Genomic DNA, 247023 nt, shown 5'->3' with positions numbered 1-247023 from the left:
GCCTCAGCCCTCAGCCCTCTCACCACGGAGTCCCGCCCCTCACGCCCGGTCCCTTGCACCGGCTGCGCTCTCGGCGTCCGCCATCGGAGGGAGCCATCGGCCGCTGATCCCGGCGAGCCCGGACTGCGCAGGCCACCGTCGGTCCGCAGTGTCCTCCCGCTGCCTTCGGGCCTCCCTGCGTGGCGTTGTCCCCTCTAGCAGAGATGACAGGACTTGTGAACTTCGGGAGATGGGATTCCCCTTCTCACTCTTTATAGGTACCACCAACATTAGCACCACCTGGCAACGTTTCCTCATCTGAAGAATGGGGGTTAACTAGAACCCTGCAAAAGGTTGCTATGAGAGGGTTCCATGAACTAACTGACCCTTGAAAACAACGCTGGGGGATCCCTGGGTGCCTTAGTGGTTTAGCGCCCGCCTTCCCCCCAGGGCGTGATCCTGGTCCCAGGATCAGATCCCGCAGGGAACCTGCCTCTCCCTCTGCCTGTGTCCCTGCGTCTCTCTTTCTCTCTGTGTGTCTCTCATGAATAAATAAATAAAATATTCTTTAAAAAGAAAACAGGGGCAGCCTGGTGGCTCAGCAGTTTAGCACTGCCTTCAGCCTGGGGCCTGATCCTGCGGTCCTGAGATCAAGTCCCACGTCAGGCTCCCTTCATGGAGCCTGCTCCTCCCTCTGCCTGTGTCTCTGCCTGTGTGTGTCTCATGAATAAATAAAATCTTTAAAAAAAGAAAAGAAAAAAGAAAACAATGCTGAAACATACGGTAAGTTATTTGCATACATTATATATACATAGGCACTCTGAGGTAGATGCTTCATTTGGAAACTGAAGCTGGGAGATCTTCCTTAATCAGTTTCTAACTGTAATATAGGCCTTTATGGCTACACTGTCACTTGAGCCTCAGGAAATGAACACTGCTTTTACTAGCACTGGTCTTTGGCTGTCAGATTATCTGCAACATTCCCCTAGGAGAGAAATGGCCTCAAAGCAGCCCAAATGTGGCTTTGCCAAGCAGAAGTCTCTTGAGTAGTTGAACTGTGGCATTTTCAGTGGTCATCTGTGCTGCCCACGACAGAGTTTGGCTCATGGATATTTCCCACACCATCCTATCACAGTTTTTGATGATGTCAATATCTATATACCATTTCAATATCCAATATCCGGGTGTAGCAGTTGCTTGAACTCGCTTGAACAGATCGGCACAGATCTTATCCTCCACAGTACCCAATAGTTATGCCCAGACTCTGTCCTTGCCAGTAAATTACTGCAGCCCCTCTTTCTGCTCCCTTTTTCTGGTGTGCCTTCCAAGGGAAAAAAAAATTAATCTGACGCTTGTTCAAATGATAACGAAGACTTTATTCAGGACTATTCCAATAGGGGAGAGAGATGGGACTCTACTCCAAATACAACAAAGGAACCTGGGGATTTATAGCCAATGAGCATAATGAGAGTCAGTGATGGGAAATTATTAAGAGGAAACATCAAGACTAAACAGAATTCTTGCTGAAGTTAGGCCAGGGTGATCAGATATCAAGGGTAGGGAAAGTTCTCCCTAAACCGGGCTAGGCAGGCCCAACAAGGATGTGGGCCAAGGTTGAGGCCAAGTCCAAAGAGGGCTCAGAGAAGCCTCACTGAAGTTTGGTCAAGGAAAGTTGCCCTGACCCCAACAATCCTCCACCGAACTGGATCCCAATCCATTGATCTGCCCTCTTTCCACTGTCCCCCACTCACTTCCCTTCTATAGATTTCTTTTTTTAAAAAAGATTTTATTTATTCATGAGAGACACAGACAGAGGCAGAAACAGGCAGAGGGAGAAGCAGGTTCCGTGCAGAGAGCCCAACATGGGACTCTGGGCTGAAGGCAGCGCTAAACCTCTGAGCCACACAAGCTGCCCTCACTTCCCTTCTTACCCAGCTTAAAGTTCACAGTCAGTGAAAAGAACTCCCTTGTCCCTCTCTCACTTTATTAGCCTCCTGACAGAACCACAGCCCCTTAAATGCAACTCCTGGTCTACCCTTAGCCAGCCCAAAGCAGCTAAATGTGGCTGAAGAAAACACCCACCTACAGGAGCTCCTCTCAAATTTACAAACCTCAAGTAGGCCCTGATGCTGTCCGGCATTCAGAGATTTCTCTAATCCATTCACACTCCTGCACTCCTAGATGACCTAAATTCTCACCTCTCTGTTCAACCCTCTGTGTTTCCTTCTCACTCTTAGCCCACCATCTCACTTCCCAATTCTGTGAGAAAATAGAAACCATCAGAAGGAACTAAAAGTTCCTATCCCCCCGCCTACTGTTGGTTGTGCCCTCTTCTTGTTATTAGTGATGAATTGACCATGCTCCCAGCTAAGGCCAACCTGCTACTACTTCACATTTCACCTGGTTTTCCTTTTTCATTGGATCATTACCATCAGAATACAAACATGCTTTTCCCCCTCCTTGTCTTAAAAAGGAGGAAAAATAAAATATTTTTTGAATACACTATACTCCTCCCATTATTGCTTCATTTCTTTGTTTTGAGAGAGAGCGTGAGCAATCAGGAACCCAGTAGAGGGAGGGAGGAAAAGAGAGAGAATAAATCTTACACCGGCTCCTTGTGGAACCTGACCCAGGGCTTTATCTCACAATCCTGAGATCATAACCTAAGCTGAAGTAAAGAGTTGGATGCTTAACCCACCAAGCCACCTAGTGCCCCTCTTTGTGGTTCTTTTTTTTTTTTTTTTTTTTTAGATTTTATTTATTTATTCATGAGAGACACACAGAGAGAGAGAGGCAGAGACATAGGCAGAGGGAGAAGCAGGCTCCATGCAGGGAGCTCAATGTGGGACTCGATCCCCGGTCTCCAGGATCAGGCCCTGGGCTGAAGGCGGCACTAAACCGCTGAGCCACCCAGGCTGCCCTCTTTGTGGTTCTTTATAGCAAAACTTCATTTTAATATTTTATTTATTTATGAGAGACACAGAGAGAGAGGCAGAGACACAGGCAGAGGGAAAAGCAGGCTGCCGGTGGGGAGCCTGATGCAGGAATTGATCCGGGGATCATGCCCTGAGCTAAAGGCAGACACTTAACCACTGAGCCACCCAGGTGTCCCTATAGCAAAACTTCTTTTTTTTTTTGTATAGCAAAACTTCTTATACTAGTTGTGTATACTAGCTGTTTTCAGTCCTCCTCTCATTTCTTTCTTAAGTAACTACACTTCTGCTTTTGCCTCTCAGCAAAAATGAAACTGCTCATCAAGTCACCAGTGACTTCCATTCAGTCAATCCAAGGGTCGATGCTTAGTCCTCACTTTACTAAACCAACATCATTTGATGTATTTTATTGCCCTTCACTTGATTGCATTTCACAGATACTGCTTTTTTTTTTTAATACATTGAAGGTTTGTGGCAGCCCTGCACTGAGCAAGTCTGTTGGCACCATTTTTCCCAACAGTATCTGCTCACTTTGTGTTTGTCACATATTGATAACTCTTGCAGTATTTCAAACTTTTCCATTTTTATATTTGCTATGGTGATCTGTGATTAGTGATTACAACTCACTGAAAGCCCAGATGGTTAGCTTTTTTTTTTTAAGATTTTATTTATTTGAGGGGAGGAAGAGAGGATGCACAAGGCGGGGGTGGAGGGGGAGCAAGGGCAAAGAAGAAGCAGATTCCCTGCTGAGCATGGAGACTGACCTAGTCTAGATCCCAGAATCCCGAAATCATGACCTGAGCTGAAGTCAGATGCTTAACCGACTGAACCACCCAGGCATCCCAGGTAGTTAGCATTTTTAAACAATAAAGTAGGGATCCCTGGGTGGCGCAGCGGTTTGGCGCCTGCCTTTGGCCCAGGGTGCGATCCTGGAGACCTGGGATCGAGTCCCACGTCGGGCTCCTGGCGTGGAGCCTGCTTCTCCCTCTGCCTATGTCTCTGCCTCTCTCTCTTTCTCTCTCTGTGACTATCATAAATAAATAAATAATTTAAAAAAAAAACTAAAAAAAAACAAAACAAAACTCTCCAACAGGGCAGCCCTGGTGGCTCAGCGGTTTAGCACCCAGGGTGTGATCCTGAAGTCCCAGGATCGAGTCCCTGCATGGAGCCTGCTTCTCCCTCTGCCTCTCTCTATGTCTCTCATGAATAAATAAATAAAATCTTTAAGAAAGAAAAACTCTTCAACAGCTTCTCATTTTTTCATTGGAAAAGCCAAAAACCCTCAGTAATTAGGATGACTACGGTTACCTCATAATTCCTCAACTACAGTCCCAACTACAGAAGACAGTTTATGCCTGTTGCCTGAGTTCAACTGTTGACAGGGTTTCCTTTGCTCCGAAGGGACCCAGGGTTGTCTATACATCACAGGGCCGCTCTACTCCTCCCGCCCCCGCCCAGCCCCAATCTGCATCCCACCCTCACCCCTCCTCATCTCCTTGCCCCAACCTCCTCCAGTAACGGGCTGTGGCCCACAAAGCATGAGCTTCCGTCGTGTGCTCGACGCAAATATTGACTTAGTGAAATCTCCACCGGTCCCATTTCAACGGAACCACACCCTCCACCCCCTGCCCCTTCCATATTCTTTTTTCTCCATAGGGTTGACACCATCTATGTCATACAGTTGTTTATCTCGTTCACTGCCTAGTCCCAGTAGAAACTTAAGCTCCACGAAACAAGAACTTGTTTTCCTCGCCGCTGGAGCTCAGCTGCTTCTACATTCCTCGGCTCGGAGAGGGCGGGAGGGTAGGGGCGCGGGGAGGGGGGGGCGGCGGTGCTCCTCACGTGACTGCAGCGGCCCCGCCCCGCCCGCCGGGAAGGGAAGATGGCTGCGCCGGGGGTGGCCTCAGAGAGGGCAACCAACGAGAGGGCGCCGGCCCGCTAGAGCGTCCCCGCCTAGCCTAGCTCTGCGGTTGCGTCTTGGAATGGCGCGAATTCCGGGGCTGCGTGCGGGCCCTCCTCCCCACCATTTTTTAAGGAGAAAGGAATTCGTTCATTCTCGGGGGTGCTTGGCGTGACCTGCTTGCTGCGCCTCCGCCGCGGGATCCCCGGCATCCGAGGCGTGTAGGACGAGGTTCTGGGATTCAACATAAGGGTTTTTCTCCTCTCGTGCAGCCTCCGGGGTCAGCCTATTAAGTGACCTCAGAGTGTCGGCCCAGCCTCCAGGTCCGGGCACCTCCGAACACCCTGGAACCGCCCCTTGGGAACGAGTACGTCCAATGCAGCCCGCAGGGGTCCCGCTCCGATTTCAGGCCCTCAATGGGAATTCCCTGGCGACCCACCCTCCCCACCCCCGCCGCGTGCTCCCCAGGATTAAGTCTGGTGGATCCGGACCTCCTCCCCCAGGCCCCAGGGGCAGATGAGCCCTGGGCCACCGCCCCTGCAATTTCCTGCAGACCCAGCAAACAAAAGGCTCGGGAAGAGAGGCGAGTCTGAGCCGGGCTCCCTTCCTGCAGGAACAGCTGATGGAGCAAAATGGTCCAGGAGGGAGGGGATTCCAGGATTCCTGGAGGACCAGAGTGGGAGGCCAGACTCCTGGATCCCGCGGAGGGAGGGATTCCAGCAAAGTGGAGGTGGAGGGCCCAGACAGGACATCCGAGTTTGCTGCGCTCTGCCAGATGCCAACTGCCCCGGTGGGGTTGATGTCAACTTTGGGGAATGGAGGGCGTGGGGGGGACAAGGGTTCAGGTGAGCTCTCAGGCCCCCAGGCTGGAATGGTGGGGGCTGGGAAAAGCCTGAAGCCCTGCGTCATCTCCTCTGGGGCCCAGCCTACCTCCCCCTGGCCCGACCTGTACCCTCTGTGCTGGCCCCACCCAGGCCTGGCTTCCTGCTCCTCCCCAGGCACAAAGCTTTTTCGGCCAAACTCCACGAACCAGCCGCCCGGGGTCTTCTGGTCCCTTCTGGACTCTGGTAGTCTAACCCCCAGCCCCGAATAGTCCTTACATTCCCTCCTAGAGCCAATGCCCCTACCCCCATCCCGGTCGAGGACACAATGGTAAGGGAAGGGCCACATCCAGTGGGTGGGGGGATGCTGGCATGGAGGGGGGGCTTAGCCTCATATCCTGTCAGGCTGCCAAGGGAAGAGAGCAAACAAAAGACTTCCCCCTGCTGGGACAATGAACCTCCCGATACCTCTCCTACCCTACTCCCACTCCTCCTCCACCTCTCCTGTTTAGCGCTGGGTTTCAGCTCTTTTACCTCCCTTCTCTCCAACTTGTACACTTCTGGTACCTTGGCTTCTGCTGTGAGCTGTGCTGGTCTCCTTCCCACCTTCCTATTAGCTTGCTCCCAGTCCTAGCTGTTTCAGTCCCCTGCAATTCTGTCCCTTCTATCACCAGCGCCAAGATGGGGGGGGGGGGCAAAACTCTAGTGAATGGAAATCACCCCCTTTCAAGCTAGGGACTACACAGGAGAAAGGGGCCAAGGCAGGGAAATGCCTTCTGGCTGCTGGCCTGGGTGAGGGATGAAGGAGGAAAAGGACATGCAATGTCCTACAGGTCCTTGGGGGCGGGGCTGGAAGGCCCGTCTGTATCCTGAGTGCACAGAACAAGTCACTTAACGGGAGCCTGTCTCATCTTTAAAGTGGATGTCAGGGGGGCGCCTGTGTGTGGGGGGGGTCAGTCAGTTGAGTGGCTAACTCTTGATTTCAACCCAGGTCCTGATCTCAGCGTCCAGGGATGGAGCCCTGCATCGCTCAGCAGGGGGAGTCAGCTTGAGGATTCTTTCCCTCCCTCTACCCCTCCCCACGCTCTCTCTCAAATAAATAAATATATTTTTTAAAGATTTTATTTATTTATTCATGACATACAGGGAGAGAGGCAGAGACACAGGCAGAGGCAGAAGCAAGCTCCATGCAGGGAGCCTGATGTGGGACTCCATCCTGGGACTCCAGGATCACGTACAGAGCCAAAGCTGGACGCTCAACCACGGAGCCACCCAGGCGTCCCTCGAATAAATCAATCTTTAAAAATAAAGCGGATGTCAGAATAACGTCCATCCTGCCTCTCTAACAAAGTTCTTATTTTGTTTTATTTATTTTATTATTTTTATTTTATTTTATTTTATTGGGGTGCCTGGGTTGCTCAGTCAGTTAAGCATCTGCCTTTGGCTCAGGTCCTGATCCCTCTGCCTGTGTCTCTGCCTCTCCTTCTCTCTCTGTGTCTCTCATGAATGAATGAATGAATGAATGAATGAATGAATAAATAAATAAAATATATTTTTAAAAAAATCCCACTTGTACAACTTTGGAGAAAAGACTGAAAGTCCCCCATTGGGCTCCCTGCCTGTCACTCTGCCTACTTGTACTCTCCCTGTCTATCAAATAAATAAATAAATCTAAAAAAAAAGTGCTTTTTAAAAAATTTTTATTTTATTTATGAGAGAAAGAGAGCGAGCGAGAAAGAGCGCATGTGCAGGGGGAGGAGCAGAAGGAGAAGAAGGAGACGCCCTGCTCAATCCCAGGACCCTGAAATCCTGACCTGAACTGATGGCAGACTTTTAACCATCTGACCCACCCAGGCGCCCCTAACAGAATTCTTATGATGAATTAAATATGATAATCTTTGCTTTTATAAATAAATAAATAAATAAATAAATAAATAAATAAATAAATAAATAAAAGGTGAAGTGTAAGGCTTTCCTCAGCCTTACCGATCTATAGTTTCCTCCAACCCCCCTCACACTGGGCAGCCTCCATCACCATTGAATACTAGTAACTCCTGAACCTCTATCTTCAGCCAAAAAGCTGCCCCTGAGCTCCAGACCAATGGAGCTCAATTTTGGTTGTCTGCTGGACCTGTTGTCTGGATGGTACACCATGGTCTCAAATTCAGCCTGCCCGTATCTTCCTCCCCTGGTTCCCTCACTCCTACCTAGCTGCTCTAGTGTGCCCACACACACTTCTCTCTTGTCATTTGGAGAACTACATGTGATTTCTCTGCCTTCAGTCTTGATCCCTTTCAATCTTTTCTCTGAAGTTGTACAAGTGGAATTTTTTAAAAAAAGATTGTATTTATCCATGAGAGAGAGAGAGGTAGAGACACAGGCAGAGGGAGAAGCAGGCTCCATGCAGGGAGCCCGATGTGGGACTCGATCCCGGGTCTCCAGGATCACACCCTGAGCCAAAGGTAGATGCTTAACCACTGAGCCACCCAGGCATCCTGGGATTTTTTTTTTAAGATTTTATTTATTTATTCAGGAGAGACACACAAAGAGAGGCAGAGACGCAGAGGGAGAAGCAGGCTTCATGTAGGGAGCCCGATGTGGGACTTGATCCCAGGACTCCAGGATCATGCCCTGAGCCGAAGGTAGACACTTAACCGCTGAGCCACGCAGGCATCCCCTTATTCTTTCTTTCTTTCGATTGTATTTATTTTATTTGAGAGAGAGCACAAGGGGAGGGGGAGGCAGAGGAAGAGGGAGGAGCAGACTCCCCGCTGAGCAGGGAGCCTGATAGGATGCAGGGCTGGATCCCAGGATTCCGGAATCATGACCTGAACCAAAGGCAGTCGCTTAACCGACTGAACCACCCAAGCACCCCAAACCATTGGCACAAGTGGGATCTTTCTATACAAATCCAGTGGGATTGCTTCTTTGCCTAAAACCCTTCAGTGGTTCCCAAGGTGATTAAGACAAACCTACTTTCCTGAAATGTCCTGTGATGGCAGAGACTGGTCCTTGCTCAGCTCTCCAGCTCATCCATTGTCACTGTCCTTGAAATGTACACCCTAATGTCCTCAACTCTGGCAGCTCAGGGGCAATCTCACCATGTCCACAGTCTTACATTTGCTATTCCTTCTGCCTTTTTTTTTTTTTTTGAGAGAGAGAGAGAGAGTGCACACACTGGGAGGGGAGGGGCAGAGAAAGAGAATCAAGCAGTCTCCATGCCCAGCACAGAGCCTGACATGGGGCTCATTTCACAACCCTAAGATCATGACCTGAGCCAGAATTAAGACTCAGATGCTCATCCAACTGAGCCACTCAGGTGCCCCAGCCTCCTGTGTTCTGTTGAAGTTTCATGGCTATTTCTTTCCCTGGGCTGTCAAGGATGACTTTGGATCTCCAGTCCTGGTCCATAGCAAAACCTCAATAAGAGAGGAGCACCTGGGTGGCTCAGGTGGTTGAGTGTCTGACTTGTGATTTCAGCTCAGGTCATGATCTCATGGGTGATGAGATTGAGCCCTGTGTGTGGCTCTTTGCTCAGTGGGGAGTATGCTTGGGGTTCTCTCTCCCTCTCCCGCTGTCCTTCCACCCACTCTCTCTCTCTAAAATAAATAAATCATTTTTAAAAAGAATCCTGGGTGTCTGGGTGGCTCAGTTGGTTACGCATCTGCCTTGGGCTTAGGTCATGATCCCAGAGTCCTGGAATCGAGCCTATGTCAGGCTCCCTGCTCAGTGAGGAGTCTGCTTCTCTTCTCTCTCCCTCTGTCCCTCCCCACTGCTCGTTCTCTCTCACTCCCAAATAAATAAAATTTTTTAAATTTTTATTTTGTTAAAATTTTATTTATTAATGAGACACACATTGAGAGGGGCAGAGACACAGGCAGAGGGAGAAGCACACTCCATGCAGGGAGCCCGTTGTGGGCTCATAAAAACAAAATTATGAACATAAAATTAGGTATAAAAATTACTGTTTAGAAAAAAAAATTACTGTTTAGGGCAGCCCGGGTGGCTCAGCGCTTTAGCGCCGCCTTCAGCCCAGGGCGTGATCCTGGAGACCCGGGATCGAGTCCCGCGTCCGGCTCCTTGCGTGGAGCCTGCTTCTCCCTCTGCCTGTGTCTCTGCCTCTCTCTCTGTCTCTGTGTCTCTCATGAATAAATAAATAACATCTTTTAAAAAATTAAATGTTTATTTAAATGTAGAAACCACAGCCAGTTTGCTAAAATTAGGGTGACAAATACTATAAATAGTGCCAAATCTAGAAAAACAGGATAGGTATAGTAAATAATTGCTCAACATCCGTGTATAATAGATTCATGTCCTACCTTTTTCTTGGGGGTGTACTCAGAACTACGTCTTCATATGATAGTGACTTTGTAATATTTCCTACTTTTCTATTTCTGTCTTCCTTCTAGTATGGCTGGTTGAAATTTTTTTCTTTCATTACTCAAAGTTTTCACTGAGCTTTACAGCTCATTCTTGACAATGTGGAAACCTCTACCAAATTCCTTTTGTGTAAAAGCCAGATTTCAGGCCACTTCAAACATTTCTGTGCTGGAATTCACCTAACAACTGTTTAAATCCATGGCACTCATTAACCAGGGCAGTGGGAGGAGCCAGGTGGGTGAGGGGTGCAAAAGCTTAAACCTAATGGGCTTCCAGTAAACCTAACTCCAGATGTGACAGGGTGAGGCCAGCCCAAAAGGGTGCTGGAATATGGGAAGAGGAGTGACAGCTTCTGTAATTTATGGTGAAAGGGGATGATTTGTTGTTCACTACATATAGGAAAAGTCCTAACTCCAATGCTGCTCCAAATTAACTGTCGGGGTGTAGATAGCAAAAAAGAAAGCCTGGGACCCCTGGCTGGCTCTGTCAGTAGAGCATGAGATTTTGATCTTGGGGTTGTAAATTCAAGCGCCACATTAGGGGTACAGATTACTTAAAAATAAAAAATCTAAAAAGAAAACAAAACTAAAAGCCCAACCAGCTGTTGGAGGGGGGTGGTGCTCCACACAGGTGCTGCCATGGGGATCAGTGATTGCAACATACTGATCATGGGCAGGGAACTGGGTGATCGCCTAATATCGAGGTGGGTGGATAGTGAACGTGCTCTAATAATGAGGAAAGGGGGGCCTGAGAATTTGTTCGGGTCTATGGGACAAGCATCCATCCAGATAGTGGCATGGCTGCTCATCTATGTAATGTAATACAGTGGATACCGAATTAGCTTTTCTAGGAAAGTGGTCCTGGGTGGTTGGAGGGTAGAGGAAATGATCTCACACCCACAGGATAGACACTTCTGAGCATTGGAGTGCAAATCTCAGATGTCTTCTCCATGAAAAGGGGAACTAATGGGATTTCTGCTCCATTATATATAGGTCTTTGAGACCAGGAGCCATGCTTTACAAATCTTCAAACTAGCACAGTGATCACTTGGCACATAGCAGATGCTTAATAAAGGGTTTATTTTATTAATTCTTTTGGTTCTTTTTTTTAAGATTTTTAAAATGTATTTGAGAAACAGAGACAGACAGAGAGAACAGGGGGAGGGGCAAAAGGAGAGGGACAAGCAGACTCCCCGCTAAGCAGGGAGCTAGATGCAGGGCTCAATCCCAGAACCCTGAGGTCATGACCTGAGCCGAAGGCAGATGCTTAACTGATTGAGCCACCCAGGGGCCCTCATTCTTTTACTTTTTAAAATTTTTTTTAAGTTTGGGGATCCCTGGGTGGCTCAGTGATTTGGCACCTGCCTTCTGCCCAGGGAGTGATCCTGGAGTCCCAGGATTGAGTCCCGCATCGGGCACCCTGCATGGAGCCTGCTTCTCCCTGTGCCTGTGTCTCTGTGTGTCTCTCATGAATAAATAAAATATTTTTAAAAATCTTTTTTATTTTTTTATTATTTAAGTAATCTCCACACCCGACATGGGGCTTGAACACATGACTTCCAGATCAAGAATCTAAGCCAGTCAAGCATCCCATTTATTTATTCTTTTGTTGATTGGTATACATATGCATCAGATTTTAGGAACTGGATTATATGCTGGGAGGTGGGGGCTGAGGACCCTATTACACAGGATCCACTGGATATTTTCTTACCAAAGTTGTCCTCTTCCCTCTAGCTGAGGCCTTGTTCTCAGAGATACAGGGTTCGAATCTGCTGTGAGCTGTTACACCCCTGCACCACTGTGTCATCAGCCCTCATTCCCCCCTGCCTCATTTCTCTGTGCACCTGGGGGGTCTCTCTCTACCATCCCGTCATGCACCACCCTCCACAACCCCATAAGGATGAACTGCATCTCCCATCAAATGAGACAATTCAAGCAATCAAGGGCCAAAGGAGGTTGAGCATAGAGCCCAGGGGGAGATAGAGACATGATTTTTTTTTTTCCTTTTTTTCAGAGACATGATTTTTAAAGGAAAGAATCTGAGTGCACAGTGAGGACAAGTGTGTGTGCCTCTGTGTGTGTGTGTGTGTGTGTGTGTGTGTGTGTGTTCCTGTTCTGAGTGAGGAGGTGGACAACCTGGAGGAGAAGCTGAATAAGAGAAGGGAGACAGGGCTTGAATCAGGGAGGGAGGAGGGGATTCCCAGTGTGGCCTGGTCTGCCTGGCTCCAGCCAAGCCGGCTGTTTCCTGCCCTCTGTGACCCCCCACCCCGGAGCAGGACCCAGACAGGCAGCAAGGAAAGGCAGGGGTGTGGGGAGCACCACTTGTGGCAGGGAGATAAGTGCGCTGGGACAAGAGGTCACTGCAAGCCTGGCTGTGCTCTCTAGAGGCGCTTGGCATTCCACCCCCCACTACCTTCCCCAACCTCCTGGAGCATCAAGGATTCCTCCTTCCCTCTCTGGGCTCCTCAGGAACTCCCGACTCTGTCTCCTTTAAATTTCTGAATATAATCTCTTTCCTTCCAGCTCTGAACTGGCGGGATCCCGCAGCGACCCCATCCATCCCACTACCCACACCATAAGGCGCGCTTACGTAGAAGGGGGCTGGTGGGAGTAGCACTGCTTTCCCCGGACCCTCCCCTCTAACTGATAGGATAGCGTGGGGGGGCGGTGGCGGCAATGAGAGGAAGAGCCCTCCCAGACATCCCAAGGGCCCCCAGGAGCCAGACAGGAAACAGCCTCGGGAAAGACAGCAGCCACCCCGGCCCAGCCCCAGGGGTCAGAGCTGCGGGCGACCAGGAGATCTCCAAGTGAGAGTGAAGACGGTGATTTGGGAAGCCATCCAGACCTTTTACTCTCTCGGTCCCACCTACCTTTTATTTACTCCTGTTTCGCTTTTCTCTATACTCCTCCCCATCTCAAACCAGTTGCCCCACTTCCCACAATTTCCTGCGCTAGGTTGCGCGCACAGTGGGTCCTCAATACCTAGTGTTTGATGAATGACTGTGTGACGTTCGCTCCAGGATCATCTAAGCTAGGGTCGCTGCCTGGAGGCCCAATGCGCCACCCTCCATCCTCAAAAGCTTCCCCCAAACGTGGTCCCCTGCGTCAAGGGTGGCGCTGGGCGCATCCAGAAGTCGAATCCGAAGTCCGCAGGAAGGTTGGAGCGGGCTTCGAGCGTGCGGTGTACATTTGCGCGCACGTCCGGGAGGCCCTCAGGGCTGCTGGATGTGCTTCTCGGCTGCCTGCCGCGTGCTGGGCCCGGACCTGCCCCGGGGGTCCCCGGGCCCCGGCCCCGACACGCGCGGTCCCCGTCACGGCGCACGGCCACGCTGCACGTCCGGGCGGTCCCCGGGCTCCGCGCCCGCCGCCCCTCCCCCTTCTCCAAACTTTCTCCCAACTTCCCGACCTGCCCAGCTCGGCGCCCCGCTCCGCTTCCCTCATGAATTATTCAGCAGCGCGCGCTCCAATCAGCGCGCCCGGGCCCCCACGCCGAGCCCCGGCTGGGGGAGGAGGGGAGCTCCCCCGCCCCCCGCTCCCCTCCCTCCCCGGCCAGGCGCCGCCCGGCCCAGTCCCAACCCGGCCCAGCCCCGGCCCGCCCGGCCCCGCGCCGCAGTCTCCCTCCCTCCCGCTCCGTCCCCGCTCGGCTCCCATCCTCCTGGCCGGCGCGGAGCGTCCTCGGCCCGGCGGCGCGAGCAGCACCACTCCTGGGAGGGGGGGAGACCGCGAGCGGCCGGCCCACCCCCAGCCAGCCGGGGCGGGACCCCGAGGCCCCGGAGGGACCCAGACTCCAGGCACGTCCCGCTCTGCGTCCGCTCCGAGCAGCCAGTGCGAAGACGCCCCCCGCCCGCCCGCGCGCGCGGCGGGGACGCGGGGCCACACCTGGGCGCCCGCATGGGCCCGCGTTGAGGGCCCGGACTGGGAGTCCCACGCGGGGAGTTGGTGTCTGCACTCTCGGGGGGGGTCCAGACCTGGGGGGGCTAGTGCCCCCCAAGCTCGGATCGGATCCAACCCGAGAGAGCCGGCGCCATGGAGCTCCGGGCTCTGCTTTGCTGGGCTTCGCTCGCCGCGGCTCTGGAAGGTGAGTTTCCCAGGGGGCACCCCGGCACTCCAGGGGCCCCCAAAGTTGGGCCTCGGAGTGAAGGGGCTGGCCACTCTGCTCTTACCCCGGTACCCCAACCCCGAACACTTCGGACCAATAGTGCTGGCCCGGGCGGGGGGCGGGGAGGAGGCGGCCCAGCGGGGAGTGGAGGTTTCTTTTGTTTGGGAAAGAGAAGAAGTGGAGCTCCGTCCCGGGACGTGCCTCTGCCCCAGCTTCCCAGACTCTTCACCCTGATTCCGCACGCCTTTTGCAGCCTTTCCTTTCTCCCCTACTCCAGTATCTTCCAAAGTTTCTGTCCCTTTTCCCACTTCTGCTAAACATGAGGCAACGTTTCTGGGATTTGCTGCAGACAAGGCAGAACTTTGTGCTAGGCCAGAAAACTGCCCCCACCCCCTATTCCTCAGCGTTCACACCTTGATCCTGCAGTTCTCCGCGCCTCTGGCAGGACGGCCACCGTCTGCACTCACTCTCCAAACGCCGGGATTTCTCCCAGAGCCACTGTCTCTGCTGGAATGAGGCCCCCCCTCCCTGGTTTCCCCAGGCTGCACCCTGGCCTTTTAAATGCTGTCTAGACCCCAGTCCGGCACCAGTCCTGCCCAAGTCCTGCCCAAGTCCCTTTCTGCACCCCTACAGGCCAGCAGAAACTGATCTTCACAGTCCCCATGGCACCTGAACTTAGCCTAACTGCCAATCTCTCTAAATTTCTGATTTTTCTGTATACCCTCCCCCGCACCCCAAATGTTTCTTCCCCTGTAAGTCTCTTCCCTCCCCTCACCCCCCTGGAGGGGGGAGCCAAGAGCCCTGTAAACCCTTCTCATAAGGCCCTAATCTCCTTTTCAGTGAGCTGCCTCCTTCCCCTCTTCACTGCCTAGTATCAAAGGGGTGGGGGGGGTCGTGGGGGTCTGCTGAGGAGGAGGAATCAAAAGCAGTTAGAAACCCATCTCCCCCAGCCTGGGCTGTGCTGCTCTGGGCCGAGGATCAAAGGCTGGAGATGGGGAGAGGGGACCCTTGCCCAGCTCTGAGAAAGAAGGGAAGAAGAAAGGCAAAGTAGGGAGAGCCCCCCCCCCAGTTCCCCAGGGCGAAGTGTGGTGAAAAGAGGAAAAAAAGGTGAAGGAGAAAGGCGAATGCTTCCATGCTGACACTTAAGTGCTTCCCAAGCCCGAGGCCAGTGCTAAGCCCATTACATTTTCTTCACCTTCCTAACAGCTTGGCAGTGGGAGAGGGACTGTTGCCCCCATTTTACAGATGGGGAAACTGAGGCTTAACGAGGCGTTAAGTCACCTGCCCGGGGCCACGTGCCCCCAGGGAGGTGGCAGGCGGGAGATAGAAAACAGAGAAGGGACAGCAACACTCTGAAAGGGAGGTGGACAGAGGGCAGGGGAGAGAGGTGAGAGGCAAGACAAGTGACAGATCAGACCAGGGTCTCTGAGCCGGAGAGAAAGTGAGGCTCTCAGAGCTTGAGGACAGCCCTGAAACAGACAGTGTGTAAATTGGAGACAGGAAAACACTATCCTGGCTGGAACAATGGAGGGTGGAGACGGCAGCCTCTAGCCACCCCTTCCCAGAACCCGGGCATCCTGTCCCCAGCATGCTGGGCTGGCTCCTACCACCCCCCCCTCGGGGGAACCAGGCCTCATCTGAGGCTGGCTGGGGGTCCTGCCTGACCCCTTGCCCTCCGGTGGACATCATTTGGTCCCTGGGAGGAGGCTGCCTGCCCCACCCACCCACCTTCCCTTCCCTCCTCTCCCACAGCCCCCACGGAGCAGGAGCCCTAGGGGGGAGGAACGGGGGGAGGAACGTGGGGAGGACCTGCTCCCAGGTGTGCTGCTGGATCTGCTGGGGGTCCCCCACATGGCACGGGCCTCCCTGGGGATTCCCCTGCCCTCCCTCCACCCTGCACTGCCAGGGCCTGTGATGTTTCTCCTAATCCCCCCTTTCCGCCAGAGCCTCACCCTCCCTCCCCCCTACACCCCTCCCATGAGACCCAGGCCGAGCCAGGTGTGTTCACCCCTCCATACACCCCTAAAATCTCCTCCCTTTCTCCTTCTCATAACTAAATCCAGATGTGAGGCCTCTGCAGGCAGGGGCCAGGGCGGGAACCCAAGCGTCCTGGCCTCTAGCACTTCCTCCTCTGACAGCAGTGAGCTCTTGGGGGGGGCGGGGCAGGGGGCGGGGGAGGGGCGTGGGGGGAGTAGGGCTGGACCTTATGAGCTCAGTACCACCCTCCAGGATCTGAAGGCCTGGAGGGTTTGGTCCAAAAAGGGGGTGTGGGCCCAGAAAAGAGGGGTGGAGTTGGGGGGAAGGAGGCAGCTGCTTTGAATATAGGGAAGGGACCATGGGTTGGCCACGAGGCTGGCCCTGTAAGGAGGGGTATCCCCGTGCCTACAGGTCTTTGCCCTTCTCAGGTCATGCCAGGTCCAGGGTCTAGTTCAACCCTGCCTGAGCTGCTTGGATCTTCTCCTCTTCTCAGGGACCAGCAGTTCTCAGAGGCCTAGATCTCGGAGTCCTGAGAGGGTAGCTGGGTGCCTGCCAGCTGTTAGAGGTGGGGTTGGCACTCAGAAAAAAAGCTGAGAAGGGGGAGCAGCAGAGGGCAGGGCTTGCTCCCCTGTTCCTCTCTCCACTCACCTGGCCCCAGTTGCACCAGCTTGGAGCCAAGAGGACCCACCTGTCTCAGGCAATTCCCAGGGATTTAGTCTTCCCGACGTCTCTCATCCAGTGCTGACTATCCATCTGTTCATTTGTCTGTCTGTCTTAGAGACCCTATTGAACACAAAGTTGGAAACTGCCGATCTGAAGTGGGTCACGTTCCCTCAGGTGGATGGGCAGGTAACAGCTGGGCCCAGGGGCCGGGACTTGGAGGGATGAGGGAGGAGGGACAAGGAGTGTCCATGCTGGCCCACTGTGCATACCATCAGCTGGAACAGATGTTCTCTGAGCCCTTTTGCTCTCAGAGGTCCCCTCCGTCTAGCACAGCCAACCTCCCACGGACCTCCCCTCCATAAACTGACCCCCTGCTCCCCACAGTGGGAGGAGCTGAGCGGCCTGGATGAGGAGCAGCACAGCGTTCGGACCTACGAGGTGTGTGATGTGCAACGGGCACCAGGTCTGGCCCACTGGCTGCGCACTGGCTGGGTCCCGCGCCGTGGAGCTGTCCACGTGTACGCCACACTCCGCTTCACCATGCTTGAGTGCCTCTCCCTGACGCGGGCTGGCCGCTCCTGCAAGGAGACCTTCACCGTCTTCTACTTCGAGAGTGATGCTGACACGGCCACAGCCTTCACACCAGCCTGGATGGAGAACCCCTATATCAAGGTACATGGGCACATGGGGTGCAGCGGTGGGCCAGCGTGGGGCTGGGCTGGGTCTGTAGTCTCAGGTGAGCTTCCAGGGTCCTGGGCCGGGGCACTGGGGCCTGGAAGCAGGAGGCTCCAGTCCGGGGAGGGAAGAACGTGGTCTACTATGTGGGGTTGAGCTGCCACCCTGGCCCCCAGGGAGGTTGTCGAGGCCACCCTCTGCCACGTCCCACATTCTCCGAGTACACGTTGCCTTTCATAAAGAGACCTTCTATGCATCTGCTAATGCCTCCTTTCTGTTCCTTCTACCCAGTTCCTACTTGTCTCAGAAGCTTCAGCTCCCCTGGGATGCCTCTGCTATGGTGCCTGCCCTGTCATAGGCACTTTACCTGTCATAGATCTTTTTTTTTTCCTTTTCAAAGATTTTATTTATTTATTCATGGGAGACACACACACACACAGAGAGAGAGGCAGAGACTCAGGCAGAGGGAGAAGCAGGCTCCATGCAGGGAGCCCGATGTGGGACTCGATCCCGGGGCTCCAGGATCACACTCTGAGCCAAAGGCAGATGTTTAACTGCTGAGCCACCCAGGCGTCCCACCTGTCATAGATCTTATCATGCTTTTAACACCTATTACCTTCATTTTGGTTTCCTTGGCTCCAAGCCCAGGGCCCGGCTCAGAGTAGGTGTTGATAAATGTCTGTAGGATGAGTGAACAGAAAGGGAGTACAGGATGGAGGCTGGACACATCATAGGACCTCAGTAAGCGTCAATGGGTAATGTTAGGGCATGCTGGGAAAGGTAGCAAAATGGCTCTGGAACAGGAACTGAGGTGATCATGGACAGGGTGAGCTGGGAAGACGAGAATAGCCCACCTACCGGGTCTTTGGAGAGTGGAGGACAGCTGCAATGAGTCTCTTTCCTCACCTGGCAGGTGGACACCGTGGCTGCTGAGCACCTGACCCGGAAGCGCCCTGGGGCTGAGGCAACAGGGAAGGTGAACATCAAGACGCTGCGTCTGGGCCCACTCACCAAGGCTGGCTTCTACCTGGCCTTCCAGGACCAGGGTGCCTGCATGGCCCTGCTCTCCCTGCACCTCTTCTATAAAAAGTGCTCCCAACTGACTGTGAACCTCACATACTTCCCGGAGACGGTGCCTCGGGAGCTTGTGGTGCCTGTGGCAGGGAGCTGTGTGGCCGACGCCGTCCCCACTCCTGGCCCCAGCCCCAGCCTCTACTGCCGGGAGGATGGCCAGTGGGCTGAGCAGCCGGTCACGGGCTGCAGCTGTGCTGCTGGCTTCGAGGCCGCAGAGGGGAATACCAGGTGCCGAGGTAAGGGCTGGTGTCTTTTCCGTAAAGCTTGCCGCACATCCGTGTGGGCAGGGTCCTGTACCCTCACTCTTGGATTCAATCGAATTTCCATTTTGAACATTGTTCATTCTCAAGGGCACTCAGAGCGCCCGTTTCAGAGCCCCAGCATAGGTCTGAGCTCTTCCACCCTCTTTCTCCTCATTATGTTTCACATCTTTCTGTATGAGGGATGCAAGGGTGTCCTCAGCATGGGGGGACCTTGTTGGACTTTGAGGGCAAAGGCATCTATAGTCTCTATTTCTTGCTCATTATGGGATTCTTTTTTTTTTTTAAGATTTTATTTATTTATTCATGAGAGACACAGAGAGAGAGAGAGAGAGGCAGAGGGAGAAGCAGGCTCCATGCGGGAGCCTGACGTGGGACTCGATCCTGGGTTTTCAGGATCAGGCCCTGAGCTGAAAGCAGTGCTAAACCGCTGAGCCACCCAGGCTGCCCAACATTATGGGTTTCCTCTAACTTACTGATACTGAATTCTCACTTAGCTGTTTCTCTAGAGCAGGCATTCAGAACCTGGGTTTTGTAGATAGAAAGTAAGGGATCTAGGAACTTGGGTAGAGAAAAAAAAATGACCTAATTGTCACTCACCTCCACCTGAAATTGGCCTTGCATGTGGAATGACAGTGATAGAGGCCAACGGTTCACAGTAGGACTGAGACTTGCACATCCTTCCAATCATGGCTGTTTTCTCAGCCTGTTAAAAATTAGGCAAGAATGTCCAAATGCCATTTTTTTGCTTATCATGACTTTAGGATTACAGGGGCTGCTCTATCTTGTAAATAAAGAAACACATGTACTCCTAAGGCACGAACTTGTTTTCTTCATGTTTTTGGTCATTGCATTTCTTTTTTTTTTTTTTAAGATTTTATTTATTTATTCATGAAAGACATAGAGACACAGAGGGAGAAGCAGGCTTTCTGCAGGGAGCCCGATGGGGGACTCGATCCCTAGACCCAGAATCGTGCCCTGAGCCGAAGGCAGACACTCAACAAAGGCAGATGTTTAACCGCCGGGCCACCCAGGCATCCCTTTTTTGAATACTCTATTTATTTATATGAGAGAGAGAGAGAGAGAGCATGCTTGCACAAGCAGGGGGAGGGGCAGGGGTAGAAGGAGAAACAGGCTCCTTGCTCGATACCAGGACCCCAAGATCATGACCTGAGCTGAAGTCAAGATGCTCAACTGACTGAGCCACCCAGGTACCCTGTGGTGTGCATTTAACAACATAGATCTGAGCAGGGACCTCTTGGTTTCACCTGGCAGCCACAGGGTGTGGCAGTGGCCGGGTGGTAGTGTTGAGGTCAACAAAGCTTCAAATCCCTGATTTGTAGGGAGGGTCTCCTTCTTCTCTTAGATGTTAGGTTTTTGAGTTCTTCCCTCCCTGTACCCCACTTTGCACTCCATGCACCCTTAAGAGCAGCTGAATGTTTTCGATAATCATTGTCTCTCTTTCAGCCTGTGCCCAAGGCACTTTCAAGCCCTTGTCCGGGGAGGGGTCCTGTCAGCCGTGTCCAGCCAACAGCCACTCCAACACCATCGGCTCACCCATGTGCCAATGCCGCATTGGGTACTTCAGGGCCCGCACAGATTTCCGGGGAGCACCCTGTACCAGTAAGTGACCAGTGACCCCTGAGGTGGCGGGTGGACACCTACCATAGCCCCCAGCCTCCCCAGCCTTCCTCCTATTGGCCCTGGCCTGCTGATGCCCAGCCAAGATAAGAAGCCAGTGAGGATACCTGTGTACCTTGAGGTGCTTCCCTGATGCTTGAGTCAGCCTCTGCCTCCCTGGTGTCCCACAGCGCCACCCTCTGCTCCCAGAAGTGTGGTTCCCCGCCTGAATGGCTCCTCCCTGCGCCTGGAGTGGAGTGCCCCCCTGGAGTCCGGGGGCCGAGAGGATCTCACCTATGCTCTGCGCTGCCGGGAGTGCCGCCCTGGGGGGTCCTGTACACCCTGCGGAGGAGACCTGACTTTTGACCCTGGCCCCCGGGACCTTGTGGAACCCTGGGTGGCAGTTCGTGGGCTGCGTCCAGATTTCACCTACACCTTCGAGGTCACCGCCTTGAACGGGGTGTCCTCTCTGGCCACTGGACCTGTCCCATTTGAGGCTGTGAATGTCACCACTGACCGTGAGGGTGAGATGGGGAGCTGGTGGTCAGCTGGGAGGGATGCAGATGGCCTGAAGGGAAAAAGGCAGGGGCAGGACAGTGGGGTTGCTGGGAAGCATGGAACGTCAGGACTTGCAGGGCGAGAGGCAAGCAGAAGAGAAAAAGAGGTGCAGACTTCAGGACGGGGTAGAGAGTCAGTGGGAGCCCTTGAAGCAGCTGGAGATCTGAGACAAGTGTAGCCAACAGAGGCAGAGCTGGGAAAGTTAAAAGACAGACTTGCCGTGTGCAAATATCCTAATGGGTCGTCTCCCTCACAGTACCACCCCCAGTGTCCGACATCCGGGTGACACGGTCATCGCCCAGCAGCTTGAGCCTGGCCTGGGCTGTTCCCCGGGCCCCCAGTGGAGCTGTGCTGGACTATGAGGTCAAGTATCACGAGAAGGTGAGACCCAAACTCGCCCCTAGGGTTTGGGGTGGGCCGTGGGATGTGTTCTGGGGGCTGGCTGAATTACAGGGATCTGAGAAGTGTTTGAATTTCAGCTGTGCTGAGTACTAGCTGTGTGACGTTGGGCCAGCCCCCTTGGCCTCCCTGAGTCCAACATCCCCAATGTAAAACAGTTGTAGTAATAATACCGACCCCACAGAATTGCTGTGAGGATTAAATGCTATAACGAAAGCCAAACACTTGCCACATAGCAGAACCACGATGCAGAGATGGGGACACAGGGTCTGGGAGGGGGAGAGGTGGGAAGAGCAATGGAAACCAGAGAGCCCTGGCTTATGGCCAACCCTTCCTCCTCTGGGACAGGGCACAGAGGGCCCCAGCAGCGTGCGGTTCCTGAAGACGTCGGAAAACCGGGCAGAGCTGCGGGGACTGAAACGGGGAGCCAGCTACCTGGTCCAGGTGCGGGCACGCTCTGAAGCCGGCTACGGGCCCTTTGGCCAGGAGCACCACAGCCAGACCCAGCTGGACGGTGAGCCCCGGGACCAGGGCGTCGGCCAGGGTACTGCCCCTCCATTGCATAGGGGGCCTTGCCTGTGCCCTCGAAGGACCCCTGAAGTCACATTCCTGTGCTCCGTCAGCCCTGAGGCATTTTGGCCTGTGGAGGGGAGCATAGGCTGCAGAAACCAAACCAGCAGCACGGAGGGAAGACCTGCCCAGTGGCTTTCCAGCTGTGTGACTCTCCGCCAAAGCCTGACCCTTAAGCCCCACCCCGCCTCCCCAGATTGGAAATAGCACGAGGTCTCTCTCACAGCCTCCAAAGGATGAACTGAGGTGACACCTATTTTTTTTTAAAGATTTTATTTATTTATTCACAAGAGACACAACAGAGAGAGAGGCAGAGACACAGGCAGAGGGAGAAGCAGGCTCCATGCGGGAAGCCCGGAGGTGACACTGATTCATTATAATATGCTTGTTGGCTGAGAGACTTTCAAACCTTTGAATGGTTTGAGGCACGATTCACATACCATACAATTAATTCACCCATTTAGAGTGGTTTTTCATATGTCAAGAGTTGTGTGACCATTGCCACAATTAATTTTAGGATATCACAGCATCCAAGGAAAGATACTGCCTCAATCACCCGCACCCCTGGCAAACACAAATTTACCTTCTGTGTTTATGGATTTGCCTCTTCTGGGCATTTCATACAAATGGAGTCCTACACTGCAGCTTCTTCCTTCACTGGGCACAACATGTGCCAGGTTCGTCCACATTTGGGGTGTGTAGCACTTTTTATGGCTGGAAGATATTCCATCGTATAGCAATAGCCTGTTTTATTTGTCCATTTGTCCATTTCATCTGTTGACGGACATCTGAGTTACTTCCACGTTTTGGTTACGGACCTTTTCATTTTTAGCTTCTGGGACCTTCTGTGGTCACCATTATTTATAACTGAACAAAATCAAGCCTGCTCTGGCTGTAACAAGGCTGGGAAACTTCCTTGCGGAGGTGCCCACGCTGCTGGAAAGCAATACCTCAAGCCTTGCAGCTGGTTGCAGGGTCCCTGGGGGCCGTCAGCTTCTGATCGCGGGTTGTTCTGTCCCAGAGAACGAGAGCTGGCGGGAGCAGCTGGCCCTGATCGCGGGCACAGCCGTCGTGGGTGTGGTGCTGGTCCTGGTGGTCATTGTCATTGCTGTTCTCTGCCTCAGGTAAGGACTCTGGGCACCTGGAGGCCCGTGGGGAGGCCCATGTAGATGACCAACTACCCTCTTGCTCCAGGGAAGCCTCCTTCCGTGCCCTCAGAATACTTATTTCCCCTTGGAAGCTTTTCTGACCCCCCCGCCCCCGCTCCTCCTGTGCCCATCCTGTCCCTCTGGGAACTCGAGATGTGTTGAGTCCATTTACCGTTTCTTTCCCGTCGGCCACAGGAAGCAGAGCAACGGGAGAGAAGCTGAGTACTCGGACAAGCATGGACAGTACCTCATCGGGCACGGTGGGTAGGCTTGTCCTGAGGGAAACGGGACTGGGGCAAGAGGTGGGAATCTGGGCATCTGAGTGCAGGGGGAGGCTACCTCTCAGTTAATGGGAGCCCACATGATTTCTCAGGTACTAAGGTCTATATTGACCCCTTCACTTATGAAGACCCCAATGAGGCTGTGAGGGAATTTGCGAAAGAGATCGACGTTTCCTATGTCAAGATTGAGGAGGTGATCGGCGCAGGTGAGAGGGAAGGTGGACACCCAGGGTCTGGGCTGGGGAGTCGGAGGGTGGGGGGCGCGGCGCGAAGCAGGGCTGACTCTTGGCATCCTTTCTGAAGGTGAGTTTGGCGAGGTGTGCCGGGGGCGGCTCAAGGCCCCAGGGAAGAAAGAGAGCTGTGTGGCTATCAAGACCCTGAAAGGGGGCTACACAGAGCGGCAGCGGCGGGAGTTCCTGAGTGAGGCTTCCATCATGGGCCAGTTCGAGCATCCTAACATCATCCGCCTGGAGGGCGTGGTCACCAACAGCGTGCCTGTCATGATCCTCACCGAGTTCATGGAGAATGGCGCTCTGGACTCCTTCCTGCGGGTAAGCCCCCGGCTCCTAGCCTTCTGGGTCCTCCCATATTCCCCCAGCACAGCCAAGGAGCTCAGAATCAGGACAGGTGGTAGGGTGCACATCATACCCCCAATGCCCTTTGTTCTCCCTGGAGGGAGTTCCCAGGACAGCTTGAGTTCCCAGGACTGGCCTTTCCTGTGTCTCTGAGTGGAAAAGGCCTGTCTGTGGGGCCAGCAGACCCGGGATTTGGAGGGGTGGTCATTTGTCCTCTTGACAAATACTTCCTGAGCACCATCTGGTGCCTCAGCCATTGTCCTAGGTCTTGGGAATAAAGCCATGAACATCTCTGCACTTGACAGTGTGGTGGAGACAAACAAGCTTTTAAAAAACAGGGCAGCCCTGGTGGCTCAGTGGTTTAGCCCTGCTTTCAACCCAGGGCCTGATCCTGGAGACCTGGGATTGAGTCCCACATCAGGCTCCCTGCATGGAGCCTGCTTTTCCCTCTGCCTGTGTCCCTGCCTCTCTCTCTCTCTCTCTCTCTCTCTCTCTCTCTCTCTCTGTCATGAATAAATAAATAAAATCTTTAAGAAAAAAAACAATAAAAAACAAATACTTTGGAGAAGTGACTAGAGATGATGGGGAAGAGCTTACTTTATTTTTGTCACTTAAACAGGTTTTACTCAATACTATTTTATTTTTTAACTTTACATCCTTTTTAAAAAAGCAAAACATCTTCCTACAGAGCAAAATAGCATTACACTTAACAGAATTATGATGCTTCCTTGGGATCATCCAATACCCAGTTAACATTCCCATTTCCCTAGTTGTCCCCCCACACAGCTCTTCTCCTGGTTTCTCCAAACTGGGGTCCAGTTCACCATCAAACATTGCACCCTGTGGCTATTTTTTTTTTTTTGAGCCTCTTCAAAATCCAGGGCAGTCCCTTATTGTGATACTGACATGCTGAAAAGCTGGGCCTCATCCCCTTGAATGTCTCACCTTCTGGATTTATCAGCCTCTTCCCTGTGGGGTCATTTAGCTTGTTTCTCTAGTTCCTTTAAGGGAAGATATATCTAATGTTCTAATAAGTCCAAAAATAAATATCCATGGCCAGCCTACATCAGGGATGCTGTGTATCTTGCATGGCACCCCAACCAGAGATAGGCTACCTGGCTGTTACCAGGAGAGCTGCCAAGGCAGGCCCTGAGTATTGTGATAACAGCCTGACCTTCCACTGTCAACATAAGAGTCTGTTCCATTGGTATCAGACAAAGGTCCAGTTCCCAGGAGGGGAAAGGGATCTATTTTAGAAGAAATGATATTTGGGGGGCAGCCAGGTGGCTCAGCGGTTTAGCATCTGCCTTCAGCCCAGGGCATGATCCTGGAGACCCAGGATCGAGTCCCACTATCAGGCTCTGGGCATGGAGCCTGCTTCTCCCTCTGCCTGTGTCTCTGTCTCTCTCTGTCTCTGTCTCTCCTGTCTGTGTGTGTCTCTCATGAATAAATAAATAACATCTTAAAAAAATAATAATATTTGGGTAGATGGGAAAGAGCCAACCATGAGAGGATGGGAGGGAGAAGCACACTAGGGGAACCAGAGTGGGCAGGAACCCGACATATTCAAGAAGCAGAAAGGCCTAGGTGGCTCAGTCAGTTAAGCATCTGACTGTAGCTCAGATCATGATCTTGGGGTCCTGGGATTAGGCTCCAAGTCAGGCTCCCTGAGCAGTGGGGAGTCTGCTTGTCCTCCCTCTGCCCTTCCCCCTGCTCATACACATACTTGCTCTCTCTGTCAAATAAATAAATAAATAAATAAATCTTTTTAAAAAATGGCAGAAAGGCCAGTGAAATTAACCCAAGCAGAGGAGCAGAGGTAGATCTCGATGTACATGGTGGTCAGACCACATGAATCTCGTGACCTTAGTAAGGAATTTGGATTTGATTAGAAGTTCAAGGGGAAGGCTTTGGAGGGATTTCAGCTGGAGGGAGGTGGTTTTAGGAGCTCCTTTTGGTGGTGTTAGGGAGCAAGAGCCAGGAGCCAGTGAGAAGACCTACAGTCCTTTGAGGTGTAAGGTTTGCAGCTGGGTGGGGAGAAGTAGCTGGATTTGGGACATGTTTTGGAGGCAGGTCCAACAGAAACCTCCTGATGGATTGTAAGTGGCAGGTGACAGAGAGAGGAATCACAGAGACTCCAGAGTCTGGCCTGAGCATCTGGCCAGCGGTGTTTCCACAAGGTGAGATCCCAGGCCTGGAGAAGGTGCAGGCTTGGAGGATAGGTTCAGAATTCAGGTTTTGGACTCTGACCCTGGCACTATGGCTGCCAAGGGTCCCTGCATGCTTGCTGAACCCAGAAGATGGGATTCTTTTTTTTTTTTTTTTAAGATTTTATTTATTTATTCATGAGAGACAGAGAGAGAGAGGCAGAGACACAGGCAGAAGGAGAAGCAGGCTCCACGCAGGGAGCCCGATATGGGACTCAATCCCGGGACTCCAGGATTATGCCCTGGGCCGAACGCAGGTACTAAACCACTGAGCCACCCAGGGATCCCCAAGAAGATGGGATTCTTTCACTGTGACTGGCTGGCTGGCTTATCTGGTGAGAATAGACTCTGTAAAGGTCAAGGTCAAACTTTCTGTCTTGGTTTTGGTGCTGTCTCAGTGTCTCGCAAGCTACATACAGCTGGTCCAAAAGGGCTGAGCAAGGATGCTCTGGTTCAGTTCAAATGCATCTACACCTGTAGACTGCCCAGAGCACACTCCAACTGTCGGAACTCTGTTGCTGTCATAAAAAGAACATACTTAGATCAAAAGCATTTGTTGAGTATGCCTTGGACATAGAGCTCTGTACTAGACTAAATAGAAGAAAATGTTAAAGCAATCTCCTTACAATCTTTTTTAAGATTTATTTATTTACTTCAGAGAGAGAGAAAGCATGAGCAAGTGTGAGCAAGACCAGGTGGAGGGGAGGGGCAGAGGCAGAGGGAGAGAGAATCGTTAAGCAGACTCTGTGATGAGTGTGGATGAGGGGCTTGATCTCACAACCCTGAGATCATGACCTGAGCTGAAATCAAGAAGCATGCTTAACCGATGAGCCACCCAGGAGCCCCTTCTTATAATCTTTTTTTTTTTTAAGATTTTACTTATTTACTATTTATTCATGGGAGACAGAGAGAGAGAGAGAGAGAGAGAGGCAGAGACACAGGCAGAGGGAGAAGCAGGCTCCATGCAGGGAGCCTAATGCAGGACCTGATGCTGGGTCTCCAGGATCAGGCCCCGGGCCAAAGGTGGCACTAAACCACTGAGCCACCCGGGCTGCCACCCTCCTTATAATCTTAAGTGTCATGTCAGTTTAGTGCAGTGAGAGCTGAGAGCTCAGGGTAAGAGAAAAGCAGGGGACTTACCTGGGAAGTCAGCAGGCCTGCCCTGCAGGTGAGTGTGAGATGGGTCTTCAAGTGGCAGATAAGGTTTAGGGGGTGGAAGACCAGGGGAATGGCAGGTGAGCTGCCCTAACTGCCCTCTCCCCTGTCCGATCTCCAGCTCAATGATGGGCAGTTCACTGTCATCCAGCTGGTGGGCATGCTTCGGGGCATCGCCTCTGGCATGCGGTACCTTGCTGAAATGAGCTATGTCCATCGAGACCTGGCTGCCCGCAACATCCTGGTCAACAGCAATCTTGTCTGCAAGGTGTCTGACTTTGGGCTTTCCCGGTTCCTGGAGGAGAACTCTTCTGATCCCACCTATACAAGCTCTCTGGTGAGGCTAGGGGACCCAAGTATGAACTGGGTTCTTAGACGCAGGTGGGGAGGGAAGGTTGGAAAGGTGGGAGGCAGAGGGATTGGTAGTTCCAGTTCAGGGACAGGATATAGGCACAGACCAGGGAGAGGACAGTCAGCTTAGGTAGGGAACCCAACTTCCAGTGTCCAGGAAAAGAAGAGAGTTGAAGAGCTGCGTGTCTGAGTTCCAGAGAGAAGGGAGACCTGGGGAAAAGGCAAAGGCAGGGGGTAGAATGCCTGGGTCCAATAAGTTCCTCAGCTCACCTTTTCCTCTTCCATCTTTAGGGTGGAAAGATTCCCATCCGATGGACAGCCCCCGAGGCCATTGCCTTCCGGAAGTTCACATCTGCTAGTGATGCATGGAGCTACGGAATTGTGATGTGGGAGGTCATGTCCTTTGGAGAACGGCCATACTGGGACATGAGCAATCAGGATGTAAGTGTCCCATGGTCCCACCAAGCTTTCCTGAACGTTCTCTCGCTGGGGATATGGGGTAGGGAGTGGGGTCCCCAGAGAGCTCATCACTGTTGGGTCCTTGAGGCACAAAATTGAGTTGTTTCTGTATCCAAGACTTTCATACAGCATATCTGGTCACAGAAGGACACGGAGGAGGAGAGCAGGGTTGGGAAGTTACCCATCTAGATCATGGCCCAAGAGCCACTGGGGCATCAAGCCCCAGCCAGCTTTGGTCCCAGCCAGGAGGACCCTGGATCTGCCATTCTCTGGTCTATGGCACCTCTCCCAGCATCTGCTAAGTCACCATCTTCTGGGGGTCCTTTGGCATTCTTGTTCTCCCTGGGAGATCCTCACCCAGTGCTTCTACCTGTCATTCTAGGTGATCAATGCCATTGAACAGGACTACCGGCTGCCCCCGCCCCCAGACTGCCCCACTTCCCTGCACCAGCTCATGCTGGACTGTTGGCAGAAGGACCGGAATGCACGTCCCCGCTTCCCCCAGGTGGTCAGCGCCCTTGACAAGATGATCCGGAACCCGGCCAGTCTCAAAATTGTGGCCAGGGAGAATGGCGGGTGAGGACCCCGGAGGGTGGGCCTCCTTCCTGCACTCTGCCATCACTCGAGAACCCCTCCTTCCCCCTCAGAAGTATCCAGCCCTCTGGCGTTATGTGGGCTTGTTCATTGTCCCTGTCCACTGCTCCAAGTCTGGGTGCAAAGTCCCCACCTTGACGTAGCCTAGGAATTCAGTGCACCCTTCTCCATCCTTGCCTTACAGGGCCTCACACCCACTCCTGGATCAGCGGCAGCCTCACTACTCAGCTTTTGGCTCCGTGGGTGAGTGGCTTCGAGCCATCAAGATGGGACGATACGAAGAAAGTTTTGCAGCTGCTGGCTTTGGCTCCTTCGAACTGGTCAGCCAGATCTCTGCTGAGTAAGTCATGGTGGTTGAAAGCCAAGCAGTCTAAGGGGTACCTGGGGACCAGAATCAGGCTGGCGAGTTTAGCAGGAACCTTTGAGGGCACCTCCTGGTGCCAATTCTGTTATTGAGAGCACCCCTAAAGTAACAGCCCCTGGGGGCTGAGAGCCCAGGGGATCTTCCGGGCCAGCAGTGCCTACCTCACCCCTGGGCCATCCTGCTCCTGTCCTGCCATGGGTATTTATCTTGGTGCATCTATCTACATTCCAGACTCTGCTCTCACATTAACAAAGTGTCAACTCTGGCTGTTTTCCCACCCATAAAAGGAGAAGGTTGGATTAGGTTTCAGAGATCATTTCCAACTTTAATATTAAATGGTTTTATGGTTCCAATGCCTCCCAAACACTGTGTTTGCCTCTTTGGCCTTTCTGGTTTTCTACGTTTCTGCCTTCCCATGTCCCGCCCAGGCTGTCTTCTCAGCCCAGGTTTGAATAACACATGGAAGGAAGAGAAATCTGGAACCAGAGAGTGGGAGGCGTCCCCCCTGCCCCCCCCCCCACTGGGTAGGTCACGGGCCCCCTGCTCCCTCCCTTGTTCCAGCAACGCCCTGACACTGGTCCTTACTCTCCATTTCCCACCGTTGCCTTTTTCCCTTATCTCAGGCTCCAGGCCTCAGGATGGGGGTGGGGGGTGGCCGCTGCTCCCCTGCTCATTTTCCCTCCACCCGCCCCTTCCTCCCCACCCGCTCTTCCTCTCTCAGGCCTTTTCCTTCTGACTTCTTTCTCCTCTAGAGCAATCTGTGCAGCCCCTTCCCCCAACCTCATTTTGTGCGCTTTTCTCTCATTCGTTCCTCCTCGCTGATTTCTCTGCCTTTCCCTAATCCTTGCTGGAGCCCCAAGCGGCAGCCCCCCACCTCCCACCTCTGGCCAGCCAGGCTCGGATACCTAGCCCCACCCTCTACTGCGGCTGCGCAGAAGGACTGTCAGCCTCCTGCTCCTAAAGCCTCTGGAAACTGCCCGCCCCTGTTGGCAACTAATGACGTGTGCCCCTCCCCTGCTGGCCCTCTGATTGGCTGACGGTCCTGAGGCGGGGTCTGGTGTCTGGAGCTAAGAGCCTCCCCAGGAGCCCTGTGGCCTCACCTAGCTCTCCCTTTTTCCCTAGGGACCTGCTCCGAATTGGAGTCACTCTGGCGGGACACCAGAAGAAAATCCTGGCCAGCGTCCAGCACATGAAGTCCCAGGCCAAGCCTGGAGCCCCAGGCGGGTCGGGAGCACCAGCCCCCCAGTACTGACCTGCACCTGATTGCCTGGCCCCACTGCTCCAGAGCGGCGGGCACTCGCAGCTTGGGGACACAGCTCCCCTTCTTCCTGGGGCAGAGTCGGATGGGGACCCAAGGGGCCTCTTTACCTGGGCCCCGTTGGATTGCACTTTGAACCCGTGGGGGTGGGGAGCTGGCAATTTTGAGAGGCAGGATTTGGGGATTCTGCCGTAGGAGCGAAGGAATCACATGCCCCCCCAGGCGGGAAGCTGGTCTCTCGGGACTGGGTGTGACCAGAGAGGAAGCGCCTGTAATCTGCAGCTTCCCCGGGATGGTCGGCACGATTCCCGCAGCCTCCCTCTGATCCCCAGCTAGGGCCTCACGTGCCCCCCTCACCATGAAGGGCCAATGCACTGCCCTGCAGACCAAAGAGAAGAGGGTGACCAGCCTGTGAGCTCAGGAGCGGAGCGGTCGCGCTGTGGCGGGAGGCGGGAAGGGGCGTCGTGGCCCAGGGACCAAATCATTGGACCTGGATGTCCCAACCTTGCTGCTGTCTTCCCGAACTCAGTTTCCCCTTGTAAATGCCCCCTCCCCCATCTGCTGCCTTCATATTGAAGGTTTTTGTTTTATTTTTTGTTTCTGTCTTATTCTTCCTGCCCCAACTCCTTTTTTGTTGTTTTTTGTTGTTTGTTTTTCTGCTGTCTTTGTCATAACTTTCTGTGTTGGGGGGGCCTGTTTCATTATTGTCTCCTTTGCCGAGGGTGAAACAGGAACTCATCGTGTCTGTTTCCAGAACAGTGCCTTGCTCACACCACAGCTCTCAGACACATTCCTGCCCCCAAGTACCCTCGCGCTGTGTCCATGAGGGGGAGTGGGGGGGGAGGTGGTGGTAGAAACTAGAGACAGACACCGGTGCTTGGAGGGGTTCTTAAATTATATTTAAAACAATTTTTTTTTGTATAAATAAAAGAAAATGGGAAGCTTTGCAGTCCTGGGGGCATTTGGGAGTGGGGGACCGACTAGGTTTCTGCCGAGAGCAGGACCTGGGTATGGGGGAGTGGTTGGAGGTCTGGAGACAGGGCTGTGGGGGGCTGCGGGCTTGCTTCCCGGCCCCAGGGTGTGTTTGAGGGGGTGGGGTGGGGGCAGTGGGAGATGAGTCATTGGCAGCTGCTTCTAACGGCTCCAGATGGCTCTGCCAAGAGCCCGGGGCACCTCCGGGGTGGGGCTCTCTCTCCCTCCCCTGTCCTGGTTCCCCAGCCCTGGTAGGGGGCCATGGGGGACTAGGGAAGCTTTGAGCTTATAGCCCCGCCCTGCAGCCCCTTGACATGGAAGAAGGGGGCATCAGAGGGGGCATCGGCTGGGGTGGAGGGGTTCCCTCAGATGAAGGGGCCAGATGTAGGCCAGATGTTGACAGCTAGGGTTGGTTTTGGAGGCAATGGGAAGAGTCTGCATGGGCTGTGGGGGAGGGGCAGAAAGCTGTAGTGAAGGATGTGGACCCCCCACGGGTACACACACTGGGCTGGGCCTAGTCGGGAAGACAATTCTCCCTTTCAAGGTGCTGCCCAGGCAAGTTCTCCCAGCCTCTTGGGAAGGGGAAGGGAAACTACCTGAGTGTCTGCTCCCAAACAGGAAGACAGCAATGGGGTCAAGCCCCTTTGAGTCTTTGTTCCTGTCTTCTGTTCCTTCCCTCCTGGTCTGCCCACACCAGGGTCACCTGCAGGGGTCAGCGCTCTTTAGCGGGGGTAGCCTTGCTGTTTCTGCCTCAGCTGTCCCTGTTGTGTTGGGGTCTGCAGGACCTCAAATCACAGCTTCTACCCTTCCCAGCCCAGGGAGCCCTGGGTGGTGATCCTGTCTGCGGTTTCCTACCAGTACCAGCCTCTTCTGGAGTCCCTAGTACCTTGGAACTTCTATCCCCTCCCTCGACCCATCACCCACGTTTTGTACACTTGAGGGTACGGGAGGGACTCTGTCCTGCCGAAGATGGAGGGGGTCTGGGTCCAGGGGCAGGAGGCCTATCTGGAGGATGCCAACCCCAGCCACCCCTTTCCCTGCCAACCAGACATCTGAGCTAGATAAGGTGACCTTAGTTCTTGAGGGGAGCAGAGGTCAAGGGGACAGGGGACAGATGAGTAACAGAGACAAAAGGTCAAAGATGAGGTGAAGAGAGCTCAAGTGGGGGTAGGTGTGTAGCAAGGAGGCCCACAATGCCCAGGCTAAAGCATGGCCAGCTCATGGGGCCCTCCAGCCGTGCCCAGCTCTAGAGCATGGGCTACACCCTGCCGCTAGCCTGGTCAGGGGCCATCCCTCCCTACCCAGGGCCCTCCCCCACCCAGGTGGGACCTCTGTTCCTTAAACAGGCAGCTGCAAAGTCATCTCAGAGAATAAGCACAGAACCCAGTGTCTTGCCTGCTTTGGCATCCCCCATCCCTTGGGATCTTCAAACCTGATCACCCCCACCCACAAGCTAGGACCTGCCTGATGGGCGGTGTGGGACCCTGGGAGAGAGGTCAGAATGTTTGCCCTTTGGCCTCAGGCTGAGGTGAGCTGGCCAGCCCTGCTAGGATGGGGCACAAACTCCTGGGCACCCTGGATCCCACCAGCAGTTGCTATAGTAGCCCCTAGACCCTTTGGAGAAAGGTATGTGTGCAGAAGGTGGGGGCCTCCTGAGGGTCACAGGCAGTCTTGCCCTTCCTAAAAAGCTACATTCCCCATCCTTAGCCAGCACCCAGTGATTAGATCTCATCGTTAGAGATGTCTGGGTGGCTCAGCGGTTGAGCGTCTGCCTTCGGCTCAGGTCATGATACCGGAGTCCTGGGATCAAGTCCTGTATTGGGCTCCCCACAGGAAGCCTGTTTCTCCCTTTATGTCTCTGCCTCTCTGTGTCATGAATAAATAAAATCTTTTAAATAGAAAAAAAATAAATGTCAGCGTCCAGGATCATCTTCCACTAGCCCTGGATTCCTGTGAAGAGGGACAGTGCAGCTTTTTCTCCTGTTTCCAGAGGCTGGAGGGCTGGAAGCCTCACCCCCAAGCAGCTTTGTCCAAAGAACAGGCCAAGAACAGCCCAACCTCGGTCCTCCTCCGGTCCCCCTCCACCCAGGACACTTTTGCAGGCACCTAGCTGTAGTCCTCCCCGACCTCCCGCACACTTGTGCCCCTCGCTCCTATCTCACCCCCCAAGACCCTTCCTCTACCACAATCATGGAAATTCACATTTCAAAAACATTTAGGGGCTCCTGGGTGGCTCAGTTAAGGGTCTGCCTTCAGCTCAGGTCATGATCCTGGAGTCCCAGGATCCAGTATCAGGGGGTGGGTCCACTTCTCCCTCTGCCTTCCTCCCCTGCTGCCCCCCACCCCTGCTCAAGTTCTCTCTTTCTCACTGTTTCTCTCTCTCTCTCAAATGAATAACATTAAAAAAGATACATTTTATTTTCTCTCATTTTTTGAGGACAATTCAAAACTGAGGGGCTTGAAGGGTATGTTCTAGAACAAAATCTGAGGAGAAAGCGAGCAAACCTGTATCAGAGGCAGACTCAGCTTCTAGCTGCTGGAGTTCTGGGGTGGGGATGGTTCTCACCAGTGTCTGCCAGCCTGCCTCTGCTCTAGCTCTGCGTTTTCTCCCTGGAGGTTGTGGGGAACAGAGAAGGGTTGGTGCCCGCTCCCCTGCTGACTCATCCTCACCCACCCCTGCTCATCCCCTTTCCCAGAACTCACCTCTTCCTCCTCCTCTTCTTCCTGGAAACACATGCCCTGGTCACGGCAGGCACTAAGACCAGCACTGGTACAAGCATCCCCAACAGGATGGCCACAAAGTTGGATGCTTCTGGGGTGCAGGGGACAGAACATAGGGACATGGGATAGAAGACATGGGGGAGGAGACACTCCCTTTGGATCCTAAGTGGCCACCCAGAAAGGACAGCAGCTCCTAATTTTCTGGGTGGGACTAGGTCTTCCTCCAGAAGGCTGTTGCTCCAAGGCCTCAGCACCATACCCCTAGGATCCTGTGTCTCTGGACACACAACTCTCATCAGCCTTGTTAAGGAGGTTGTTCAGCCAGCTGGTCCCCTCAAGTCCAGGGTACCATCTTGGCCAGTGCTTCTCAAAGAGCAGCCCTGGGATCATTTCCATCAGTCACTCAGGAGCTTGTTAAAAATGCAGATGTCTGGGCCCACTCCAGACTTACTGAATCTAAATTTCTGGATAGGGGGTGGCAGTGGGGGTGGGGGGTGGGGTGGAGGGTAGAGGAGGGGGAAGTCCTGAAAGGAACAGATTGAAAAAGCCACCCCCACCCCACCCTGGCCCACTCTGAGGGGAGATAAAGCTGGTGAAAAACCACTGGCCCTGAGGCTCAAGAGAAGTCCAGTTTTGGAAGAGGAGAGAAAATAAAAGTTACTGGGAAAGGTTTTGGTGGGACACAAAATGGGGAAATGAGAGTGGGGTGAGGCAAGACTAGAGAAGAGAGAAAAAAAAAAAAAAAAACTAGAGAAGAGAGCTGGGCTTCAGAGAGAGGATCCCAGAGTACAGCAGTCCTCCCTCACCGAGAGCTTGGCTTTCCACAGGCTCAGCCACCCACCATAACCCATGGTGCAGAAGCAGTTGGTCCTCCTCCTGACACAGCCTCACAAGGTCAACAGTAGCCTAATGCAGCAGCACAGGGCCTCGATCATTCACCCCAATTCATTCCCTCACCTCACCATCATCACAAGAAGGGAGAGTGCAATACAATTGGATAGTTTGGGAGAAAGACCACAATAGAGTGACTTTGATTACAGTCTATGGTTATAATTGTTCTATTTTGTCATTGCTGTTAATCTCTCATTGTGCCTAACTTGTGAATAAAACATCATCATTAGTATGTACATGTAGGAAAAAGCATGGGGTTCAGTATGGTCTGTGATTGGATGGGGTCTTGGCAAGGACTCTGCACAGATTAGCAGGGGCTACTGTACGTCAGTAGGGGACGGGTACAGGGACTCAGATTCTTTGAGAGCCCTCATTCTGCTGATTTCTAGGGATCATGTTATACTATTATGTTTTATATAATCTACATTATATGAATAATATACTATCTATCTGTTATAGACCTATAGTGCTTGCTTCGGCAGCATATATACTAAAATGTTATAGACCTATAATAGATATCTATTATACATTAATGTTCTATATATGGAGTAACGCTCCAGCAGCTAGTGGTAGGGAAGGGGCTGGGGGACACAGGGCCTGGGGTGAAGTTCTTACCTGGTTTTTGGGGAGGTAGCACATTCCGAGACTCTGTACAGAGGTGTCCCCCATAACCAAGCTCACACTCACAGGTGAAGTGGGTTCCCTGCTCCTGGCACCGCCCATCATTCTGACAGGGGTTCTGTAGACACGGGCTCTCTGTGAGGATGAAGGGAGTTATAGGGGTTCTAGGAGGATACCTGCAGCCAGACAGAGGGGAGGTCATAGAAAGCTAATGCCAGGAAAAGGCACCAGCACTGAGCCTAGCAGATAGCAGCTCTTTCCTCCCTCTGCGCTTCCCAAAAAAGGAAGCAAGAGCCGGATTGAGTGGTAAACTTCCTGACAGCAAGGGGGAGGGTCTCGAGCACAGGACCAGGAGGGACGATCCTCTGTGCAGCACCCCCTACCCCACTCAGAGTGGGGGCGGCAGCTTGAAGCAATGGGGAGGTCTGGGCTCACCTCGGAAGCAGCCGCGAGTGAGGTTCCCCAGGGTGCAGATCTCCCCAGCACGGCAGCTCAGTGGCTCACACAGCAGCACACCAGAGCTGGCACAGGTGCAGCGCTGGGAGCAGTCCTCAGTCACAAAGCTGTCACCGCGCTAGAGGGGGAGAAAGGCCGGGAGAAGGCCATCTGGCTTTTCCTCCCTTGCCCAGCTCTCCTGCCCCCATCAGGCCTCCCCTCCCAGCGTCCACCTGGTAGTAGACGCCGTTGTTGGTGCAGCCGCAGTGGGCCAGGGGAAGGCTCCAGGCACCGCTATAGACATAGCCGGGGAGGCTAGCACAGCCTTCCACGCAGGGCCCCTCACAGTCCCTGGGGGCTGCCAGGTTGGCACAGGAGGCTGGGCATGGCGTCATACAGCTCTGATAGACGGTGTTGGCCGGACATGCCAAGGCTGATGGGAAAGTCATAGTGAGCATGGTGGCTGGACTGGGGCCTACCCGACAGGTTCGGGGAATGTGGGGCTGGCAGCCGAATGGGGGCACAAAGTCAGCCACCAGAACACAGAGCTTGATAGAAGCCAAGGCCAGAAGAGTGGGCCGGCTGTGGGTGTCTTCCTGTCTGACATTAAGGTGTGCTAAGGGAGTGGAGGAGCAAAGCTGGGCACTGGCTAGGAGGAGCAGGATGGACTGATGAGGGGTGGGGAGGTGGAGGGTGTGCCTTCCTGGGTGGGGCAGAGAGGGAGGGTGGCTTGGGAGGACACAGACAGGGTGAGTCGGGGGGGGGCGGTAGGGGAAGCCCAAGGGGGGCAAGGGTGGGAGCGCAGAGCACATTGGATGGCAGGAATGGCCAAGAGGGTGGGGGACCAGCTGCTGGGGAAGGTCAGTGCCTCACCACAGTGGGTGTGGTCCCGCCAACTGGCCAGGGTGGCGCCCGCCTCCTGGCAGATGATGGCGTACCCACTGAGGACCTGGCAGCGCAGTTCCTCCTGCTCTTTGGAGTTCCGGGCGGCACACAGATCAAACATACAGTGCCTGGGGGCAGCAGGACAGGTGAGGGGCTGTCAGAGATGGGGAGGCGAGGAGACCTGGCCCTGCAGAAGAGGACCTGGAAGCCCCAGCAGGAAGACGTCAGGCAGTGTGTGCGTGTGTGCGTGTGTGAGTGTGAGTGTGTGGGGAGGGGTGTCACAGGAACTGAAGCCACAGAGAGAAAGAAGTGAGCCAAACAGAGCTCGGATCCCAGAACTGGCAGCAGGACCCAAAGAAAGGCCAGTCCCCCATGCCTGGGCCCTTGACTCACTCCTGGAAAGGCCCCGGGGCCACAGTCTGATGACAGGCAGCAAAGGGTCCATAGGGGTCCACCAGCACCCTACACCCCTGGGTGCTATTGATGAGCTGCAGCTGCTCCATGCTGCATTCTGATGCGTGGAAGCCTAACTCCTCCTCTTCCTTCTCTTCCTTCTCTTGAATGGCCCTGGGGCAGAGAACAAGAGGGCGCCAGGTGAGACCCATGAGAACCGTGAACTTGGGGAGACCTGGGGAGGAAGAGTGGAAAGGCAGGGACACAGCCTGGGGTCAGCAGGGCCGGTGTCCCCACAATCGGTCCAAGACGCAATGGCAGGATAAGAAGATCAGGCAAGTCCCGGGCTCTCGCCCTCAGGTGTCCTGCTCTGCTGAGGAGATGAGGTAAGAGGGCGTGGACAGCTACCAGCTAATGCTCCCCTCTCCAGGGCCCAGCCTCCCTGCTCAGAGCCCCAGCCCTCTCACCTTGAGAAGCGGGCGAGACCACCTCCCGTGATCTTCTGTACCTCCCAACTGTGGCTAAAGCTGACAAGGCTGTCAGTGACAGTGCCATTGGGCAGCATAAAGTCATTCCTTTTGTTCCCATCGAAGTTCCCACACAGGCCAAGCACCAGCTTCTTATACATATTGGGCAGCGTGATGACTGTAGGAGGAAGGGATATTCAGAAGTGAGGCTCCCCACCACCTCTCCAGCCCTCCTGGCCCCTCCCCTGGAGCCTGGGGTCCCAGTCCCATGCAGGGGTCTCCTCTCCATGGGTGGCCCGCTGATGGTGGGGTTTGCCCGGCCTCGTCCCAGGCATGTCCCCTCTCCTTCCTATCCCCACTCTCAGGTACCTGCGTTTTTGCCTCCATCAAAGGTGACAATCATCTTGAAGTCTGTTATCAGATATAGGCGATGGCCCCGCATGGTAACATGCAGATGGTTGTTGGGCGTGAAGGGGATGGCCATTTTCTGGTTGTTGACCTGGACAAGGAAGACAGAAGCCACGGAGAGTCAACCTGACCCTCTGCTGCGTCTCCTCTGCCCCTCTGCGCAGCTCGGTATCTGAGTGCCATCATTCTGTGGGACGTGATACCGTAGTAGTCTTTGCCATCCCTCACAGCAAAGGCCTCCCTGAGGTCAGCTCCCTCGCAGCCATAGTCTTGCAACACAGTGGGACAGAGTGGACGCCCCCAGTACTATCTCAGCCCGCCTCCACCCCTGCACCATGCGTTCTCTCCTTCTCTCTCTCCAGCCTTTTGCTCAGTCCCACTGCCCTCCTCTGCCCCTGCCCACGACATGAGCATAGCACTGCTTCTGACTTTGATAACGAGGCAGGCACCTTGGCCAGGAACTTCCTGGGGAACACAGAGTCCCGGCTTCACCTGTTGTCACCGGCCTCCCGCGGGCGGGCCGGCCTGCCTCCCCTGACCCTCCTGGCCTGGTCTGGCTCTTACCACAAGCTGCAGATCAGCCTGGAGCTGGACTGTGAAGCCGTAGACAATCACGATGATTTCGTGCAGGAAGACCGGGCTCCAGGACGAATACACTTTGTTGCGCCCCTCCACAACCAGAGGCACCACCTCAGCAGGGAGCACGTCTATGGTCTTTATCAGAGTGTAGGTCATGCGGCCCCGGAAGAGGTAGCCGAGGCCATCAAACGTACGGTAATGGGGGTCCCCGTAAATGGAGCATTGTTCTGACCCTGCCAAGAAGGGCCAACACTGAGAAGGGATGCTGCCCAGATATAACAACCACCAGAATCCCTCTATGGGCCTGATGTCTCCAGTCACCCACCCCCCGCCCTTAGCCGAGGGCTCCCTGGACACTTGATCTTCAACCTCGTCTCTCCCTAGCCCCAATTAAAAACCTGGTCCTATTCCTTCTTTTTTGCCCTTAAGATAGCAAATCCCAGAGTCGGCTGCAGAGCTGGTGAGAGCCCGCATGAGGCCCCTTCCTCTCCAGACCCCTCCAGCCTTAGCCCCTTCCAGCCCTGCCTCTTGCTCCACCTCCCCGATGGCCCCTCTTACTGTTCAATTCACAGCTGCCAACGCCACCCGGTTTGGGCTCACAATGCGAGCCAGCAGGGCAAGAGAACTGCTGGCAGTGAACACTTCCTTCAGTGCAAGAACAGCTTCTGGTGCAGTGAATGGCAATCCAGGTCTTACCTTCCTAGAGAAGATACAGGCAGAACTGGGCAGTGAGGAGGGAAGGGTCAGTCCCCTTCCTCTCGCCTGCTCAGCCTAGGTTGCAGTCTGAATGGCTGCGTTGACCCGGGCCAGAGGCAGTTACATGTCCCCTGTCCCCTGATGTCCCTAATGTCCCTCCCAGTGGCATCACATTTGTTGTTTTACATACATTGTTCAGGAAGTACCCATCTTACAGATGACAAAACGGAGGTTACAGGTCCCCTGACTGGTGAGTGGTACCCACAGGATTCAATACAAGGCCACACTTCTTCTGCGATACCACGCCCCATCCCAGTTTTTTGGATTCCTCAGTTCCAAAACCCAAACCACGCACCCCCCAGCCCAGGCCTGGCTGGACAGCACCCAGCTCTGTCACCAGCCCACATACCCTGGGACCTGCCCTAGAGACATGGGTGCCCCAAGCTGACAGAGTTCAAGGAAGGAGAATATGTCAACCTTGAGGTGCCCCCACCCCTGCTTCCTGTCCCCACTCACTGGGAAGGTGCTGCCATAGTCATCCGTGCAGCCGCACTGACTCCTGGGCACACACTGCTGCCCACTGAGCACATAGCCAGGCTGACAAATGCAGCCCTCCTTGCAAACGGAGGGGACTTGGGAGCCACTGCACTGGTCCATGCAGGAAGCTGAGCAGGTAGGAAGGCAGGTGGAATAGCTGCTGTGGGCGGGACATTTCAGAGCTGGAGAAGGGGGGGTAAACATTTACCGAGCATGAGCTCTGTGCCATGCCTCGAGGAAAGAAAGGAGTAAGAACGCACCACCACCACCCCCAGTCCAGCGTGGGAGACAGAGGTTAGCCAGCAGCCCCAGTGACCTTAATGTGCATGGTCAGTAAGCCTGTGAAAGGCATGCGTGTGTGATAGGAGCACAGCGCAGGGAGGTGTGCACTTTGCTGAAGGAGTTAAAGGCCCCCTCCCCCCCTTTTTAAGATTTTATTTATTTATGAGAGACACAGAGAGAGGCAGAGACATAGAGGGAGAAGCAGGCTTGCTGCGGGGTGCCTGATGCAAGACTCCATCCCCTGGACCCTGGGATCACTACCTGAGCCCAAGGCAGACACTCAACCACTGAGCCACCCAGGCGTTGCTAAATAAAACCCTTTAGGCCAAGTACTTGTGATCCCATGGAAATGTTCACGGGTTTGCAAGAGCCTGCAACATAAAGAAGTCAGTTGTCCCTAAGTTAAAGTATACATTTCAGACGATCCCAATGAAACATACCAGCAGGATTTTTTTTTTCAGTACAGCAAGAAGATATTAAAGTAGAAAGGAAGATATGAACAAACCAGAAAACTCAGGAAAATGCTTTTTAAAAAAAGAAAGAAAGAAAAGAGCAATGCGTAGTGAATGTCCCTACCAGAAATTAAAACACCGGTGAAATTCTCAAGGATGACAACAACAACACTGGGTTACTAGTGAGTGAAGACAGAGCAATGGAAGGGAGAAAAAGCCTGGACAGGGACCTAAATACGTACGGAATTTAGTATAGGATAAATCATGGCATCTTGGTCAGCGGGGGAAGAAAGAGACTGGTCATTTAAGAATACCAAGACTGGTCATTTTATTTGGGGGAAAAATAAAAACATTGGGGCATCTGGGAGGCTCAGTCGATTAAGTATCTGATTCTTGATTTTGGCTCAGGTTGTGATCTTAGGGTCGTGGAATCGAAACCTGAGCCTGAGCCCTGCTCTGCACTCAGTGCGGAGTGTGCCTCTCTCTCTTCCTCTGCTCCTCCTCCTCCCCACTCTCTCTATCTCTAAAATAAATAAATAAAATCTTTAAAACAAAACCAAACAGGGACGCCTGGGTGGCTCAGTGGTTCAGCGTCTGCCTTCAGCCCAGGGCATGATCCTGGAGTCCCGGGATCAAGTCCCACATCGGGCTCCCTGCATGGAGCCTGCTTCTCTCTGTGCCTATGTCTCTGCTTCTCTCCCTGTGTCTCTCGTGAATAAATAAATAAAATCTTAAAAAAAAAAAAAACATCAGACCCCCCCCCCGTAAATTAAAAAAAAAAAACTAAAAATAAATAAAAAATAAAACAAAAACAAACAAAAAACTCACGGGATCCATATACTGTGCACCGGGATAAAAATCTCTGGAGATTTAAACATTTTTTTAAATTTTTATTTATTTTATGATAGTCACATAGAGAGAGAGAAAGAGGCAGAGACATAGGCAGAGGGAGAAGCAGGCTCCATGCACCGGGAGCCCGACGTGGGACTCGATCCGGGGTCTCCAGAATCGCGCCCTGGGCCAAAGGCAGGCGCCAAACCGCTGCGCCACCCAGGGATCCCCAGATTTAAACATTTAAATATAAAAAAAGAAGCCATGGGACACCTGAGTGGCTCAGTGGTTAAGCATCTGCCTTGGGCTCAGGGCATGATCCTGGAGTCTCAGGATTGAGGCTCACATTGGGCTGCCTGCATGGAGCCTGCTTCTTTCTGTGCCTATGTCTCTGCTTCTCTCCCTGTGTCTCTCATGAATAAATCAATGGAATCTTTTTTAAAAATTTACTAAAAAACGAAGCCAGGGCAGCCCTGGTGGCTCAGCGGTTTAGCGCTGCCTTCAGCCCAGGGTGTGATCCTGGAGACCCGGGATCAAGTTCCGCGTTGGGCTCCCTGCAGGGACCCTGCTTCTCCCTCTGCCTGTGTCTTTGCCTCTCTCTCTCTCTGTGTCTCTCATGAATAAATAAATAAAATATTTTTAAAAATAATAATAAAAAAAAACGAAGCCAAAGGGGTAGGGGAGGCTGGCTGGCTCAGTCAGCAGCTCCACATTGGATGTAGTGCTTACCAAAAGAAAGAGAAAGGAAGAAAGAAAGAAACCAACCAACCAATCAACCAACCAACCAACCAACCAACCAACCAGCCAACCAACAACCATAACCATGCTGGAGCTAAAAATGAGCAAATTGGTTTTTAAGTTCGGAGTCAAGTATTTGTCACCATGGCTCAAAATGCAGAAGCCACAGAACAAAGACTAATATACACTATCCCACATTTGTGTGTGTGTGTGTGTGTGTGTGTGTGTGTGTGTATCTTTTATTTGCATGACAAAAAAGTCAGAGATGAAAAAATAAGAACTGGAAAAATGTGTGTAGCTCATAACACTAATAGAGGGCTACTCTTGGGGCAGTGGCTCAGTCAGTTAAGCATCTGTCTCTTGATCTCAGTTCAGGTCCTGATCTCACGGTTGTGAATTCAAGACCCATGTTGGGCTCCATGCTGGGCATAGAGCCTGCTTAAAATTAATTAATTAATTAATTAATTAAAATAAGTAAATGAATAAAAGGCTACTCTCTGCAATAGAGAAAGGACCTCCATAGGATAGTTTGATAAAGACTAATGAGCAGGTGGAAAAAATGGTAAAGGGGTACAAAGGCATAGCTCACAGCAAAGGAAATCAGACAACTCCCAGACAGATGAAAGAATGCATAACCTCATTCATAACAGGAAAAATGCAAATTAAGACTCTGTATTTTTCACATATCCTGATTGGCGAAAAGCCAAAAGTGTGGCAGTGCTCTGTTTGGGCGAGGCTATGGGGAATGAGGCACTCTCGTATTACTGGTGGGAATATAAATTCTTCACCCCCCTGTGGAAAGCCAGTTGGCAACATCTCTCAGAAGAGCGAATGCACATGGTCCTCATCCAGCATCACACTCCTAGGAATGTATCCTATGGGCAGACGCACGCATACAAAATCATAACTGCATTAAGAGGATCCACTGCAGCACTGTTGGCAATAACAATTGGAAACAACTACAAAGTCCACCAACAAGATACTAGTTAGATAAATTACAACAAATGAGAGGTGCCTGGCTGGCTTAGTCAATAGAGTGTGCGACTCTTGATCTCAGGGTTCTTTTTTTTAAATTTTTATTTATTTATGATAGTCACACACACACGAGAGAGAGAGAGAGAGAGAGAGAGAGAGAGAGAGAGAGAGGCAGAGGGAGAAGCAGGCTCCATGCAGGGAGCCCGACGTGGGATTCGATCCCGGGTCTCCAGGATCGTGCCCTGGGCCAAAGGCAGGCGCTAAACCGCTGCGCCACCCAGGGATCCCTGATCTCAGGGTTCTAAGTTTGAGTTCCACATTGTATGCAGAGATAACTTAAAAATAAAATCTTTGGTCAGCCTGGGTGGCTCAGCGGTTTAGCGCCTCCATCAGCCCAGAGCATGATCCTGGAGACCCAGGATCAAGTCCCATGTCAGTCACCCTGCATGGAGCCTGCTTCTCCCTCTGCCTGTGTCTCTACCTCTCTTTTTATCTCTGTGTCACTCATGAATAAGTAAATAAAATCTTAAAAAATAAAATAAAATAAAATCTTTAAGGGACACCTGAGTGGCTCATTTGGTTGAGCATCCAACTCTTGATCTCAGCTCAGGTCTTGATCAGGTCGTGAGTTCAAGCCTTGAGTTGGGCTCTGTGCTGGGTGTGGAACCTATTTTAAACTAATTTTAAAAATAAAATCTTTAAAAATATTGTGACAAATGAATTATAATGTAATAATGGGATATCACAGAGCTGCAAAGGAGAATGAGAATCTCCTTAACAGATCTGACCCGAAAGGATCTCCAAACTAGATTATCAAGTGAGAAACACAAAGTGCAAGCCACCATGTCTCATATGCTGTTTGCAAAGAAAAAAAGAAAAATCTATTTGTATTTGTTTTTATGGGCATAGGTAAAATATCTTTGGACAAATATTCAGCTGGTAATAAGGGCAGGCTGGAACCTGGACCCAGGGAGTCAGGATGAGAGGCAGATTTTTCACTAGCAATCTTTTTATTATTAAAAAAATTTTTTTTTAGTGATTTCCACTCTCAACATGCGGCTCAATCTCATGACCCTGACATTAGGAGCCGCACGCTCTTCTGACTGAGGCAGCCAGGTGCCTTTCACTGGCAATCTTTTAATACTTAAAAAGTTCCTGAACCATGTGAATGCATCACATACTAAAACACACTTTAATCACTGTCTTAAAGTTTAAAAGTTTCTGGAATTATATAATGTGATGGTTGCAGAACTTGGTAAAAATCCTACAAAACAGTGAATTTTATACTTGTAAAGTGGTGAATATCATTGTATGTGAATTATAATTTGAAAAAAAAATTAAGAGCTACGGAAGGATGCCTTGGAGTCTTCCAGGAGAGAGAAGAAAGAGTTTTCCAGGTGCAGGAAGCAGTGTGGATAGAAGCAGAAAGGGGTGTGGAAAAACCAGACCAAGGGGTGTGAGGAATGGGTGGTTTGGTGGTGATGTGCAGGCACACAGGCAAAGAGGCAAGGGAGGCCAGGCCAGGCCAGTTGGTGGCAGGGTCTCAGATGTCTCAGAAAGGAGCTTGGACTTAACCTTGCCCATGAGAGCCATGCAGGGGAGTGATACAATCATATCTCCTTTGGAAAAACAGCATGGTGGAGAAACAGGGGAGAAGCAGCCTGTGCTGTCCCAGTGGGTGATAGGGGGTGGTATGGGCATTGACTATGCGGGTATTCTGAAGGAGCCAAGTCAGAATAATGAAGTCATGCAGAGGTTGGAAACAATGGGGAAAGGAAGACAAGAAGCTTGAAGGGACACAAAGACAGAACCGAGGTGTGGGAGCGGTCTGGGGTGACATAGGGGACACTCACGGCAGAAGCTGCTGTTTCTCCAGATTGGGGGCTTGAGCCCCTTGGCCTTGCAGGCGGCTCCGAAGGTTTCCAAAGACCCACAGAGGGCGCTCTTCAGGCGTCCAAAACGACAGAGCTTTTGGATACAGAGGAGCAGGAAGCGCCTGGGGACCACACGGGTGGCACATTGAGCCCAGGCTGGAGCCTCAAAGGCCACCTGGCATTGTTCTTGAGCTCTCGCTATGTCAGCTGTGCTGCAGTTTATATCTAACTTCTGCCTTTCTGCTTGGATCTTCTGGTCATCTTGCTGGCAACTGCAGTAGAGAAAAGAGTCATCAGAAGCACAGCCACTGCCCCACCTCTGGCACTCCTGAGTGGCTCAGAAGACCCCTTGGTCTTCACCAGGAAGCTGGTCTCAGCTCTGGGCACCCTCCTTGCAGCCTCAGTCCCCTCCCACATTTTGAAGCCAAAAAGGGAAGACTTTTCATATGTCCCCAGACAGCTTCCTGGGACCCAGAAGCCACCCTTCGTTGAGTCACACACATACAGGAATGCTCCAGTCTTCCCATCCCTGGGTGTTCCATATAGCCTAGGGTCCTGACTCGTGTTCCTACAGGAATGTAGAGACTTTGGGGGACAATTACTTTGGGTTAGACTCTTTATCTTGCCAACTGTCAACAAATTCACTGTCATTCTGGGCTAGTTCATCATCGGGCATCATGAGCTCATCCTCTTCCTCACCATTGAAGTTTCCACATATGCCGCAAACCTGGGTAGGCAAAGGGGTTCTCAGCAGTGGGGGCTGGGTGGGTGGGGGGCAGGGAGGCAAAAGAGCCTTTCCACCCTTTAGAAAAAGGTGCACTCCCAGCCATCCTCCTCTCTGGGGAAGGACCACTTGGGTCTGGAGAAGGCTTAGCGCCCTCTGGAGGCGAACTGCCCGGGAGAACAGCCAAGGGTTTCCCCCACCTTTTGGTAATAGACTGTAGGGAGCTCGACCTCTAAGAAACCATTGCCGTCAAACTTGACCTGCAGCCCGATGTTAACATTGAGCAAGGTGTAGATGCCACTGGTAGTGATTCGGACCCCCTGGATCTGGGTGGTCGAGGGAAGGGTAACCTGTGTGCCGTTGATCTACAGAGGAGGGCAGGGCAGGTGAATGGGAAGAAGGAACGGAGCACCCTCCCCAGAGGGGGGCTGGTGTCCTCCCTCCCCACCTACATCACCCGGCTCACCAGCACACGCTTGTCACCTTTCAAGGTGACCTGAGTATTGAAGATGTCAACATTGACCTGGTAGAGGTAGGAAGCATCAGACTGGCCTTTCTGCTTCCTGTGCTTGCCACTGATCTTGAAGAAAGGCAGGTCCATGGTGGAGTGGCACACTTTCACCAGGACATAAGTGCAGGTGCCCCTGAAGATATGGTGAGTGCCATCGAATGTCACGTACTGGGAGTAGTTTGAGGTATGGCACACTCCCATACCTGGCGGAGAGAGAAGGGTAGCTGAGGAGTGGTCTAGCCTGCACAAGAACAAGTGCTCCCCCCACCTTTCAGGGGAGGACATGAAGGTGAGAGAGCCCCCCTCCACCCAAAAGGGAAGGAAGGCGAAAAGAAAAGAAGCGAATCTCAGTGGCCAGGCTAGGAGGCGGCTTGGGGTGCAGTGGGTGCTCCTGTACCAGCGAGAGTTTCATAATGTCAAAGTTCATGGCTGGGAGAATTATGAGTGAACCCGAGGAACCTTTCCCGATGGCACAAGGGTCGTCATTCCCCACCAGAAGCTCTTTGGGAGACAGCAGGGATAGGAGCCAGAGTGCTACAGATGTGGGAGAGGTGGGGAGGAGGGGGAGCTGGGGAGAGCAGTCTCTGTGACTTCATGGTCCTCCCATGCACTGAAGGGCCTCATACCCAAAGCTTGGCAGCGTAGCAACCCATCCACTGGCCGGCACAACTGGCCAGTCTTGCAGGTGGCCTGGTGGCAGGAGATGACGTTGTGAGTGGAGCAGGTGCAGAGCCTGGAGCAGAAGCTGTCTGTGTACCAGCTCTCTCCAACCTGTGGGGTGGGGGCATCAGCAGAGCCAATAGAAGTTTAGAAACCAGAGTTGGACAGAACCCCGCCCCCCCCACCCCTGACCCACCACTTCCTCCAGGACTCCTGCCCCGCCCCACCCACCCCTCCAGGCTTGCTACTTTGACTGCTTGCTTGCACCCCTAGCCATTCTCAACCTTTTGACTTCTAGACTTGCTGCTCAGCCCCTAGAGCTCGCTGGTCCACACTAACTCTTCACAGGCTCTGAGACCTCCTGCCCCCAAACATGTGGAGTCGCACTCTGGCCCCTCACCAGGTGGTAGTAACCCTCCTGGTCAACACAGCCACACTGGCTGAGGGGCACACAGGAGGTTCCACTCAGGATGTGGCCTTTCTGGCACTCACAGCCCTCGGTACAGGGCAGCACTGCTGGGCAGTCTCTTGGGGTGTTCAGGCTGAGGCAGGTGGCAGGGCAGGGGTTGGCACAGTGGCTATAGTTGCTGCCAGAAGGGCACTTCAGAGCTAGGAAGAAACCAGTGTTAGAAAGGGCAGTGATTTCCAGCCCCCCCAATCTTGGGGCATCAAGAGTTCTGGGAATGTTTACCAGATGAACAGATCAACAAAATGCGGTCTATCCACACTGTGGAATGTTATCCAGCCTTAAAAAAGACATTGCGGCACATGCTCCAACATGGGTGAACCTTGAAGACATGCTAGGTGAAACAAGCCAGTCCCCAAAAGAGAAATCCTGTATGATTTCACTTATGTGGGGTCCATAGAGTCCAATTCATGGAGACGGAATAACCACAGAGAATGTGAGTGCTGGGGCTGGGGAAGGTAGGACAGGGACTTAGTGTTTAACAAGTGCAGAGTTTCAGTTGGGGATGATGAAAAATTTCTGGAGATGGATGGTGGTCCTGGTTGCACAACAACGTGAATGTACTTTATGCCACAGAACTGGATACTTAAAAATTATCAAAATGGGGAATTTTATGTTATGTATATTTTAGCACAATTAAAAAAAAAGTTCCTGGAAAAGAGAGTAAGGAAGGGAACAGAGTTGGCTCAGGTCAGATGGGAAGGAGGCAGTAACCAAATAAGGGTAGAAGGTCTTGTTGAGGAGAGAGTCAGAAGGAGGAGGCTCCCAGGGCAGGCAAATGGGTTGAAGAGGAGGGTTGGCCTTGGAGGAAAGAGGGCAAAGGAGGAGGGTTCCCTTTGGGGGCTGAGAGCAGGCTATGAAGGGAGAACAGAAAGGCAGACTCTAATGAGAGGGAGAGAGAGAGGGATCTGGTGGCCTCTTCCCATCTCCAAGAGCAGGTGGTGGGGTCACTCACGGCAGAAGGTGCTATTCCGCCAGCTGAGGGCCTGGCCGGCGTGGGCACACAGGGATGCATAGGCCTGCAGGGAGCGGCACAGGGTCAGGGGGTCGCCCTTGGTCACACACTGACCATACACACAGCTGACGAAGCTGGACTGGGGAGACACCATGCTGTGGCACTGGGAAAAGGGTCCTGGAGGATGAAACAACATACCGAGTGTTGTCTTGGAAAAGAATAGAACCATGCAACTATTTGTTTTCTTTTTTCATTTGTAAATTTTAAATTTTTTTTTTTTTAAATTTTTTTTTTGTTTGTTTTATTTATTTATGATAGGCACACAGTGAGAGAGAGAGAGGCAGAGACATAGGCAGAGGGAGAAGCAGGCTCCATACACCGGGAGCCCGACGTGGGATTCGATCCCGGGTCTCCAGGATCGTGCCCTGGGCCAAAGGCAGGCGCCAAACCGCTGCGCCACCCAGGGATCCCTCTTTTTTCATTTGTAAAAAAAATATTTTATTTATTTATTCATGAGAGACACAGAGAGAGAGGTGGAGACATAGGCAGAGGGAGAAGCAGGTTCCCTGCAGGGAGCCTGATGCGGAACTTGATCCCAGGACCCCGGGATCACAACTTGAGCTGAAGGCACATGCTCAACCGCTGAGCCATCCAGGTGCCCCTCAACATCCATTTCAATCAAACTTCATAATTATTGGGGCGCCGGGGGGTTCGGTTCAGTCGGTGGAGCACCCAACTCTTGATTTCAGCTCAGATCAGAGTCTCAGGGTTTGTGAGATCGAGCTCCACATTGGGCTCTGTGCTCAGCACAGAGTCTGCTTGAGATTCTTCCTCTCGCCCCTCCCACCCCTCTGCTCTCCCCTGCGCTCTCTCTCTCTTTCTCAAAATAAATTTTAAAAGTCCTGTAATTATCGAGAACCCACTGTCTGAAATGCAAAATAACGACCCATCCATCAGAGCTCCTGAGATGAACACCGCCTCTGCTTTCCCTCTCATTTGCCTTCCTCCTGACCTTGTGTCTATTTTGCGTCTCATCCTTCCTCCCTCTCTGAGCGGTCCCCCTCCTCTCCCACCAAGGGGAGGAAAAAGCAGCTCACTGGAGATGTAACTTACCCCTATAGCTCCTTAAGATATCACAACCCTTTCGCCACCTGTTTGCTTCACTGGCACTGTGGCATCTGAAGGGCTTGGCACCCCTCAAAAAGCACCTACATGAGGAGAGAGGAAAGGACAGGAATTTAGCATTGGGGAAAACTCCACCCCAAAACTGAAGCAAAACGTGGAGCATGAAAGTGGGAGGGGAATAAAGACAGGGGAAGAGAAGAAAATGCTCCCTTAGGTAGGAAGGGCAGAGATACAGCGGGAAAGAACAAGGTCAGCTCTCAGGATAGACTTCCCAAAGAGATAGATCAGTAATCATAGGAGCTAGCTGGGGTAGAGGAGGTGGGAAAAACCTTTGGTCCATTCCAGGCTCCGAGAGATCAGGGGCAGACAAAGGACCCTCCTCTCAACCCAGGCTGCCTGCTGAGACTCCTCCCCAGGTCGGGCTCCCCTCATTCCCAGCTCACCCTGGTTCAGAGTACTCAGGTAACTTCCAGGCGGCCCCCAGGTAGGCAGAGCCAGACACGGGCCTTTTGTTGGGGAGCAGATTGTCATCCAGGCTATTGTTGTTGTAGTTGCCTGGAGGAGGGGCCATTTTGAGGCCACTGAGGCACCCTGCCACTAGACCCACCCCAGGACCACCAACTTCCTCCCAGAAGAGTCAGCCGCTTTGAATTCTTCACTCAAACAGACCAAGGTTTATCCTTTCTTTCTCTTCACCTTGGCTTCCCTTAACACCTACCCTCACGCACAGCAACCTCAAACAATTGCTGGGCAGACAAGCCCTGAGGACACCTAATTAAATGTGTGGATGAACAGGACCAAGACAGACTCTTGCCCATTGTCCCCATCTTTTTTTTTAATATTTTATTTATTTATTCATGACAGACATGGAGAGAGGCAGAGACATAGGCAGAGGGAGAAGCAGGCTCCCTGCGGGGAGCCCAATGTGGGACTCGACCCCAGGACCCCAGGATCATGACCTGAGCTGAAGGCAGACACTCAACCACTGAGGTACCCATTGTCCCCACTTGGCCTGCAGATGCCCAGGGAACTCACCACACAACCCGCAGAGCTGGCCAGCATATGAGGAGGGCACAGTCACTTCAACCAGGTGGTTCCCGTCATAACGTACTTGAAGCCCAAAGTCCGTGTAGAGGAGGATAAAGGAGCCACTGGGCCTTATGCTCACCCGGCCTTGTGCAGGCCACAGAGGCAGGGCCACCCGGCGACCATTCAGCTACACAGGCAGGGAAGACGCGGTAGGGAAAGGCTTGCTTGGGACAAGGACAACGGGGCCAGGACTAGGGAGCAGACAGGGATGGTGAAGTATCTCCGAAATTAGGACTGGGTCTGCTGTGGGCTATTCCCAGAGTCTCTAGGAGCCCCAGAAGGAGGGAGAGAGACAGACTCTGACCAGGCTGGGGGTAGGGGCCCCGGGGAGGTGGGCAGAGGCACGTACCATGACCTTGTAACCTTTGATCAGTGAGATTTTCAGGTTGAAGACCTGCACATTGACAGCTCTGACGTAGGAGGCCTCCAAGTTTCCACTGCGAAACTCACTGGTGGTGCTCACCGTGAAGTTCTCTAGAGGTGTAGGCTGGCAAGGCTGGGTCAGGATATAGGCACAGGTGCCCATGAAGTGGTGCAGGGCTCCGTCAAACGTCAAGTAGTGGGGGTCCCCCGAGACAGCGCAGGTGGCAGACTCTGGGGTGGAGGATATGGAATTCAGAGAGCACTCCCAACCCTGAGCTGCCATCCTGGTGAATCCATGTTGGAACGGGATCCACGACTCATCCATGTGGTTGGCCTGACCTGGAAAGGTGAAGGACAGGGACTGCCCCAACCTCTCTGGGTCCATGAAGAGGCTGCTTTGGCTTGGGCCAAAGGCTTCCAGCCTCCTGTGAAGCCCCAGCTCTCTGGGGTGCCTGCTTTGGGGCAGAACCATGACCTTGCTCTAGCCCACATGGGCACCCCCACCCCATTCCCCGGCTCACCTTCCACCTGGGTGCTTACCTCGGGCATGACAGCCATAGGTGCCATTGTACTGAGCACAGACCTCCTGGGACTGGCACTTCCAGTGTCGGCAGTGAATTCTATTCTTGCCCTCACAGGCACAGAGCTCTCTGCAGCCTGGCTTGAACCACTGCTCCCCTACCTGCCAGACAGAAGGAGGGAAGGTTAAGAGGTCATTCTCAAGTCTGACTGCTGACCCACAGCCACTCCCAGCTTGCTCACAGGGGAGCCATTCCGGTCATCCTGAAGCTCCAGGTTTCCTTCCAAAGTCTGGCATTCACTTACTTATTCATTTGTTTGTTCCTTCCCTATTTCAACAGATATTTATCTACCTGCACTAGGTGTTAGGGATTCCAGAATGAACTAAATGGACACTGTTCCTGCCCTAACAGCTCACAATGGGGGGCAGGGGGGTTAGGGCAGTAAACAGGTAAACTAAAACATCACATACTCCAATACAATATGCACCCAAAGAAGACAATGGCAGGGGTGGGGGGTGGCAAGGAGGCTTTCCCACCATTAACACGAACAATAAGCACTTGCTACAGAAGTTTAGAGGGATGCCTTTTGACTTAACTAATCAGGAAGGCTTCAAGGAGGCTGCGGCATTTGAATAGCGCCTCAGAGCAGATGAAGGATTCCAAGAGCCATGGTGGCTGGGAGGCAGTGCAGAGACAAAGGGGCTGCAGAGAAGGTAACATTGACAGGAGAGCAAGGCGCGGATGTGTTCAGTGGGCCGGGCTGGAGCCAGACCAAGGGCTGTGACGGACACCAGTGCCATTCCCAGGGACAGGGTGAGGGACAGGCAAAGAAGGAAGAGAAAAGCACCACAGATGAGAGTCTGGCTCCAAGTACCGCCTCTGAGGTAGTGTGCAGACAGGGGCCCAGGCTGGGGCCAAAGTCATTCAGCAAAGTCATTCATGGCCCAGGAAGACATAGTGTTTGGAAAGATGTTTGTGTTTGCACAGATAACACAGAGAAGAGAAGTGCCTGAGCCCAGAGGACCAGAAACTCTGGGAAAATGACTCAGGTGCATGAAGAGGAAAAAGCCAGGGGTCTCAGATCTGCTGGCAGCATGGAGACAAGCTGCTAGGACTCCATCCCATTCTGTGGGAAAAGCACTAGAGCTGAAGAAAGAAATAGGGAATCAGATCCGAGTCGGAGAGCCACTACCCACAGCCCTCCATGCCTCAGCTCCTGGCCTTCCATCCTGCACCCAGGCTTGCCCAGACTTCAGAACCAGAGGTGGCATGGTGGAGTCCCAGAGGCTCACCTTGAGGTAGCCCATTGTGGGCTCGAGGCACCCACACTGGGATGGGAGGACACACTGGAGGCCGTTGAGGACGAAGCCCGGGTTGCACTCGCAGCCCTCCACACACCGTTTCTGGCAGGACATGCCGAAGAACCCGGAATGGCAGGTGGCAGGGCAAGGCCTGGCACACACAGTGTACCTGCTGTTGGGTGGGCAGGTCAGAGCTGGTGGGGGGAGGAAACAGAGGTGAGAAGAGCAGAGGGCAGGACAGGGAAAAGGGGATGAGTGGAGGTCTGTTGAGAGGACAGCTTTCAGAGGGCCCACAGCTAGAGGCTTCTGACCAATCCTGAGAAGCAGGGAGTGACTGGGAAAAATGGGACCAAGGAGCTCAGCTTCCCCGCTGGCCCTGGAGAGTGGCCTACAGGAGGCTACCAAGAGGCAGGTCCCAGGATGCAGACAGATCCAAGCGTCTCAGCTGCTGTATAGACACTCCCAAAACAAGCAGTCAGGGTGACAGCAGGGGAATGCACCCATGGGGCCTTGATCAAGGGCATGTCCTTCCCCTATAGCAAGCTTCCAGAAGGAGGCTGTAGGGGGCACCACGAGGCAGTCATGTTGCACCCACTCACGACAGGAGTCTGTGTGTCCTGCATGCGGAGGACAACAATTTGGGCACTTGCATACACAGACGTGCATTGCTCTGCATAGCCTCAAGGACTGGGAGGGCTTTCCGAGTTTGCAAGGGACGGTGATTTTTCCTCAGTGGATTCTCTTTTTTTTTTTTTTTAAAGATTTTATTTATTTATTCATGAGAGACACACACACACAGAGAGAGAGAGAGAGAGGCAGAGACATAGGCAGAGGGAGAAGCAGGCTCCATGCAGGGAGCCTGATGCAGGACTCGATCCCGGGACTCCAGGATCACACCCTGGGCTGAAGGCACGAGCTAAACCACTGAGCCACCCAGGGATCCCCGTTTTTCTTTTTTATTTGAGGGAGAGAGAGAAGAGAGAGAGAGAAAGAATGAGTAAAGGGAGGGGGACAGGGAGAAGCAGACCCCCCGATGAGTAGGGAGCCTGACCACCTGGGGCTCAATCCCAGGACCCCGGGATCATGACCTGAGCCAAAGGCAGCCCCTTCACCGACTGACCCCCACCAGGTGCCTCACTGGTGAATATTTCTGACTGTAGCTTTCCCTGTGCACACGTGGAAGCAGAGGGGTTGACCCAGCACCCACCGCCGCCCTGTCCTAACACCCAAGATGCCAGCCCTATGCTCGCATCAGTGCATCAAGGAAGAGGCCTGGCTGCTCTGCACAACTCACGGCAGAACTGGGGTTCCCTCCAGGGCTTCACTGGGTAGCCAGCCTCCTGGCAGATCTCGGTCAGGACTGCCATGTGGAGACACAGCCCCGACTGCAGCCCCTTGGATTTGCACACGTCAAGAATGCAGTTCTTGAAGAACCGAGAGATCTTGAGGTGAGGCAGACAGGCCCTGAGGGGAGGGAGGCCAGGTCAGAAGGACCGACCCCAGACACCCAGTGACCCCCTCCCACAGCCCTAACCCAGCCCCCTCATACTCAAAGGCTCCGTGGGTGTCCGTGAGCCGTCCACAGTACAGGAGTCCCGACAGACTGTTCAGAAAACCCAACTTGCAAGACGAAGGATTTGTCGTGTTCTTCGGACACCTAGAAGGGACCCGCCCCAGATGCCCTCGAGGCTCGCCTCCATTGGGGCCCAGCCCCCACCCCAGCGGGGTTGCAGCGGCTCTTGCTCTCTGCAGCCCCTGGCGGACAGTATCTGAACCCCAAGTCCCAAAGGAAGAGGGAAAACCTGGGCCCGGGGCCCCCAGGGGGTAGGCTGCTTGGTGTCACCCTGGAGTGGCAGAGGTGGGACAGGGCGTGGTGGTGCGAAGTCTGTGAACTTGGCCAGAAGGGGAGCAGGGAAAAGAAGGACAGAGGTGGGGAGCATGCAGGAGAGGAGAAAGAAGAAGCAGGGTGATGCCAGCCAGGTGCATGGTTCTCAGAAAGGAGAGGAGCAGGAGGGCAGAAGCGGGCTGGGGGTGTCCTCACTCCTTGTCCTCGTCCTCCGCCATCCGCCAGCTGTTGCCCAGCTCCTCTGCGTCCAGTGCTGGTGTGCCATCTGGCTTCTGGTTGTCGTTGCTACGGTCCCCATCGTAGTTGCCACAGAAGCCACAGAGTTTCCTAGAGTAGGTGCTGTGGGGCCGTGGGGAGAAAAGGAGGAGGCATTGATGGAGAGAAGGGGCTCCAGTCGCCCGAGGGACCGTGGCAGAGAAGCACAGGGCCTGGGGCTCGGGTGGCAGGCGGCGGAGGATTACCAGGTGCAGACCTGGCGGGGGGGTGTTGCCGGTGCCAAGTGCCAGGACCTCCCAGCCCTCACCCCAGAGCCAGCCTTACTACTCCCCTCATCCCCTTCCACTCACATCCCATCTTCCCACATTCCTGTTAGTTCCTTGCTGTCTGCCACTCACCACCTACAAAGACATTCTTTTCCTTGTTCCTCTGGGGAACCACACTTTTTTTTTTTATTTTATTTATGTATTCATTAGAGACACACAGAGAGAAGCAGAGACATAGGCAGAGGGAGAGGTCCCCTGTGAGGAGCCCTATGTGGGACCACAACCTGAGCCAAAGGCAGACACTCAACCACTGAGCCACCCAGGAGCCCTGGAACCATTCTTTCTTGATGGGCATCAACTGAACACTCTTCAGAAAGCTCCCGAGACCCTTCTAGCACATTCCCAAAGCATTGTGTGTATATCCTGCTATTATCACACTGCCCTAAGACCTCCTGTCTCCTCATCCAAAGGGAGGCCTGTCAGTTAAGTGCTTCCTACCCAGGGCTTGAGAGTTAGTACCTGGAAGGGAAGGGGAGGAGAAGGACCCCTCACCTGTGCACATTCATATACAGCTGCTGGTCACCATCCCATCTCACCCGCAAACCAAACGTCTGCAACTCCACAAATCGGCCACTTGAAGCCAGGAAGATGCCTTTAGAAGGTATGGCAGGGAGCGTGACTTGCCGACCCCCAACCTGGAAGGTGGGTCAGAGAAGATCGAGACACAGATGAGAAGGGGGGTCAAGGGGACCCCCCAGCAGACTCCTGCATCCACGCTGGAAGGCACGACACCCCTCCACAGTAATCCTTGGTAATAGATGGGATGCTGTGGAAGCCGTCCCCGAGAAGGTCGGAGGCTGCAGCTGCTGGCTGGGACATGGCAGCCCATGGGAACAGGCCACTGCCAGGCCTGGAGGCGCTGGCGGGACTGCAGAGAAATGGAGACTCACCAGCGTTTCCCTGCCCTTGAGTAGTGTGATGGTGACCCCAGGCAGGGTCACGTAGACTTTGCTCAGGTAGGACATGCCTTTCTGTCCTCGATCCTCATTCTTAGCCGCCACCCTGAAGAATGGCTCTGGATGGGGAGAGGGGTGAAGAGCACCCAGGGGCTCATTCAATAAGCATTTCTGAGCATCCACTGAGGGTGGTGCCCACACCTGGCATGGCAGGAATAAAGGGCCCCTGAGACACTGGCTCTGCAGTTCTGGAGGGGGGACGGGACCCACAGGTGAGTGGGGCGTGACTGTCTGCCTTCTTCCAGGATAGTCTGAGACTGCTGAGACTCCTCTCCCCTCAAGGGACTGGGACTTCCTCCCCGGCTAGGCATTTGTAATAGTTCTTTCCTCCCTCTATTGCCATTATCTCGGGCAGGCCCTCACTAAAACTGTGTAGTCTGGTCCTGCAAGTGTCCTACTTCTGGGGTGGCCTGGGGTGGCCCTGTCAACCCTTACTTTACAGAAGCCCTTGTTCCCGTCTTGTGCTTCCCATCTGCCCCTGGCCTTTTCCTGCCACCCACTGAGCTCCCATGCTCAGCTGTTCTGATCTTAGACCCTGGGCCAGGGGCCAGGCATCTCCAGGGCCCTACCTGTTGAGTTGCCACAGGTTTGGGCCAAGATGTAGGTACATTTTCCCAAGAAGCTGAAGTGCCTCCCATCAAAGGTAACTTGATGCGGGTCTCCATAGACAGCGCAGGTGGCAGTGCCTGCCGAGGGGAGGGAGCACATGAAGTGAAGCCACTGCCGCAGCTCCACTGGGTGGGACTGGCCCTGTGGCCACTTCACCCACCCAGTGGCATGCCCCAGTTCCTCTGGTTGAGGGAGGGATTGGGACCATGGGGGTCAACCCCACTCTGACAGGCTGGAAGGCAGGGGTAGCATAAGGGGAGGGGCTCACCATAGGGTTGGCATCCGTACTGGCCGTTGTTCAGCTGGCACACCGTGTTTGTCCCACACCTAGCGAGGTGGCACTCTATCTGACTGCCAGGCCTGCAGTGGCAGTGTTCTGTGCAATTAGAGCTGAACCACTTTGCCCCAGGCTAGGAGCAGGGGATCCAGAGTCACTATGCCATGGCCCTTGGGGCCCTTCCCCCTTCACCACCACACCTACAGACCTAACCTTGCTCATACTCTCCCTCTTCCCACCCACTACTAGATATTCCTGTCTACCACAGGACACTTGCACATGCTGCACTCTCATCCTGGAATGCTTTTCTGCTCCTATCCAAGTCATTCTCATGCAGTCAGCAGAGTTCAGCTCAAGGGTCACTACCTTCTCCGGAAGACTTCTCAGACGCCCCTGACTAGGTCATCCTCACAGATCCAGGTACCCTTCCTTCCCAGGAATTACCACAATTGCACTTTCATGTTAATTTCTGTGATTCTTGGATTTGCAAGCACTATGTGAGGGACCATATCTCTTTATTCACTACTGCAGCCTTAACACATAACAGTGCTTGGCAGGAGCTCTCAAGAAACATTTGCTGTATCAGAGTGCCCCAAGACCCAAAGTGTCCTCCAGGATCTGAGCATTAAGAGAGCATGGACCACGTCCTATTCATGGTGGCCCCAATTCCAGGAAGGTTGAAAGTACTCAAAAAACATTCATCAGATGCATAAATGAATACATAAGAAATCCATACATGTCTCCTAGGACAGGCAATAGATGCCTAATGCTGATGGTTGTGATAGATCTTTCTGAGGCTGAAGCTAATCCTAATGCTGACACAGGGACACCCAGGAGCCTGGTCAAAGGGAGTTGGGGGAGAAAGCGGTCCCCCAAAGAGACAAATAGGAACTCAGATGACCAATGGGAAGAACATTTGGAGCTGAGAGGAGCCACTGGACACTAGCAAATAGTTTAATGCACTTTTAATAGGTTACATATGATATTTACCATAATTTGCTAATAATAACAACATTTCTTAAGTACTTGGATCTAATCTCATCTGCACAACAACCTTATGAAGTAGATAGAAATTATTATGTGCACATTCTGTCGATCCAGAAACAGATCTGAAGAGGGAAAGAACCTGGCCCAAGATCATCCAGCAAATGAATGCTGGAGCTCAGATATAAATCTCCCATCTGCTTGACTCTAGGGTGGCTCCGACCATATAGTGGCCACCAGACACTGGCCATGGAGCTCTTGAAATGTGGCTGGTCTGAATTGAGATATGCCATCAATGCTAAATACACAATGAATTTCAAAGAATTAATATGGGGGGAGAAAAAGGATGTAAGCAATCTCATTAATAACTATTCATTACATGGAAAAATGAGAATATTTGAGATTGAGTAGATCATTGGAATTAATTTAACCTGTTTCCTTTTACTTTAAAAAAATGTGGCTATTAAGAAATTTAAAATAATGTGTGTGGCTTGCATGCTATTCTTTTTGGACAGCGCAGGTCCAGATCCTGTGTCCCTTCAGAGCCTCTGCTTACATTGATTCTTCCCAGGAGGGCCACCAATTAGGGGAGACAAGAACAGTAACTCCTCTGTTTTGATAGGATTTGCAAATTTCTTTGGAAGAAGATTCTGGAATGCTGTGTTCTGCCCTAAATACGCCTGAAGCTCTACCCAGCATCCAAGGCTCTCTGTATATGCAGGGACCCCCAGATTTCCTCAAGGTAGAGATGAAGGCCTTGGACCACCCAGCTGTCTAATGCACAGGGCTACGGGATGATGGCATCTTCTGTACAGCCTAGCCTAGCTGGGCCAAAGTGGATACTTAGCAAATATTTATCACATGAACAGAGATGACAACAAAAAGCCACATTTGCAAAGAATCACTCTGCCATTGTGTAACTGCTGCTTGTGAGCTGGCCCCTTGGGACTGTCCTATGGATTGGAATTCATCTCCCTTGGGGAGCAGGTGGGGTCAGAACCCACTCGCAATCTCCCTTAGGGGCTTTGGCATCCCGGCGGTCTTACCTTATAGGATTTGTTGTTGTAGAAGCAGTTACAGGAAGAGGCTCTGATGCAGTTGGATTCACGAAACAAAAAGCCAAAATTGCAGACACAGCCGGGTTTGCAAAGGGGCCCACAGCTGGGCTTAGGTCTCTCGCAGGATGCTGGGCAGGCACAGGGATCGTAGTGGGCATTTGGGGGGCACTTCGCTAAGAGGGAAACAGCCTGCGTCAAGCCTTCACTCGACTGCTTTGTTCAGGGAGATTTTCTGTCTCTACCCCCACACTCAAGTTCTCTAAGAAGTAAATCCATAGGGGATCCCTAGGTGGCGCAGCTGTTTGGCGCCTGCCTTTGGCCCAGGGCGCGATCCTGGAGACCGGGGATTGAATCCTACATCGGGCTCCAGGTGCATGGAGCCTGCTTGTGTCTCTGCCTCTCTCTCTTTCTCTCTCTGTGACTATCATAAATAAATAAAAATAAAAATAAGAAAAAGAAGTAAATCCATAGGATTCAGCCATAAAAAGGAATGAAGATCTGACTTATGGATGAATTTTTGAAGTTCTACAACATGAATGAACCTTTAAAACATGATACTGGGTGAAAGGAGTCAGTCACAAAAGACCACACATGACATCATTCTACGTGTGCGCAATGTCCAGAACCAGCAAATTCACAGACATAGAAAGTAGATTACTGGTTGCCCGGGGACAGGGCATGGTGGGGGTTGAGGAGCATGTTCAGTGACTGCTAATGGGTAGGGGGTTCCTTTGGGGTGATAAAAATGTTCAGGAAGTAGAAACTAATGTTTGCACAATCTTATGAATGCATTAAAAACCACTGAATTGTACACTTTAGAAGGACGGATTTTATGGTATACGAATTATATCTCTGTTTTAAAAAAGGACGTTGTAAGCCTAGGGCTTGGATCCCAAGAACCTGCATCCCAACAACCTATGCCCTGTTCCCCTCTTGGTCAGGGTGGTCCTCATTTTTTCTAAAGTTGCCATGTCCCATTCACTTCTCCTCTAGGACTGTAGTTTTCTGCTAGAAGCATACATTTATCTTATTCTCTTTCCTACTCAGAGTCTCTTACTTTCTCCCATTTGTCCAGGGCTCCATCACATACCTGGAGTAGGTCTAGGGGTTGTAGTGGTCATAGAGGTACTTGGAGCAGTAGTAGAAGGCATCACCAAGACTGCTGGCCCAACTGGTACAAGTGTTGGACTCAGCTGGGGTGTTGTAGGAGCTGTGTGCCTTTCAGTGGGGACAGTAGATTTTTCTGTGGGCATGGTGGTCTTTTCAAGGGGGATGGTGGTCTTTTCAGTGGGGATGGTGGGTCTTTCTGTGGGGACGGAGGTCTTTTCAGTGGGGATGGTGGGTCTCTTTGTGGGGACGGAGGTCTTTTCAGTGGGGATGATGGGTCTTTCTGTGGGGATGGTGGTCTTTTCAGTGGGGATGGTGGGTTTTTCTGTGGGAATGGTGATCTTTTCAGTGGGGATGCTGGGCTTTTCAGTGGGGACAGTGGGCTGTTCTGTGAGGATGACGGGCTTTTCAGTAGGGACAGTGGATTTTTTTGTGGGGATGCTCTTTTCAGTGGGAATGGTAGTCTTTTCAGTGGGGATGGTGGGTTTTTCTGTGGGGACAGTAGTCTTTTCCATGAGGACCGTGGTCTTTTCAGTGGGGACGGTGGGTTTTTCAATGGGGACAGTGAGTTTTTCAGTGGGGACGGTGGGTTTTTCAATGGGGACAGTGAGTTTTTCAGTGGGGATGGTGGGTTTTTCAGTGGGGACAGTGGGTTTTTCTGTGGGGATGGTGGGTTTTTCAGTGGGGACAGTGGGTTTTTCTGTGGGGATGGTGGGTTTTTCTGTAGGGACAATGGGTTTTTCTGTGGGCATGGTGGTCTTTTCAGTGGGGATGATGGGTTTTTCCGTAGGGATGGTGGGCCTTTCCATGGAAACCATTGTTTTTTCAGTGGTGATGGTGGGTTTTTCTGCAGGGATAGTTGGGTTTTCTGTGGGGACAGTGGAACTTTCAGTGGAGATGGTGGGTTTTGTTGTGGGGACAGTGAGTTTATCTGTAGGGATTGTGAACCTTTCAGCGGGAATGGTGGGTTTTGCTGTGGAGATAGTGGGTTTTTCTGTGAGGATGGTGAGGCTTTCTGTGGGAATGGTGGTCTTTTCAGTGGGGATGGTGGGATTTTCTGTGGGGATGGTGGTTTTTTCTGTAGGGACAGTGATTTTTTCTGTAGGGATGGTGGTCTTTTCAGTGAGGATGGTGGGTTTTTCTGTAGGGATGGTGGGCCTTTCAGTGGAAACCATAGTTTTTTCAGTAGGGATGGTGGGTTTTTCCGCAGGAATGGTTGGTTTTTTTGTGGGGACAGTGGAACTTTCAGTGGAGCTGGTCGGTTTTGTTGTGGGCACAGTGAGTTTTTCTGTAGGGATTGTGAACCTTTCAGCGGGAATGGTGGGTTTTGCTGTGGGAATGGTGGTCTTTTCAGTAGGGATGGTGGGTTTTTCTGTGGGGACTATAGGTCTTTCTGTGGTAACAGTAGATCTTTCAGTGAGGACCATGGGCTTTTCGGGGCGGACAGTGGGCTTTTCTGTGGGGATAGTGGGTTTTTCTGTGGAGATGATGGTCCTTTTGGTATGGACAGTAGGCTTTTCTGTGGAAATAGAGGACTCTCCAAAGGGGACAGCTGACTCTTCAGTGGGGATATTGGGCTTTTCAGGGCGGCCTGTGGACTCTTCAGTGGAGACAGTGGACTCTTCTGTGGAGATAGTGGGCTCTTCAAAGGGTATTGTAGACTCTTCAATAGGGACAACAGACTCTTCAGTCGGGACAGTGGACTTTTCAGGGGGCATAGTGGATTCTTCAGGGGGCACAGGGGTCTCCTCAGAAGGGATAATGGTCTCTTCAGTGGGGACATTGGGTTTTTCAGTGGGAATAATGGGCTTTCCTGTGGGCATGGTAGGTTTTTCTGTGGAGATGGTGAGTTTTTCTGTTAGGGCAGTAGATTTTCCTGAGGGAAAGGTGGGTCTTTCTGAGGAGACAGTGAACATTTCTGAGGGGACCATAGGCTTTTTTGTGGGGACAGTGGCTATTTCACTTGGGAAGGTGTGTTTTTCTGTGGGGGCCATGGTTTTTTCTGTGGGAATAGCAGCTACTTCACTAGGGACAGTGTGTTTTTCTGTGGGGGCCATGGGTTTTTTTGTGGGAGCAGCAGCTATTTCACTGGGGACAGCATGTTTTTTTGTGGGAGTCATGGGTTGTTTTGCGGGAACAGCAGCTATTTCACTGCGGAAAGTGTGTTTTTCTGTGGGGGGCATGGGTTTTTCTGTGGGAACAGAGGCTATTTCACTGGGGACAGTGTGTTTTTCTGTGGGCGCCATAGTTTTTCCGGAGGGGGCCATGGTTTTTTCTGTGGGGATCATGGTTTTTTCTGTGGGGACCATGGGTTTTTCTGTGGGGACAATGGCTATTTCACTGGGGACAGTGTGCTTTTCTGTGGGGGCCATAGGTTTTTCTGGGGGGACCATGGGTTTTTCTGTGGGGCCCTTGGGTTTTTCTGTGGGGACAATGGCTATTTCACTGGGGACAGTGTGTTTTCCTGTGGGGGCCATAGGTTTTTCCATGGTAGTCACAGGTTTTCCTGTGGAGACAGGGATTTCAGAAGGGCCAAGGGTGGAAACTGGAGATTTGGAAGGAAACACTGTTGGCACTGTTCCTGCAAAGAAAAACAAAACCCTGGAGTTTAATCAAAATCATACCATCACCCTCTTCACTCACTTCGAATTAAGAGTGGCTCATGGGTAACTTATTCACACCTCTCCTACTTCCAACCACAATCTTCACTCACTTAACAAATACTCAACAAACACTGCTCCTAATATATGCCAGGCATTGTGCCAGATACAGGATACATAACACGAACAGGATGTCGGTCCTCCCTTGAGGATTGCCATCTACTAGGTAAGGGGTTGTGGATCCAACCACAGAAATTCATGGCATCAGAGTCACATTCACTTAAGCAAGCATCCTGGTAAGACCAGGAAGACAGAGGTGGGCAGAACATGGAACACAAAGCTGTGTCAAAGCTCAAGCATGAGAGAGAACTTGATTTTCAACAGTCTAAGAGATGGTCATCTCAGAGTCTGGCCCTCTTTCTGGGGCCTTGGGTTTTGTCTTACCTCGACAAGTCCCATGATTGATCAAGATAAACCCCACAGCAACAACAAAGGCAGTGTTGGTACCCCGGATGGCCTCAAGTATCAGCTGAAGGTAATGAGGGACAGAGAAGATGAAAATGAAAGTGAATCCCTGGCAGCGCAGGGACTCTTCTGGACAGTCTGTTCTCTGACAGAAGGTCAGCTTGTTCTGGCCCCAAAATTCCACTCTGCCCCCACTGATTCTGAGGAGTCAGATACCCTCTCTGCTTGGCTCCCTTTCCAGAGGCCCACCTTCTCAGCCCTCATGGAACCCAGGCATTAGCTCCCCCTCACCATGTTCCACACAGACACTGACAGGGCCACTCTCTCTGCCTCTCACCTGCATGGGTTGTTGATGCCCCAACGGGATGGTGACAGAAGTGTTCAGCCAGTCGGGACTCTGAGACCCAATGCGGTGCCAGAGAGTAGATGGGGCACTGCCCGCAGGACTCTCCAGCAGGAGACTGAGCTTAGTGCCCTCTCCAAGGCCATACATGTGGTAGGCAAACTCCACACAGATCGCGCCCGGGGCACAGAAGGGCCGACTCACCAGTCTGAAAGACTGGCCTGCCACAGAGAACTTGTTAGTCTCCACGTAAATATAGGGACCTTCAGGGGAAAAAAAGACAGGAATCAAAAGAAGGGCAAGATGACAAACCTCCACAGGACAGTCCAGTGTTGTTTTCTCTCTCAACACTGTGCTTTCCAAAGAGAGTTGGATAGAAACACCCAAACTCCCCACTTTACAGCATGTTCTTTTTTTCCCCCTCCCTGCTTGTTTTGGACTTCTAACTGAAGAAGGCAGGATCAGAAAGAAAGGGAAACAAACCAGCAGCCCAGACTCCTTTGCTGGCTACACCAGGAAACGTCTTGACCGAAAATGAGATTGTGGATTTTGAAGCCCTGGGCTCGGTGAAGTGAGATGCCTGCATTTTCTGGGGGTTTCAGTGACCACACAGCCATGAGAATCTTCAATTTACTTTACTTCTGTCATCTCCGTGGCCCGGGCCCTACGACAGCTTCCCAGCAAACACCTGCTGGCTGATCTTCACCACCTACAATGTCTTGTTCAATCAATCACACCAGCCAACCCCCTTGCTGGGAGAAGATTCAGTAATTCATCGGCTTGAGGGATCCTCAACCTCCTCACCTCCGAAATTGCCTGCACCCTGGATGTGTATATTTTTATTTCCTCGGGTCCAGTGTCCGCCATCCCCTGATACCTGGGCCCAGTCACAGAAGGGATGGGCATCATCTTCAAAGTCACACTGAGGAAAGCCCTCTAGGAGATCAAAACAAGAGATGTGAGCAATTTGGGCCATGCTCTCTATTGCTCCCCGGTCCTACCCCCGGACCAGCAATCTGGTCCTCCCAGGGCCTTGCTCTCACCCCCACAGGGAGCAATGCTGATTGCATCCACTGCCACAGCTGGCTCTGGGGTCTCTCCAAACACACCCACCACGGTGAACTGGAGAGAGAGAGAGAGTAAGGGGGCTGGAAGTGAAAAACCAATCCAAATGACCCAATCCCCGCCCCCGGCCATCTAATTTTAACTCTATTCAGGAACGCAGGCACCCTGCTCCCAGTGTCCAGACCCTCAATCCATTTCAGTATCAGAGGTGCCTACCATGTGCAAGGAGTCCTGACCTCCTGCTCCTCTGTACCTGAATTTGTCCCTGGCCTGTGTAATTGACGGAAACAGGCTGCCAGTTGGGTCCAGGTTGTCCTGAGAAGAGAGTGTGTTTCCGGATGCTGCCTGCAATGGAAGGATTCCCAGAGAGAATTGACTCATTTAGGGGACTGAAAAGTGACTTCAAACCTGTACTTGGAAGATGAATAGTAAAGGGAATATTTGGAAGTGTATTCTCTTCTCCCAAATGCAAGCACATCCTTCTCTCTCACTCTCCTGGCACTTGTATCTGTTTTCCCAGAAGCCACTGACCTGGCTCCCTGATGCCACTCCATGGAATAATCTTGTGTATATCCTAGATTTCCCTAGACCCTGAGGAATGTCCCATATTTTCCTGTCAACCCAACCCTGGGAGATGAGCCTCAGGTCAATGTAAAGCCAGCAACTGCCAGTCTCACCCAAGATGGCAGCGTAGATGGTGAGGGCTGCACCAGGTGACTGGCCACGGAGGATGTAGTGGAAGGACAGGCTCATACAGCCAGAGGAATGTCTCAGGGGGCTCAGGAGGACAGATTTCTGCCTTGGTTTTGCATTCTTGGGGTCCAGGAGCATGTAGAAGCCACCTATGAAGTAAAAGGCCAGTAAGGTGGGGTGGCTGAAACTGAAGGAGTCCAGCACAGGGGTGGGGCCCTGTGATGGCAGGGGTCCTGGGCCTAGACAGCCCCAACAGCTGCCTAGGATCAGCCAGCACTGAGGTGGGCCTACATCTGGCCGAGGCCTTGGAGCCTTCCAATTTCTGTGCCAATTTTCTGCTTGGCAAGACTGATAAGGACGCAGACACTGCCATATGAAATGCAGCATCCTCTCAGAAGCAGCAACCAAAGTCTTGTCCCTTGGGTTCCAATGCTTTAGGTCACCCAGAGTCATATCCTCTTCCTTTCTTGACCCACTGGACATAGTTGATTCACACAGACTGGTGAGAAAAGAATGGTCCGGACACAGAGAAGTAGGCATCTCCTGACCCCACCAACCCCAGCAGCTCAGACAGCCAATCAGCCTGGACCTCACTCCGGGATGCAAATGGTAGCAGGGGAGGGGAATAAGGCTGTGCAGGCAGGGTGCTGGGTCCTGACTCCCACATGGTCCTGCCTGGGCTTGGGAGGGCAGAAAAGAGGAGTTGCTGGGGTGAGGGGAATGGGGAGAAAAGAGAGGCAACAACAGGGAAGGAGGAGGAAGGGGAAGGAAGGAAATGGTAAATGGTGAAAGAAAATGCAAGGAGGACATTGCTGGGATAAGCTGGTTGGTGGAAAGAAGTGGAGAGAAACAAAGAGAAAATGGAAAAAATAGAAGGAGCCAAGAGGGAAAAAGAAAAAAAATTAAAACAACAACCACCAACATTTACTGAGGCCTTTGGTTAAGCATCCTGCTTTTGATCTCAGTTCAGGTCTTGATCTCTATGCTGGGCGTGGAGCCTTACTTTAAAATGAAAGAAAGAAAAGCCCAGCCAAGAGCACAGTGAGGTAGTGGGAGGAAAGCGGGGAATAGATGGACATGGATGCAGTGGGAGAGGAAGAGTATCGCCCGGGAAGCGCCCCAAATGGCCTCTTTGCCTGTAAGATTGGCTGTTCTCTTCAGTGGATTCTCAACGCAAAAAACCTAGACCAGGTGATGCTTTTAAACATTTTAAGTCACTCCTCTGCTGCAAGTCCTGCAGAAGCTCCCCAACTGCATCCACAGAGAATAAAAGCCACTCCCTCAACGATGACCTTTAAGGTTCCACGTGATCTGGTCTGGTCTGGCTCCATGTGATCCCTCCTGGGACTGGTTTGAGCTCCTGGTCTCCATCCTAGTCATGTGGCCCCTTGCCCTATCTGGCACCTCCTTCACCCCCAAGCCCACTGCCACCTCAGGACCTTTGCATGGACCTCTGCTTAGAATGTTCTTTCTTCCCCTCTGTATGTACACTTCATCACTTCCTCACCTCCTACAAGTTTATGTTCAAATATGACCTGAATGAGACCTACCCTGACCACTTCATTTAAAACTCACAACCCCCTTATCCCTGCATTCCAATCCCCTTATTTTGTTTGACTTTTGTTTTTCCAATCGTACTTCTCACTTTATCACTATATAATTTATTTCTTTACTGTTTCAGGAACCATCTTCCTCTCATGTCTTGCCATTCCTAGTTTATTTTGTTAGCCAATCTACCTCAAGGGCCTGGGGCAACACCAGGCATATCATAGGAGCTCAAAAAACGAATGAATGAATGAATAAATAAATGAACGAATGAATACATGAATGGATGAATGGATAAATGGTTCCAGAGAAAGATGAGGAGCAGACTGTGTTGGGTCTGCCAGGTAGAGTTTATGGGATGGCAGTGGCGGAAGCTGAATGTGCTTTCTGCTGAGTAACTTGAGCTGACAGAGGTTTGAGGTTGCTGGGGTTCAGCCGAGGCCATCCCAGGGCAGGAATTGCATGGTTGTCAGGCAAACATCGTAAACTCCTGCAGAGGTCACTAGAAGCCCAGAAAGTCAAAAGGCAGAAATGTGGCCATTACTCACTACCAGGGCTAGAGAAATCATCCTCAGGCCCCACGTTTGGCACCTTGGACGATCCTTTCTTCTGGACCCACTTAGCACCAGAGGCTGTTGGGATCCAGCTCCAGCCACAGAGATCATTTGGAATGTCGAAGCTACACGTTTGCATCATGCAGACTGAGGGGAAAAAGAAGGCAGAAGAGAGGATTTAGATTTTTCTAGGAGGATGCAGCTCCAAAGAGTATGCCTCAGCTTGGGGTCAGAATTCTGAGTCCCAGTCTATGTCCTACTCTGAGCCATGGTGGGCTTTTGAGCCAGATACAGCCTCATCCCTTAGTGGCTTATTCCTGGGAAGATTCCTTAAGCTGCCCATTAATTTCCTCATCTATAATTGGGAACAGTACCCACCATTGTAAATTAGATCATATGGGGAGAGCAGCTAGCATAATCCTATGTGAATCTGGAGTAACAACCAGGGTGACCAGACATCCAGTTTTGGCCAGGAACTGAGGGTTTCCTGAGATGCAGGACTTTTCAGTGCAAAAAGAGGGACAGCCCAGGGCAAACTGGAAAGGTTTTTCATCTAGAAAAGGTATTACCACAACTCTGTTTTAAAAAGAACCTCTAGGGCAGTCCAGGTGGCTCAGCGGTTTAGCGCCGCCTTCAGCCCAGGGTGTGATCCTGGAGACCCGGGATTGAGCTCCAGGTCGGGCTCCCTGCATGGAGCCTGCTTCTCCCTCTGCCTGTGTCTCTGTCTCTCTCTTTTTTTTTTTAATTTTTTTAAATTTTTATTTATTTATGATAGTCACAGAGAGAGAGAGGCAGAGACACAGGCAGAGGGAGAAGCAGGCTCCATGCACCGGGACCCCAACGTGGGATTCGATCCTGGGTCTCCAGGATCGCGCCCTGGGCCAAAGGCAGGCGCTAAACCGCTGCGCCACCCAGGGATCCCTGTGTCTCTGTCTCTCTGTCTCTGTCTCTGCCTCTCATGAATAAATAAATAAAATCTTAAAAAAAAAAAAAAAAGAACCTCTATGGGGCACCTGGGTGGCTCAGTCAGGGAAGTGTCTGCCTTCGGCTCAGGTCATGATTCTGGAATCCCAGGATGAAACTCTACATCGGACTCCCTACTCTGAGAGGAGTCTGCTTTTCCCTCTCTCCCTGTTCCTTTTCTCTCCTCTCTCTCTCTCTCTCAAATAAATAAATAAAATCTTTTAAAAAGAGAGAGAAAAAACCCTCTCTTTAGGTGTGGCTGCTTTCAGGATTCAAAGTATTAGATGTGGAGGTAGAGGGAAGCAAGTAGCCTCAACTCTGGGAGAAAGCAGCGTCATGGTTGCTGAGCTACTTTTGCCACCCTGGGCAAATGGTAGAGGCAGAGAGAAAGAAGAGGAGGAGGGACAGGGCCTTACCCCGATTGCAGGAACCCCGATGGATAGAGATGGCATCCAGAGAGATGTCCAGGTATGCCGTGCTGCCCCTCATTCCTTCAAACGTCAACTGTGGGAGAAAGAAGGGGACCACCCCGTATGTAAGCTCCTTTGCCTCAGGCTCCCAGTGTCTTTCTTGAATTCAGATGGCCCAGCCCTGCACCCTCTCTGTGCTCTGGTCCTCCTGCCCGCCCCTCTACCCCCCCCCACCTGGATTCCTATGGGGGTCCAAGGCTCTGCCCTCACTCTCACCCGGCTGGGCAGGGCAAGTCCCATAGGCACGGTGACAGCGGTGGGCATCCAGGAGGGCCTCTGGGTGTTAATGTGTTTCCAGAGCAGGCTGGGGTGCTTTTTCTTGGTGTCCCTGAGCAGCAGCAGTTTGAGCTGGGCTCCCCACGACAACCCAAACATGTGGTAGGCGAAGTACACACAGAGGGGACCTTGCACCCATAGTGGGGGGCTGTGTAGGCGGGCCACCCCGCCACGGTGGAAGGTGTTCGAGTCCATGTGGAGGTAGTGGCCCTCTGGGAGAGGGAGAGCCGAGGAGGGTGAGGAGGTCCTGCCACCCCTGAGGGCTGCCCTCCCACCTCCTTTCCAGGGTCCCGGCATCCACTTCCAGCTGCCTCCCTTCACCCTGTGCTCATTACCTGCCCAGCTGTCTCCCTCAACCTTAGGCTTCCTCACCTCCATTGGGGTACCCCCCGGGGGGACCGGTGCTGCCAGTGGGGGAGGGCCCACTGGTTCGAATCCAGTCCCCGTCATCTGTGGACTCTTGGGTCCAGTCACAGAGGGGTTTGGCGTCATCCTCAAAGTCACACTGGGTGAGAATAGCTGGGAAGAAAGTGCCACTTTGAGGCCAGGACAGGGGAGATGGCCAAAGCGGGGTTTGGGGGGTGGCTAACCTCAGGGAAGGCAACCACAAGGAGCTTTAGAGTCCAGAGCAGAACTTTAGACAAGAGAATCCAAGAAATAAGAATCTCTTAGGAGGGGTCACCTGGGTGGCTCAGTGATTGAGGCTCTGTCTTTGGCTCAGGGCATGATCCCAGGGTCCTGGGATGGAGTCTCACATCAGGCTCTCCACAGGGATCCTGCTTCTCCCTCTGCCTGTGTCTCAGTTTCTCTCTGCTGTTTCTGTTCTCTCATGAACAAATAAATAAAATCTTAAAAAGAAAAAAGAAAAAAAAGCGGGCAGCCCTGGTGGCTCAGCAGTTTAGTGCTGCCTTCGGCCCAGCGCCTGATCCTAAAGACCCAGGATCGAGTTCCGCGTGGGGCTCCCTGCATGCTGCTTCTCCCTCTGCCTGTGTCTCTGCCTCTCTCTCTCTCTCTGTGTGTGTGTGTGTCTCTCATGAATAAATAAATAAAATCTTAAAAAAAAAAAAAAAGAATCCCTTAGGAGAATTTCAGGGCGGAGGACAGGGCAGAATGACTTCTAGGACTGAGGTCGCAAAGTGTGGTCCCAGGGGCTGGAATCAGCCGGGCAGACAGGATTCGTTCCGGTGCAGACAATTTGAGATTGTTAATTTGAATGAGACTCTTCCAGGTAGGGCTTGGACTCCTACTCCTGCATGTTTTCCCTCCAGCATCTGTCATCTAAGGCCTGCCCTGGAGGTGGCCACACTGGGAAGGAGAGGAATCTGAATGGTGCTGGTTTCCAACTCACAGTTATCCGTAGAGCTGCGGTCACCTGGCTTCCAGTCCGGAGGCTTCTCTTTACTTGGCGTTAATTGGGAGAAAAAAAAGAGGGGAAAAATAGAGGAATATTTATCAAGAATCATAAGCCTTGATGATTGTGAGCTTTCTGAGTAGTCACAGGTAGAAGACATTTCCTTTCATGTTAGCCATATTGTACCAGATTGCAGGCAGTGGATGTATATTTACTTCTCTTCTTTAAGATTTTCTTTCTTTTTTTATTAAGATTTTAAAATTTTACTTATTTGAGAAAGAGAGAGAGAGAGCTCAAGTAGAGGGAGCAGGAGAGGAAGAGGGAGAAGCAGACTTCTTGCAGAGCAGGGAGCCCAATGAGGGGCTTGATCCCAGGACCCCCTCCCCACGATCATGACCTGAGCTGAAGGCAGACACTTAACCAACTAAACCACCCAGCACCCCTTCTTTAAGGTTTTCAAAATGTCACCCAGCCTCCTCACATTAAATTCTCATCTATCTCCTTAAAAAAAGGAAAAACAGGGCAGCACTGGTGGCACAGCGGTTTGGCGCCGCCTGCAGCCTGGGGTGTGATCCTGGAGACTTGAGATCGAGTCCTGCATCGGGCTCCCTACATGGAGCCTGCTTCTCCCTCTCCCTCTGCCTGTGTCTATGCCTCTCTCTGTGTGTCTATGAATAAATAAATAAACTCTTTAAAAAAAAAAGGACAAAACATCTCCCTTCCAAGCTCCTCACATGGCCTCTGGTCCCCTGGGTTCATCTGTGTCTGAGGTGGCGTACGTGGTAGAGCTGAGCTCTAGAAGGAACCTGTTCCTATGTATGGAGATTCTGGAGGAGTACTTAAGTGTTGGCACCTGGGGAAGCTCCTTCCTTTGGGCTGAGAATGGGGACTATGTGGGTCCCATGCTGCCGGGTGGGTGGCAGGGAGTTACTGCCCCAACTACAGGCTGCTGAACACAGAGATGAGTAACAGAGGGGGGCGCCTGGGTGGCTAAGGTCACGATTCCAGACTGCATCGGGCTTGCTGCTCTGCGGAGTCTGCTTCTCCCTCTCCCTCTGTCTCTCCCCCTGCTCATGCTTGCTTTCTCTCAAATAAATGCAATCCTAAAAAAAATAAATAAATAACAGAGGGATGGCCCTTTCTCCCCCTATAGGAACACCAAGCCATCCTTCATTTTTTGCTGCCTCTACCTTGAAGTCTCTTATCTGCTGAATTTGTCCTGGGTTCAGCCCATTTTCTGAGGACCCCACCTCTCCTCTCTGTCTCCTTAGCTCCTTGCCTCCCCCCTCTGTCTCCCATCTGGGCTCTGTCCTGTTCCCACTGAGCTTCTCACACCCCTAAGTTCCAGGATCTTGGGCTGAAGGGCTCCCCCCACCATTCCTGTTCATCACCCTCTTCCTCCATAGGGCTGTGCCCTTCATCATTACCCTACTTGCACCCCTCTTTGGTTTGCCCCTCACTCTCCCTCAGAGCCACCCCTGATCATCCCCAGAGCCCAGCTTACCTGACAGGGGTAGGCATGTGGCCCTGGCCCCAGGCAGCGCCCACCAACAGCACCAGAGTCCAGACTGGAGGAGCCATGCAGAACCTCAGAGGCAGTTCTCAGGGGAGAGGGGGAAGGTACAGTGAGCTCAGGCCACTTTATCCACCCTTGACCCTCCTTGCTTGACAGCCTTTGAAGGATGCCATGAAAACTGGACAATCAGAGAACACAGGAATGCTCTGGGAAATGGAAACTACCAGGGTGGAAATTTGAAATCCAATGAAGAGAAATGAAATGAGAGCAGAAGAGAAGGAAAGCAAGAAAGACAGGAGAAAGAGACTCGGCAGTCCGGGAGGTCTAACATCTAACTGAAAGAGTTCAAAACCGAAAGGACCAAAGAGAAGAAATGACTTAAGAGAAACCACACAAGAATATTTCCCAGGACTAAGATACAAGTCTCTTGATTAGAAGAAGTCTCATATGATGAATGCAAGGACACCCACGGAAGGCAAGTCATGAGATTTCAGAGAAGCAGGGAGGAAAGAAAAAACCCTTAAATCACTTTCAGATAGGAAAAATAGGTCACATACTAAGGATCAGGAATCAGCATGGCGTCAGGCTTTTCAACAGCAACCGTAGGTTCTAAGAGGCCGTGGAACATTGTCTACAGAATTCCAACAGAAATCATTTCAAACCTAAAATTCTATAGCTGGCAACAGTAGCAAAACAACTGGCAAATCAAATAAAGTGGGACTGGAAACCCTGATTGGTAAAGGATAGAAAAAGACAAGTCCCACTGGAAGATGTGCCACGAGTCAGTAAACATCGGAAAAGATGTTCTGCTTCACTGGTTATAAGGAAATGCTAATCAAATCTACAACTGTCACACTGACCACCATTTAAGAGATTGAAAGCATTGAGGGTTGGCCAGGATGTAGATAGACAAGCTCAAATACATTGATGCTAAGACCGTAGGTTGGTGAAAACTTCTTGGAAAGTAATATGGCAGTGACTGTCAAACTTTCTAACATGCGTGGCTTTGACCCCACCTTGCCTTTTTAGGAATCTCCCCACAGAAATCCACGTGTATTTGCCCAAAGCTGGGCGCATTTTAAAGATGATTATTGTGGCATTGGTTAAAATAGAAAAAAAAATCGAGATTGCCTAAATGTTGACCAGTAGATATGAAGTTGGATCATAGTCAAGGAATATTTTTCATATGAAGGAATAGTAAGTAGGTATTAAAAAGAATGAAGCTCCCCCAAAATTAAAAATAGAACTATCGGGGCACCTGGGTGCTCTGTGGTTGAGCATCTGCCTTCAGCTCAGGTCGTGATGCCAGGGTCCTGGGATCGAGTTCCACATCGGGCTCCCCAAGGGGAGCCTGCTTCTCCCTCTGGCTATGTTTCTGCCTCTGTGTTGTCTCTCATAAATAAGTAAATAAAATCTTCAAAAAAAAAAAAAAAACTAGAATTACTGGAGGGTCCAGCAAGTCCACTTCCCAAAAGAATTGAAAGCAGGGACTTGGAAGAGATACCTGGACCCCCGTGTTTATGGTGGCATTATTCACCAAAGCCAATAGGTGAGAGCAACCCAAAAGTCCACAAAACAAACAAAATATGGTGTTCCCATACAATGGAATATCATTCAGCCTTTAAAGTGAAGGAAACTCTCACACATCCTACAGCATTGAGAACGTGATGCTAAGTGAAACAAGCCTGACACAGGACAAATATCATATGATTCCATTTACATGAGGTACCTACGGTAGTCCAACTCATAGAAACAGAAAGTAGAATGGTAGCTGCAGGGAATAGGGAATTAGTGTTTAATTAGGACAGAATTTCTGTTTGGGAAGATGAAAGGGTTCTGTGGATGACCAGTGGTGATGGTTGCACAATGTGAATGTACTTAATACCACTAAACTGTACACTTAAGAAGAGGGGCACCTGGCTGGCTAGTTGGAAAAGCATGAGACTCTTTATCTTGGGGTTGTGGGTTCAAGCCTCATGTTGGGTGTAGAGATGACTTAAATAAATTTTTAAAAACTTTAAAAAAATTTAATGGTTAAGAAGGTAAATTTTATATTATGAGTATGTTGCCACAATTTAAAAAAATCATTTCAAGAATATTTACTTGAGGGATCCCTGGGTGGCGCACCGGTTTGGTGCCTGCCTTTGGCCCAGGGCGCGATCCTGGAGACGCGGGATCGAGTCCCACGTCGGGCTCCCGGTGCATGGAGCCTGCTTCTCCCTCTGCCTGTGTCTCTGCCTCTCTCTCTCTCTGTGTGACTATCATAAATAAATAAAAATAATAAAAAAAAAGAATATTTACTTGAGAGCAGCCTGGGTGGCTCAACTGTTTAGCGCCGCCTTCAGCCCACGCTTCAGGGCGTGATCTGGAGACCCGGGATGGAGTCCCAAGTCGGGCTCCCTCCATGGAGCCTGCTTCTCCCTCTGCCTGTATCTCTGCCTCTCTCTCTTTCTCTCTCTCTCATGAATAAATAAATAAAATCTTTTTTTTATAAAATCTTTAAAAAAAACACAAACACACAAAAATATTTACTTGATGTTATAACACTGTTTGTCAAAGTTTATTCCTGACTTAAAGAAAAAGGGGATGATGGTAGATCAGTATGTTCTGACAGTGGAAAGACCACCTGCACATGTTGTTAAATGAAAGAAGCTGAAGAGTTCAGGACACAGGCAACAGGTAGGACAAGCCAGCTCTGGGAAGGGAAGGAGCTAGGGGACCCTTGCCAAAGCATGTTTAGTGGCCTCTGGTTTTTGTTTCTTTATTTAAAGATTGTATTTATTTATTTGAGAGAGAAAGAAATGGAGCACAAGCAGAGTGGGGGTGAGGGGCAGAGGGTGAAGGAGAAACAGACTCCCCACTAAGCCGGGATCCCGACATGAGGCTGGGTCCCAGGACCCTGAGATCATTACCTGAGCAAAAGGCAGATGCTTAGGCAACTGAGCCACCCAGAAGCCCCTGTTTGTTTTTCAAATATTTTTTAAATTTTTTACAGATTTTATTTATTTATTCCTGAGAGACACACAGAGAGAGGCAGAGACATAGGCAGAAGGAAAAGCAGGCTCCCTGCGGGGTGCCTGATGTGGACTCAATCCCAGGACCCCCGGGATCATGCCCTGAGCTGAAGGCAGACACTCAACTACTAAGCCACCCAGGCATCCCTAAAGATTTTATTGAAGTAATCTCTATACCCAATGTGGGAATCAATAATCCTAAAATCAAGGGTCGCAGGCTCCACTGACTAAGCCACCCAGGCGCCCCTAGAGGCCTCTGTTTTACCTGTGGAGTAGGAGGCAAGTGGAAAAGGCTCTGGTGGCAAGCAGGCCACAGCAGTACCCCTTTCAGAGAGGCCCCCATGCCACTCCCACCACAGCCAACTCACCCTTACCTTAGCTTGTGCTCATGACAACCTCCGTCCTCTGGCCCACGCCTTCTTACCTTTCCCCACCACACTTTACCATCATCAGGGCTTCTCTCCACATGCATCCCTCTGAGGGGCTGACAACAGGTGGCCAGGCAGATAAGTACCTTGGTGGGGAGTGTGTGGAGGGGGTCCCTGGCCCAGGTCACTGGCAACAGGAAGGGAAGGCTTTCAAAAGAGGTGACACTTGAGAAGCTTTCTAAACCACAAAGAGATGGTAATGAGGCAAATAAGTTGAGAAGGCATATCCAGGAAGAGAGAATGTTCCAGGCTTAGAAGGAGCATGACACTTTTAAAGAATGGTGGAGGGGGGGCCTGGGTGGCTTAGTCCATTAACCATCTGACTCTTGATTTCAGCTTAGATCGTGATCTCAGGGTCATGAGATCAAGCCCCTGTCCAGGTCTGCGATCAACATGGAGTCCACTTGAGATTCTCTCTCCTTCCTCTGTCCCTGCCACCCACCCCCCGACCTGTGTGCATGTGTGCACACAAGTGCTCTCTCTAAATAAATAAATAAATAAAATCTAAAAAAAAAAAAAAAGGAACGGTGTGTGTGTGTGTGTGTGTGTGTGTGCGCGCGCGTGTGTGTGTAACACTGGGAAGAGGTAGGGCCCTGTCTTGAAGAACCTTAAAAGTCTTAGCTTTGAGGAACTATCAAAAGTTTTTAAGCAACCAGGGTGACTTGATCTGGCTTGCATTTTCAAAAGGCCGCTTGGGGGATCCCTGGGTGGCGCAGCGGTTTAGCGCCTGCCTTTGGCCCTTTGGCCCAGGGTGCGATCCTGGAGACCCGGGACTGAATCCCACGTCAGGCTCCCTGCATGGAGCCTGCTTCTCCCTCTGCCTGTGTCTCTGCCTCTCTCTCTCTCTCTCTGTGTGTGACTATCATAAAAAAAAAAAAAAAAAAAAGGCCGCTTGGGCAGCCTGGGCAGATATGGACCAATGTGGGGCTCACTGGAGATGGGGAGATGGGAGAGGAGTCTGTGAAGGGTGGGAGATGATGGTATAGTTGGACGTTAACATCAAGACAGGAGGAGTGGGGACATGAGTGGATCGAGAGCTTTCTGGAGCCAGAAATAGCAGTACTTGCAGCCTAAGCTAACTGAATGAACCTCATGTCTTCCTCATTGCAAAATTATTGTCCTCATTTTCCATGTGTAGAAACAGAGCTCCGGAGAAGTGAAGTCAGTTGCTCAGCAGGAGAGCACAGTGCTGACAGTCCCATGCTGTGTCCTACAGAGTCCCATAGTTCTGATGGGAATATCCAACAGAGATCAGGGTCCACCACCGCCCCGCCCCCGCTGCCCCCCCACCCTGGCCAGAGCAGCTCTTCTTTGAGTTGTTTCATAAATGGCAATCCTACATAAGATTGCAACTGAAGGGTCGTTTTGCCCCTTTAAAAAAACACTGTTGACTTCACGGCACACACAGCTTGTATCTAGGCTGGAGAGCCAGTCAGCAGCGAGCTGGTCTATCCTGTCCAGATTTCCCATAGGCAACCATACCCAGGTGTTCCTAGAAACCTTCAGGCTAACTCCCTACTCTATCTATGCCTGGGGCACTGGGCCTTTGCCCCTGACAAATGACAGTGATGCCTGGAACAGCCATTCTTACTAGCTGTCTGGGAGAAGCTGGCACAGTCATACATCAGGTATTGAAGAGAGAAGTCCTAATCACCCTCACAGTCTTGGGGACTCCTGCCCAAGTGAGCACCAATAGGATCATGTAGGGGGTCACACCTGGGGAGAGAGAGATCCTCTTTCTCTTTACATCAAAGGGGGGATGTAAAGGATACTTAGCCTCGATGCTCATCTACCCTTCCTCCATCCGTACCCAGTTAAGATAGCAATCAAGAGAGGAAGAGAGCCAGGAAATGGTTAACCTGGGGAAAAGCAGCAGAAGCCAATTGATCCACAGCCCCTCCTGGTTGGGCAATAAGTCCTCTGAGGGCTGCTTTTGCTGACCTCTCTTTGGCGCCACAGACCCACAGAGCAGGACAGTCACAGCTTCCAACCTGTCTGGGGGTGGGGGTTGGTACACAAGACAGGACGGGACGGCCCTGTGGAAGGGAACCACCGGGCTCTGCATTTTGAGGGGTTGGGAATGCACAAGGCCCCGGAGGGTTTGTCACTTGTCAAGCCTAACAGCTGTAGGAATAGGTGTGAGGGACCCTGGCATGTGGAAAAACCTGGGGAACGCTCCAGAGAATTAAAGCCACTCTTGGCTTTGCTGTGTTTCCACTTTACTCACTCTGGGCCTTAGTTTGCTCTTCTGTAAAATGGAGACACTAGCCCAGCTAAGTGTTTTTATTTTTATTTTATGTTTATTTTTTATTATTTTTTAAAGATTTTATTTATTTATTCATGAGAGAGAACAGAGACTCAATCCCCAGTCTCCAGGATCACGCCCGGGGTGGAAGGCAGGCGCTAAACTGCTGAGCCACCCGGGCTGCCACAGCTAAGTGTTTTTAAAAGCAGAAATTGTGTGCGGGTCATGTAATTGTTTTACTAATCAATTTTTAAAAATCAAGGAGCGAGATTTCATGGATACTTGGGCATGGCTCACATAAGTTAGGAAACCATAGTACCGTCTGCTTTTCTGTTGCCAACAATCTTTCATAATGTCATTTTATGATGGAATTTTGGAAAAATTAGCCTCGACCAGGTGGAAAAAATATAGTTAATATTCAGCTTAGATTCCAAGGTCTAAGAGGTCCCGTTTAGCTAACTTAACTCCAGCAACACTGTCTGCTATGGTGAGAAATGGATTCTGAGTAGTTCCAGAAAATCTTAGGTGACCTGTGGGCTGGGGTCAGGCAGGTGCATTTGGTCAGCCTGATGCTCAGACCCAGGGAGATGATTTGGGCCAATAGGCATCAGTCAAGGTGAGAGCTAGGGCTGTAGCTGGGTTGGCCCATGGTACTGGGAGACTTCGGTGGTGGGAAGGATAGGAGGTACCTTCTGCCAGGCCAGGGGAAGAAGTGGGAGCCCAAGGCAGGAGATGGAGTGGGGAGGAGGTTGGTTTGTTTTTTAAACAGATTATTTATTTATTTATTTATTTATTTATTTATTTATTTATCTGAGGGCATCAGAGGGAGAGACTCTCAAGCCGACTTCCCACTAAGAGGATGGGAGCAGGCATTGATCCCACAACCCATGAGATCATGACCTGGGCCAAAACAAGAGTTGCACACTCAATCGACTGAGCCACCCAGGTGCCCCTTGAGGAGGAGTTGATAGTGAGAGAAGAATGGGCCTTAAGTCTGGTTGACCTGGAGCTGCTTTCTCCCCTCCAGCCATTCCCTCTACTTTCCTTTCCCAACCATCCCTGCTTCTGGTAGAAAAGGGAACACGAGTTGGAGAGCCTGGCTCCTGGTCTTTATATTCTTCTCAGTGTCTTATAGCTTGGACAAGGCCCATAATCTTTGTGGATCTTGGTTTCTGCCTCTGCAAAATGGAGATCCTCTACCATCTCTGCCATCTTCATGCAGTTAGGAGAGCAAATAAGAAAATGCCCAGGAAAGCACCTCCTAAATCACAAAGCACTCTAAAAACAGAAGGCATCTCCATTAAACAATTATGTAACCCACTGACTCAGAACTGGGTCATGCTGGTGCCTGGCCTGCCAAGAAGTCCGAAGAGCTGGTTCCCTCATTTACCTGGTGGAACTTAGTTTTATTTTCCCTATCTGGCAAATAGAGATGATACCTAAGTCCTCTCAGTTTCATGGACTCGTGAGAATCACAGCAGATCATGCAGGTGCCAGAGTTTAATCTGTCATGAATCATAATAATAATAGTACAGCAGAAACTTCACATTCCCAGTTCACATTTGAAGACCCTTTGAAATCTAGCAACACTCTCCTTGTGTATGTGTGTTCTTTTCGCAGGGACTTGGGCCCTTGCCAGGTCCTTCCTATCCAGGCCTGTCCACATGCAGTCACATATCAAGCTGGCTATACAGTTAATGAGTTCATGTTTTTTTGCCTCTGGGAGGAATGCCTGCTCTTGGAGACACAGGGCTGAGAAAGGCACAGGTTGTCATTTCATGTTTTCCTAGTACTTAGTGCAAAGGCTGGCACATAGTAGGCACTCCATAAATTGTAATAAATGAGTTTTGTTTTTGATGTCTTAACATACTGGCCCAGGTCACACAGTTCAGTTCCATTAACTTCTATCTTCTTTTGTTTTTTCCTTTTTTTTTTTTTTTTTGTAATAGAAAGCAGTAAGCAGTCTGAGGAGAAATCAAGGAATAAGGCAGATGGCCCTGACTTCTGGGGGAAAAAGAGTCAGGAATTGGGTGGGCAGGGATGTCTAGATGACACATCAGGCTAAGATGGGCTTGGAGGTTATGATTCCTAAACCTTGTGTTCAGGTCCTAGCTGCCATTATTAGCTGCATGCCTTGGACACCTCTCTTAGCTTCGATTTTGCCAGCGAGAGAGACAGAATCCTCCCTTACTGTTTCACAGCAGTGGGGCAAGAACCAAATGCCATCTGTGGAAACTGTAATACAAATTTTTATTGAAATGTGCAAAGAATAATCAGAGACCTAAGGGCTCTTTGACTTGTGTATTTCTCTAACATTTTCCAGTGGGGCCTGAAGAGGGCACTATACCCCAGGAACTGGGTTGGCCAGGCAGGGGAGGAGGGAGGAATTCTCCTTTGGGTCCACCTCTCCTTTGATTCCTCCCACCACGCTTGGCCCCTGCCCCCCGCAACACACACACATATATTTAGCACATACCATCCAATCCCCCAACCTACCCATCATTTGTCCTGCTGCAGATTGCAAAAATTCTTTTTCTTTTGCATATTTTCAGGGATGCAGGCTGACTTCTCTAAGTTTTGTGATATGAGCTGATCCCCACACATATGATAATGGCCAGGATTGGGTTCCCTGCAGGGAGCCTGATGCAGGACTCAATCTCTGGACCTGGGGATCACGACCTGAGCAAAGGCAGACACTCTACCACTGAGCCACCAAGGCATCCCTCTGGGAAGGAATTTGAAGTGGAATGTTGGAGTACTGGGTAAAATTATTAGTAGGGATGGAGAGCGGGAGCTGAGTTAGTCTGTTCTGTGTCTCCCATCCCAGGGGAGCAGGGAGCAGGTAGGGGTTATGTGGAAGAATAAGCTGAAGAGGGAAGGGATAAGAACTGGGGCCACTGGGGATTCCTGTTGTCTTGGCTTTGGGCAGTTTACTTCTTCATCTGTTCCATGGGAATGACAGTGGAAACTTTCTCATCAGGCTGTGCAAGGAATAAAATGAGGTCAAGTAAGCGAACCACCTAGAATAGCCCTGGGCACAGAGTGAGTGTTCAGTGAGACCGCTTTTGGGGAACGTGGCTCCTTCTGCAAGTTTTGGGGTAGAGCATTAAGGGTGACCATCCTCAGGCAAGGAAAAGGGTCAGCTGGATTTAGAGGTGGCAAAGGCTGATGTGGGAATGTGGCTTTAGCCAAAAGCACTATGGAGAAGTGAGAAATAATAAGGGTCCAGGGTCCAGGACTGGGAACTCCCACCAGCCCCCAAAGGGGCTCTTCCTCCTGGCTCCTGTTTCCTTGATGGCAGCTGTAGCTCACTACAGAGGGTTGCCAGCTGCCTACTGAGGAACAGCCTTGAATGGAACCACCTTATTGACCAGCGTGGGCAGAGCTTGTGGCCTCAGGCCCAGTGGGGTCAAGAGGTCAGATAGACCATGAGAGGCAGCACGTAGGGCCGACCCCCTCCACCTCTAGTTTTCCAGGACTGTGGCCTGCTGCCAGGGCCGGAGCAGGGCCAGGGAAGTAGGAGGCTCCCAGGGAAAACAGAAAAGTCAAGAGCCATGTTGTGGTTTCAGTTTTTGCCAATGAGATTGAAAAATACACAAAACTTGGACCCAATGAGAGCCAGGGGCCAGCCCCTATCCCATCTCCATGGCTCCCACCACCCTTTGCCCAGTGGGCTCTTGCTGCCATAGGAGACCCACGAGACCTAGAGAATTTATGGCTTGCCACCTAGATTCTCTAGCCTCTCCTGTCTCTCCCTGATAGGTGCAAAAAATCGGCAATTGCCCTCCAGCTTGTCCTGGCATCACTGTTCAGCAGGGCACCGAGGTGAGTCTCCCGAGCAAGGCTCTGTCCCCAAATTTGAGCTGATTTCCTCCGAATTCCTCCTGCTTCGGGCCTCAGGTTGGCACTGTGACATCCTTAAATCTGATTTGAGCTCTGGACAGTTCCTCTGGCCCTTGAGATGTCACCACTGGCCGTGGAGTGTCCAAGGGACAGGCTTGTGCTGAGCAGATCACCCCTGGATAGGGGTCAGGAGTGGTGGTGCAGAGGCGTGGCCCAGGCAGTGGTAGTGAGTGAGGTGGTGGATGTGCCTGGGGTGGGAGCACCTGGTCACCTGTCTCCTCTTCTGCAGGCCTCCCCTGTGTACAGTGTCAGCTTTCCCCGGAGGAAATTGGAGTAGATTCGGAAAAGTTTGCACAAAGTATCAACAGTGAATGTTCGGAGTGGAGCAGGAGAGGCTTCCTCTGGAAGGGACATGGCCTCCTTCTGACAAGGAGAGAAGAGAAGGTTACCGAAGTGCCCAGGACCCTGGAGGGAGATGGGATGGAGGACAGAATTGGAGGGGGGGATGAGGAGGTCCAGTGGGGTCTCAGTATTTCTTGGCAGGGCCCTCGGAGCAGAAGTGCAAGGGATGCTTCTACCCACCTGGGCTCCCAGCGCCCGAAGCAGAGAGGTGAGGCTGCGCAGGCTGCTGACAGCTTTGTCCACATGCAGCTGCGGAGTCTCAGATGGCTGGGAGGTGTTGGCCAACAGGGCCTGACCCCGCAGGATGGCTTCTGAGAGCAGTGCCAGGCCCTGCCAGACTTCCAAGGCCTGCTGCCCAACCTAAAGGGAATGGCGACTTATAGTCAGTGGCCCAGGCCAGCCCCTCCCTCTCAGCAGCCCCAAGCACCAAGCTGAGCAAAATGAAGGCTTGGAATCAGTTTCATTGAATGAATGAATTAATGAATGAACAAAGAACAAATGAATAAACATATTGCATTCAGCCCTCAGCTTCTTCTATGGTTCTCCCTCCCACCCCATCAGGTAAGCAAAACAAGACTGTCCAAGTAGAGGGGAAAAATAAACTCACATCCATCCTCTTCCAGGTATAGAAATTAACCTTGGTGTCTGGGACGGTGATATTCTCACTGAAGCTGCAGCCTTGAGCACAGCCCATCTGAAATGCATGACCCCAGGTGGGGGGGAAGGGGGGTGTCAGGCTCCCCAAGAGCTCCCTCCACCTTTGCCCCTCATCTAGCTTCCAGGCATGCATTGGGGGGCTACCACTTTTATCATTTTTCCTGAGGGCTCTGGCTTCCCATCTCCATCTCTGAACGAAGGGGCTCAGGTTCCCAGATCTTGGAGGACACCCCTGGTCTACTGAGAATGTCCTGAGGTGGGACCCTCACCGTGACATTTTCGGCCTCCCTGGCCTCCAGGATGTATCTCTCCAGGACCCGGCTGTCACAAATGAGGCGAGGGGGGGCGCCCAGGACTGGGAGGCCCAGAGGAAGCAGCAGCAAAGACAGCAAAAGGAACAGGGCAGGACATTCTGGAAAAGAGTGCCAGGCTGACTGTGTGGGTTTGGAGGGGCAGGTTCACACATCCCGCTCCTCTGCCCCCAACTAGCCGCTCCCGACCCCCACCTTCCCAGCGTTCAGGTTCTGCCTCCCCTGCCTTCATTCAATCCGGCCGCTGCGGCGCGCACACCCCACCCCCCAAACTACCGGCATCCACTTCTCCCGGCCAAACTTCAATCCCGGCGTGACTGAGGCTTCCCCTCCGGCAGATCCCGGTGATTGCTCCAAGACCCAGGTATCAGCCTTCTCCCCACGCACGTGGCAGCCCCTCTTCTCCCTGAACCCCCAAACCGCATCCCCGTGTCCAGGTCAGATTTCACCTTTCTCAGGGGCTCCCTAAGCCCTGCCGGCACGTGGGGGCTGCCCCACCCCCTTGCCCTTCCGGGGTCCTTGGCAAGTCGTCGGTCCTTGAACCCAGCCACCTCGGGGCCCCAGCGGTAAATTCTTGCTCAAACAGGGGCCCGAGCGGGCGGGGGCTCCTCCGGCCGGCGAGTACTCACCGCACGCCCCCATCTCCGCGCCTCCTCCGGCCGCTCAGCGACCAGGGGCTCCGCCGGCGCCCTCGCCGGGAGCCCTCATCCCGGGAAGCGCGGCGGGGCAGGGCCGGCCCCACGGTCCGAAGGAGGGGGCCACCGTCCAGGGGCCGCCGAGCCGGGGTCGCGCAGAGCGAGCGCAGGGCTCTTGGCCAGGGTCCGCGAGGACAGGCGCGCGGCGACCGGCCGGGGTTGGCCCGGGGACTGCGGCTCGGCCGGGGGTCGGGGCTGTTATCAGCATGTGTGCGTGCGTGTGTGGGGGTGGGGGGCAGGCTGTGTGCGTGAGGGGTCGCCAGAGGTAAGGGCCAGAGGGGTCAGCCCGGGGCAGGACGCCTGGGTCGGGGGCTCGCCGGGGCGGGAGCAGAGCGGCAGCAGGCGCGGCAGCAGGCGCGGAGCGGGACGCGGGTCCGCCTGTCTGACCCCGGGTTCTGGGAGGCGCGGCCGGGTGCGCACCCGCGGGAGGGGTGCCATTCTGGGAAAGGCCGGGGACCCCGATGCTCCCCGGCCCCCGCCCCCGGGGGGAGGGGTGCGTCCCAGTCCTGGGCGGGGGATCAGAGCTGGGAGCGCCGGTGCCTGGTGCCTGCGGGGCAACTAGCCTTGGAAGCCGGGAAGGTGCGGGCAGAGGCAAGTTGCCTTCCTTCTCTCAATCCCAGTACTTGTTCTAGACGCCAGTATTGTTCGTGTTGAGGAATTTGATGGGGGCCCACGGAGTAAGAAATTTGGGGGGCTCTTCTTTCCTGGCTCTTTAGTTTCTAGGACTCTGAACACCCAGAAATGGAACTTTTAAGGGCACTGGGCGTATGGTATGTTGTGCAGGACACGTGTGCACTTTAACATCCTTTTGGTTTTTGGTTTTGACCTATGCTGTAGGTTAGGCTATGTGGCAAAATTTGTTAGATGGTTCAGATTTACAGCTAAGCCTTTGAGGCTTCTCGGAAGCAGAGAGGCAAGCAGGAGTCTGAGCCTGGCTGGCTTCGCAAACCTTGGAAAGTGGTCTGTCCTGAGCTTCCGTGCCCTAACCTGACAAAGGGGGGTGATTAAGTCCCAGTTCCAAAGTCCTACAAATACAAATGGTTATATATATATTCCCTCACTTCCTTCCCAGTTCCATGAGATTCAAGAATATATTATTCCTGCAATCAATGCCATCTACGAGCAAGTCAGCTGCCTACACACTTTGCAAGGCAAAAAGATGTGTTTGAGAACTAGCTCCTGCCTCTTGGAGTTTGTAGTTTACAACAGAGATAAGATGGGTACACAGAGCAGTTGTGTGAGGACAGGGGTGTTCAGAGCCTAGCTGGAAGAATTTGGAAGAAGCAGAGCTCACTGTTAGCTGGGGGAATCCAGGAAGATTTGATGCAGAAGGTGACAGGAGCTCAGCCTTGAAGGGCTGGTAGGATTTCAGTGGGAGGAGATGTGAGGTGAGGATGAAAGTCATTCATCAAGGGGAAAGGAGGGTCAGGTGTGTCAGGGTGGGTGGGTGTGGAATGGAAAGGTGGGGGAGACTAGGCCAGAGGGCTGGTTAGGGAAGGGTCAGGTTGTGAAGGGCCTTGTATGACACTCAAACAATTTGGATTTGGGGAGCCCTGGGGGAGTTCAGTCGCCTGAGCATCCAACTCTTGGTTCAAGAGATTGAGCCCCGCAATGGGGTCCGTGCTCAGTGAGGAGTCTGCTGGAAAGATTCTCTCCCTCTGACCCTCATCCCCTCCAGATGCATAGGTCTGCTCTCTCCCTCTTTCTCAAATAAATAAATAAATCTTTTAAAAAATCTATTTAAAGAAATTTGGATTTTGTTTGTAAAGAGTCTGAAGGAAACATTCTTTCATTCAAGAAATGAATATTCAGGGATGCCTGGGTGGCTCAGCGGTTGAGCTTCTGCCTTTAGCTCAGTGCCTGATCCCGGAGTCCCACATCAGGCTGCCTGCATGGAGCCAGCTTCTCCCTCTGCCTGTCTCTCTCTCTCTCTCTCTCTCTCTGTCTCTCATGAATGAATAAATTAAAAAAAAAAAAGTATTTCCAACAGCAATAAAGGACCAAGGAGAGCATGCATGAAGGGGGCCGGGAGTGTTGGAGAAGGCTGCAGTTTGAGATGGGGCAGTGGGGGAAACTGTGCTGAGGGTGACTTGAATAAAGTCAGTGGAGGGAGTGAGGGAACCACAAGGTGGGGAGGGCATGATTGGAGAGGGGTTCAGAAGAGGGAAAGGTGGGAGGCAGAGGCTGCTGTGCTTCCAGTGGGAAGTCCTGAGGGCCTGGATTTGCTCCGATCCTGCTCCTCTACCCTCCACTCACCTCCAGCCTGCTCTGGGGTCCCTCCTCAACCCTGGTATATTGACTCCCAGTCTGCTCACTCCACTATGCCCCTGGTCCCAGTTTCCCTCCCGGCACCCAGGCAGCTTCCCAGCCCTGCTTGGCCTTCGGAACCCGGTTCTGCTTCCCTCTCAGATCCCAGCTGTGGGACAAGCACACGCACACTCACGTCCACACACGTCCACACATGCGTTCTGTCCCGACCCCTCCACCCCCCCAGCCTCTGCTCTCCAGTCCCGACTCCTGCGTCACTGCCCTGACCTGACCATGGAGATTGGGCCAGGGACAGATGGAGGGGGCAGACACTGCCTGAAGAGACTGAGGAGAGGAGGAGCCTTTCAGGCTGTGAGACCTGCTGCTTCCCTCATAGCAACTTGTGAGAGGCCTGCCTTTCACCTCTGCCTTCAAGAAAGGAGGGGAGATGGGCCATAAGCACCAGTGCCTAGATGCTAGGTCCTGCTGGACAGGGGTGGTGCTGGCTCATCCTCTGGGGCTTTTGGAGAGAGCTCTCTGATTGCAGATTGGGAGAGAAGGTGTAGGAGAGGATCTCCGTCCACCCCACGCCCAACCCCTAAGCTGAGGGCAGAGGCTGGTTTGGGGGCCAACTTCAACAAAGATGCTCTTGGTAACTGCCCAGCAGGGCCCAGCTATCTGCCCTTGATATCTGCATACTCTGAAAAGCAGAGAGAAAAATGGAAGCTCCTTGGGCCTCCCCCTCCAACACCCACCACCCCCTGCCACTGGCTCCTCCATCGGCCTCCTTATGTCCTTCCGGCATGGTGCTGGCCACTGCAGAGGGTCTCCCCCCTGACCTCTCCAGTCAATCCCCACTAGCTTTCCCATTGAATAGCCTTGTTCATGTCACTCCCCTGAGCAGGAACCTGCCATGGCTCCCAGTTGCCTCAAAACGAAGATTGTCTGTGTTCTGTCATCCACCTGCCTTTCTATCCTATTCTCCCACTTTGCTCATTCCCATTCCTTCCATCACATGAACTCAGATACATCCTGCCTTTTGCTCACCCTGTGCTGTCTACCTGCATCATCTTCGCACACTATCTCCCCCGGCCCCTTCCCCCGCCCATTCTTCAAAGCCCGAACCCAAGATTTCAGCACCTCTATGAAGGCTTCTCTGATCCCCCAGCAGAAAGTTGTCTCCTTTCTTTGCACTGCTATCATTTATGCACATGGCTTAGGGCTCCTACTGGCTGGGCCACCGTACACAGTTTTCAAGATTGAGGACTGCACAACTCCAGGGGGCGCCATTCACATAAATTCACTGGGAATGGCAGTTTCTGGGGTCATGCAGCACAGGAGCCTTGTTAATCAAAAAGAACAGAGGGCAATGTAGGGTAAGTCTTGTTTCACCTCAGTACCTCCCAGGGACCCAGCATGTTGCCTATTTATATGTGGCTGGTATTAGGTGATCCCTCCACTGCAGACAGACACCTCAGCCACAGAATGGGACACCTAGAGTGGGGAAATGAGCCACTCATCCTCTGAGTGCTTGCTGGAGCCAGCCTTGACAACCTAGCTCTGGGATCTCGTGGGCCTGTAAAGCCTCCATCCACTTCCTGAGCAGCAGCCACTGAGGCAGGGCCTGAAAAGGGATGGGTGTGACAGGAGGATGGCGGGGGTGGACGTAGGCTCTGTTCCATGGAGTCTTCCTGGCAGTCAGTTCAGAAAGAAAGTCCAAGGAGAAGCAAATTTACAGCTCCCCTGAGCTGCCCCAGCCCCCAAGACAGCACGAAGCCCCAGCTGCCTGGAGTCGTGTTGGGGACGAAGGGGGCCTCTGGGCCTCTCTTCAGTGGCTTTCAGCTTGGCTGGAGAGTTCAGCCAGTGGCCCAGAAGACCTTCTGTGCTGGGAAGTGAGGTGACCAGGGACTGTGGAGGGTGCGGTGGGGGAGGGTTTCCTGGCCCCTGGGGAGTTGGGAAGGGAGCAAGAATGCTGGAAAACAGATTCCTGCTGGAGAACCAAAGAAAGTCCTGTCCAAAGGCCAATTTGGAGAAACTGAGGCAAGGGCTGCTTTCGGGGTCATAAAGTAGCCAAGTAGAACCAGACATCCAGGTGTCTTCTCTCAACAAGCATTGGCTCTGTGGCCCAGCAGCTTAAAGGGGGTTGTCCTGTAAACAAGGGAGCCCAGATTAGTGGCCTGAGCTCTGCCATTTACTAGGAGCCGACTGGGACTGGTGACTTTACCTGTGAGCCAATGCATGGCAGGTGATAGTAATTGCTTCCCAGGACTATTGTGGGTTATGTAACACCTGGAGTAAGGTGATCAATAAATGCTGGCTGTTATTACTGCACTAACTCTGCTTTATTATCCCTCCTACTTGTTCTCACTTTGGAGTCACATCTCCAGCATATTCTCCAGACTTCCTCCAGCACACTCTACTTTTCCCTCTGAGCAGCTAGGCACAACTCATGGGAACTGCTCTGTGCTGTTTTAGCTGCCTGGCCGAGCAACTCACCGGAAGACATCATGAGAACAGTGGGGTGTGGATGGAGGTCTCTCTGGGTGTATGCACTGACTGCACTTTGGAGAAACTTGCCCCTGAACACAATTGAGTGAAATGAAGTCACTGTGGGAGTTGCCGGTGGTTTCAGATGCAGGTATTAAGCCTATAGACTCTTTCTACTTAGAAGAATATAGGCCAAGATCTCCTGAAGGGTAGTTTATAGAAGACTTAGACATACTCGTAAACATCCAAATTTAGCAAATATATTCTCAAATTGTTCGTGGTTCACCGAGAACCAACAAATATCAAGAACCTATTGCTTGACCCCATAGGCATCCCCTACGATCTGTATAGAAGGGAACTTTTTTGCTCCTATTTTATTTCATGAACCAGCAAATGAGTTTAGGATTTTCAGAGAAATATATATATATATATATATATATATATATATATATATATATATATATATATAATTTTAAGATTTTATCTATTTATTCGTGAGAGACACAGATAGAGAGGCAGAGACACAGGTAAAGAGAGAAGCAGGCTCCTCGAAGGGAGCCTGATGCGGGAGTAGATCCCAGGACCTGGGATCATGCCCTGAGCCAAAGGCAAACGCTCAACCGCTGACCCACCCAGGTGTCCCAGAAGTGTATTTTTCTTGCAGTGAACAAAACTCAGACTCTGAATTGGAAAAGACCTAGGAGGTCCCATAAAAGTGAAGGTTCACCCTCTCTTTGTGTACTTCCAGTGGCAAGCCATTTGGTGTTTTCTCAAGGGAGCAGAGGCTTGTTATAGAGTGGACAGCAAGCTGTCTCCTGTGTATCCCATCCATCCATGCAGTGATATTTATTAGTTACTGGACTGGGCAATGAGATCACTTCTCCTTGATGTTATCTCATCAGTTTGATAACTAACTCCCCTGATCACCCCACTCAGAGGACAAAGGAACAAGCTTTGTAAAAATTTAATTTTTTATTATAAAAATGATCTGTGATCATTGAAAACTAGAAAATATGGCTGAACCAAAACACATGAATGAAAAGCACTCATATTGCCATTACGAAGGCGGAGTCTTAAGTAGTTACATCCAGACATCTTTCTTGGTGAGATCATTTTCGCCTCACCCCAAACCTCCATGCAGTTGGACATCTGCTTCCTGAGGAAGTACCTCGAGCACAAGAGTTTTAGTCCAACTTCTCCAGAGGTTCAAGGATTTAATGGAACATGCCCCTCTCCCCCCAACTCCTGACCAAGCACTACAAACTGACCTGAGACAGAGTATGAGGACGTCCCTAGGAGGATCATCACTCTATCCAAGCCAGGTCATGAGTCCTGAGGGCAGGTCTTCTTCCCTGCTGAGTAAGCCACAGATTTAAGAGCTAACAGAACTAGAAGCCTGGCCTTGTAAGTTAAACACACACAAATCACCTTTCATCCCCTCTCCCTATAACCCACAAAGAGGCCTGAAACCATTTCTTCACAAAATGGCTCATATTAACAACAGTAGTTTTTACAACTTTTGGAGCCTGTACTAACGCCAGGGACAGTTACAAGCACAATGCCCATTCTTTGTCTATTTAACATCTTACTCCCTATAGACTTTATAGGACCAGTTTATACCTTCATGGGAAGGCCTGGTACTTAACACAGATCCCTAAAACTAATGCATGATCAATAATGCTATGAATGATGAGATGTCTGCACCCTCCTCCAAAACAAAGCATTTCAATTCTGGCCTCTGGGGATCTGGTTTTGGAGTTGGAGGTCATTTCAAACTCACTGTGGCTTATGTAGATGTTGTGTAAAAAGAAGGGAGGAGAACTGCATTTGGATACACCTTCTGCCCCTATCTCCTTCCCCTTTCTCCAACCCTGATGGAAGACATTTCAGAGTCAATAGGAGGAAGGGAAATAGAGGTGGTATTTGGCCTACTGAAGGGATTCGGAGTTAAGAGTTCCCTGCCCTGCCCACCATGCCTGGACTCCCAACAGATGCAGGAGCCTTCCCCATGCCCCCTACGTGCCTACACATGCAAAAGGGTGAGCTCTTGGACCCTTCTTCCTTCAAACAGCAATGTCTATGGGCTGTTTTTGAGGATCTGCCACTGAGGGAAGCCCCAACAGCAAGCACTGAAAGAAAGTGGAGTAGAAACAACAACAAACAGGCTGGGAGAGGTAGCTGCCAAAACAAACCAAATGCAAAATGTCTGCTTGCCACCACCTCAGTTGGGCCCAGGCCAGGAGCTCAGAGACCAGAACACATACGTGCAGGGAGACACATAGTTCCAGTGAACTCCCTGCTGGCTCCCCATTTTGCTACTGGACGCTCTGGGGCAAGAGAGCCTTGCAGTCAAGGCTGATAAGGTAACGAGGTGGGCAGTATTGTTGGGGGTATCTGAGAGAAATGTCTCCCTGGTACCTCCAGCTTTCTAGTCACCCTGAGTGACCCTTGAGTCCCATAGCACACCCTGCCTATTCATGAATCCCCTTGGCACATGCTGACCCCTCTGCCATATATGTCCTCTCCTCTTTGCCTGGCAAACTCCTATTCATCTTTCAATACCCAAGCCAAAGGTGAAGCCATTTTGGACACCAGCAGGAAGGTAGTCCTCTCACTCCCCACATTTTCAAATCATGGCTCCTCTTACTTCTTACATAACTCACCTTTCTACTCACTCACAAAAACGGGTGTTACCTACCTTCCCAATGAAATGGGGGAGCTCCTTGAAGGCAGGGGCTTTTGAACTGGTTTTGTATCTCCAGGGCCCAACCCTGGCCTTGGCCCACAGTAGCAAACTAGAGTAAAACCCTGTTACTTTTAGATCAGAGGCTTTCAAACTCTTAGGACTTTGATCAACAGTAAAAAACACAAAATGGGATGCCTGGGTGGCTCAGCAGTTGAGCATCTGCCTTCAGCTCAGGGTGTGATCCCGGGTCCGGGGATCGAATCCCTTATCGGGCTTCTCCCTCTATGCCTCTCTCTGTGTGTCTCTCATGAATAAATAAAATCTTAAAAAAAAAAAAAACAGTAAAAAATGCAATTTATATAACTAGTACATGTGTTGGACACATATATACATAACTGAAAGGCACCAGCAAATACTACCATTTCAGGCCCATTTCTGTAACGAGAAAAAGCTTTTTAAAAGGCTTGGACTTGGGATGCCTGGGTGGCTCAGCGGTTGAGAGCCTGCCTTTGGCCCAGAGTGTGATCCTAGAGTCCCAGGACTGAGTCCCACATCAGGCTCCCTGCATGGAGCCTGCCCCCTGCTCCAACCCCCACCCCCGTGTGTGTCTCTTGAAGAAATAAATAAAATCTTAAAAAAAAAAAAAAAAAACTTGGAATCAGTAAATTGATTTTAAGATGCACAAATGGGGGGATCCCTGGGTGGCGCAGCGGTTTAGCGCCTGCCTTTGGCCCGGGGCGTGATCCTGGAGACCCGGGATCGAATCCCACGTCGGACTCCCAGTGCATGGAGCCTGCTTCTCCCTCCGTCTATGTCTCTGCCTCTCTCTCTCTCTCTCTCTGTAACTATCATTAAAAAAATAAATAAATAAATAAAAAAGATGCACAAATGGTTCACCACCCACTTTGATAAACGTTGCTTTAGAGGACTCTAGCTTGATAAACCCGAGAAATCAGATCTCCCTACAAGTATTCAAACAAAAATATACTTACTCCAGTGCGCATGGTAATTGGAGGCTCTCCTTTCCCACTAGAGCAGCCCACCCAAGAGAATCTAAACGGTTTTGGACAACTTGGGCCCCACACCCAAGGACCAGGAATCAGGTGAAGCGGTGTGTCAGTCCCTATCACAGAGCCTGACAAAAAGGAGGTCCCAGTCTTTGCTCCCTTTGTCCTCAAATTCTCACCTTTCTTGTCCTGGGAACCGCCACCAGAAAGCCTGATGCTTCCATCCCAGCTTTACTTTAGCAGGCAAGAGTGTACACCTTATCCACTCAGCCTTCCTCTGAGAGTACAAAAAGTTTAAAGCAAACACTGGAATTCTCAGGCTTTTGCTTGTACTAAAGTTTGTTTTGTTACACTGTCTGTAGCTGTAGTACTATCTATGCACTCTGCAAAGGCAGGATACACTAGGAGTTCCCTCCTGTATGTAAATACTTGTAAAGTGTCCTATTCTCCCTTTCCATGTCAAACAGAATTTACACAGGAGAAAGACAATGGCAGTGGGGTGGCTGCATACTAACACAGCTGGGTAGTTTTTATTGTCTCTGACAATGGTTACAGATCACAGACTCAGGAAGACCCACTGCTTGGGCCCAACAAGAGACAATACTCTTCTTCTCCATTCAGAGTCCTCTGGGCTGTAAGGTAACAGGGATTTTCTTATGTGGCTCTGGTAGGAGGTCCATGACTGTATTCAGTACAAGAAGAGCCAATATCTGAGCCTACCTATGTGGGGGTGGGTGGATAAGGTGCCCACCCTCATTTCGATTACTTGGGGGTAACCCTGAAGACACGGATGTGGATGGCCGAGTTGTTGCGGATGCGGGTCAGTGGCTCTCGTGTGTCAGTCTCTGGTTCCAGCTCATCAACGAGCTCCACAGTGGAGGTATTGGCAGCCACCTGCAAGGACCCGAAGCTGCCCGCTTGAAGCTGTAGGGCAATGTTGATGGCACGGTTGATGGCCAGGCCCAAGCCATGAATGTAGATCTCACTGCATGAGTTCTGACCCCGAGCCCCTCCGTCCAGAAGCTTCTGGCAGCGGGCCAGCTGAGCCTTAAAGTCAGTCTTCATGTTGACATAAATGTCATTGGGCCTTCGGGGCAGGCGGTGGGGAAGCCGCTTCCGAAGGGTATACTCCACCGGGTCCAGCTCAGCCTCGACCGCCCCGCGGGGCTCTCGGTTTTCAGCCATGCCGTTTGCCCTGACGCGGGGAAGGGAGATCAGAGAGAGGTGACCAGCCACGTCGCTGCCTTTCCTACCCCATTTCCAGGACAAAAGGTGCAGACACGAGGGGGCGCACTCAACTCGCCTCTTCCCTTCCAGCCTCAGTCCCCTCCCACTCAACCCAATCTCCCGAACCTCCCTCACCCCGGTTCCTATTCATTCAGGACACCGCCCCCAATCCCGGGCCCCTCCACCGCCCCTCTTCCCGAGCACGCGGCCCGGTCCCGGCCGAGCTACTCAAGAGCTGTTCCCACCCGCCCGGACTGACCGCGCAGCCCGGGACGCTCAGGTCCCAGAAAGAGAAGGAAAGCGGCCGCGCTACAGGATCGCGAGATCGCGGGCGCCCTGACGGCTCCAAGCTCCTGAAAGCGCTGCGCACTGCGCACGCGCGTCCGTCCCCCGCGATCTACGAATCGCCTTCCCGGCCTCTGTTCTCCCCGCCCCTCTGGGCGCGCGCGCGACCGCGGGAATGTGTTTAAGTAACGCGAGAGCGCTGGAAGACCTCCTTTACCACGTGTACGCCACGCAGGCGGGGCGCGGAGGCAGGAGGCATACACTAAGTCAAAACTGGGGAGGGCCAGCCTCTCTAGGCCAGTCCAAGCTACTGGCTCACGGGAGGGGTCCTGAAAGGGAGGAAGGAAGAGAGACTATTGTAGGGGCGTGGAGGACTTGGGGTAGGGGCTTACAAAGATGGCGGGGAGGGCTGAGCGTTCAAGAGAAGGTGAAGGGACCTGAAGGCAAGTGTGGACTCCCGCGTCCATCGCAATTCCTCTGGTCAGAGGAGGCGTGGCAGAGCCGATCTCCCGCCCTGGGCCCCCGCTGCCCAGAGATGGAGTGGGGAATTGAGCGGTGGGGCCGCGCCCTCGGCAAAAGACGCCGCCTTGGGACTCCCCTGTAGGTCACAGGGACCCGCCCTCTCCCCATCTCTTGCAAGGGCTAACCGCCAGGTCGGCTCTTGGGGACCCATACTTTAAGCCGTAGGCCCAGTCTTCAGGGTTCCCTCAGAGCACGCTGATCCACCCTCACGCTTCAGCCTCTACCTACCAGGGAGTTCATCGGCCTCTGCCCCTCTCCTCGCCAGCGAGGATGTGCGCCCCCTGGCGGGCAGGATGGGGCGGTGCCTGGGGGGTTCGTGGCTCCTCGGCCAATAAGGAGGGGTTTCTTGTGACCAGCTTGGTGCAGCTTTTGGAGACTTCCCTTCAAAAATGAGTTAGACCTGCATTGGGAACCTAGGACTACTCTACTTGAGTTTCCCCAACAGTCAGATGGGGATGATAATTCCTGTTTTGCAACTGTGAAACCCAATATAATTTTGTAAACTGTAAGCCTACACATGTGAATTGGCATTGTTATGACCCTGTTTGACTGGAGGTTGGAGGGGGGATCAGGTTCCTGAGAACTTCTCTACCAGCACCATTTAAATCCTGTTGTTCTTTTAGTTTCAGATTATTTCATTAATACCAAGTTTGGGGGTTTATGTGGGGGTGAGGAGGAAAGGCTGGCTACAACCCTATTTTGCCTCAAAAGTGACATTTAAGTTGAGTTGATGGGTAAACAGTTTTTCAGAGAACCAGTGAGTATTCTGGGGACACTGAACGATAGTTTTTAAATTTGTTTTTCTTTACAGTGTTTATTTGACAGAATGAGAGAGCACAAGCAGGAGGAGCGGCAGGGAGAGGGAGAAGGCCCTGGCAGAGTGGGGAGCAGGAAGTGGGGCAATCCCAGGATCCTGAGAGCATGACCTGAGCCAAAGGTAGACTTTTTTTTTTAAGATTTTTATTTATTTATTCATGAGAGACACAGAGAGGTAAAGAGGCAGAGACATAGGCAGAGGGAGAAGCAGGCTCCATGCAGGAAGCCCGATGTGGGACTCGATCCTGGGACTCCAGGATCATGCTCTGGGCCAAAGGCAGGCATTAAACCGCTGAGCCACCCAGACTCTTAACTGGCTGAGCCAACCAGGTGCCCCTGAAAGTTTTAATAGAAACATAATCTAAGCTTCCACCTCAAGGAACTAGAAAATGAAGAACCAAATAAAGTCAAAGGGAAGAGAAGTGAGGGAATAATAAAGAACAAAAATCAATAAAACCGAACACAAAAACAATAGAGAAACTCAATATAGAAGCTGGTTGTTTGAAAAGATCAGTAAAGTTGGTATGTATCTAACAAGACTGCAAAGCAAGAACAAGAGAAGGAAAACGTGCAGTGTCTGGCTGGCTCAGTCAGTAGAGTATGCAGCTCTTAATTATGGGGGTTGTAAGTTCAAGCCCCACGTTGGGTGTAGAGATTACTTAAAAATAAAATCTTAAAAAAAAGGAAGACTCGGGGCACCTAGCTGGCTCAGTGGTTGAGCCGTATACTCTATCCTCTGATCCGGAGTCTGCCTTTGGCTCAGGTAGCAATCCCGGAGTCTAGGATCATCCCTCATCGGGCTCCCCATAGGGAGCCTGCTTCTCCCTCTATATTTCTGCCTCTCTCTGTGTCTCTCATGAACAAATAAATAAAATCTTAAAAAAAAAAAGACTCAAATTATGATTACCAGAACCAAAAGTGGGGATAGCACTAAAGATCCTCCTATGCAAAGGATACTTAGAGAATAATACAGGCATGGCTTGGAGATTTTGTGGGTTGAGTTCCAGATGACTGCAATAAAGTGAATATTACAATAAAGTGAGTCAGAGATGCCTGAGTGGTTGAGTGTCTGCCTTTGGCTCAAGTCATGATCCTGGAGTCTGAGGATCGAGTCCCACATCAGGCTTCCTGCATGAAGCCTGCTTCTCCCTCTGCCTATGTCTCTGCCTCTCTGTATCTCTCATGAATAAATAAATAAAATCTTAAAAACAACAACAAACAATAGGGGCATCCCAGGTGGCTCAGTGGTTTAGCGGCGCGTTCAGTCCAGGGTGTGATCCTGGGGTCCCGGAATTGAGTCCCATGTCAGGCATCCTGTGTGGAGCCTGTTTCTCCCTCTGCCTGTGTCTGGGCCTCTCTCTCTCTCTCTCTGTCTCTCATGAATAAAAACATAAAATCTTTAAAAAACAAACAATAAAGTGAGTCAAATATTTCTGGTTTCTCTGTATATATAAAATTTATGTTTACACCACACTGTAGTCTTTTAAGTTTGCAATGGCATTATATCTAAAGAAAGTATATATCTTAATCTAAAAATACTTAATTGCTGAAAAATGCTAACCATCGTCTGAGCTTTCAGTGAGTTGTACTCACTGAACACCATAACAAATACAAGAAGTTTGAAATTTCAAGAGAATTAACCAAAATGACACACAGACACAGAAGTAAGCAAATGCTGTTGGAAAAGTGGTGTTAACAGACAGGGTTGCGGGATCCCTGGGTGGCGCAGCGTTTTGGCGCCTGCCTTTGGCCCGGGGCGCGATCCTGGAGACCCAGGATCGAATCCCACGTCGGGCTCCTGGTGCATGGAGCCTGCTTCTCCCTCTGCCTGTGTCTCTGCCTCTCTCTCTCTCTCTGTGACTATCATAAATTAATAAAAATTAAAAAAAAAAACAGGGTTGCCACAAACCTCCAATTTGTGAAAAATGCAGTATCTTTAAAGTGCAATAAAAATATGCCTGTACAAATTCTATATACACAAATTTAGTAACCTAGATGAAATGGACCGATTTCCTAGATAACCACAATCTACAAAACTTACCTGAGATGAAATAGATCATCTGAATAGTCCTGTAACTATTAAAGTAATTACAGTCCTAGTTTTTAAAAATCTTTAGAAAAATATCTAGGTTCACATGATTTCACTGGTGAATTATAAGAAAAAACAAAAAACAAAACTCCACACAAATTCTACACAATCTCTTCTCTATAGAAGAGGAAGGAACAGAAAAAAAAAAAAAAAGAAGAAGAGGAAGGAACATTTCCTAAATGATTTTATAAGACCAAAGCCAGACAAAGGTTATATAAAAGAAAACTACAGACCAATATTTCTCATGAACAAAGATGCAAAAATCCTCTATAAGAATCTTGGAAACTGAATCCAGCAGTATTTAAAAAGAATTATGAACAATGACCAAGTAGAGTTTATTCCAAAGATCCAGGCTAGGATGCCTGGGTGGCTCAGCAGTTGAGCATCTGCCTTTGGCTCAGGGCATGATCCTGCGGTCCTGGGTTCGAATTCCACATGGGGCTCCCTGCATGGGACCTGCCCTTCCCTCTGCCTATGTCTCTGCCTCTCTCTGTGTCTCTCATGAATAAATAAAATTTAAAAAACCAAAAAAGATTCGGACTGGTTCAATATATGAAAAACACTTTCATTTATCATATGAACAAGCTAAGCAAGACAATGTATATGATACCAATCAATACAGAAAAAAAAATATTCAACATTTAGTATCCATTTATGAGAAAGACTTTCAGCAAAGAGTAGAAGGAACTTCCTCAACCTGTTAAAGAGCATCTTTAACAGAAACCCTACAGCTACAATCATACTTAATGCTGTAAGACTAGAAACCTTTTTCTTAAAATCAGGTAATAAGGCAAGGATGTCATCTATCACCACTCCAATTGGTAAAGTTCTAGCCAATACAATAAGGCAAAGAAAAGACTGGAAAGGAAGAAATAAAAACAGTCTCTATTTGCTGATGGCATGACTGTATACATAAAAAGTTTTGAGGAATCTACAAAGAACTCATATAATTAATAAATGAATTTAGCAGGTTTAGCAAGATACAGGATTAACATACAAAAATCAACCATGTATAGATACTGACAACAATTCGAAACTGAAATTTAAAATACAATGCCATTTATAATGGGGGGGAATGGGGGGGGAGGAGGGTAGGAGGGAGAAGTATTAAGTCTAAGTCTGACAAAACATGTATAGAATCTATACGTTGAAAACTACAAAATCCGGGGATTCCTGGGTGGCTCAGTGGTTTAGCGCCTGCCTTCAGCCCAGGGTGTGATCCTGGAGTCCCGGGATCGAGTCCCTGCATGGAGCCTGCTTCTCCCTCTGCCTGTGTCTCTGCCTCTCTCTGTGTCTCTCATGGATAAATAAATAATATTTAAAAAAAAAACCTACAAAATCCTGGGGCACCTGGGTGGCTCAGTGGTTGAGCATCTGCCTTTGGCTCAGGTCATGATCCCGGGTTCCTGGGATCAGTCTTGCATCAGGCTTCCCGCAGGGAGCCTGCTTCTCCCTCTGCCTAGGTCTCTGCCTCTCTCTGTGTCCCTCAGGAATAAATAAATAAAATCCTAAACAAAACAAAACAAAAAAACCTACAAAATCCTGATGAAGAACTCAAATCTAAATTAAAGAAGAGAGGTCCATGTATTGAAGACTGAACATAGTAAAGATACCAATTGTCTCCGAACTGAACTCTGGGTTTAAGGCAATTCCTATGAAAATCCCAGCAAGAATTTCTGTAGGTGTAGACAACTTTATTGTAAAGTTGATATGGAAGGGCAAGGGAAATTTTTTTTTTTTTAGGGCAAGGGAAATTTTGAAAAAGTTGGAACTGTGCTACCTGACTTTAAGACTTACTACTACGGGATCCCTGGGTGGCGCAGCGGTTTAGCGCCTGCCTTTGGCCCAGGGCGCGATCCTGGGGACCCGGGATCGAATCCCACGTCGGGCTCCCGGTGTATGGAGCCTGCTTCTCCCTCTGCCTGTGTCTCTGCCTCTCTTTCTCTCACTGTGTGCCTATCATAAATAAATAAAACAAAAAAAATTAAAAAAAAAAGACTTACTACTACATAGACACAATATCCAGACAGTGTGGTATCTGCCAAAGGATAAACACACAAATCAATAAGATGGAATAGAGAACCCAAAATAGATTTGCACAAATACAGCCAGACAAAGGTACAAAAGCAGTTGAAAGAGGGAAAGAGTAAGTCTTTTCAGCAAGTGGTTCTGAGACTACTGGATAAATACAAGAATCGAACTTTAGCCCTATACAAAAACTTAACACAAAATGGATGGTAGATCTAAATAAAAATGTAGAATCATAAAACTTTTAGATGAAAATTTAGGAAAAAAATCTTCATGAACATGAACATAGGGTCAGGGGAAGAATTCTTAGACACAACTCCAAAAGCACAAACTATTAAAGAAAAAATTTGAGGGGCACCTGGGTGGCTCAGTCATTGAGTGTCTGCCTTTGGCTCACTGTCAGGCTCAGGTCCTGATCTTGGGTCCTGGGATGAGTCCTGCATTGGGCTCCCCGCAGGGAGCCAGCTTCTCCCTCTGCCTATGTCTCTGCTTCTCTCTGTCTCTTATGAATAAATAGACATTAAAAAATAGATAAAATCTTTTTTAAAAAAAGAAAAAAATGATATTTTATCAATTATATCTCATAATGTGGCAAAAAAGGGGAAATAAAAAACTTTCACTCTGCAAAAGAGTACATTCATATAATGAAAAGGGAAGCCATAGACTGGGAAAAAAATATTTGCAAATTACTTACCAGACAAAAGACTTGTATCCAGAATAGAACTCTCTAAACTCAAGAGTTAAAAAAAATAACCTGATTAGAAAATGGGCAAAAGTCTTGAACAAAGACTTTGGCAAAGAGAGTATAAGGACGGCATATGAGATATTCAATGTTGTTATTAAGGAAACCCAAATTAAAACTATGGTCAGGTACCATTACACGCCTATTAGAATGTCTGCAAGAAAAAGTCTTCACACTACCAAGTATTGATGAGAATGCAGGGAAACTGATGTATCACACACTACTTGTGGGAATGTTAAATGGTCTAGCCACTCTGGAAAATAGTTTGGCAATTTCTTCTAAAATTAACCACACACGGCAGCCCCAGTGGTTCAGCGGTTTAGCGCTGCCTTCAGCCCAGGGTGTGATCCTGGAGACCGGGGATTGAGTCCCACATCAGGCTCCCTGTGTGGAGCCTGTTTCTCCCTCTGCCTGTGTCTCCGCCTCTCTCTCTCTGTGTGTGTCTCTCTCATGAGTAAATAAATAAAATCTTTAAAAAAAATTAAATTAAATTAAGCACACATACAGTCAGCCTATGACCCAGCAAGAGCACTCAAAGGTATTTTAAAACCCATTCACAGGGATCCCTGGGTGGCGCAGTGGTTTGGCGCCTGCCTTTGGCCCAGGATGCCATCCTGACGACCCGGGATCGAATCCCACGTCGGGCTCCCGGTGCATGGAGCCTGCTTCTCCCTCTACCTGTGTCTCTGCCTCTCTCTCTCTCTCTCACTGTGTGCGTATCATAAATAAAAATAAAGAAAAATTAAAAAAAATATTAAAAAAAAATAAAATAAAATAAAACCCATTCACAAATGTCTACAGCAGTTTTGGTTTTTGTTGTTGTTGTTTTCCTACAGCAGTTTTATTTGTACTAGCTCCAAAGTGGAAACACCCCAGGTGTCTTTCAGTGGGTGAACAGTTAAACATAATGGCACATCCATATTACGGAAAAGTTCTCAGCAATAAAAGGCGGATCAAGAAGACTTGGTAGGCTGTTGGAATACTAGTTACATCACAGAATATCATGCTAAACAGCTCACAGTTTTGTGTGGAAGGCAAATGAGATGAGCAAAATAGTGACCTGTGCTAAATGGGGAGCATGTACAGGATTTGGTGGAGTCCCATGGAGGAATAGCCAATATGACCTTGGGAGATCTAAGGTTTTCCAAAGGAAGCAGTGGCTAACCTGAGCTAGGAATGTTTAGCAGTAGGGCTCATACACTGTGCAGTCCCTCCTGTTACAACAGAGAGGTTTGGAAGGCCCAAGCCCTGTGAGTGCAGGAAGAAAGGAGGAACCTGCAAAAGACTCAGGAGTAGCTGGTGAGGTAAGAGGAAAACCCAGTGAGTATGGTGTCCTGGAAACTAGGTGAAGAAAGCATTTCCTGGAGGAGGGAGTGACCAGCTGTGTCATATGCAGCTGATAGGTCACATAAGATAGTGGATCACTGGATTCAGGAACGTGCTGGTCACTGATAACCCGACAAGCTGTACATTTGGTAGACGGGAAAACTGAGCTGGTGGCAGAAAGTAATTCTGAATGCAATAAATTCATTTTGAGGCCCATTTTGTGTGATAATTAAGAATAAACAGTTTATGAACTGTCTCTCCAGGGATGCCTGGGTGGCTCAGTTGGTTAAGCTGTCTGCTTTTGGCTCAGGTCATGATACTGGGGTCCTGGGATCCAGCCTCAGGGCTCCCTGTTGAGTGAGGAGTCTGCTTCTCCCTCTTCCTCTCCCTCTGCCCCTCCTCCCCCCTCTCGTGTTCTCTGTCTCAAATAAATATTTAAAAATTTTTTGATTATTTTTAATTATTATTTTTTTAATTATTATTTTTAATTATTTTTTTTTTAAGATTTTACTTATTTATACATGAGAGAGAAGCAGGCTCCCTGAGGGGAGCCTGATGTGGGACTAGATCCCAGGACCCCAGATTCATGATCTGAGCCAAAGGCAGACAACTCAACCATTGAGCCACCCAGGTGTTCCTAAAAAAAAAAATGTTAAACTATTTAAAAAAAACCAAAAACGAACTATCACTCTATTACTCAAGAAGTGTGTCTTTTCATGAGATCTGAAGAATGTTTTCTAAATGTTGACATCCAAATAATGTAGAACGGTTCGTGATTTAGGTGAGTGAAGCCAGGCACTGTAACAAACTGATTTGACAATAAGATGGTACTTATCTTTTTGCATTTTGTTTTAGGCAAACACTAGAGAGGAATCTGCCATTAGGAAAAAAAGGCAGTGCTTGGCTGTTTAGACTTCAGACCTCCCTTTCATTTTGATTAATCACCTAACCAAACCTTTCTCTTCAGTTCAAAAACCCGCCAATTTATTTTTATTTTTTAAAAGATATTATTTATTTATTGATGAGAGACAAAGAAGGAGAGTCAGACTTAGGCAGAGGGAGAAGCAGGCTTCCTGCAGGGAACCTGATGTGGGACTGTATCTCACGACCCTGGGATCATGACCTAAGTCAAAGGCAGACAACCACTGAGCCACCCAGGTGCCCAAAAGTCCACCTTTTTTTTTTTTGAAGATTTTATTTATTTATTCATAAGAGACACAGAGAGGAAGAGACATAGGCAGAAGTTAGAAGCAGGCTCCCTGCAGAGAGCCTGATGGGGACTTGATCCCAGGACCCCAGGATCATGACCTGAGCCAAAGGCAGACGCTCAACCACTGAGCCATCCAACCCCAAAATGCCCAACAATTTAAAACACAGACCAAGACATTTAACAGCATAGCACCGGAATAAACAAAAATATTTTAGGTCTGAGTCTTTTTTTCATAATTCTTTTTCATTCCATATGGGAGATGCACGGTTCTGATTTCAATATTCTTTCTCAAAGAGGTACACTTCACAGATTCAAATTCCACAGTGTCTTCAGCAACAGGAGCAGCAGCAACATTTTCCCCAGCTCTACAGTTGGAGGAGATTACTGGGCCAGGGTCACAAGCTGAAACACAAGGAACCCTTGGTGATCGCTCCAACCCTGTACCCTGGAGTCCAGCATGTGCTCCTTGCCAGACAGCATCTAGTGGGTGCTACTCTCAGATCAAACACATTTTCATGTTGGCATTCAGAGCCCTCAGCTGAAGTTTCGCTTCCCTTCTCACCCAAGTAGGAATCCAGGTGCTCTTTTCCCATTAGCCAGGAATGTGACTATTGTATAGCTGACTCCCACTCTTCCTAAACCTACCCAAGTGCCTTCCTTCCAGCTTAGCACAGGGCCCCACGATTCCCTCCCTACACATGGCATTCCACAGACATTTCCCCCTCTCCTTCTCCTATACCAAAAATGTGCGATCTCATATTTGCTAAATTAACAATCGAGACATGCTAAAACCTTACTCATTCAGAGATTTGGCTTCTGGGAACTTCCATCACCCAGGACACAATCTAGAAAAGTAAAAAAAAAAAAAAAAAAAAGCAACAACAGTTTGTAACAAAAAAACTGTCATAAGCTTATAAGCTTTAGGTGAAGAATCCTCACCCAAGCCTGGATTCTGTCGATACATTTTTATACAGTGTTCAAAACTGAATATCCTCTCTCCTGTAAAACCAGAAGCGCGCCGCCGCCCCCCCCCCCCCCCCCCCCCCCCCCCCCCCGTCAGCTAACATTTGTGGAGTACTTGCCCTGTGCCAAACAGTGTGTTAAATGCTTTACCAGACAATCCAGAGACGGAACAGATTATTTCCAAGGCCACAGGCAGTAATGAATGAAATCTGCACGGGAGCCCTTGCTTTAAACAATTGCTATTTTCCAGCCTCGCAGCAAGCGGGGGAGACTAACAGCACTAAGAAATCCTGACTGCATGAAAGTGAAGGGAACTGGAAAAAAAAAAACAGATAACTAAAACTGCTAGGACAGAGAAGCCTGGGGAACACTGGTGCGGGAACAAAGGGCCTTCTGGTAGCTCCTGAGGTCTGCGCTCCATTCTGGCACGACACAAGACACTCAAGTCCTAAGTCCCACTTTACCTTTCTCCGTCCTGAGGATTACACTGTGTTTGCTAACAGCTGTTGTCGGAAGCCGGAAAGTACAGTATACATTCAGAATAATCAGCCCCCCAACCCTGCCAAAAAGGTGAAAATACACAGGGGATAAAAAACCAAACCAAACAAAAAACCTTTCACCCTAAAAAGTTCAGGGACTTGGAAAAATCTTTCTTGAAAACCCCTTTTTTAAACAAAGGAGGTGTCAATCTACTTCTCATATTTGCATAATAATTTCTCTCTTCACCGTCTTTCACATTCACCTATTTTAATTCTTCCAGCACTCCGGGAATGGAGTGGGGTGGAGGTCGGGGGTGGGGCGGAGAACAGCGTAACACCTGACCTAAAAGTGCAACTGAGGCCGCATCAAATGCTTTGCCCCCGGGGTCTAGAAGCTAGTAGTCAGTGGCGGAGCCAGATGGAAACTCTGGGTCTCATCAGCCAGTGCTGCTTCGGACACTTTCCAAATCATTAGTTCCTCACTTATTTTCTATATCCTAGGACTTCTAATTAACACACCTCTGGATCGTAATCCAGGTGGGCTTCCTGGAGGAAACCGACTGGAGAGGCGAGCCCTGCGATGCCACCTGCGGCGGCCTCCGTCGCGACGGTCGCGCGTCACGTGCCGGGAGCAGCCGGGGGGCAGCCGAGGAGTGCCCCGGGGACCCCACCCCCCACCCCGGCCCGCTGCAGGCCCTGCGTCACGTGACGAGCCAGGCCTCGGGTCACGTGCCGGGGGGTAATTTCGGGGGCGGCGGGCGCCCGGGCTCCCCACTGGGCAGGCGGGGCGGGCGCTAGGCCGTGCGGGTCGCCGGGGACCGGGGCTACGGAGGGAGCGGCGGCGGCGGCTGCAGAGGCGGCCGCGGCGGCGGAGGGGGCGGCCCCGCGTCCGCGTCACGTGGTGCGAGGCGGGCAGCCATCTTGCTACAAACACAAACAGAGAGGAGCGGCCGCCGCGGGAGCGCCAGCGCCCCCTCCCCCGCCGCCGCCGCCGTCGTCGTCGCCGCCGCCGCCGCCGCCGCCCCCTGGCCCGTCGCGCGCCGCCAACGCCCCGGGACCGGAGCCTCGCGCCGCCCGCCCGCCGCGGTAAGCGCTCGGCGGCCCCGCGGACCCCAGCCCGCCGCCGGGCCGGGGCAGGCCCGCCCCCGACGCTGAGGCGGCCGCGCGGAGCCTGCGAGAGTCAGAGCGAGCGCGCGGGCCGCCAGCACGGACCCTCCCGCCTCTCTGCCCAGGCCGCTGCCGCCGTCGCCGCCCGGTGCGTCAGCCCTCCCGCCGGCCCCTCCTCGGCGCGGCCCCGAGGGAGGACGGCTCCCTCCTGGGGGCGGCCGCCCTCGCCCCTCGCCTCGCGCACCTGGCGCCCCCTCCCTGAAGGGCACGCCGTCCTCCCGGGCGGCCCGCCTCCTTCCCACCCCCGCGCTCCTAACGGTCGTCCTCTGGCACCTCGGCAGCCCTGCCCGGCCCCTTCCCGTCCACCCGCATCCTCCGCCAGGCCTGCCCGGCCCCCGGCCCCCCGGCCCCCCGACCCTAGTGCCCGGCGCTCCCCGGAGACTCCCCCCAACGAGCCTCCGGGCTTTGACCAGAATTAGCTGGGCCCTGCGGGTCTTAAAGTCCAGGCGTTCCATGACTTTGGCCAACGTGGAAGCTTTTCTTAACCGAAGCACCTCCGCTGGGTCTTCACCTAAATTTCCTTTCAGCGGGCGACATTAATGCTTGGTCATTGGGGTCTCCTTCCTCCCTGTTGCTCGTCCGTTTCTAACAGCTTAGTCTCCTGGCTACGGTCCCTCACACTTTGCCTTCTTTTCTTCCCCCCAAGTTAACTTGAAAGAGACCCTCTTTCTTACCCAGTCGTTAGAATTCCTAGTAAGCTTCCCGGTCTGGTCTTTCATTGGGCCCCAGCCCTGGGAGATGCTAAGTCAGTTGTCCGCCAGATCTTTCCTCCACGCACCCGTGTCTGTCTGTCTGTCTGTCTGTCTCTCTCTCTCTCGTTTCTTCTTGCTGCTTACCCCAAACTCAGCCTGCACGCCACTTCACTGTCCCTTGGAGCTGACATGCCAGTGGCACCTTGGCTCCCCACCCATGGTCTCTGCATGTGAAGCCCCTTGGATACCAACAGGCTGATCCCCTTTGCCATTCATGATGGGGAGTTTGCTCTCAGGATCCTTCATCTGTAGTCTTCCCGGTGAAGTGCCAGGCCACCCACCCCTCACCCAGCTCCAGTTTTATTTCCTAGTTGTAGATCTGTGTAATTGGGAAGGGATGAGACAGATGTGGACTTTGCATTGCTGCCGTGGCCTGGGGAGCAGGGACCTAAACGGTCCCATATGGTGATTACAGTCAAGTGAGTTCTGTTTCTAGATTTCTGGCCTGGCTTTTTGTAGCCAGTGGACAAATTAGTGTTGTGGTTTGAGGAATTCAAGGACCCCAGTTTGCCCTTGTTTGTGGTTGGGTTAGAGATAGAAAAAGCTGCCCCACTTGAGAACAGAGAAAGGGAGAAGAGGTTGCTACGTGAAGGATTTTAAAAATTCTAAGGAGAAATTTTAAAGGGCTTAAAACTTACCAAGTACTTAGGGTGGCTCTTGTTGCTTGTGCATCCCTTCTCCAGTCTCTAATAAGTGTGTCAGGAACATGGGGTCCCCTGTGGGGGCAGCTGCATCCTCCCTTGTTTTCCCTGGCTGGGTCCCAAGACTGGGCAAGTGGGCAGAAGGGATCAAATGAGGTAAAGTGTGAAAGCACTTTGAGAACTGAACCAGTAAACATGCCAAGGACATTATCACGATGGCTCAGAGAGGCAGGGGGAACATGGTCTTGCATCCCTTCCTGAGCCTCAGAATTATCCTACCATGCATGGAGGATCTTTCCATCCAGAGAAAGGGCGGAGTCACCTCCCAACAGGCTTGGGGCTGGGTGGTTGCTGGTTGCTCAGATGTTGGGGAATTTGGGACTCCACTTCTGTTAATAGTGGTACCTTTCTGTGCCAAGGCATATTGCTCTGGAATAGGGCTAATTTTAGGGGTGATGGAATGAGGAAATAATGTTAGCTTAGTGTGTACTAGGATTGCGTATTCTTTGGATATTTTTCTTCTGAGAGTTCTGAACCCCAGAGAACAGGCTTCGCTCCTGTTCCTGCTAGCCTGTTGTGAGCATCCTGGACAGTGTGTGTCCTCTCCCCTCAACTCCAGCAGGGGGCAGCCTTTTAGTAGCAATAATTCCAGTGCCAGGGGAGGGAGGGTATGTTAAGGCCTGAGAAAGAAGACCGGGCAGACAGGGGCCTAGGGAGACTGTTAGGAGATGAGGCAAACAGATGCTGAAGGTAGGGCCATGGGGTGGCAGATAAGCTGGAGGAATAAGCCTGTGAGGAGAGCCTTAAGATTAAGAAGCCAGGAAAGAGTGCTGTCCGCAGTCCTGTCTGCTCTGCTCCCTGTCCTGGTTCTTTGCTACTGGAAAGGGACCCAAACTTTGAGAGTTTGTGATACAGAAACTTAGCAGAATTTTTTGAATCTCTTCTTAAGGATCTCCCTCCTGGCAAGAGTTCAGATTTCTCTCATGGGACAGTACAATTAGAAAACAATTTCCTTGCTTGCTCACCGGAGGCTAGACTGAATTGGAATAAACTTGGTTTCTTTTGTCTTCGTTCTTCCCCATAAACAGAATAGGCTTTATCAGCACCCATGTTACGAAGGAAGGGTCCTCAACCATGGCAGTGTTGATTCCTTGTTGTGGGTGGGGGGGCGGTGGGAGGCTGCCTTTCGTGTTGTAGAGTGTGTAGCAGCGTCTCTGCTCTCTGTTAGACACCAGTAGTGCCCTTCAGTCATGCCAACCAAAACCATCTGCAGATATTGCCACATGTCTCTTGGGGAGCACAGCCCCCCCCCTTTAATTGAGAACCATTAACTTGGAGGAAACATGGAGAAGACTCACGGGTGTGGAGGGTGGGCACCATGGGGCAGTGTGTGTTGTGTTGGGTGGCACTTCCTGCGGTGTAGGGAATGGCCAGTGGCCACCAGCTGCTGGGACCAGGTCCTCCTGTGACTTTTTTCCAGCTGCTTCTCTGCTTCCTCTCCCCTGACTACCTTTCCCTTACTTCTGCAGTTGCTCTGCTTCTCACACTGGGAGCCACTCCTCAGTTTGCTCCTTACAACCAGGACACAGAGGTGAAAGCCAGGAGCAGAGAGCATCAAGGAGAGCCACCTTTGCCACTCCCTGGAAGGGAGGGAGGGTGAGTGGTCTTCTGCCTTCCACACCCAGAGGGCTCTTCTTCCCCCATCTTCCCCCCTCAAGATGGGGCTTCTGGAATGAACTTCAGGAAGCTTAGAACAGTCTTTCCTGAGGTTGGTAAGAAGGAATATGAAGTGTTTTCGTTGGAGTGAGGAAGACTTAGGTATACAGTAGCTATTTCTAAATTTCTTTCTCCTAGACTTTTTTTTTTTTTTAAGATTTTTATTTATTTATTCATGAGACACACAGAGAGGCAGAGACATAAGTAGAGAGAGAAGTGGGCTCCCTACGGGGAGCCCAATGTGGAACTCCATCCCGGAACCGGGGAATCACAACCTGAGCCCAAGGCAGACACTCAACCACTGAGCTACCCAGGAGCCCCCTTTTTTCAAATGGTAGTAATGTACCATTTATCCATTTCTGAGAGTCTAATTTTGCGAGGTTAAGGATGTTCATATTGTACAACCTTAACCCCATCCATCTCCAGAACTTTTAGATTTGCCCCATTTGAGCTGAAGCTCAGTACCCATTGAGTACTCTCCTCTCCCCCCAGCCCTAGCACCCATTGTTCTACTCTCTATGTTTCTAAAATTGACTCTTCTAGGACTTTCAGGTAAGAGGAATCCTACTGTATTTCTTCCTTTGTGACCGGATTGTTTCATTTCACATACCATCTTCAAGTTGATTCACTGGCCATATTAAGTAGGGGTTGTAGTGTGGGAAGAACGAACCTACTCTGTTGTTCTGGGAGACGTGTTTGAATCCAGTGAAAGGGAGAGCTTTTCGATAGATGTATCTCCTGATGGCCATGTGTGCCATGACATGTTCCATCACCAGAAATGTCCAGTTGGGGCTGTTGTAGGAGAGATGCTCATGCCAGGGGTGGTCCACCCCGCTTTAAATGATCTCCAAAGCTGCATTTCCTGGTAGGATGCTGGTATCCTGGAACTGGGTCCCATCTTTGTCATAGCATTTTATTTCATTTTCCCATGTGCAGCTGTAGTGAGAACTACTCTCCCGTGGCCCTTCTGGTGGAAACTCCTCCTCCTTTCTTGCCAGAGCTGTGGAGTCTTGGACTTGATGGAAACTGTGGAGGTACTCGGGTCCAGCTTCCCCACCAGCCAGTGAGGGAAGCCCCTGTGCAGCTCCCTGAAACCTTGCCCATCTGTCCTCGCTTGGAACCGCCAGGGATGAGCTGCCTCCAGAGAGTCTCCTCTGCTGTTCCTTAGAGGGACAGGTCACTGCCACTGCCACTGCTTCTATCAACCTCATTTCTACTATATGGTGAGGGGAGCTCTTCCCTACTTTATGTGCTGTTGGGTGGCACTTCCTGCGGTGTAGGGAATGGCCAGTGGCATAATAACGTTCCTTTCTTGATTTTTAGTAGTCTTTCTGATCCATGGAAAGGGTCTGGGTGTTGATTATTGTTGGGTAAACCAGCCCCAGGGTGCACTGACTAGACTTAACCTGCTTGCAGCCTTCCGTGTGCCCTCTCTTTTTGCCTGGAATAGGGCCTCCCCACCGCCACTCTCCTTCTGACTCCTCCACCCCCAAATTGAATCCCTGGATTCTAGCCACCAAACAGGCAGCCCTGAGTTTTTTCAGGAGGGAAATAATTTTCCTCCAAGATTTTGTTTGTAATTCTTTTCATACCTGATGTTTTCTGTCTTTAGAATATCTGTGGCTTCAGTCAGTTTTTTGTTTGCTTGTCTTATTTGTGTTTTACCTTTGTCTTGAGCATTCCCACATACCTCAGCCAGCCCTTTACCAAATGCTGCACCACACTGGGAGGCACTGAGGTCTGGAGAGGTCCTTGGCATTCTCTGCCACACTGCCAGTGCCTCACTCAGCTCGGCTGAGGGAATTAAACTACTCTTGAGGCCTACTGTAGAGGACAGAGATGAGGAGGAGCTGGGGTTGTGGTTCCCCTGCCTGGATAACTAGAAGCTTCCAGCAGCTATGAATCTCCCTGTTATGCAGGCCATAGGAGGGCCAGAAGTAGGAAAGCCCATCTGGCCCATTGGTTTAACCCCAGCTTTGTTTCTGTGCCTCTTGGTAAGGATCTTTCCCCGAAGTGAAGCTCCCTTCTCAGGCACCACTGCAGTCAGATCATCATCCTGCTGCTTGGGGACCTTGGTTCCCAGCACAGGCCCCTTCCTGAAGAGAGCCCAGTTCCATCCCTACCTGCTTCCTGGGGCAAGGCTGCCAAGTGAGTCTAGGGTGGAGGGAGGTACCCCCTGCTGAAGCTGGAAGGGGCTCTAGCTGCCGTTTCCTCTCCTCCCCCAGATCTTCCTCATTGTGACAGTTCGCTTAACTCATGGTGTGAGTCGCACGTGGCTTGGCTTAGGTGAGTTCTTTTAGAGTTCGTTAGGTGGGAATCTATACTTTAATCTCTTGTGGTTCTCCGGGTGTGCTGTCTCCAAGGCCTAGTGTTCCTGCTTCTCCACAGGTTTTTGGAGAGTGAACACCAGGTCCCCCCTCCTCCCTTCAGCCCCACTGACCTCGAGGACACACCCAGCTCCATAATGGCAGCAGAGACCCTCAATTTTGGGCCTGAGTGGTGAGTTAGACATGCTGTGGATGGCTTGGAGAAGCCAAAAAGAATAGAATTGCTCAGACTCCAGTCTCTTTTCTTTCTTTCCCTGTGTCCCTTTTGTAGGTTGAGGGCCCTTTCCAGTGGTGGCAGTGTGGCCTCCCCACCCCCATCCCCTGCCATGCCCAAATACAAGCTGGCTGACTATCGCTATGGGCGAGAAGAGATGTTGGCTCTCTACGTCAAGGAGGACAAGGTAGGGGTAGGCAGGTGTAGGGTATGTGACCCGGTTGCCTGTTGGGTCTCAGCCACTGGAGAGGGTCCAGGAGCATGAGATCTTGGCTCTCCTGCCCCAACTGACAGGTGCCTGATGAGCTGCAGGACAAGGAGTTTGCTGCGGTGCTACAGGAGGAGCCACTGCAGCCTCTGGCTCTGGAGCCTCTGACTGAGGAGGAGCAGGTGGGGCTGGGCCGGGGCAGTGCAGGGTGGGGCGCTGGGTCTTCACCTGGGAGAGAGGGGCTGAACCTGGGAAGACAGGTGGTGGAGGTTGTGGTTCTAGGCAGGGGTGTGAGGAGGGGTGGGTGCCTGGGTCCTCACTCCCACCCCTGGCTCCCTCCTCAGAGAAACTTCTCCCTGTCAGTGAACAGTGTGGCTGTGCTGAGGCTGATGGGGAAAGGGGCTGGCCCCCCCTAGGTGGCACCTCCCGTGGCAGGGGCAGCACTCGGAGCCGAGGTAGAGAGGGTGATGGTGTGTTATAGGGGTGGGCCGGGGGGCGAGGCTATGGTTTTGAGGGTGCAAAGAGATGGTTAGGCAGGTTTCCCATGTGTATCTTGTCCTTTCTCTAGGCCGAGGCCGTGGTGATAGTTGCTTTTACCAAAGAAGCATTGAAGAAGGCGATGGGGCCTTTGGCCGAAACCCTCGGGAGATTCAGCGTAGCCAGAGTTGGGATGACAGGTGCTGGCAGCATAGTGGCAGAGCAGAGAAGTCTTGTGGCTTAGTCCTTGGAGGGGGGCTCGGGTCTTTGTCATTAGAGGTCAATAGGAGACCCACCAGATGAGCTCTGGTCACAGATCTTCCTCTTTGCCCTGTGACTCCCTGTGGCCCTCTCCTTTTTTTTTCTGAATCTCTCGGTATTTACTCTGTGACCTTCATTTCTACATGCCCCCCTGGGCTCCCTCCCAAGCCTGACTTTTCCCTAAAACCTCCCCCTTACCCCTCTTCTCAGGGCAGAATGGACAAGGTGTTCAGAGATGCCACAGGTTGGGGGAGGGAATCTGTTCTCCTTTGAAATACCTTTTCCTTCTGCAGAGGCGAGAGAAGGTTCGAGAAGTCAGCCAGGAGGGACGGAGGTACGGAGTGTAGCAATGACCAGGTCCTGAGGGTCATTGGGGTGAGGCGGCGGGGGGAAGGGGGACTAAATGGGTGATGCTGCTAGGGGGGTGTTTTCCTGAGGGAGGTGTTGGTGGGGACAGGAGGGCCCAGAGCTGGTCTCTTCTACTGCAAGGTCTATAGTAAGAGTCTTCCAGGGACTGTGGCTGCTGTTCTTCTCACTCTATCTTCCCCCATCCTCAAGCACGATCCGGGTTTGAGGAGGGAGGGGCTGGCCCAAGGAAGGAACATGCCCGCTCAGATAGCGAGAACTGGCGTTCTCTCCGAGAGGAGCAAGAAGAAGAGGAGGAGGGCAGTTGGAGACTTGGGGCAGGACCCCGGCGAGATGGCGACCGCTGGCGCTCAGCCAGCCCCGGTGAGGTTGGGGCCGGATGGGTGTTGTGGAGGGCAGTGGGTGGCAGGAACTTCCTGTGAGGGTGGGTGCCCATGGCTGGGTAGAGAAAACAGCTTTCTGGAGTGGAGTGGGTGGGAGGGCAGGCCTGGAAATGCCATGGTTCCCCAAGTGGGCGGAAGTCCTGATGGGCAGCAGAAGGGTCAAGGCTGGCTTGACTGGGACACTGACTTCCCTTCTCTGACTTTTCCTGCCCAGATGGCGGCCCCCGCTCTGCTGGTTGGCGGGAACATGGGGACCGGCGTCGCAAGTTTGAATTTGATTTGCGAGGGGATCGAGGAGGGTGTGGTGAAGAGGAAGGGCGGGGTGGGGGAGGCAGCTCTCACCTCCGGAGGTGCCGAGGGCCTGACGGCTTTGAGGAAGACAAGGATGGGCTCCCAGAGTGGTGCCTGGATGATGAGGATGAAGAGATGGGCACTTTCGATGCCTCTGGGGCCTTCTTGCCTCTCAAGGTATGGGAGGAAGGGGGGAGGCAGCAGGTCTACACTAGAGGGTGGTGGGACCTATCCTGCAGGGGCCACCTCTTGTTCATACCCGTTCATCCTCTGCCCTTTGTCCCCACTGTGTCCCTTAACCTCGTGCAGAAAGGTCCCAAGGAGCCTATTCCTGAGGAGCAGGAGCTCGACTTCCAGGGCCTGGAGGAAGAAGAGGAAGAGCCTTCTGAAGGGCTAGATGAGGGGGCGCCTGAAGCAGGTGAGCCTGTAGGATGGGGCGGGGAGGAAGGAGAGTGCCTTGAGCCAGGCCAGGCAGGCAGAGGGGCCCTCACCAGGTTATGCACCCGTTTTTAGGAGAAGGTGATTTAGGAGAAGAGCAGGTGTTGCCAGGTGTGGGGAGGAATGCAGCAGGGCTGTGTCTGAGAAGGCAGTGTGTCAGTTCAAACTAAGGCATGATCAAGATGATCTGTGCAAACCAAGAATGCAGTGTTAAGTCTCTGGTATTGTGTTTATGCTGTGGGCAGGGACGATGTGTCCAGTGTTGTGAGGTGGGGTTTGTGGTGCTGATTTTTTGGAGTTGACCAAAGTTACCTGGGTGCATTCAGTGCCCAGAGGCCTAGGTTCTGGCCACAAGTGTGGGATTTCTGCCACTTAATTTTTAAGGCCTTTCAGGTTTTGAATTCTGATAATTAACCATTTCTTTCAGGAGGGAAGGAACTGACCCCACTGCCCTCTCAGGAGGAGAAGTCCAGCTCCCCATCCCCACTGCCCACCTTGGGCCCACTCTGGGGAGCTAATGGGGAAGGTGATGACCCTGCAGACAAGGACCTGCCGGCCACTGAAGGTAGTTGGGGGGAGGAGAGGTGGGCATGGGGGGGTGCTCCCCTTTCTTGCAGGAGGGAGGTACCCAAGGAATCTTGGAGGCAGGGTAGAACTACAGCCTACTTTTCTGGAATGAGGGTGGACAGGGGAGTGTCTCATTCTCTTCTCTGCCCCCCCCCCCCCCCATTTCACTTCTTTTCTTTGCTTCTAGATGATATGAGGGGAGTGTCTCTGAGTCCTGGTGTGGGCTCACCCTCTGGCCCACCTGGAGATCTGGAGGACGATGAAGGCCTGAAGCACCTGCAGCAGGTGTGAGGGACCTCAGAAGGCTCTAGGGATCCAGCCCTTTGGAGAATAGAAAGTCATTGTTCATCTGTCCCTGCCCAGTTCCTTGCTTTCCCCGTCTGTTCTTCTGCATTGTGACCTGATCTCCTGACCACACTCCGACCTTAGCCCCAGCCCATCCTGATACTGCCTTGATTGTGCAATTAAGCCTTCCCTCTCTGGTCTCTCAGGAGGCAGAGAAGCTGGTGGCCTCGCTGCAGGACAGCTCCCTGGAGGAGGAGCAGTTCACGGCCGCCATGCAGGCCCAGGGCCTGCGCCACTCAGCAGCTGCCACTGCCCTCCCCCTTAGCCACGGTGCAGCCCGGAAGTGGTTCTACAAGGACCCTCAGGGCGAGATCCAAGGTACCTGTGGGGAGTGGGGACCGTGCAGGAGGGGCTACTGGAGGCGAGGGGACAACACCATTCTCATCCAGGGCTTCTCTGGCACAGCTTTTAACTGAGGTCCCCCTTTTCTTCGTCCAGGTCCCTTCACAACACAGGAGATGGCAGAGTGGTTCCAGGCAGGCTATTTCTCTATGGCACTGCTTGTGAAGCGGGGCTGTGATGAGGGCTTCCAGCCACTGGGTGAGGTGATCAAGATGTGGGGTCGTGTGCCCTTTGCTCCAGGACCCTCACCCCCGCCACTGTTGGTAAGCACATCTGCCTTGGTGAGGAGTGGGGAGGGGAAATGGGAGCTGAATGGGTGGATCGTAGCGGCAGGTGCAGAGTGAGACAAGGTCAGAGCCACAGGAGTGCTCTGGCTCTCCCTCAGGGCAACATGGACCAGGAGCGGCTGAAGAAGCAGCAGGAGATGGCTGCGGCGGCCTTGTACCAGCAGCTGCAGCACCAGCAGTTTCTGCAGCTGGTTGGCAGGTATGGGGGTGCCTGGAAGGCCTTGGTGGTCAGGCTAGGCCCAGGCTACGTGGCCTCCGCCCCAATACCTGTCTCTGCTCCTGCAGCCGGCAGCTCCCACAGTGCGCGCTCCGGGAGAAGGCAGCTCTGGGGGACCTGAGCCCGCCACAGCAACAGCAGCTCACTGCGTTCCTGCAGCAGCTCCAAGCTCTCAAACCTCCCAGGTCCGGGCCCGGTCTCTGGGCAGCAGGGTGGGGATGCTGGACCCAAGAGAAACTCAGAGTTCTGAGAATTACTGCTTTGCTCAGCAGAGGTGGGGACCAGAACCTGCTCCCGACCATGAACCGGTCCTTGTCGGTGCCGGATTCAGGTCCCCTCTGGGACATACATACCTCAGCCTCATCACAGTCAGGTGTGTGGCCCACCTGCTCCCTGCCCCCGTGTTCTGAACCCCGATGACCCTGCCCACCAGCACCCCCCAAGGCCCCGGGTGAGTGGGGGGCTTTGTGTCTGTGGCTGCTCCAGCCCAGCATACCCTAAGCTTCCTCCTGCAGCTGCCTTTGCTTTCTGCAGGCGGTGAGGCCAGTCTTTGGGACATACCAATTAACTCTTCGACTCAGGGTCCAATTCTAGAACAACTCCAGCTGCAACACAAAGTGAGTAGGCTTCCTGGGGCTGGGCTTCTTGGGCAGTGAGGGCTGGGCTGAGGCAGGAAAGGCCAGGTGCCCCCAGGTCTGCCGTCTGAGCACATTGACTATGCCAGTTCCAAGAGCGCAGAGAAGTGGAGCTCAGGGCGAAGCGGGAAGAGGAGGAGCGCAAGCGGCGGGAGGAGAAGCGGCGGCAGCAACAGCAGCAGCAGGAGGAGCAGAAGCGGCGGCAAGAGGAGGAGGAGCTATTCCGGCGCAAGCAGGTGTGTGCCTGGCTGCGTCTCCCCTCACCCACCAGGCCTGGGCCCCAGGGTGAGGCCATGGGCCCTCACAGCATCACTCCGGTTCAGGTGCGGCAGCAGGAGCTCTTGCTGAAGCTGCTGCAGCAGCAGCAGGCAGCTGCTGTCCAGGTGCCGCCGGCGCCCAGCTCCCCGCCCCCATTGTGGGCCGGCCTGGCCAAGCAGGGGCTCTCCATGAAGACGCTGCTGGAGCTGCAGTTGGAGGGCGAGCGGCAGCTGCACAAGCAGCCCTCACCCCGGGAGCCATCGCGGGCCCAGGCCCCCAACCACCGTGTGGTGAGCAGGCTGGCCCTTCCCCCACTGACTGGCGTTTTTGAGCTCAAGAATCCCTTCTAGTCAGTTCCAAGGATGACCCGGGGTGGGAGGAGTCGCTGAGCCCCGACTTTCCAGCTTGAGCGCTGGTCCATATCTGATTCTGAAGTGTTGCTTTTCTGGGTGGCCCTCATCTCACCCCACTTGGCTGCCTCCACAAGCCCCCCGACTTAACTGTTTTGAACATGTGTGTCTGTATTTGGGCCACTCTGATTTTTGCCATCTATAGCAGCTTGGGGGCCTGGGCTCGGCCCCCCTGAACCAGTGGGTATCTGAGGCCGGGCCGCTGTGGGGCGGGCCCGACAAGAGTGGGGGCGGCAGCAGCGGCCCGGGGCTCTGGGAGGACACCCTCAAGAGTGGCGGGAGCCTGGCCCGCAGCCTGGGCCTAAAGAACAGCCGGAGCAGCCCCTCTCTCAGGTGGGTGCCAGGCCCTGCAGGCTCCGTCCGGGCTCGGGCAGGGGTGGAAGGTTGTGACAGGCCTCAGCTGATCTCTTGCCTCTGATTGACCCCTGGCCCACTCAGTGACTCGTACAGCCACCTGTCAGGTCGGCCTGTGCGCAAAAAGACAGAGGAGGAAGAGAAGCTGCTGAAGCTGCTGCAGGGCATCCCCAGGCCCCAGGATGGCTTCACCCAGTGGTGTGAGCAGATGCTGCACACGCTGAGCACCACAGGCAGCCTGGATGGTATGGGCCACATACCCTGGAAGGCCGGGCGGGGCTGGGGCTTCCAGACCTGCATCAGGTGGGCCCTGACCAACACCTGCCCTGCCCTTTAGTGCCCATGGCTGTAGCGATCCTCAAGGAGGTAGAATCCCCCTACGACGTCCACGATTATATCCGTTCTTGCTTGGGGGACACGCTGGAAGCCAAAGAATTTGCCAAACAGTTCCTGGAACGGAGGGCCAAACAGAAAGCCAGCCAGCAACGGCAGCAGCAGCAGGTGAGGCTTCTGCCCGCTTGGCCCTCTGGTGGGTGGGGTGAGGCTGCTGGTACCCTGCTGACCCAGCCTCCCTCTCTGAGCCTCACAGGAGGCGTGGCTGAGCAGTGGCTCCCTACAGACAGCCTTTCAGACCAACCACAGCACCAAACTCGGCCCTGGGGAGGGCAGCAAGGCCAAGAGGCGGGCGCTGATGCTGCACTCAGATCCTAGCATCTTGGGTGAGTTTGGGGGTGTGGCCATGCAGGAGGCTTCTTACTCAGCAGGGGCCAGGAGCCTAGGGAGAGCTCAAACCCAGCTTCTCCCCGGCTTCAGGGTACTCCCTGCACGGACCTTCTGGTGAGATCGAGAGCGTGGATGACTACTGACCAGCCCATCCCACCAGCCTCTGGGCTGTAGGCCAGGGGCGGCAACAGCGGCTTGGACCCTTGGGTCCCCAGCCTGCAGGCTCCCCACCAGGAGCATAGGAGGAAGCAGGGGCAGGGTCCCCAGCACTTGTTACAAACCACACGATGCACCTTAACTCACCCACCACGAGGCACTTTACAGATTGGGGGGGAAGGGTTTTTTTTTTTTTCCTTTGTTTTGTTTTTTTTCTTTAAAAAAAAAAAAAAAACATTTTAAACTACCCTGAAAAAAATGTTAGGAGAGACAGAATTGTTAAAAGCTAGACTCTATAAACACCCCTTTCCCCTCTAGGGACAGTGAGGGTGACAATGGAAGGTCCACAGGTTTTTTGGGGATTTTTTGGTTTTTTGGGGGGGGTTTGGTTTTGTTTTTTTTAAGAAAAAAGAAAAAGAAAAAAAAAAGGTTAGGAGATTGAAAGAAAAAACACACTGTTATTTTGGGGCAGTGGGGACATAGGCCCCATGGACCTGTCCTGCCTGGCCCCCGAGGCTGCACTTACCCTCCCTGCCCCGCAAGGTGGGCCTTCGGGGTAACTGGAAGCTGGGGTGCCAGCAGTTTGCACAGCGAGGCCCCCTCAGCCCCGCCAGCCGGACCCGCTGTGAACGGCTCCCTTTGTTGCTGTGACTGTGGCAGAGGTGTCCGAGGTAGGGGCCAAAGTAGCCCCTTGGCTTTGCTGCTTTGGGGGAAAGTTGCACAAATGGGCCAGGCTGCCTCAGTTCTCTAGGCTGCCATCCTGTGCTGGCTGATGGGGTAGAGGGGAAAGGGCCTGCCGGTGCCAACCTCATCTGGCTGTCAGGGTGGTAGAACTTTCGCTCTGGCCCTGGTGAGGGGCTTCCCCCACTGCTGCCATTTGGGGGGACGGCCTGGGTGTGAAGTTGAAAGCCTCAGCTCCCTGCCTTGCCACATGAATGTATTCTTTGGGCCACAAGCCCCTGCTGCGCCTTCTGCCTCAACCCTGCGCGAGGTGGGAGTGGAGCAGTTCCTCCAGGACCTGGAGAGAGAGGCACCACTTCATGACTGTTTTCTCCTGTGAAAGGGGCAAGAGGAGGGCCTAGGAGGCCAAGGGAGTGGGCAGCATGGGGCTTCAGGTTGCAGTGTGGGGGCTGTTAGAAGGGAGTTCCCTGCCTGCAGCCAGCTGTGTGGGATGTGGACCACCCAGCTCTGCTCTGATCCCTCCATTGACCAAATGGGAGAGAAGCAAGTGGCCTCTCCCCTTTCTGCTCCCCTGATGCATTTTTAATGTTGGGTAAGGTGTGGGGGGGTCAAGAATAGAAGTGTCGTCTCTCCTGGGTCAGGGGTAGGCTGCCTTCTGTTGCTCACCAACTTCTTATTCCCAATCACTTACCTGGGTTTGTCTCCATTTGTGTTTTCTTTTTTGTTTTGTTGTTTTTTAAGCAGTTTGTTGTATCTTTTGGTTTCTCATCTAACTTCTCCCATCGACCTCATTGCTCAGAGCGCAGTATTAGGGCAGGATTCTGCCACTGCCTCCCCTCCATGAATGTATTTATCCTTCCTGCCCTGGGGAAATGGGGAGTGGCCCGTTTTCTTTCCCATCCAACCCCAGAGAGACCACATTTTTTTTGTTTGTTTTTTCGTTTTGCACCAAAGTGGCAACTGGGTCAGTGTTGGGGGATAAAGCTGGCCTCGGGGGTGGAGGACACCCTCCACCTGCTTCTCCCTGGTTTCAACAGTGTTAGTGTCCGTGAAAAGACAATATTCTCTCTAAAGCAATAAGGGGGTGATGGGCCAGGGGGAAATGTCTTGCTGCTGCTGGCCCCCCAGCTCCCCCCTTCCTCATGCCAGTATTTGGCGGCAGTAGAGGTGTGGGGGGGATACTGTTGTGACTGAATGTAACCGCCCCCACCCCCACCCCTGCCGCAGCCAATGCAGGGGAGGGGGGGTGACACTCTTCCCTGTCTCTTCCTTCCCTTTCCCCCCCAGCTAAAGAGACTTTGAATTTAGGGGGCCCTTGAGCCTGGAGAGGCCTTAACCCTGTGAGGAAGTGTAGGGGGAGCCCTCTCCCACCCCCATCCCCTTCTGAGAGTGGTCAATGTTTACAAGCCCCTGAGCCCCCGGGGCCCAGGGACTCCACCCCCATTGCTGTCCTTTCCCACCCGTCTTCCTGGGCCCCAGCTGCTCTCCCACCCTTCCTGGGCTGGGGTGGGTGTAGGGGCTGTTCTGTACTCCTTGTCTGCCTTGGACCCACAATCTCCCCTACTCCCACCCTATGTGACTCCCCTCTCTTCTACCTGCCCCTGTAAATATTCACCTTCCCTCAATAAAACTTGGTGTGTGTTCTCCCCTTCTGCTTCTGTGTCTTTTCTTGGGGAAAAGGGTCTTTGGGGCTAAGCGTGAGTAACTTAAAGAGCTGTGGCCAGGGACAACTATGGGCATCCAGGGTCAGAGTGCTGTGTGTGTTTGAGAACATCTATGGCCCTGCTGCGCAGGTCCTCCTGCCTCACTAGTTGAGAAGGTGTGGGGATTCCTCTCTGGCCCCCATATACCACCACGACCCTGCCCCAACAAACGCACAGTTAGGCTCTGGGAACAGAGATTGGAGTGAGAAAGACACAAGGGCAGAGACCAGGTACAGAGTTGGAATTGGTTCCTTTATGGAAAAACTGAAAATATAATAAAAATTAAAATAAAACCAGTTTTAAAAAAGCCAGCCCCTGGAGTTTCTACCTCCTGCCTCTGGCCCTCCAGAGGGATGAGGCCCCAACCCCAGGGCAGCAAAAGGATGAGGGCTTTCTGCCCCTCCTCTTTCCCCATTCTATCCCCATCTTTATCTCCACAGTGGGGGCCCCCGGGAGGAACCAAACCTGGGTAGGGGAGCAGGGACCCAAGGCCCCGTGGCCCAGGGAGGGAGGCTTGGTATGCACCCAGCCCCAAAGCTCCCGGCCTGTAGTGTGGGCATGGGTAGGGCCCCTCTTGGCCTGGGCCCAGTGGGGTGGTAGCTGTTAGTTCCAGATCTTGAGGAAGGAGTCCCAGGAGCCTGTGGCCACAGCCATGCCATCATCAGTGACCCCGAGGCAGCTCACACGGTTGTCGTGGCCGGCAAGGACACCTGTGAGGGAGGACCATCAGAATCCAGCCACCTGGGGTCCCTGCCCCCCACCCCAGTGCCCAACACGCACCTGCGCGGTCGCCTTTCATGGCGTCCCAGATGTTGCAGTTGAAGTCATCATAGCCGGCGAGCAGCAGCCGGCCGCTGCGGGAGAAGGCAACAGAGGTGATGCCACAGATGATGTTGTCATGGGAGTACATGAGCAGCTCCTGGTCAGCCCGCAGGTCGAAGAGGCGGCAAGTGGCGTCGTCGGAGCCAGTGGTGAAGGCATAGCCGTTGGGGAAGAACTGCAGGACACAGGAACAGAGCAGGATGAGGGCACAGCAGAGCCAGGAGCCTGGCAGAGACAGGCCAGCCCAGCTCGACTCAGAACTTACTGCCACGGCATTGATGTCTGACTCGTGGCCAATGAAGGTCTGTCGGCACATAGAATCCCGCACGTCCCACAGCTTGATGGAGGCGTCACAGGCACCTGACACAAAGGTGCGGCCATCGGGGGCCAGTGATAGGGACATCACATCTCCGCTGTGTCCAGCAAAACCCACTGTCTGCTGGCCTGTCTCAATGTCCCACAGGGCACTGGAGATAACAGGAAGGAGGAAGGGATCAGAGAGGGGAGCAGGGCAGACTCCTTGCCCCTTTCCCCTCCGGGTGAGCCCAGCCCTGATAGAACCTTAAAGGAAGGGGCACAGGGAGCCACTAGATCACAGGAAAGGGAGGCAAAGTGTTCAGAAGGCCCTTGCTCGCTTGGAGCATGTACTATACACTAGACACCAAGGCAGGGGCATCCCAGGCAGGAAGTATTGGTGAGCCCTGACTACACAGCCCTGGCAGGGCCTCACCAGGTGGTGTCCCCAGAGCTGGTGATGATTTGGTTGTCATCCAGGAAGCGGCAGCACGACAGGTACCCTGGGGAAAGGGGCTGGTCAGCTGAGTCTCTAACAGCGGGCAGCACAGCCCCACCCCCTGCAACAGCGCCAGAGCCCTGCCAGGTCCCTCTCACCAGTGTGGCCAGGCAGCTCCCGGCTGACCCTGACATTGCCCTCGCGGGTCTTGAGGCTGTAGATGGAGCAGATGTTGTCCAGCCCCCCACAGGCCACAAAGTTCCCTGAGGGTGCATAGGCACAGGTCATGACCCAGGAGGAGCGCAGAGGGATGGCATGGACCTGGAGAGAAGGGGCAGTGCCCAGGGTCGGAGATAGCCAGGGCCTGTGGCCCTGCCCCATCCAGCCTCAGGCATCACCTCTACCTTGTTGGTGGTATAGCTGTCCCAAATGATGAGCTTCCCATCCTGGGAGGCGCTGACCAGCAGCCTATTAAAAAGTGGTGGGGGAAAAAAAAAAAGTGGTGGGGGAGAGGCAGAGGGGTCAGGGTGTGAAGCTCTCTCTGGAGACAAGACACCTTTCCTCCTCTCTCATTGGGTGGGAGGCCCTCTGAGGTAACTCCAAGCAGCAGCCCAGAAGTTCCTGCTGGGATGGTCCTGTTTCCCACTCCCTGGGGCTGTCTGGGAGTCACTGTCTTCCCACATACACTGAGCAATGTAGGCGTCCCATTCATCCCACTAGATTGGGGAGGTTGCAACCCCTGCCCCTTTCTGCGTGTTGTAAACTCAGGCCAGGACAATATACAAAAGCTCAGCACACGGCCCCAACCACACAGAAACACACCTTGAGTCTGTCCCCCAGTGCATGGCATAGATTTTTGCCAGGTGCCCACGGAGGGTCCTCCTTGTCCTCATCTGGATCCTCCCCACTGGGTCCAGCCCAGCTGTGATCTGGAGGTAGAGGCAGAATGGGCTCAGGGAGGTTCAGGTAGCATGGCCCACCAAACAGTATGCCTCAAACCCTTGCTCCTTCCCTAAACCCCAAGTCCGGCCCTGGATTCATCTCACCTGGGTCAGTGTTGAATCCCCACATGCTTTTCGGGCATCCTATAAGAGATGGCATGGCAGACCCCATCAGAAAGGGGCAGGAAGAGAGGGGAAGGAGGAGGCAGAGAAAGAGATGACAGAGGAGTGGAAAGGAGATAGTGAGAGGCTAGAGTAGCCACATACACAAATCCGCCCCCAGCCCAACCCAGTAGAAGCAGGCCACCTGGCCCTGCCCCCTCAGCCTCCCCAGCCCAGCGGCCAGGCTCTCACCCGGATCTGGTTCCGGAGCTGCTCAGCCTCCTGTCTCAGTTGCTCCAGCTCACTCATGGCGCCGGGCCCGTGGGGCGGGGTTGGGGGCGGCTGGGGGCCGCGGGACGGGGGCTGGGGGAGACAGCTCCTCGCCGCTGGCCCGAGGCCTGGGGGATGCAGGGCTGACGTCAGGCCCAAGGCCGCCGGGGAAGAAGGGGGAAAAGGCGGGGTTGAAGCGCGGCCCGGAAGGGGTAAGCGCCGGTCGGAGGGGGGAGGGGACAGCAGCGGGGGCCGCGGTCCCCCAACCAGAACCGGGGTCTCCGGCACAGGAGCGATGTTGCCCAGGAAGAGGTGACTTCCCCAATCTTCCTCCCGCCCCCCGGAAACGGAGCGGGAAGTGCAAGAGGAAGCGCAGGGGAAACCCCTCCCTCGGACAGCAGCCCGGGCGGGACACCCGCGGCAGGAACTGAAGGGGGGGGACGGGGAGGGGGAAGGGGCGGGGAGAGTCCCTTCGAAAACAGACCTGGCGTCGGCCCGGGCCCGCACAGGCACCGCCCTTCTAGCACCTAATTTTAAAAGGGGCGGTGCCTCTTTAAATTCACCCCCACACGCCGCACACCCTCCACACACACCCCCAGCTTCGACTGGGGTGGGGGAGAGACCAGAGAGGGAAGCTGGGCTGTTCGTGGGGTTGCCTAGGCAACCGTCACCCGGACTGAGAGCACCTCATTGGTGAAGTGCCCCCACCCTAGCCCTGTTGCCAAGGCAACCGCATCCAAGGCAAAGACCTGTAGGGTGGGTGACCCCACCCCCGGCCCCCTCGCCCCCTCGCCCCCGCCCGACTCAGCCTCCCGCCCCGACCCAGAACCCGCCAGGGTGGCTGTTTACAGGATTTGGGAAAGCCTATTGGCACTAATAGGTTCGGGACGGCTCACCCCGGATAATCCCCGGGCCGGCTGCGCCCCATTAGCCGCCCACGGCGGGCGGAGGGGAGGGTGGAGGGGAAGGCAGCCCCAAGCCGCTGCTCCTTCCAGCGCCGAGGCCGCTCGCCTCGGCGCGCCCGCAGAAAGCCCATGGGAGCCACTCACGAGTAATTAGTGCTCCGAGGAGAGGTCCCCGGCCCCGAGGCGTGGAGCTGCTCTCTCCCAGACGCGGGCCGGCGGGCGGGCTGGCGGCCCCAAGCGGCCCGGCCCTGCGCCCTCGGCTCGGCACCCCAGGAGCCCAGCCGCGGAGCTCCGCGCCGGGGCCCCAGGGACCTGGCTGGCTCTGCTCCAGTGCCCGGAGTCCAGCCCCCCTCTCTGGACACCTGTGTGATCTGGCCAAGCACACTGCACTCTGCCGACCCAGGCGTCCCCCACCCAGCTCCCACTTCCCCCAGGTCCTGGGCGTTCCTCTTCCCCACTGACATTTCCCCTCTGCCAGTTCAGCTCTCTACGCTAGGGCCGAGAGATGCCCCTCCAAAAAAGCGGGGGGCTGGCAGAGTCTCCCACTCCACCTCCCCAGCTCCGGACAAAGCCTCTTCCTTCCAGTTGCCCACAGCCCAGGCCGGGCGGCAACGCCAGAGACCGGGGCATAAGGAAGGAGGCCAGGAGGAAGCCGCGGGGGGCGGGGGCGACGCTTCCAGCCCTCAATCCCCATCACCCTCTAGGGCCCCCTCGGCGGTCCTCGGATTCTGGGCATACAGCAGCCGGGGCCCCAAGGAGAAACAGGGGTGCCACCGCCCCCGCAGGTCCGGCGGGGCGACGGGGAGGGGACATGGGAGGGTCCCGGATCTGGCAGCTGGAAGGCGCGGGCCGGTGCCGCGCTGCGAAGCGCAGTGGGCCTGGCCCTCCGGCCCCCACGACCTCCATTTTGCCCAAAAGAAAGCAAGGCGTGGGGTGAGGGCGTCCGGGAACTGGGCTTGGGGTGAGGGCCAGTAGAGGAAACAGGGTGCCGAGGTCTCCGGTCTAGGGTAACGCGGCCAGAAAACGCGGCCAGAACCCAAATCGAGGGTAGGGTGGAGGCGAAAAGAAGGGTGGCCTCGCGGCCTTGCCTGCCTCTGAGGATTCTGGAGTTCTGCCGGGCGAATGCCGGCATGGGTGCAAAATGGGAGGGCACGAAGGGTGCTACCCAGGGGCAAACAGGAGGGCGGTGATGGGGGGAAAGGGGGCGGGACCGGGCCTAGAGGAAGACCGGAATTTGGCCCCCCAACTTCTCAGGGCGCAAGAAGCAGGAGGGGCTGGGTTGGGGGCTGGGGTCAGGGAAAATGCCCCTGATGAGGCAGGGAGCGCGTGCGTTATTGGGGACGAGGGTCCCCCCCAGTTCCCCTTCCGGGTTTGGGAGCGACGGAGCCAGAGGAAGGGAGGGGAGGTCTGGGGTGCTACGTCCGCTCTCAAAAGGCCAGACCGGGGAGACAGAAGGAAGAGAGGTTCCCCCACGGGAATTTGGGTCTGGGGGACAGGAGGACTTCTTTTGTCAGCGGAGGTACCTGTGGCGGTGGGACTCTGCGAAGGGTCGCTAGAGGAGCGCAGGAGGTCCTGTCTTCCTCCGCGGCGGAGGCGGCAGCGGCGGCGACGCGGATGGATTTCCTCAGTCACCCCAACTCAACCGTCCAGCGCTGCTCTCCCCAGAGCGGAGGGATCCCGCCCGCCAGTGACGCGGCCGTCGCCGCCGCGCCCAGGGCCCGGCTGGGCGAAACCAACTCCTTAGTGGTGGGGGGACGCCGGAAGGCAAAAGACCCCTTCAGGGACAAGGATTGACTCCGTCACAACAGAGATATCACACCACACGATTTCGACGCAAAACGGATCAAAACTAATGCTTTGCTTTCCGAAAAGGCGCAAGACATCCCCCCCGGGACTGACAGAGGTGGTACCGGCGTAGGGGAGGGGAGGGGGGAGAAAAAAAAAAAAAACCGCTCGCTGGTCACGTGACCTACCCTCCCGGATTGGGCGGCTCCAGAAGGGGTTCGGGAGCTCGACGCCCCAGTTCTGGGTTCGGCACGCCCCTGCCCCAGTGAGACCACGCCCCTCCACCGGCCTGGGACTGAGCCCGGCAGATGGAGACCCGCAAGGGACCCGGCCGGCGACTCTGACGCGGCCGAGGGGAAGAGCTGCTCTTCTGAGAGCCCCCGAGGAATGATGCGGGCCCCTGAACCTGGGAATGGTGAGAAGTGTCGTGCCCGGGAAGTTCCCCGGCGTTGCCCGCTGGGCTTTTGTGAAACTCCACGGGGCTGCGTGACACTGTGATAACCCATATTTATTGAGTTCCATACTTAATCTAATCCTCACGACAGTGTTGTGCGTTTCAGGACTAGCATTGTCCCCATTTTGTTGCAGTGGAAGCAGACTCCTAGGACTCCAGAGTTGAGATACGAACGAGGCAGCCTTAGCGACTTAACTGTGCAGTCATATCAGTACACTAGCCTCTTGAGGAACGCTCCCGAGCACCATCCCTGTAAAGGAATGAGAATGTAAGCCCAGGCCTTAGTTTCCACACCTGTAAAATGAGTGTTGCCTGTCGCCTGCCCTGCAAGTCACATTGGATTGTGAAAATGCTTTGGAAGCAAAGCATTTTCAAAGTTCACGTCAATGAAGAGTCTTCACTGAGTCCTCATTGAATTTAAAAGTGAAAGTATCAAAACTGACTTCTTGTGGCCTCCATTAAAGGCACTGGAAGAAGCTTTCAAAGCACAATATTTTTAAGAATGTAAGAAAACAGTCACATTCTTCTTTATGCACAAATCCCGTTGATGTGCACTTACTAATTCAATGATATATTTGTAGGAGGTGATAGATGTCAATTAGGCATTAGAATTTGGAAGGGACCTTAACGGATAATTCACTTCAATTTCCTGTCAATCTACAGATGGGCAAAGTGACTTCCCAAAAGTCACTTAGAAAACTGGCAGCTTAGGACTAGAACCCAATTTTATTAATCTCCGTAGGGCATCTGACACTGCTTCCTCTCACTTTTGGCTTCACTTTTCCTCTCACTTTTGGCAAATACGCTTCTTTGTCTTGACACATTCACCAAATATTCTGTCTCTGATGTATGAGGCACTGTCCTAGGCCTTGAGGACACAACCATGAATGGGTGGATCCTTCCTCTGCCTGCAGAGAGTTACATTGTACAGAGGAGACAGATGGTAGATGATCATTGAAATGACCACTGCTGCTGGTGGCTTAAAATGTGACATTTGCTAAAAGCAGAACATTTGGGAGGGGAACACATTTGGGGAGGAAGATCAAAAAATTTTAAATTTAGGACATGTTAGGTTTGTAGCGCCTCAGAGAAGTGCAAAGAAGAATGTTCAGAAAGTGGCTGTCAAAGCAGGTCTGGGGCTCCACAGAAGAGCAGGAGTTGGAATAAAGCCTTGAGAATGAGTGGCGTTTTAGAGCAGATGAAGTCATAAAGAGACTCAGGGAAAAGACAAGATGGCCCAAGACCAAGCCCTGAGGAACTCCAACATTAGAGGTCAGGCAGAGGAGAACAAGCTGCCAAAGGAGAAGCCAGAGAGCTAACAGGAAAATCAGGAGAATATGGAGTTCTGGAGCCCAAAAGAAAAGAATGTTCCAACAAGGGAATGGTAAACTGTGTTGAATGCTGCAGAGAGATGAAGCAAGACAGGGCTGGGAAGTGTGCATGAGATTAACGAGGAAGCCAGTGGTGACTTTGTCAAGAGCACTTGCAGTGAATGCAAGTTTGCTTGCAGTGGGCTGAGGGTAAGTAAAAAAATGAGGCAATGGAGACAACCAAAGTGGCCAAAACTCTGGGAATCTTGATTTGGAGGAGGTAAGGGATAGAAAGGTGGGGCTACATACGATGAGAGGAGAATTTGAAATCAAGATATTTGGGTTTTGATAGGAGCTACTGGAGCTTGTTTAGATGGTAATGGGAAGGATGGGAATTGGGGGAGGTGAAGGATACAGAGGTAGGGGATGGCCAATGGATGACCGATTTCTCTGAGAAGGCAGGATCCCTGGAGAACATGTGGAGAACCTGGCTCCCGTGGGTCATGGGATATACTTCCTCCTCCTTCTGACTCTTCTTTCTCAGACTTCTCCTTGGTCCTCCCTTCCTCTTCCAGGCATCTGTAAACATTGTTTCTCCCAGGATCCCAGCTTCAGCCTCTTTTTCTCACTGGTCACTTCCTCCATTACTGTGACTATCCCCTAATTGCACATATCTTTCAAATCTCCATGTCCAGCCCAGATGTCTCCCCCCAGGTGTAGACTTGGTGTATGTCCAACCACAGCCTGAATATCTTCATCTGGATGCTCACAGAACTGATTGTTTTGTTTTTTAAAGATTTTATTTTTTAATTTTTATTTACTCATGAGAGGCACAGAGAGAGAGAGAGAGAGAGAGAGAGAGAGAGAGAGAGGCAGAGACACAGGCGAGGGAGAAGCAGGCTCCATGCAGAGAGCCTGATGAGGGACTCAATCCCCGGGTCTCCAGGATCATGCCCCCAGCTGAAGGCGGCGCTAAACCGCTGGGCCACTGGGGCTGCCCCAGAAGCTGGTTGTTAAAACATTTATTATGCACCACTGATCACAGACATGTCACATTCAACACATTCAAAACTAAATTAATCCTCTTCTACCCCACCCCACCCTGCCTAACCTTACCCTTTCTCTGAATCTCTTGGCCCAGTTAACAGCATTGCCATCCATCCAGGGGCTTCTTGTGCCTTCATTCCCCATATCCAAAGATGGTCAGCTAATTAGGGTATAGGCCAAGCTACTATAACAAAGAGTCCCACAAATTTAATGGCTTAAGAGACAAATTTAAAACATCCTCTAGGCCTGTGGGGGCATCTCTGCCATCCTCAACACTTAGCTTCCATCTCTCTGTCTAGTGTGGCCCAAGCAGCTTTCCACAATCATACCTGAATTTCATCCATTGGGAAGGGGGATGGAGTGGAAAGCACAAGTTCTTTCTTGTTTAAGGACAACAATAACATAACTTCTGCTCAGAGGTTGGCCAGTTGCAAAAAAATGGCTGGGGAAATGTAGTCTCTAGCCATATGCCCAGCTAAAATGTTATTAATAAAGAAAGAAGGGAGATAACCATTGATGTAAGACTAGCAATCTGTGTCACTGGTGGATACATCCTGTCAATGCTACCTCTTGTATATTGCTTAAATCCATCCCTTCTACCATATGCTAAATGCTGTTACCCTAGCCCTAGTCTATATTCTGGCCTCTAAGATAGTTCCTCTCTATTCATCTACCAAACAGCTTCCAGACATATCTTTCTGAAATGCAAATTAGATCATATAACTGTTGTTCAAAATGATGTAAGAGTTCCCCATTGGTTCCGTGAGAAGGGCCACACTTCATGATACACAGTCTGGGTCTTGTCCCCTCTTTGAATGCCTTCCACTCCCCCAGTACAATCCTACTTCCTTGTCATCTGGGAAAATTCAGTTCAGTTTCATTTAAATACTGCCTCCCTGACCACACTGTTGTTTGTGCCCCACTGCAATGTTGGCTCCATTCCTACTGCGGCCTTTACTGGACTGTTTATTTCTGGGCACTTGCCACCTTCACTAGAGAGGGGCTCCCTGTGAAGCCAAGACACTCGATGTATCTGGCAGGGAACTGGGGAAGAGCCGACCACGGAAGGAACAGACCCTCACAAGATGCCAAATCATTTCCAAGGTGTGGGGGGCAGAGGGTCCTGGCCCTACCACCTTCAACATCATTACCAGATGTTCAGGTTTGGCCAACCTCGTGTAGGCTGAAATGTGTGAACCTCCAGGTGATTTTCTTAAATTAATGATTTAACCCTCCATCTTCTAGGATAGACATTCAACCCTAGGAGAGTCATATCAAGTTGGGTTTTTTTGTTTTGTTTTGTTTTTTGGGGGGGTAGATTTTATTTACTTATTTATTTACTTGTTTGTTTTTAAGATTCCATTTATTTATTCATGATAGACACACAGATAGGCAGAGACACAGGCAGAGGGAGAAGCAGGCTCCATGCAGGAAACCCGATGTAGGACTCGATCCCGAGACTTGGGGATCAACCCCTGAGCCAAAGGCAGATCCTCAACCGCTGAGCCACCCAGGCATCCCTATTTATTTATTTGACAGAGAGAGAGAGAGAGCATGCACAAGTAAGGAGAGTAGCAGGCAGAAGGAGAGGGAGAAGCAGACTTCGTGCCAAGCAGGGAGCCCGACGTGAGGCTCAATCTCAGGACCCTGGGATCATGACCCGAGCCAAAGGCAGATGCCCACCCGACAGAGCCACTCAGGTGCCCCAAGTTACATCAAGTTTTATGAGCCATTTTATTCCTAATGTCCATCAGGTATCTAGAAAACATTTATGAAAAGAGTAGAAGCAAGGCAACATTTTCTCCAGAGAATACTTTTCACAGGCCACAGCTGAAATCTCAGCTGTGTCATTTACCAGCTGAGTGACCTTGGGCAAGTCACTTAATCTCTCCATGTCTGTTTCCCCTACAAAATGTGGATAATAATCAGGTCATTATAAAGACTAGAGTACTTAACATTTGTAAATCACTTAAAATGCTTTACATCTAGGCACTGGATGTTTTGTGTTCGCTAAATAAAAATAGGATTTAGTTATGAACAAGTTGGTCTTTGCCTACTTTTCCATTGTCATTTCCCCCTGACTCTGATCTCTGCCAGCAGCTCTTGTGCAACTCTCTTTCAAGACTAAGCTCCTAACTCCACATATGCCAGAAATGATCATGTCTCTAGAACTTTGCAAGTGCTATTCTTTGTGTGAAAGACCTTTCCTACCTTGTTCACCAGTGAACTCCTATTCATCCTTCACAATTCCGCTCAAACTTCACTTCTAGAAGCCTTCCTGGACTCCTGGAGACAGGTGGCCCCTCCTTCCTCTGGGCCTCCATTTCTTGCCACTTTCATGCATGCCTAAGCTCCCCACTGCAGCAAAACCCCTTGAGGGCAAGAATATATCTTATCCATCTTAGTGTTCCCATGTCTTGCACAAAGACGTTTGCTGAATCAGCGAATGGATGGTGAAATATATTAATAACCTTTTACCTTACATAATACAATAGAATCATAATACAAAAGAATGACAAATGAAAATTGGCCACAGTTGACTGGGAGGTAAATCAAGTCCAGTCGTGTAGTAAGCCAGCTATAGAGGAAAAACCATGAGAGAAAAATTCAGTTCTCATTACAGTATTACAGATTTCTAATTTATGAATAATAATAGTAAAGCCTCAAAAACTCCCCAAGAACATTCTTAGGGCCAGTGTTTACTGAATAGTTCCTGTGTGCCCAGCTCTTAGCCAGGCACTTGATTCTGGCATCAGATTGAGTCCTCACTACCAGCCGTCCTACAGATAGGGACAGTGAATCTTGGACTGGGACACAGAAGTGTTGTGAAATAAGGTCATCTCTAAACTGCCTGATGAGAAATGTGAGTTCTAGTCCTGGCTCTGCCAAGCGTGGGTTGTCTGACCCAAGACAGGGACCTGCCTCCATCTGGGGAAACCTCTGTAAAATTGAGGGGCTAGGGGATCCCTGGGTGGTTCAGTGGTTTGGCACCTGCCTTCAGCCTGGGGCGTGATCCTGGATTCCCAGGATCGAGTCCCACATCAGGCTCCCTGCATGGAGCCTGCTTCTCCCTCTGCCTGTGTCTCTGCCTCTCTCTCTCTCTCTGTGTGTCTCTCAGGAATAAGTAAATAAAATCTTTAAAAAAATAAATTGAGGGGCTGGATCTATGATCAATAATATTTCTCCTGACTTGAGGCAGTCTCTGGACTGGGTTAAGAGAGGGAACTGACAAGGTGAATTTGTAGGGGAAGTGAAGCAACTTCATTAAATGTCAACAAAAGGAGAGGTACAGGCCAGGAATAGAATCACTTTCTACTCCAGTGTTCCTGTAATCCTCACCTCAGCAACAACAATAATAATAACAGTAATAACAATTTTGTAAGATAAATGCAGGTGTCAAGAGGTCAAAGGACTCATCCAGTCATCTAGGTCTCAATTTATAGAGGCCAATGACTAACTCAGAAATATTTCAGTTTCCCAGCACTGAGTCAGCTCTCTCCCCTACAGCTCACCTCTCCCACTTAAGCCTGGATGCCTCCAGTCTGAGGTTCTAGGCCTGGACTCCCAAACAACATTGGGCATGTGAAATGCCACTCTTGCCAGTGAGTGATCAATGAGCCACCTTAGTCTCTTTCAGAGCGGGCATCTGGTGAGCAGAGAAACTTCTGGGGCATTGGTTGTCACAAGGTATCCTCTTCCTGTGCCATCCATGGTCTTTTTTTCTTTTCCTTTCCTTTCCTTTCCTTTCCTTTCCTTTCCTTTCCTTTCCTTTCCTTTCCTTCCCTTTCCCTTTCCCTTTAACTTTCCCTTTCCTCTTCTTTTTCTTTCTTTCTTTCCTTTTCTTTCCTGCGTGTGCCAAAACCCGCTATCCATGGTTTTAATGCTTCCCTCACACTCAGCAAATAGGTAAGAGTGCCCTCAAAACAAACATTCACATGCATATACAGACATGCATATGCACATGCACACATCCTGACATGCATAAACGCATACATATAGGCACACATCTACACACATGCTCCCATAAGAGTCTCTCAGCTAAGCCAAGCTGTCGGAGCTGCTCCTTCACCTTTGCTATTAAAATTGCTGTGGAGGTGGTGTCAGGCCAGGAAAACAGCTGGGGAGAGATAGATGGGGAAAGGGAGCTGAAGATGGGTTAGCTGAGCACGGGTACACATGTATATGTACAGGGGCCAGGCACCGGGGACGGGAGAGGAAAAGGGGGCATTAGAAAGACAAGGATGGAAAGAAACGGGGAGAAGATGGAGACACGCCCCCTCCTGTACCTCTCTCCTCCTTCCCTTCTTCCTTTCCCTCCTTCGCCCGGTGATTTCATTCAGACTTGGGTGTGGCAGAACCTTGATCAGGAGCCAGAGAATGGACGACTCTCCAGGACTATGGTGACCTTTTCTCGACCCCATTTAAAAAAGTAAGAGAGCAGGGGCCCCGTGAGCCGTCCTGCGGCGTCCTGGTCTCCAAATGGACAAGGTTTCCATCTCTTGTGTACGTCTGATCTCTACCTGGCTATCTGTTAGAATCGATCTCGAAGTCCTTGCTATCCTCCCCATAATCTTAAAGTTGCGGTGTCTGCCCCTTTAAAGCAGCAGCCCCAGGTCCGGTTATTGTCTCGCCTTGCAGCCAATCCACGGCGTCATTGGGGGCGGGGGATCCGGCCTCCTGATTGGCTACTGAGCGCCCCGCTCCGCCCGGGATCCCGGGAGCTGTCCGGCCGCCTCGGTGCTGATCCCGTCGCCGCCCACGGGCCGTGAGCAGCGCTAAGAGGGCATTATGAGCGGGGGCGTCTACGGCGGAGGTGAGCTAGCCTCGGGCTTCAGGCTCCCCAGCCTGCTGCGGCCTCACCAGCAGCCCTGCACCCCGAACCCGCGCGACCTAAGCTCTGGGCACCCTAGGGCCTGTCACCCCGGCGCTCGAACGGGTCCAGCCCTGGGTTTGGGTCCTGCGCCACTCCTACCTTGGTCCTCCCAGGTCGGTCCTTCGCGCGCACTGGGGTCACTCTCCACCATCCAACTCACCTCCTCCCGGCCCCCTGGCCCCTTCTTTCCCGGCAAGGAGAGTGGCCTGAATGAGGCCACTGGGCAAGAAGGGACTCTGGGGAGGCTTGATCCCCACTCCCAGGACCCCGGACTTCAGGCCGAGCTCCTACTTGCCCCGGCAAGCGTTGAAGGTGGCGAGACTGGCTCTGCCTTGACCTCCTCTCCGAGCTATCCAGGGGGAGAGAGTTTGGGAGAGGTCCCCTCACACACCTGTCTCCCCACACAGATGAGGTGGGGGCGCTGGTCTTTGACATTGGCTCCTTCTCAGTCCGCGCTGGGTACGCTGGGGAGGACTGCCCCAAGGTGAGCCTTCCAGCCCCATCCCCAAGTCCTAGGGCCTCGGACTCCCCTCCAGGCTTCCCAGTGATCCAGGGTTCTCACAACACAGAGAGAAGCTCTGCAGAGCGGGAATGTGGGAGTAAACCCAGGGGCGGGCTGAGGGCCTTGCTATGGGTCTGGATAGGGGCAAGAGGTTGATCCCTCTTCCTGCCCATGCCCCCTCCAGGCTGACTTCCCCACCACGGTGGGGCTGCTGGCCGCGGAGGAGGGGGGCGGGCTGGAGCTGGAGGGGGAGAAAGAGAAGAAAGGGAAGATCTTTCACATCGACACCAACGCTCTGCATGTGCCTCGGGATGGAGCAGAGGTCATGTCGCCCCTCAAGAATGGCATGAGTAAGGAGCCCCCACCCACTGTCTCCCACCACAGACCAGGATCCCACACACCACAACCCAGGACATATCACCCCACACTTATGGAGTCTATCTTGCAACTGCCCACATCCCAGGAATTCCCTCACAGCTTCCCACAGCTGACTGGTTCCCAGCCCAGGGGCCCAACAGATTCCCAGGAAGGGGGGATTTCTGCTAGAACTGATCTCACTTCCCCTCCCCTGGACTTGGCATCCCTCCTTCCTTTGCTTTCTGTCCCTGGACCTCTGCGGCCCACCTTCATCTCTCCACGCTGGCCTCCTGGCTCCAGTTGAGGACTGGGAATGCTTCCGCGCCATCCTGGATCACACCTACAGTAAACACGTCAAGTCCGAGCCCAACCTGCATCCAGTGCTCATGTCCGAGGCCCCGGTAAGTGCCTCACCCAAACCCTAGTCCAGCCCCAGGTGCTCCCTACCTCCTTTCTGCCATTCACTTCTCCCTTCTGAAAGCATCTGCCATTGATCACTCCACTTAACTTTTCAGACTTTTCTTCCAACTCCACCATCTTCAAGCACTTTTTTTTTCCTCCCTGGTTTAGTCTTTATCCCTCTCCATCCTCCTGTTTTATCCATTCATATCTTTTGCCCATTCAGCCTTATCCACTGCTGTTTCTCCCCCACCCCCCCCACCAAAGTCCTTTTGGACTTTTTAACTTAAAATTTTTGTCAATGTTATATATGCACATAACCACTTTGCTTTAGAAAATATGTTAAAGAAAAAACGGCCTTTCATATCCTCTTCCTTCCATTCCACTTTTCCAGAGGCAACTGCTTTTCATTTAGAGAAGTTTTGTCATGTTTTTCTATATCTCTAAATATTACATTCAAATGCTGCTTGTGGATTTTATAGTTTTAGGGATTTATTTCCCACTGTAGAAAATAAATATTGAGGGGTATCTGAGTGTCTCAGTCAGTTGAATGTTGGGACTCTTCATTTTGGCTCAGGCTGTGATCTTAGGGTCATGAGATTGAGCCCTGCATGGGGCTCCATGCTCAATGGGGAATCTGCTTGAGATTCTCTCCCTCCCCCTCCCATTCCCCCTCCTCCACCTTGCACACTCTCTCTAAAAAAAGAAAGAAAGAAAAAAAGAAACATTGAGCTCTCTTTCCTCCTCCAGCCCACACCACACACTTCCCTCATTCCTCACCTTTAAGTATAGTTGTATTTTAGATTTCTAAAAAAATGATTATTCAGTATTTACATTCTTGTGTTTATATATGCTAATCAAGCCTCAGGCAGGCAATAAACTCTGGTCACTTTTCCTTCCCTGCACAGCTCCTTTACGTAGAACTGAAAATTGCACTGATTTTTATTTTGCTTAGCTTTCTATTTATTTAATGATATGACCCTAAGTTATTCATCTGCTATTATTTATCTGCTTATGTTATCTATATCCTTTCTCAAACATTAGCTCCATTAGATATTCTATCAATTTGATCTGTTTGAAGAAGTCTCTCCAAAAACCCACTAATTGCTCCACTTTGGACTTGTTGCCTTCTATACAAAAGATATAGCTATCATCCTGACATCTCCCTTCACCATCATCTTAGGGCATCACCTCTCTCCCGTAATAGAAGTCCTGTTTCTTGAATCTCATTACTCCTTTTCTTGATGTACTCCCTTGTTTTCATAGAGCACATCCTCCAGTAACTGCCTTATAAAGGTCATGAGAGGTAAAAATATGTTAGGACCTTGCATGCCTGACCTTGATTGATAGCTTAGCTAGATATAACATCCCAGATTGGAAATCTTGAAGGTACTTTTCCATTGTCTTCCAGCATCTACTTTTGCCATCAAGAAAGCAGAGCTATCTAATTCCTGATCTTTCGGTATAATGTTTTTCTTTGTGAAAGCTTATAGAATTTGCACTTTGTCCTCAGTGTTATATAATTTTTCAATATCGTATTGTTTAATTTTCATCCATTGCTTTAGACACTCAAGTATGTCCCTTCAGTCTGGAAACCTATGTCTTCCAATTCTGTGAAGAAAAATCAGTCATTATTCAATTAAGTATTTTTAATTACTTATTTGATAATTTATTTCTCTCACTATTTATCTGTTCTCTCTTTTGGAAAATATTATTTGGATTTTGCACCTCCTGAACTGGTCCTCTCCTTTTCTTATCTTTTTTCTTATGTTTTCCTTCCTTTCCTCTTTTCCTCTAATTTCCAAGATAATCCCTCAAATTTATTTTTCTTTTTAAAAAATGTTTTTTAATTTATTTTTCTTTGTTTTTTAATATTCATAAGGACCAACTTTATTGAAAGTAGACGCACAGAGAGAATGCAGCATAAAGAAGTGTTTCCAGGATCAAACCCTAGGTGATGCTTTTACATTTACTATAAAGAAGAGAACCTTCCAGTAGAGTAGCTACTTATTTTTGCTGAGGGTTCTCTGCTTTTCTGCGTGCTCCACGATCTTCTCTTCCACGTAAAGACCCTTCCGCTTGCGCACGGTGTTCATGTACTTCCGGGCCTGGTTCTCAGAATCAGCCTTTTCCCAAAGTGCAAGTATTCTTCCTCAGTGGTCAGCACCCAGAAGGGGTCGCTGGGAATGATCTCCCAGTGGCTGAACACCAGCTGCGGGCTGGCCATACCCCCATTTAATTTAATTTAATTTAATTTAATTTATTCATATGAGACGCAGAGAGAGAGGCAGAGACACAGGCAGAGGGAGAAGCAGGCTCCCTGCAGGGAGCCCGATGTGGGACTTGATCCCAGGACCCTGGGATCATGCTCTGAGCCAAGGCAGACACTCAACTGCTGAGCCACCCAGGTGTCCCTCAACTTTATTTTCAACCCTTCTATTGAGTTTTTCATTTCTGCTCCTGTATTTCAATTTCCTAGAGCTCTTTTTTGTTCCATGAATGTTACCTTTTAGAACATCCAATTCTTAATGGGTGCAATATCATCTATTATCTCACTCAAAATATGATTAGTTTTGTTTTTCCAAAGTTTTCATTTCCCTGCACAATCTCTGTTCTTCCAATTTTTTCCCCATGCCCTTTTTTTTTCTTTTGGTGTTGGGAGGCCCTCTGTCTCGCTTTTTAAAAAAGATTTATTCATGAGAGACACAGAAAGAGAGGCAGAGACATAGGCAAAGGGAGAAGCAGGCTCCCCAATGTGGGGCTTGATCCCAGGACCCCAGGATCATGACCTGAGCCAAAGGCAGATGCTTAACCACTGAGCCACCCAGGTGCCCCTCTATCTCATTTTGAGGCTTTTCTCAGATTTCTGAGAAATCTTTGGTTGTCTGCCTGTGTTTGCAAGTGGTGGACTAAGATACTGATTGGAAGCTGTGTGGGACAAGGCACTCATTGACTGTGGTGATAGAGAATGTTGCTATATGATGACCTGCCTGGGATGATTGTTAGGCAGCCTCTGATAGTTGGCAGCTTTATTTTTTTATATAATAAATTTATTTTTTTATTGGTGTTCAATTTGCCAACATACAGAATAACACCCAGTGCTCATCCCGTCAAGTGCCCCCCTCAGCGCCCGTCACCCACTCACCCCCACCCACCCCTCTTCCCCTTCCATCACCCCTAGTTCGTTTCCCAGAGTTAGGAGTCTTTATAGTTGGCAGCTTTAGATCTCATGTAACCCACAGGGAAGACTTGTATGCTACAGATAGGCCTGGCAACCCCCTTTCGGGGAGCCAAGTGAAGCAATAGGGCTGAGATTCCCACCATTTAATATACATGGAATCACTTTCTTCTCCTGTTTTTTTTTTTTAAGATTTTATTTATTTATTCATGAGAGACACAGAGAGAGAGGCAGAGACACAGGCAGAGGGAGAAGCAGGCTCCATGCAAGGAGCCCGATGCGGGACTCGATCCAGGGTCTCCAAGATCATGCCTGAAGGCAGGCGCTAAACCGCTGAGCCACCCAGGGATCTCCGTCTTCTCCTGTTTTAAATATAGTGTCTTCTTTACTCCTGTGTCAAGTATCCCATCGGTCCAGAGACCCAGAGACCCTCAGTTTTACTCTGTCTAGGGAATTAAACTTCCAGTCTTCTGTGGAGGCTGGAGTGAGTAATAACCCAGTGACATGGAACTGGGGAGAGAGTTTTGGGAGCTGTTACTTGAAGAAATTTAAATAATCTTATTTTAGCTTTCCCTTAACCTTACCTGCCAGAGGTACTCAAAACTACCAATTCCCAAACCCTCTGAGGATTCTGCAATTTCCTGGCTTTTTCCCACTACCAACTTAGGAGTCAGTGTTGAATCTGTTAAGCCAGTTACCACTCAACTATCTTTCTTTTTTCTTTTCTTTTTTTTTAACTATATGATTTTCAACCTTCAAAACTATGTTTCTGTTTTCTCCTTCCTTATTATTCCCAATCCTTGAGGGTATCTGTCTCTTCTTTTTTTGAGGTAAAATTCACATAACATAAAATTAACTTTTTTGATGTCAACAGTTCTGTGCCATGAAACACATTCATAATGTTGTGTAGCCCTCATCTTTTTCTAGCTCCCAACATTTTCATCAGCCCAAAAGAAAATATGTTTTCATTAACCAGTTTCTCCCTACTCTCCCTGCCCTTGGCAACTAACCATCAATTTGTTTTCTGTCTCAATCAATGTATCTATTCTGGATCTTTCTTATAAATGGTATCATACAACATGTGACCTCTCATGTCTGTATTCTTTCACTTGGCATAATATTTTCAAGGTTCATCCATGCGGTAGCATATATCAGTATTTTATTCTGTTTCATGGTGAGTAACATTCCATTGCATGGATATACCACAATTTGTTTTTCCAATTAATCCATTCATGGACTTCTGGGTTGTTTCCATCTGTGGCTATTGTGGATAGTGCTGCTATGAACAGTTGTGTATATGGATTTATTTCAGTACCTGTTTTCAGTTCTTTTGGATACATAAGTAGGAGTGGAATTGCTGGGTCATATGGTAATTCTATGTTTAACTTTTGGAGGAACTGCTGATTGTTTTCCACAGTGGCTGAACCATTTCACCTTCCCAATGGCAATGTACAAGTGTTTCAGTTTCTCTATATCCATTTTTTTCTTAATTATTATTAACACTCTAGTGGGTATGAAGTGGTATCTCATGATTTCAAATTGCATATCCCTCATGGTGGCCAACAATGTTGAGCATCTTCTCGTGGCTGGTTGCTTTTGTGGCTTTAGGTCTTTTGTTGTTTTGTTTTTTTTTTTTTTAGAGATTTATTTATTTATTTATTTATTTATTTGTTTATTTTAGAGAGACAGAGCATGAGCAGGAGGAGGAAAAGGGAAAGGGAGAGAGAATCTCAGGCAGACTCTGAGCTGAGTGCAGATCCTGATGAGGGGCTCGATCTCACAACCATGATATCACAACATGAGCCGAAACCAAGAGTCAGGCACTTAACCAACTGCACCACCCTGGTGCCCCCCTTTTTAGAGTAACCTCTATGCCCAAAGTGGGGCTCAAACTCACAACTCCAAGATTAGGAGTTTCATGCTGTACTGACTGAGCCAGCCAGGTGCCATGGGTTTATGTCTTTTTTAAATTGCCCCTTTATTATACTTTTCCTGGGATCTTGGAAGGGGGTAAAACTGGATGTTTGTATTCAATCCACAATTTCTACTAGAAACCCTCTTCCCAGCTTTCATGCCTTTGAGATGACTTAAATGGGGAAGAGGGATAAACTGGAGGCTGATAGAATTTTACAGTAAAGAACAGTGGGCCAGAAGTCAAGAGACTGTAACTCTACCAAGCTCTACCAAGGGCTTTGTGTGTGAACTTGGTCAAGTCACTCTCCCTCTCTGAGTTTGGTTTACTTCAGCAGGATTATAATCCTGGATTATAATCTTTAAAATTATTTGTACTTCTCACATTCTAGAGTTATATGTGGATCTAGAGACCTGACCTCTGTCCCCAGTCCAAGTCTTCTGTGTGTGTGTGTGTGTGTGTGTGTGTGTGTATGTGGGTCTGGGCCTCTCTTTTTTTGAATCCTCCCCTCCTGCACTTTCTCCCCAGTGGAACACACGGGCCAAGCGGGAGAAGCTGACAGAGCTGATGTTCGAGCAATACAACATTCCTGCCTTCTTCTTATGCAAGACAGCTGTACTTACTGCGTATCCTCTGGCTTGAGCTGCTCTGGCTGGGTGGAGGGCCAGGGTGGGGTTTATGTGGTGTGTCAAGCTGGAGGCTGGACCTGTGTCCTGGATGGGCAGACACCCGCCCTGTGCTCCATTAGTGCAGAGGGGCCCCTGTACGCTAAATGCTTTTGACCCTGGGGTGGCCAGATCAGCAGTTCTTTCCTATTCCTTGGATCAGACTGAACAGAGAGAGAGACAAAGAGGGAAGAAGGGAGGGAGAGTTGGACCATAGACAGCAGGGGCTGCAACTGGAGAGAACAAGGAAGAATATATAATAATCAGCATTCATTTTTTTAAGGATCTACCTTACGTTGACCCCTGTGCTAGGCACTGGGGCAATATGGCCCCTCATTTCAAGGAGCCCATAGAACACTGAACCAAGATTAAAGAGAGACTGGGAGCTCAGAAAGAAAAAGAGGGAGAAGTTGTGATTCAGACAGGGAAGAAGTGACAGGGGTCTCAGGAACCTTTGTCCTGTGATGGGTCATAAACCAGAATGAGAGTTTTGCAGAGTATGAATGGACTGGACCAGGAGATCAGAGAGTGACCAGGGCAGACCTGAGTCCCAGTCCCTTCACTTGCTGCTGCTGTCTCTTTGACCTACCCGTCCCACACCAGCTTTGCAAACGGACGTTCCACGGGCCTAGTGCTGGACAGTGGGGCCACCCATACCACCGCTATCCCAGTACATGATGGCTACGTCCTACAGCAAGGTGGGGCCTCAACAGGGGTCGGGGACTCCTTGGGGAGGACCCGGCCCTGACACCCCCTCCCTTTCCAGGCATTGTCAAGTCGCCCCTAGCAGGGGACTTCATCTCCATGCAGTGCCGGGAGCTCTTCCAGGAAATGGCCATTGACATCATTCCACCTTACATGATTGCTGCCAAGGTGGTGTCTTTGGGGAGCCTAGGGCACTTACCCTGTGACAGTTGACTCACTGACCCACTAGATATCAGAGAGAGGAGTGTCAGGGCCCCCAGAGCACCCTGAGTCCTGTTCCTTAAGTTATAATCAAAGCATCAGAGATTGGACAGGCTGAAGGACATGGCCAAGGTCATACAGCCAGCTGGTAACAGGAGGTATGAGGGCCAGTGCGGCAGACCCAGGTTCAAGGTCTGCCTCTGCCATGTAAGAGCTGTGTGACCTAGAGCAGATCAAAGCTTTCCGAACCTTAGTTCCTTCCCCTGTGAAGTGGAATTACAGCATATACGGCTGCTGTGAGTGTTGAGACACTGAAAGGACCCCCACATGGAATGTGGCTCAGGAAAGGCTACTTCTTCAAGGTTCCCGTCTCCCACTGTATCCCCCATGCCCTCAGCTTTCTCCAGCCTAGGCCTTTCAGATCAGCTATACCTGTTGCATGAGTGGCAAACATGGGGACAGGCTCTCCCCATTCTCTCTCCTTTGAGAAAGAAGGAGGAGGAACACCTTTTGTGGGCAGCAGAGCAAAGAACTCAGTGCCTGTTAGCTGCAGGAGCATGGGTGTGGTCAGGGTGGGCTGGGCAGGAGTGGAGGATGCTCATAGGCTTTGTGCCCCCAGGAACCTGTACGGGAGGGCGCCCCTCCAAACTGGAAGAAGAAGGAGAAGCTCCCCCAGGTTTCCAAGTCCTGGCATAACTACATGTGCAATGTGAGGAGACGGTCCCCCGAAACAACCCCTATCCCTCCCAGCTCCTGCTCCCCTGCCATGAATAGAGGGGAAGGGACAGAGAGGCCCTGCAGGGGTGGCTTGGGGGTGCTGAGGAGGGACACCAGGCCCTCACCGCTCACCGTGTCCCTGGGTCCCTAGGAGGTGATCCAGGACTTCCAGGCCTCTGTGCTACAGGTCTCAGACTCTCCCTATGATGAGCAGTAAGTGGAGCCCATGGCTGAGGGGTGGGACAGGGGGCAGGCCTGGGATTCAGAGGGTACCTCTGGTCCCCTGTGAACACCCCCAGGCAGAGTCTCTCTTTCCTGGGCAGGGTGGCTGCGCAGATGCCCACGGTACACTATGAGATGCCCAATGGCTACAACACAGACTATGGTGCTGAACGGCTCCGCATTCCTGAGGGCCTGTTCGATCCCTCCAATGTCAAGGTTGGGTGGGTGGAGGGTATTGAGGTGGGGACTGGTTGGATTCCCTGGATGCCAACGTTGGGTGTGAGGGAGGCTGGGAAGGATCACTGGGGTCTGGGGAGAGAGGGCAGAGGCCCAAAACCCAGGTCACCTTTCTTGGCAGGGCCTGTCGGGGAACACCATGTTGGGTGTGGGCCACGTGGTGACCACCAGCATAGGCATGTGTGACATCGACATTCGCCCGGTGAGGCCCAAGCCTGTGTCTGGGCCCAGGGGCCCCAAAGTAGTGGGGAGACAGGGAGGGGCTGTGCCCTGAAGGCGTACTCCTCTCTGCAATCAGGGCTTGTATGGCAGTGTCATTGTCACCGGTGGAAATACGCTGCTCCAGGGCTTCACTGACAGGCTCAATCGGGAGCTTTCCCAGAAGACCCCACCGGTAGGAGCCCTCGCCCAACAGGGTCCTGGATTCCTGTCCTGGCTTAGCTCTCCAGGACCCAGTCCTTCCTCCTTCCTCAACAGCAAGTGTTCTGGCCACCAGAGCAGACCCCTCCCCCTGCGGCTTCCCAGTCTTCCCCACTTCCAGCCCTCTCCCTTCCCAGAACCCAGGTGTCTGCTTCCCCCAGCCCCTCTTTCCCCCCAGAGCATGCGGCTGAAGCTCATCGCCAGCAACAGCACCATGGAGCGCAAGTTCAGCCCCTGGATTGGGGGCTCCATCTTGGCCTCACTGGTGAGAGGAAGGGGCCTGGCCTCGCACTGACTGTGGGAACCGGGCAGACCCAGACATCCCATCCCCTTGTCCGCCTCCTTATTCATTCATTCAACAAACTTTTATTTTTGAGAAAGAGCAGGCTCCCAGAACGGTGAATGCTCCATCAGGACAAATCAGGGAGCAGAAGGACAGGAAGCTGGAGAGATTGGTGGAGGTTAAGGCTATGGACGAGGCACCCACTATACTTAGCAAAAGAGAGACACTGGAAGTTTGGGGCAAAGAAGCAATGTGACAGTCACAGGCATGTTTGGGAAGACTATGTCCAGAATGAGTCTTTGGAGATCAGAGTATGAGCCAGACACAAGGGCACCTTGGGAAGAGGCTCTTTCCATTGTCCTGGAGTCACAGAGTGAAAGCAGTGAGGATGGGGTGGTGGGTAGGAGGCAGATAGAGGAGACAGGCAGGCTGGTTCTGGAGCAATAGGTGGTGAGTCCTCTCTGGACCTGCTGTGGGACACAGGCAAGATGCTGAGCAGGGAGCTGGAGATACAAACTATATCTCATGGGTGTCAGCCACACAGAGGGGACAATGGGACCATGACAGAGCAAGAAGGTCATCTCCTAGAGGGGCAGCCCCCAAGGAGACAGAAACAGGGGTCAGAAATACAGGAGGCTGACAGTGTGAATTCATCCATCCAGTTACCGTGGCCCCCCACCCTGGGTGCCTGACATGGTCCCTGCTTCAGGAGGCAGCACAGACCAGCTGCTAAGCCCATTAAGCAGGAAGTCACCTCAAAATGTGCAAGTGTTCCTTGAAGGGAGGGCCTGATCTAGTTTCAGGGGCTCTAAGGAGCATTCAAGCTGAAGATGGAAGACTGAGTAAGAACCCTTGAGGCAAAGAAGGAGAGAGGATGCTTGGGCAGGGAGACCAAAGGCAATGGGCAGATGCTGTCAGACCCAAGTTTAAGAAGCTCAATGGGGCCGCAGAGTGGAGAGTGGCTTGAACAGTGGCCTCCACTGTGACTGGAGTTTGACAGGGGAGTGGGTATCAGGCTGTGGAACTGGGAGCTCATGACACAATGTGGGCAGCATCTGGATGTGAAAAGTTAGAAGGAGTCTAGGATGATGCCCAGGATGCTAGCTCCTGGCAGCTGTGTCCAACAGGAATTTAATATGAGGAGCCACATATATAACTTGAAATTTTCTAGTAGGCATATTTTAAAAGAGCCCCAAGAATCAGGTGAAAGTTAAGCTTAAAAAATATATCTTATTTGGGTTGCCTGGCTGGCTCAGTCAGTAAAGCATATGACTCTTTTTTTTTTTTTTTTAAAGATTTTATTTATTTGAGAGAGATAGCCAGGGAGAGAGCAAGAGCAGGGGGAGCAACAGAGGCAGAGGGGAACCTGATGTGGGGCTCCATCCCAGGACCCTGGGTTCATGACCGAGCTGAAGGCAGATGCTTAACCAACTGAACCACCCAGGCACTCCGAGTGTGTGACTCTTGATCTAGAGGTTGTGAATTCGAGCCCCATGGTGGGTGTAGAGGTTACTTAAAAATGGAGTCAGCCAGATGCCCCTACTTAAAAATAAAATCTTAAAAAGAAAAGAATATACTTTATTTAATTCATTATATTCAAGATATTTCAATGTGTGATCAATATAAAAATGAGATATTTTACATTCTCTTTCCTGGATTTAGTCTTCAGTATCCATTGTGTATTTTATAACTGTAGAGCACATCTCAATTTGACTAGCCATGGGATGCCTGGGTGGCTCATTGGTTAAGCATCTGCCTTCAGCTCAGGGCGTGATCCTGGAGTCCTGGGATCGAGTCCCACATCAGGCTCCCTGCATGGAGCCTGCTTCTCCCTCTGCCTATGTCTCTGCCTCTCTCTCTCTCTCTCTCTCTAATAAATAAATAAAATCTTTTTAAAAAATTTGGACTAGCCATATTTCAAGTGCCCAATAGCCAAGTGCTCAATAGCCACTACATTCACCAGCACTAGAATAGAAAATGAGAGAGGCCACAGAAGAAGGTTTGGGCCAGCTCTGGGGGAACTCAGTCATGGACATGCTGAATTTGAGGTCTTAAGAGACTCAGAAGGAGGAGTCTAAAGACAGTTGAGTATTTGGGTCTAGTGTTCAGTTCCAAGCATTGGCAACGGTAAATTGATGGAGGAATTGGGTTTTGGAGCACAAGCAGAAGTCCCAGGAGTGGATGAGCTGGTTCGGGAAAGGAGAGAAACAGGGACAGTAGTACCAGGGACACGAGCACTAGCTTTCAGGCAGAGATTGAGCAACCATCAAAGAGAAGGAAGAGTTTGGGACGCCCAGCGCGAGACCCTCGGGGGCAAGGCTCAGCGTGAGGGGTGGCCGGCAGAATGAAGAAAACTACATCCAGAAGTTAAGTGGTGCAGGAATGGTGAGGGTGAAGGAAAGATTCTTCTTGGGAATGCGGAGAATCCCTGATGGAGTAAGAGGAGGAGGAATTGGGGGAGGGGAGGGAGGCAGGTCGGCTGGCCTGAGGCTGTAAGCTCCCCTACTCAGCTCTAGCCCAGTGCGTGGCCCAGGGCAGACAGTGTGCAATAATTACTTGTTGAATGAATGAATCAACGTCATGATTAAACGACAGGAGCAGGGGTATTCGCACGGAATATGAAAGAGGGCTGGGAGGCTTGGGGCGTTCGCTGCGGAAGGGATTGGGCTGGAGAGGCGGGGTCGGAGGGCGGGAGGAGGGATTCCGAGGGGCTGGGCTTGCACTAGTGGAATGTGCGGAGGTGCGTCCCGTTCCCCCGACCCTCCGCCCCAAGGCCGTGCTGATGGTGGCCTCTGTCGTCCCCCGTCCCCAGGGCACTTTCCAACAGATGTGGATCTCCAAGCAGGAATATGAGGAGGGAGGGAAGCAGTGCGTGGAGCGGAAGTGCCCCTGAGGGCGCCCCCTCAACACCCACACGCCCTCCCGCTGCGGTGGGGTAGAGGACGCCAACCGGGGGAGAGGGCTTCCCGGCTCGGCCTCAGCCAGCGCAGATCTAAGCCCCTACCCCCATGCCCTCGTCTCTTCCCCTGCCCTCTCGTCCGCTTAGATTGTGATGTTTCTGGGTTGAAAGAAGTAAAAATGTTTTAAGAAAAAAAGTTTGGCCTCCTTAGGTGGGTGGGCGGGAGTGGGGACGGGGGCCTGCGGGGAGGCGAGGGGAGGGCTACAGCTGCGTCCCTTGGTGATCCCACGGTGGACGCCGGGGCAAAGTCTGCGGGTGGGGGCAGAGCCCCAGGAGTCACGGAAGCCTCGGGTTTCAAAGGGGCCGCGACCTGGGGAGGGTCACGCAGCGAGGACCTGTCAGAGGCCCGCGAGAAGGCCCCCAGCTAGGAGCGGAGTTGGGGCGGGAAGTGGGTGCTGGAGACCCCACCCCCGGGCAGGGGAGGGGCGGAGCCGGGGACCAGCTTGGGTGGGGCCGGAGGCGGGCCCTGGGGTGGGCGGGGCCTCAGGTGGGCGGTGTCGCTTAAGGCCCAGAGGACCTGCAGCTCAGGTGACCCCCGCTGCGCTGCGTCTTCCCTCTCTGGACTCCAGGCGGCGGCAAGAGTGGGGCGGGGACTGGGACCCTGGTGCACCCCAGCAGCTCTGAGCTTCTGAAGCTCCAGTTTGGTAGGAGCTGAGGTTTCCCAAGGGAGACCTTGACACGGGGCCCCTGAGCCCTTCTATTCGAGAGCTACAGGTCTGGGGGTCCTCGGTAGGGCTCGGGGACCGGCAGCCCTGCGTGAAATTGTGGGTGAAATTTAGCAGTTCGTGTCTGTGATATGTTCGTGGGGTGCCCAGACCCAAAAGAGTTAGAAATCAAGTCCTCTGGTCACCAAAGAGTCGCAGGTCCCCAGAGAAAACCATGAGTTGTAGGTCATCCAACTCTGCCCAGGCCTTGACCAGGACTCTTTCCACCAATGGCTGGTGGGCCTTAACCCACAGATCCAGGAGAACACCAACATGGAGCACTCACTAGTCCTACTTGATCATATGTTCCCACCCATGCCCCTCCCTCCCCAGAAGTTAACAAGAGCCTGAGACCCCCTTTTCAGGCTGATTCCAGCAAGACAGGCATCTGCATGGCCAGACCAACCCCCAGGTCACACCACTGTGGCAATTTCAGTTTAGGATCTCATGGAGGCAGGTGTCGGAACAGGGAACTGATGTGTTACAAGGCCTGGCTGGGCACTCAGTAGTGGGCCTGCAAGCCACATGAGTTGAGGAGGAGTGAGGTTTTCACGGTGGGGAGCTTAGGAAGGGGTCCCCAAGGACACTGGGAGGGATGGTAGCTGAAGAGGGCATCCTTATCTTTGCCCTCCTCAGCCATCAGCCCCCCTCCCCCACCCCTGCCGGGAACTAGGAGGCCAAAGTCTGCCCCAAGGTAAAAAAAAATTGATTGTTTTGCAGGGAGGGGGCAGGAGTGGGACCAGAGGGATTGGCAGGGGAGGGCACAGTGCCTCTTCTCAAGCTTGGGCTGGGGGTTCATATCTGCAGAGCTGGACTGAGGCCAGGACTGTGCCCCCACCCTTTTGCGGGGAGAAGAACGGTCTGGGCTCAGGCTGCCTGCCAGGGCTGATAAGGGGCCCTCTAGAGGCTCCCACAAACGGTTTATCACTGTGGGGGGAACAGCCTACAGGGCTCCGGAGGGGGCACGAGCATGGATCGACTTTGGGGTCTACTTCAGAGAACGGTAAGACCAAGTGAGCTGGGGGACAACTCTAGGCCTTCCCTTCAGGTCCTTCAGCCTCCTCCCAACCCCAAGGCTGGCCCGTCCCCTCCCCACCTCCATCTCTTGCTCTCAACTTGCCTCTCAGGACCCTCTCCCCTGCCTTATGCTCCTTTGGCACTCCAGAGTCACTACCCTTAGGGTCAGCCCCTGCCCCATCCCCCACAACTCTTTCCCCAGTCTCATTCCCCTCCATACCCCCCCCCACAGCAAAGGTTGTCCCCACGACCCTCTCAGACCATCTACAAGCGTGTGGAGCGCACCCAGCAGTGGCGCCTCGAGGAGGAAGAGGAAGACGGGGAGGAGGGGGCTGAGCCAGCAGTCCACTTCTGCCCCATGGAGCTCAGGGGCCCTGACCTGGGCTCTCGAACAGGGGGGCAAAGCCTAGGACTCTTGGCAGCAACAGGACGAAGGGCTGCCCCCTACCTCGTCCTGACAGCCCTGCTGATCTTCACTGGGGGTGAGAGCCTTCCGTCCCCCCACCCCCCAACCAGTGAAGGGCCTGGGTTGAGGGGGTTTATGGAGTCCAGAGTGGGACACAAGGAAAATCTCCATCTTGCCATCCCTCAGCTTTCCTTCTAGGCTATGTGGCCTTCAGAGGGTCCTGCCAGGCGTGCGGGGATGATGTATTGGTGGTCAGTGAGGACATGAACTATGAGCCAGGCCCAGACTCCCACCAGGGCACACTGTACTGGAGCGACCTCCAGGCCATGTTCCTGCGGCTCCTGGGGGAGGGGCGCCTGGAGGACATCATCAGGTAAGGATCAGCCTGCCCCCTTCCCGGCCCTTGAAAACCCCCACCCACTTGCTTGGACTCAGCCTCCCTCACTCATCTCCCAGGCCCTTGAGGTGGGGTCCCTTCTGAGTCCTTCCACTTGCCTCCCAGACCTCCCTGTTCCAAGGTCCTAGGAAGGATGTCAGGTATTTGGAGCTGAGGGTAGGGAGGGTGCTCCGGATACTATATAGAGGGTTCTGTCCCTGAACCTGGCACATGTGGGAGATGCAGGAGTTGACTGTCTCAGTGAGAGCTTAGGGTTTCAGTATCCAGACAGGAGGTGGGATGGATCCAGATAAGTCCTGAATGCCACATCACAGAGCCTGGATTTTGACCTGTGGCTGGGGGTGGGGGGGGGGGTGCTCTGAGAAGGGACATTTTAAGGAGTCAGAAAAAAATGGAGCAAGCAAGTAAATGCATTTGTAGGCACAAACTATCCCCCTCCAAGACAGAGAGAGTGCAAGCCCAGAGCACAGCACAAGTAGACCAGGGGTTTCTCTTGTTTTGCTGAGGTCACGTCCCCCATCAGGAAGGAGCTGCCCAGGTAGGTCCAGAGAAGAGGTAAGGCCACCAGGAGCCCTCTCTTGGGTCAGGAATAGTATTTCAGTGGATTCTCCTGGGTTTTCTAAGTAGAAAGTCATCTAAGCTAGATGACTAGTGAGAGATACACAGCTTCTCTTTCAAAGCTTGTACTTTTTATGTCTTTTTCATTGCTTATTGCATTAGAGGGGATGTGAATTTAGGTAATGATGACAGGAGATATGCCTATCTCCTGATTTTTGTAGGAATGTTTTTATATGAATTTGTTATTGAGTGTGAACTTTGCTGTAGATTCCAAATAGCTTTTTATTTTTTAATTTTTTATTTAAACAATTTTTAAAAATTTATTCATGAGAGACACACAGAGAGAGGCAGAGACACAGGCAAAGAGAGAAGCAGGTTCCACACAGAGAGGCCCATGTGGGACTCAATCCCAGGACTCCAGGATCATGCCCTGGGCAGAAGGCAGACGTTCAACCACTGAGCTACCCAGGCGTCCCCCAGATAGGTTTTTAAAAGTGAATCAAGGAAGTTGCCTTCTACTCCTGGCTTCCTCTTTCTTCTTCTTAATGATCAGGAAAGGAGGGACAGGTTTGGATTTTTTTCAAATATTTTTCCAGAAGGTATTGAGATGATCACATGATGTTTCTGCTTTGATTTATGTTTGCACGTCTTAAATTTATGTTTCTGTAGTAACTGATATTGATAGATTTTCTTGTCTGAGATCAACGCCAAACTTGATCAAGGCGTACTATTACTCTTTGGATATCTTGCCCAAAGACTTTAGCTCTGTGGCATCAACAACATACAGGGCTTCTTATTTTCTTGAGCAACACTCAGTTGTTTGGGTACAGGCTGAACAGGTGGACGGTTTGACAGGTCCCACGGTAAGGTGTGGCACTGTGGATACCATCAGAGGGCTGGGAGGCAGGAGTGTGATGGTGAAGGGGAGCAAGCAAGGAAGTGATGCATGACTCCAGGGTGGTTGGAGAAGGAAGAAACTGGACAATCTGGAGAACTCAATGTGGTTGGAGAGCAGGTGTAGTGAGGGTCAAGAAGCAAGCTGGAACCTGGACATGTAGTCAGAGAGTGGGATACTGGAACTTTGAAGATTTATCTGATAAACCATGTCCAATTTATCTTGATGTCCCTGGCACCTAGCACAGTGCCTGGCATTTAGTTGGTGTTCAGTGTATCCCCAGTGGATGAATATTCCAAGGTGGAATTCTGGGTAATGACAAGGCCAGTGTGGGTATGGCAAGGGAAATGAGTAGCTGGACTGACAGTGACACTGACAAGGTCATTCATTCATTTATCCACCAAATATTTTTGAGAACCTACTATGTGGCAGGTACTCAGTTAAGTAGGTGGGGGCGATAAAGCAGAGAACAAAAGTCTGAACCTTGTCCTTATGGAGGTTACAGTCTATGGGGGGGACTCATTACTGAACTAATAATCTCATTCATTACTATATATTTATTTATTTTTTAAAAGATTTTATTTATTTATTCATGAGAGACACAGAGAGAGGGGCACAGACACAGGCAGAGGGAGAAGCAGGCTCCATGAAGGGAGCCTGATGTGGGACTCGATCCAGGGTCTCCAAGATCACGCCCTGGGGGCGCTAAACCACTGAGCCACCCGGGGCTGCCCTTTTTTTTTTTTAACATTTTTTTTAAAGACTTTATATATATTTATTATTAGAATCACTGCTTTGAAGGAAAAGTAAAGGATGTGAGGAATAACCAGGAGGACTTAACTTAATTGAGGGGCCAGGGAAGGCTTCCTTGAGGAAGTGATGAACTGAAGCCTGAAGGGTGAGTCATTCACCAGGCAAAGAGAAGGTGGAAAAGCATTTCAGGTCAGAGAACAGCAGGTGCAAAGGGTCTGGGCTGGGAAATGGTAGCCTATTGGAAGAAGTAAATGAAGGTCTATATGGTTGAATGAGAGCAGAGGGGGACAGACAGGAGGTGGGACAGACCCAGAAAAGTCTTGAATGCCACATCATGGAGCTTGGTTTTTGACCTGTGGCCTTGGGGAGCTGCAGTGTCAAGGTGGATATGGCTCAGGCCCTAAAAGATCTTTTTTTTTTTAATTTTTATTTATTTATGATAGTCACAGAGAGAGAAAGAGAGAGAGGCAGAGACATAGGCAGAGGGAGAAGCAGGCTCCATGCACCGGGAGCCCGATGTGGGATTCGATCCCGGGTCTCCAGGATAGCGCCCTGGGCCAAAGGCAGGCGCCAAACCGCTGCGCCACCCAGGGATCCCCCTAAAAGATCTTAATAGCTATGCAAACTGCTTTGGATTTTATTCTAAGAGGAAAGAGAAAAATGAGAAATTTAAAACAATAGAGTATCACAAAAAAACAGAGTTTATGATACCCCTGTGATGATAGTTCAGTATCATCAATGAAAGGCTTTTTTGGTTTTGTTTTTTCAAGATTTTATTTTTATTTTTTAAAATATTTTATTTATTCATGAGAGACCCAGAGAAGGAGAGACATGGGGAGAGGGAGAAGCAGGCTCCTTGAGGGGAGCCCAATGTGGGACTCAATGTGGGACTTGATCTCAAGACTCCAGGATCATGCCCTGAGCTAAAGGCAGACGTTCAACCACTGAGCCACACGGGCATCCCTAAAGATTTTATTTTTAAATAATCTGTACACACAACATGGGGCTCGAACTTATAACCCTGAGACCAAGAGCTGCGTGCTCTATGGACTGAGCCAGCCAGGCACCCTAGTGAAGGGCTTTTTTGTTTAATTTCCAGCCCTAATCCTGAGCACTCCTCCCTGCACCCTCCCCCAGAAGCACTTCATTTGATGTGTTTCACGTGTACCTTTAAATTCATGTGTCGCTTTATCGTATAGGTAATGTTTTACATGCATATATAGGTTCTTCAAAACATTTATACAAAAATATTTGTTTTTTTTTATACAAAAATATTTGTATAAAATCCTCTATGTTCCTTATTTTAAAAGTGAAGCCATATGGAGGGACACCTGGGTGGCTCAGCGGTTGAGCATCTGCTTTTGGCTCAGGTCACGATCCTGGGGTCTTGAGATCGAGTGGGATCGAGTCCCACATCAGGCTCCTTGTGGGGAGCCTGCTTCTCCCTCTGCCTGTGTCTCTGCCTCTCTCTCTCTGTGTCTCTCATAAATAAATAAATCTTAAAAAATAAATAAAAGTTAAGCCATATGGAAAAATAGAAGGAGGAATTTTTTTTAAAAAATCACTCCAAGACCCATTACTCAAATATAGCTATCTCTAGTGTGTGTTTTTAATTTTGATAAACTTTTTTTTAACTGAATATCTGGTTTTCAAGGTCTATGTTGCAGTGTGTACATCTAATTTATTGTTAGGCACAGGAATCCACACTGTGCATCATGTATTTTATGAAAATGCACTGACTGACGCAGTGCTGGAGCTCCTGGATCAGATCAGGAGGGGGTGGCAGGAATGGTACTGAGAAAGCCAAGGCGACCGTGGGGTCATGAGTACAGGAGTCCTCTTGAGAGCTGAGGGGTGGTGGCTGAGACTACAGTACACCCTGCGCGTGGGTTTTGAAATGGTGACACAAAGTGAGTGGACCATGGTTTAGAGAGGAAAATGCTAAGCCAGATGCCAAAGTCCTTGATGAAATCGGTCAAGTGACCAATTGGCTGGAAGAGGGGCAGAGGAGGGGATCACTGGATGGCACAGGCTTCAAAGGAAGAGAGGTTTACTCGAGGAGAAATGGCCAGAAATTCCAATAGTGGAGTCGAGAGGCTGCCTCCACTCCAAGCCCGGGGTGTATGGGAACCTGAGTTCTCTCCCGAGCCCCATAGGAGACCTGGCCTCTCAAGGGACAATTGGGTTTTTGCCAACGCAAAAGGTAGAGAGGTATTTAAGGTTGATGCTGAGGAGGGAGGAGTCTGCCTTGGAGAGCACACAGATGAAGTGGGTTGGTCAGGAGGCCATGAGGCGTGAGGCACAGCCTATGGCTGGGGCAGGAGGGCAGCACAGGAGGGGCTCACGAGACAAAAGGCTCACTAGTTAGGTGGTAACTATGGAAAAAGACACAGGGTGAGGTCTCCAAGACCGGGGACCCCACTATCACACCAGTAACCATAGCGTAATATGTCTCCGTGAGGCGCAGCTGGAAGAGAGGGGAGATGAAGGGCCGCCTCTGCCCCCTTACTCCTTTGGAAGAAAAGTATTTTCAGGTAAGGGGCAGAGCACAGGCCAGTGTGCATATGTGTGTGGGGGGGGGTGGGGGGCAGCAGATAGATTGGTGAGTTTGGCCTGAGCCAGGAAAAACCTAAGGGACGGTGGGCAGGATACCAGGTTGTTGGAAGCTAAGGTTTTAAGCAGAAGGAGTCCATAGAGACGCTCAGTCACAGCCACAGCCCGGGTGATGGGATGGATGGCGATGGCAGGGTCAGAGAGAGGCTTAGGAGACCCTCACAGCCCAGGACCAGGGCGACCCCACGTCTCTGGCACCATTTCTTCCTCCCTCCCTCTCCTCCAGGGGCAGAGAAGTCCCTCTCCCCTTCCGCGCCCCCAATCCCCCCTCTTCCCGCTCAGGCAAACAAGCCTTCGGAAAAGGATGTCTGGCTCGGCTGGGATGGCGGCTCTGGCTCAAGACATCCGCGAGGCGCTCTCGAGCCAAAAGCTGGACCACGTGTGGATGGACACGCACTACGTGGGGCTGCAGTTTCCGGACCCGTGAGTGCGCGCGGGGGGCGCGGGGGGCGCGCGGGGGGCGCGCGGGGACGCTCACCACCTCTGCTCTTCAGGGCTCATCCCAATACCCTGCACTGGATCGGTGCGGCGGCTGGGACGCTCGGGGAGCCCCTGCCGCTGGAGGACCACGACGTCTACTGTCCCTACAGCGCCACGGGCAACGCCACGGTGAGCGCCTCGTGTGCCGCCCCCAGGACGGGGGCAGCGCGCGCCCTTTACCGGGTGGCGGAGGAGGGACCTGGAGAGCACACCTCCTCGTCCTCCCCGTCCCCAGGGAGAGTTGGTGTACGCCCACTACGGGCGGCCGGAAGACCTGCAGGACCTGCGGGCCCGGGGCGTGGAGCCGGCGGGGCGCCTCCTGCTGGTGCGCTTGGGAGAGATCAGCTTCGCCCAGAAGGTGAGGCTCCCCAGGAAGGAGCCGGGAGGGCGCAGGGCTGGGGAACAAGAAGATAGGATAGGGGCCGATGGGAAGCGTCCAGAAGCCTGTCAGAGAGAGAAAAGGAAGAACCAAGTGGGTCATAAGAAAATGTTGGTGGGAGGTGGGGGTTCGCCAGATGGCTCAGTCAGTTAAGCATCCCAGGGTCCTGGAATCGAGTCCCTCACAGAGCTCCCTGCTCAGCGAGAAGTCTGCTTCTCCCTCTCCTACTCCCTTCGCTTGTGCTCTCTCTCTCTATTAAATAAATAAATAAAATCTTTTAAAAAGATAAAATTTTAAAAAAGGAAATGTTGGTGGGAAACAAAATCAGGAGGTTGGGATGGGTACCAAACACGGAGGAATGCAGAGGACAGTGGGGCTTGAGAGATGTCAAGGCACTGTGGGAAGGTGAGGGTCGGGTGGTACCCAGAGCCTCTCTGTGGTTCCATAAGAGCAGAGTAGAGGCAGTGCCATTTCACTTTTACTTGCTTCTCCTGGCCTTATAAATTAGTTTTCCCCCTGGGTTGAAGGAGTCCATTACCCACTTCCCTTCCCCAGGTGGCCAGTGCCCAAGACTTTGGGGCCCAAGGAGTGCTCATATACCCTGATCCAGCTGACTTCTCCCAGGATCCACACAAGCTCGGCCTGTCCAGCCACAGGGCTGTGTATGGACATGTGAGTCTGGGGGTGGCCAGCTGGGGATTCTTGGGATCCCAAAAACTATACCTCCTTGTCTGGGATGAGGCTGGCAAGCTACTCCTGGAGACCAGCTCATAGCTTCAGTGCAGACACTCCTTTCCTCACAGGTACACCTGGGAACTGGGGACCCCTACACACCTGGCTTCCCTTCCTTTAATCAAACTCAGTTCCCCCCAGTGCAGTCCTCTGGCCTCCCTAACATCCCAGCCCAGCCTATCAGCGCGGACATTGCCTCCCTCCTGCTGAGGTGAGGGGCCTTTGGAAATCAGGAGGGGAGGAGGGAGATGTAGCTAGTCTGTAAAGTGCTTTTGGGTGAACTAGAAAAAGATGAATCTGGGTGGGGACAGCCTCACGCCAGGGCCCACTGTCTGGTGAGTGGAGCTCTAGCTGGATATCACACCCACCTCCGTTGGGCACCTCTGTGCAGGACGTAACCTGCACAGCTGTCCAAGGCAGTGGGCAGAGTGCAGAAGTAGAGCTAGGGCCAGAAGATGGGAGGGAAAGAGCAAAGAGGGAGCTCTGGGCTCTTGTACAGCCTGGGCCTCTCTGCCACTTCCAACCCTTTCTGCCCCGTCTCTCTCCAGGAAGCTCCAAGGCCCTGTGGCCCCCCAGATGTGGCAGGGGCGCCTCCTAGGCTCCCCTTATCACCTGGGCCCTGGGCCAGGCTTGCACCTCAGAGTCAACAACCACAGGGTCTCCACCCCCATCAGCAACATCTTTGGCTGCATTGAGGGCCGCTCAGAGCCAGGTGTGCCAGTGTGGCCCAGCATTACCCTACAGCCTGCAGGAAGGGGGCCCCCCTTATAAACCCTGGATAGAGACGGTGCTGGAGTGGGAAGCCCCAGGGGAGTGGCCAAGAGCTGTGCTCAGTGGCGGGGGTGGGGGGGGTGGGGGGGGCGGCAGGGCTTAGCAGGGAGGGAGGCTGGCAAGTTGAGGCCGATCTGGGATCGAGGGGGATGGTAGGGAGTAGATACCATAGTCAAATCTGTCCAGAGACAGAACTCTGTGTGGTAGTGAGCTCCCTAGCACCAGAGGTGAGCAAGCATGAGTTGGGTGATATTATAGCATGAACGAGGGTTCACATGAGATAGATGAACCTTTCAAGCCTAACTGGATGAGGATGGCGGTGGGCAATAAAAGTGGGTTCTTGAGCCAAAGAGTATGGTACCTACAAGCACTGAGGGAGAGACACAGGGGTCCCGCAATGCGGCTCGCAGGAGACTGCTGGGGCCCAGGTTGGGGTGGATCAGAGAGAAGCGTGAAGGAGGAAAACCTCTCAGGACTTGTGTGGGACGTGGCCGACCAAGGAGGTAATGGAATCCAGAATGAGGCCAGGCACTCTGCTGAAGGAGCAGGCCATCCAGGCAAGGCCAAGGGGAGGAGAGGCACTCCCTTAGGACAGCAGGGATCACTGGGCTGGGAGGTGGGGACTGGGCGGGGGGGCAGAAATGGTGGTGAGCTCCCACCAGCACGGACCCTCCCAGGCGTTCTCTGGGTACTGCCATGTAAGGACCAAGACCCCAAACCTCCCCTCCTGCAGATCACTATGTGGTCATTGGGGCCCAGAGGGACGCGTGGGGCCCAGGAGCGGCCAAGTCCGCTGTGGGGACGGCCATACTTCTGGAGCTGGTGCGGACTTTTTCCTCCATGGTGAGCAATGGTAAGGTCAGGGCCTGGGCCGGCAGCTGGGGCTGTGGCCCAAGCCAGGACAGGGCAGAGAGGTGGTCAGGAGCACAGGCTAGAGGCACTGAGCACGTGGCCACTTGGACTTGGTCTCCAAACCTGGCTTCTCCACATCCCAGCTGCATGGCCCTGGGCAAGTCACTTTACTTCTGTCTCCTTTGTCCAAACAAAGAGTAGAGTTGACCCACTAGCAACGCCTGGGGTAGGGGCACTGACTCCTCCTGCTCAGTTGAAAATCTGCATGTGAGGGGACCCAAACAGTTCAAAACCAGGTTCAAGGGTCAATGATAATAATAGTCCTTGGTCTGAGTGAAGAACTAAGCAGGAGACTCCATATGGAAGCAATCTCTGTGGGTCCCTGGGTGGTTCAGTGGATTGGCACCTGCCTTTGGCCCAGGTGTGATCCTGGAGTCCCGGGATCGGGTCCCACATCAGGTTCCCTGCGTGGAGCCTGCTTCTCCCTCTGCCTGTGTCTCTGCCTCTCTCTCTCTCTGTGTGTGTCTCTCATGAATAAACAAAATAAAATCTTAAAAAAGAAAGAAAGAAAGAAAGAAAGAAAGAAAGAAAGAAAGAAAGAAAGAAAAAAAGAAAAATCTCCATCGCGGTTATGGTTGAGTCAGGGCAGACCAGGTGAGCTGGGCTGGGCTGGGGGCTTGGTGGGAGGGACAGAGAGACCCTAAGGAAGCAGGACAGAAGAAGACAAAGATAGGTCTTTGTTTGGCCTCCAGCGGAGCCCATCCTCCTGACCCACTATGCTTCCAGGCTTCCAGCCCCGCAGGAGTCTTCTTTTCATCAGCTGGGACGGAGGGGACTTCGGGAGTGTGGGTTCCACAGAGTGGCTGGAGGTAATGTGGGGTCCAGAGCAGGGAGTCGGGCAGTGGGAAGAGGTGAGGGGGTTTCAACTCCACATCTCTCACCCACAGGGCTACCTCAGCGTGCTGCACCTCAAAGCCGTGGTCTATGTGAGCCTGGACAATGCAGTGCTGGGTGAGTGGGGGCATTGCCACCAGCCGGGCCGCTCTGGTGCACCCTGGCCTCGAGGCCAAGCCTGGAGCCTGGCATCCCTTCTCCTCCCTCTCTGCAGGAGACGACAAGTTCAATGCCAAGACCAGCCCCCTTCTGATCAGCCTCATAGAGAACATCCTGAAGCAGGCAAGAGCCTGGCCATGAGCAGGGGATGAAGGGAAGCTGGTGGCAGCCAGGGGATGAAGGGAAGCTGGTTGCAGCCTGACCGGTGCCCCCTACCCTGCCCCCAGGTGGACTCTCCTAACCGCAGTGGGCAGACCCTCTATGAGCAGGTGGTGTTCAACAATCACAGCTGGGATGCTGAAGTGTAAGTTGGGATGAGGAGGGGGGAGGATGTTGCGGGAGGAACAACAGAGCATTCCCCACTGCCCACTCCCAGGATCCGGCCACTGCCCATGGACAGCAGTGCCTATTCCTTCACGGCCTTTGCGGGGGTCCCTGCCGTCGAGTTCTCCTTCACGGAGGTGAGACTTCCTGGCCCTGCCCCAGAGCAGCCGCCCCTCCGCCTATGTGCACCATGCCCCTGCGCCAGCCCACGCCCTGTCCCGGCAGGATGGCCAGGCGTACCCGTTCCTGCACACGAAGGACGACACGTATGAGAACCTACACAGGGTGCTGCGAGGCCGTCTGCCCGCCGTGGCTCAGGCTGTGGCCCAGCTCGCTGGGCAGCTCCTCATCCGTTTAAGCCACGATCACCTGCTGCCTCTGGACTTTGGCCGCTACGGGGACGTGGTCCTCAGGCACATCGGCAGCCTCAATGAGTTCTCTGGGGACCTGAAGGTCCGAGATAACAACCCTGCTCCTGGCTTCTGGGGGTGGGGGGCGTTATATCCTCTCAAAGTATTGCAGGATCCAGAGGTCTGGCCCCTCCTCCCCACAGCCCTTAGGGTCTAATCCCCTCGGGCAACCTGGCCCCTTTACTCCTGCCCCGGGACCCAGCTAGTATCCTCCCAACCGCCTAGGTTTTCTTCCTTCTCCCAGCATTTCCCCCCCATATCCCTCTCCTCCGCCAGCCCTAGGGTCCCAGCCCCATCCTCCAGTACCTGGACCCACAGCCTAGGCCGGGGCCCTAGCCACTGTGTGCGGCCCCAGCATGTGTCTCCACCCTCAGGCCCGTGGGCTGACCCTCCAGTGGGTGTACTCGGCGCGAGGGGACTACATCCGGGCGGCCGAGAAGCTGCGAAAGGAGATCTACAGCTCGGAGGAGAGCGACGAGCGGCTGATGCGCATGTACAACGTGCGCATCATGCGGGTGAGACCCCACCGCGCCCCCTCCGCTGTGCGCCCCTGTCCCCTCTTTCCGCCTTTGTTTTGACCCTGTCCTCGGCTCCCAGTCCTGGGCGCAGCATTCACAGACTGGCCAGGCTGGAGCGGCCACTGAGACAGGCCCCACAAAGTGATGAAAATGACAGGGAGGGCCGGCTGCTTGGCGGACTACTTGGCCGACTTGGCAGAACTGGGACAAACCCCGGTCTCCTCCCCGCCTGCCCCAAGAGCCTTCCACTGCCTCTTCACCCCTCTGGAGAGAAAAAGCGTGGACACAGTTGTCCACAGTACTAGTGACACAAGCTTATGGCCCAGGAGGGGCAAAGGCTTAAGACATTCAGAGCAAGCAGAGCTCTCTTCCTTCTGGTAATAAGATGGGTGAAGCCCAGAGAGGCTGCCTGGAGGAGGTGTCAGAATAAGTTCCACAAGATCCTTGGCTAACCCCTCATGCTTAGTTTTGTTGTTGTTGATTTTTTAATTTATTCATGAGAGACACAGAGAGAGGCAGAGACATAGGCAGAGGGAGAAGCAGGCTCCTTGTGGGGAGCCTGATGTGGGACTCCATCCCAGGATCCCAGGATCACACCATGAGCCAAAAGCAGAGGCTTAACCACTGAGCCACCCAGGTCTCCCCCTCCTGCTTAGTTTTTAATACTTTGCAACCCTCACTTCATCTCCTGTTCCAACTCCTCCACTTCCTTCCATTTCTTTATCCTGAGTACTCAACCTGCCACCCATTGATTTTGGGAAATAGGATAAGTAGGGACTGTGGGAATGGGGAAAAGTCTACAGGGTGAAATTATAAGTAGGACCATCCCCCGTGAGTGTAGGGTGGACAGGAAACCCATAGTGTATAATGACTGGTTTTAGAACATGTCTGCCATGTTTTGTTTTCCCCCTTATGTCCCTCCCTGTTTCCCTTGGCATCACTCATTCCTTCTTTCTGTTCACAAACCCACCTCTCTTGCTCTTTCATCCTTGCCCCTTTCTCCTGATCCCCCTCACTCTACTCTCTGCATCTGCAGTTTCCTCTTCCTCCCCCACTTCGTGACCTCTCCATCTCCCCTTTGCTTTGTCCCCTCCACTGAGGTGACCCTGTGGGTGAGACAAGAGATTGGGCACAGTTCATTCCCATTCACAGATCTTGCTTTAACCTCTGCTGTGCCAGACTCCAGGAACACAAAAAGATTCTCACCTCACCCGACCCCCAAAGTTACCACGTGCCCCTTAGGGAATAAAGGGCACCCGTGGATAAGGGGCATGATTCAGACTCAGGGCTGAAGAGTACAAGATTCAGGGCTTCAGAAGGAGCAGCATAGAGCTGGACCAGACCCAGGGAACTTTGTGGCTCTAGACCAGGGGTTGGGAAACTATAGCCACTTGGCCAAATTTGGCCTGCCACCTATTTCTGCAAATAAAGCTTCATGGAAATACAGGCATGCTCATTGATTTTCATATTGTCCATGGCTGCTTTTGTGCTAGCTATGGTGGCCAAATTGAGTACAACAGAAACAATATGGCCTGCAAAGCCAAAAATATTCACTACCTGGATTTTTGCAGAAAAAGTTTTCTAACCCCTGCTTTAGACTATGACATTGGTCTTGAAGAACGGACAGAACTTGAGTTGGTGCAAAGTAAAGATATTTCAGTGGAGAGACCCAGAGTAAGGGTGTGGTGGTGAAATAGGCCTGGCTGTCCTTGGGAGCAGGGCTTGGACCCGATGAGCCAGAACAGAAGCCTATGGAGAAGCAGAGGGGAGAGGTACACTGAACAGTGGGATAGAAATTGGGGGGTTAGATGATCAGAGATCATCTTTGAATGTCAGGATGAGAAATTTGGATTTTTAGGGTCTGGGTATCAAGGAAATTAGGAAGGTGTTTGAGCAGAGAGGTGATGTGGGCGAAGTGGAGTTTTAGGAAGGATTTGGTCAGAGTGCAAATGGTGAAGAGGGAGTGAAGTTAGTGATAGCCGAACTCTGGATGAGAGAGGCAGATGGCAGTAGATACCACCTGTGGGTGAGGAGACTGGAATGAAGTGAGACATGTGGAAGGAAAATGGACAGACAAGGTGTTGAGGAAAGAGGAGGAGGAAAACCATAGCAGCTGCCACTTACCGAGGGCTGCCATGTGCTTGCACTCAGCTTCATTTTCTCTCCCAGGACTCCCCCCACAAATCTTGTGAGAGCTAGTCTTTTTTTTTTAATTTTTTTTAATTTTTTTATTTATTTATGATACTCACAGAGAGAGAGAGAGGCAGAGACATAGGCAGAGGGAGAAGCAGGCTCCATGCACTGGGAGCCCGATGTGGGACTCGATCCCGGGTCTCCAGGATCGCTCCCTGGGCCAAAGGCAGGCGCCAAACCGCTGCGCCACCCAGGGATCCCTTGTGAGGGCTAGTCTTGTACAAAGATAACTCACCCAAGATCGCAGGAAGTTGTGGAGCCCAAATCAGAAACCAGGCAGTCTGAGACCAGAGCTTGTGCTCATCCCACTTATGTACACTTTTGGGGCTGAGAGGCTGGCACCTGGGAGATTGTGGCACTCATGAGGAATTGTGGGTGCAAGGGTCAGGTTTCTTTCTTTCTTTCTTTCTTTCTTTCTTTCTTTCTTTCTTTCTTCTTTCTTTCTTTCTTTCTTTCTTTCTTTCTTTCTTTTCTTTCTTCTTTCTCCCTTCCCTTCCCTTCCCTCTCTTTCTTTCTTTCTTTCTTTCTTTCTTTCTTTCTTTCTTTCTTTCTTTTTTCTTTCTTTCTTTCTTTCTTTCTTTCTTTCTTTCTTTCTTTCTTTCTTTCTTTCTTTTATTGTTAGAGCAAGCATGCACTTGTGTGAGCAGGGGGGAGTAGCAGAGGGAGACACTCGAGCAGACTCCATGCTGACCACAGAGCTGGACTTGGAGCTCAATCTCATGACCCTGAGATCATGACATGAGCTGAAAACTAGAGTCAAACAGTTAACCAGCTGAGCCACCCAGGCACGCCTAGGGTCAGGTTTTAGAAGTTGGTGCCCACATGTGTGTGAGGCTGTGTAAGTTACTCCCTACCCAGTGAGGTAGGTCCAGGAGGGTGGAGGGCAAGATTCCAGTGGATGATTTGTCAAGCAGGCTTGGCAGTTCTCCTCAAAAGGTCCTGACTGCAGCCAGGGGTATGGATGAGCCCTTGGCATGAAAGATGGAGGACTTGAGAAGAAATGAACCTGTAAGCCTAGAGAGTCCGATTCTACTGGGGAGGCACCCAGGCCATGTCATCAAAAAGTTCCCCAAGTGATTCTAATTAGTAGCCAGGCTTCAGAACCAATGGACTGTACATAGGAGAAGAGCAGAGGGTGGAGGCTGAGCCTTGGGGCTGCCCACAGGTGGGGAGTAGAAGGAACCAGAGGGAGTGGAAGAAAGTTAGGAGAATTGAGGGAGGAGAGAGGCCCCCTCAGGAAAGATGAACAGCATCTGAGTCACGCAGGGAGGACAGAGTCCGGCACTTCATTAGGACTGGCCTGTCCCCTTGACCTTTGGGCTGTGGACATTGGTGACGGTGATTGGGAATGCGTGGGGTGTAGGAAAGTAAGGAACAGCAGGATAGGTTGTTCTTTGAGGCTTCAGCCAGGCAAGTGAATGCGTGAAGACTGGGGAGACAACGCGGGCTTGGAGGCTCAAGGCTTAGAACCGAATGGAACCGAAAACACAGCAGGAGGATGCATCCTACCCGGCTGCTGGTGATGTCAAAGGATGGCTCCTCCGCATTGGGTAGCCAAGGGGAGTGGGACTTAAAGAAGCTGCTCTGCATTGTCTGCTAGGCGCTACGAGGGAGGTCCCCAGCTGGGTTTGGAATTGCTGTTAAACCTGCCCTCTGGCGGGCCCCCACCCCGACCTGATCCCCTTCTTGGCGCAGGTGGAGTTCTACTTCCTGTCCCAGTACGTGTCACCGGCCGACTCCCCGTTCCGCCACATTTTCCTGGGCCGCGGAGACCACACGCTGGGCGCGCTGCTAGACCACGTGCGACTGCTGCGCTCGGATGGCTCCGGAGACCCGGGGGCCTCCCCCTCCCAGGTGACTCCGGGTCTGGGCTTCCAGGAGAGCCGCTTCCGACGCCAGCTGGCCCTGCTCACCTGGACGCTGCAGGGGGCCGCCAATGCACTTAGTGGGGACGTCTGGAACATCGATAACAACTTCTGAGGCCCCGGGGCTGAGGGGCGGGGATTGGGGGGCATGGGCCCCCAGCTCCAGCCTGGAGCTCCTGCCTCCCCGTTAGTATTTTCTGGGTGAGGGAGGTGCCTAGTACCACCGCTCATTGCTGACCTATTTCTCATTGGCCTTTCCCATCTCTGCAAAGGGCCCAGCCAAGGTGCCAGCTTAGACACCCACACCCTGGCCCCACAGTATAGGAGTCAGTGAGCAGTGCCTTCCACAGTGGGCCGGCCATACTGTCAGCTAATTTGAGAGCCTCCGCTCCCTTGTCGCACAGCCCCTTACCCTTTGGGAAAGGGTCCCCCCCCTTTGGAAGGTTTCCTAGGCCCTGGGACATAGCTAGCCCTCTTTCTGGGAGAATGGCTGAAACCACAGCCTAGAGCCCCAGCAGGTGGTCTGTGGCAGGAGAGGCTGGGGTTTGGACCTTAATAAACCATCTGGTGACTTCTTGTTTATAGGCACCTTTGTGCTTCCTTACCTTTACTCCACCCAGTCATCCCTCCCCTGAGACAAGGAAGGGTTGGGCAGAAGGGTGAGAGATGTAAATAGGAATGCTGTCTCCATGAGGAAAACTCTGAGCTGCTCTGTCACGTGAGGAAATAAGGGGAGCCCTTCTCCAAAGACCATCATGGGGTGGGGAGCTGACTCTACCTTCTCCTGAGACCTGGGATGACTACGTAATTGGCAAGGCCTCTTGTTCGAAAGGTGTGAACAGAACTGTTTTCTTCCCTACAGTCTTCCAACCTGTCACGTGGATTTTAATTTGCTATTTAATGTCCAGATCTTCAGAGGGAAATACCTTGGGGCAGAGCCCCATAGGCACTCAAGAGTTCTGCCCCACAACTTGGTATGGATGGCGCATGTGCCAGACCCTGACTGTCACCCAGAACCTCCCTGTGCCTGGGCCCAGGCCCCTGCTGGGAAAGGAGCATAACAGCCATCTCTGGGTGGGGGCACGGAGCTTGGCAGGTGAGAAGCCATCCAGGGGAGGCAGGACCCCCAGCACATTCTCCATTGTCCCATTGGGTTTTGCTTCCAAAACATACATTCAAGGGTAAAGATCATTGATAATTTTTCTTTTCTTTTCTTTCCTTCTTTCTTTCTTTCTTTCTTTCTTTCTTTCTTTCTTTCTTTCTTTCTTTCTTTCTTTCTTTCTTTTTTTTTTAAGATTTTATGTGTTTGTTCATGAGAGACACACAGAGAGAGGCAGAGACACAGGCAAAGGGAGAAGCAGGCTCCATGCAGGGAGCCTGATGTGGTACTTGATCCCAGGACCAGGATCATGCCCTAAGCCAAAGGCAGATGCTCAACAGCTGCACCCAGGCACCCCAGATCATTGAGAATTTCAAGATGGTGACCACAGAGCATTAACTGCCAAATGCAGGGACACCTGAGCATGGGGTCCTGGGAGACTGCAGTGGTCACATACCTGTTAGATGGGCCCGCCCTGGGACCTCTCTCCACATGGGTCCCTGTGGTCAGTCTTTGTCCATCAAGGTAGAAGCTGCAGGAGGGCAGGGAATTCCAAGTGCTGCTGGCACCACTTTACCCTTAATCACATCTCAGGAGGCTGCAGCCCTGGCTCTCACTCCCAGGGTAGCTGCATAAATCCCAGGGCTTGTCTTTGGGTTACTTTGTCCTCTCTCTTTTTTAAAGATTTTATTTATTCATGAGAGACAGAGACCTAGGCAGAGGGACAAGCAGGCTCCCTGTGGGGATCTGATATGGGACTCAATCCCAGGACCCCAGGATCACGACCTGTGCCAAAGGCAGACACCGAACCACTGAGCCACCCAGGTACCCCTACTTGGTCCTCTCTTGCTCCCACTATGGCATGACAGTTCCCACCCTGGGTTCCAGGATGAAACTCTGCTTTCTAAGCCCCACCCCCCCAGGAGCTTCCAGAGCCTGACGGTTCTCAGGAGCCTGGACCAGGGTCAGACCCTCCTCAACTATTTGCTCCTCTGACACACGGTCCAGAACACACTTCCCAGAGTGGTTTCTTCATCCTTCATCTTGTCCATTTGCTCCTTGTAGTGAATAGAATAATGGTATGGAAAAAGATGTTCACATCCCGATCTCTAAAACCTGTCAGTGAATGCTACCTTACACAAAAAGGACTTTATGGGTGTGATAAAGTTGAGGATCTTGAAATGGGGAGTGTTTTGAGCTGAAATGTGTCCCCCCACCCCTATTCATATGTTGAAGCCCTGACCCCCCAATACCTCAGTCTGTATGTGGAGATAGGCCCGTAAGTTCAAATGAATCCTTTAGGGAGGGCCTAATCCTATCTGATCAGTGTCATTATAAGAAAATTTTGACACAGGGGCCTCTGGGTGGCTCAGTTGGTTAGGTGTTGGGCTCGATCTCAGCTCAGGTCTTGATCTCAGGGTTGTGAGTTCAAGCCCTATGTTTGGCTCCATCCTCGGTGTGGTGGCTACTTAAAAAAAAGATGGACACAGACACCAGGGATGTGTATGCACAGGGGACCATATGAAGACACAGTGAGAAGGGGGCAATCTGCGAGCCAAAGAGAGGCTTCAGGGGAAACCTGTTGACACCTTAATCTTGTACATCTAGCTTCTAGAACTGTGAGAAAATTAATTTCTGCTGTTGAGGCCTCCCCCACATCTGTGCAGCCCTAGCACACTAATAGGGAGATGATCCTGAATTAGAGGAGAGGAGGGATGTCATCATTACTGTCCTTTTAAAAGGAGACAAGAGGAGCAGAGGTGGACAAAGGAGATGTGACAGCAGAAGCAGAGAACAGACTGAGTCTGTCATAACATTATCTTGCTGACTTTGTCCCCAACCACCAATGTCACTGGCTGGCCCTCTTCCTTTCTTTTCCCTTGCCCTGCATCTGGAAGAGGACTGGACACACTTTTCAAGGCTCCTGTTCTTTTCCCGTGCTTAGTTTCTCCTGCCTGGTTAAGTTGAGGTAAGTCAGGCAAAGCCATTTCCCTCAATCTTGGCAGGGACCTTGGTGTTTCTGACCCACCGGAGTTGAACTCTTTTTTTTTTTTTCCTGGAGTTGAACTCTTAATGGGAGAGACAAAATAAAGCAGATAAAGGGTCAAGAAGCAGAAAAGGATTCGGGTATTGGAAGCATCTAGGTAACCCTGGCAAGAGGCTCTGATGGCTCAAGACTATGAGACTGGGCTTCTGCAGTGGGTGGCATGAGGCAGGATTTATAGTTTAAATACACCAGCTTAGGGACAGGACCCTATTTTTAGCGCTAAGGGGGACCTGAAAAACCTGCTTGCCAATTCCCTGGTGTTAGAGGTAGAAATAGAAGCTCAGAGAAGTTCAATGACTTGCTCAAGGTCACAGTTTTTCCAATGTGGCATCAGGACCAGAACCCAGGTCTTCTCTATCCTCACTGGGCCCCTTCCCTGCCCCCACTTCCTGGGTGCCCTGCGGACAGGAGGAGGAACTGGGAAGAAAGGAGCTTACTCCCTCCAATTCTGTTTAATTTCAAAAATTTATTTTATTCAATTTCGAAACAATACAAATCCCTGGGTCCTTAGGGGAGGGAGGATGGGCAGGAAGAAGAGGGAGTAGGAATTGAGGCGAGGCATGAGCATCACAGTGGCTGTCTCATGAGCACATCCACATCCCTGCCCTAGGAGGGGGCTGGAGGTTGAGCAGGAAGCTCAGGTCCGAAGGAACACCATGGTGAGGAGTCCTGGAGAGGGGACAAAGACAAGCAAGGCGGTGTGAGCAGCCCTGGGAGTCTACTAGCCTTCCTGCTGGCCCCCACGCCCCTAGCCACTACTGTGCTCACCCAAGATGTAGGCTGCCACCAACTTCTGTCCCAGAGAGACGTGCAGGATTTGAGGCAGCTGGCTGCCAAGCTCATCCTGGAGCGGGAGCAGCAGGAAGGCCACAGAGACTATGCCAGTCAGCAGGAAGAGGAGGAAGGAGCTGGTGGCCAGTTGTGGGTGGCGGTCTGGGAAAAAAGGCTCATCAGAAGCTCCAGCCCCCCTCCTGCCCAGCTCAACATCCTCCAGGGAGGAAGCGAGAGATAGGAGACATCTCTGTTTTTTTATTGCCTCCCAGGTGGCATACTGGAAGTGTCCTCTCCTCCCTGGAGCCTCTGTTCCCACAACCATGAGAAACCCTCTCCCCTGTGATCCCTCAGCATTTTTTCCCTCTTCACCCTGACTTTGTTACTGGCTCCTGTGTACATGTCCACCAGGCAAGGAGCCCTATGACCCATATACAGCCCACAACTTGGTACAGTACAGGTTTCTTACTGAACTGAGCTGAGCTGGCACATGATAGGAAGTATTAAAGTTAGAGCCCGGTGGGGATCCCTGGGTGGCTCAGGGGTTTAGCGTCTGCCTTCAGCCCAGGGCTTGATCCTGTAGTCCTGGGATCAAGTCCTGCATCGGGCTCTCTGGATAGAGCCTGTTCTCCCTCTGCCTGTGTCTCTGCCTCTCTGTGTGTGTGTGTCTCTCAGGAATAAATAAAATCTTTAAAAATAAAAAAAAAAGGTACAGCTAAGGAAGAACTTTTCTAAGAAGCCAGAAACCAGGAAAACTACAAAGTCTGCTTTTTGCCTAACCTGATATAAAATCTCAGCTCCTAAGGATGACCAAAAAGTGAAAGATGGAACCAGAAGACCCCTTCAACTCCAACTGAGTGCATCTCTAGGGCAATGCTGAAGAACTCAAGAATTCCCATCCCCCAACTCACTCTCTGGGAAATGTCTGGCCGTGGGTGGTGTTGTCCAGGAAGGAGGTCCTGGGTGGGGTGTTGGGTCAGGCTGTCCCTGGAGCTCAAGTGGGTAGGCTGGGGCCCTCAGAACCGAGGTGATGTCCTTGCGCCCCACCACTCGACCCTCAGCTCCCTCCTCAGACAGCTCAATGCGGAAGCGGTCCTGGACGTCATAGTGGCTGGGAATAGGGGCCACGTGGCGAATCACACTGGTCCCAATATAGGAAAGAGGCCCATTGAAAGGAAGTGAGTGACAGGCAGTGATCCAAGTGGATCCAGCCCCCCTCCCCTCTTCCCAGGAGCCTTTCCCTTAGGGATGCAAACAGAGGTAGGGAAAAAGACTGAGGAGAATCAGCTAAGCCCTACTTCACCATCACCAGCACGGTAATTCAAAGGGGGCCACGACCCCTGGCTTCCAAGAGGCCCCTCCACCCCAACTCACATGTCAATGCAGGACTGGGGTTTCACATATCCTTCTGCGTCAAACACCGTGTATTTGGCAGGTGCTGTGCACAGGACTGAGGAATAAAGGGACACAGACCGACTATTGCTTCAGAGACCCTACAAAAGCTAGCCCGTGGAGGGACACTAGAGTCTCCCTTCCCTTCTACCCCGGGGCTGGACATGACTTTTCCAGTCCACCAAGGTTGGCTATCTGACCCCACTCATCTCGCTCCCCCAGCCCATGCAGCCCCTCCCCCCAAGTGTCCGGCCGCCAGACCCAGATTCCTAGCATGAGGTGCCCATCCCTTCACCTCGGAAGCGAAGCGCAGCTCCCGTGGGGTTATAGAGGGTCAGCAGCTGCCGGGGTCCACTCCGCTGGTCCGCCCTGAATACTAGGTCCGGGGGAAAGACGAGGACCGGGACAGGTCCCGAGGGAGGAGGGGCGCCCCGGGACCCCCGCCCAGGAGCCCCCGCGCCCACCAGCTCCTGGTCCTGGGGCGCCCCACGGCGCATGCAGGCTGTGAACGGTGGACATACGAAGGCAGAGCTCAGGGGACAGGGCCTGGAGTCTAGAGCTGGGGGGACAAGAGGGGAGAAAAGGATCGGAATGAGAGGAGAGAAAGGGATCGGAATGCTCAGGGGGCGGGGCCTGGTCTGATCCTGCCGCCGCCGCGTCGGAAGCCCGCTCAATGAGGCTCCCGCAGACCAGGCCTGGGCCCCCCAAACCCTTCCCCTCTCGGGCTCTACCCGGTCCCTTTAGGCCCCGCCCCAAGCCCCACCTCATGGTCACGCCCACCCCATAAACCCTGCCCCTATTTGCTCCCAACCCGGGCCTTGTCTGCAGGCTCGGCTCCGGACCTCAGAAGCCCCTCCTGCCCCGCCGGAGGCCCCGCCCCTTCCGGGCGTCCCCGCTCTCCGGCCAGACCCCGCCTGCCGCAGCGCCCCCCTCCGGAACCGTCCTTCCTCCGGCTCTCTAGAGGCTTTTATCTGTGCCTCCGACCCCTCCCTGAGCTCCGCCCGCAGCTCCTTTGTGCGTCAGCCTCCGAACAGCCGCACATGCTATGAGGCTTACCTTCTGGTCACTGTACCTGCCAATCAACTTGTGGCCGGACCGAGGCAGCCATCTTCCCGGGAGGCCATTCCGACGCTTCCGCCGTACGGCCGCTGTCATTGGCTGGGGCGGCCGCGTTTCCGCCGTAAGTGTACTCCGATTGGCGAGCTTAACGACGTGATTGGCTAGATCCCAGTGACGCAAAACTTTACGGGCGACTCCGGCCAGAAAGCTCTGCCCAGAGTAACTGAGGGAAGTCCTTAGCCCGGGTAGCTGGCCGCTGGGCTTTGTTCCTCCCTCCCGGTTGCGACCTCCGAATCGCTAGAATCACTTGCGGTGGGGAAGCTCCCTTTCTCTACTTTAATCCCAGGCCTTCCTAGAAGCCTCTGCGGCAATCGCAGCCGTTTTCCACAGTACTAGTTGCGAGGTTGCTTCCAGTTGGAGTAGGATTCAGACAGGAAAACTACAGAGACCTCATGAAATAGAGTCTTTTTGTTTAAGATTTGAGAGAGAACACGAGTGGGAGGGGAACGGGAGAGCGAATCCTGAAACCGACCCCGCTGAATGTGGAGCCTGGGGCGAGGTGGGGATGGATCTCAGGACCTTGAGATCATGGCCTGAGCAGAAATCAAGAGTGAGCCACTTAACTGACTGAGCCACTCAGGCACTCCTGAAGCCGTTTTTTTTCCCCCTTTGTTTCTTTTCTCTCTCTCTTTTTTTTTCTTTTAACGATTTTATTTATTCATGACAGACACAGAGAGAGAGGCAGGCTCTATGCAGGGAGCCCGATGTGGGACTCGACCCCCGGACCCCAGGATCACACCCTGAGCCAAGGGCAGACGCTCAACCGCTGAGCCACCCAGGCGTCCCTTCCCCTTTGTTTCTTTTCCAGCTTCTATTCTTGCTAGGGCCTGCACATCCACCCCACTCTACACGTGCTTCCTAATGTAAAAAGCATATATGGCCTCCTTATAAGGGTCAAAGAGATGATATCTTTGGAGTCTTCCAGCACTATAGGTGATATCTAAAGAATTACCTGCTAACCATCATGTGCCTATTCCAGACCACTGGCACTAGATAGCTCCAGGCCAAGACCCCCCAGCTTCAGGGAATGAGTGACATGAAAGACACCTGCGTCCTACCGTTGTTCTAATTCCAGGATGCCTGAAAGGACAACGCACACCAGACAACAATCCCCAATAAAAACCCCAGAAAAGATGAGACTCACGCTCTTTTCCTTTCCAAGTCTCCGGAACGCTCAGTCCGTCTATCTATCGATCTATCTCTGTACCCAAACTGCCTGCATCAAGATCTGAGCCCATGACTTCTCTCCTGTGTCTCCCTTTCCTGCATGGGACTCAGAAATCACTCATGTTTGCACAAGGAAGTAGGATTTGCCAACCCTGCCACTTGCATCATCCCACTGAATCTTTAACTCCTTTCACAAAAGAAGTGGCCTCAGGAAGATGAAGAATCTCACCCCAGGGCACATGAGTGGTTAGCAGTAAAGCAAAAACAAAGTTCATCTTATCCCAAAGCCTTCCCTGAGCGCCCCAACAAATGTAGAACCCACTTTATCCTTTCAGGCTTTTGTTTTCTTCAGCACAGTTTCACTTGACACCATGTTTGTTACTTATCTCTGCTCCAGTAGAATGTACTTTCCTCCCCATAAGAGCAGACACTTTGTTTTCTGGTTCATTCCAGAGAGCCTGCCATTTGGAAGGAACAAATGTGTGACTAGGATGAACTTTATGCTGAGATCTATCTGATTGAAGTTAGGAGGCGAGCCATGAGAGATCCGTGGTGAGAATTTTGGACAGAGGAGATAGCTAAGGCAAAGCCCTGAAGCAGAAGGTACTAAAAATGATCAAGGACCCACTGAGACTGGAACAGCACTTCTAAGGGAGACAACAGTCAGAGATGAGATAAGGTGGGAGGGTGGATGCAGATCACGTAGAGACTCAGTCTTCAGTAGGACTTTGGATTTTATTCTGAGACTAGTGGGAACCTATGGGAGAGGTTTTCTTTTTTTTTTAATAGCTTAATTGAGATGTCTTAGGACATATACAAATTGTATCTATTTAAGGTGTACAACTGCCCTTGAAGGGCTCCTGGTGGCTCAACTGAGCCAAGTTGGTTAACAGCTCAAGTCATGATTTCAGGGTCCTGGGATCGAGCCTCAAGTTGGGCTCCCCGCTTGGGGAGTGGGGGTTGTCCTCCCTCCTGCTCCTACCCTCCTTGTGCATGAGCGTGTGCTCTCTCTCAAACAAATAAAATCTTTTTTTTTATTAAAGATTTTATTTGTTCATGAGAGACAGAGAGAGAGGGAGAGAGGCAGAGACCTAGGCAGAGGGAGAAGCAAGCTCCATGTAGGAAGCCCCATGTGGGACTCAACCTCGGAACCCCAGGATCAGGCCCTGAGCCAAAGGCAGACGCTCAACTGCTGAGCCACCCAGGGGTCCCTAAATAAATAAAATCTTAAAAAAACCAAAGGGTGTACAACTTGATATTTGGATTTATGTACACATTATGAAAAGATCACCACAATCAAGCTAATTAACACAACCAACACATCTACATAGTTACCATGTGTGTGTATGTGTATTTGTGTGTGTTGAAAACAGGGGAAGAGTTTTGAGCAAAGGGGTGACAAAGTCTTGCATTCTGAAAAGATTGTTCTGAAACATGTTGAATTTAACGAATGAATGAAATCTCCTTAGGGGGCCCCCAGACCATAGAAATGGAAATGTGACCCCTTCCTCAGTCAAGAAACATTTATTTGGATAAGAAAGGAGTCCCTAGGGCTCCAGGCTAGGAAGGTAGCCTGGGTTTCAGGCCTGGGACCCAGCAGCCCGACCAGGCTGGGAGGGGCACTTCCGCTTGCTGAGGTTGGTGAGGATCTGGTCCTGGTTGGGCCGGTAGAGAACCACGAAGCTCTCTGCAGGAAGGATAGGACCTCTGTTCTCTTCCACTTGGCCCATCATCAGATAACTGGCTCCTGGGGGAGGGGAGGGAAGGGAGGTATTGAGAGTGCATTGTTGTGACCTTGTAGATGTACCTCCTCGTCAGAGTCCTTCAGATTCTATCATTTTCATGAGGCTAAGTCCTCCTCCCCATTTTCCCACATCTGTTACCTTTCTTCATGGGAGGGCACTGCTTGCAAGGCACATACAACTTCAGGGGGGTGTCAGTGATTGGAGAAGGCAGGTCCAGGCCTCCGGTTTTGTAAGCACCAATGAGACTGACAGTGACAGTGAGACCCTCCCCTGGGCCTCGAACCATGGACTTCACTGTCGCAGTCACCACTGTGGGAGAGTGGGGGTGAGAATTGAGGAGACAGAGGCCAGGTCAGGGCTGGAGACAGAGGCCAGGTCAGGGCTGGAGCCAGGAGGGGGGACTTTGGGGACAGGAGTGGGATTAGAGCTGCTGGAGGAGCAAAGCTGGCAGATGGGGCTTCTTACCCAGGCTGCTGGAACAGAAGTTGCTCTGCAAGGTGCCTGTCCTTCGGCACTGCTTTGGGCAGGACACATTGGGCACATCTAGGAAGGAGGGGGGTGCTGTTTGTGGAGGGGGACCCAATGGGCAGGTAGGAAGGACCCCTTTCCTCCTAAAGGTCTCATTAATTTTAGTTCATTCAGAGCTCTATCCAGTGCTAGATCCCACACCCAGTACCAGACCTGAGTACAGAGGAGGCACCAGAGCATAAATGTGTGCATAAATGAACGAGTTCAGAAGGGAGGTCTTTGGAATGGCTCCTTTCAGTCTATGTCCCTTCCTCCCCCTTCCCAGACTCACTGGGAGCTTCCGGAGGTGCTAGAGCCTCCGATGAGGCCTTTGGCTTCTCCACAGGTGGGGGTCCGGGCTTGGGGAGCGAGGCCCCGGACCGGGCATCCTCCCCGGGGCTCCGGGCCTGCCCTTCGGCAGCGGCACCGCGCGGCAGGGTCTTGTAGGAGGCGGAGAAGCCATCGGCCGTGACACTGAGGTCAGAGACGAACTGGACGAGGAGCTCATTCCCTTCAGAGGAGATGGGACTGCGGGTGGCGGGCACCGTGGGAAGCGTCAGGCGGGCCTTTGTAACCTCTGCCCTGGGTTAGTCTTAACCAGCTACCTGACTACGCGGGACCTACTCGCCTCTCCATCCGTGGACCCGTCCCGGTGCCAAACCGGGTCTTCTGCCTGGTCCCCAACTAGCTCCGCCCATCTTGGGGGTCCCCGGTGCAGGTGTTCACCTCTTCATCTAAGCCAGGTCTCTCAGCCCCACTCCCTTTCCTGGGGAGGTGGAGACCCCTCCCCGCCAACCACCCGGGTCCCGCCCCCTCACCCCGGGGCGGTGTCGCCGCAGAACTTTCCCAGCCTCTTGGCGTCATCGCTCACGGCTCCATTGAACACGCTGACCGAGTCGTAGCGGCAGTAGGTGTCGGGCTCCAGGTCAAACTTCCCGAAGGTCAGCGAGATCACCTGTCGGCGGGGAGAGAGGAGGCTGCGCGGCGGTACCCCGGGCGGCTCGAGGGCGCGGAAGCTCTGCACCTCTTGCCTCCTCCGGGAGCCCGGGAAGCTCGCGGCAATCTCCTCTCTCCCCTCCCGCGTCCCCTGGAGCTCCCTTCTTAAAGCAGTCACACCACCGCTCGGAGGGTCACACACCAAGGGAACCCTTCCGTGGCGTCTGCCTTCGTCGGCAAGGTCTAGTCCTGGCTCACGCTCAAGGAACAGACACAGCATCCACCTCCACTGCCGCCACTTACACACACAAAACACCGTTTATGTGTCAGCATCGTGTACCTCGCTCTCGTAAGACTCGTCACAGGTGTTATTTTACATTTTTTGTTTGAGCGCGAGCAGTTCTGGGTCTGTTTTCGCACCCTACCACCGTGAGCTCAGTGATCGGGACATAGCAGCAGATGGTCAATAAATCTTTGCTGGCTGCATGCTGCAGGACGCCGCCCGGGTCCCCGAGGGCGGCCCGGGCAGGGGCTCGGTACCTGGTCCGGGGGCGCGATGATGTGCCAGGAACAGCTGATGCCCGGGGGGTAATCGGACTCGGGCCAGTTGGGCGTGGTCAGGGTTCCCTGGGCCTTCTCCAGCCGCCCCCCGCAAAATTGGTGCTCTGGGGAGGGGAGAGAGGTGTGGGGGTGGGAGGCGGTGGAGACCCTCGGTCAGCTCGAGGAGAGCGCTAGGCTGGAAGCCTGTGCTGGAAGCTCGGATGTCTGGGTCTCAGCATGAGGGGACGAAAAGAGGGGTACGGAAGAGGGAGTTGGTTAGCAGATAGGGGGCTTGGAGAAGCAGGGCTCAGGGGAGTCTCGGACCGCCCGGCGCCCAGGTGGGCGCTGGAAGGGGGAGGAGGCATTGGCAGGACACGCTCCCTCTCGCCCCTCCCCCTGACCCGCGGCCACACCGCTCCTCTTCCCCTGGGAGATCCCATCTCCCCGGTCCGGCGGAGAAGTCCCTCTTGCAGGTTGGGGAGTCCTCACGTTGTGAGGGTGCCCTCAAATTGGGACACAGCCCCAGAAGCCTCTTTGGGGAGGTTCCTGCCTTAAACATTTAGGGGAGACCTCTACCGCCAGGAGGGGGGTGATGGGACCGCAATCGGGAGCCCCGGGCTGGGTGTAGGGGGCTCCGGGTCGGGGGTACCTAATCCCCCAGCCCGAATGCCTCCTCGCGCCCGTCTAAGGGAGCCCGATTGCGGACGGGGGCGGGCTGTTACTCACCGTCCCAGTAACCCCAGGCCGCCCATTCCACCCGCGGGTCGGTGACCCATTTCCGCCTCGCGCCTGGGGGGGGGCCTGGAAGAGGGGGTGGGCGGGAGCGGGAGGGGGGAGAGAAGACGAGGAGGAGGGACTGAAGGGGCAGTTAGTGAGGAAAAAGGGTAAGGGAGGTAATGGGGGCCCTAGGCTCTCGGGCTTGGGGTTCGGCTGGGGGGTGGAGGTTAAGGCTGGGGGCGGGGCCTGCGCCGGGGGCGGGGCCAGGAGAGGGGGAGGCGGAGGCGAGTGAGGTCTCACCAGTGCCTGAGGTGGCCCGCCCGCTGTACCAGAGCAGGAAGCCTCGTCCTCCCGTGCCCTCGTCCGCCGTCATCCTCAGGGTCACCTGGTTGCCGGGGGCGACTAAGGGCGCAGGCCGGAAGGTCCCGCAGAAGCGTCCAAGCCGCTGGCCCGAGGTTCCAGACCCGGCAAAGACCTCTAGAGCATCATAACGGCAGGCGGGGTGCAGCTCCAAATCAAAGACTCGGAAGGAAAGGGACACAGTCTGGCCCTCAGGGACCTGAAGGCGGGGACAGGGAAGAGGACCTGCAAAGTCAGGCCACACACAACCCAGGCAGAGGGTACCTGTCCTTCCCCAAGCATTTCATACAGATACTGGGCCTGAACAGGAAGGGACCCCATCAGCGTGCAGAGCAGAGGACCTGGGCTCTGCAGCAGCTTTTGGCTTGTGCACGGGACAAGACCTGAGGTCCTGGAGAGATTGGAGGACTGGGAATGAAGCTGGAAGTGGAGAAGCAGACCTTAAGTAAGGTGTGAGGACCCTTTGCCCCGTGTTATTATGGGCACTGCTGCCCTCAGTGACAGGGGATAAGGCTTGGTGGTTCAGGAATGGGAGGTGGTGGGAGCAGGGGGCCGGCAGACTGAGGTGCCCTTAGTTGGGCCTGGGAGTCTACAACAAGGGGGTAGTGATAGGAAGGAACTTCTCACCGTTATTGTCCAGATGCACTCCTTATTGGGGGGGTACAGGTTGGGGAAACCCTCACTTGCCACGTAACCTGACTCCCCGGTCACATCCCCTCCACACAGGAACACAGGTCTGGAGATCAGAAGAGGCATCAGCCATGAGTGGAAGAGAGCTTGGGAAGGATAGGGACGGAGGGGGGCGGGCAGGGAGGGAAGCCAGGGGGATGGAGGCCTAGGGAATCTGGGGCAGCCTCAGCCAGCCATGCCGGGATTGAGAGGATTAGGAACAAGTGGGGCCAGCAACTTGGCTGTCTCTCCAACACCCCCCAGTCCCCACCCCCACCCCAATAGGAATTCCCGGAATCCTCCTCAGGCTGTTCCTCACTCTCCCCCCTCGCCCTGCCTGGCAGTCGGGGACAGGAGCCGCCTAACTACTTCCAGATGTGGACACAGCCACGAAGCCATGGGGGGGAGGGGGCGGAGAGATGAGGAGCAGCAGCAGCAATGGCCCTCATGTTGAACCTGGAGACCAGATTTCCCCAGCTCCCAACCTTTGCCCTGCTCTCAACTACTTGAGTATCTGACTCCCAAGTCTCCCCCTCGCTCCCCCCTCTCAGCCCCCCCCAACTCTCATTCTCTCTTGGAATCCAGATGTCCAGCTACCAGGCAAGTTCAAGGTCTTGGTGCTCTCAGGTTCCATAGGGGTGGGGGGTGAGGGGTGGGCAAGGGTCTGGGTGGATGGGAAGACTTAGAAGATGAGGGACAAAGGGTGGAGGAATGGGGGGCACTGGTGACCCACAGGAAATAGTAGTCTTGCAGGTAGGGAGGGAGAACATGGGGACCAGGGAAGAGTTGGGGCTATAGGAGATCTGGGGGGGTGGTGCATTAGTGAAAGAATCCATGGGCTCCACAGGCAAAACCCCCAGGAATCAGGGGTTTTTGAAGCTCACTCAAGCTATCTGGAAGGTGCCAAGAGACCTACCTGGTATAGTTGGGGGTCTGGCCCTGGGTGAAAGGCAGCAGGGCCCATGCAGTGAGGAGGGGCCCCAAGAGGGAGGCTGTGGCAGCAGGCAGCATGGCTGGGGGGAGAGGCGCCGGGGTCCTTGAGGCAGAGGCAGCAGCTGAGTTTAGCAGCAGCAGCGGCAGCAGCGGAGATAATCAGTGCCAGATGAGGCAGCCTCGGGTGTGTGGGCGTGGGGACTGGCCAGCGGGGCGGGCGGTGGGGAAGGCGGGACAGGGAGAGTTTAGTTGGGACAGTGGTGAGTCCAGGGGCCTCTCTAGGTCCAGGACACATAAATATTGACCTAAGTAGGGGGTGGAGCAGTGAAGGGCAGAGGGAGCATCAGCCCTCAGCCACAATGCAGGTCCTGTCATCTGGACCCCACTCTGCCCAGTGCCTGAGCATCTGGTCCTTCCTCCCAGCCGTCCCTGTGCCTCCCCCTCCCCTAGACCCCTACATCTAGTCACTCACCCCTTCCTGACCTCCCCTTGCTCCAGCTAATTTTCCACTTCAAATTTCTACTATCTTCTCTCCATCCCTGGGCCAGACTAGGCCAAGGAGAGAATTTTTCCTGCTCAGCCATTTTCTCTCCCGAATATTTGGAGGTATGGGAGGGGCTAGGGGCGGGGCAGATGGTAAAGGGAGCATCCCCCTTCTGACGAAGAGGATGGAGCAGAAAGTGAGGGAAAGGGACAACACGTGAGACTGGACCTGGCGGTAGAGGGGAAGCGGGGGCTGACCTCACAGGGACCAAGGGAAATGGGTAGGAAGCTCTGTGAAGTCCAAGGCAAGTGGCCTCCCCAGGATGGAAGTCGGATAGAGGATCCGAGGAAGAGAACCAGTAGCATATGTTGGTTTCATTGTTCCAGAAGGTGGGGCTTGGACTTCCAAGACCAGGAGCCTGGGCTGGTCTTGGGAATGGGAGGGGAGAGCAGGCTGAAAGATTCAGGTGGTCAGTTCTGTAGCACCTGAATGCCTGAGACACTTCTGCTCTGCCTCCACCACCCGCCCCCCCATGCCTGGGCCTCCACTGCCCACTCAGCCACCCGGTCACCATCCCCTGCCCCATTTTCCTCCCAGGTCCCAGGGCTCCAAACCGGGCCTCACTTCAGCCTTTTATTCTATTTGTCCATCAAATCTCTTGTCCATGATAGTCAGATTGGGGGCCCCTCCTGGGCAGCCCCCTGAACATTTTACAAAACAGTTCCCTCTCCACCCTGGCATGTCTAGCAATCCCCGCACACCCCCCACCCCTTGTGCACATACAGTGTTTATTGCTACCACCCCATTTCTCCTTAGCTCCTGGCCCAGGGCCAGACTCTCCCTCCAGGGGTGAGACTAGGAGAGGGGGGTGGTCAGCTCTCTGGGGTTGGGAGGCCTGGGCCAACGCCTGCAGCAGCCCTCTGCAGCATGTCCAAGGCCTCCCAAAAGAAATCCTTCTGTGCAGCCATCAAGGGCATCCAGCCCACGATCTCCTTCATCTTTTCCATGCGATCCTGCAAGGTGGGGCAACTGTGGATCTGGCTGAGGTACTCCTCACAGGCTTGGGCCGCCCCCCCTGGGTCTTGGGATGCTCCGGCTCCCAGGCAGGGCTCAGGGGTCCCCACCACCCTGCTGGCTGGTAGGTCCCTATAGGTGGGGTGGTGCTCGATGTCATGGCTGGACAGCATGTAGAGGCACTCTCTGGTAGAGCAGAGGGAACAGGCACACAAAGGGACCTTGGAGGAGAGAAGGGGTGTGGCTGAGTTGGGCCTTTCCTGAGGGGCTCCCAGGAAGCCCCAGCTGTTGTGTTCCTCCCTCTGAGACCAGCCCTGAGCCAGCAAGTGAGCTAGGGCTGGCTGAGTCCCAAGGTTGTGTGAGGTCAGAGAGGGCCAGCAGGGTCTGCTAAGGGAGAGAGCCAGGAGCCATGGTTTGTGGCAGGGAAGGGAGGTAGATTGTGCTGGGGAGATGCCCCCACCCTGGATTCCTGTAGGAGCCCCAGTTATGCTCCTGGGTGCCACCTGGCTCTACTGCTCCTGCCCTCCCTGGTGGCCTGCTTGTGTGACAATGCTCTGACCTTGACGTGGAGCTTCACGAAGGAGGCACTCCCCTTAGGCCAGCCAGGGAGGCGGCCTCCAGCCCCACAGCCGCAGCCCAGAAGCTCCTTGCTGAAGTCTGAGCCCTGGCTCAGCACCAGGGAGTGGTTGAGGCCACACCACAGGGTAATGGGGCGTTGCAGATAATGTACCTGAGGACACAAGACCAGGATGCCTAAGGTGGGAATGCCAAGGATGTGGGGGCCCAGCTAGGGCAGGAAGGCTTAGGAAGAATCTAGGGTAACTAGGACAGGAAAACAAAGGACTCATACCCCCCCATGCCCACCCCCACTCCTGCCCAGCTAGGAGGTAGACCAGCAGCAATCTCTCCTTGGTTCTCCTGCAGTCTCAGGCAGACTCTGCACTTCCGTAGCCTCTGCATCTTTGCTTTCCAGAAAAGAGGCTACTTGACTGAGCGTAGGAACTACCATTTGCTCCCTCACTGTCACAGGACTGTGCCAGTCTAGTCTCTCATTCTGCCTTCCAGTCCCAGAAGGAGGACTATCCTTCCTCTTTTCCCAAAGTTTCAAGACTCCCTCCCTCCCTGTGCAATTCCAGGTTAGCCCCAGGAAGGACTTTCCTTCCCCTCACTCTTCCCTTCTCTCTCTGGCATTTTCTTCTTCTTCTTCTTCTTCTTCTTCTTCTTCTTCTTCTTCTTCTTCTTTCTTCTTCTTCCTCTTCCTCTTCTTCTTCTTCTTCTAAGATTTTATTTATTTAATCATGAAACACACACACACACACACACACAGAGGCACAGGTGGAGGGAGAAGCAGACTCCACGCAGGGAGCCAGATGTGGGACTCGATCCCTGGTCTCCAGGATCATAACCCTGGGCCGAAGGTGGCGCTAAACTGCTGAGCCACCTGGGCTGCCTTCTCTCTGGCATTTTCAACTTGTCCTATCCCTGTCTTCCAATTGGCTACCCTATTTTGAAAAACAACATTTCCACCTGATTCCTGCTGCTTCTGACCTCTGTCTCTAAGCAGCAGAACTGGTTACATGATCAGTCTGAGGTCGACCACATTCTTGTTCTCACCACAGCCAATGTTTCCTGCACTTTCTTGTGATCTGGCTTCCTCCTCACTATGCTACTGACATGTTCTCTCCAGATGCACTTGACCTCCCAGCTGCCAAATCCTGGGGCCTCTGCTTCACACTTCCTCCTGAGATTATGAGGCCTTTAATTTTGAAGACCACAGGTAAGTAATTTATGGTCATTATAGAAAAATTATAAAATGTGATGAGCAAAGATGAATTTAAAAATTACTGGGAAGGGGCGCCTGGGTGGTTCAGTTGGTTAAGCGTCTGACTCTCTTTTTTTTAGATTTGTTTTTTATTTATTTGAGAGAGAGAGATAGAAAACAGAGGGAGGAGCAGAGGGAGAGGGAGGGAGAATCCCAAGCGGACTCCGACCGAGTGAGGAACCCATCTAGGGGCTCGGTCTCAGGAGCTGAGATCATGACCCAAGCAGAAATCAAGAGTGGAACACTTAACCAGCTGAGCTACGTAGGTGCCCCAAGCACCTAACTCTTGATATTGGCTCAGGTCTTGATCTCAGGGTTATGGGTTCAAGCCACACCTTGGGCTCCTGCTGGGTGTGGAGTCTACTTAAAAAAAAAAATCACCACCTATAATGAATATCTTGCTGGATAGTCTTCTTCACTGCTGCTTATGTGTGTATATATGTGTATAAATTGCATATTTGTAAACACAAATGGGGTTATATTATGTAAAACATAATGTGGCCTGACCATCTTTCTGTGTCAGTAAGTATATTCCTGCATTACCTGTTACCATTAATGACGCCCTCCTGTTTGGATCTCCCTGCACCCAGGGCTTCTGGGATCTGGCATTTGAGGGTGTACCCCTCCTGTCTCAGAGACAGCCTTTTCTGGCCCTCTGCCTACAACATCTGTTCCTGCCAAGAGTTTGCTTCCCTATCCCTACTTCTGTCTGTTTTGACCTTCTTCCAACATGGAATCTAATGTCAGAGAGACACTGCCACTTTTGAAAAAGTCCAAATTGGGGCATCCCAGGTGGCTCAGCAGTTTAGTGCCGCCTTCAGTCCAGGGTGTGATCCTGGAGTCCTGGGGTTGAGTCCCACGTCGGGCTTCCTGTGTGGAGCCTGTTTCTCCCTCTGCCTGTGTCTCTGCCTCTCTCTCTCTCTCTCTCTCTCTCTCTGTCTCTCATGAATAAATAAATAAAATCTTTTTTAAAAAGTCTAAATTCACACTCTTCCTCTTTCCTCAAGCCGGCATCCATTCCTTCATTTGTAGTGATGCCATCTTTCTTCAAGTGGTCTTGTGCCAGAGCCGCTTTTGTCCTCCGGGCCTTTCCTCACATCTCATCAGTTTCTAGGGCCTGTTCATTTCTTTTCAAAACATCTCCAGTATCCATTCTTTTGTATTCTCACCACCTCAGGCTCTTGTCTCAAGTGCTGCCATAGCTCCCCAGTTTCCCAGTGGGCTTCTTATTCAGTGGCCTCCTGTTCTCAGTCACCCTGGAGGTTGCCTTCTCCTGCTCCAGAACCCCCTGTGACTTTCCCAAACTTCTGCCTCTCTAGGCTTACACCCACCTGTACCACCTCATATCTACCAATTTCCAAAACACCCTCTCTGCTTTAGGTATATGCAAGCTGCACTGTCGTCTCCATTATACAGAATGCCTCTCCTCGTACCCACCCGAATCCAACCTTAGCCACCAGGCCCTGATCACATCTTACCTCTTCTGGTCATACCAGCCCACCCTGGGTCTCCCTGCCTCACTACATTCCTAACTGCACTCACAGCAAGCACCGTACAGAACAGATCTCACACTGCCAACCCTGGGAAAGACACGCACCAGTATCCCAGGCATTATGTACTGGTTGGCTTAACTTCCCCAGGGAGTAAGAAGTGGATTCCAAAGAGAATGGAGAAGTGGAGAGGTGTGAGGTTTAGGGAATTGAAGGAAGGGGGCTAGGATGAGAGTTATCGAGAAACAGGCTCACCTGTGTGGGTTCCCCTCGGTCCATTTTGTCCCCTGTTCCCAGCTGCCCATATCTGTTATTTCCCTGCATAAAGATTCGGCCAAATTCATCCACCAGGCCAAGGTGATTATAGCCAAGAGCACAAAATAAGATCTAGAAAGGAAGACAGAAAGAGAGGGTGGGCATTCAGTTCCCTCAGAGTAACTCTGAGCTCCAGAATCTCCCAACCACTAGCCTGCTATTCCCACCTGACTTCTTTTGGCTTTGCCCACTGCCTCACCCCTCTCTCTCTCTCTGGGTCCCCTGTCCTTCCCTGATCAATCATTTGATTTCTGCTCATATTTCAGACTTCTGGTACCTTTTAAACCCTACACCACACCCCCTGCCCACCCCCTCGTCTGCCCCATCCCTCCACATCCTACCTTGGCAGGCAGTGAGAGAGCAAGCGGCATCTGCTGGTCCAGGGGGTCAAAGGCTTGAAGGGTCCCAAAGAGATCACGATACACCCCTGGGGTATGCACCTCAAAATACACTCCTCCCTGGTCTGGGGGGTCAGGAGCCCTCAGTTCAGCAGCTTTGGGCACCCATTTCCTAGGGATAAGGCCCTACCTGGGATGAAAGTTGCAAGATCTGGGGAGTCTCACACCCACTAGAAATGTACCAGCTATGATGTCTGGGAACCTAAACTCATCTTTTCACTAGGATGCCCGAAAGGGTCCACCACAGAGCTGGACTAAGTATTAGTGGGGCGAGGTATTCATATCTTGAAGGCCTGTGTAAAACTAGGGTCTGGAGAAGCAGGAAGGTGGTTCTTACCCGTGATGTAGAGAGTACTGCTCTGGTTGGAAGCCATGCAGGCCACTCGAAGGTGAGGCAGGCACCGGGACACCTTCCTCAGGGCCAACTGAACTGTGTAGGAACGTGGCTGGTCCAGCTGGGTTTCATTCACGACCAAAGAGTAGATCTTTCCTTCCTCTGGGAGATGGAGAGAGGTAGACAATTATGTGGGGGAGGGGACCCCCCAATATCCACATTAACTTCCCAGTAGACTCTAAGCCATAAGGAGGAAACATTTACTGCCCTAGAGTGGGGCTGGAAGAAAAATGATAGCAGCAAAATAAGAGAAGCGTGATGTCAAGTTGCCTAGATGCTAGCCCTTTACCACCAGAAATGAATCAGGGAAGTAAGTCCCTGAGTGTGAAAGATGAGTGGAAAGAAAACCCAGAGTCAGATTTGGCAGAATTCAGCTTGAGTATTAAGAGGAATGATGCTGGGCACTCGGAGCCCTGCCTGACATTAGTAAGCCCAGAGGATCTCAAGCCTGGGAGTGTAGTCCAATAAAGGGGATGGGGATGTGAGGCTGGCTCAGTCAGAAGAGCATGTGATTCTTTTTTTTTTTTTTTTAAGATTTTATTTATCTATTCATGAGAGACACAGAGAGACAGAGGCAGAAGGAGAGGCAGGCTCCACACAGGGAGCCCAGCGTGGGACTCGATCTTGGGTCTCCAGGATCATGCCCTGGGCTGAAGGCGGCACTAAACTGCTGAGCCACCCCGGCTGCCTGAGCATGTGATTCTTAATCTTGGGGTTGTGAGTTTGAGCCCCTCATTGGGCATAGAGATTGCTTAAATAAATAAAAACTTTAAATATACATATATATATATATATAAACCTTATATGTGTGTGTGTGTATATATATAAAACTTTAAATATATGTATATATGTAAATATATGTATATATTTATGTATATATATAAACTTTATAACTTTAAGCTTTCACATATATATTGAATCTATATTCAAGATATATATAATTTTAAAAATTGGCCTTTCACTAGAATAGTGATTTCCAAACTATTTTTTGCAGCAGGGCCCTTTATACATATGAAACACACAGAATCTTAAGACTAGAAGACAGACAAAAGGCAAAGCTCTTTGGTTTGAGAGCAGGATGAGGGGAAACCCATGTGAGAGGCCTCCCTCCTCCCCTGCAGCAGGTCCTGAGGAATCTGTGGAAAGCAATTTGCAAACCATACACAGCCATACCTGTGAGAAGCAGCAGAGCCCGCTGGGTCTCCTGACCCACCAGCACAATCTGTTTGAAGCTCATGGAGTGGTGGAAGGTCATCTTAAAGACCCGCTGCCCACTGGACTGCAAGTAGACCTCGACGCAGTCACAGGCCCGGCTGCCAGTTGTGCCTACCACCCCTGGCTGCTCCCGAGTGGCCAATACATAGAGGTATTTACGGTAAACTGTGTCACATCTTGGGTCCGAGGCAAACTGTAGGAAGAGATGAAGGTGTCTGGGACCTAGGCCTTGGAGAGGAATGAGTCTGGGTCAATTAAATCCTGGGGTGAGGTACTTGGGTTCAGGGCTGGGAAACGAGGACTTGTTTTTCAGTACCTGGGACAGGAGGGCGGCTGTCCTGAGAATACCTCAGGGCTGGTGTGGGCCCTGGGTCCCCACAGGAGGGGTGGGGGTCTCAGCTGCCAGGGGTCTGCTACTCACATCCTTGGCTCCACGACACAACACAACATAGCGGCAGGCTCGCTTCCACTGGATTTGGCCAAGGGTAGAGGAGACCAGGGCATTTTTGAGGAAGAAGAGGGTCCCCGCATAGTCAAGAATGAAGACGTGGTCCTTGGTGGGCAAGAAGCGGCGATAGCCATGGGCTAGCAGGGGGGCTACACTCTTGCTGAGACAGCGGCGGCGGCCCCCAAATGCCTGGAAATACAGGCCCTTTGTGTCTGGAGAAGGGAAAGAGATGGAAGGCTCAAGGGGTCAGGATGGTACAAGGGAGAGGAATCAGAGCTTGGGCACACTAGATTTCTCTGGTAGAGTGGTATTTAGCAGCTCCCATGCCCAAGACTGGGGAACAAACCCCTTCTAAAGGACATTGGAAAGCTCAGAGGTTATCTTTAAAAAACCCCTATCTATATAGGATGGACATCTTGAATAAACCCTCATGCCAGAACATTAGTTCTCTGCTCCCTCCTCCCCCCTTCAGCCCAGGGCACTACACATGCTTCTAAGTGCTTCCTCAGTCCAACCTCACATCAGAGACATCAAGGGGAAAATAATACATAGAAAAGCAGCAGAAGCGGATCCCTGGGTGGCTCAGTGGTTTAGCGCCTGCCTTCAGCCCAGGGCATGATCCTGGAGACCCAGGATCGAGTCCCACATCGGGCTCCCTGCGTGGAACCTGCTTCTCCCTCTGCCTGTGTCTCTGCCTATCTCTCTCTGTGTCTTTCATGAATAAATAAAATCTTAAAAAAAAAAAAAGAAAGAAAAGCAGCAGAAGGAGTAAAAAAGAATGACCGAGGAACCCCTAGCTCTGGATCAGATCTAGATCTCCCTTAATCTCCAGTGTGTGAAATCAAGTACTTGGATAGGGGCTCCCTGGGAATGCAGGGGGTTTAGAGTATGTTTCTCAGACTGGGGTGATTTTGTTCCTCAGGGAATACCGGTTGTCACAACTGAGGGAAGTTTGCTACTGGTATCTAGTGGGTGGAGGCCAGGGATGCTGCTGAACATCCTACAATGCACAGGATGCACCCCCCCCCACACTGCAAATAACATTTTGGTCCCAAATGTCAACAGTGACAAGGTTGAGAAACACCAGGTTTGGGGAATGGAGGAGGTATCCAGGGTAGATTTGGAAGAGAGTCTGAATATGGAGGGAGGTTTGTCAGGCATGCTAGTAATAGGGGTCCATCAGAGGGTGGAACTAGAGGATTGTAACGCTCAAGGGTGTGTGTTTGAATCTAGTGGTTCTTCCAGAGAAGGGGCCCTGGAAGTTTGGCTGGGAATGCTGAGGCAACTCTATGAAACAGGAGGGATCCCAGAATAAGGTAAGACATAGGCAAAGAGAACAGGAGTTTCTGGGGAGGTGTACAGTTAAGAATGGCAGCTCTCTTCCAGGGCCGGACCCCAGAACCCTGCTCTCGTAGGCGAGGACTGAGCCTGCGACAGATGCGTCTCCACACGCCCTCAGCATCGCACACTTCGTGGAAGTAGTGGCAGGTCTGGCCCAGAGCGACTACATCTCTGACTGGGAGGAATGAGATGATATGCTCCACCTGGAGGGGCAGAAGGAAGGAAGCAGGGATCACCCTCAGTGGTCTGGCCCTCTGTCCTTTATTAACACCTCCCTGCAGAGGACTCACCAGCTCTGGGGGGAACACCTGAACAGAAATAGGGTTCCCTCTCCCCTTCTTCTCTTCACCCCCAGGCTCTGGGCCACAGGAAGGGCAGCTCCGCTTCACCTACCCAAGGAGAAGGGGGAGCACAGGGGTTCCATGAGAGTCAGGCTTCTTTTGCTCCCTTCTCTCAGGCTGTCTTTCATTAGCTTCTTTCTTGGAGGCTCACAGCTCTGTGCTCACAAATCCTCCCATCTTTCTCTCTAGGTCCATGGGTCACCCCTCTCTGCTGTGTTCCTTAGTCCACCAGCTCCAAAGAACCCCTCCCCCAATTTCTGGTTGCCATCTTCTTGTCCTTCCCTTGGCTCACTACCCTCTCACCCGGAGCCCTTCCTCCCGTCTGCACAGCCCGGTGAATTTTTGCAGCTTTCGTCTCTGGCTTCTCCTCACCATCCTGAATGCCCCCTCCCTGCTCCTGCCCTCATTTCTCCAGGCTCCTTGGCCCCCTGTAGTCAGCTCCTTGCCCCCCGTCCCTGCTGCCTTTCCCACACCATGTCCCCTGCCTGGGCTTGGGGGACCTCTGGGGCCCCTCTGCCTCCTGGCCCCTCCCCCATGGAGTCTGGGAAGACAAACCTCTCTGTGACCTCACTGTCCAGCCACTGTGACCTATTTCCCCAACCTGGCCCAAGATTTTCTCTTACACAGCTCCTGGATTCTAGCTCAGCTCTAGCCACCCAGTGGCTCATGGGATATGCATTTTACAGGAGAAAGTGTGAAACTACTGGTAGATGTGGCCTTTCCTTTTGGGGACTAGTTGTGAGGTTCCTCTACTTGAGGCCCTTTTAGCACTAACTCTGTTCTGTAAACAGTGGTGAATTCTTCATATCTCAGCAGGCTAGGGCCGCCAGGGGATTTTGTAGCCCAATAGTAAAACTCAAAAAAAAAAAAAAAAAAGAAAAAAAAGAAAAAAGTAAAAGTGTAAACTCAGTTTGACAGGTGAAGGGGAAAGGTGACCCTGCTCTTAGAGGAAAGCATGCATCAGATGAAAGTGGGAACAATTCAGCACAAACCTTTCAGTCTTATAAAAACACATCCAGAGGGACACCTGGGTGGCTCAGGGATTAAGCGTCTGCCTTCGGCTCAGGGCATGATCCCAGGGTCCTGGAATCAAGTCCCGAATCGGGCTCCCCACTGAGCCTGCTTCTCCCTCTGCCTGTGTCTCTTACTCTTGTGTGTCTCATGAAAAAATAAAATCTTTCTTTAAAAAATATTTTTTATTCATGAGACACACACACAGAGAGAGAGAGAGAGGCAGAGACAAAAGCAGAGGAAGAAGCAGGCTCCATGCAGGGAGCCTAGTGTAGGACTCTATCCTGGGACTACAGCGCCTAAGGCAGGCGCTAAATCCGCTGAGCCACCCAGGGATTCCCGAAAAAATAAAATCTTAAAAAAAAAAAAAAACCCCAAAAACATCCAAAAGCAGATTTGCTGGGACAGTAACATCAATGCCATCAATGCATGTATGAAGGACAACCTATGAAGGTGGAAGAAAGGGATAGAATTACTCTGAAACCTGGGGTACCTCCCACAGTCTAAGCTTTTAAGGTAGTCTTGGGTGGGGGGAGGGGTGCCGTGTATGAGAAACAGCAGGAGTTGGGGATGTGTCTGTCCAGGTATGGCCAAAGGATCTACACCAATAAATCAAAGGAGTAATTGGCTCTTCCAGGAACTCAGAGCAATCCAGTCCTGGACAACCAGCTCTCAGCTGCCTAGTATTACAGATTTTACTGTGCCAGCTAATTGTCAACCACCTGAACTCCCTTATTCATGGTGACTAGTAAACAACTAGTTTGAGACACCGCGGATAGAATTCTAATCATCCAGTAAAATGTTTAAGAACGTCAACATCTGAGATGTGATTTATAAGAAAGTTTCAGTGGTCTGAGGTCAGGCAACTCTGACCATATTAAATGGACTATGTCAATGTATTGGATCCTTCTGCCACCTAAGAGGATGCTAAGCTCTCTCGGCAGACAGAAAAGGATCGTCGGCTTCCTCTCGTGTCTGGGTCCCCGTTATCCGCTCCACTTCAGCTCAAGGGGCAAAGAAAAGGTGCAAATAGAAAAAAAGTCCACCGTAGGAGCTCCTGGGAAACCGGGCTTCTAGAGCAAGAGGTCAGTAACTTGCGGTTTGCTCTTGCCAACTCATCAACTTCCCTCTGCCTCAGTTTCCTCGTTTGTTAAACGGAGGGCTTTTTTAGAGGGCACGGTCCCTTATGGACTAAGCCCGCCCAGGGGCGCTCTTCTGGGCAGGCTGGCCGGCAGGGCGGCAGCTCTGGAGGATCTCCTGGTCTCCTGTAACCCTTCCTCCGGAGTTGGGCATCTCCGGTCTCCGGGAAGTCCCCAGCCCGCCGGGGCGGCGGACACCGCCGCAGGGTCTCAGCTTCTGCGGCCGGAAAGGCCTCCAGGGTCCCTTCGGCGGCGAGGACCCCCTGGCCTCAGGCGTCGCCTCGCCCGCGGCCTCCCTCGCACCCTCACAGCGGGCTCGCTCCCTATCATTTCCAGCTCGCACGCGCCACTCCAGCCCTTGCACTGGTCCCAGCCGGCAAAGCGCGCAGCGCTGGCATTCTTTACCTCAACCTCAAAGTTCTAGCTCACCCGCCTCCTTCTAGGCGAAGGGACCGCCTTCTCGCCCATGCTATTGGTGGATCCAGCCGTCCCTCAGAGAGGAGGCCGAGCCAGGCTCCCTCCGGAGGATCTAATTGGCCTTCTTGACAGTCACTCGCCTGTATCTGGCTTGCGATTGGTCTCCGTGGGAAGAAAACCAGGAGCCCGGCTTGCGGTCTCTCGGCCTCTATCCCTTCAACTGGAGCGCCGGCGGCCCCGTCTCCTGGTGAGACCTGATTGGCTCCATCTCCGGCCCTCAGCACTGCGATTGGATGCGGCTGCGCGGGGCGGGCCGGCCTGGAGCGTCGGCCGTTGGCGAGCGCTCCATTCTAGCCCCCTCCCTCCTGTCGCCTCACTCCGGCGCAGGAGTCTCCACGCCCCCGGCGGGTTCTGATTAGCCACTTCCGACGCGTCTCGGGACCGCGATTGGTCCACCGAGCCCCTGAGCCCGTTTCCTCCCCCTTGAAGCGACTACGGCGGCTCCAAGGAGGGGGAGGGGGGGAGGAGGGACGGCCGGTCCCGTCAGTCAGGCAGCGGGAGCCGCCGGGAGCGGATGGCGGCGGCGGTAGCGGCCCCACTCGCCGCCGGGGGTGAGGAGGCGGCGGCCACGACCTCGGTTCCAGGGGCTCCGGGTCTGCCCGGGAGCCGCAGTGCAGAGCGGGCCCTAGAGGAGGCGGTGGCCACCGGGACCCTGAACCTATCTAACCGGCGCTTGAAGCACTTCCCCCGGGGCGCGGCCCGCAGCTACGACCTGTCAGACATCACCCAGGCTGGTGAGTGCGCTCGGCCCCGTACGCGGCCGAGACCCTCATTTGCATAGACCCGCCCCCAGCTTGTTTCTCACCGGGCTCTGGAGTCTGGCCCGCCCCTTCACCTGACCGTCGGGGTTCTCAACCCAGCCGATTTGCATAAGCCCACTACCTCCCCCTCCTCACTTTGAGAACTACTAGACAATGAACGCGTTTCTCGTTTGCACCGAACGCCCAGGCCCCGGCCGAGCGCTGTGAGAATTCCCCCTTTTCTCCTTCTCTTTATTTGCATATCTGCGCACCTGTAGAATGGCCCCGCCCCTCACCTGGTTGGCTTATTTGCATGACCTCTTCAACCTTAGTTCTGATCGTTCCTTAAAGCAGCCCCCACGAGCCCCTCTAATAAATTCTTTCCCTTCCTCCACTTCTCCCAATTCTTTCTCCCCGTTCCACCGAGATCCGAGCAGCCTTAGGCCCCCCTCATCCCTAGGGTTTGCCCCTAACAACCTGGTGTTTCTGTTTACTGTGCTTGTCGTCCCGCCCCCTAAGGTTGCTGGCTCTCTCCACTCTTCACCCAGCTGGCCTATGGGAAAGAAGCAGATCTTCCAACTCCCCTAACTCTTTTCTCCTCCAGCTCTTCCACCTATTATCCCTGACCCCCTTATCCAAGACTCCTCCTCCTGCTTGCCTGTGTGAGGTCACTATGGAGCCTATGACCTCATAGGGACCCTAGAATTCCCAATTCAGTTTCTGCTTTCCCTAGGGGGAGGGACTTGAGGCAGTCACTGAAAGGAAGGAAATCTTATCTCCTGGCTAGGAGTACTGGGAAGCTAGAGACTGCCCCACTGCCCTTCCACTCCCCCACTCACAGATCCCTCTAATCGTGTTAACCTCCTGCCTGGTGTCTCTTGATCGTGGGGTGTGGGGGACTCTACCATGACAGGTGAGTCAGACCTCAGCTGCTCAGGAGGCAACAACCTATGACCTTGGGCTGGCAGCTGGGGGGTGGAGATTGGGAGTAGGGAGAAGGACTGCATTCCCGAAGCCCCACCCCAGCCTAGCCCAGGGTGGGACTTTGGGCTGGGTGAGCGTCCTGATGACACTGCTCTGCGACTGCATGTGTTTCTCCTCCAGCAGGTGCTGTCTCACCTGCAAATACTCAAGTGGGCACAAACACTCTTTTCTCCACTGCTCTGGGGAGGACCAGTTTAAGCCTCTCCGCTTTTCTTGGGTTGCTGGGTAAACTCACTTGCCTGCCATGCAGTGAGTGAGTTCAGGGAATGAGTGAGCCCCAGGAGCCAATCCTCTCCCTCTCAGTCTCCCCCAGCCGCCTAACCCCGAAGCTTCAGATTGACCTCAGCAGCTGTGTGACACTCACCCGTCTGTTCCCTTTCCCCTCCCCCTTGCTTGTTTTTGTGACAAAGACCAAATGTTATTCTTTACTTCCTTAGGATTCTGCCTCTGTGAGTGGACTCCTGGGGAAAAGTACCAAGAACTCCCAGGCCCCTCCCAACCCCTACCCCCTCCCACCCTCCGCCCGGCATTCAGCATTCCGGCTTAGGGTGCAGGCAGCTCCCCTGAGTGTGCTTGTCTGCTGAAGCGGGGAAAATTCCAGCTTCTCTGGGACCTCTCCCTGTCCTGCTCTCCACACAGAAATCCTGAGTCCTTTCTGGGCCCAGCTTGTAGGCCATGGTGGAATATCTCTTGTCCAGAACATTCTCCTCTGACCCTTCTCCCCAAGCAGAATGCTTATAGTGTGGGGCAGAAAAGGGAAGTGACAGTCCGTGTTACCCATACTGTGCCCTCCACACCAACTTGCCCTCCAACCTGGACTGAACACTTCAGTACTCTGCCAGATTCTTTTGAGCCCTCTCCTGGTTTCCCAGCTTTTTCTGACCCATTGTTTTCCCTGCATATTTCCGATGGCACAGGTCTTAGATATCCCCTGGACTCTTCTTATTCCTTGGGGCCCCTGAAAGTAGGATGAACCCTGAGACAGTGGGGAGGGGCCGCTCTCGCAAAGGAGAAGTGCTGCTCATTCTCTCTCAGACCACATCCTGTGCCTCCTGTGCCCTGCCTCCTCCAGCCCAGGCTCCCTTCCCCTCCTAGCTTTTGCCCCCACCACTGCTTAGCCCATCTTGTCTTCCGCCTCCTTCATCCACAGCATGCGCTGCTTGCGCGTGTGCACACATACACACAGACATTTGTAGATGTAGGGAGAGCAGGCAGGTGGAGGGCAAACATGAGGACTGCATCTGGCTGTCTCACCCTCTTTAGAACTCGGTCTTTTCCCTTGGTGGATCTCCTCTCTTTGCACTCGAGGGCTGTGAACAGAGAGGGAGAAAGGAGGAGCCCTGGTGCATCAGGCTGCCCTCTGCTCTGCTAAACATAGAGCCCACCAGAGACAGAACTTGTCTAGATTGTTTCTACTCCATTTCCTGTCATGAGACTCATTTCCTTGGGGGATATACCCCAGCTTCCCTCCCATCAGCTTTTGCTCACCCCTTCCTGGGGAGGGCTGCCTAAGAAGCTCACCCAAGTGCTATTGCCAGGGGCATCCCCCAGCAGGCCCTGGGCCCCTCCCAGTGCAGGCGAGGAGAGGAAATAGAAACCCAGACTTGAAGAGCTCTAAGCAGTTAGAGTCCGTAGACTGGCAGAAACCTCATGCCTGACTCCTTTCATTGGAGTGGCAGGTAACCCCTTGAGATAAGGGGTGGTCATAGGCATTCCCCTCCTTTCCTCCCTCCCTGTTCCTCACCCACATCAAGACACAGGCAAAAGAGCTGAGCACCTCGAGCCTGGGTCAGTAAGAGAGGAAGTAGAGGAGGGCTCGTGAGGCTATGGTGGGAAGGAGGCCAGTCCTAAAGAAGGTGTATCCTGATGGGAGGGACTTGAGGATTCCAGCTCCCACCTCTAGCTTTGGTCAGCTGCTCTCTTTCCCCTCTTGATCCTTGGGAGTCTGTTCCTTCACAGACCCTTGGACCTGGCTTGCTGATCCCAGGGACTGATGAAGAACCATTGTCCAGTGTGTTAGGAGCTTTACTTATTCTGTAGAGCCAGACTCTAATGACCCTTGGTTTCTTTCCCCTGTGTTGAAAAGAGATTGAAGCTGGGGACAAGGCCCCTGAGGAGAGAGGAAGAGGGACGAGCTTGCTCAGTGGCCTCGCCCCGGGGTTACCATATTCTTATCTCGAGCCTCCTAGCCCATTACCTTTCTGTTTTCTTTGGAGCACCAGCCTTCTCCATAGAACAGCAGGAACCACGAGTTCTAGAAGCCTGTCACCCTTTCCAGGGTAGCCCTTCATTTGTGTATTCAAAGGTGGTGGTCATGGTTTGTCCTCCTAAGTCTGGGCTTCTCCAGCCCAGTGAGTGTCCCTTTGCTGTTCTGGTAATGCTTGGAATGTACTCAGTTTGGCAGAAAGCTTTATTCTCTCCAGGGAACTCATGTTTATAGGCCTGATTCTTTATGTCCGACGGGGAGGTGGACAGCTGGGCAGTTGGCTCTGGGAAAGTTCAGGTCCCTCTTGTCCAGGGTTGGGCTCATCCACAGCTCTCCCCTGACACTTGCTTCCCCTAGACCTGTCCCGGAACCGGTTCCCCGAGGTGCCAGAGGCAGCATGCCAGCTGGTGTCCCTGGAGGGCCTGAGCCTCTACCACAATTGCCTGAGATGCCTGAACCCTGCCTTGGGGAATCTCACAGCCCTTACCTACCTCAACCTCAGGTAGGGAGGTATGGCAAGGGGAGGGTGGGAGCCCCAAGTCCTGGTGCACGGTACTCTGAGTGCCCCTCCCACGACCCCGAAAAGAGGGCAACCCTAGGATGCCATGCCTGGAGAGTGAGCACCATGCCCTTCTGTCCACAGCCGAAACCAGCTGTCGTCACTGCCACCTTACATCTGCCAGCTGCCCCTCAGGGTGCTCATCGTCAGCAACAACAAACTGGGAGCCCTGCCTCCCGACATCAGCGCCTTGGGAAGCCTTCGGCAGCTTGTGAGCACAGGGAGCAGGGCCAGAAGAGGGGCTGCTGAGTCAGGCACCAGGGGACCTTTGGGGGAAGTTAAGGAGAGGTGGGGAACCAAAAGAGCTGGCTAGAGACAGAAGGTAGTTTCTGATGCCCCTAGTCTCATGGCTCCTGGCCTACTTCTTTTCCTCCCTGCAGGATGTGAGTGGCAATGAGTTGCAGGCCCTCCCGGCAGAGCTGTGTAGCCTCCCTTCCCTGCGGGACCTCAGTGTGCGCAGGAACCAGCTCAGCACCCTGCCTGATGGTGAGGAGAATGAAGAGCTGGAGGGTGGAGGTGGTTGGCGGGGAGGGAGTATGTGTGTCTACACTGGAGAACTCACAAAGACTCTTCACAGAACATCAGTGCCCCAGGTACAGATAAACAGACTACATTATCTGATGTGTTCTTGACCAGCAAGCCTCGGAGGCTAACAAGGCATGGGTGGTTAACTCTGTTTTCATAAATGAGGAACAAGGCACAGAGAAAGGAGACAGGGTGCATGTGTTAGCACCCTATAGAGTCATAAGGTTGGAAGGGGCCTTTGCAGTTACCTGGGATCATCACTCACCCAGTGGGAGCTCTCAGGCACCTGAATCAGATGATGCCCTGTGCCTCCTCCCCAGAGTTTCTGAGTCCATAGAGCTAAAGCCCAAGCAGCCCCATTGTAACGAGCTAATTGTGATCCACCCTAACATTTGATAGCCCCTGCTCCAAAGCAGGCACCCCTTCCCTTATTCAGGCAGCATGGTTGTGTGCTTCCTGTGTTTTTAAGTGGGTGTCAGGTAGACGTGAATGATGTCACGTTAAACGTTAAAATGTTTGGGCTTCATAGGAAGAGATGAGTGGAGGGAAGTGCTAGAACAGGACACATAAAGAGCTTCAGGAGCTAGAGGGAGGCATGTGGCTCTGCTCTGGGAGCTTGAGGAAGACTTCTCCCCAGAGGCATGATAGGAGCTGACCTGTGAAGGAAAGTTCTCCTTCCTTCTACATCCCAGGCAGGGGAAACCCATGTGCAAAGCATGTGGGTTGGAGGGAGCACAGTCAGGCACGGATGTGGTGAGAAGGGCAAGCCAGGGCTGGGTGGGAAGGACCAGAGCCATGCTCATCTTGGTTTTGTTTTATTTTTATTTTAAAAAGTTTTTTTTTTTTTTGTTTTTTTGTTAAGATTTTATTTATTCCTGAGAGACACACAGAGAGAGGCAGAGACATAGCAGAGGGAGAAGCAGGCTCCCCTCAGGGAGCCCCATGTGGGACTTGATCCCAGGACCTGGGATCACGCTCCAAGCTGAAGGCAGACGCTCAACCGCTGAGCCACCCAGGCGCCCCTCATCCTGGTTTTAAAGAGCAAGAGAGGGGAGTCAGGTGGCAACTCCTTTTCTCTGGGCTCCACCTACTGCTGCTCTCGCCCCCTCTCCTTCTATGTTGGTAGCAGTGTAAACAAACATTTGATCAGGATGCTCTCTGGTGCATAAAAGAGACCATAGCAAAACGCCCTGGGGGCACAGAGGAAGGAACAGTGAATTCTAACCTGAGTGTCTAGAAAGATTTCATGGAAGATGCAACACTTGAGCTGAACTTTGAAAGGTGGTCACAAAAATGAGTGTCCCAGTTGAGCAAACAGCACGTAGAAAGGTCCAGAAGCTGAGGGTTGTCTGATGTGTGTGAGGGTGGGCAGTGAGATGGGAAATGTGGACCTAGCCAGATCATGAACACCTTGACTGTACTGGGCCAAGGAGTGGGGAGTTTTATTCTGTGTCTCTACTACCACTAATCCAACTGTGCATGTTTGCGAAGTAGAAAAAGGCACACTCCCTGTGGATGGGCACAACCTTGCCTGGGGCTGGAAGGGCTTAGCTAGTAAAGTTCAGGTGGGATTGCAGACCCCTCCTGCCTAGGTGGCTCTGTGCAGGGCACAGTCCACTCACTCTCAGCTGCCTCGACTGCGAGGCACGGATGGTTTTTGAGCCTCCCAACGTCGCAGTTTGGTCTGGGTCTTGTGATGGTCACTTGGGGATGAAGAAATGGTTGAAGTCTGGAGTGGGCAGGGTGGGGCAAAGGAGAGAAGTACATGAGCTGGGCAGGAGCTAAGGGAGGGGAGGCCTGGAGGTGGGAACGTGAGCAGGAAGAGAGGCAGGAAGGTTGTTCTCAGGGAATACCCTCCGCCAGCCAGGGCAGAGGCTGTGGTGGACCCAAGGGTGGCCAGCGGGCCAGAGCAGAGGGCAGAGGAAGTGAGCACAAGGCCCCACCCTTGGGCAGGCTCCTGACTCTTCCCTCACCCACCCCCAGAGCTGGGGGATCTTCCTCTTGTCCGCCTGGATTTCTCCTGTAACCGTGTCTCCCGCATCCCGGTCTCCTTCTGCCGCCTCAGGCACCTGCAGGTCATTCTGCTGGACAGCAACCCCCTGCAGAGCCCACCGGCTCAGGTGAGGGGTGGGTCTGCTGTAGGCCATGGGGGCGGGGCTGAGAGTGGGTATGAGTTGGGAAGTGAGTCCCTTTAGCAGCCAAGCGGGATCTGGGGGCCCCCCTTCCCTTTCTCTAACCCCTGTCACACACCTCCTTATACCTAGATCTGCCTGAAGGGGAAACTTCACATCTTCAAGTACTTGTCAACAGAGGCGGGGCGGCGTGGGGGGTCTGCACTGGGGGACCTGGCCTCTTCCCGCCCCCCAAGCTTTAGTCCCTGGTAAGTCCCAAGTGGGAAAGAGGGAAGCCCCTGGTACTTATTGCTCCTTTCTGGCAGCACAGACTCCACGGTTTTTGGTGGGAAGATGAGAGGGGTCACTGGCCAGCATTGGACTGACTAGCTCTCTCTGGCTGGCACTAGCCCTGCTGAGGACTTATTTCCCGGACGTCGGTACGATGGTGGGCTAGACTCTGGCTTCCACAGTGTTGACAGTGGCAGCAAAAGGTGGTCTGGAAATGAGGTAAGGGCCTCCTTTCCCTGGGACGTACAGGGAATGTGTCTCCCCCAGGGAGAACATCTGAGTTGGGACCTTTTGCTTGGTGCCTCTGATTATTACAGTGACAGTTGGTATCTGGAGGAGTCTTCCCTTGCCCAAGTATCTGGGGGAAGGGCTGGCTCAGCAGCAGACCCCAAGGGCATGAACCCCATGAACCCCCAGCAACTACAGAGCAACTGTCTCCCATTTTGGCATTTGTATTTATAGTCAACAGATGAATTTTCGGAGTTGTCCTTCCGGATCTCAGAGCTGGCCCGGGAGCCTAGGGGGCCCAAGGAGCGGAGGGAGGATGGCTCTGGTGAGTAGTGGGCTCTGGGGTAATGGATGAGTGCCCCAAGCCCCCAAATGCTTGCTGACATGCCCTGGCCTCTCCAGCTGACGGAGACCCTGAGCAGATTGACTTCATTGACAGCCACATGCCTGGGGAGGAGGAGGAGCGAGGTGCTGCTGAGGTGAGGGTCCAGCCCCTGGCCTCATGCCCTGTGTGTGCCCTGTGTGAGAGAGAGGAGAGTGGAGGGAGGGAAGGAGGGAGTGGTGCTGGCCTGGAGGAAGAGACACTCCCTCAACCCTCTGCTGCTCTTTCCTTAGGAGCATCGGCCACCAGAATTGAGCCCTGCCACAGGGGATGCAGAGAAGGCACCAAGCAGCAGGTACCCCAGAGCTACCTGAGCCAGCACCTTCTCCCTTTGCCCCATCCCCCTGGACACCTCCTCCTCTCCCCTGACTTATGTCTGTCTCCTTCACTGGTCTTACCTCTAACCCTCAGGCGGGAGGAGCCAGCTGGGGAGGAGCGGCGGCGCCCCGACACCTTGCAGTTATGGCAGGAGCGGGAGCGGAGGCAGCAGCAGCAGCAGCAGCACACTGGAGTGTGGGGGGCCTCCAGGAAGGACAGGTGTGGGCACAGGGGTGGCTTGGGTTGGGGCTTCCGCTGGGCAGGGGACCCTGGCCATGAGTGGAAATGAACCCTCTTGAGCTCCTCTGCTCCTCAGGCTTGGTGGGTTCCCTGCCTGTGCTGCTGACTCCACACCTTCTTTGCTTTCTAGTTTTCTGAAGCTGGGGATCAGGGCTGCTGGTGGAGCTGCTGCTGCCTCGTCTGCTCAGGCCTCCTCTAAGTATGTGTCCTCTGAGACTCCAAACTCCCTGAGCTCTGTCCCTACACGCCTCCTCCTGCCCATCCCCTTTAATCCGCTCTCTGTCTGTCCTCAGTGGCATGCCTAAGTCCAGTGCCACCCAACCGGGACCTTCAGGAGGGCAGGGTGCCCCTGCCCCCACCTCTGCCTCCCAGGAGCCCCTCCCTGCAGCTGGACCAGGTGGGACAGGGACTTTGGGAAAAGGATGGGGGACTGTGTAGCTGAGAGGGTGGCTGGGGCCTGGTGGCCTGAGGGAAGAGTGGGACTCTGAGAGGTGTCTTTTCTCACCTGCCCCTGGCTCTGGCCCCCAGCAACAGTGCCTGCGCCCCGGCCACTTGGCTCCATTCAGAGACCAAACAGCTTCCTCTTCCGTTCTTCCTCTCAGAGTAGTTCAGGTGGGTTTCCCCTGTCCCTGGTGCTCATCCAGCACTCACCCCTGTGCCGCGGACATCCCTTCTGGCCTGGGAGTTCTCTGGTCTATTGTCCCTTTGTGTTGGAAAGCCCACAAGCACAAAGGCAGGAGATGTGGGTGCCAGACACTGTGACCCAGCTAGAAAGTCGGCGGCGGGTGGCAGAGACAGCCCACATTCCTCCTCCTTCTCCAGGCCCTTCGTCACCAGACCCTGTCTTGAAACCTCGGCGATCCCCCCAGCTTCTGGATGAGAAGGAGCTGATGGCACAACTACGCCAGGTAAGAGAGGTGGGACCTGCAGGGCTGGGGGTGGGGGTGGGGTGCACTCAGCCTCCTTGAGTTTCCTGGCCTCTCACAGCAGCCCGTAGGTGCTTCCACTGAGGACACAAGGGACAGGCAGGAGTCCCCACTGACCTTAACCTCACCCCCACCCTCCTGGCTCCCAGGTCCTTGAGTCGCGGCTGCAGCGGCCCCTGCCGGAGGACCTGGCAGAGGCTTTGGCCAACGGAGTCATCCTCTGTCAGCTGGCCAACCAGCTGCGGCCCCGCTCCGTGCCCTTCATCCACGTGCCCTCACCTGCTGTGGTCAGTTGGGTCCCAGGGTGAGAGGTAGGGGATGGGGCAGAGGACTGCCGGGGCCTCTCCCTTACTCCCTTCTCTGTTTCCTTTCTCGCCCTCTGCCAGCCAAAACTTAGTACTCTCAAGTCTCGGAAAAATGTGGAGAGTTTCTTAGAAGCCTGCCGAAAAATGGGGGTGCCTGAGGTATGGGGGGGCGTGTTCTCAGGAGCCCAGGGCTGGTCCCTACTCTAAAGAGTAGTGACATCCTGGGCTCGGCTGAGCCCTCTGCATGGATGGGTGGCAGGGTCCCATTCGCAGGGGTGTCTGCTCCCCAGAAGGAAGCACATTTGCAAGTCCCTCTCCTGCACGCCTCCCTGCCCTGCATGCCTCCCTTCCTGGCGCTCTGCATGTTGGCCTGGCCCTGGCCCTGGCACATGAAGGCAGGGGTGGGAAGGGCCGTCTCGCTGCTGACGTCTGCTCTTTGTCTTTGTCCATCATCTGTCCCACTCTCCCTTCCCAGGCTGACCTGTGCTCGCCCTCGGATCTCCTCCAGGGCACTGCCCAGGGGCTGTGGACCACCCTGGAGGCTGTGAAGCGGGTGGGGGGCAGGGCCCCCCCGCCCCTCTGGCCCCCCTCTGGTCTGGGCGGCTTCATCTTCTTCTACGTGGTCCTCATGCTGCTGCTCTATGTCGTCTACACTCGGCTCCTGGGTTCCTAGGACCTGAAGTCACCCTTTCTCCCCGCCCCTCGCCCTATTTCTATTTATAAGACTCCTGTGCCACTCCTGTCCCTACCAGTGGTGCCTTCAGCCCCTACCAAAGACACTAGTGAACCCCCCTCCCCTCACAAACACTGACCTTAGAGGTCCCAGTCTGGTGCCCCAAGACCCCAAGCTCCAGCCTCTGGCCACCCTCCTGTAGCCCGTTCTGAGCCCCTCACCTCTCAATCCTGATGGTGCCTTCATTCCCTCCAGGCCCTGCCCTGCCCTGCCCTCTGTTCCCTCAGGAGGGTAGATCTCAACCTTCCTCCTCGTGCTGTTCCCTGCACCGTCACCCCCACTGTTACGGGGAGCTAAATTATCTATATTTTGTAGAGAGAAGTTTATATTTGTAGGGGATGTAGGGGCCCAGGCTGGGTCCTTGTCTCTGTGTATAAATTGTACAGACCGTGGCCGCCTCTGTGTGTGTGTGCCTGTGTTTGCGTCTGCTCCTGCTGTGGCCAGGCCCTGCCCTGGCGGGGGGGGGGGGGGCGGGCGGGCAGGGCTCTGTTTGTCAGCCCGCCTTATTGGAGCATTTCCCTCTGGAAATGACAGGTCCCTCCTCCCTCTGAGCCTTGGCCCCCTGTGTCATCTCCCTTCTGTTACCTGCTGGCAGCTTCCTTGCAACTTGTTTGTTCCCAAGCCATGTCCGCGGTGCCCCTGGCCTTTGCGGCCTTCACCTGGAAGGGCCATCCTGTCAGCCCCGTTTGCCCAGGCTTCTTTAGGCTCTCTCCACCCTGTCCTCTGACAAGGGCAGGGAAGCCAGAGAACCAGCTGGCAAGGGGAACTTAACTGGGCCCCTCCCCCCAGGAGTCCCTGTGCCAGCCCCACCACATCCTGGAAGAGGAGGGGGCCCCGGGAAGGGGCCTCCCCTACATCGCTGCTGTCATCCACGCCCTACTGGAACGGCCATAGGGGTCGAGGTAGGGCCGCAGGGCCCCCACCCGGCCGGGAACACAGAACAGAGAAGACAGCTGCTCTCTAGCAAGGACTCTGGTGAGGGCGGCCTCGGGCCTGGCCCTGTTCCTTGGGTGCCTCTCAGCCCGCCCGAGGGGTTGGAAGCGGACGGGCGCAGCGAGGCGCCCGGCTGCCTCTGGGTGCGGCCGAGGGTCTGGGATACAAGCCGGGCACCGGATGTTGTGTCAAGTGCAATAAAGAAGCCAGGCCCTCCAGGTCGCCCTCGGGTGTGCGTGTGCTTGTGTCCGTCTGCGAACAAATGCGGCGCGTCCCGGGGAAGTAGGGGCCTCCGCGTCCGCGCCGCTGTTCGGTAGCTCCCCGCGCGGGGAGCCGCTCTGGCGTGTGGGGCGGCGGGCAGCGCTGGCCCCGCCACCCCCGCCACCAGGGGGCGCCCGCGGGATCCCGGCGGGAGCGCGCGCCACGTGGCCCGGAAACGCGCTGGGCGCCGGCGTGGTGGCGAGGCCCTGCGAGGTGGGCCGGCGACCTGGGCTGGCGGATGGCTGCGGGAGGTGGGGGCCGCGTGGGGTCCCCGGAGGGCGAGGTGGGCGGCGCGGGCGGGGCGGACGCCGGCACAGAGCTGCTGCCCCGCGCTGCCCTCCCCCCCAGACGCGGCATGTTGCCCGGGCCGCCTCGGCGCTGGGACGCGGGCAGAGAGGCGCCGGAGGAACGGGGCCCCTCGGCGGGCAGTGACTCCGGCGAGGCCTGGACCTCTGGAGAGGAAGCCCTGGGGGAGCCAGGAACATCCCCACAGGACAGGTGAGGGGTTCCGCCGCGGGGAAGTCCAACAGGGGGCCCACCGCGTGAGGTGAAATCTCAGTCGCCCACACTGAGGACCGGGTGTGCTCAGGCTCCCTGCCCCAGGCGCCCTTGGACGGGCCTCAGAAATATCGGGGGAGGCTGTGACGGGGGCCCCTAAGTACCTCCCCCTCCCAGCCCGCAGCCCTGGTCACGAAGGCCTTCCTGGACCCAGAGAGAGCAGCTGCTGGCCCGGTCCCCACCAGGCCTGGCTGCTGAGCACTCCCCGGGAACCCCAGGTAGGCCCTGGCCTTGCTGTCTTTACCGCCCCCCCCCCTTCCACCCACTCCTGAGCCTGTTTTAATCTCTTCAAATACCGCCCTGCCCCAGTTGCCCTTTCCCCCCAGATGGCCTGGGAGGTGGCCCCCTCAAGGATGACTGTGTTAGCACCGTGGGACCTCAACTACAAGGCCAAAGCAGGGCCACAGATGGTGTGGGTGAGTTGGGAGTACCTCTGGCTCTGGCCTTGGGAGGGGGCGGGGTGCCCCGGAGGGGACCAAAGCTCCAGTGATCTTTCCTGCCCCCTCCACAGGGACCTAGCTGTGCTTCTGGTGCCTCCTTCTCAAGCCGGACCTTGTGTCATCCCTCATTTTGGCCGCTGTACGAGGCAGCCTCAGGCCGGGACCTCAGACCCCTGGCCCCAGCAGCAGGATGTCAGAATGGAGAGCAGGCACCCAGGGATGCAGGTACTCTGGCCCCCCAGGCTCTGGAGGTGCCCTGCATGAGCTGGTCAGGGAACTGGTGCAGCCATCACTGGTGTGGGAACCCCAGCCGGCTGCCCTACCAGTTTTTCCTTCCCAGGGTTCCCAGTGATGTGCCATGAAGATGTCTTTCTGTCAGATCCGCTGCTTCCCTGTGGGCAGCGTGTCCCCCTGTACCTGTCGGAGGCCTCTCAGCAGGTGAGTGCAGTTGCTGCCCTGGCCTCACCCTAGTCTTTCTGCAGGGCTTGGGAGGAGACACTTCTCCCTCCTCTCTCCTCAGGTCATGGGCTCTCTGAAGCTGCTGCTTCCACCTCCTATCATGTCTCCCTGGGTGCTCCACACACCATCCCCGGGCTGCTCCACTGCCTGGCTCAGTGGGCCTGAGCTGATCGCCCTTACAGGCCTCCTGCAGATGAGCCAGGGGCCTCCTAGACCTGCCTCCTCCGGGGCTCCCACGTCCCCTGTTGGCCCCCCAGGCCCTGTACCTGTCCACCCAGGCCCCAGTGGTGGCCCGAACTCTTCTCACTGCACTGACCCATCTGTTCCATGAACCCCAGACACCTCATTGAACACAGCCCTTTTGGGGGTAGAGTGGGTCCCCTTCTCCCCTGGGCAGGTTCTCTTGACAATAAAAGTGTTGGTTTGCAAACAGGCTCCTTGTAGTGAATGAGTAGCAGAGTGGGGCATGGAGACAGGATGGGGTCTCTTCCTCGTGGCTCAGACTGTCCCCCCGCTCAAATTCTTGTTACTCACTGGTCACCCCTACAGTGGGGCAGGGGAATCCGTGGACCTAAGACCTTTCCAGGCTGACCAAGCACGGCCACTTTAATAGGGCATGGGCTGTGGGGGTCCACAGTACAGTATTACAGAAGATAAGTATATGGAAGCAAGAGGTGCATCAGCTCCACCAGGCTCCAGAGAAGGGAGGATTGTGTGAACACGTGGCTGGCACTGGAAGAGGGAAATGAGGGAGTAAGGGAGTGGCATAGCACTTTAGAGAAGCAGTAGAGGTAAGATACCTGGTACCTCTTGCTCTAGGGCCCTAGGAACTCAGTCCTGGTGTGGGGGATTGGTTCTTTGGCTGGGAGGAGACAGAAGGCAGGCCCTGCAGGTGTGGGGTGGGGAGGAGCAGGTCCATGTGGAAGTCATTGGAGGCAAAGTGGGGAGAGCCAAAGCTGACCTGAGATCTGGAATGATGCTGCAGGAAGGCTGCCAGGAAAGAAAGGATTGGGGCTTTGGCTGAGAAAGCCTGGAGTTCGTAGGGGTTTGTGGGTGGGAATGGGGGGTGGTTCTAGAATTTTCTCCCTTAAAAGAATCCCAACTCTTGGGGAGCCTTTTCCTGAGGATTTCCTATACCACATCTGGAAGGGGTGGAGGGGGCAGCAGGCCCTAAGGGGCAGCTCAAAGCTTCTGCAAGTTGTAGGTGCTAGGGGGCCTGAGAGCCCCTCTATTTTGGGATCCAGTGGGGGAGTTGAGGGGAGCAGGCAGGAAAGTATTCCTAAATTTGGCCTGTTTTCTCTCCCCTCCCCATCCATTCCTAGCTAGACAGGGCGCGGCTGCCTGTCTCCTTACGGGAGCCTCTGAGGTTCAGGGAAGCCGATGCGCGCATAGCAGTGCCAGTGGTGTGTGCCAGACCCAGGGGCGTCGCCTCGAGCCTCCAGTGGAGGGACCAGGTCCAGGTCTACATAGTTGAGGCGGCTGTTGGGGGGGGCCTGGTATGGCAGTGCCCATTCCTAAGTAGTCCGGGGCCACCTAATTGATGCACATGTACTCCCCTACGAGCTCTGAGGGCAGCTGCAGGTGGGGATGAACCCCTCCCAGTCCCTAATGTTCCCGACCCTGCGACAGGGGCCTTGGAACAAAGGTCCCAGCTCCCCGGCCCTGGGCTAATAGAAACCGGGCAGGGCACTCAGGGACAAAGGCCCTGGCGGAAAGCGGCTCATGGGTATGAATTCAGTGCCCCTGCAACTCTGGAGTGGCTTGTGGGGAGCAGCCGTAAGGCCTGGGGGCACAGTCACCATGTAGCCACTAGTTTCGCCACCCCCCATGGGCTCATAATCGCTCCCGGCCGCGTTCCAGGTCCTCGGGGCGCTGGGCTGCGGGGCTGCTTTCCCGCCCTTCTCACGCAGGCCCCCGCCATGGCTCAGGCCGCTTGACTGGGCTGCCGAGGCCAGGGTCGCATGAGGTTGGGAGACGCCGGGTGTGCAGGCGCTGGTCGGCGGATCCCTGGGCAGTGGCTCAGCCCTGCCACCCGCACCGCCATCCCCGAGGCACCTCATGGCGGCCAGTACAGTCTCATGAAGGCTTTGGGCCCCCACGCCGGCGTCGGGCGCCTGTAGCCACAGCTCCCCGGGACCTGCGGGCACCGAGCGGCCGAGCTCCAGGAAGAAGAGAGTCTGCTTGGCCGCAGCGGCGCACGCTGAACGGGGACAGGCGAAGGGCCGGTGGCAGCGAAGCCTGAGTGTCCCCAGAGCCTCTGCCCTTGGGCTTCCGCAGCAAGGCCGTAGCCACCGCTGCCCAGGCCTCGTGTCCGCCCCAGTCCCTTGGGTCGCAGCGTCACGGGCCAGACGTCCTGAAAGGGAGCAAGGATCCAGGCGCCGGGGTCCTCGAGGAAGCTGACACCCATAGAGACGGGGGGCGGGTCACAGGGGGCTCCTGGGCCGGGGGTGGGGTGTGGGCCTTGGAGTCACTGTGCCCTGAGAACTAAAGACCTGAACACGCTTCATGTTTGGACTTGATTTCGGGGACTTATGGGGAGGGACAACCCACAATAAACACCGGCACCGTCCGGGCCCCTGGCCCTCAGCCCCGGCTCCGCCCGCCCTGGGGCTCGGGCCTCACCGGCGGGGCGGAGGCGCGGGCCAGGAGCAGGGCGCTGTACGCCCGCTGCTCCGCCTCGCAGGCCGCCGCCACGCCCAGGCTGCGGTCGCGCGGGACAGGACGATCAGGTGGCCGTGGCGCGCGTCCACGCGCTGGCTGATGGTGCACGCGCCCGCCAGGTTCCCGCGGAACTTCTCGCCGCCGTAGCACTGGAGGCGCGGCGGGCCGCGCGGCGCACGAAGAAGCGGCAGTGCTGAGACTTCTGCTTCCGCAGGGGGCCGCAGAGCCGCGCGTCAGCCCGACAAGCCCGGGGCCGTGGCAGAAGCAGGGGCACGTCCGCCGGCTCGGAGTCCGGGGCTGCCGTGGGGCCGCCATCTTCGGGCTTCATGCCAGGCCAAAGGCAATAGAGTGGCCGGAGTAGGGGCTGAGACTCAGCAGAGGCGGGGTGGCGGTGGCGGTCTCTGGAGACGGGGGGCAGCGTCCTCACAGGTTGTCACCCGTCTTGATGCCCAGCGTCTTGCACCGGACTTGAGGTTTGGGGCACAGGGTCTGCGGTGGCCCCTCGTTGCACGCAGCGTGTGCCCCACTGGCTGTCCGGTGGCCTGCGCCACGCTGGGCTCCAGCGGCCTCCTCCGAGGCTCGACCCTGCCTCCTGCCCCCTCCCTCCCTCTGCCGGCAGCTCCGGAGTCCCCACCCCGGTGAGGTTAACCCTCGCGCGCCCCGGGCGCTGGACGCCAGGCCGTGGGAGCGAAGTCTGGTGGGGAAGTCTGGGAGAGGCGGCCTCCTGCCCACCCCACCACCCTCGGGCTGGTGGCAGGAGCCGGGAGCGTGTGGGCGTCTTCACGGATCTGAGCTGACCGCTAAGTAAGCGGCTGAGGCCAAAGTGAGTGGAACTGCGTCGGGAGACCACGGCGCTGGCGGCGCAGGGTCCGCAGACCTGGCGATTGGGGAAGGCGCTTACAGCTGCAGCGACGCCTTGTGCTGCCGCCACTCCCAGCTCTTCCAGCTCAGGCTCCGGGCGTCTGGCACCTGTGTCCCCCCTTCCCACCCGGGAATGGTTCTATACTCCTCCTTCCCAAGTCAAAATAGTTGCCAGGGCCACCAAACATTGGGCTGTGCTGATTTCAGAGCTCGAGGTTCAACAGATTCTCTCTGGTTTAGGGTGATAGGAGGTGTCTTCAGATAAGTTCATTTTCCCATTGGTCCCTGTCCCTGGACCATGCCACCAGAATTCCAGTCAAGGGGCCACTGAAAGAGAACCTGTGAAAGAAATCATCCCTCAGGGGCACTCCTCCCTTGCTACCTTCAGTCCCTTCTCATCACCACTGTCAAAGATGCCACATGGGCCAGCTGAAGACTCTGATTAGAGGTGTGGACTTCCTGGTGGAGGTAACCCTTGCTTCTTACATCCTAAGAGGTTTGAGATGAGTTTGGGATTCAGACATTTCACACCCTACTTCTAATCCTTTCAAGGACCACAGAGTTCTGCTAGGGGTGATGGTGCTGGTCACCACACACTCTGCAAGACACACCAGGAGTTGACACATGGGTTGGAGCCTTAGAGGACCTTGTGCTATCACTCTCGTGACCAGTTAGATAGATAAAGGGTGGGAGGAGTCAAGGTTTGAGGAGGGATAGTGGACAACCGAAGCCCCTGTTAAAGATGGTGTATGGGGAGGAGGATATATAACAAGAGTACTGAAGCCAAGGGAGGCCATTGCCTGTCTCAGACTAGTCCAAAAGCTGGATCCTCAAACATCTTTTCAAGGGTCATGTTGAGAGTGAGATGCATAGAACCAACCAGCATGGTGAGTATGGGAGTCTGGCTAGCAAGCAGGGGGTTCCTCAGGTGCATCTGGGTCGGCCATAGTTCCCCAAGATGCAGGGGAGGTGCTGACTTGCGTTCATGTGTGCACTGGGGCCAGCGGCACCACCGCTGTTGGTGGGTATTGGCTAGGGAGAGGCAGGTATGTGATAGATCCATCAGTGGCCACCAAAACAGAAGTACATTCAAGGCCACTGCCTCCAGTGTGGTCTTGACAGACCTACCTTATGCAAAGTAGCAAGGATACAAAAGAGATCTGCAGGCCCAACCCCTTGCCCAGGTATGGTGCTGCTTGGAGGAACATGGGAGCATCCACAGGGCCTCCCACCTGCTGTGTTCCTGGTCTGGAGCCTTCCTCTCCAGGCTGGATTTGAAGCTATCCGCAGGAGGGCCTCTTCATTCCTCCTCTTTCTCACTCCCCATCAGCTGGGCCACTGTGCAGCCCCCAGTCCTTGGTAAAATCACGGCTGCATCACAGAGTCCAGCTCCAGGCCCCCTTGTGTTGCTGAGCGCATAAGTGCTGGGTACGGTGGAGCAGGAAGCAGCAGCGGGGAGAACCTGGGTTCTGGGCAGTCAGTACCAGGTGCTTTAGCATGCTGGGTACCAGGAAAATCCTGGAGCCAAACAACTGGCCTAATCAGCTGCCCGAGCAACAGCACTGCCCTTGGCCCTGCTCAGACAAGATTTGTTTTAGCCTGTTGCCCTGGTAACTGCAGTTGCTCAGGGCAGAACCCCAGCTCTGCTGGGTGAGAACACTTCCCCACCCTTGGGGGTCTACCTGTGCCTCCCTCTGCCGGTTGCCGGGTAGCTGGGCCATGGAGCTCCACATTCCCAAGCCCAGGAGAATCTTGTCACCAGTGGCAGGAGGCTACAGGGAGGATACTGTGGGCACTAAGGCTGAGCTGTGGCTGTCGCCCTCCCTTCCCTAGCTGGAGTTCTCCTCACTGGGGGGGTGGGGGTGCAGGGGCAGACGCCATCTCCTTCCCCCACCAGGGCTCCCAGACTCCCGGATACAGGGAATGGAGCTCTTCCTGGCAGTCCTGGGGACTGGCTCTTGCGTGCTGGGCCACAGGGGCAGGTGACCTGCTGAGGGCTGGGGGCCAAGTCAGAGGACTGTCTGTAGAGCACGGTCACAGCATTGGCCGCTTGGTCAGAGCCCAGTGGGAGCCTGGGCGAGCTCCACAGCGTGGCTGTGGCTCCATGGTTTGCCTGCTGTGGGGACCTGATGTGTAACCACCAGATAGGGCCGTGCAGGGACATCCTGGGGGTGAGGTAGGAGGAACACAGCCCAGTCACTTAGACATTTTCTAGCAGGCCAGGGATTTTTCCATTCTCTGCAGCTCGCATGGATACAAGAGGCCCCACGGAGGTGGCGCTGTGGCTGTTCCATGCCAGGGGCGGCAGCTGCGGTCCTCGTCTTGGCCTGTGCCCAGGGAACTCGGGTTTTCTGTCCTGGGGATGGAGGCTAACCCAGTGTAACTCCTCTGATTGGTCATCCTGCCCTGGCCAGTGAGCTGGCTGGAGTCCATGTTGGACAGAGTACCCGGGGCACAGGGAGGGGGACTGCAGGGAGATGGGCCTGGGCACCAAGCCCTAAGGAGGTCGCTGGGAAACAGCAGGAGTGTAACTGAAACTCGCAGCAAGGGCCCTCTCAACTTCACCTCCAGACCTCAGTGCTTTTGGTCAGGAAAGGGAGTTGGGGGTGGCTGGGGAAAAATCAGATAAGGCTCCTCCTCCTAGGAAAGAGACCTGCTTCCTCCCCTTCCTGGCTCTAAGCAGAGAAAATGGGAAACAGAGACAGGGCCCGGTACAGAGAAGTAATCAAGAGTGACAGAGAAAAATACTGGGAGAAGGGGACAGAACATGAAAAAGCAAGGGATGGTGGTCTATGCTGGGAAATCCATGATCCACCAGGCGATGGAAGGAGGGTAGGGGCTGGGAGAGTAGGAACACAGACCCGAGACAGGATGGGTTCTGAGCCTTGCAAAGGTGCAGAGGCTACCCCTGGATGGGCAAATAGCAGCAGAGAGAAATATTTCCAGAAGTCCTCAAAGTAAATAAAGTGATAACACAATCCCTACCTCTCCTTGCTGTTCTGCTGCTAAAGGTTATTCGGTGGAAAGACCCAGAGAATCCCAAGAATGAACAGCTAAAGGGCCAGAGTCCCTGCACAATGCAGGAAAGGGAAGAACATCCCTTGACAGCAAGGCTGAAGGCTGGGCCTCTCCTCTGCCATGTGAAGTGTTTAACCCACGCTGGCTGCCTTGTCACCACACAAACAGCCCAGATGCTATGGCTGTTGACACAACATCCTCAGGCGGACAGTCTGGGGAGGGGCCGAGGATGCACCGGCCTGGGAGTGGTCTACTCCTGTACTCAGGTCCCACCATCGCCATCTCCATCCTCCAGCACCACCCTGCCCCGTGGGAGTCACCCCCTCACTGCAGCCACCTCCCACTGCACTCCCTCCCACTGCTAACCAGGACTCCAGCTCTGATGGGGCCTGGCCATGTCCAGCAAGGAATTCCTGTCCTGAGCCAACAGGATCATCATCTTCACTGACCTACTAGGCACACTGGGGCCCCTCAAACTAACTCAAAGTGAGACCATGTGAGAGCCATTTCCTTTTTCTTCCAAATGCAGTTCTTTTCCAACATTGCCTGCAACAGCTTTGGTGCAGAGATTTTGGGGGTGGGGGAGGCACATGGGAAAAAGATAGGAAAAAACCCAGCCAATTGCACAAAGCCTTTCCCTGGAAAAGCCCAGGCTCTGGAGTGGTCAGGACTTGTGAACACCCTCCCCACCACCTTCTGGAGCTCTGGCTTTGCTGGTTGAGGCACAGATGGGGATCCATTCCATTTCCCATGTAAAAGAGCTGTCTGGGAGCAGGAGAATTGTGGCATGTGTGTGCCTGTGTGTGTGTATATATAATAGGCTATATTAGAAAATTCTCTATGTATAAATATAAAACACTGGTATCCAAACATGACACCACAGCAAACTAAAGTGCTTGACAGGAGTTGGGCATGTCTAAGTATATAGGTAAAACTACTATTCATCCTGAGTACCTAGGATGAGGGAGGGAGCTGGAGAAGCAACACCATGGAGGGCCTCCTGGCGTGATGGGGATAAAAGGGTGTGCTGGCCCAAGCCAGGGCATCAAGGGCATCCTATGCCCCCCCGCCCCCGACCAAAGCCTTCTCAACCTGTCTGATCACTGTCCAAGGTCAACACCACACCTCATCTCCACTTTGACCCTACTCTGCCCACCGTGCTTCTGTCCACAAGGAGACCAGCATGGGAAAGCTGGGGAGGCGGGGAGGCTTGCTCCCACAGGAGAATGCTGGTCCGTCTGCACCCACAGCTTCCTCTGTCCACAGGGCTGGGGGTGAAGGAACCACTATGTATGCTGAAGGCAGGAGAGGATTATTGTCATCATAATTAAGAATTTGAGAAATCAAATACCAAGACTCCTCCAGGCCAGTCCCTGCCTGCTTTCCTCTTGGGCCTCCTCCTGGGTGGGAGCTGGAGTGGGGATGGGAGGAAGCCTTGGGGGCAGCTGACAGGGAAGCTGCCCTTTTATCTGCAAGCCCCAAGCAAAGCATTAGCACCTCCGCCATCCCCAAGACCCCTTCCCTGCAAAACAAGGCCCATTCTGGTCTCAGACCCACAGAAATGCCACAGGCAAATGGTCACCAGAGCTCCTGGGAGTAGAGGGGCCCCAGAGGGTGGGGAAGAGGCCCCCCAGGGACACAATGCTACAAGAATGGGTTGGTGGTTGAAGGTCTGGAGGCAAACGGGCTTGATGAGGATCCAGTCTGAAAAGAAACAACAGTCACCAATTAGGGGATTAGGGGAGAAAAGCTACAGGCCAGGATTCCTTTCTCCCCCAGAACTGCTGAGCCTGAGGATTCTGGGAAAGTTGGTGAGCTGAGGCAAGTGGGGGGCAGGGGAATGTGGGAGACAGCAGGACCCATTGACTAACCCACTCACCGTTGCACGGTGAAGGCAGGGCTTCCACCCCACATTGCCCCATTCTCCTTCAAGGATTCTGCCCCCAACCCCCAGAGACAGGCCATCCCCCACACCAAGGCCATACTGGCACTTGCCATGAAGGGGTTGGTAGAGGTCCCAGCTGGCTGGCTCAGTTGCCTCTGACCCAGCTTGGCTGATCCTAGGTCGCTGAAGGAAGAGCCTGGGAAGCAAGAGCAAAAACTCAGCTGACAGTGTAAGCCCTTCCCCTCAAGCTGGTGCTGGCCAGCTTTGCTGGGCCTCCCTGCATCCTACAGTGGCAGCAAGAGTGGGCCTTTCTACAATAAGGGTCTGGAGCAGAGTCAGAGGACACTGGCAGGTCTGTGGCTTCTCTGGTGCCCCCTACTGGTCCAAAAGGGAACTATTTCAGATATCTGACATCCTAACAGTCCTAATATTCATACCCAGCCCCAATTCCTGCAGTCCCTTCGGGTGAGGAATGGGGTAAGAAAGGAGGGTGTGGTCTGAATCCCTTACCATTCTGCTGCTGAGTCATCGAGGTCTGTGGGGGGAACACTGGCGGTGGGAAGGTGCTGACAAAGGCCCTGGTGGGAGGCACTGTCTGGGGGAAGCCAGGCCCTGTACTGCTCATCCCAAAGCTGGACCCTGTGGAATGAGGACATGAAGGTCAGGAGAAGCTCTGGAAGGCAGGCTGGAGAACAGTTCTTCCTAGATCTGTCCAAGATTGGGACATGGGATAGAGCGTTTCCCTAACCAGAGGTACCCAGTAAAAGTACCCTGAGTGAGCCATTGGAAGTCTTCAGCTTTTTTGTAACCTAGTAAACCTGCCCTCTTCCTGCCCATGGTGGCTTGTAGCACAGACAGAGGGCACAGCAGTGCTGAGCATGGGTGTGGCCCAGAACTGGGGTCAGCTGCCAGCTACCTGTTAAACTGCATCAATGAAGGCAAAGTACTAGCCCTCTATGTGCCTCAGTGGTCTCATCTCTAAAAGTGGGACCATCCCCTTTCCTAGGGCTGCTGGGAAAAGCAAATCCTTGGTGTAAAGCCCTCAGCAGTGTTTGCCACACCGTCAGGTCAGCATGCAAGCTGCTATCAATCTCTCTTCCTGGTCTCAAGGTTTTCAAGAACAACAACAACAAAAAGGTGGGGGTGGGGTGGGGTAAGCGTGCCTTTGAAGAGAGAAGAGCTGAGGCTGCAGTGGAATAGGGACTGAGGAGATCACAACACTCTGGCAGATGAAAGCAGGGACCAAGGACAAGGCTGTAAGTGGGACACAAAAGGGAGAGAGGCTGGGTGCTGGGGGGATACGGCTGAGGGGCAAAGAGGGAGAGTCACTGCCACATCAGCCATTAAACCTGCAGAACCGGCTCGGGTAAGTAGCAGCTTGTTTTTTTGTAATTCTTAAATTCTGATCCTGGGACTTGGGTGCTTCTACTCTTTGCCCACTAGGTGGCCTGTAAGTGAAACCCGGTCTGGCCTGGTGAAGGGTGAGAGGGGGACTAGTTTCAGGAAGACCACAGCTGCCAGCTGAGGCTGTCTGCCACTCCTCCTGACAGAGGGGTGTGTGTGCGAGAGAGATAGACAGACAGAGAGAGCCAGAGACAGAAGGACAGAGAAAGACAGAGAAACAGAGAGAAGGGAAAGAGAAGGAGGGAGAGAGGAATTTGCACTCTAGGCAGAGTCTGGAGGCTTACCTGTGGCCAGGCCATTGGGCTGGAATGGGTTGGTGGAAGGCAGCTGGGGGTGAGTAGCAGGTACTGTGAAAGGGTTGGTGAAGGCTGCTCAGGGTGGAACCGGGTAGAGGCGGGAGAAAGAGAGGGTTACTCTTTACTCATGTAGTTAATATTGGGCTGATAGCATTCCTTACAGTCTCGGGGTGCTCTTTCTCTACTTCCCTCTCTATGGAAGCCCATTTCCTCTTGGCCTCAGATCCCCTCCCAGGGTCTCCACAGGCAAGACTCACCTCCGAAGGCAAGCCCTGTGCTGCCACCACCACCACCAGCTGGGGCCGACTGGAGCGCAGGGACCTGGCCAGCCACCCCAAAGACGCTGTGACATGGAAAGAGAAGTCAGTGTGCAGGGCACCCAGGATCAAGGGACCAGGGGATGGCAAACCCTGTTCTGCTTGACAACGATGGGAGCAACTGAGCAGGCTGGGAAAAGCCTGCTGCCCCAGAGCAGATGTCTTGACCTACCTGCTGGGGATACCTCCAGCTGATGCTCCGGGCCCCAGGAGGCTGCCCATGTCTGGGAGGCTGTTGGGCTGACTGGTGGGTGCAAGAGGAGAGGCACCAAATGGAGTCACTTGGTTGCTCCCTGGGCAATGACAGGAAACAGAACGGGGAGTGCAGGGGTGAGGCAGGAGGGAAGGTGCAGAAGAGATGGAGGTGGGGGGAGCAGGGGAGAAGTAGCAGAATGATGGCATGAGTGGCCCCCACTGAGTTCTCTGAGCTTATTTCCCCCTGAATCATCCACTTCAGAGGGCCTTGACTCCAGCCAAGAATTCTAGGCAGTTTAGCCTTTCTCAGTCTCCCTAGTGCTCAAAGCCACCACTGCTGAGAGAAAGCTGCCCTCCCCTGGGTCAGGTCATTCATTGTCCCTCCTGGTCCAGTTTGACTCAGTTCTCATTTTTTCTTCAAGACCTGGAACCACCTGTCTTTTCCTCAAACCAGCATTTCCATGTATGGACAAATCACAGCAAGGGACAGGTAGAGGGGATGGGGGGTGTGGGAGTGGGTGAGGAGCTGCGAAGGGCAGAAAGGCCCAGACACTCGGGAGCCTCTCATGGAAGGCAGAGCCCCCACTGGAGCACTGAGTGGAGATCTCCAGCTGAGAGCTTGGCTCCCACTCCAACCAGAGCCATCCTAAGGCCAGGGGCTTAGATCAGGGTTCCTCTGACCTCTCTGGTCATCACGTCTGAAAAAAAAAAGCACCTAGGGGTAGCTCACATGGGGGGCTTACAAAACAGCCTGAGAAGCCCAGGAAATTCCTGTCCTTTGGAGAAAGACTCTTTATCGGTGTGTCTCAGTGTTATCTGTATGGTGGGAATCCTGTCAAGCACTCTGGGCCTCTGGGCTGCTCTGAGGGTAAAATGAGGCTACAGATGGGAAAGACTTGATTTTTATAGGTGCTGGGAGATGTATACTGAAGGGAAACGCACTTTGCCTGGTGTCTGCCACATGACAGTGCTCAGGAATTGTTTGCTGCGTGACTATGTGAGAAGTAGAGTGTGAGGAACTGAACTCTAGTTGGGGCCCTACTCCCTGCTACTGCTGTGACCTGAGCAAACTATCTTATTCTCCTGAACTCATTTTTGTCCTCTCCATAGTGTGGTACACTCCTATGGTGTAGGCACACACCTATCTATGGTGGCACAAAGCGCCATAAAGACAGCCCCCACAAACCCTGGTAAGTATTCTCAGGAAGTATTCTGGAATCTGAAAAGTACACAAATGTGAGGGATCACCAAAGCCTATGATTTAAGAGACCATTTCTGCGGTCAGAGGAATAAGATGAGGTTTCAAAGGAAATGTGATGGCTAGCTCAGATCGTAAATGCAAGTGAACAAGAGGCTCTCCTAGACTCTCAGCTCCAGTCTTTCAGCATGTTCCACCTCAGCCTTGAACAAGAGGCCCCACCTGTAGGCCTCCCCACCCTTCGGGTTCAACAGAACCATGTTTCCAGATGTGCCTTCCCCAACCTCTGTCTGAATGAGCCTGGTTTTCCTCTCATAACAGCCCTGTTCTTTGCCCTCAGGGCACCTGACATCTTTGTAGTGACATATTTTTATTTTTGTGTCAACTGTGTCCCCTTCTAGACTAATTCCACTACCAGGAGTTTTCTCACAGATAGAAGTTGTAAATGTGCCCAACATGACACATGCAGGGTTATTAACAGCAGCACTGTTTGAGAGTAGAAGACTAAATATTCATCATTCATTCTACATATTCATCAACATAGGATGGATTAAATAAATTACGATATACACATAAGCAGGGCTATTGTGCGGCCGTAAAAAAAACAATACAATGAGGAAGCTCTTCATGTACTGATAATAAAATCTAGCAGTACTGTTCAGTTAAAACATAAATCAAGGTGCAGAATGGTATGTCTATTATGCCACCAAGAGTGTTAAAAAAAAAAAAAAGAGTCAGTGAAGGCCACAGGCTCCTCTTCCCAGAGGCCAGGTAACCTAAAGTCTGTTTGTGGGAAGAGAGGGATGTGATGGCAGAGGTGGAGAGTAGAGGTGAGACTCAGATAAGCAAGCTGATGGAAAAAAGCCTGTAGAGAGTGGGAAGAATGAACAGGTAACCTTCACAAGGGAAGACTCTTTTGCCTCCCAGAGGTGAGAGGAAGAGCCGGGGAAAGATAAAGACACTAGGCAAGGGAGGAATGGCAAAGCCAGGCTGGTTCTCAAATCCGTATTGCTCCCTGGCCCCCTCAAAGTTCAGCCTGGTTTCTCCTCAGTTAAGTTAGGGGCTTTTTTTTTCTTTTCTTTTTAAAGGATTTTATTTATTTATTTGGCAGAGAGAGAGAGAACACAAGGAGAGGGAGCGGCAGGCAGAGGGAGAGGGAGAAGCAGGCTCCCTGTTGAGCAAGATGCCTGATGCGGAGGGGTGGGGGTGGGGGGGCTGGATCCCAGGACCCTGGGATTATGACCTGAGCCAAAGGCAGACGCTTAACCAACTGAGCCACCTAGGCGTTGGGGCTTTTTTCTGAAAACTCCAGAACAATCACTTAGGTCAGAAGCCTCAGTACTGCTTTAGGCCTGTCAGGGAGCAATCAGGTGAGAGAAGGTGCTTGCCCCACTGGGCTGTGCCCTACTGGGCTGTGTCTCCTGATGGACACTAGAGGGCAGAGCCCGCCCTCACTCTGGTAGGGTCCACAAAGGGCACTTTGTCAGCCCATTCTGGGAAGCTAGGTATACCTGTGCTCCTGTTTGCTTCTTCTGTACTTCCAGGGCCTCACTCCCTGTGGCTGGATTGGCATACAGGCCTTCTAGCAGTTTCAGGGGAAACTGCAGTTTTAGAAACTTCCCCTCTCCAGACTCCCCCTCAGAAATATAAAATACAACCAGGCTTGTCAGAAAAGACACCCACCTCTCACCCAATCCTCCCTACTTTATACCCAGTAGTTCTTTATGTCACACTCAGAGAACCACCCTGGTGATCACGGTGCAGTGGGAAGTGAACAGGATCTGCCACTCATCAGCCATTGGGGTTTGGCCAAGTTACTGGCCAAGTTGAGCCAGTTTTGTCAACTACAAAATGGAGATCTTTCCTTCCTCATGGGGATAATATGGGGATGCTCCTAGCAATAGCAGGAGCCTCACAAGGGCTGATAGGCTCTGGCTGGCTGCAGACCAGCTGTGTTTTGAGATGACTAGACACTGGACAGAAGTTCACCTCAGGTTCAGCCGGGGAGGGCTCCGGGACTGACAGTTTCCTTCTCTTCTTCAAAGGTTGGCCTTTTGGACAAGGGATTGCGACAGGCATGCATCTCCGACAGGGCCAATTTATAACCACCTTGTATAGGTGGCTTTCTCTCTCCCAAGAGCACTTTCTTCCTGCTACACTGAATATTTCTGTGCCAGCTTACATTCTTACTGGTAGCATGCAAAAGGGCCAATTTCCCTGCATAGTACTGGCCATTACTAATCTTTAAATCTTTGAATATAACTTGCAAAATTATTTTCTTACCCTAATTTGCATTTTCTCTAATTAGTCAAGTTGAGAACATTTTCATGATTTTTTTCTGGGTATTTGCTGCTTGTATTCCTTCCCTGTTATCCTATTCTTTTTTACTTATGGGAGTTTTATTATTTTTATTTTTTATTTTTTTATTTATTTAGGATAGTTACAGAGAGAGAGAGAGGCAGAGACACAGGCAGAGGGAGAAGCAGGCTCCATGCACCGGGAGCCCGACGTGGGATTCGATCCCGGGTCTCCAGGATCGCGCCCTGGGCCAAAGGCAGGCGCCAAACCGCTGCGCCACCCAGGGATCCCCTTATGGGAGTTTTAAAAACACATGATGGGGGGATCCCTGGGTGGCTCAGTGGTTTAGTGCCTGCCTTTGGCCCAGGGGGTGATCCTGGAGTCAAGTCCCACATCAGGCTCCCTGCATGGAGCCTGCTTCTCCCTCTGCCTGTGTCTCTGCCTCTCTCTGTATCTCTCATGAATAAATAAATAAAATCTTAAAAAAAAAAAGATAAAAACACATGATGGCTATTAGCTTTTTGTCTGTTTTCCACATTGTAATGATCTTTTCTGTTTCATGCCTTCAAGGACAATGAAACATTGTTATGGGACATCTTTCAGGATACCTTTTATTATATAGAATGTGACCTAGACAATTTCTATTTGTTAGAAATTGATGTGATGTCTCCTAGTCTGTGGTCAAATTGTAAAAGGGTTCTGTGTTTGAAAATTCTATCTTTTGGGACGCCTGGGTGGCTCAGTGGTTGAGCATGTGCCTTCAGCTCGGGGCGTGATTCTGGGATCCTGGGGTCGAGTCCCGCAATCAGGCTTCCCCCGCAGGGAGCCTGCTCCTCCCTCTGCCTATGTCTCTGCCTCTCTCATGAATAAATAAACAAAATCTTAAAAAAAAAAAAAAAGAAAAAGAAAATTCTGTCTTTTGATTACAAAGTTCTGCTTATATGTATTAGGTCAACCTTGTTCAAGTGTTACTCAAATGGCCTACTTTCTTCCTTATTTGTCCATCTATTCTATCTATTATTAATCTCATGAGTCTACTATCATCCCCCTCTCGGTCACTCTGTATTAGATTTTCATTGTGTCTAAGTTTTTGCTTTATGACTTTCAAGGCCACCCTGTCAGGTACTTTAAGTTGGTAATGTGAGAACTTCTTTGTGAATTTTAACTTTCATCAATATGAAATGTCCCCCCTTGTGCCATTCAAAAAAATGAAAATAAAATAAAAACAAAAGTGAACAGACAATTTGAGGTGGCACAGCGGGAAGGCTGTGGGCAGAGTGAGAGTCGGGGAGTCTGGGCTCTGGGCCGAGCTCTGCCACTCTGTGGGCTGCATGACAGGGGAACCGCTGAACTGCTTCATTTGTACGATGGCTACATTTGAAGGGTTCCTTCCAGACCTCAAAGCTCTCAGCTCAGAGGACCTGAGAGGTTTCCGCCTTGGGTGGGCTATGAAGTGGGAAGAATAACTCACCAAAGCTGTAACTTCCAGTTAGCATCCGACTGGCTGGCAGTGAGGGTAGAGAAGGGGAAGGGTGGGTGGGTGGGGGAGGGGAGAAAGAGAGAGCGTAAGTCACTAGCTTTCTCCAGACATCAGGTCTTTATGGCACTCTGGCTGCCCTCCTGTGTGTCCAGGACATGCAAAGGCCGAGGGCCAGCCCCAAGGCTATGAAGACTTGATGTCTGGGGACTCAGGGAGGAACCAAATGTTTAATGACAGTGGCCTTTAGGGTCTCTTTCTTTTTTTGTGTGTGGGGGTCTCTTTGAACACAACACTGAAGATATATGCTTCTGTTCTAACAGGGGTGAGTGAGGACTTCTGGAGACTATCTTGGACTTTGACCCAGTGCTTGCCCTTTGGGCAGCATACATCGCAGACCATCAGAGTACTCTAGAGGAAAAGTCATGTCCACTTTTGATTTTTCGAGGACTGGGATCCCCCAAACTTCCCGGTCAGAAATCTTCTATGCACACCCTGCACAACTGCTACTGCAACTGAGCTGTTTTCTCTACAGGGCAAAATAGAGCAGTGGAGCCACTCTTCCTTTCCCAGGGCTGCTTCTCTTCCTCCCCTGTCTCCTTTGCCCAGATCTCTAGGTTGGTGCAGATGTGAATGAAGGGCGATGTATGGATGTGGAAAACTGAACATAGTCAGAAGAGAGGAGGGGACTAGAATAGAGCAGGGCAGAATTTACCTGTGGCTGTTGGCTGGGCCTGGAAGGGGCCTTGGCCAGCTGGAGGAATGCTTCCAAATGCAGAAGAGCCGGGGCTACTGCCAAAGGCATCGAAGTTGGCAAAGCCTCCATGGGAAGGTGTCTGGCCTACAGGTGGAGGGAATATAACGGCTATATATATAACATGCTCATAGAATTGTTATAATATATACTAATTCTGAAGGCCAAAGGGACATTGCCTTTACACAGGGTCCTGTTCAGAGAGAGGTGGCAGGGGCCTGGGCAGAGGGCCAAATAACCACTGGGGGCAAGGGGACCTCAGAGGCCTCCAAGCTCCCTCTCCACCATCTTTTATCCTTACTCCATGAGGCATTCACATTTTTGTCAGGGCCTACTTTGGGCTGAATCATGTGGAAAAAAAAAATCGTTTTTGGTGGGGGAAGGGCTTGAAAAGAAAAACGGGAACTAGATACCATTTTATTCAACCCTCTGTTGGCTGCTGCCGATCTTTGGGAAGAGGGCAGGGGGAATGGAACACGTGATGAGCCCCCTGATCCCATTTTAACAGAAAAAGAAAGTAATAAAAAGGTGATTTCCAGTGTTCTAACAGGAAGTGCTGGTAGTCCCAGACTGTGATGTTTTCTGGTCAAACTGGTAGATATAATCCTGGCCACTCTCATTTGACCCCAGGCCTTCCAACTTTGATGCTTCAGAATTATCATCATGTTTGCAGGACAGGACAGGGGTGGGGACCTGGTCACCTCAAGGGCGTGAATTCCTTGTGTCAGGGGTATACACCGTGGGAATCTTCTCCCAAGCCCCACTTACCCCCAAAGGCTGGGAACGCAGCAAAAGCTGGTGCCACCTGGGGAGCAGCAAAGGGGTCTCCACCTATGTCGGCCAGCAAGTCAGTACTGGCTTTCTTGATGGAAGAGTGGGGAGGTGGCTGAGAGCTCCGGGGTTGGGACGTCCGAGGCTGCGACTGACAGATAGACTTGAGAGGAGAAGGCATGACATAGAGCACTTGGGGTCCCAGACATGACAGGGCCCCTTGCATGGCTCCCTAGGCTGCCCCCAGATAGGCAAGTGGAGAGAGAAGAGAGGGAGAAACTGCCCTCAACTGAGCGATTTCCTGGGCAGAAGCTGCCTGAGCCCCTCATGTACCTAGCTTCTTTGTCTTCATAGTGTACCAGTTCCCAGAAGCAAACATTTTAGGGCTTCTCAGAGAAGGTAACCCTGAGATACACAGGGATGGTGCCAAGATTTTGCCGCCCCCAACACCCAGAGCTGTTACTTCCTCATCTTTTCCAGGGGTTTGAGGCAGCATCCTGGCCCCTTCTGTGTTTCCTTGGAGCAATGGTTAGGTTTGAAGTCGATACTCTGACTTTCCTAAATACCACTTCCTGTTGGGTTCTTTCTTCCAAAAGATAGAAGAGTCTGAGGTGAGTCCAAGACATAGGTCTGAGAACCAACTCACACCTCCAATACTGTTGTCTGCTAAGTCCAGGGGATTGGACTTAGAAAACTGACATCCCTGTCTCCCAAATCCCCAACTAGCCTTGAAGGGCAGGTCTGAGAGTTACCTGGCTAGAGGTGGAGGCAGCAGCTGAGAGAGATGGCACAGGATCCCCCAGAAGAGTCCGCAGGGGCTTTCCTTCTGGGATGGAGCCCTGGATGGGGGTGGAGGCACTGCCTTTGGTATAAGCAGGCCCCTTGACTTGGTCTGGGGGGACATACCTTTGAGAAAGAATAGCCAGGCTGAAAGGAGGGGTAACACCATGCGCCATGCTCAGTGTAGGCACTTGAAAGCACAGGTGACATCCCAAGTCCCTTTGCCCTTTCCCACTTATTCCTTTGTTTGAACTAAAGGGAATTGAGTAACTCAGCAAAGTCCTGCCCATCCTGAGTATCCCATTTACTGTCGGATGCTCATTCTTTTCTGCAGTAATGTTCACTTTGCTCAGATGTGGGCCTGTTTTTCCCTCCTCTCTCCTTTCTCTTTCTGACATCAAACCATTTGGGTTTTAAGTAATAATGTGTCAGTAGTGCTGCTGGACAGGTGATCCTATTTTTCAACTTCCTTTTTATTTTCTAGCATTTCTGCGAGTTCCTCCTTCTCAGTCCCACAGAAAGTTTCTGCCACCTCCTCTTCTAAGTGCTCACAATCTATCCTGACAGCTCCTGTGACTTCTGATAAAATCCCCTCCACTCTAGCATATGTATGTGGTCTCTACTCTGGAAGCATCTTCTTTATCTGGAGGAAACCCCCAGGAGGGACTCCAAAATGCTGTTTTGTCCACATCAATCTCCTTGTTGTCTGAGTTCTCTTCTCCACCCTATAGTTAGCCCCAACATATACACACCCCTGAGATCAAGCAATAGGAAGAGCCACCTGGGGAAAGAAAAAGCAAGGGGGAGCAGAAACAGTGTTTTTGTCACCAGGAAAATAGAACACATATACATTGTGGATGAAATGATGGGATGGGTTAAAAGCACAGAATTCTAGGGTATGTGCTTCCAGCTGCCTCTTTGCATATATGGGCCCAGCTAAGCTATAAACCTGATCCACACTCCCACAGGCCTAGCCCCTCTCTAAGCAGCCTAGTATCTCCCCAAAAGAGGAGCATCAAAGTTAGTAACTGGGGACAAGTTGTCCTTTAGGTAGTTCCATGATTCTGAAGTCAGAATTGAGCCCTAACTGAATCTGGATGGAATATACTCAACCCAAGTCTGGCCTTTGAGAGAAGAACCAACTCAAGTCTGGAAACTAGACTGTCAGATAAAGAATCCCTTTGGACATGCGTCTCCATAGCAATATCCTTCCTCCTCCTTACCATCTCTTCTTCTCATATTTTTCCTGGAGAAATTCCTTCACCTTCTGAGGATCCCTGGAATCTGGTATTAAAGATGTCCGAGCATCAAAAAGACCCAGCCAAATCTTCCTGCAAACCTAAAGGAATGGAGTCAGGTAACAGAGGAGTTCAGGCATAAAGCATGAGATGGGAATGATACTACTTCCAATTTATTTATCCATACATATTAATGAGCATGGACTCATGTGAGGGTCTGGGTATACCCACAAAGCAGACGATCCGTGGCTTCACAGAGTTGACCATCTAATGGGGAGGTCGTGCCTTAGGTAAGTAAAAACAGATTTATAATTAAGGGACGCCTGGGTGGCTCAGTGGTTGAGGGCCTGCCTTCAGCTCAGGTCGTGATCCCGGGATCCAGGATCGAGTCCCATATTGGGCTCCTTGTGAGGAGCCTGCTTCTCCCTTTGCCTATGTCTCTGCCCCTCTCTCTCAGTCTGTGTCTCTCATGAATAAATAAATAAATAAATCTTGGGATCCCTGGGTGGCGCAGCGGTTTGGCGCCTGCCTTTGGCCCGCGGCGTGATCCTAGAGACCTGGGATCGAGTCCCACATCAGGCTCCCGGTGCATGGAGCCTGCTTCTCCCTCTGCCTGTGTCTCTGCCTCTCTCTCTCTCTGACTATCATAAATAAATAAATTTTAAAAATTCAAAATAAATAAATAAATAAATAAATCTTAAAAAAAATGATTTATAATTACATATTATGACACATCTTGTAAAAGAAAAGAGAGGACCATGAGAATTATGGGGAATGAAATCTGGATGGGGGTGGGCTCAGGGATGATTTTCAGAGCTGTGGCTTCCAGAACACCTCCAGAGGCCTTCCCTTGTCAGTATCCTCTAAGTAAGCCAGTCACCCACAAGCTAGGAGGACTGGACTGCTAACAGCAAAGACAGTGTCTTCCCACCACCAGCAGATTTAGCTGGGGAAGGGGTTCAACAAACATTCGAGTACATGGCATGGGCTTATACCCAGGGTTCTGAGGGTCAGATTGGTAGAGCTGGCTCCAGATCTTACTCTGAGTCAATTCTGAATGCTCATCAACGTGGTGCTCTAAATGTCAAGGGGCAGTCTTCCCTGTGAGTGCCTAGGAGTCACCCCCTATAGAGATTTTGCTCCTTTCCCTGCTTTCTCTAACAAAGGCCTAGACAAACCATAATTTGTATAATGAAGATTCTATGGATATATAAATATGCATAAGACATAGTCAATACTAAAAAATAAAAGAAACTGGACCAAAAAGGAAAGCTATGGTTTTTTTCCATAATCATGACACACAGGTCCCCTGGCCAGCAGGGCAACTATAGCCAGTAACCATTCCATCGGTGCTGGCTTACCTCATTTCCACGGGATTGCAGGAACACTACTTCAGGCTCAGTGAAAGTTGTCATGGAGATGGACTTGACTCGATGGGGAGGGTTCAGGCCTCTCCTGTGACAGAGAAACAGGAAGAGAAGTACAATGTGGTTAGTGGTTAACACTGCAGGTCTGTTTATGGGAGGATGGGGAGGGAGAAAGGAGAAGACAACACATCAATTGAGGTGGAACTCAGGTAGAATTCCCTGGAGAAGCTACTTCCTGATTCAAGGAAAGAAGGGAAGTGAGACTGTTTTGGCAGCTTTTAATGAGAGTCAGGGGTGTGTTGGGATCCCCCTCATTCTGGAGAAGAAGGTAGGGCCTGCCTATCCAGAAGCCTTGTCTCCTTTGCCTGGGTTCCATGGCAGGGAACCTGCCTTCTCTCCTAGCAGGGTTCCTCCTGCAGGCTGAGGGGTGGGTAGGGTGGGGTGGGGGTGGGGGGTTACTTCTGGGAACTCAGAGATGTGCCCACATCCCATTTCCTGTTTTGCCATGGTTTTATACCTGGCTGCCTCTCCTCTTTGTCTAGACAGGAAGTGTGATGGTAGGGATGGAGAGGGGTCCCTCTCTTTTATTAAGAGATCTCTGAGAAAAGAAATAGTCTAGACCTTCTCAGCTCTAGATCTTTCGATGAAGCAGGAGGAAGTCAGAGTTAACCATGAGATACGAGATTGGCATGAGTCAGGAACATATATCCTGTAGTGATGCTTTTGTGCCAGCTCTGTGTATTCTGTTAACTCTCTGGGAGTCTATTTGTGCCCACAGAAGCCCTATAGAGATTACAGTAGACAAGAAAGCTTTCTTGCCCACACTCAACTGCCCTCTGGAGTGTTCTAACAAGGGAAACTTGGTGCTAAGCCAGGTTCCCCTTTCCTTTTCCCTTAAGTTTTACTCTAGTCCAGACCAACTGCATTCATCGGATGAAAACAAAACTGGCCAAACCACAACAAATAAACCAGACCCTGGGACCAGGTTGTGAAAGAGCATTGGCATATGCAGGAAAGATAGTCTCAGCTGATGAGGCCTCTTCAGACTTTCACTCCCCTGAAAATGGGCAAATCAAGATGTGAAAATAAAAGAAACTCTAAAAGAGGGTCCCGGTTGATGCCATCAGGAAAGCAGAGGGAAGGAGGAGATCACACAATTTACCAAATGGAAATCCTAGAGAAATTTCATGCTAACAGGTGTACCCACAAAATGAAGGTGTCCCTATGAGTCTAGAAGATGGGCAGTGTACATGTTAGTGTCTGTGTAAGGGTATGCCAAGGTGGTGGGGCGAGGGAGGGGGGACAGGTGACATGATACAGAGTGAAGAGCAACAGTTCCTTTGGATAATAAATTACCGATTGTGGGATTCTAACAAAGGACAGGACACCGAAGGCTACAATTGAAGATATTTTCAGCAATTCTGCTGCTAGCCTTTTAAGTAAAGGGTCTCTAAATACTCCTTTAAAAGACATTATCAAAGAGGACTGATGCCCTAAAGAAAGATTAGAGCAGAGAAATCCAAAAGCAAGGCTTTATAACTACAGGTCAAACAATAGCTCTTAAACTTGATCTGCCCTGAAGACTCTTCTAATCATATTTCAGAGATATTCCAGTTTTCTCTCTTAAAGCCTTACTAATGGCCTTGTTTTATTTTGAAGTCCAGACAGACTTTTATATTCTTTCCCTAGCTCTTGGTCACCTTAATCTCTAGGCTCTTCCCTCGCAAAATGCCAGATGTTCTAAGGTCCAGCCAAGCAGAGCTCTCTGTTCCTGTGATCCCAGTTCTTATCTTCACCTCTTACTTAGAAATATTTCCTTTGCCAAAATACAAGGCATAATGGTAGGCACTCTGGGGGATGCAATAGGACAGCTGTTTACCACTATATACCACATATATCACATTTCATGTAGGACTTAGTCCTTGATCAGCCGATGCTTGCCTACAATGACCCTAGGAGCCTAGACAAAGATACTCCTCAACACAGTTGGGTGCCATTTAGGCACACACAAGCCGGATCAGAGAGAATGTGGCACCAGGATGCAGCAGTGGGGGAAGGAAGGAACTGGTCATGGGAAAAGTAAAATGTATTCTGTTTACACTAGAAGAACAGATTTAAAGCCTATCACAAAAAGGTCATTGACATTTCCTGAAAGGACAACCAGGAACTGTTAGCAAAGTGTAAACAGGGAGGTGCTTCCTTATAGGGGGAGGGGGAGGGATTTGACCCATTCATCAGTCTAGAGGGGATGATTGGAACAACAGAACTTCCTAAGGCTAAGCTTGGACTGAAGGATTTTGGGAGGGTGGGGTGGAGGGTGGAAGATAGGATGAAGGGAAAGCAGAGAAAATAAGTGATTTAGGTGCTTTGGGCCAAATGAATCTGAGGGAACAGGATGTTTCCATAGCACAGTACAAAAAGCACTGCTCTGACCTTGATGTCTGTAGACTGGATTATGTATAACTAGAGCCACAGTTTGGGGGCAGGGAAAATTCTCTACAAGGCAACATTCTGCAGCCCAGGAAGAGGACCTAGTTACATGGCCTATGAGTCAGAGCATTTTGTTTCTGAATCAGAGAGAGGTCATTGCTGGCTGAACAGAAGCAATTTAGAAACAAGAGCCCCTCTCCTCCCAGTAGCTGAAATCAAATGTTAGAGGAGTGTTGGGTCTCTCTGGGGACATAGCAGGATCATGCAAGGGGCCAGATCTGAGTCACTGGCCTGGAAACAAACAGACTCAAGTCTCTAACTTGTACCCAGTCTCCCCAACATGACTCACAGGTTCTCCCCAAAAGAAGTGAGAGCTGGAAGGAGACACTGCCCTTTGGTTATCACAGCAAATCCCTTCTGTTATTTCTAACAGGAGGTGCTGGGGGAATGCAGAGATAAATTTATTTGCCCAGAATAGGGTAAGTTTTTCCAACTGAAAGCAAGTATATTACTAGGACTTGAGCCTCAGCCCAGTCATGACGCCTTTGACTTCAGTTTCTGTTTCTTGGGGCACCTGACCGGCATTTGAAGTACTCTGCATCCTTCTATGAAGTGCCCTGAATTACTGGCAGCAAAGCGACCTGCAGGGACCCTAAAGCCCACCCAATTTTCTCTCCTTGCCTCTCTCTCCCCTCCCTTATGATCACACAACTATTTCTACAAATACCACACCTTTTGTTTTTCTGTGGTCATCTCCCTCACAACCCATGTTTTGCTTCTATCTTGCTTCATGAAAGTCTCAAACTTGCTCAGCTGCTCAGATAAGAAGGTTCTGTCAGGCCAACAATGGAAAAAAACAGTTCTACCCAGCACCCAAGTTCTTTCATTTGTGCCGAATTTGGACTTGGGAATTCCTGACTTCTGAATATTTAGTGTTCAAATTCATACCTCCCAGGTGGGGTTTCTTTGCTTCTGGGATTCTAGTCCTCTCTGCCTCTGACCAGGGTTCAGCTAAACCACTGTTGGCTCTTATCTTGGACCCAAACATCACCAAAAAGAGTCCCTATTAGAGACTCTTACCAGTCCCTAATAGGAGAGCTCCCCTATTACCTGCTCCAGGCTCAATTTCACTAATTTTACGAAACTTCCTCCTGATCTAAAATCCCTGCAACAATGATAAACTGCTGTCCACTCATGTAGAGCCACACAGAATCCTCTGCCTTCCTCTTCAGGCTCATTCCCAATCCTTTTACATTGTTTCTCCTTCTTCTCATCTCTTTGGATGAAAAGTGAGGCAGGAGGGGATGGAGGGATGTGACTAATACAGGGGCAAGGGACATGTCTATCTCTCTGAGACGGATGGAAAAGTACTGAATTATTGAACAACACACTATGCCTTTTCTTCCATGGAGATAAAAGTGCTTCAACCAGGAACCACTACCAGCAAGTCCAGATGGGGAAACTAAGGCACAAGGAGGTTAGGAACTTGTCATAAAGAAAGAGCTGTCAAGCACACCTCGCACCCAGTCCAGAGCTCTGTCCACCTGACTTGTGACTTAATCCTGCTGTGGGAATGAAGTTGTGCAGAAGTAGAGGAGACAAGTTATATATTATTGAGACCTGAAGGATGATGGATTAAAGAATGAACTCAAACATCGATGTTAGGGAAGCATGCCACAGACTTTGCTAAAAAGACTGGGTGTCAAAGATAGTGCCCAAACCTGATGTCAATGACATTGTAGGCCTCAGAATCTATTTTCTTTTCTTTTTTTTTTTTTTAGAATCTATTTTCTTATTAAAGAAATGTGGTTTATTCATTGAGGCATCCAGGCAAACCAGAGCAAGAAAAAAACTTGAAGCCACTGCTTTGGAAAAAGCACTTTTTAGCAGCAATTTTTACCCCGTCCTAGCTTTGTTCTCTAGTAGAAGAGTCAGACACAACCAAAGACACAGCTGAATGTATATTTTGGGGAAATGAAAAGGACCTATATCCAGGTTAAGGAAACTAGGTATTGGACGAAAACCAAATGAATAAAACTAGGTCAAATTTGGGACCTACAATTGTGGCAGCATGTATATAAATTTAGAAACAGACAAAACTAGCAGCTTCTCTCTCAGTCCCTCACACCAACGCTGTGGTTTTCTGCTAGAGCTGAGAAAATATTTCTCATGAAAAAAGAAAATGAGAATGAGCTTGTACATGTAGTGACAAAGCCATAGTCATACCCACCCACCAGTATTAAAATCGAAAATTTTCTCCAGATCTTGGGAAATTCAACTTTGGCTGCAACAGTCAACTTTGCTCCATCAGACTGTGCAGCCAGCTGGGAACTTTGGAAATTGAGCTCACTGCCCTCAGAACACTCCATTCCCCTAAGAAGTGGACATATTTGTAACATACATGCTTAATAGAGAGCTGGCTTTCAAGATAAAGCCTGTCTCGCTGTCTCCTTTCCCTGGCTATGGTGCTAAAGTGTGGGACTTGAATTCCCATCCCCTTCAACACTGTTTTTTTTTTTTTTTTAAGATTTTATTTATTTATTCATGAGAGACACACAGAGAGAGAGGCAGAGGGAGAAGCAGGCTCCATGCAGGGAGCCTGATGCGGGACTCGATTCCCAGACTCCAGGATCACGCCCTGAGCCAAAGGCAGTTGCTCAACTCCTGAGCCACCCAGGAGTCCCCTGTTGTTCTTTAAACAAAGAATATTTTTTCTCTTTTCATCATCTTACCTCAACATGAGCTCCTATCACTCTCCAGCCCATGCTGAGCTTAATTTAACTTCACAGCACTTATTATTATCGGCAATTATATATTTAATGATTGATTTAGATAGAGTCCATGGCCTCCACTGTGGTATAAGCTACATGAAGATGGGTACAATTTTGTGCACTGCTATATCTCCAGTGCCTGAGACCATATCTGGGGCTTGATAGGCACTCGATAAATACATGTTGACAGACTGAATGAATGAATGGATAGCCTCCTAACCTACCACAATTTTCACTTCCCAGTACCACAAAAATCCTGATCTTTCGTCAATCAACCATGTGGATTTAAGATGTTAGTTGGTCTAAGTGTCACCCTGGAGCCATGCCCCTCCATGTCTTTTGAACTGTGTGTGCTCTCTTGTCACTCTGCAGCCAGTAGTAAGCATCCCATACCTCACACATTGTTTAGGCCCCACCTGCCAGGTCCTGCCAGCACCTGCCTGTCCCAGGGCACAGGCAATACTTTTTATAAAGTTCCTATGTGTGGCCCTACTTAGTTCATGCTAATTAGAACTCCAATGAGTTCTATATGGTGAGAAGTACCACCAGAACCCAGGCAGACAGTCACAGCCAGGGCAACCAAAGCTTTCTTCTAGAGTTTCTTCTGATATTTCTCTCCTTATAATGTCAACCTGCCTTTAGTTTACTGTGCACAAGTGATAAAGTTCTAAAACTGTGCACTGATATTTAAGGAGTTAACTGTTCTAGCAAAAGAAATCAGGTTTTTAATGTGTGCCAGATCCCTTGACCCTCCTTCTGTCCTGATTCAGGGATATTCATTATAGAAGGGAAATGTTATCTATGGGATACTTTAAACCAGGATCTATAAAATAATGATAATAGTGTCAGCTCTCCCATTTAGTTATGCTTTATCTTTTGTGCTGCACAGCTAACCATGGGGATGAATTAACACTGTTTCCAAACATTTTCTTCCTAGGACCTAGACTCTGATATACCATCAGTTTTATCTGCCTGCTCCCAGACTCTATAATCAGATTTTCCTCTTCACAACAGGATCTTCAGAAATCTGTTCTTTCTCTTTCTGCTATAAATAGTCCTAAACTTTGCTCTTTCTCTCCTCAGAGTACTTGTCCCAGTCTCAGGTCTATCCTTTTGCTTCATTTAAGTCTCTACTTTTTGACACATTCCTGTTTGAGTTCTAATTGTTGTCCCAAGAGCCATAATGGCTTTCACTTAGACCAAAGTCATTACACACAAGTGGGGTTGATCAGAACACAGGAGTTTGGCAAAGGAGGTAAAAATCAAATAGAGAAATAATCCTACACTGTTATCTTAGGAGACTTGGATCTTCATTTCTGATCTGCCATGATCCTAACTAATATCTAATAACAAATGCTGAAAACAGCAACCCCCATATGGCACTGGATAAATCAGTAAACCTCTCTTTGCTTCTGTTCTCCCATCTGTCATGTAAGAACAGTACTGCTCCCTTCCTGGCTCCTAAAGGTGTAAGAAGAAACAAGGAAAGCACCTTTTGTTAAATACAACACCAACCAACTAGACAAATATCAATGTATTAAAACCATTCTAAGCAAGTCCAAATAAATCTCTTGATAAACTTATACAAAATAGAGATACAGGGTTGGTATCCGATGTTAATCAGGCATTTAACCAAATAATTCCCTACGAGGAAAAAGAAACCCTGTAACCAGAAATCTGGCCTAGAACTGTGGCTCTAAATTAGTTCAGGCATGACCAAATTCAGTGCCAGTGCCAAGTGCAGCACTGCAGATTATACAAAACTCCCCCAAATCTAGAAAGAGCTGCCAGATGCAACTCCCAGGATCAAGCCATGGCAACAAGAAGCTTAAAGGTGTAAACTATTACACTTAGGATTGCTCATCCGGATCCCCAAACCTTTGGAAAAGTCAAGCTCTCTAACAGGGCAACCCACCAGCTCTCTTAAGATGTGTCAGAAATCTACTTCTGGGTAGTACTCCACAGCCCTGCACCATTAGGACCTGCACCTGAACACCGCAACATGGCTCCTTACCTGTCACTCTTTCTACTCTGTTAGCCCGGGTTAACTTACCTATTTTAAATTGGTTTCTCCATCTCACACACCAGGATGGGTACGAGCCAGAAGGAAGAAAAGTACACCTTCATCTAGAGCCCAGTTTATTCTACTCCTCTCCTGTTTGTCCCCCACCTAAACAGCGTTCCCTTTCAAGGTGTGTGTCATTCTCTGGTCCTTTCAATGTCTAACCACCTCCCCACCCCGGCTCCCTTCAACTCTCCCTACTTTCGGTCCGCCTGCCCTCCCTTCGAGAGTTTCTCCCTTCTTCTCCGGTGTCCGTCCTTTCCCCTGCAACGCGACTCCCATCGTGTCTTGTCTCCCCGGCCAATTTCCTTTCCCCGTGACAGCTCTGCAGCAGACGACCCTCTGAGCGCATCAGGCGCTTCCCCAGGCCTCTCCGCCACCACCCCTACCTCAGCTCGGTCCCCTCGCCCCGATCCCCGCTGCCTAGCCCCCTGCCCCCCTCCCACCCGCCGACACTCCGTGGCCCCTTCCCTGTCCTGCCCCGTCACCCCCCCCCCCGCCAGTACACTCACAGGAGGCCGGAGCAGGTGGTGCAGACGAAGCTGCCCACGGTGATATCCACGTAGGTGACCCCGCGCTGGGCGCACTCGAAGCAGTGGCGGTTCCCGGCCTGGCTGCAGCCGCCCAGCTCCCGCACCCGGCGACACCACACCTCCGAGGCCGCCTCCGCCTCCGCCTTTCCCCCGCTGACCCCGCCACCCGGGCCTGGACCCTTCTTCGCCGCCATCACCATGGTTGTCCGGTCCCTCGGACCACCTCCCCGCAAGTCAGCAATTGGCCCTTCAACTACGGCCACCTTCCCGCCTCCTCTGCCTCCTCTGCCTCCTCCGCACGCCCGGCTCCCCTGACAGAAGCTCGGGAGCCGGCGACGTCCGCGGGAGACTCCTCAACCCCTTGCCTCGCCTATTCTGCACGCTGATTGGCTAGTCTCCTCCCACCTCCTCACTCTGATTGGCTCGACTTTGGACGGCCTAGGGTTGCGGGAGCCGCCAACGCCACGCCCCACCGCCTTCACCCGCAGGCCTCTCCCATTGGCCCGCAGAGACCCTTGCCGGGAGAACTATGCGTGCCCTCTCCCCGTCCCCGCCCCCTCTCGCCACTGCCTCCACGGCGGCCCGCCTCCCAGATTCGATTGGTGAGTCCAGCTAACACCGGCTCCGACGCCGACCCTGATTGGCTGTCGAGGCTGCAAAGTTAGCGCGCGAGCAAAAGTAGGTGTCTCGCGCGTGCGCAGCCCTGGTCCTCTTGGATGATGACGTTAATTCCCGCCAAATTTCAAAGGTCCAGTCTCCGCTGGACGTGCTTTTCATAAAAGCAGAAGAGAAGTGGCGAAAGAGGGGGAACCAAGGGGAGGAGGAAAAGAAGGGAGCCCCCAGAGGAATGGGAGGGAAAAGGAGAGGAAGTGCCTTATAAATGATATTTCATTTACTCCTAACCTACGCCACAGGAAATCTCATTTTATAGAGAGTTTAGGTTATACGACTTGAGGGAGGTCACATGGCTGGTACGTGGCCCAACCAGGATTCTTATGTGGGTTGTCTGACTTTAGAAACCTGCTTTTAACCACCACACTATCCGTGAAATAGTTTTGACAAACATGCATTGAGTGTCTAATCGGTCAGGCACTGTTCTATCTAGTCCAGGGAAGTCCAGCAGTGAGCCAAAAATCAAAATTCCTATCCTCATGGAGCTTACCTACTAGCAGGGGGAGGCAAATGATAAACACATGAAAGAATAATCGATTAGTGATAAGTCCTACACAGAGAATTAAAATAAGGGTATTGTAAGGGAGAGTGACTTTTTGGGTATTTTTAGATTGGTCAGGGTAACCATCTCTAATGATATCTCTCAATGATATTTAAGATGAGACCAAAATAACTAAAAGGAGTCAGCCATGAGAAGATCTGAGGAGAAAAACCCAAAGGGAGGGAAAAGCAAGTGCAAATCCCCTAGAGCATGAAGAAATTTTGAAGCAGCGAAAAAGAAAGCCAGAGTAATGGGATGCCTGGGTGGCTCAGCAGTTGGACGTCTTCCGTGGGCTCAGGGTGTGATCCAGGAATGTGGATGGAGTCCTGCATCAGGTTCCCTGCAGGAAACCTGCTTCTCCCTCTACCTATGTCTCTGCCTCTCTCTGTGTGTGCCTCTTATGAATGAATGAATGAATGAATGAATGAATAAATAAATCTTAAAAAGAAAGAAAGAAAAAAAGCCAGAGTGACTGGAGCATGGTGAGTGAGGGGAGAATGGAAGGGATTGTCCTGCAGTGCAAACTGATCGCATAGAACCAACCTTCCAGGCTTTCATAAGGAGTTTGGGTTTTCTTCTAAATGTGATGGGAACCTGTATTTGTTAGAATTAGGTCCTACTATGACATAATACGTCAAATAATTGGGGCTTAAACAAAATGAAGTTTATCTCTCATGTAAAAATCTAGGTAGGCATTTCAGGGCTGGGGGGGTTTCTTCACTATGTCAGGGCCCCAGACTCCTATCTTGTTGCTCACAGGGCGTTACCTCCACTCCCAAGTCTACATTATGATCTATTCCAGCTTCAGCCATCATACCTGTTACAGCAGCAGGAAAGAGCCTGCTCCTTTTAAAGACATGTCAAGAGACCATGCACAACCTCATTGGCTATCTCTGGTTAGAACTCAGTCACATGACCACACCTAAGTGCAAGGAGGGACTCTGGAAAATGTGTTCTGTAATTTGGCCTTCTACGTGCTCACCTAGACTTCAGAGGTTCTGCTACTGAGGCAGAAGGAAAGAAAGGATATAAGTGTAAAGCTACAGTCTCTGCCAACGGAAGTCATTGGAAGAATTATAGCAGGGGCAAGGCATGATCTGATTTTCAGTTCTGAAAAAAAAAATCATTCTGTCTACTCTAGAGGAAATGGTTATAGGTGGGGAAGATTGGAGCTAGGGCAATCAAGAAGTGAGTTCAGCAGTCCACGTGAAAGGTGATAGTGACATAGACCAGGGTGGTAGGAGAGGGTTGGAGAGAGATGGATTGATTCAGGGAATGTTTTGGAGGTCAAATCTATAGGATTTATTAATGGATTACATGTGGCAGTGAGGGCAAGAGGAATCCCTGGCAACCTCACCAGAGAAGCATTGTCCAACAGAACTCTCGGTGATCGTGGAAATAATCTGTGTCTTACTGTCCAATATGGTAGCTGCCGCCTATCGAGCGCTTGAAATATGGCTAGTAAAACTGTAGACCTGAAATTTCCATTTAATTGCATTTTAATTAATTAAAATTTAAATTTAAGTAGCCACATGAGGTTAAAGATTACCATACTGGGCAGGGCAGCTTTGATTTTGTTTTGAGCAACTGGGTGGCTTATGGTGCCCTTTATTGAAAACAAAAGGGAGACTGTATGTAGTAGCAGGAGCAGCTAAGTGGATGCTGATAGCCAGAAATCAGTAGTTTTGTCTTGGACATGTTGATTGGAGATTCTTCTGAGCCTCCAAAGGGGCTGATCAAGGAGGCAGGTGGATATATAGCCTGGATTTGCTGGCGAGGCTAGAGCTGGACATGTCGGTTTAGGAGTCATCAATAGGGGGGAGTTACTTAAAGCTGTGGGACTGGATAAGGTGGCTTACGAACAGTGTCTAGACAGAAGAGTGCCCAGAACTAAACCCAATGCACCCCCAGGTGTATTTTGTCCCACTTCTCTAGTTATCACAGTCACAGATGTCCTTCAGTGTCCCTAAAAGGCAACATCAAGTCACGTCTATATAAGACAGATGTGCCGTCTCAGACCACTTGAAACGTTCCTCCTAAGTTTCAGAGTTCACTGCTTCAAAGTGCTGCCCATTCCTCCTATATTTCTCTGTAGTCCAGGGTTAGTTCTTACTATTCTGAAACCTTGAACACATTGGATCACTTCACTACCACCAAACCCTGGTCAATACAGTTGTGGGGAAGAGAAATTAGTACATTAATATAGATTGTGATCGTTTTCTGTTAATTTGTGCCACTGGGCGTGGTGGTGCAAGAAGGTAACCACCTCCCTCCCAGGCCCTATCAGGCAGTAACAACCCTACTTCCCCTTCATAATCAGGGTAGCAGGCTAGCACAGGAACACCCTTTCCTGCCATTGCTCTAGTGGGAGGAGGAGTCTCAAATGGCCAGGGGGAGCCCTTACTGGGTTCCCCGATGATAACACCTCACCTGGGACAGTTATGTCTACAGATCATGAGTGACTTGGGGGATGAGAAGCAAATATTTTTAGAAGGAAAAGTAATAGTGAAAGTAGCCACCCTCCACCCCCAACCCCAGCCCTTGGTTTCTGAGCTTATGTATTGGCCAAGGAAGAACTGACACTGCATTTTGGTCACTGTTTGAGATCACATATCACTTTCTACAAGAAAATGTCCCAGCCTCACAGGTGTGGTCTCCTGGATACTGCTAGATCTGTTTTCAGAACACCATTTCATTGTTCTGTAAGGCCAGCTGTTTCTGGTGGATGGGAAATATGATAATGGCTGATGGCTTGCCAACTGTCTCATTTCTCTCCCTAGGAAGTAAGTTTCTTGGTTGGAGGCAATTTTATCTGGACCATGCAAAGTCAGTATTTCCCAGAATGGTAAAATAGAGGCATAATATGCAGGGAAAGCAAACCCAAATACAGAATACATGTTTTTTTTCCAGAGTGTATAATTCACCAAACCCTCTGTGACAGAAGAGACCTGATAGAGTTGACCTGCCACAAGATTCTTTTTTTTTTTTAAGATTTTATTTATTTATTCATGAGAGAGAGAGAGAGGCAGAGACACAGGCAGAGGGAGAAGCAGGCTCAATGCAGGGAGCCTGACATGGGACTCGATCCTGGGTTTCCATGATCACACCCTGGGCTGAAGGTGGCGCTAAACTGCTGAGCCACCCAGGTTGCCCTACCACGAGATTCTTGACAAGAAGCCTGGTGCTTCTCTGTTAGGGCTTCAGGACTGTATCCAGCTTCCTACTGAATTAACTTACTATTTATTTATTTTTATTTTTTATTTTTTAAAAAAAGATTGTATTTACGTATTTGACAGAGAGAGCACGAGCAAGGGGTCAGAGGCAGAGGGAGAAGGAGAAGCAGGCTCTCTGCTGAGAGACTCAGGGATTGTGATCTGAGCCAAAGGCAGATACTTAACCAACTGAGCTACCCAGTGCCCCAATTTAGGGTATAATACTTTTTTTTTTCAGTTGATTTTCTTCATTTTTCTAGTTAGAGATCATGTTGTCTTCAAATAATGATAGTTTTAACTTTTCTTGATTTTTTTTTCATCCCCAATTACTTTCTTTTGTCTAATTAAGTTGTTTGAACATCTAGAGCTAGTTAGATAATAGTGGATATCTTTTCTCCTACTCTAAGGATTGAGCTATCAGAAGAAACTCTACAAGAAAGCTGTAGTTTCCCTGGCCTGTCTGTGTCTGGTGATACTTCTCATTTGCTAATGGGAGTTTTAATTAGCATGAACTAGGGCAAGTTATAAGAGCCTTATAAGGACATCTTAACAAAACATTACCTATGTCCTTTGATGTACCTTGGGAAATGCTGGGAGCTGGCAGGTAGCTCATAAGCAGAATATGTAAGGTGAGAGATTCTTACTGCTGGCTGCACAGTGGTGAGGGAGCACACATAATCCAGCAGGCAGTGGAGAGGCAAGGCCCTAGGGTGACACATACACCAGTTAAAATCTTAAAGATCTTAAAGTTCTTTTCTTTAATGAAAGTATATCTTTATTTCCCCATAAATCTTGGTGCTCACTTTTTGGCTAACATAAATGTATTTTATCATATTAAAGAAGTATCCAGGGGCACCTGCCTGGCTCAGTTGTTAGGGCATGCGGCGCTTTATCTGGGGGTTATAGGTTCAAGCCCCATATAGGGTATGGCGATTACTTAAAAAAATAAATAAAATCTAGAAAAAAAGAAGCATTCATCTTTCCCACTTAGTCTAGTAGTTTGACTATGTTTTTTGTTTTAAAAAAATTTTTTTTTAATTTATTTATGATAGTCACCCAGAGAGAGAGAGAGAGAGAGAGGCAGAGACATAGGCAGAGGGAGAAGCAGGCTCCATGCACCGGGAGCCCGATGTGGGATTCGATCCCGGGTCTCCAGGATCACGCCCTGGGCCAAAGGCAGGCGCCAAACCACTGCGCTACCCAGGGATCTCCTATGTTTTGTTTTCTAACTTAATTTCTGGTTCTTTCTTTCTTTCTTTCTTTCTTTCTTTCTTTCTTTCTTTCTTCTCTCTCTCTCTCTCTCTCCCTCTTTCTTTCTTTCTATTTATATTTTTATTAAAGATTTTATTTATTTATTCATGAAAGACACAGAGAGGCAGAGATATAGGCAGAGGGAGAAGCAGGCCCCCTGCAGGAGCCTGATGTGGGACTCGATCCTGGAATCCTGGGATCGCGCCCGGAGCCAAAGGCAGACGCTCAACTTCTGAGTCACCCAGGCATCCCTCTTTCTTTCTTTTTAAAGATTTTAGTTATTTATTTGACACACACACACACACACACACACACACACACACAGAGAGAGACGACAAGCAGGGGGAGTGTCAGGCAGAGGAAGAGGGAGAAGCAGGTTCCCTGCTTGTGGGAACTCCATCCCAGGACTCTGGGATCATAACCTGAGCCGAAGGCAGATATTTAACCAACTGAGCCATCCAGGCACCCCCAATTTCTGATTATTTCATTATTGTATTTCTTCTGCCCCTTTTAGGTTTATTTTGTTATTCTTTGTCCAATTTCTTGAGCTTACTTATTGTAATTTTTTATTAAGGACAAAAACATTTCACATGAGTACTGTTTTAGTTGTATCTCATAGATTCCAGTATGTTGTAGTTGTTATTGTTATGTTTAAAATAGTCTCTATTTTTATTTGTATTTCTTTATTGGCTCAAGAGTTTCTTTTCTTTTTTCTCTCTTTAAAAAAAAACTTGGTTTGTTTGTTTGTTTGTTTGTTTATTTATGTAATCTCTACACCCAACGTGGGGCTCAAACTCAAGACCCCAAGATCAAGGGTCATGTGCTTTTCCGACTGAGTTAGCCAGGTGCCCCTCAAGAGTTTCTTTTAAAAGAGAATAATAAAAAATACTCAGGTGATAGGGACATTTTTTGCCCTTCATTTTAATATATTTTTAAAATATTTTATTTATTTATTTGAGAGAGAGAGAGAGAAAGAGCACAAGCAGGGAGGAGGGGCAGAGGGAGAAGCAGACTCCCCACTGAGTAGGGAACCAGCCTGGACACTCAGTCCCAGGAACCTGGGATCATGACCTGAGCTGAAGGCAGATCCTTAACTGACTTAGCCACCCAACTGCCCATCACTTTAATATTAATATTAGTTATATTAGATAGTGACCAGGGAATGATGCATATATTTCTTCTGTTTTTTCTAACTTAATGAGATTTTCTTTGAAGCCTAATATATAGACAACTTCTGTGTGAATTTTCTTGTTAGGTACCTGAAACTGGTACCTATTTTTGTTTCTTATTCTCCCCATTGTTCTTGGATGTTGCAAGAAGATGAAGAGGGGAATATTGCCTTTATGCTTCCATCTTCCAAATGGGACTTTCTATGGGCTTTTAACATAATAATGCTGAGGCAGGCCCTTCTGGGTGGTACCAGCATACCACATAGAACCATTTGTATATCTGGCCGGAGTCATTTGCCCTTGCTTAATTAATCATACAGGGGCTCCCTCTCATGGGCTAATGTTGAGGATGAGGAACAATGGGGCAAGTGAAAGCATACTTAATGGGAGGGGAGAAGGGTATAAAGACATAACATGCTCAAGTAACTTACGTGAGCCTTCAGGATCTGGAATCAACTTAATAAAGGAAAGCTTCTGGGTTAACCAATTTTGAGGTGAGATGGAGTTCAGGTGTCATGGTAACTTTTCATCCCAGATATTTACACCAGACTTCAGAAGCAGCAAGCTAGGGGAGATTTCCTGAGAGGAGAATAGTTATATGATGAAATGTGGTCCTGCTTCAAAACCCCAGGGACCCCCACTGTGACTCTCTGTTAGGCATGCCAATGGTTTGGTTAACACCTCCAGCATCACTGGATTATCAAGGCCACAGGGCATCTTGCTTTGTAGCCTGGACTAATTTCAAAACTTCCTTTTTCTTCTTCTCCTCACTCAAAATGGATATATTTTTTCAGGGCAACCAGCAAATGAGTTAAAGAAGGTCTCCTCAGTAGGACTGTTCAATGCATGTTGGCCATGGACCCTTCTATGCCCAGAGATTCTTCCCAGGAAATCGACCAGTCTTCCCATAGCCCACACTGAGTGAGTAGCCCACTGTAGCAGTAGATTGGTCCCTGGTCACAACTGATTGGAGGGTAGGAAGACTCATGATCCTAAGAAAGGCAAATTATACCGTGGCCTGTGGCCTTTAAAATTCTGTGATGGGAAAAGACAAACAAGGACACTTCAACTTCTGCCCATGATGGAATAACAGGGGCTTCATTCACCCTCCCAGGTTAAATAGTCTAAAAATGGACAAAATATGGGATGCCTGGCTGGCTCAGTAGAGTGCATGACTCTTGATCTTGGGGTTGCAAGTTCAAGCCCCACGTTGGGTGTAGAGATCATTCAAAAATAAAATCTTAAAAAAAAATTAAAATGGACAGATATACAAAACAACACTGGACAATGGGCAGGCATAGGACAGTGATCCTTGAGGAAAGGGAAAAGAATGAGGTCAGTCCTACCATTGCCTCAGCTTGCAATTCTTGGAGAGAATTCTCAGAATGCAGTACAAAAAGGGGAGCCCACACAGAGCCTGCCTGGAATTGAGAAGACAGGACTGAGGCAAAGAGAGCTTGAGTTTATAGGACAAAATATTGGGAGGAGAGGTGCAGAGATAGAGAAAGAGCTCCTAAGTTCTTCAGAGCATTCATCTCAAGTCTTTTTTTCTTTTTTTTTATCTCAAGTCATGAGCTAAGATATATATATATTTGAAGAAACTACTCAAGGCTGGATAATGAACTATCAGAAAGGAATTAGTGTGGGGATCCCTGGGTGGCTCAGTGATTTAGTGCCTGTCTTTGGCCCAGGGTGTGGTCCTGAAGTCCTGGGATCAAGTCCCCCATAGGGCTCCCTGCATGTAGCCTGCTTCGCCCTCTGCCTGTGTGTCTGCCTCTCTCTCTCTTTGTGTGTCTCATGAATACATAAATAAAATCTTAAAAAAAAAAAAAAAGAAAGGAACAAGTGAAATGATTTCTGGAGATCATACAACTCTGGGTATAGTTCACATTCCTAACAACCAGAATGGAGAAATCTCATAAAACACAAGACATTGAGAGTACTCTGAAGGATACTGTCTTAGTAGGAGAGCTAAAGTAGCCTTAGACTAAATGCTGCTTTGGTCCTCACTAAAAAAATTTAAAAGCAAAACTTGAAGAAAAAGTCACAAAATATTTCTAAATAGCTTTGCTGCATCCAAAGACAGGTCAAAAATATTTAAAGGAACACAAAGAAATCTAACACCAAAACGTGAAATTCACAATGTCTGGCATCCAATAAAAAAGAAATCGGAGGTGCAAAGAAGCAGAAAAATATGACCTATGGTAGGAAAATCTTGGAAAGTTTTGTTTGTTTGTTTGTTTTTAAATCTTGGAAAGTTAAGGAAATTTCCCAAAAAGTAGTTAAAAATGAGATAGAAAGAAAATATGATGTAATTAAAGGAACAGTCCAAGAGATCCAATACATGAATAATAGAAGTTATGGAAACAGAGAAGAGAAAAAATGGAGGGAAACTATCACTGAAAAATTTTAAGAAAATTTCCCAGAGTAGAAGGGCATGAGTTTCTAGATGTAAAGGACTTGGAGTGCCTGGGTGGCTCAGTTGATTAAGCATCTGACTCTTGATTTTGGCTCAGATCATGATCTTGGGTCATGAGATCTGATACCATGATGGCTCCGTGCTGGGTATGGAGCCTGCTTAAGACTCTCCCTCTCCTTTTGCCCCTCTCCCCACCCTTGTGCATGCACTCATTCTCCTTCTTTCTCTCTCTCTCTCTCTCTCTCTCTCTCAATCAATCAATCAATAGCTTGTTAGGAGTCCTAACACAATTGAGAAAAACTAAGAACCTCACCAACCAAAAAAAAAAAAAAATAAAAAAAAAAGAACTGTGTAAGTTTCTAAAGGTACAAATTTATCCAAATTAGAATTTATAATAGAAACTCTAGAAGTGGGATCCCTGGGTGGCGCAGCGGTTTGGCGCCTGCCTTTGGCCCAGGGCGCGATCCTGGAGACCCGGGATCGAATCCCACGTCAGGCTCCCGGTGCATGGAGCCTGCTTCTCACTCTGCCTGTGTCTCTGCCTCTCTCTCTCTCTCTCTCTGTATGACTATCGTAAATTAAAAAAAAAAAAAAAAAGAAAAAGAAACTCTAGAAGTTAGAAGGCAAAAGGTGCAATGCATTAAAATTCTGTAGGAAAATGATTTCTTATCTGCAGTTTCAGTTTCCTACACAGCCAACCTACAATTATGATTACTCTAGAATAAAGATAGTTTCATTAAGTTTTGGATTAAAGTGACAGAAAACCTAAACAATAGTTACAAGTTTTTTCTCTTTCACATGAAAATCCGGGTCACTAGATTGCTTTTGTTCCATACAACACAGTGTCATTCCAGTCATTACTTGGCCATGTCCAGAACATGGCTCTCAATCTCATGGTCCACAGTGGTACCATCCCCCAGATGGTGAAGAAGGAGCAAGGGGCATTTGTCATCTATTTCTTCAGGAAGATTCTCAGAAGCTGCCAAATAACACATCTGCTTACACCCCATTGGTTAGAATTTGGTCATATGGCCACATTGAGCTGCAAAGGAAGCTAGAAAATAATGAAATACAGATTTATTTTGGATGGTCTTGTGCCCTGCTAAAACCTCTATTACTATAAAAAAAATAGAAGACAGGCATGAGTGGAATAAGTAGCAATCTCAGCTGCACAGTCTTGAACATTTTCTGAGTATACTACCAAAGTGAAGGGATTAAGCAAGAAGGAGGAAGACTTGGGATCCATGAATGAAGGTACCCAACACCAGAAAGACAAAAGGAATCCCTAGGATACTGGTGAAAGGAGATTCCAAGATGACAGCTAAGTGGAGGCCTAGATAGCAGCCAGTTCAGAGTGGAGAAGGTCAGAAGGTTCTAAGAAGGATTTCTTTAAGAAGATGAAACTGATAGAAGACCTAGTAATTTCCCTCCACCTGGCAGGCAGAGCAGCATACCTTTACTTCTGTGACAGTCTGCTCCATGTGTTTGAAAGTAATGAGAAGACATTTGTACATCATTGATTCAATTAGGAATAAATACCTGGAAAACTATGCAAACAAAAAGACAAGGCAATTATTAACACTAGGGAAAACAAATGGAAAAACAATAACATTATTACCTATCACTCAATCATAAATAGCAAATATAACTCTAAATGTCTTTCTAACTATATAACGAACTTATATTTGGAGGATGGTGACGTAGGAAGTATGTGTGTGTGACTAGGAAGTGAAAGAGAGCTAGATCTAGCTATGACTGTGCTAAGTCAATAGATAATGGCTAAAACTGAAAAATATCAGGAATTCAAGATATAACCTAATTATTTGGAAGTATGGAGATAAATACCAAATATCAAAATAATCAGCTACAAGAACTGAAAAAGCCCTTGCTTCACAGGACCTGGAAATAGAGAAGGATTGAAAGGGGTCTTCTATCTTTTTTCTAACAAGCCTTTGGAAGTGTTTAACTCTTTAAAGTATGTACATGTCACACTATATTAAAAATAAAACAAATTTAAAAAAGAAAAGGCAATTAAATCCCCTTTCTTAGGATTTTCAAGTGAGAAATGTGGAATCAGATAGAAGGAGACAAACACTAACAGGGGTAGTAGACAATGGGTAAGCCACATACATAATTTGGGATAGAAGAAAATCCATATGATTTGCCTGGGTGGCTCAGTTGGTTAAGCATCTGCCTTCACCTTGGGTCATGATCTCCAGGTCCTGGGATCAAGGGCTACATTGTAGGACTCCCAGCTCAGCAGGGAGTTTGCTTCTCTCTGTGCACCCCCCACTACCCCTCCCACCCCTGCCCTGCTCATGCTCTCTCTTGCTCTCTCTCTCTCTCAAATAAATAAATAAATAGGGATCCCTGGGTGGCGCAGCGGTTTGGCGCCTGCCTTTGGCCCAGGGCGTGATCCTGGAGACCCGGGATCAAGTCCCACATCGGGCTCCCGGTGCATGGAGCCTGCTTCTCCCTCTGCCTATGTCTCTGCCTCTGTCTCTCTCTCTCTCTCTCTCTCTCTCTCTCTCTCTGTGACTATCATAAATTAAAAAAAATAATAAAAATAAATAAATAAAATGTTTAAATTTTAAAAACACATAAATTCTTATTCCTAGAGTTTTCCTGGATCCAGAACTTCCTTGAATTTTAGCCTACATGAAGTCTGACCTCACTATAGCTTTAGATCTAGGATAGTTGCTCTCTCTCATCTTTCCCTTACTTGAGCTTCATTGAATGAATTTTTGTTTCTTACAGTAGAAAAAAACCCTGTTAGAATAGAGCTATGTCTTGCTTCCAAAACTCCTTATTAGCTGAAAGGGTATAAAATGTAGCAACTTGTTCCTCATTTCCTCCTCCTTTCCTTCATTTTGAAGGAGATATTCCATTATACTTTATTCTGGTGGTCTCCCAAGAACTTCACATATGGCAAGTCCTCGTATTTCTTCAAGTTTTACCTCATACCCCCATTACCTTCATGTCACAGGAAGACATCAAAGAGACATGCTACTGCCTAATGTCCAAGGCCAATCAGCATGATATTATCAATGTAGCAGCTTAAAGTGACATTCATGAAGGAGTTAATTAGTGTGGTCAACCATCCCTGTTTACCAGCGGTTTCCTGGGATTTAGAACTTTCAGACCATCATGAGCAAACCTGATAGTTAGTCACCCTAGGTCAAGTGGACTAGGTTCCTATGAAGATATGCTGCTATACCTGCCAGCTGCCAGATAGTGTGGGTAAACAGAAATAGAAAGAATACTTTTATTATATACCAATATACTTAATTAAACTTGAGGTAACTCTCCATTATTTTTCTAGTCCTATCAATCTTTGCTACCAACCAATCTGGAGAAATGAATGATTTTGAAGCAGCCTTCCTGCAAGGCTTCTGCCCTCCTCTTCAAGGAGCTCTGGGCCTATAACTCATTCAGCAAAGGTTATGGCCAGAGGGCCTCTGACTATGTAGTATTTTGGCTTGAGTTACATCTTTGTTCATTAAGCTAAGGAATTATTTTGCTGTACAAATCAAACAGAACATAGGCCTGCCCATCTGATCTGTTCTTGCCAACACTTTAAGCAGAAGCCAAAACCTCGACTCAGTGTGTTAGGCCATTTCTTTTTCTTTCTTTCTTTCTTTTTAAGATTTTATTTATTTATTCATCACACACACACACACACACACACGCACACACACACACACACACACACACAGGCAAAGACATAGGCAGAGGGTGAAGCAGGCTCCATGGAGGAAGCCCGACGCAGGACTCGATCCTGGGTCTCCAGGTTCAGGCCCTGTGCTGAAGGCGGCACTAAACCGCTGAGCCACCCGGGCTTGTTAGGCCATTTCTTGCACCCAAATTACCACACCTACTGGGCTTTTGCTTTTGTGTGACCACAGATAGGGTGATATTCAAAATATTTAGCAGCTGGTTACCACATGGCCACTAGTCAGAATAGACACTGACTTTAGACTAAGTCAGATTCCGGGAGGCCAACAGCTGTGCTGGGTGTTAACCCTTTAGTTGCTGAATGAGAGGGAGGCCTGGTGGCCTGGAGGCAGGTAGACAGAGATGAGGTATCAGGGGGCTCTAGGTAGCAATTTACCAGCTGATAAGAAAGCATTTCAGTATTTCAACAACCTGCATGGCCATAGGCAGAATGTCAGCTTGGCTGTTACCGAAGTACAGAGACTAGATGTTCCACCTAATTTACTTTTAAGATCTGCCTCCCCTTGGGTCTAACCACCTGGTTTCCTCCTTTCCCAGTTATTAGTAACTTCATTTTGATTTACAGTCTTTCTTCCTTGTTCCTGGCTGGGACAACTATTTCTGTGACTGTCCCTTGCTCTGTATTCCCCATCTCCGTCCCCAAAAAGAGGTTTTGCTAATTAGTCTTTTATCGGTAGTGAATTTTTCTGAAGAAGATGAGGTGTGTGTGGTGGGGGAGGCAGCCATAGCAGGTAAGTAGCGACATATTGTCATTCCTTTCTCCTTCATTCTTGGTATTTGTTCATCTATGATGTGCTATGAGCCATCAGTCTCTTCAGTGTCAGCGCGACAAGGTATAATCAGCCAAAATGTATGCAGGAAGAGAAGGAAAATGGGGGTGGGAGAAGAGAACAGAGAGAGGGACAAAGAGACAAAGAGAAATAAAAGAGGAAGGAAATAAAGCAACAGTCTACCCTCCTTTATTTATTCCATCTTCCTTGATTATGAACCCATGGGATTCAAGTCCATATAGTCACTCCTGCAAGCAGCAATTCCTTAGAAAATTCCTGCATTCGTTTTGCCTTTAATTCCTCTTTTCCCTGCTCAGATTTTGCATACCATCCTTGGTTTCATGATATTTCCAAACTCCTATGACCAGATGTTCCTCATTATGAGGTGACTCATCACATTTGCTTGGTAATCGTGAATGCAGTAGAAATTATTTGGAGGGGCCCAGGAGACTAGGGAGCTCCATTCTTTCAAGATATTGCTATTCCAACTGCCAAGATCTCAATCTTTGATAATCAAGACCTTAATTTTAACCAAAGAAAACCAGCACAGTTGTGAACTTAACAAATGCTGTAATTTGGCAATTTACAGTATCCTTTTTTATTATAAAATATTTGGCAGAAAAATTTTGTGGTAACATATTTGAAGACTCACAAAGAATATATATTAAGCATATTAACTATTGTGCATAAAAATAAATGAACACTGGTAAATCTGCCACTCAAGGAGTAAAATATAACCAGTATTCTCACTTTAGAGATCTAATTTTCAGTGGTTTTCAACCACTGGCCAATAATAAAGGATATTTCTTGTTGCAGGGCCATGGACTGGCCTTGAATATTGTTATCTACTCAGGTGCCTTGGGACTAATACTTGTTCTTTCTTGATGCAAATCACTTAATGCTGTAAAAAATGTTCATTTAACCCTACAGTCTTTATACTCCTTATCCCTTTTGAATGTCTATCAAGCAGTGATTCTTAAATGTTGTCGTACTTTAGGATAACTAGGGAGATCTAAAATCCTGATGCCCTAGCCCTGCCCTGGAACAATTAAATCAGAATCTTTGGGGATGCAATCCAGGCGTCCATGCTTTTTAAAGTACTTCAGGTGATTTAATGTGCTCTAGAGGAATGGCGATAAAGTCTACCTAAGTTTTACTTTCAATGGATGTAGAATCTGAATACCAAGACTTCATTAACTGTTATATCAGTAGATGGACTTCTAACTTCCCCTTCAGGGATGTCGAGATCATCTCCTCCTTTTTCTTCATTGTGTTATTACAAAAGGTTTCATACCTCTTCTGAGATTCTGCTACCTGCAACTCTACTCCTGGAATCAAATTCTGTTCAATCTGAATAGGCTTATAATAAGAGATTGAATTATAAAACAAAATAAAATGTACACAAAGAAAAGCACAGCCTAATATGTCTTCCTGGTGAATTCTACCAACATTAAAGAAGAATTAATACCAGTTATTCACAGATTCTTTCAAAAAAGTAGAGTAGGAAGGAATGCTTCCCAACTCATTCTATGAGGTCACTATTACCCCGATACCAAAATCAGATGAAGACATCAAAGGAAAGAAAACACATAGACTAGCATGAGTGTGGACACAAAAATCATCAACAGAATCTAAGCAAACTGAATCCAGAAACACAAAAAGTATTATATACCATGGCTAAGTGGGATTTATCTCTGGAATGCTTGAGCAGCTTACTATTCAAAAGTCTATTAATGTAATGCTCCTTATCAGTAGGATATAACCCAAAAACCATATGATCATCTCAGTAGATGCAGAAAAAAACATTTGAGAAAATCCAACACCTCTTCATGATAAAAGCACCACACAAACTATGACAGAAAGGAACTCCCCAGTCTGATAAAGGGAATCTACAAAAAACCTATGGAAAAATCTACAAAAAATCTTCATCATGCTTAACAGTGAAAGTTGGAATACTTTCCCCCTAAGATCACGAACGAGATAAGGATGTCCTCTCTCACCACTTCTACTGAACATTGTATTGGAGATCTCGCTAGGGCAATTGGGCAAGAAAATTACATAAAAGACATCTAGATCGGAAAGGAAGAAGTAAATTGTTTTTATTCCCAGATGGCATGATCTTGTGTATAGACACCTTAGGAATCCACAAAAAACTCTTAGAACATGAGTTCAACAAGGTTGCAGGATACAAGACCAATAGACAAAATCAATTTAATTTTTATGCACTAGCAATGAATAGTCTGAAAGTGAAATTAAGAAAAGTCATTTTATAAATAATTCAAAAATAATAAAATACTTAGGAGTAAATTTAACCAAAGAAGTGTAAAATGTATAATCTGAAAACTACAAAGAGCATTGTTGAAAGAAATTAAAGATAAGTGAAATAAGTGGAGAGACATCCCCTATTAATGGGTTCAAAATAAGTATAATGAAGATGGCAATACTTCCCAAATTAGTTTACAGATTCTGTGCAATCCCTATCAAAATCCCAGGTGGATTCTTTGCAGAAATTGACAACCTGATCCTAAAATTCATATGGAAATTCAAGGGACTCAGAAGAGCCAAAATAATCTTGGAAAAGAACAAAGTTGGAGGACTTACACTTTCTGATTTCAAAATTTATGATGTCTACAATAAGCAACACAGTGTGGTACTGACATAAGGACAGACATACAGATCAATTGAATGGAATTGAAAGTCCAGAAATAAACCTTTATATTTATGATAAATTGATTTTGAAAATGAGTCCAAGAAAACCAAATGGGGAAAGAATAGCCTTTTCAACAAACATTAATGGGACAACTGGATATCTACATGTAAAAGAATGAAGTTGAACCTCTAACTCATACCATACACAAAAATTAATTCAAAATGGACCAAACACTTAAATGTAAGAGTTAAAACTGTAAAACACTGAGAAGAAAATATAGGCATAAATCTTTATGACCTTGCATTTGGGAAAAGTTTCTTAGATATGACACCAAAAGCATAACCAAACAAAGAAAAAATAAATTGGGCTTCATCAAAATTTAAGACTTTGGGGTTTCAAAGGACATCATCAAAAAGCAAAAAGACTGGGACACCTAGCTGGCTCAGTTGGTGAAGCATGCAAATCTTGATCTCAGGGTGGTGAATTAGAACCCCATGTTGAGTGGAGAGACTACTTAAAAATAAAATATTCACAGGGAACCTAGATGGCTCAGTTGGTTAAGTATCCAACTCTTGATTTTGGCTCAGGTCATGATCTCAGGGTCGTGAGATGGAGCCCTGTGTTGGGGCTTGCCAGGCATGGAGCCCACTTAAGATTCTC

The 247023-nt window shown here is 51.7% G+C and overlaps 14 protein-coding genes, 1 long non-coding RNA gene and 1 pseudogene across 23 annotated transcripts; 6 read left to right on the top strand and 10 right to left on the bottom strand.

The window, feature by feature from the left end:
• The first annotated feature begins 13580 nt into the window (after positions 1–13580).
• EPHB4 (EPH receptor B4) lies at positions 13581–31240 on the top strand. Its single transcript, XM_055340994.1, has 17 exons — positions 13581–14090; positions 16867–16937; positions 17136–17423; positions 18340–18736; positions 20228–20383; positions 20572–20904; positions 21195–21319; positions 21686–21851; positions 22929–23031; positions 23251–23315; positions 23429–23542; positions 23640–23887; positions 27395–27610; positions 27916–28065; positions 28466–28659; positions 28862–29017; positions 30164–31240. The coding sequence occupies exons 1-17, from the start codon at positions 14039–14041 to the stop codon at positions 30291–30293; spliced, it is 2964 nt and encodes a 987-aa protein (XP_055196969.1). The 5' UTR covers positions 13581–14038; the 3' UTR covers positions 30294–31240.
• Positions 31241–33788: 2548 nt separating this feature from the next.
• Positions 33789–72056, bottom strand: ZAN (zonadhesin). Its single transcript, XM_055340298.1, has 47 exons — positions 72005–72056; positions 70473–70526; positions 69497–69643; positions 69065–69336; positions 68795–68882; positions 67410–67562; positions 65301–65465; positions 64877–64968; positions 64602–64680; positions 64363–64494; positions 63553–63821; positions 63195–63279; positions 61428–61531; positions 60134–60656; positions 59032–59216; positions 56993–57134; positions 56685–56801; positions 56050–56174; positions 55652–55794; positions 54813–54956; positions 54321–54428; positions 54066–54235; positions 52763–52965; positions 51490–51631; positions 50936–51180; positions 50533–50713; positions 49941–50052; positions 49486–49580; positions 48373–48549; positions 47345–47560; positions 46918–47055; positions 46247–46494; positions 45981–46145; positions 45659–45783; positions 45036–45328; positions 39884–40086; positions 39230–39371; positions 38657–38904; positions 38054–38183; positions 37685–37862; positions 37218–37391; positions 36813–36952; positions 36173–36372; positions 35940–36078; positions 35499–35639; positions 33975–34083; positions 33789–33881 (listed from the first exon to the last, which is right to left on the bottom strand). The coding sequence occupies exons 1-47, from the start codon at positions 72054–72056 to the stop codon at positions 33863–33865; spliced, it is 7512 nt and encodes a 2503-aa protein (XP_055196273.1). The 3' UTR covers positions 33789–33862.
• A 9375-nt stretch (positions 72057–81431) lies between these two features.
• EPO (erythropoietin) lies at positions 81432–83586 on the bottom strand. Its single transcript, XM_055341376.1, has 5 exons — positions 83521–83586; positions 82850–82992; positions 82531–82617; positions 82104–82283; positions 81432–81944 (listed from the first exon to the last, which is right to left on the bottom strand). Exons 1-5 carry the CDS (start codon positions 83531–83533, stop codon positions 81789–81791), a joined length of 579 nt encoding a protein of 192 aa, XP_055197351.1. The 5' UTR covers positions 83534–83586; the 3' UTR covers positions 81432–81788.
• An 8922-nt stretch (positions 83587–92508) lies between these two features.
• Positions 92509–93619, bottom strand: POP7 (POP7 homolog, ribonuclease P/MRP subunit). The gene is made up of 2 exons (XM_055340738.1): positions 93500–93619; positions 92509–93208 (listed from the first exon to the last, which is right to left on the bottom strand). Exon 2 carries the CDS (start codon positions 93196–93198, stop codon positions 92776–92778), a length of 423 nt encoding a protein of 140 aa, XP_055196713.1. The 5' UTR covers positions 93199–93208; positions 93500–93619; the 3' UTR covers positions 92509–92775.
• Positions 93620–102235: 8616 nt separating this feature from the next.
• On the bottom strand, positions 102236–104340 carry LOC129520105 (uncharacterized). Its single transcript, XR_008666475.1, has 3 exons — positions 104220–104340; positions 103056–103103; positions 102236–102660 (listed from the first exon to the last, which is right to left on the bottom strand). It is a non-coding gene; the product is annotated as an uncharacterized LOC129520105 (long non-coding RNA).
• Positions 104341–104672: 332 nt separating this feature from the next.
• GIGYF1 (GRB10 interacting GYF protein 1) lies at positions 104673–119562 on the top strand. The gene is given in 30 exon segments (XM_055340566.1): positions 104673–104786; positions 107790–107916; positions 108913–109199; positions 109976–110124; positions 110202–110262; positions 110365–110475; positions 110575–110704; positions 110812–110907; positions 111070–111136; positions 111139–111180; positions 111294–111402; positions 111757–111797; positions 112022–112192; positions 112427–112680; positions 112813–112921; positions 113369–113506; positions 113696–113793; positions 114000–114171; positions 114292–114458; positions 114581–114681; positions 114768–114884; positions 114972–115072; positions 115234–115316; positions 115424–115570; positions 115658–115882; positions 116148–116335; positions 116441–116601; positions 116694–116857; positions 116946–117075; positions 117170–119562. Coding segments are annotated over 25 exon segments (3099 nt in total). The 5' UTR covers positions 104673–104786; positions 107790–107916; positions 108913–109199; positions 109976–110124; positions 110202–110262; positions 110365–110440; the 3' UTR covers positions 117223–119562.
• Positions 119563–119850: 288 nt separating this feature from the next.
• GNB2 (G protein subunit beta 2) lies at positions 119851–125071 on the bottom strand. Its single transcript, XM_055341427.1, has 10 exons — positions 124916–125071; positions 122470–122615; positions 122221–122259; positions 121997–122103; positions 121579–121642; positions 121333–121495; positions 121172–121238; positions 120707–120908; positions 120400–120616; positions 119851–120329 (listed from the first exon to the last, which is right to left on the bottom strand). The coding sequence occupies exons 2-10, from the start codon at positions 122524–122526 to the stop codon at positions 120223–120225; spliced, it is 1023 nt and encodes a 340-aa protein (XP_055197402.1). The 5' UTR covers positions 122527–122615; positions 124916–125071; the 3' UTR covers positions 119851–120222.
• Positions 125072–132448: 7377 nt separating this feature from the next.
• ACTL6B (actin like 6B) lies at positions 132449–145714 on the top strand. The gene is made up of 15 exons (XM_055340737.1): positions 132449–132491; positions 132627–132801; positions 133269–133345; positions 133548–133713; positions 134021–134121; positions 139738–139835; positions 140478–140572; positions 140641–140747; positions 141400–141489; positions 141649–141710; positions 141821–141935; positions 142078–142158; positions 142255–142350; positions 142555–142641; positions 145472–145714. Exons 2-15 carry the CDS (start codon positions 132777–132779, stop codon positions 145550–145552), a joined length of 1281 nt encoding a protein of 426 aa, XP_055196712.1. The 5' UTR covers positions 132449–132491; positions 132627–132776; the 3' UTR covers positions 145553–145714.
• Positions 145715–147077: 1363 nt separating this feature from the next.
• On the top strand, positions 147078–163120 carry TFR2 (transferrin receptor 2). 3 transcript variants are annotated; one of them, XM_055339319.1, is made up of 18 exons: positions 147078–147325; positions 147572–147821; positions 147944–148118; positions 153244–153384; positions 153456–153570; positions 153677–153799; positions 154376–154492; positions 154624–154763; positions 155101–155264; positions 156057–156176; positions 156962–157044; positions 157123–157186; positions 157284–157351; positions 157456–157532; positions 157605–157689; positions 157778–158005; positions 158337–158477; positions 162369–163120. In XM_055339319.1, exons 1-18 carry the CDS (start codon positions 147293–147295, stop codon positions 162651–162653), a joined length of 2409 nt encoding a protein of 802 aa, XP_055195294.1. In that variant the 5' UTR covers positions 147078–147292; the 3' UTR covers positions 162654–163120. The 3 variants fall into 3 exon arrangements, with proteins under 3 accessions (XP_055195294.1, XP_055195293.1, XP_055195295.1); XM_055339318.1 differs by having other exon boundaries at positions 147932–148118; XM_055339320.1 differs by lacking the exon at positions 147572–147821 and having other exon boundaries at positions 147932–148118.
• A 3010-nt stretch (positions 163121–166130) lies between these two features.
• Positions 166131–169000, bottom strand: MOSPD3 (motile sperm domain containing 3). Of its 3 annotated transcripts, none has more exons than XM_055340558.1 (6): positions 168904–169000; positions 168143–168406; positions 167830–167905; positions 167367–167596; positions 166453–166617; positions 166131–166353 (listed from the first exon to the last, which is right to left on the bottom strand). In XM_055340558.1, exons 2-6 carry the CDS (start codon positions 168342–168344, stop codon positions 166322–166324), a joined length of 705 nt encoding a protein of 234 aa, XP_055196533.1. In that variant the 5' UTR covers positions 168345–168406; positions 168904–169000; the 3' UTR covers positions 166131–166321. The 3 variants fall into 3 exon arrangements, with proteins under 3 accessions (XP_055196533.1, XP_055196534.1, XP_055196535.1); XM_055340559.1 differs by lacking the exon at positions 168904–169000 and adding an exon at positions 168659–168768; XM_055340560.1 differs by lacking the exon at positions 168904–169000 and adding an exon at positions 168690–168708.
• A 2642-nt stretch (positions 169001–171642) lies between these two features.
• Positions 171643–176702, bottom strand: PCOLCE (procollagen C-endopeptidase enhancer). Of its 2 annotated transcripts, XM_055340306.1 has the most exons (10): positions 176524–176702; positions 175566–175674; positions 174879–175137; positions 174588–174662; positions 173862–173986; positions 173204–173340; positions 172678–172913; positions 172344–172421; positions 172017–172187; positions 171643–171880 (listed from the first exon to the last, which is right to left on the bottom strand). In XM_055340306.1, the coding sequence occupies exons 1-10, from the start codon at positions 176616–176618 to the stop codon at positions 171714–171716; spliced, it is 1452 nt and encodes a 483-aa protein (XP_055196281.1). In that variant the 5' UTR covers positions 176619–176702; the 3' UTR covers positions 171643–171713. The 2 variants fall into 2 exon arrangements, with proteins under 2 accessions (XP_055196281.1, XP_055196283.1); XM_055340308.1 differs by lacking the exon at positions 174588–174662.
• A 1031-nt stretch (positions 176703–177733) lies between these two features.
• Positions 177734–186359, bottom strand: FBXO24 (F-box protein 24). The gene is made up of 10 exons (XM_055340601.1): positions 186106–186359; positions 185752–185850; positions 185481–185664; positions 184094–184332; positions 183631–183865; positions 182401–182559; positions 182007–182128; positions 181606–181737; positions 178598–178768; positions 177734–178259 (listed from the first exon to the last, which is right to left on the bottom strand). The coding sequence occupies exons 1-10, from the start codon at positions 186175–186177 to the stop codon at positions 177897–177899; spliced, it is 1776 nt and encodes a 591-aa protein (XP_055196576.1). The 5' UTR covers positions 186178–186359; the 3' UTR covers positions 177734–177896.
• Positions 186360–188221: 1862 nt separating this feature from the next.
• LRCH4 (leucine rich repeats and calponin homology domain containing 4) lies at positions 188222–200132 on the top strand. Of its 2 annotated transcripts, none has more exons than XM_055340599.1 (18): positions 188222–189163; positions 192717–192861; positions 193003–193129; positions 193299–193404; positions 195427–195563; positions 195708–195823; positions 195965–196064; positions 196308–196398; positions 196476–196552; positions 196689–196750; positions 196867–196992; positions 197144–197212; positions 197307–197410; positions 197542–197625; positions 197836–197921; positions 198089–198226; positions 198326–198403; positions 199767–200132. In XM_055340599.1, exons 1-18 carry the CDS (start codon positions 188944–188946, stop codon positions 199869–199871), a joined length of 1971 nt encoding a protein of 656 aa, XP_055196574.1. In that variant the 5' UTR covers positions 188222–188943; the 3' UTR covers positions 199872–200132. The 2 variants fall into 2 exon arrangements, with proteins under 2 accessions (XP_055196574.1, XP_055196573.1); XM_055340598.1 differs by lacking the exon at positions 199767–200132 and adding an exon at positions 198720–199371 and having other exon boundaries at positions 188224–189163.
• Positions 200133–200229: 97 nt separating this feature from the next.
• On the top strand, positions 200230–202061 carry SAP25 (Sin3A associated protein 25). Its single transcript, XM_055340600.1, has 6 exons — positions 200230–200669; positions 200847–200947; positions 201039–201145; positions 201241–201394; positions 201510–201607; positions 201690–202061. Exons 1-6 carry the CDS (start codon positions 200410–200412, stop codon positions 201957–201959), a joined length of 990 nt encoding a protein of 329 aa, XP_055196575.1. The 5' UTR covers positions 200230–200409; the 3' UTR covers positions 201960–202061.
• A 1234-nt stretch (positions 202062–203295) lies between these two features.
• LOC129519886 (insulin receptor substrate 1-like) lies at positions 203296–204835 on the bottom strand (annotated as a pseudogene).
• Positions 204836–208450: 3615 nt separating this feature from the next.
• Positions 208451–230286, bottom strand: AGFG2 (ArfGAP with FG repeats 2). 3 transcript variants are annotated; one of them, XM_055341190.1, is made up of 13 exons: positions 229924–230286; positions 222143–222236; positions 220767–220882; positions 219516–219669; positions 218761–218926; positions 217954–218079; positions 217233–217265; positions 212243–212363; positions 212011–212096; positions 211742–211825; positions 210564–210692; positions 210164–210249; positions 208452–209872 (listed from the first exon to the last, which is right to left on the bottom strand). In XM_055341190.1, the coding sequence occupies exons 1-13, from the start codon at positions 230142–230144 to the stop codon at positions 209813–209815; spliced, it is 1476 nt and encodes a 491-aa protein (XP_055197165.1). In that variant the 5' UTR covers positions 230145–230286; the 3' UTR covers positions 208452–209812. The 3 variants fall into 3 exon arrangements, with proteins under 3 accessions (XP_055197167.1, XP_055197165.1, XP_055197166.1); XM_055341191.1 differs by having other exon boundaries at positions 218761–218914; XM_055341192.1 differs by lacking the exon at positions 217233–217265 and having other exon boundaries at positions 208451–209872.
• Positions 230287–247023: the final 16737 nt, after the last annotated feature.

The sequence above is a fragment of the Nyctereutes procyonoides genome, unplaced genomic scaffold, assembly GCF_905146905.1.
Source record: "Nyctereutes procyonoides isolate TBG_1078 unplaced genomic scaffold, NYPRO_anot_genome, whole genome shotgun sequence".
Classification (NCBI taxonomy): Eukaryota; Metazoa; Chordata; class Mammalia; order Carnivora; family Canidae; genus Nyctereutes; species Nyctereutes procyonoides.
The sequence above is the reverse complement of the archived record's forward strand: the minus strand, read 5'-3'. Positions and strand labels throughout refer to the sequence as shown.

Bases quoted from the DNA above. Each gene is read 5' to 3' on its own strand.
- EPHB4 (XM_055340994.1), top strand. From the start codon at position 14,039: ATGGAGCTCCGGGCTCTGCTTTGCTGGGCTTCGCTCGCCGCGGCTCTG. The intron at 17,424-18,339 runs GTACATGGGCAC...CTCACCTGGCAG, and splicing joins TGGAGAACCCCTATATCAAG to GTGGACACCGTGGCTGCTGA. The intron at 23,543-23,639 runs GTGAGAGGGAAG...TCCTTTCTGAAG, and splicing joins TGAGGAGGTGATCGGCGCAG to GTGAGTTTGGCGAGGTGTGC.
- ZAN (XM_055340298.1), bottom strand. From the start codon at position 72,056: ATGGCTCCTCCAGTCTGGACTCTGGTGCTGTTGGTGGGCGCTGCCTGG. The intron at 52,966-54,065 runs GTGAGTTGTGCA...TCCCCCCACCAG, and splicing joins GAGGGAACCCCAGTTCTGCC to CTCTGACCTGCCCACCCAAC. The intron at 37,863-38,053 runs GTACCTGAGAGT...TTCCTCCTACAG, and splicing joins TGATGGAGGCAAAAACGCAG to TCATCACGCTGCCCAATATG.
- EPO (XM_055341376.1), bottom strand. The intron at 82,618-82,849 runs GTGAGGGTCCCA...CATGCATTTCAG, and splicing joins GGGAGGCCGAAAATGTCACG to ATGGGCTGTGCTCAAGGCTG. The intron at 82,284-82,530 runs GTGAGTTTATTT...CATTCCCTTTAG, and splicing joins ATACCTGGAAGAGGATGGAT to GTTGGGCAGCAGGCCTTGGA.
- POP7 (XM_055340738.1), bottom strand. From the start codon at position 93,198: ATGGCTGAAAACCGAGAGCCCCGCGGGGCGGTCGAGGCTGAGCTGGAC.
- GNB2 (XM_055341427.1), bottom strand. From the start codon at position 122,526: ATGAGTGAGCTGGAGCAACTGAGACAGGAGGCTGAGCAGCTCCGGAAC. The intron at 122,260-122,469 runs GTGAGAGCCTGG...CATCTCTTATAG, and splicing joins AGCTCCGGAACCAGATCCGG to GATGCCCGAAAAGCATGTGG. The intron at 121,239-121,332 runs GTGAGAGGGACC...CCCTTTCCCCAG, and splicing joins GGAGCTGCCTGGCCACACTG to GGTACCTGTCGTGCTGCCGC.
- ACTL6B (XM_055340737.1), top strand. From the start codon at position 132,777: ATGAGCGGGGGCGTCTACGGCGGAG. The intron at 140,573-140,640 runs GTGGGGCCTCAA...CTCCCTTTCCAG, and splicing joins TGGCTACGTCCTACAGCAAG to GCATTGTCAAGTCGCCCCTA. The intron at 142,351-142,554 runs GTAGGAGCCCTC...CTTTCCCCCCAG, and splicing joins TTTCCCAGAAGACCCCACCG to AGCATGCGGCTGAAGCTCAT.
- TFR2 (XM_055339318.1), top strand. From the start codon at position 147,293: ATGGATCGACTTTGGGGTCTACTTCAGAGAACG. The intron at 147,326-147,571 runs GTAAGACCAAGT...CCCCCCCCACAG, and splicing joins GGGGTCTACTTCAGAGAACG to CAAAGGTTGTCCCCACGACC. The intron at 153,385-153,455 runs GTGAGTGCGCGC...TCTGCTCTTCAG, and splicing joins GGGCTGCAGTTTCCGGACCC to GGCTCATCCCAATACCCTGC.
- MOSPD3 (XM_055340558.1), bottom strand. From the start codon at position 168,344: ATGCGCCGTGGGGCGCCCCAGGACCAGGAGCTGGTGGGCGCGGGGGCT. The intron at 167,906-168,142 runs GTGAAGGGATGG...TTTATTCCTCAG, and splicing joins AGCTGCGCTTCGCTTCCGAG to TCCTGTGCACAGCACCTGCC. The intron at 166,354-166,452 runs GTGAGCACAGTA...TCCCCTCTCCAG, and splicing joins GGTGGCAGCCTACATCTTGG to GACTCCTCACCATGGTGTTC.
- PCOLCE (XM_055340306.1), bottom strand. From the start codon at position 176,618: ATGCTGCCTGCTGCCACAGCCTCCCTCTTGGGGCCCCTCCTCACTGCA. The intron at 173,987-174,587 runs GTGAGTAACAGC...TCCCCTCCCCAG, and splicing joins GGCCTGGGGTTACTGGGACG to AGCACCAATTTTGCGGGGGG. The intron at 171,881-172,016 runs GTAACAGATGTG...CCCCTCCCCCAG, and splicing joins GTGCCCTCCCATGAAGAAAG to GAGCCAGTTATCTGATGATG.
- FBXO24 (XM_055340601.1), bottom strand. From the start codon at position 186,177: ATGGTGAGGAGAAGCCAGAGACGAAAGCTGCAAAAATTCACCGGGCTG. The intron at 184,333-185,480 runs GTACACCTCCCC...TCCCTTCTCCAG, and splicing joins GAGAGCTGCCATTCTTAACT to ACACAAAGGGCCTGTATTTC. The intron at 182,129-182,400 runs GTAAGAACCACC...CTGACCCCCCAG, and splicing joins CAGTACTCTCTACATCACGG to ACCAGGGAGGAGTGTATTTT.
- LRCH4 (XM_055340598.1), top strand. From the start codon at position 188,944: ATGGCGGCGGCGGTAGCGGCCCCACTCGCCGCCGGGGGTGAGGAGGCG. The intron at 197,213-197,306 runs GTATGTGTCCTC...GTCTGTCCTCAG, and splicing joins TCTGCTCAGGCCTCCTCTAA to TGGCATGCCTAAGTCCAGTG. The intron at 197,411-197,541 runs GTGGGACAGGGA...TCTGGCCCCCAG, and splicing joins CCTCCCTGCAGCTGGACCAG to CAACAGTGCCTGCGCCCCGG.
- SAP25 (XM_055340600.1), top strand. From the start codon at position 200,410: ATGGCTGCGGGAGGTGGGGGCCGCGTGGGGTCCCCGGAGGGCGAGGTG. The intron at 200,948-201,038 runs GTAGGCCCTGGC...GCCCTGCCCCAG, and splicing joins GCACTCCCCGGGAACCCCAG to TTGCCCTTTCCCCCCAGATG. The intron at 201,146-201,240 runs GTGAGTTGGGAG...CCCCCTCCACAG, and splicing joins CAGGGCCACAGATGGTGTGG to GGACCTAGCTGTGCTTCTGG.
- AGFG2 (XM_055341190.1), bottom strand. From the start codon at position 230,144: ATGGTGATGGCGGCGAAGAAGGGTCCAGGCCCGGGTGGCGGGGTCAGC. The intron at 222,237-229,923 runs GTGAGTGTACTG...TCTCTGTCACAG, and splicing joins ACCACCTGCTCCGGCCTCCT to GAGAGGCCTGAACCCTCCCC. The intron at 218,927-219,515 runs GTAACTCTCAGA...TCTCCTCTCAAG, and splicing joins CTGCCTCCACCTCTAGCCAG to TCTATCTGTCAGTCGCAGCC.